Source organism: Pimephales promelas, chromosome 24 (genome assembly GCF_988280905.1).
Source record: "Pimephales promelas chromosome 24, fPimPro1.hap1.1, whole genome shotgun sequence".
NCBI lineage: Eukaryota > Metazoa > Chordata > Actinopteri > Cypriniformes > Leuciscidae > Pimephales > Pimephales promelas.
This window is the reverse complement of record NC_142792.1, coordinates 15,289,868-15,578,225: the sequence shown is the minus strand read 5'-3', so window position 1 is coordinate 15,578,225 and position 288,358 is coordinate 15,289,868. Positions and strand designations below refer to the sequence as shown.

Below are 288,358 nucleotides of genomic sequence, written 5' to 3'. Positions count from 1 at the left end.
TGTGTGTGAAGAAGAAGGGTCAAAGACTAGAGTGTGTGTGAAGAAGGTTAGTCAAAGACTAGAGTGTGTGTGAAGAAGAAGGGTCAAAGACTAGAGTGTGTGTGAAGAAGAAGGGTCAAAGACTAGAGTGTGTGTGTGAAGAAGAAGGGTCAAAGACTAGAGTGTGTGTGAAGAAGAAGGGTCAAAGACTAGAGTGTGTGTGAAGAAGAAGGGTCAAAGACTAGAGTGTGTGTGAAGAAGGTTAGTCAAAGACTAGAGTGTGTGTGAAGAAGAAGGGTCAAAGACTAGAGTGTGTGTGAAGAAGAAGGGTCAAAGACTAGAGTGTGTGTGTGAAGAAGAAGAGTCAAAGACTAGAGTGTGTGTGATGAAGAAGAGTCAAAGACTAGAGTGTGTGTGAAGAAGAAGGGTCAAAGACTAGAGTGTGTGTGAAGAAGGTTAGTCAAAGACTAGAGTGTGTGTGAAGAAGAAGGGTCAAAGACTAGAGTGTGTGTGAAGAAGAAGAGTCAAAGACTAGAGTGTGTGTGAAGAAGGTTAGTCAAAGACTAGAGTGTGTGTGAAGAAGGTTAGTGAAAGACTAGAGTGTGTGTGAAGAAGAAGGGTCAAAGACTAGAGTGTGTGTGAAGAAGGTTAGTGAAAGACTAGAGTGTGTGTGAAGAAGAAGGGTCAAAGACTAGAGTGTGTGTGAAGAAGGTTAGTCAAAGACTATAGAGTGTGTGTGAATAAGGTTAGTGAAAGACTAGAGTGTGTGTGAAGAAGGTTAGTGAAAGACTAGAATGTGTGTGTGAAGAAGGGTCAAAGACTAGAGTGTGTGTGAAGAAGGTTAGTCAAAGACTAGAGTGTGTGTGAAGAAGAAGAGTCAAAGACTAGAGTGTGTGTGAAGAAGAAGGGTCAAAGACTAGAGTGTGTGTGTAGAAGAAGGGTCAAAGACTAGAGTGTGTGTGAAGAAGAAGGGTCAAAGACTAGAGTGTGTGTGTAGAAGAAGGGTCAAAGACTAGAGTGTGTGTGAAGAAGAAGGTTAGTCAAAGACTAGAGTGTGTGTGAAGAAGAAGGTTAGTCAAAGACTAGAGTGTGTGTGAAGAAGAAGAGTCAAAGACTAGAGTGTGTGTGAAGAAGAAGGGTCAAAGACTAGAGTGTGTGTGAAGAAGAAGGGTCAAAGACTAGAGTGTGTGTGAAGAAGGTTAGTGAAAGACTAGAGTGTGTGTGAAGAAGAAGGGTCAAAGACTAGAGTGTGTGTGAAGAAGGTTAGTGAAAGACTAGAGTGTGTGTGAAGAAGAAGGGTCAAAGACTAGAGTGTGTGTGAAGAAGGGTCAAAGACTAGAGTGTGTGTGAAGAAGGGTCAAAGACTAGAGTGTATGTGAAGAAGAAGGGTCAAAGACTAGAGTGTGTGTGAAGAAGAAGGGTCAAAGACTAGAGTGTGTGTGAAGAAGAAGGTTAGTCAAAGACTAGAGTGTGTGTGAAGAAGAAGAGTCAAAGACTAGAGTGTGTGTGAAGAAGAAGGGTCAAAGACTAGAGTGTGTGTGAAGAAGAAGGGTCAAAGACTAGAGTGTGTGTGTGAAGAAGAAGGGTCAAAGACTAGAGTGTGTGTGAAGAAGAAGGGTCAAAGACTAGAGTGTGTGTGTGAAGAAGAAGGGTCAAAGACTAGAGTGTGTGTGAAGAAGAAGGGTCAAAGACTAGAGTGTGTGTGAAGAAGGTTAGTCAAAGACTAGAGTGTGTGTGAAGAAAGGTCAAAGACTAGAGTGTGTGTGAAGAAGAATGGTCAAAGACTAGAGTGTGTGTGAAGAAGAAGAAGGGTCAAAGACTAGAGTGTGTGTGAAGAAGGTTAGTGAAAGACTAGAGTGTGTGTGAAGAAGAAGGTTAGTCAAAGACTAGAGTGTGTGTGAAGAAGAAGGGTCAAAGACTAGAGTGTGTGTGTGAAGAAGAAGGGTCAAAGACTAGAGTGTGTGTGAAGAAGGTTAGTGAAAGACTAGAGTGTGTGTGAAGAAGAAGGGTCAAAGACTAGAGTGTGTGTGAAGAAGGTTAGTCAAAGACTAGAGTGTGTGTGAAGAAGAAGGGTCAAAGACTAGAGTGTGTGTGAAGAAGGTTAGTGAAAGACTAGAGTGTGTGTGAAGAAGAAGGTTTGTCAAAGACTAGAGTGTGTGTGAAGAAGGTTAGTCAAAGACTAGAGTGTGTGTGAAGAAGAAGGTTTGTCAAAGACTAGAGTGTGTGTGAAGAAGAAGGGTCAAAGACTAGAGTGTGTGTGAAGAAGAAGGTTAGTCAAAGACTAGAGTGTGTGTGAAGAAGAAGGTTAGTCAAAGACTAGAGTGTGTGTGAAGAAGAAGGTTAGTCAAAGACTAGAGTGTGTGTGAAGAAGGTTAGTCAAAGACTAGAGTGTGTGTGAAGAAGAAGGTTAGTCAAAGACAAGAGTGTGTGTGAAGAAGAAGGTTTGTCAAAGACTAGAGTGTGTGTGAAGAAGAAGGGTCAAAGACTAGAGTGTGTGTGAAGAAGAAGGTTAGTCAAAGACTAGAGTGTGTGTGAAGAAGAAGGTTAGTCAAAGACTAGAGTGTGTGTGAAGAAGAAGGTTAGTCAAAGACTAGAGTGTGTGTGAAGAAGGTTAGTCAAAGACTAGAGTGTGTGTGAAGAAGGTTAGTCAAAGACTAGAGTGTGTGTGAAGAAGAAGGGTCAAAGACTAGAGTGTGTGTGAAGAAGAAGGGTCAAAGACTAGAGTGTGTGTGAACAAGGTTAGTGAAAGACTAGAGTGTGTGTGAAGAAGAAGGGTCAAAGACTAGAGTGTGTGTGTGAAGAAGAAGAGTCAAAGACTAGAGTGTGTGTGAAGAAGAAGGGTCAAAGACTAGAGTGTGTGTGAAGAAGGTTAGTGAAAGACTAGAGTGTGTGTGAAGAAGAAGGGTCAAAGACTAGAGTGTGTGTGAAGAAGAAGGGTCAAAGACTAGAGTGTGTGTGAAGAAGGTTAGTGAAAGACTAGAGTGTGTGTGAAGAAGAAGGGTCAAAGACTAGAGTGTGTGTGAAGAAGAAGGGTCAAAGACTAGAGTGTGTGTGAAGAAGGTTAGTCAAAGACTAGAGTGTGTGTGAAGAAGAAGGGTCAAAGACTAGAGTGTGTGTGAAGAAGAAGGGTCAAAGACTAGAGTGTGTGTGAAGAAGAAGAGTCAAAGACTAGAGTGTGTGTGAAGAAGGTTAGTCAAAGACTAGAGTGTGTGTGAAGAAGGTTAGTGAAAGACTAGAGTGTGTGTGAAGAAGAAGGGTCAAAGACTAGAGTGTGTGTGAAGAAGAAGGGTCAAAGACTAGAGTGTGTGTGTGTGAAGAAGAAGGGTCAAAGACTAGAGTGTGTGTGAAGAAGAAGGTTAGTCAAAGACTAGAGTGTGTGTGAAGAAGAAGGTTAGTCAAAGACTAGAGTGTGTGTGAAGAAGGTTAGTCAAAGACTAGAGTGTGTGTGAAGAAGAAGGGTCAAAGACTAGAGTGTGTGTGAAGAAGAAGGGTCAAAGACTAGAGTGTGTGTGAACAAGGTTAGTGAAAGACTAGAGTGTGTGTGAAGAAGAAGGGTCAAAGACTAGAGTGTGTGTGAAGAAGGTTAGTGAAAGACTAGAGTGTGTGTGAAGAAGAAGGGTCAAAGACTAGAGTGTGTGTGAAGAAGAAGGGTCAAAGACTAGAGTGTGTGTGAAGAAGAAGGGTCAAAGACTAGAGTGTGTGTGAAGAAGGTTAGTGAAAGACTAGAGTGTGTGTGAAGAAGGTTAGTGAAAGACTAGAGTGTGTGTGAAGAAGAAGGGTCAAAGACTAGAGTGTGTGTGAAGAAGAAGGGTCAAAGACTAGAGTGTGTGTGAAGAAGAAGGGTCAAAGACTAGAGTGTGTGTGAAGAAGAAGGGTCAAAGACTAGAGTGTGTGTGAAGAAGGTTAGTGAAAGACTAGAGTGTGTGTGAAGAAGAAGGGTCAAAGACTAGAGTGTGTGTGAAGAAGAAGAGTCAAAGACTAGAGTGTGTGTGAAGAAGAAGGGTCAAAGACTAGAGTGTGTGTGAAGAAGGTTAGTGAAAGACTAGAGTGTGTGTGAAGAAGAAGGGTCAAAGACTAGAGTGTGTGTGAAGAAGAAGGGTCAAAGACTAGAGTGTGTGTGAAGAAGGTTAGTGAAAGACTAGAGTGTGTGTGAAGAAGAAGGGTCAAAGACTAGAGTGTGTGTGAAGAAGAAGGGTCAAAGACTAGAGTGTGTGTGAAGAAGGTTAGTCAAAGACTAGAGTGTGTGTGAAGAAGAAGGGTCAAAGACTAGAGTGTGTGTGAAGAAGAAGGGTCAAAGACTAGAGTGTGTGTGAAGAAGAAGGGTCAAAGACTAGAGTGTGTGTGAAGAAGGTTAGTCAAAGACTAGAGTGTGTGTGAAGAAGAAGGGTCAAAGACTAGAGTGTGTGTGAAGAAGAAGGGTCAAAGACTAGAGTGTGTGTGTGAAGAAGAAGGGTCAAAGACTAGAGTGTGTGTGAAGAAGAAGGGTCAAAGACTAGAGTGTGTGTGAAGAAGAAGGGTCAAAGACTAGAGTGTGTGTGAAGAAGGTTAGTCAAAGACTAGAGTGTGTGTGAAGAAGAAGGGTCAAAGACTAGAGTGTGTGTGAAGAAGAAGGGTCAAAGACTAGAGTGTGTGTGAAGAAGGTTAGTGAAAGACTAGAGTGTGTGTGAAGAAGAAGGGTCAAAGACTAGAGTGTGTGTGAAGAAGAAGGGTCAAAGACTAGAGTGTGTGTGTGAAGAAGAAGGGTCAAAGACTAGAGTGTGTGTGAAGAAGGTTAGTCAAAGACTAGAGTGTGTGTGAAGAAGAAGGGTCAAAGACTAGAGTGTGTGTGAAGAAGAAGGGTCAAAGACTAGAGTGTGTGTGAAGAAGAAGGGTCAAAGACTAGAGTGTGTGTGAAGAAGGTTAGTCAAAGACTAGAGTGTGTGTGAAGAAGAAGGGTCAAAGACTAGAGTGTGTGTGAAGAAGAAGGGTCAAAGACTAGAGTGTGTGTGTGAAGAAGAAGGGTCAAAGACTAGAGTGTGTGTGAAGAAGAAGGGTCAAAGACTAGAGTGTGTGTGAAGAAGAAGGGTCAAAGACTAGAGTGTGTGTGAAGAAGGTTAGTCAAAGACTAGAGTGTGTGTGAAGAAGAAGGGTCAAAGACTAGAGTGTGTGTGTGAAGAAGAAGAGTCAAAGACTAGAGTGTGTGTGATGAAGAAGAGTCAAAGACTAGAGTGTGTGTGAAGAAGAAGGGTCAAAGACTAGAGTGTGTGTGAAGAAGGTTAGTCAAAGACTAGAGTGTGTGTGAAGAAGAAGGGTCAAAGACTAGAGTGTGTGTGAAGAAGAAGAGTCAAAGACTAGAGTGTGTGTGAAGAAGGTTAGTCAAAGACTAGAGTGTGTGTGAAGAAGGTTAGTGAAAGACTAGAGTGTGTGTGAAGAAGAAGGGTCAAAGACTAGAGTGTGTGTGAAGAAGGTTAGTGAAAGACTAGAGTGTGTGTGAAGAAGAAGGGTCAAAGACTAGAGTGTGTGTGAAGAAGGTTAGTCAAAGACTAGAGTGTGTGTGAATAAGGTTAGTGAAAGACTAGAGTGTGTGTGAAGAAGGTTAGTGAAAGACTAGAATGTGTGTGTGAAGAAGGGTCAAAGACTAGAGTGTGTGTGAAGAAGGTTAGTCAAAGACTAGAGTGTGTGTGAAGAAGAAGAGTCAAAGACTAGAGTGTGTGTGAAGAAGAAGGGTCAAAGACTAGAGTGTGTGTGAAGAAGGTTAGTCAAAGACTAGAGTGTGTGTGAAGAAGGTTAGTCAAAGACTAGAGTGTGTGTGAAGAAGAAGGGTCAAAGACTAGAGTGTGTGTGTAGAAGAAGGGTCAAAGACTAGAGTGTGTGTGAAGAAGGTTAGTCAAAGACTAGAGTGTGTGTGAATAAGGTTAGTGAAAGACTAGAGTGTGTGTGAAGAAGGTTAGTGAAAGACTAGAATGTGTGTGTGAAGAAGGGTCAAAGACTAGAGTGTGTGTGAAGAAGGTTAGTCAAAGACTAGAGTGTGTGTGAAGAAGAAGGTTAGTCAAAGACTAGAGTGTGTGTGAAGAAGGTTAGTCAAAGACTAGAGTGTGTGTGAAGAAGGTTAGTCAAAGACTAGAGTGTGTGTGTGAAGAAGAAGGGTCAAAGACTAGAGTGTGTGTGAAGAAGAAGGGTCAAAGACTAGAGTGTGTGTGAACAAGGTTAGTGAAAGACTAGAGTGTGTGTGAAGAAGAAGGGTCAAAGACTAGAGTGTGTGTGTGAAGAAGAAGAGTCAAAGACTAGAGTGTGTGTGAAGAAGAAGGGTCAAAGACTAGAGTGTGTGTGAAGAAGGTTAGTGAAAGACTAGAGTGTGTGTGAAGAAGAAGGGTCAAAGACTAGAGTGTGTGTGAAGAAGAAGGGTCAAAGACTAGAGTGTGTGTGAAGAAGGTTAGTGAAAGACTAGAGTGTGTGTGAAGAAGAAGGGTCAAAGACTAGAGTGTGTGTGAAGAAGAAGGGTCAAAGACTAGAGTGTGTGTGAAGAAGGTTAGTCAAAGACTAGAGTGTGTGTGAAGAAGAAGGGTCAAAGACTAGAGTGTGTGTGAAGAAGAAGGGTCAAAGACTAGAGTGTGTGTGAAGAAGAAGAGTCAAAGACTAGAGTGTGTGTGAAGAAGGTTAGTCAAAGACTAGAGTGTGTGTGAAGAAGGTTAGTGAAAGACTAGAGTGTGTGTGAAGAAGAAGGGTCAAAGACTAGAGTGTGTGTGAAGAAGAAGGGTCAAAGACTAGAGTGTGTGTGTGTGAAGAAGAAGGGTCAAAGACTAGAGTGTGTGTGAAGAAGGTTAGTCAAAGACTAGAGTGTGTGTGAAGAAGAAGGGTCAAAGACTAGAGTGTGTGTGAAGAAGAAGGGTCAAAGACTAGAGTGTGTGTGAAGAAGAAGGGTCAAAGACTAGAGTGTGTGTGAAGAAGGTTAGTCAAAGACTAGAGTGTGTGTGAAGAAGAAGGGTCAAAGACTAGAGTGTGTGTGAAGAAGAAGGGTCAAAGACTAGAGTGTGTGTGTGAAGAAGAAGGGTCAAAGACTAGAGTGTGTGTGAAGAAGAAGGGTCAAAGACTAGAGTGTGTGTGAAGAAGAAGGGTCAAAGACTAGAGTGTGTGTGAAGAAGGTTAGTCAAAGACTAGAGTGTGTGTGAAGAAGAAGGGTCAAAGACTAGAGTGTGTGTGAAGAAGAAGGGTCAAAGACTAGATTGTGTGTGAAGAAGGTTAGTGAAAGACTAGAGTGTGTGTGAAGAAGAAGGGTCAAAGACTAGAGTGTGTGTGAAGAAGAAGGGTCAAAGACTAGAGTGTGTGTGTGAAGAAGAAGGGTCAAAGACTAGAGTGTGTGTGAAGAAGGTTAGTCAAAGACTAGAGTGTGTGTGAAGAAGAAGGGTCAAAGACTAGAGTGTGTGTGAAGAAGAAGGGTCAAAGACTAGAGTGTGTGTGAAGAAGGTTAGTCAAAGACTAGAGTGTGTGTGAAGAAGAAGGGTCAAAGACTAGAGTGTGTGTGAAGAAGAAGGGTCAAAGACTAGAGTGTGTGTGTGAAGAAGAAGGGTCAAAGACTAGAGTGTGTGTGAAGAAGAAGGGTCAAAGACTAGAGTGTGTGTGAAGAAGAAGGGTCAAAGACTAGAGTGTGTGTGAAGAAGGTTAGTCAAAGACTAGAGTGTGTGTGAAGAAGAAGGGTCAAAGACTAGAGTGTGTGTGAAGAAGAAGGGTCAAAGACTAGAGTGTGTGTGTGAAGAAGAAGAGTCAAAGACTAGAGTGTGTGTGATGAAGAAGAGTCAAAGACTAGAGTGTGTGTGAAGAAGAAGGGTCAAAGACTAGAGTGTGTGTGAAGAAGGTTAGTCAAAGACTAGAGTGTGTGTGAAGAAGAAGGGTCAAAGACTAGAGTGTGTGTGAAGAAGAAGAGTCAAAGACTAGAGTGTGTGTGAAGAAGGTTAGTCAAAGACTAGAGTGTGTGTGAAGAAGGTTAGTGAAAGACTAGAGTGTGTGTGTAGAAGAAGGGTCAAAGACTAGAGTGTGTGTGAAGAAGAAGGGTCAAAGACTAGAGTGTGTGTGTAGAAGAAGGGTCAAAGACTAGAGTGTGTGTGAAGAAGAAGGTTAGTCAAAGACTAGAGTGTGTGTGAAGAAGAAGGTTAGTCAAAGACTAGAGTGTGTGTGAAGAAGAAGAGTCAAAGACTAGAGTGTGTGTGAAGAAGAAGGGTCAAAGACTAGAGTGTGTGTGAAGAAGAAGGGTCAAAGACTAGAGTGTGTGTGAAGAAGGTTAGTGAAAGACTAGAGTGTGTGTGAAGAAGAACGGTCAAAGACTAGAGTGTGTGTGAAGAAGGTTAGTGAAAGACTAGAGTGTGTGTGAAGAAGAAGGGTCAAAGACTAGAGTGTGTGTGAAGAAGGGTCAAAGACTAGAGTGTGTGTGAAGAAGGGTCAAAGACTAGAGTGTGTGTGAAGAAGAAGGTTAGTCAAAGACTAGAGTGTGTGTGAAGAAGAAGGTTAGTCAAAGACTAGAGTGTGTGTGAAGAAGAAGGTTAGTCAAAGACTAGAGTGTGTGTGAAGAAGAAGAGTCAAAGACTAGAGTGTGTGTGAAGAAGAAGGGTCAAAGACTAGAGTGTGTGTGAAGAAGAAGGGTCAAAGACTAGAGTGTGTGTGTGAAGAAGAAGGGTCAAAGACTAGAGTGTGTGTGAAGAAGAAGGGTCAAAGACTAGAGTGTGTGTGAAGAAGAAGGTTAGTCAAAGACTAGAGTGTGTGTGAAGAAGAAGGTTAGTCAAAGACTAGAGTGTGTGTGAAGAAGGTTAGTCAAAGACTAGAGTGTGTGTGAAGAAAGGTCAAAGACTAGAGTGTGTGTGAAGAAGAATGGTCAAAGACTAGAGTGTGTGTGAAGAAGAAGAAGGGTCAAAGACTAGAGTGTGTGTGAAGAAGGTTAGTGAAAGACTAGAGTGTGTGTGAAGAAGAAGGTTAGTCAAAGACTAGAGTGTGTGTGAAGAAGAAGGGTCAAAGACTAGAGTGTGTGTGTGAAGAAGAAGGGTCAAAGACTAGAGTGTGTGTGAAGAAGGTTAGTGAAAGACTAGAGTGTGTGTGAAGAAGAAGGGTCAAAGACTAGAGTGTGTGTGAAGAAGGTTAGTCAAAGACTAGAGTGTGTGTGAAGAAGAAGGGTCAAAGACTAGAGTGTGTGTGAAGAAGGTTAGTGAAAGACTAGAGTGTGTGTGAAGAAGAAGGGTCAAAGACTAGAGTGTGTGTGAAGAAGGTTAGTGAAAGACTAGAGTGTGTGTGAAGAAGAAGGGTCAAAGACTAGAGTGTGTGTGAAGAAGGTTAGTCAAAGACTAGAGTGTGTGTGAAGAAGGGTCAAAGACAAGAGTGTGTGTGAAGAAGAAGGTTTGTCAAAGACTAGAGTGTGTGTGAAGAAGAAGGGTCAAAGACTAGAGTGTGTGTGAAGAAGAAGGTTAGTCAAAGACTAGAGTGTGTGTGAAGAAGAAGGTTAGTCAAAGACTAGAGTGTGTGTGAAGAAGAAGGTTAGTCAAAGACTAGAGTGTGTGTGAAGAAGGTTAGTCAAAGACTAGAGTGTGTGTGAAGAAGGTTAGTCAAAGACTAGAGTGTGTGTGAAGAAGAAGGGTCAAAGACTAGAGTGTGTGTGAAGAAGAAGGGTCAAAGACTAGAGTGTGTGTGAACAAGGTTAGTGAAAGACTAGAGTGTGTGTGAAGAAGAAGGGTCAAAGACTAGAGTGTGTGTGTGAAGAAGAAGAGTCAAAGACTAGAGTGTGTGTGAAGAAGAAGGGTCAAAGACTAGAGTGTGTGTGAAGAAGGTTAGTGAAAGACTAGAGTGTGTGTGAAGAAGAAGGGTCAAAGACTAGAGTGTGTGTGAAGAAGAAGGGTCAAAGACTAGAGTGTGTGTGAAGAAGGTTAGTGAAAGACTAGAGTGTGTGTGAAGAAGAAGGGTCAAAGACTAGAGTGTGTGTGAAGAAGAAGGGTCAAAGACTAGAGTGTGTGTGAAGAAGGTTAGTCAAAGACTAGAGTGTGTGTGAAGAAGAAGGGTCAAAGACTAGAGTGTGTGTGAAGAAGAAGGGTCAAAGACTAGAGTGTGTGTGAAGAAGAAGGGTCAAAGACTAGAGTGTGTGTGTGTGAAGAAGAAGGGTCAAAGACTAGAGTGTGTGTGAAGAAGGTTAGTCAAAGACTAGAGTGTGTGTGAAGAAGAAGGGTCAAAGACTAGAGTGTGTGTGAAGAAGAAGGGTCAAAGACTAGAGTGTGTGTGAAGAAGAAGGGTCAAAGACTAGAGTGTGTGTGAAGAAGGTTAGTCAAAGACTAGAGTGTGTGTGAAGAAGAAGGGTCAAAGACTAGAGTGTGTGTGAAGAAGAAGGGTCAAAGACTAGAGTGTGTGTGTGAAGAAGAAGGGTCAAAGACTAGAGTGTGTGTGAAGAAGAAGGGTCAAAGACTAGAGTGTGTGTGAAGAAGAAGGGTCAAAGACTAGAGTGTGTGTGAAGAAGGTTAGTCAAAGACTAGAGTGTGTGTGAAGAAGAAGGGTCAAAGACTAGAGTGTGTGTGAAGAAGAAGGGTCAAAGACTAGAGTGTGTGTGAAGAAGGTTAGTGAAAGACTAGAGTGTGTGTGAAGAAGAAGGGTCAAAGACTAGAGTGTGTGTGAAGAAGAAGGGTCAAAGACTAGAGTGTGTGTGAAGAAGAAGAGTCAAAGACTAGAGTGTGTGTGAAGAAGGTTAGTCAAAGACTAGAGTGTGTGTGAAGAAGGTTAGTGAAAGACTAGAGTGTGTGTGAAGAAGAAGGGTCAAAGACTAGAGTGTGTGTGAAGAAGAAGGGTCAAAGACTAGAGTGTGTGTGTGTGAAGAAGAAGGGTCAAAGACTAGAGTGTGTGTGAAGAAGGTTAGTCAAAGACTAGAGTGTGTGTGAAGAAGAAGGGTCAAAGACTAGAGTGTGTGTGAAGAAGAAGGGTCAAAGACTAGAGTGTGTGTGAAGAAGAAGGGTCAAAGACTAGAGTGTGTGTGAAGAAGGTTAGTCAAAGACTAGAGTGTGTGTGAAGAAGAAGGGTCAAAGACTAGAGTGTGTGTGAAGAAGAAGGGTCAAAGACTAGAGTGTGTGTGTGAAGAAGAAGGGTCAAAGACTAGAGTGTGTGTGAAGAAGAAGGGTCAAAGACTAGAGTGTGTGTGAAGAAGAAGGGTCAAAGACTAGAGTGTGTGTGAAGAAGGTTAGTCAAAGACTAGAGTGTGTGTGAAGAAGAAGGGTCAAAGACTAGAGTGTGTGTGAAGAAGAAGGGTCAAAGACTAGAGTGTGTGTGAAGAAGGTTAGTGAAAGACTAGAGTGTGTGTGAAGAAGAAGGGTCAAAGACTAGAGTGTGTGTGAAGAAGAAGGGTCAAAGACTAGAGTGTGTGTGAAGAAGAAGGGTCAAAGACTAGAGTGTGTGTGAAGAAGGTTAGTCAAAGACTAGAGTGTGTGTGAAGAAGAAGGGTCAAAGACTAGAGTGTGTGTGAAGAAGAAGGGTCAAAGACTAGAGTGTGTGTGAAGAAGAAGGGTCAAAGACTAGAGTGTGTGTGAAGAAGGTTAGTCAAAGACTAGAGTGTGTGTGAAGAAGAAGGGTCAAAGACTAGAGTGTGTGTGAAGAAGAAGGGTCAAAGACTAGAGTGTGTGTGTGAAGAAGAAGGGTCAAAGACTAGAGTGTGTGTGAAGAAGAAGGGTCAAAGACTAGAGTGTGTGTGAAGAAGAAGGGTCAAAGACTAGAGTGTGTGTGAAGAAGGTTAGTCAAAGACTAGAGTGTGTGTGAAGAAGAAGGGTCAAAGACTAGAGTGTGTGTGAAGAAGAAGGGTCAAAGACTAGAGTGTGTGTGAAGAAGAAGAGTCAAAGACTAGAGTGTGTGTGAAGAAGGTTAGTCAAAGACTAGAGTGTGTGTGAAGAAGGTTAGTGAAAGACTAGAGTGTGTGTGAAGAAGAAGGGTCAAAGACTAGAGTGTGTGTGAAGAAGAAGGGTCAAAGACTAGAGTGTGTGTGTGAAGAAGAAGGGTCAAAGACTAGAGTGTGTGTGAAGAAGGTTAGTCAAAGACTAGAGTGTGTGTGAAGAAGAAGGGTCAAAGACTAGAGTGTGTGTGAAGAAGAAGGGTCAAAGACTAGAGTGTGTGTGAAGAAGAAGGGTCAAAGACTAGAGTGTGTGTGAAGAAGGTTAGTCAAAGACTAGAGTGTGTGTGAAGAAGAAGGGTCAAAGACTAGAGTGTGTGTGAAGAAGAAGGGTCAAAGACTAGAGTGTGTGTGTGAAGAAGAAGGGTCAAAGACTAGAGTGTGTGTGAAGAAGAAGGGTCAAAGACTAGAGTGTGTGTGAAGAAGAAGGGTCAAAGACTAGAGTGTGTGTGAAGAAGGTTAGTCAAAGACTAGAGTGTGTGTGAAGAAGAAGGGTCAAAGACTAGAGTGTGTGTGAAGAAGAAGGGTCAAAGACTAGATTGTGTGTGAAGAAGGTTAGTGAAAGACTAGAGTGTGTGTGAAGAAGAAGGGTCAAAGACTAGAGTGTGTGTGAAGAAGAAGGGTCAAAGACTAGAGTGTGTGTGTGAAGAAGAAGGGTCAAAGACTAGAGTGTGTGTGAAGAAGGTTAGTCAAAGACTAGAGTGTGTGTGAAGAAGAAGGGTCAAAGACTAGAGTGTGTGTGAAGAAGAAGGGTCAAAGACTAGAGTGTGTGTGAAGAAGGTTAGTCAAAGACTAGAGTGTGTGTGAAGAAGAAGGGTCAAAGACTAGAGTGTGTGTGAAGAAGAAGGGTCAAAGACTAGAGTGTGTGTGTGAAGAAGAAGGGTCAAAGACTAGAGTGTGTGTGAAGAAGAAGGGTCAAAGACTAGAGTGTGTGTGAAGAAGAAGGGTCAAAGACTAGAGTGTGTGTGAAGAAGGTTAGTCAAAGACTAGAGTGTGTGTGAAGAAGAAGGGTCAAAGACTAGAGTGTGTGTGAAGAAGAAGGGTCAAAGACTAGAGTGTGTGTGTGTGAAGAAGAAGAGTCAAAGACTAGAGTGTGTGTGATGAAGAAGAGTCAAAGACTAGAGTGTGTGTGAAGAAGAAGGGTCAAAGACTAGAGTGTGTGTGAAGAAGGTTAGTCAAAGACTAGAGTGTGTGTGAAGAAGAAGGGTCAAAGACTAGAGTGTGTGTGAAGAAGAAGAGTCAAAGACTAGAGTGTGTGTGAAGAAGGTTAGTCAAAGACTAGAGTGTGTGTGAAGAAGGTTAGTGAAAGACTAGAGTGTGTGTGTAGAAGAAGGGTCAAAGACTAGAGTGTGTGTGAAGAAGAAGGGTCAAAGACTAGAGTGTGTGTGTAGAAGAAGGGTCAAAGACTAGAGTGTGTGTGAAGAAGAAGGTTAGTCAAAGACTAGAGTGTGTGTGAAGAAGAAGGTTAGTCAAAGACTAGAGTGTGTGTGAAGAAGAAGAGTCAAAGACTAGAGTGTGTGTGAAGAAGAAGGGTCAAAGACTAGAGTGTGTGTGAAGAAGAAGGGTCAAAGACTAGAGTGTGTGTGAAGAAGGTTAGTGAAAGACTAGAGTGTGTGTGAAGAAGAAGGGTCAAAGACTAGAGTGTGTGTGAAGAAGGTTAGTGAAAGACTAGAGTGTGTGTGAAGAAGAAGGGTCAAAGACTAGAGTGTGTGTGAAGAAGGGTCAAAGACTAGAGTGTGTGTGAAGAAGGGTCAAAGACTAGAGTGTATGTGAAGAAGAAGGGTCAAAGACTAGAGTGTGTGTGAAGAAGAAGGGTCAAAGACTAGAGTGTGTGTGAAGAAGAAGGTTAGTCAAAGACTAGAGTGTGTGTGAAGAAGAAGAGTCAAAGACTAGAGTGTGTGTGAAGAAGAAGGGTCAAAGACTAGAGTGTGTGTGAAGAAGAAGGGTCAAAGACTAGAGTGTGTGTGTGAAGAAGAAGGGTCAAAGACTAGAGTGTGTGTGAAGAAGAAGGGTCAAAGACTAGAGTGTGTGTGAAGAAGAAGGTTAGTCAAAGACTAGAGTGTGTGTGAAGAAGAAGGTTAGTCAAAGACTAGAGTGTGTGTGAAGAAGGTTAGTCAAAGACTAGAGTGTGTGTGAAGAAAGGTCAAAGACTAGAGTGTGTGTGAAGAAGAATGGTCAAAGACTAGAGTGTGTGTGAAGAAGAAGAAGGGTCAAAGACTAGAGTGTGTGTGAAGAAGGTTAGTGAAAGACTAGAGTGTGTGTGAAGAAGAAGGTTAGTCAAAGACTAGAGTGTGTGTGAAGAAGAAGGGTCAAAGACTAGAGTGTGTGTGTGAAGAAGAAGGGTCAAAGACTAGAGTGTGTGTGAAGAAGGTTAGTGAAAGACTAGAGTGTGTGTGAAGAAGAAGGGTCAAAGACTAGAGTGTGTGTGAAGAAGGTTAGTCAAAGACTAGAGTGTGTGTGAAGAAGAAGGGTCAAAGACTAGAGTGTGTGTGAAGAAGGTTAGTGAAAGACTAGAGTGTGTGTGAAGAAGAAGGGTCAAAGACTAGAGTGTGTGTGAAGAAGGTTAGTGAAAGACTAGAGTGTGTGTGAAGAAGAAGGGTCAAAGACTAGAGTGTGTGTGAAGAAGGTTAGTCAAAGACTAGAGTGTGTGTGAAGAAGGGTCAAAGACAAGAGTGTGTGTGAAGAAGAAGGTTTGTCAAAGACTAGAGTGTGTGTGAAGAAGAAGGGTCAAAGACTAGAGTGTGTGTGAAGAAGAAGGTTAGTCAAAGACTAGAGTGTGTGTGAAGAAGAAGGTTAGTCAAAGACTAGAGTGTGTGTGAAGAAGAAGGTTAGTCAAAGACTAGAGTGTGTGTGAAGAAGGTTAGTCAAAGACTAGAGTGTGTGTGAAGAAGGTTAGTCAAAGACTAGAGTGTGTGTGAAGAAGAAGGGTCAAAGACTAGAGTGTGTGTGAAGAAGAAGGGTCAAAGACTAGAGTGTGTGTGAACAAGGTTAGTGAAAGACTAGAGTGTGTGTGAAGAAGAAGGGTCAAAGACTAGAGTGTGTGTGTGAAGAAGAAGAGTCAAAGACTAGAGTGTGTGTGAAGAAGAAGGGTCAAAGACTAGAGTGTGTGTGAAGAAGGTTAGTGAAAGACTAGAGTGTGTGTGAAGAAGAAGGGTCAAAGACTAGAGTGTGTGTGAAGAAGAAGGGTCAAAGACTAGAGTGTGTGTGAAGAAGGTTAGTGAAAGACTAGAGTGTGTGTGAAGAAGAAGGGTCAAAGACTAGAGTGTGTGTGAAGAAGAAGGGTCAAAGACTAGAGTGTGTGTGAAGAAGGTTAGTCAAAGACTAGAGTGTGTGTGAAGAAGAAGGGTCAAAAACTAGAGTGTGTGTGAAGAAGAAGGGTCAAAGACTAGAGTGTGTGTGAAGAAGAAGGGTCAAAGACTAGAGTGTGTGTGTGTGAAGAAGAAGGGTCAAAGACTAGAGTGTGTGTGAAGAAGGTTAGTCAAAGACTAGAGTGTGTGTGAAGAAGAAGGGTCAAAGACTAGAGTGTGTGTGAAGAAGAAGGGTCAAAAACTAGAGTGTGTGTGAAGAAGAAGGGTCAAAGACTAGAGTGTGTGTGAAGAAGGTTAGTCAAAGACTAGAGTGTGTGTGAAGAAGAAGGGTCAAAGACTAGAGTGTGTGTGAAGAAGAAGGGTCAAAGACTAGAGTGTGTGTGTGAAGAAGAAGGGTCAAAGACTAGAGTGTGTGTGAAGAAGAAGGGTCAAAGACTAGAGTGTGTGTGAAGAAGAAGGGTCAAAGACTAGAGTGTGTGTGAAGAAGGTTAGTCAAAGACTAGAGTGTGTGTGAAGAAGAAGGGTCAAAGACTAGAGTGTGTGTGAAGAAGAAGGGTCAAAGACTAGAGTGTGTGTGAAGAAGGTTAGTGAAAGACTAGAGTGTGTGTGAAGAAGAAGGGTCAAAGACTAGAGTGTGTGTGAAGAAGAAGGGTCAAAGACTAGAGTGTGTGTGAAGAAGAAGAGTCAAAGACTAGAGTGTGTGTGAAGAAGGTTAGTCAAAGACTAGAGTGTGTGTGAAGAAGGTTAGTGAAAGACTAGAGTGTGTGTGAAGAAGAAGGGTCAAAGACTAGAGTGTGTGTGAAGAAGAAGGGTCAAAGACTAGAGTGTGTGTGTGTGAAGAAGAAGGGTCAAAGACTAGAGTGTGTGTGAAGAAGGTTAGTCAAAGACTAGAGTGTGTGTGAAGAAGAAGGGTCAAAGACTAGAGTGTGTGTGAAGAAGAAGGGTCAAAGACTAGAGTGTGTGTGAAGAAGAAGGGTCAAAGACTAGAGTGTGTGTGAAGAAGGTTAGTCAAAGACTAGAGTGTGTGTGAAGAAGAAGGGTCAAAGACTAGAGTGTGTGTGAAGAAGAAGGGTCAAAGACTAGAGTGTGTGTGTGAAGAAGAAGGGTCAAAGACTAGAGTGTGTGTGAAGAAGAAGGGTCAAAGACTAGAGTGTGTGTGAAGAAGAAGGGTCAAAGACTAGAGTGTGTGTGAAGAAGGTTAGTCAAAGACTAGAGTGTGTGTGAAGAAGAAGGGTCAAAGACTAGAGTGTGTGTGAAGAAGAAGGGTCAAAGACTAGAGTGTGTGTGAAGAAGGTTAGTGAAAGACTAGAGTGTGTGTGAAGAAGAAGGGTCAAAGACTAGAGTGTGTGTGAAGAAGAAGGGTCAAAGACTAGAGTGTGTGTGAAGAAGAAGGGTCAAAGACTAGAGTGTGTGTGAAGAAGGTTAGTCAAAGACTAGAGTGTGTGTGAAGAAGAAGGGTCAAAGACTAGAGTGTGTGTGAAGAAGAAGGGTCAAAGACTAGAGTGTGTGTGAAGAAGAAGGGTCAAAGACTAGAGTGTGTGTGAAGAAGGTTAGTCAAAGACTAGAGTGTGTGTGAAGAAGAAGGGTCAAAGACTAGAGTGTGTGTGAAGAAGAAGGGTCAAAGACTAGAGTGTGTGTGTGAAGAAGAAGGGTCAAAGACTAGAGTGTGTGTGAAGAAGAAGGGTCAAAGACTAGAGTGTGTGTGAAGAAGAAGGGTCAAAGACTAGAGTGTGTGTGAAGAAGGTTAGTCAAAGACTAGAGTGTGTGTGAAGAAGAAGGGTCAAAGACTAGAGTGTGTGTGAAGAAGAAGGGTCAAAGACTAGAGTGTGTGTGTGAAGAAGAAGAGTCAAAGACTAGAGTGTGTGTGATGAAGAAGAGTCAAAGACTAGAGTGTGTGTGAAGAAGAAGGGTCAAAGACTAGAGTGTGTGTGAAGAAGGTTAGTCAAAGACTAGAGTGTGTGTGAAGAAGAAGGGTCAAAGACTAGAGTGTGTGTGAAGAAGAAGAGTCAAAGACTAGAGTGTGTGTGAAGAAGGTTAGTCAAAGACTAGAGTGTGTGTGAAGAAGGTTAGTGAAAGACTAGAGTGTGTGTGAAGAAGAAGGGTCAAAGACTAGAGTGTGTGTGAAGAAGGTTAGTGAAAGACTAGAGTGTGTGTGAAGAAGAAGGGTCAAAGACTAGAGTGTGTGTGAAGAAGGTTAGTCAAAGACTAGAGTGTGTGTGAATAAGGTTAGTGAAAGACTAGAGTGTGTGTGAAGAAGGTTAGTGAAAGACTAGAATGTGTGTGTGAAGAAGGGTCAAAGACTAGAGTGTGTGTGAAGAAGGTTAGTCAAAGACTAGAGTGTGTGTGAAGAAGAAGAGTCAAAGACTAGAGTGTGTGTGAAGAAGAAGGGTCAAAGACTAGAGTGTGTGTGAAGAAGGTTAGTCAAAGACTAGAGTGTGTGTGAAGAAGGTTAGTCAAAGACTAGAGTGTGTGTGTGAAGAAGAAGGGTCAAAGACTAGAGTGTGTGTGTAGAAGAAGGGTCAAAGACTAGAGTGTGTGTGAAGAAGGTTAGTCAAAGACTAGAGTGTGTGTGAATAAGGTTAGTGAAAGACTAGAGTGTGTGTGAAGAAGGTTAGTGAAAGACTAGAATGTGTGTGTGAAGAAGGTTAGTCAAAGACTAGAGTGTGTGTGAAGAAGGTTAGTCAAAGACTAGAGTGTGTGTGAAGAAGAAGGTTAGTCAAAGACTAGAGTGTGTGTGAAGAAGGTTAGTCAAAGACTAGAGTGTGTGTGAAGAAGAAGGGTCAAAGACTAGAGTGTGTGTGAAGAAGAAGGGTCAAAGACTAGAGTGTGTGTGAACAAGGTTAGTGAAAGACTAGAGTGTGTGTGAAGAAGAAGGGTCAAAGACTAGAGTGTGTGTGTGAAGAAGAAGAGTCAAAGACTAGAGTGTGTGTGAAGAAGAAGGGTCAAAGACTAGAGTGTGTGTGAAGAAGGTTAGTGAAAGACTAGAGTGTGTGTGAAGAAGAAGGGTCAAAGACTAGAGTGTGTGTGAAGAAGAAGGGTCAAAGACTAGAGTGTGTGTGAAGAAGGTTAGTGAAAGACTAGAGTGTGTGTGAAGAAGAAGGGTCAAAGACTAGAGTGTGTGTGAAGAAGAAGGGTCAAAGACTAGAGTGTGTGTGAAGAAGGTTAGTCAAAGACTAGAGTGTGTGTGAAGAAGAAGGGTCAAAGACTAGAGTGTGTGTGAAGAAGAAGGGTCAAAGACTAGAGTGTGTGTGAAGAAGAAGAGTCAAAGACTAGAGTGTGTGTGAAGAAGGTTAGTCAAAGACTAGAGTGTGTGTGAAGAAGGTTAGTGAAAGACTAGAGTGTGTGTGAAGAAGAAGGGTCAAAGACTAGAGTGTGTGTGAAGAAGAAGGGTCAAAGACTAGAGTGTGTGTGTGAAGAAGAAGGGTCAAAGACTAGAGTGTGTGTGAAGAAGGTTAGTCAAAGACTAGAGTGTGTGTGAAGAAGAAGGGTCAAAGACTAGAGTGTGTGTGAAGAAGAAGGGTCAAAGACTAGAGTGTGTGTGAAGAAGAAGGGTCAAAGACTAGAGTGTGTGTGAAGAAGGTTAGTCAAAGACTAGAGTGTGTGTGAAGAAGAAGGGTCAAAGACTAGAGTGTGTGTGAAGAAGAAGGGTCAAAGACTAGAGTGTGTGTGTGAAGAAGGGTCAAAGACTAGAGTGTGTGTGAAGAAGAAGGGTCAAAGACTAGAGTGTGTGTGAAGAAGAAGGGTCAAAGACTAGAGTGTGTGTGAAGAAGGTTAGTCAAAGACTAGAGTGTGTGTGAAGAAGAAGGGTCAAAGACTAGAGTGTGTGTGAAGAAGAAGGGTCAAAGACTAGAGTGTGTGTGTGAAGAAGAAGGGTCAAAGACTAGAGTGTGTGTGAAGAAGAAGGGTCAAAGACTAGAGTGTGTGTGAAGAAGAAGGGTCAAAGACTAGAGTGTGTGTGAAGAAGGTTAGTCAAAGACTAGAGTGTGTGTGAAGAAGAAGGGTCAAAGACTAGAGTGTGTGTGAAGAAGAAGGGTCAAAGACTAGATTGTGTGTGAAGAAGGTTAGTGAAAGACTAGAGTGTGTGTGAAGAAGAAGGGTCAAAGACTAGAGTGTGTGTGAAGAAGAAGGGTCAAAGACTAGAGTGTGTGTGTGAAGAAGAAGGGTCAAAGACTAGAGTGTGTGTGAAGAAGGTTAGTCAAAGACTAGAGTGTGTGTGAAGAAGAAGGGTCAAAGACTAGAGTGTGTGTGAAGAAGAAGGGTCAAAGACTAGAGTGTGTGTGAAGAAGGTTAGTCAAAGACTAGAGTGTGTGTGAAGAAGAAGGGTCAAAGACTAGAGTGTGTGTGAAGAAGAAGGGTCAAAGACTAGAGTGTGTGTGTGAAGAAGAAGGGTCAAAGACTAGAGTGTGTGTGAAGAAGAAGGGTCAAAGACTAGAGTGTGTGTGAAGAAGAAGGGTCAAAGACTAGAGTGTGTGTGAAGAAGGTTAGTCAAAGACTAGAGTGTGTGTGAAGAAGAAGGGTCAAAGACTAGAGTGTGTGTGAAGAAGAAGGGTCAAAGACTAGAGTGTGTGTGTGAAGAAGAAGAGTCAAAGACTAGAGTGTGTGTGATGAAGAAGAGTCAAAGACTAGAGTGTGTGTGAAGAAGAAGGGTCAAAGACTAGAGTGTGTGTGAAGAAGGTTAGTCAAAGACTAGAGTGTGTGTGAAGAAGAAGGGTCAAAGACTAGAGTGTGTGTGAAGAAGAAGAGTCAAAGACTAGAGTGTGTGTGAAGAAGGTTAGTCAAAGACTAGAGTGTGTGTGAAGAAGGTTAGTGAAAGACTAGAGTGTGTGTGAAGAAGAAGGGTCAAAGACTAGAGTGTGTGTGAAGAAGAAGGTTAGTCAAAGACTAGAGTGTGTGTGAAGAAGAAGGTTAGTCAAAGACTAGAGTGTGTGTGAAGAAGAAGAGTCAAAGACTAGAGTGTGTGTGAAGAAGAAGGGTCAAAGACTAGAGTGTGTGTGAAGAAGAAGGGTCAAAGACTAGAGTGTGTGTGAAGAAGAAGGGTCAAAGACTAGAGTGTGTGTGAAGAAGGTTAGTCAAAGACTAGAGTGTGTGTGAAGAAGAAGAGTCAAAGACTAGAGTGTGTGTGAAGAAGAAGGGTCAAAGACTAGAGTGTGTGTGTAGAAGAAGGGTCAAAGACTAGAGTGTGTGTGAAGAAGAAGGGTCAAAGACTAGAGTGTGTGTGTAGAAGAAGGGTCAAAGACTAGAGTGTGTGTGAAGAAGAAGGTTAGTCAAAGACTAGAGTGTGTGTGAAGAAGAAGGTTAGTCAAAGACTAGAGTGTGTGTGAAGAAGAAGAGTCAAAGACTAGAGTGTGTGTGAAGAAGAAGGGTCAAAGACTAGAGTGTGTGTGTGAAGAAGAAGGGTCAAAGACTAGAGTGTGTGTGAAGAAGAAGGGTCAAAGACTAGAGTGTGTGTGAAGAAGGTTAGTCAAAGACTAGAGTGTGTGTGAAGAAGAAGGGTCAAAGACTAGAGTGTGTGTGAAGAAGAAGGGTCAAAGACTAGAGTGTGTGTGTGAAGAAGAAGAGTCAAAGACTAGAGTGTGTGTGATGAAGAAGAGTCAAAGACTAGAGTGTGTGTGAAGAAGAAGGGTCAAAGACTAGAGTGTGTGTGAAGAAGGTTAGTCAAAGACTAGAGTGTGTGTGAAGAAGAAGGGTCAAAGACTAGAGTGTGTGTGAAGAAGAAGAGTCAAAGACTAGAGTGTGTGTGAAGAAGGTTAGTCAAAGACTAGAGTGTGTGTGAAGAAGGTTAGTGAAAGACTAGAGTGTGTGTGAAGAAGAAGGGTCAAAGACTAGAGTGTGTGTGAAGAAGGTTAGTGAAAGACTAGAGTGTGTGTGAAGAAGAAGGGTCAAAGACTAGAGTGTGTGTGAAGAAGGTTAGTCAAAGACTAGAGTGTGTGTGAATAAGGTTAGTGAAAGACTAGAGTGTGTGTGAAGAAGGTTAGTGAAAGACTAGAATGTGTGTGTGAAGAAGGGTCAAAGACTAGAGTGTGTGTGAAGAAGGTTAGTCAAAGACTAGAGTGTGTGTGAAGAAGAAGAGTCAAAGACTAGAGTGTGTGTGAAGAAGAAGGGTCAAAGACTAGAGTGTGTGTGAAGAAGGTTAGTCAAAGACTAGAGTGTGTGTGAAGAAGGTTAGTCAAAGACTAGAGTGTGTGTGAAGAAGAAGGGTCAAAGACTAGAGTGTGTGTGTAGAAGAAGGGTCAAAGACTAGAGTGTGTGTGAAGAAGAAGGGTCAAAGACTAGAGTGTGTGTGTAGAAGAAGGGTCAAAGACTAGAGTGTGTGTGAAGAAGAAGGTTAGTCAAAGACTAGAGTGTGTGTGAAGAAGAAGGTTAGTCAAAGACTAGAGTGTGTGTGAAGAAGAAGAGTCAAAGACTAGAGTGTGTGTGAAGAAGAAGGGTCAAAGACTAGAGTGTGTGTGAAGAAGAAGGGTCAAAGACTAGAGTGTGTGTGAAGAAGAAGAGTCAAAGACTAGAGTGTGTGTGAAGAAGAAGGGTCAAAGACTAGAGTGTGTGTGAAGAAGGTTAGTGAAAGACTAGAGTGTGTGTGAAGAAGAAGGGTCAAAGACTAGAGTGTGTGTGAAGAAGGGTCAAAGACTAGAGTGTGTGTGAAGAAGGGTCAAAGACTAGAGTGTATGTGAAGAAGAAGGGTCAAAGACTAGAGTGTGTGTGAAGAAGAAGGGTCAAAGACTAGAGTGTGTGTGAAGAAGAAGAGTCAAAGACTAGAGTGTGTGTAAAGAAGAAGGGTCAAAGACTAGAGTGTGTGTGAAGAAGAAGGGTCAAAGACTAGAGTGTGTGTGAAGAAGAAGGGTCAAAGACTAGAGTGTGTGTGAAGAAGAAGGGTCAAAGACTAGAGTGTGTGTGAAGAAGAAGGTTAGTCAAAGACTAGAGTGTGTGTGAAGAAGAAGGTTAGTCAAAGACTAGAGTGTGTGTGAAGAAGGTTAGTCAAAGACTAGAGTGTGTGTGAAGAAAGGTCAAAGACTAGAGTGTGTGTGAAGAAGAATGGTCAAAGACTAGAGTGTGTGTGAAGAAGAAGAAGGGTCAAAGACTAGAGTGTGTGTGAAGAAGTTTAGTGAAAGACTAGAGTGTGTGTGAAGAAGAAGGTTAGTCAAAGACTAGAGTGTGTGTGAAGAAGAAGGGTCAAAGACTAGAGTGTGTGTGTGAAGAAGAAGGGTCAAAGACTAGAGTGTGTGTGAAGAAGGTTAGTGAAAGACTAGAGTGTGTGTGAAGAAGAAGGGTCAAAGACTAGAGTGTGTGTGAAGAAGGTTAGTCAAAGACTAGAGTGTGTGTGAAGAAGAAGGGTCAAAGACTAGAGTGTGTGTGAAGAAGGTTAGTGAAAGACTAGAGTGTGTGTGAAGAAGAAGGGTCAAAGACTAGAGTGTGTGTGAAGAAGGTTAGTCAAAGACTAGAGTGTGTGTGAAGAAGAAGGGTCAAAGACAAGAGTGTGTGTGAAGAAGAAGGTTTGTCAAAGACTAGAGTGTGTGTGAAGAAGAAGGGTCAAAGACTAGAGTGTGTGTGAAGAAGAAGGTTAGTCAAAGACTAGAGTGTGTGTGAAGAAGAAGGTTAGTCAAAGACTAGAGTGTGTGTGAAGAAGAAGGTTAGTCAAAGACCAGAGTGTGTGTGAAGAAGGTTAGTCAAAGACTAGAGTGTGTGTGAAGAAGGTTAGTCAAAGACTAGAGTGTGTGTGAAGAAGAAGGGTCAAAGACTAGAGTGTGTGTGAAGAAGAAGGTTAGTCAAAGACTAGAGTGTGTGTGAAGAAGAAGGTTAGTCAAAGACTAGAGTGTGTGTGAAGAAGAAGGTTAGTCAAAGACCAGAGTGTGTGTGAAGAAGGTTAGTCAAAGACTAGAGTGTGTGTGAAGAAGGTTAGTGAAAGACTAGAGTGTGTGTGAAGAAGAAGGGTCAAAGACTAGAGTGTGTGTGAAGAAGAAGGGTCAAAGACTAGAGTGTGTGTGAAGAAGAAGGGTCAAAGACTAGAGTGTGTGTGAAGAAGGTTAGTGAAAGACTAGAGTGTGTGTGAAGAAGAAGGGTCAAAGACTAGAGTGTGTGTGAAGAAGAAGGGTCAAAGACTAGAGTGTGTGTGAAGAAGAAGGGTCAAAGACTAGAGTGTGTGTGAAGAAGAAGGGTCAAAGACTAGAGTGTGTGTGAAGAAGGTTAGTGAAAGACTAGAGTGTGTGTGAAGAAGAAGGGTCAAAGACTAGAGTGTGTGTGAAGAAGAAGAGTCAAAGACTAGAGTGTGTGTGAAGAAGAAGGGTCAAAGACTAGAGTGTGTGTGAAGAAGGTTAGTGAAAGACTAGAGTGTGTGTGAAGAAGAAGGGTCAAAGACTAGAGTGTGTGTGAAGAAGAAGGGTCAAAGACTAGAGTGTGTGTGAAGAAGGTTAGTGAAAGACTAGAGTGTGTGTGAAGAAGAAGGGTCAAAGACTAGAGTGTGTGTGAAGAAGAAGGGTCAAAGACTAGAGTGTGTGTGAAGAAGGTTAGTCAAAGACTAGAGTGTGTGTGAAGAAGAAGGGTCAAAGACTAGAGTGTGTGTGAAGAAGAAGGGTCAAAGACTAGAGTGTGTGTGAAGAAGAAGAGTCAAAGACTAGAGTGTGTGTGAAGAAGGTTAGTCAAAGACTAGAGTGTGTGTGAAGAAGGTTAGTGAAAGACTAGAGTGTGTGTGAAGAAGAAGGTTAGTCAAAGACTAGAGTGTGTGTGAAGAATGGTCAAAGGCTAGAGTGTGTGTGAAGAAGGTTAGTCAAAGACTAGAGTGTGTGTGAAGAAGAAGGGTCAAAGACTAGAGTGTGTGTGAAGAAGAAGGTTAGTGAAAGACTAGAGTGTGTGTGAAGAAGAAGGGTCAAAGACTAGAGTGTGTGTGAAGAAGAAGAGTCAAAGACTAGAGTGTGTGTGAAGAAGAAGGGTCAAAGACTAGAGTGTGTGTGTGAAGAAGAAGAGTCAAAGACTAGAGTGTGCGTGAGGAAGAAGAGTCAAAGACTAGAGTGTGTGTGAAGAAGGTTAGTGAAAGACTAGAGTGTGTGTGAGGAAGAAGAGTCAAAGACTAGAGTGTGTGTGAAGAAGAAGGGTCAAAGACTAGAGTGTGTGTGAAGAAGAAGGGTCAAAGACTAGAGTTTGTGTGAAGAAGGTTAGTGAAAGACTAGAGTGTGTGTGAAGAAGAAGGTTAGTCAAAGACTAGAGTGTGTGTGAAGAAGGTTAGTGAAAGACTAGAGTGTGTGTGAAGAAGAAGGTTAGTCAAAGACTAGAGTGTGTGTGAAGAAGAAGGGTCAAAGACTAGAGTGTGTGTGAAGAAGAAGGGTCAAAGACTAGAGTGTGTGTGAAGAAGGTTAGTGAAAGACTAGAGTGTGTGTGAAGAAGAAGGGTCAAAGACTAGAGTGTGTGTGAAGAAGAAGGGTCAAAGACTAGAGTGTGTGTGAAGAAGGTTAGTCAAAGACTAGAGTGTGTGTGTGAAGAAGGTTAGTGAAAGACTAGAGTGTGTGTGAAGAAGAAGGGTCAAAGACTAGAGTGTGTGTGAAGAAGAAGGGTCAAAGACTAGAGTGTGTGTGAAGAAGGTTAGTCAAAGACTAGAGTGTGTGTGAAGAAAAAGGGTCAAAGACTAGAGTGTGTGTGAAGAAGGTTAGTGAAAGACTAGAGTGTGTGTGAAGAAGAAGGGTCAAAGACTAGAGTGTGTGTGAAGAAGGTTAGTCAAAGACTAGAGTGTGTGTGAAGAAAAAGGGTCAAAGACTAGAGTGTGTGTGAAGAAGAAGGGTCAAATACTAGAGTGTGTGTGAAGAAGGTTAGTGAAAGACTAGAGTGTGTGTGAAGAAGAAGGGTCAAAGACTAGAGTGTGTGTGAAGAAGGTTAGTGAAAGACTAGAGTGTGTGTGAAGAAGAAGGGTCAAAGACTAGAGTGTGTGTGAAGAAGAATAGTGAAAGACTAGAGTGTGTGTGAAGAAGAAGGGTCAAAGACTAGAGTGTGTGTGAAGAAGGTTAGTCAAAGACTAGAGTGTGTGTGAAGAAGAAGGGTCAAAGACTAGTGTGTGTGTGAAGAAGAAGAGTCAAAGACTAGAGTGTGTGTGAAGAAGAAGGGTCAAAGACTAGAGTGTGTGTGAAGAAGGTTAGTCAAAGACTAGAGTGTGTGTGTGAAGAAGAAGAGTCAAAGACTAGAGTGTGTGTGAAGAAGAAGGGTCAAAGACTAGAGTGTGTGTGAAGAAGAAGGGTCAAAGACTAGAGTGTGTGTGAAGAAGGTTAGTCAAAGACTAGAGTGTGTGTGAAGAAGGTTAGTCAAAGACTAGAGTGTGTGTGTGAAGAAGAAGGGTCAAAGACTAGAGTGTGTGTGTGAAGAAGAAGGGTCAAAGACTAGAGTGTGTGTGAATAAGGTTAGTCAAAGACTAGAGTGTGTGTGAAGAAGGTTAGTCAAAGACTAGAGTGTGTGTGAAGAAGAAGGGTCAAAGACTAGAGTGTGTGTGTAAAAGAAGGGTCAAAGACTAGAGTGTGTGTGAAGAAGAAGGGTCAAAGACTAGAGTGTGTGTGTAGAAGAAGGGTCAAAGACTAGAGTGTGTGTGAAGAAGAAGGGTCAAAGACTAGAGTGTGTGTGAAGAAGGTTAGTCAAAGACTAGAGTGTGTGTGAAGAAGAAGGGTCAAAGACTAGAGTGTGTGTGAAGAAGGTTAGTGAAAGACTAGAGTGTGTGTGAAGAAGAAGGGTCAAAGACTAGAGTGTGTGTGAAGAAGGTTAGTCAAAGACTAGAGTGTGTGTGAAGAAGAAGGGTCAAAGACTAGAGTGTGTGTGAAGAAGGTTAGTCAAAGACTAGAGTGTGTGTGAAGAAGAAGGTTAGTCAAAGACTAGAGTGTGTGTGAAGAAGAAGAGTCAAAGACTAGAGTGTGTGTGAAGAAGAAGGGTCAAATACTAGAGTGTGTGTGAAGAAGGTTAGTGAAAGACTAGAGTGTGTGTGAAGAAGAAGGGTCAAAGACTAGAGTGTGTGTGAAGAAGAAGGTTAGTCAAAGACTAGAGTGTGTGTGAAGAAGAAGAGTCAAAGACTAGAGTGTGTGTGAAGAAGAAGGGTCAAATACTAGAGTGTGTGTGAAGAAGGTTAGTGAAAGACTAGAGTGTGTGTGAAAAAGAAGGGTCAAAGACTAGAGTGTGTGTGAAGAAGGTTAGTGAAAGACTAGAGTGTGTGTGAAGAAGAAGGGTCAAAGACTAGAGTGTGTGTGAAGAAGGTTAGAGAAAGACTAGAGTGTGTGTGAAGAAGAAGGGTCAAAGACTAGTGTGTGTGTGAAGAAGGTTAGTCAAAGACTAGAGTGTGTGTGAAGAAGAAGGGTCAAAGACTAGAGTGTGTGTGAAGAAGAAGAGTCAAAGACTAGAGTGTGTGTGAAGAAGAAGGGTCAAAGACTAGAGTGTGTGTGAAGAAGGTTAGTCAAAGACTAGAGTGTGTGTGTGTGTGTGAAGAAGAAGAGTCAAAGACTAGAGTGTGTGTGAAGAAGAAGGGTCAAAGACTAGAGTGTGTGTGAAGAAGAAGGGTCAAAGACTAGAGTGTGTGTGAAGAAGGTTAGTCAAAGACTAGAGTGTGTGTAAAGAAGGTTAGTCAAAGACTAGAGTGTGTGTGAAGAAGAAGGGTCAAAGACTAGAGTGTGTGTGTAGAAGAAGGGTCAAAGACTAGAGTGTGTGTGAAGAAGAAGGGTCAAAGTCTAGAGTGTGTGTGTAGAAGAAGGGTCAAAGACTAGAGTGTGTGTGAAGAAGAAGGTTAGTCAAAGACTAGAGTGTGTGTGAAGAAGAAGGTTAGTCAAAGACTAGAGTGTGTGTGAAGAAGAAGGGTCAAATACTAGAGTGTGTGTGTGAAGAAGAAGAAGGGTCAAAGACTAGAGTGTGTGTGAAGAAGAGGGGTCAAAGACTAGAGTGTGTGTGAAGAAGGGTCAAAGACTAGAGTGTGTGTGAAGAAGAAGAGTCAAAGACTAGAGTGTGTGTGAAGAAGAAGGGTCAAAGACTAGAGTGTGTGTGAAGAAGAAGAGTCAAAGACTAGAGTGTGTGTGAAGAAGGTTAGTCAACGACTAGAGTGTGTGTGAAGAAGAAGAAGGGTCAAAGACTAGAGTGTGTGTGAAGAAGAAGGATCAAAGACTAGAGTGTGTGTGAAGAAGAAGAGTCAAAGACTAGAGTGTGTGTGAAGAAGAAGGGTCAAAGACTAGAGTGTGTGTGAAGAAGAAGGGTCAAAGACTAGAGTGTGTGTGAAGAAGAAGGTTAGTCAAAGACTAGAGTGTGTGTGAAGTAGAAGAGACTAGAGTGTGTGTGTGTGAAGAAGAAGAGTCAAAGACTAGAGTGTGTGTGAAGAAGAAGGTTAGTCAAAGACTAGAGTGTGTGTGAAGAAGAAGGTTAGTAAAAGACTAGAGTGTGTGTGAAGAAGAAGAAGAGACAAAGACTAGAGTGTGTGTGAAGAAGAAGGTTAGTCAAAGACTAGAGTGTGTGTGAAGAAGAAGAAGAGACAAAGACTAGAGTGTGTGTGAAGAAGAAGGGTCAAAGACTAGAGTGTGTGTGAAGAAGAAGAGTCAAAGACTAGAGTGTGTGTGGTGAAGAAGGGCCAAAGACTAGAGTGTGTGTGAAGAAGAAGGTTAGTCAAAGACTAGAGTGTGTGTGAAGAAGAAGGTTAGTCAAAGACTAGAGTGTGTGTGAAGAAGAAGGTTAGTCAAAGACTAGAGTGTGTGTGAAGAAGAAGGTTAGTCAAAGACTAGAGTGTGTGTGAAGAAGAAGGTTAGTCAAAGACTAGAGTGTGTGTGAAGAAGAAGGTTAGTCAAAGACTAGAGTGTGTGTGAAGAAGAAGGTTAGTCAAAGACTAGAGTGTGTGTGAAGAAGAAGAAGAGACAAAGACTAGAGTGTGTGTGAAGAAGAAGGTTAGTCAAAGACTAGAGTGTGTGTGAAGAAGAAGAGTCAAAGACTAGAGTGTGTGTGAAGAAGAAGAAGAGACAAAGACTAGAGTGTGTGTGAAGAAGAAGGGTCAAAGACTAGAGTGTGTGTGAAGAAGAAGAGTCAAAGACTAGAGTGTGTGTGAAGAAGAAGGGTCAAAGACTAGAGTGTGTGTGAAGAAGAAGGGTCAAAGACTAGAGTGTGTGTGAAGAAGAAGAGTCAAAGACTAGAGTGTGTGTGAAGAAGAAGGGTCAAAGACTAGAGTGTGTGTGAAGAAGAAGGTTAGTCAAAGACTAGAGTGTGTGTGAAGAAGAAGGGTCAAAGACTAGAGTGTGTGTGAAGAAGAAGAGTCAAAGACTAGAGTGTGTGTGAAGAAGAAGAGTCAAAGACTAGAGTGTGTGTGAAGAAGAAGAAGAGACAAAGACTAGAGTGTGTGTGAAGAAGAAGGGTCAAAGACTAGAGTGTGTGTGAAGAAGAAGAGTCAAAGACTAGAGTGTGTGTGAAGAAGAAGGTTAGTCAAAGACTAGAGTGTGTGTGAAGAAGAAGGGTCAAAGACTAGAGTGTGTGTGAAGAAGAAGAGTCAAAGACTAGAGTGTGTGTGAAGAAGAAGAGTCAAAGACTAGAGTGTGTGTGAAGAAGAAGAAGAGACAAAGACTAGAGTGTGTGTGAAGAAGAAGGGTCAAAGACTAGAGTGTGTGTGAAGAAGAAGAGTCAAAGACTAGAGTGTGTGTGAAGAAGAAGGGTCAAAGACTAGAGTGTGTGTGAAGAAGAAGGGTCAAAGACTAGTGTGTGTGTGAAGAAGAAGAGTCAAAGACTAGAGTGTGTGTGAAGAAGAAGGGTCAAAGACTAGAGTGTGTGTGAAGAAGAAGGGTCAAAGACTAGAGTGTGTGTGAAGAAGAAGGTTAGTCAAAGACTAGAGTGTGTGTGAAGTAGAAGAGACTAGAGTGTGTGTGTGTGTGAAGAAGAAGAGTCAAAGACTAGAGTGTGTGTGAAGAAGAAGGTTAGTCAAAGACTAGAGTGTGTGTGAAGAAGAAGGTTAGTAAAAGACTAGAGTGTGTGTGAAGAAGAGACAAAGACTAGAGTGTGTGTGAAGAAGAAGAAGAGACAAAGACTAGAGTGTGTGTGAAGAAGAAGAAGAGACAAAGACTAGAGTGTGTGTGAAGAAGAAGGGTCAAAGACTAGAGTGTGTGTGAAGAAGAAGAGTCAAAGACTAGAGTGTGTGTGGTGAAGAAGGGCCAAAGACTAGAGTGTGTGTGAAGAAGAAGGTTAGTCAAAGACTAGAGTGTGTGTGAAGAAGAAGGTTAGTCAAAGACTAGAGTGTGTGTGAAGAAGAAGGTTAGTCAAAGACTAGAGTGTGTGTGAAGAAGAAGGTTAGTCAAAGACTAGAGTGTGTGTGAAGAAGAAGGTTAGTCAAAGACTAGAGTGTGTGTGAAGAAGAAGGTTAGTCAAAGACTAGAGTGTGTGTGAAGAAGAAGGTTAGTCAAAGACTAGAGTGTGTGTGAAGAAGAAGGTTAGTCAAAGACTAGAGTGTGTGTGAAGAAGAAGGTTAGTCAAAGACTAGAGTGTGTGTGAAGAAGAAGGTTAGTCAAAGACTAGAGTGTGTGTGAAGAAGAAGGTTAGTCAAAGACTAGAGTGTGTGTGAAGAAGAAGAAGAGACAAAGACTAGAGTGTGTGTGAAGAAGAAGGTTAGTCAAAGACTAGAGTGTGTGTGAAGAAGAAGAGTCAAAGACTAGAGTGTGTGTGAAGAAGAAGAAGAGACAAAGACTAGAGTGTGTGTGAAGAAGAAGAGTCAAAGACTAGAGTGTGTGTGAAGAAGAAGGGTCAAAGACTAGAGTGTGTGTGAAGAAGAAGGGTCAAAGACTAGAGTGTGTGTGAAGAAGAAGAGTCAAAGACTAGAGTGTGTGTGAAGAAGAAGGTTAGTCAAAGACTAGAGTGTGTGTGAAGAGGAAGGGTCAAAGACTAGAGTGTGTGTGAAGAAGAAGGGTCAAAGACTAGAGTGTGTGTGAAGAAGAAGGGTCAAAGACTAGAGTGTGTGTGAAGAAGAAGGGTCAAAGACTAGTGTGTGTGTGAAGAAGAAGAGTCAAAGACTAGAGTGTGTGTGAAGAAGAAGGGTCAAAGACTAGAGTGTGTGTGAAGAAGAAGAGTCAAAGACTAGAGTGTGTGTGAAGAAGAAGGTTAGTCAAAGACTAGAGTGTGTGTGAAGAAGAAGAGTCAAAGACTAGAGTGTGTGTGAAGAAGAAGGTTAGTCAAAGACTAGAGTGTGTGTGAAGAAGAAGGTTAGTCAAAGACTAGAGTGTGTTTGAAGAAGAAGGTTAGTCAAAGACTAGAGTGTGTGTGAAGAAGAAGGTTAGTCAAAGACTAGAGTGTGTGTGAAGAAGAAGGGTCAAAGACTAGAGTGTGTGTGAAGAAGAAGAGTCAAAGACTAGTGTGTGTGTGTGTGTGAAGAAGAAGAGTCAAAGACTAGAGTGTGTGTGAAGAAGAAGAGACAAAGACTAGAATGTGTGTGAAGAAGAAGGGTCAAAGACTAGAGTGTGTGTGAAGAAGAAACAAAGACTAGAGTGTGTGTGAAGAAGAAGGGTCAAAGACTAGAGTGTGTGTGAAGAAGAAGGGTCAAAGACTAGAGTGTGTGTGAAGAAGAAACAAAGACTAGAGTGTGTGTGAAGAAGAAGGGTCAAAGACTAGAGTGTGTGTGAAGAAGAAGGGTCAAAGACTAGAGTGTGTGTGAAGAAGAAGGGTCAAAGACTAGAGTGTGTGTGAAGAAGAAGAGTCAAAGACTAGAGTGTGTGTGAAGAAGAAGGGTCAAAGACTAGAGTGTGTGTGAAGAAGAAGGGTCAAAGACTAGAGTGTGTGTGAAGAAGAAGGTTAGTCAAAGACTAGAGTGTGTGTGAAGAAGAAGAGTCAAAGACTAGAGTGTGTGTGAAGAAGAAGGGTCAAAGACTAGAGTGTGTGTGAAGAAGAAGGGTCAAAGACTAGAGTGTGTGTGAAGAAGAAGAGTCAAAGACTAGAGTGTGTGTGAAGAAGAAGGGTCAAAGACTAGAGTGTGTGTGAAGAAGAAGGGTCAAAGACTAGAGTGTGTGTGAAGAAGAAGAGTCAAAGACTAGAGTGTGTGTGAAGAAGAAGGGTCAAAGACTAGAGTGTGTGTGAAGAAGAAGGGTCAAAGACTAGAGTGTGTGTGAAGAAGAAGGGTCAAAGACTAGAGTGTGTGTGAAGAAGAAGGTTAGTCAAAGACTAGAGTGTGTGTGAAGAAGAAGGGTCAAAGACTAGAGTGTGTGTGAAGAAGAAGGTTAGTCAAAGACTAGAGTGTGTGTGAAGAAGAAGGGTCAAAGACTAGAGTGTGTGTGAAGAAGAAGGTTAGTCAAAGACTAGAGTGTGTGTGAAGAAGAAGGGTCAAAGACTAGAGTGTGTGTGAAGAAGAAGAAGGTTAGTCTAGTAACATATTTATGTTCATCAAATTCTTTATTTTACACTTTAATGCAGTAGCGGTGAAATCAAAATATTTGAACAAAACATGAAAAAATTACTTCAAGTGAGCATTAGCCAGCTAGCTTGGTGAATGCAATGATGGAAGGTGGTTAGGTGACCCAATGATAAAACAGTGACTTTTAATGCATTTATGTAATATATTTCACTATTAATATACTAATTTATGTTTAATATTTATTTAGGGTTTTCTGTTTTTCTTGATGATAGTGATGAACAAATACTACATCAATTATAGGCCTCGTGTAGAAATCAAAATATAGAAATTTGGCTATTTTGTACATTCCTGAAATAAATATTAATAGGTATATATATTATGTTGTTGCATTACTTGCCTTTTACTTTTAGAGATTAAAAACTATGTTCATTTGGCTGTTGATTTGGCCCTTTGTACAAAAATATTTTCAGTCAAAAAAAAAAAATAATTATGAAGGTTGAGCAATTTTAATATTTGGTAAATAACTCCTGCCAAAGACACTCAAAACTGGGATGCCAATTCTAGTCACATTTATGTTTTGTTTTACAGTAATGTCACATTTTCCTTAAGGGGGGCGTTTTCCCCCACTCTACCCTAACGCTCTTGCAGGTAATTCTCTTTCACGTCTGAAAGGCCTTCTCAATATAAGTGCTTCATCAGATGTCATCCAAAAATGGGCATGCCATTGTAAAGGACGAAACATGTGTTTAGAGCAACTATATTGCCTGACTTGATTGACAAAACTTTTGCTTCTTTATCAGCCATTTATCTAATTCCCTCATCACACACAATAGCCTATTAAAGACCTATCTGTCAAACTTAGAACAGCAGTCCTCAAAAACACAACTGAACAGTAACAATGCCCATATGGATAATTATTATTATAGTTAATAATGGTAGGCTACCATCATAATGTTACAATAATAATAGTAGGCTATACTTGACTGAATGCCAATATGTATCTGAGGTATTTTAATGCAGGCTGATAAAATTGCGCTGAACACATATATAACTGACAAAACACATTGGTTTCTGATCGGCGTGACCGCTGACTGAACAGATAAGGCACGAGGATTGACTAAGCCTGGCTGTTAGCCTGGTCTGGAGCAGGCTAGCTGCACAGAATAAATCGTCATGGTAACTTATGTGCTACTGCTTTCGTGAAACCGAGTCCCGGCTTAATTCAGCCAGGATATCTGGAAAATCCCAGCTTAATCTGCTATCTTGGTTTTGTGAAATAGCCCTCTGGATGTTCTGAAGGCGAAACTATCACAACACAAACGTCCGTGTGCTCGTCTGATTCAGAGATTTCCTCCAGGAGAAATTGCCATCGTTGAAATTCTCTGCAGCAGACGGACTCTGTGTCCGTAGGCCGTGACACGCAGCGAGAGTACAGGCGACAGCAGGCCGCTAGTGATGGCCGGTTCGTGAACGAATCGTTCTTTTGAACCGGTTCTTTTTAGTGAACCGGTCGAACCAGTACACTAAATCGGACTGAATCGTTCGAAACAGTTCGCGTCTTGCGTAAAGTTACTCACTTTCAGACATGCCTGACAGTCCCTCAGAATCTAAATAAACCAATATCCAGAAGTACATTTTATTCCAGTAACTCAAAAAGTTCACTGAACGGAGCAGCTGATACTGCGCATGCGTGAACGTACAGGTACAGCGGTCTGATCACCAGTACAGAACCGAGAACTGTTTCTTTCGGACACGTTCGACATATTGAGAACTGATGAGCTGATGAGCTGAGCATGCGTGCATTTTTTTTCTGAGGGACGAAATGTACGTTTCCATGTCTTTAGTTGAACATCAGTAAGTGTAACAAAATAAAACATTTTGGAAACAAGTTTATCACATAATTACTGTATTATCACTGTCTACATTGGAAACAATGATTGGATTCTAACTGTCAAACTACTAAACATTTATTATTATACTAAAATAATATTTTCTGGAAGAGCTCATTTAATTTCTAAGTAACAATATAAATCATTGATTCTTGCCAAGGTTTTAATGGTGCACTGCTTAGTAAATGTTTAAAAGTGATGAGCACGAGCAGTTAAAAGTTCTTCCATCATTATCATAACTTCATATCTCCACAGGGCTTGTTAGCTTAGCTTCCAAACAAGATGGCGGATATTGATTTCAGTTTCTGCAAGTGAAGTCCCACCCACTGATCTGTAATGATTAGCTCATAGGCCTGTGGGTGTGGCACCCACTCACCCACAGGCCTATTATGAGCTAATCATTGTAGTCTGTTGACATTTCAATGAAATGTGACTTCCTGCTTATCGTGACGATTTTTACGTCATGATAAGCAGGAAATAAAACACTTAAATCCTTATTTCTCCCATCACAGGGGAAAATAAGGGAATAAACCATGACCATTCAAAAATATGACTGGGTTTCTAAAGATACAAAGCTTAATGCAAATGGGTGAAGTGACCCTTTAAAATAACAGACTTTGAATTATAGGCGATGACGTCATCAGCCCCCCGCATGCTCCAAATTCATCCAAAATAGTCTCGTTCGTTTGTGCTGTTTTGTGCTGTAAAAAGTTTAGTTTGAGCTGCTTTGGATTTTTAAATATTAATCATTGAAGGTTAGGCCGATGACGTCACTCAGCCCCCCGCATGCTTCGAATTCATCCAAATTCATTCACCTCGTTCGTTTGTGCTCCGTTTGTGCTGTAAAATGTTTTGTTTCAGCTGCTTCGGTTTTTTAGATATTAAAATATTTTTACGTAGGTAATCTGAGGTCACTCAGCCCCCCACATGATCGAAATTCACCCAAAATAGCCTCGTTCGTTTGTGCTTTGTTTGTGCTGGATTGTGCCGGTAAAAGATTCATTTGTGCTGCGTCGGGTTTGAAAATATTAGACATTACATTATTATTGATGACGTCACCAGCCCCCCACATGCTTCCAATTCATCCAAAATAGTCTCGTTCGTTTGTGATTCATTTGTGCTGCGTCGGGTTTTAAAATATTAGACATTACATTATTATTGATGACGTCACCAGCCCCCCCCCCCCCCCCCCCCCACATGCTTCCAATTCATCCAAAATAGTCTCGTTCGTTTGTGCTTCGTTTGTGCTGGATTGTGCCGGTAAAAGATTCATTTGTGCTGCGTCGAGTTTTAAAATATTAGTCATTACATTATTATTGATGACTTCACCAGCCCCCCATATGATCGAAATTCACCCAAAATAGCCTCGTTCGTTTGTGCTTCGTTTGTGCTGGATTGAGCCGGTAAAATTTTACCGTGCTGCTGGCGTCGGGTTTTCAAATATTAGACATGAAATCAATTAGAAATGTTGATAGGCCTATTTAAGCTGAGTTTTAAAGTTTTTAAAGGTCGACATTTTTTGTTATGATCATAATGTTCGATATGATTAAATTTCAAAAGTTAAATCATTTTGACTTAATTAATTGTCATGAGTTTCCACATACTAATAATAGTTATTAAACGAATTAGGCCTATATATAGCTAGCCTACACAATACCAACACACACAATACCAGTCAAAAGTTTGAAAATAGTCCCTTCTGCTCACCAAGGCTGTATTTATTTGATCCAATTATTTCAAAATACAATTATTTCACTGCTGTTTTCTATGTGAATTTATTCCTGTGATCAAAGCTGAATGTTCAGCATCATTACTCCAGTCTTCAGTGTCACATGATCCTTCAGAAATCCAGATAATATGCTGATGTTATTCATTTGATGCTCAAGAAACATTTCTGATCATTATCAATGTTGAAAACAGTTGTGCTGCTTAATATTGTTCTTTCTTCTTCTGGAAACCAAGATACAACCATTAAAAGTTTTTTGGTTAAGTAATATAAAAGAATAATAAAAGAAAGTTGATTGATTGAAAAGAATACTACTTTTATTTAGCAAGGATGCATTCAATTATTCAGAAAAAAAATTTGTTTTTTTATGGTTTCCACAAAAATATTAAGCATCTAAAACCCACGCAATGGGTAGGCTATTCAACATTGATAAAAAATAAAAACCTTTCTTAACTGAGCACCAATAATAATTGATCAATCAACATTTTACTATGATTTCTGAAGAATAATGTGGCATTGAAAACTGGAGTAATGACAGTAATTTCAGCTTTGACATCACAGGAATAACAGAAAATAGTTATTTTAAAGTGTTATCATATTTTACATTATCAGTGTATCAATTTGATCAATAACAACAGCAAAAATCAGCCTTGGTGAGCTTAAAAAAAATATCCAAACTTTTGACCTGTAGGCTACTGTAGCCTATAATAGGCCTATAGCCTACACACACGCTGCCCTACAAAGGCAAAGTGCAGTAAATATGCAAACAAAGAAACGGAGAAAAAAGCCTTTAAAGTTTTTATACCAGTCAAACATGTTATGGGTAGATTAGTGTGGTAATGTTGGGTAATTATGTCCGAAACGGGACATAATTTAACCCAGATATTTTTTCACAAGACAGAACACATGTCATAAAGCCCTTTACAAGTCTTAACTCATTTTTGACTAAACGTGTTTACTGCGCTTTGCCTTTGTAGGGCACAGCAAAACAGATTATGGTGCATGTATTTTTGACAATGTTAATATTATGTTAGGCTATTAACAAAACATCATAATATGTAAAAACACTTAGGCTACCTTGGAGTTTGTGTTACATTCCACACATCCAATGATCCTTAGTGTCCTTTAAGAGTTGAATAGGCTACACGCAGGATAGGTAACAGAATATTGTCATTTGGTTTGCCGTTTCGGTCTTCCTTTAACTGTTGCTAGCTATAAAAAAAATAAAAAAAACATTTGGACTGGAGAAGTTAGGCTACTATCTATAATTCTCTCTCATTCAGTCTAATATTTTAAAACCCAACGCCACGGTAAAATTTTTGCACAATCCAGCACAAACGAAGCACAAACGAACGAGACTATTTTGGATGAATTCGAAGCATGTGGGGGGCTGGTGACGTCATCAATAATAATGTAATGTCTAATATTTTAAAACCCGACGCAGCACAAATGAATCTTTTACCGGCACAAACGAAGCACAAACGAACGAGGCTATTTTGGGTGAATTTCGATCATGTGGGGGGCTGAGTGACCTCAGATGACCTACGTAAAAAATATTTTAATATCTAAAAAACCGAAAGCAGCTGAAACAAAACGTTTTACAGCACAAACGGAGCACAAACGAACGAGACTATTTTGGATGAATTCGAAGCATGCGGGGGGCTGAGTGACGTCATCGGCCTAACCTTCAATGATTAATATTTAAAAATCCAAAGCAGCTCAAACGAAACTTTTTACAGCACAAAACAGCACAAACGGAGCACAAACGAACGAGACTATTTTGGATGAATTTGGAGCATGCGGGGGGCTGATGACGTCATCGCCTATAATTCAAAGTCTGTTATTTTAAAACCCGACGCAGCACAAACGAAAATTTTACCGGCACAATCCAGCACAAACGAACGAGACTATTTTGGGTGAATTTTGATCATGTGGGGGGGTTGAGTGACCTCAGAATGACCTAAAAATATTATTTTCATATCTAAAAAACCGAAGCAGCACAAACGAAACTTTTTACAGCACAAACCAGCACAAACGGAGCACAAACGATTGAGCATATTTTGACGACGTTTTGCGTTGGGTGGGGGGCCAACTTCACGCAGGTAACCACAGCGCATCTCAGAGCAACATTCACCCATGATTCATTACTGAGTAATTCAGCGTTTTGATCTAATCATTCCAGTCAAAGACTTTCATTCTGAATAAATCAGCCGTTTGAACGATTCAATGAGCAATGACTCGCTCATTACTTTCAAAGTATCATTCTTTTCAACATTCCTTATTTGTATATTCAAAAAACATTTAAAACAATCTCATAATGTCATTTAATACAGTGTAACAGCCACTGTGCTAGGCTGTCTTATAATTTTAATTGAATGTAGCCTATTAATAAAATGTAAGAATTTCAAATCAAATTTAGAACATACACTACCGGTCAAAAGTTTTAGATCTGTAAGATTTTTAATGTTTTTAACATTAAAAATTAGTGCATTGTTCAAATTCACTACCCTTTTGTTATGTTCGTGGCTGAAAAAAGCCACTACTTTAAACTGCTGTAAAAATGTATCAGATAAATATTTTTTTCAATTTTTTTTGCATAACTCTATTAACCGACCTTAGTCCTGATCAAAACTACTAAATTTTAAAAAAAAATCAGGATTTTAACTCTTTAATTGCCAAATTAAATTTTACAATTAATTGCACCTTGATGCGTCTGAGAAAATAAAAATATACACTTCAGCTCTCAAAACTACACGGAGTAAACAAAAACAAAGTAAGTGTTTTTAGTAATCTGCTGCCTTTTGATGGTGAGAAATGCAGACTAAACAAAAACAAAGCAAGTGGATATAAACGCTTGTCATTTGATGGTGAGAAGAGCAGCAAGCAACAAGAGAGAGGGCTTGACTTGTAGTGAAGTTTTAGAGATGATTATGCAGTCTGACCCCTCCAGCGAGCTGCAGGAGGTATTGTCTTCTCACTCTGACCGCAGACTCAGGACAGTCAGATCCTGGTTTGGATGTGGGACCCTCATCATCATCTCATGCTTCCACTGAAGGCGAGGAGGATTCAGATGATCCTGGATCTGGGTGGACTGGGAGAATCTTGAGAGGGACATGGTGGCTCTGAAAATCGCACGACCACTGCGATCATCCCACAGGCAACGTGTGGACTCCCCTCTGGATCTGTAGACGCCGGCCAAAATCAGTAGCCCCATGTAGGCACAGAGATTTGTGGAGTCCACAGATCCAGGATCCTCTGAATCATCCTCGCCTTCAGTGGAGCACTAGCTTCCACTGAAAGCAGGAGGATTCTGTTGATCCTGGATCTGGGTGGATTGGGAGAAATGGTGAAGTATGGTTTTCCACCAATGCGGAGACAATTCCCTTTCTTCAGCCTGCAAGAGGCGTGAGTCGAGGGCCGACACGCTATGCTATCGCAATGGTCCAGAACATGGATTCTGTGTTCAATCTGTTTTTTACGGAGGAGACGACTGACCTCATTGTCAGCATGACCAACCTCCATGGGCACCGCACAATGAGAAACTGGACTGGGGTGGACTCCACAGATCTCTGTGCCTACATGGGGCTGCTGATTTTGGCCGGCGTCTACAGATCCAGAGGGGAGTCCACACGTTGCCTGTGGGATGATCGCAGTGGTCGTGCGATTTTCAGAACCACCATGTCCCTCTCAAGATTCTCCCAGTCCACCCAGATCCAGGATCATCTGAATCCTCCTCTCCTTCAGTGGAAGCTTGAGATGATGATGAGGGTGCCACATCCAAACCAGGATCTGACTGTCCTGAGTCTGCGGTCAGAGTGAGAAGACAATACCTCCTGCAGCTCGCTGGAGGGGTCAGACTGCATAATCATCTCTAAAACTTCACTACAAGTCAAGCCCTTTCTCATGTTGCTTGCTGCTCTTCTCACCATCAAATGACAAGCGTTTATATCCACTTGCTTTGTTTTTGTTTAGTCTGCATTTCTCACCATCAAAAGGCAGCAGATGCATAAATACACTTACTTTGTTTTTGTTTACTCCATGTAGTTTTGAGAGCTGAAGTGTATATTTTTATTTTCTCAGACGCATCAAGGTGAGTTCTCACACTTTCTCACACACTCACGCACACACGCACACACACACACACACACACACACACACACACACACACACACACACACACACACACATATATACACACTGTAATATGCTATTATACTCCATATAACTCCATGTAAAAGCCATAAACTAAGCTTTTTTTTGCACAGGCCTGTCTAAAGGGTTAATGGTTCCACCTGGTTATCAACAAAAAAAATTACAAATTTTACCTCTTCCCAACAGGGAAAACCATCAACAATCAAAAATGCATGATTTTATGGTGTCATGGCTATAATGGAAGTCAATGGGGCGTAAAAAAAAAATTTGTTTGTTTCCGGTTTCCGACCGACCCTGTCAATTTATGTTCGACCCAAAATTATTTTATGAGCTTGGGGAAGAAATAATAAAAATTAAATAAATACACAAATAAAAAACTCTGAGGCGAACTATTAATTTACGTTTTTGTACAGCTCCGTCTTTTTATAGCACGCGATGTAAGATGCATCTTGTCCTAAGATGCATCTTGTCATCTATTAACAAACGAGGCAGATATCGTTCGTCAAACTGAACTATAATAGCTACATATTATACAAGTCTTTTTTGTAATTTAGGATATTTTTATTCATATTCGCACACATACAAATACATGCATTCATAGGCATGCACACACCACATACTAATACCTCCATCCGCCTAGTTTTATTAAAAAATCATCCTATCATGATCCAATCATGATCCCAATCCCATCTTCTGCTGTCTAGCACTTCTTTCGCCATGTATTTGTTCGTTTCTTTCATTATTTTATGCAATCTAAAACACTCTAACCTGCCGCGGTTCGTATCTCTAGAGCCCGTCTAACTTGTCCGCTTTTCCGGGACAAATGGAAAGTAAAAAGAGAATTTTACTCGCCCCAACGGACAAGTAGCCTGATTAGAACATCAATAACAAACAAAAAAAAAAAACTAGGGAATCACTAAACCGAGAGAATGATTCTTATTTTATTACATTTATTGCAAGTTGCGATCGATTGTGGATAATAAATGTAGCAGGCCTACTGTATTACTGATGGTAAGGTTGCGCTGTTGACGCTCGCGCAGAGAAATCTACACACATGAGCGGAGCACACACACACAGTTAACAACATATTCTGCCTATAAAAAATCTAAATGTGGAGTTTTTATATTTTAACATATGTTAAGCACTAAGCAGCCTCAATTATTTTTCCTGAATACCATCACGATTGAAAAAGTGACATTGATTTCCTACAACAGTTCAATAAACAGTTAAGATTAAGTCGCTTACTGTTTATAAGCAATATTGGGTGTTTTTGTTCCATTTCAGCAGCGAAAATAGTTCCAAAGAAAAGTCACAGCAGAACCACGACGCATCTCACAGGAACTCATCCTGTTTTCATTACTGAATGATTCAGCATTTTGAACGAATCGGTTGAGTCAAGGATTCAATGACCCATTCATAAACATCAACATCCGTCTCATTCTTGAATGAATCAACCGTTTGAACGAATCGTTTGAATTAATGAATCAATAACTTTATTTATTTATACGGCCGCCTGCCGCCACCTATTGGCAGTTTAGTGTTATGTTTATAAGTAGCCTAGTATAATTCTTTCCAATATTTCTTATTTGCACATTTAAATCAATTTCATAACATTATTTTATGAAATTGTAATTTTTCAGTGTAAATGATTTAATTTCATCAGCCCTACCTAGGGTAACAGTATGCTTCATCTTTCATTTTAAATTCCTAAATTTGATCAATAAATTCAATTATTTAGAATAATAAGACACTATAGGGCATTTAATAATATTGGTGGAGGGGATGCCCTTAAAGGTGCAGATATTACAATTTGCCTTTTAAAATATCAAAGCTGATTGAACACTGATGAGAATATTGCTTCAGAATAAAAAATAAATAAATTTTAAAAATCCGGACAAGCAACTTTTTTACTCGGACAAGTGATTGACAGATTTACTTACTTGTCCGGAGGACAAGCACGTGAAAAGGCTTAAGGGGATAGTTCACTTTGAAATTAATTTTTGATATGTTTTAGCTTAACTCAAGATGTAGGTGTCTTTGTTTCCACAGTAGTTTCAATTTTGATATTTTTAGGTTTGACTATCCCTTTAATGTCGAGCCCTGAATAATTTACCCATCCCTTGCTGCCACTGAAAAAAAAAAAAAAAAAAAAAAAAAAAAAAAAATCCCTACCGACCCATGACCTCAACTGACAACCAACCGGAACCAAACTTTTTTTTTTTTAGGCCTGGGGCAAAAACAGCTACGAACAGTAAATGAGGGAGAAAAAGTTAAAATCTGATACTACACAAAAACTAACAATGCATCAAAACCAATGTTGTTTCTAATCTTTGACATGTCCAAGACTGTGATAAAAGGTAAAAAAAAAATCCAGTCCACAATCATATTTTATATTGAAAATAAGTAATTTTGTGTTTTTTTTCCCCAAATCAGTGACATCATTTATGAACGTCTCACCTATTTTTATAAGAATACGTCTCACCTATTTTTATAAGAATAAAGTATATTTATAATGCAATACTATTCCACTTCACCGCTGTATAGAAAACAATTAAAGTATATAATTTCGGCCTAATTCTACGATAAGAAGCCACATCGCCAACACTCGACTAGTGTTGGGCGATATGCTCCATTTTCAAATCGTCCTATCGTCAGCCTGTGAGATCGGCGATACACGATATTATCGTGAGGGGGCGGGGCTAACTTATTTGATTATTAACTTGATTATTGAGCCTATCATTAATTTGCTTGTTTTATTAGCCTACTTCGTTTTATATACGAGAATCTTTTTTCTATTTTCCTAGCAAAGGTGGAGTGTTTATTAATAGGATCAGGTTATTTCCTGGTATAGTGAGGTAAAAAAAAAAGAGATCCTAATCCTTTTGTTTGTCAATGGGAAATTTACGGACACATAGCCTATCCTCATGCCGTTACATGCAGCATTTTGACTAGGGTCTATTTCTGCACGAGATGAAAACACGTTTTAATAATTTCTTGGGTCAGAAAGAGTCGGAGTTTGCGATATGTGCCTCCCTACCAGTGCGCTCTCTGCGCACTTCACATGCGCACTTCACAGTAAGCACGAAGTACGCGGGTTAATGTGTTTTAAATGCCGATAGAAGAGCAAGGGCCAAACGTCTAGCTGAGTCGATCGGTTTATACTTATACTTATGACTTGACTCTGATAAAGGAAACGTTTACATGACCACATGCATTGTCAAGTTTATTCAACATAATCAGGTTAAGAACGTCGTCGCATGTAAACGCGCTCTATCTCTGAAAGTGAAAGTAAAAACGGACTGCTTTCGGCATCTGCATTAACGCCGCGTTCCCTCAGAGACGACGATGATAACGGTAACTGTAATACTATTTTAGTGATGTTATTATTAATACTATTTAGTAATTGTATTGTTTTTAGTGTTAGTGTCATTAAACGTTTTGTTAATGTGTTACGGAAACAAATACTGACGAACAACGATGCCGTTTTCATCTTGGATCTGTAGGAAATTGAATTTTGCGTCTGTTAAAACGAGCACACTTGATAATTTGTGAATGGATCACCTTGCAATTAAATTTTGATGTGGGATGTTTTTTAGTCTGTTTTAAAAACATTCTCTTAGAGGAGTCCTCATTAGTGCGTGTGTTGTTGCAATTGTTATGAGATGATGTCGTTGTAAATTTAGGCAAGGCAAATTAATTGTAGTTCCTTATATTCATTTAATAACAATACTAGCTTTATAATAATAATAGGCCTAATAATAATAATTTAATACATTATGGTAAAACGAGCCAATTATCGTATTGATATCGTCAAAGGCATCTGCCATCGGCGATATGTCAGACTATCGTCGATACACGATACTATCGTCTATCGGCACAACCCTACACTCGACTGATGTTATGAAATGATTTTTGAAGGAAAATGACATTCAATTATTTTACAAGTTTGAAAATATGTTTGTCACGCGTTGATTTTTCAAATGCGTGTCATAAGTGATTTAAACGTAAGCCCCGTTCACACTACACGCGACTTTGTCGCTGCAGGTCGCCCTACTTAGGGCTGTCGCGGTAACCGCAATATTGTAGTACCGCGCTTCTGACAAGACAACCGCAGAGGATTGCACGTAACCACAGCAACCGCGATATTCACGTTTTTTTTTTTTAATAAGACTATACCCTTCTTGTTTTGAACGTAATGCATGTGTATTGAATGTTAAACCAGTTCATAATGATAACAAGACTGTTTATCATGGTGATGTGTAGCCTACAGGCTTCACACAGATAGTGAATGAGAGAGATCGGCAGAGCGCGTGCAATTACCTGCGTCTGTCTTTGAAGTCGTGAAAAGCTTGTCGTGTCAAAGGGAAGCGAAATATTTGTTGCATCATCATTTTAACGTTCTCTTCGCGTGTATTTTCCCATAAATGCGCGTCAGCAGCAGCGCTGTTCAACATCCCACAGCACAAGGAAGCCGAAATAAAATCAGTGAGTCACGCATTGAATCAATGGGTCTCTAATAAGTGAAGCATCAGCTTCAGCGTTGCCCATGCGACGCATTGCTGCTCAGCTGAGCCTTGAAAAATTGAACATCAATGTTAGAAATAATTAACATATTGTTTCTTTACATCTCTTTTAATGAATCAGCTTTTTTAAACGTGTTCGTTGAATGAACGGTTCAATGACTCGCTCAAAGTCCGTTGTCATAACAATATGCGCGCTGAGTGAAAGTTTTTCAATGCGCATATACTGTAGACGCTGTTTAGTTTCGGTAACAATGCTTACTAAAAATGTCCTCGTTTTTGTCCACATCGTAAACTTTATTTATATAGCAACAAAAACATATAAATTAAATAAATAAATGGCGGTAATACCGCATATCGCGCTATTGAGCCACTCAATATTACCGCAAGGGAAATTCCATAACCGCGACAGCCCTAGCCCTACTGGTTGCCTAGTAATGTTTGTGAGTGACATTCTCGGATGTTACTCTATGTTAGACAACAAATGCGTTTTATTGCCGCTACAAACAAATATTTTGGAAGAAAAAGTCTAAATATAAATGGAATCAGTACATAAAATGCATAATATTAAAGATGAACGAGAAACAGTGAGCGCTCTTTGCCATCGCGGCTATTTAACTGCAGCAAATGTGCCAATACTAAAACCATTCAGTCATGGTGGTTGTTATGTACACGGAGATACATCATACATTATAGGACAGTTTCTGACTGCTAAAATGACCTTCTCGTTCAACTTGAGACCATAGACTGTAAAAAAAGATGGACGACGCCCCTTCGCTCTTTTCCATCAGAGAGAACCGAGGCCGCCAGTGTCTCAATATGACGCTGACATCTTGGGACCTGAGTCTGCGCACTTGCGTGTTTAGGGACCAGTCATGCGCAGTCGTGAGCAGGAAGTAAAGCCGCGAAATCAAGGCCGCCCCCTCCTTCGCGCCGATTTAAACGCAAGCACACGCCCCGCACTTTCTTTAAGTGTCCTTCTCCAATGATGTCTGCTGATTGCAGAACCTCGTTAAAATAAGGTAAATACAACTACTAACCACATAATCAACATTATGAAAAAAGTCCGCTGGTGCTTCAGTGATTACCTCGCACAGAGAACCTGTCAATCACAGCTGTCAATCATGATCAGGGAACTACACTGCGACCAAAATGGTCGCATATGCGACCTTTTGAAATCCCATTGCGACCATAATTTTTAATGGGTCGCAAATGTATCACTGACTATTTTGACGGGTCTGTTTTTTTTTAGTTTCTTTCGGGTTGTATTTAATCTTCTAAAACCTGTCGGATCGTCCGCTTTTTGTCCCGCCAAAGCCTTTTTTGATCGCGGTGAGTGTTGTAGAGTAGAATGACGGATGCGTTTGACAGGGCGCAAACGAGCTGAGAGAGAGAGAGAGAGAGCGCGCGCCCTGGCCGCGCGCGCACTATCACGTCTTCACACAACACAAGCGCTGTCTTGCTCTCTCTCTCTATCCGCGCATATTATTCAAATGACATGATAGTAAAAGGTTTGTGTCTTTATAATAGGCATGCTAATCATAATCATATAGGCTACCATCTGAGCCTGCATGGCGGCAGGAAAAAGACGCAGAGATGTAAGACACCGTGTCTCTTCCTTACACCAAAGGTAGATTTGCGGTCTGGTGTTCGGCTGATAAACTCTGCCATGAGTTAACTAATTATATTGCTAGCGCTGATATTGACATTGACTAACGTTATATGATCACTAGCAGTTTTTTAGACTAACGTTAGTTTTTTCATAATCATAATCGCGTGATTCGCGTCAAGACACCTGATTGGCTAATACTACACACTGAAGATAAATGAAATGTTTTATTAAATAATTACTGAAAATATCCCTCTCTTCATCCCACACCCCAAACATGACATACAAAATGTTGTGGAACAGAAACAACCAGAGATATATTTATAAGCTATCATTATATTGTCATCACAGCTTTCCATCAGTCCTGCGTATGATTCTACATTGATTAAAAAAGAAAATCAAATGTGTTTTAATGGTAATTATTTTATACGGAAATCATGTATTTATAATTCAGATGAGAATAAAGTTAGGGTTAGTTAAAATTAAGGAAAACAAATATATTGATCTGAAATATTGCAAATTAATTTTACATTCATTCAAGAACAATTACCAAACGTATATCAAGGTCATTTTGTCTTTTCATTAATTTAATTAATAAACTAATTATATAAAACTATTGTCAGTGCACTACAAATAAACTGGTTCTATGCCTTTATTAATAAAACTTAAACAAAAATTTAAGTTGTTTTGCTTTTCACTCCATTGTACCAAAATCGTACCGAACCGTCTGAATGTCTGAACCAAGGTATGAACCCGACCCAACCGTGACTTCTGTACCGTTCCACTCCAAATGCAGTACAGTTTCATTATTATTTATTACTATCCAGAGTGCGGCTTACTGTAAATAATTTGTGCGACCAAATCATGTTTTGCACCAGTAACTGAAAAAGTTAGTAGCGCAAGTGCCACCAGTGGAAAAGGTTAGTGTAGTTCCCTGATGATGTCAGAGCACTGTTTTTATCATCACATAACTAACTAAAAACAAACTTATTTTAAAAACAAACACTTGAAATTACATCAACGTGATAGAAACTACAGTAAGCGCATCAGATACCGGTGTGTGTTTACAGGGGTTTCACGTCAGATACCTGTCCTAACTGTACATGCGCATCAGATACCTGTGTGTGTGTTTACAGGGGTTTCACGTCAGATACCCGTCCTAACTGTACATGCGCATCAGATACCGGTGTGTGTTTACAGGGGTTTCACGTCAGATACCTGTCCTAACTGTACATGCACATCAGATACCTGTATGTGTGTTTACAGGGGTTTCACGCCAGATACCTGTCCTTACTGTACATGCGCATCAGATACCTGTGTGTGTGTTTAAAGGGGTTTCACGTCAGATACCTGTCCTAACTGTACATGCGCATCAGATACCTGTGTGTGTTTACAGGGGTTTCACGCCAGATACCTGTCCTAACTGTACATGCGCATCAGATACCTGTGTGTGTTTAAAGGGGTTTCACGCCAGATACCTGTCCTAACTGTACATGCGCATCAGATACCTGTGTGTGTGTTTACAGGGGTTTCACGCCAGATACCTGTCCTAACTGTACATCTGCATCAGATACCTGTGTGTGTTTACAGGGGTTTCACGTCAGATACCTGTCCTAACTGTACATGCGCATCAGATACCTGTGTGTGTGTTTACAGGGGTTTCACGCCAGATACCTGTCCTAACTGTACATGCGCATCAGATACGTGTGTGTGTTTTCAGGGGTTTCACGTCAGATACCTGTCCTAACTGTACATGCGCATCAGATACCTGTGTGTGTGTTTACAGGGGTTTCACGTCAGATACCTGTCCTAACTGTACATGTGCATCAGATACCTGTGTGTGTGTTTACAGGGGTTTCACGCCAGATACCTGTCCTAACTGTACATGTGCATCAGATACCTGTGTGTGTGTTTAAAGGGGTTTCACGCCAGATACCTGTCCTAACTGTACATGCGCATCAGATACCGGTGTGTGTGTTTAAAGGGGTTTCACGCCAGATACCTGTCCTAACTGTACATGCGCATCAGATACCGGTGTGTGTGTTTAAAGGGGTTTCACGCCAGATACCTATCCTAACTGTACATGCGCATCAGATACCTGTGTGTGTGTTTACAGGGGTTTCACGTCAAATACCTGTCCTAACTGTACATGCGCATCAGATACCTGTGTGTGTGTTTACAGGGGTTTCACGCCAGATACCTGTCCTAACTGTACATGCGCATCAGATACCTGTGTGTGTGTTTAAAGGGGTTTCACGCAGATACCTGCCCTAACTGTACATGCGCATCAGATACCGGTGTGTGTGTTTAAAGGGGTTTCACGCCAGATACCTGTCCTAACTGTACATGCGCATCAGATACCGGTGTGTGTGTTTAAAGGGGTTTCACGCAGATACCTGTCCTAACTGTACATGCGCATCAGATACCGGTGTGTGTGTTTAAAGGGGTTTCACGCAGATACCTGTCCTAACTGTACATGCGCATCAGATACCGGTGTGTGTGTTTAAAGGGGTTTCACGCCAGATACCTATCCTAACTGTACATGCGCATCAGATACCTGTGTGTGTGTTTACAGGGGTTTCACGTCAAATACCTGTCCTAACTGTACATGCGCATCAGATACCTGTGTGTGTGTTTACAGGGGTTTCACGCCAGATACCTGTCCTAACTGTACATGCGCATCAGATACCTGTGTGTGTGTTTACAGGGGTTTCACGCCAGATACCTGTCCTAACTGTACATGCGCATCAGATACCTGTGTGTGTGTTTACAGGGGTTTCACGCCAGATACCTGTCCTAACTCTACATGTGCATCAGATACCTGTGTGTGTGTTTAAAGGGGTTTCACGCCAGATACCTGTCCTAACGGTACATGCGCATCAGATACATGTGTGTGTGTTTACAGGGGTTTCACGTCAAATACCTGTCCTAACTGTACATGCGCATCAGATACCTGTGTGTGTGTTTACAGGGGTTTCACGCCAGATACCTGTCCTAACTGTACATGTGCATCAGATACCTGTGTGTGTGTTTACAGGGGTTTCACGCCAGATACCTGTTCTAACTGTACATGCGCATCAGATACCTGTGTGTGTGTTTACAGGGGTTTCACGCCAGATACCTGTCCTAACTGTACATGCGCATCAGATACCTGTGTGTGTGTTTACAGGGGTTTCACGCCAGATACCTGTCCTAACTCTACATGTGCATCAGATACCTGTGTGTGTGTTTACAGGGGTTTCACGCCAGATACCTGTCCTAACTGTACATGCGCATCAGATACCTGTGTGTGTGTTTACAGGGGTTTCACGTCAGATACCTGTCCTAACTGTACATGTGCATCAGATACCTGTGTGTGTGTTTACAGGGGTTTCACGCCAGATACCTGTCCTAACTGTACATGCGCATCAGATACCTGTGTGTGTGTTTACAGGGGTTTCACGTCAGATACCTGTCCTAACTGTACATGCGCATCAGATACCTGTGTGTGTTTACAGGGGTTTCACGTCAGATACCTGTCCTAACTGTTTATGCGCATCAGATACCTGTGTGTGTGTTTACAGGGGTTTCACGCCAGATACCTGTCCTAACTGTACATGCGCATCAGATACCTGTGTGTGTGTTTACAGGGGTTTCACGTCAGATACCTGTCCTAACTGTACATGCGCATCAGATACCTGTGTGTGTGTTTACAGGGGTTTCACGTCAAATACCTGTCCTAACTGTACATGCGCATCAGATACCTGTGTGTGTGTTTACAGGGGTTTCACGTCAGATACCTGTCCTAACTGTACATGCGCATCAGATGCCTGTGTGTGTGTTTACAGGGGTTTCACGTCAGATACCTGTCCTAACTGTACATGCGCATCAGATACCTGTGTGTGTGTTTACAGGGGTTTCACGTCAGATACCTGTCCTAACTGTACATGCGCATCAGATACCTGTGTGTGTGTTTACAGGGGTTTCACGTCAGATACCTGTCCTAACTGTACATGCGCATCAGATGCCTGTGTGTGTGTTTACAGGGGTTTCACGTCAGATACCTGTCCTAACTGTACATGCGCATCAGATGCCTGTGTGTGTGTTTACAGGGGTTTCACGTCAGATACCTGTCCTAACTGTACATGCGCATCAGATACCTGTGTGTGTGTTTACAGGGGTTTCACGTCAGATACCTGTCCTAACGGTACATGCGCATCAGATACCTGTGTGTGTGTTTACAGGGGTTTCACGTCAGATACCTGTCCTAACGGTACATGCGCATCAGATGCCTGTGTGTGTGTTTACAGGGGTTTCACGTCAGATACCTGTCCTAACTGTACATGCGCATCAGATACCTGTGTGTGTGTTTACAGGGGTTTCACGTCAGATACCGGTCCTAACGGTACATGCGCATCAGATACCTGTGTGTGTGTTTACAGGGGTTTCACGTCAGATACCTGTCCTAACGGTACATGCGCATCAGATGCCTGTGTGTGTGTTTACAGGGGTTTCACGTCAGATACCGGTCCTAACGGTACATGCGCATCAGATACCTGTGTGTGTTTACAGGGGTTTCACGTCAGATACCTGTCCTAACTGTACATGCGCATCAGATGCCTGTGTTTGTGTTTACAGGGGTTTCACGCCAGATACCTGTCCTAACTGTACATGCGCATCAGATGCCTGTGGGTGTGTTTACAGGGGTTTCACGTCAGATACCTGTCCTTACTGTACATGTGCATCAGATACCTGTGTGTGTTTACAGGGGTTTCACGCCAGATACCTGTCCTAACTGTACATGCGCATCAGATACCTGTGTGTGTTTACAGGGGTTTCACGCCAGATACCTGTCCTAACTGTACATGCCCATCAGATACCTGTGTGTGTGTTTACAGGGGTTTCACGCCAGATACCTGTCCTAACTGTACATGCGCATCAGATACCGGTGTGTGTGTTTAAAGGGGTTTCACGCCAGATACCTGTCCTAACTGTACATGCGCATCAGATACCGGTGTGTGTGTTTAAAGGGGTTTCACGCCAGATACCTATCCTAACTGTACATGCGCATCAGATACCTGTGTGTGTGTTTACAGGGGTTTCACGTCAAATACCTGTCCTAACTGTACATGCGCATCAGATACCTGTGTGTGTGTTTACAGGGGTTTCACGCCAGATACCTGTCCTAACTGTACATGCGCATCAGATACCTGTGTGTGTGTTTACAGGGGTTTCACGCCAGATACCTGTCCTAACTGTACATGCGCATCAGATACCTGTGTGTGTGTTTAAAGGGGTTTCACGCAGATACCTGTCCTAACTGTACATGCGCATCAGATACCGGTGTGTGTGTTTAAAGGGGTTTCACGCCAGATACCTGTCCTAACTGTACATGCGCATCAGATACCGGTGTGTGTGTTTAAAGGGGTTTCACGCAGATACCTGTCCTAACTGTACATGCGCATCAGATACCGGTGTGTGTGTTTAAAGGGGTTTCACGCCAGATACCTATCCTAACTGTACATGCGCATCAGATACCTGTGTGTGTGTTTACAGGGGTTTCACGTCAAATACCTGTCCTAACTGTACATGCGCATCAGATACCTGTGTGTGTGTTTACAGGGGTTTCACGCCAAATACCTGTCCTAACTCTACATGCGCATCAGATACATGTGTGTGTGTTTACAGGGGTTTCACGTCAAATACCTGTCCTAACTGTACATGTGCATCAGATACCTGTGTGTGTGTTTACAGGGGTTTCACGCCAGATACCTGTCCTAACTGTACATGTGCATCAGATACCTGTGTGTGTGTTTACAGGGGTTTCACGCCAGATACCTGTTCTAACTGTACATGCGCATCAGATACCTGTGTGTGTGTTTACAGGGGTTTCACGCCAGATACCTGTCCTAACTGTACATGCGCATCAGATACCTGTGTGTGTGTTTACAGGGGTTTCACGCCAGATACCTGTCCTAACTCTACATGTGCATCAGATACCTGTGTGTGTGTTTACAGGGGTTTCACGCCAGATACCTGTCCTAACTGTACATGTGCATCAGATACCTGTGTGTGTGTTTACAGGGGTTTCACGCCAGATACCTGTCCTAACTGTACATGCGCATCAGATACCTGTGTGTGTGTTTACAGGGGTTTCACGTCAGATACCTGTCCTAACTGTACATGCGCATCAGATACCTGTGTGTGTTTACAGGGGTTTCACGTCAGATACCTGTCCTAACTGTTTATGCGCATCAGATACCTGTGTGTGTGTTTACAGGGGTTTCACGCCAGATACCTGTCCTCACTGTACATGCGCATCAGATACCTGTGTGTGTGTTTACAGGGGTTTCACGTCAGATACCTGTCCTAACTGTACATGCGCATCAGATACCTGTGTGTGTGTTTACAGGGGTTTCACGTCAAATACCTGTCCTAACTGTACATGCGCATCAGATACCTGTGTGTGTGTTTACAGGGGTTTCACGTCAGATACCTGTCCTAACTGTACATGCGCATCAGATACCTGTGTGTGTGTTTACAGGGGTTTCACGTCAGATACCTGTCCTAACTGTACATGCGCATCAGATACCTGTGTGTGTTTACAGGGGTTTCACGTCAGATACCTGTCCTAACTGTACATGCGCATCAGATGCCTGTGTGTGTGTTTACAGGGGTTTCACGTCAGATACCTGTCCTAACTGTACATGCGCATCAGATACCTGTGTGTGTGTTTACAGGGGTTTCACGTCAGATACCTGTCCTAACGGTACATGCGCATCAGATACCTGTGTGTGTGTTTACAGGGGTTTCACGTCAGATACCTGTCCTAACGGTACATGCGCATCAGATGCCTGTGTGTGTGTTTACAGGGGTTTCACGTCAGATACCGGTCCTAACGGTACATGCGCATCAGATACCTGTGTGTGTTTACAGGGGTTTCACGTCAGATACCTGTCCTAACTGTACATGCGCATCAGATGCCTGTGTTTGTGTTTACAGGGGTTTCACGCCAGATACCTGTCCTAACTGTACATGCGCATCAGATGCCTGTGGGTGTGTTTACAGGGGTTTCACGTCAGATACCTGTCCTTACTGTACATGTGCATCAGATACCTGTGTGTGTTTACAGGGGTTTCACGCCAGATACCTGTCCTAACTGTACATGCCCATCAGATACCTGTGTGTGTGTTTACAGGGGTTTCACGCCAGATACCTGTCCTAACTGTACATGCGCATCAGATGCCTGTGTGTGTGTTTACAGGGGTTTCACGCCAGATACCTGTCCTAACTGTACATGCGCATCAGATGCCTGTGTGTGTGTTTACAGGGGTTTCACGTCAGATACCTGTCCTAACGGTACATGTGCATCAGATGCCTGTGTGTGTGTTTACAGGGGTTTCACGTCAGATACCTGTCCTAACTGTACATGCGCATCAGATGCCTGTGTGTGTGTTTACAGGGGTTTCACGTCAGATACCTGTCCTAACGGTACATGCGCATCAGATGCCTGTGTGTGTGTTTACAGGGGTTTCACGCCAGATACCTGTCCTAACTGTACATGCACATCAGATGCCTGTGTGTGTGTTTAAAGGGGTTTCACGCCAGATACCTGTCCTAACTGTACATGCGCATCAGATGCCTGTGTGTGTGTTTACAGGGGTTTCACGCCAGATACCTGTCCTAACTGTACATGCGCATCAGATACCTGTGTGTGTGTTTACAGGGGTTTCACGTCACATACCTGTCCTAACTGTACATGCGCATCAGATGCCTGTGTGTGTTTACAGGGGTTTCACGCAGATACCTGTCCTAACTGTACATGCGCATCAGATACCTGTGTGTGTGTTTACAGGGGTTTCACGTCACATACCTGTCCTAACTGTACATGCGCATCAGATGCCTGTGTGTGTGTTTACAGGGGTTTCACGCAGATACCTGTCCTAACTGTACATGCGCATCAGATGCCTGTGTGTGTGTTTACAGGGGTTTCACGCAGATACCTGTCCTAACTGTACATGCGCATCAGATACCTGTGTGTGTGTTTACAGGGGTTTCACGTCACATACCTGTCCTAACTGTACATGCGCATCAGATGCCTGTGTGTGTGTTTACAGGGGTTTCACGCAGATACCTGTCCTAACTGTACATGCGCATCAGATGCCTGTGTGTGTGTTTACAGGGGTTTCACGCAGATACCTGTCCTAACTGTACATGCGCATCAGATGCCTGTGTGTGTGTTTACAGGGGTTTCACGCAGATACCTGTCCTAACTGAACATGCGCATCAGATACCTGTGTGTGTGTTTACAGGGGTTTCACGCAGATACCTGTCCTAACTGAACATGCGCATCAGATACCTGTGTGTGTTTACAGGGGTTTCACGCAGATACCTGTCCTAACTGAACATGCGCATCAGATACCTGTGTGTGTGTTTACAGGGGTTTCACGCAGATACCTGTCCTAACTGTACATGCGCATCAGATACCTGTGTGTGTTTACAGGGGTTTCACGCAGATACCTGTCCTAACTGTACATGCGCATCAGATGCCTGTGTGTGTGTTTACAGGGGTTTCACGCAGATACCTGTCCTAACTGAACATGCGCATCAGATACCTGTGTGTGTGTTTACAGGGGTTTCACGCAGATACCTGTCCTAACTGAACATGCGCATCAGATACCTGTGTGTGTGTTTACAGGGGTTTCACGCCAGATACCTGTCCTAACTGTACATGCGCATCAGATACCTGTGTGTGTTTACAGGGGTTTCACGCAGATACCTGTCCTAACTGAACATGCGCATCAGATACCTGTGTGTGTGTTTACAGGGGTTTCACGCAGATACCTGTCCTAACTGAACATGCGCATCAGATACCTGTGTGTGTGTTTACAGGGGTTTCACGCCAGATACCTGTCCTAACTGTACATGCGCATCAGATGCCTGTGTGTGTGTTTACAGGGGTTTCACGCAGATACCTGTCCTAACTGTACATGCGCATCAGATACCTGTGTGTGTTTACAGGGGTTTCACGCCAGATACCTGTCCTAACTGTACATGCGCATCAGATGCCTGTGTGTGTGTTTACAGGGGTTTCACGTCAGATACCTGTCCTAACGGTACATGCGCATCAGATACCTGTGTGTGTGTTTACAGGGGTTTCACGTCAGATACCTGTCCTAACTGTACATGCGCATCAGATACCTGTGTGTGTGTTTACAGGGGTTTCACGCCAGATACCTGTCCTAACTGTACATGCGCATCAGATGCCTGTGTGTGTGTTTACAGGGGTTTCACGCCAGATACCTGTCCTAACTGTACATGCGCATCAGATGCCTGTGTGTGTGTTTACAGGGGTTTCACGTCAGATACCTGTCCTAACGGTACATGCGCATCAGATGCCTGTGTGTGTGTTTACAGGGGTTTCACGTCAGATACCTGTCCTAACGGTACATGCGCATCAGATGCCTGTGTGTGTGTTTACAGGGGTTTCACGTCAGATACCTGTCCTAACTGTACATGCGCATCAGATACCTGTGTGTGTGTTTACAGGGGTTTCACGCCAGATACCTGTCCTAACTGTACATGCGCATCAGATACCTGTGTGTGTTTACAGGGGTTTCACGCCAGATACCTGTCCTAACTGTACATGCCCATCAGATACCTGTGTGTGTGTTTACAGGGGTTTCACGCCAGATACCTGTCCTAACTGTACATGCGCATCAGATGCCTGTGTGTGTGTTTACAGGGGTTTCACGCCAGATACCTGTCCTAACTGTACATGCGCATCAGATGCCTGTGTGTGTGTTTACAGGGGTTTCACGTCAGATACCTGTCCTAACGGTACATGTGCATCAGATGCCTGTGTGTGTGTTTACAGGGGTTTCACGTCAGATACCTGTCCTAACTGTACATGCGCATCAGATGCCTGTGTGTGTGTTTACAGGGGTTTCACGTCAGATACCTGTCCTAACGGTACATGCGCATCAGATGCCTGTGTGTGTGTTTACAGGGGTTTCACGCCAGATACCTGTCCTAACTGTACATGCACATCAGATGCCTGTGTGTTTAAAGGGGTTTCACGCCAGATACCTGTCCTAACTGTACATGCGCATCAGATGCCTGTGTGTGTGTTTACAGGGGTTTCACGCCAGATACCTGTCCTAACTGTACATGCGCATCAGATACCTGTGTGTGTGTTTACAGGGGTTTCACGTCACATACCTGTCCTAACTGTACATGCGCATCAGATGCCTGTGTGTGTTTACAGGGGTTTCACGCAGATACCTGTCCTAACTGTACATGCGCATCAGATACCTGTGTGTGTGTTTACAGGGGTTTCACGTCACATACCTGTCCTAACTGTACATGCGCATCAGATGCCTGTGTGTGTGTTTACAGGGGTTTCACGCAGATACCTGTCCTAACTGTACATGCGCATCAGATACCTGTGTGTGTTTACAGGGGTTTCACGCAGATACCTGTCCTAACTGTACATGCGCATCAGATACCTGTGTGTGTGTTTACAGGGGTTTCACGTCACATACCTGTCCTAACTGTACATGCGCATCAGATGCCTGTGTGTGTGTTTACAGGGGTTTCACGCAGATACCTGTCCTAACTGTACATGCGCATCAGATGCCTGTGTGTGTGTTTACAGGGGTTTCACGCAGATACCTGTCCTAACTGTACATGCGCATCAGATGCCTGTGTGTGTGTTTACAGGGGTTTCACGCAGATACCTGTCCTAACTGAACATGCGCATCAGATACCTGTGTGTGTGTTTACAGGGGTTTCACGCAGATACCTGTCCTAACTGAACATGCGCATCAGATACCTGTGTGTGTGTTTACAGGGGTTTCACGCAGATACCTGTCCTAACTGAACATGCGCATCAGATACCTGTGTGTGTTTACAGGGGTTTCACGCAGATACCTGTCCTAACTGAACATGCGCATCAGATACCTGTGTGTGTGTTTACAGGGGTTTCACGCAGATACCTGTCCTAACTGAACATGCGCATCAGATACCTGTGTGTGTGTTTACAGGGGTTTCACGCAGATACCTGTCCTAACTGAACATGCGCATCAGATACCTGTGTGTGTTTACAGGGGTTTCACGCAGATACCTGTCCTAACTGAACATGCGCATCAGATACCTGTGTGTGTGTTTACAGGGGTTTCACGCAGATACCTGTCCTAACTCTACATGCGCATCAGATACCTGTGTGTGTGTTTACAGGGGTTTCACGCAGATACCTGTCCTAACTGTACATGCGCATCAGATACCTGTGTGTGTTTACAGGGGTTTCACGCAGATACCTGTCCTAACTGAACATGCGCATCAGATACCTGTGTGTGTGTTTACAGGGGTTTCACGCAGATACCTGTCCTAACTGAACATGCGCATCAGATACCTGTGTGTGTGTTTACAGGGGTTTCACGCCAGATACCTGTCCTAACTGTACATGCGCATCAGATACCTGTGTGTGTTTACAGGGGTTTCACGCCAGATACCTGTCCTAACTGTACATGCGCATCAGATGCCTGTGTGTGTGTTTACAGGGGTTTCACGCAGATACCTGTCCTAACTGAACATGCGCATCAGATACCTGTGTGTGTGTTTACAGGGGTTTCACGCAGATACCTGTCCTAACTGAACATGCGCATCAGATACCTGTGTGTGTTTACATGGGTTTCACGCAGATACCTGTCCTAACTGTACATGCGCATCAGATGCCTGTGTGTGTGTTTACAGGGGTTTCACGCAGATACCTGTCCTAACTGTACATGCGCATCAGATACCTGTGTGTGTTTACAGGGGTTTCACGCAGATACCTGTCCTAACTGAACATGCGCATCAGATACCTGTGTGTGTGTTTACAGGGGTTTCACGCAGATACCTGTCCTAACTGAACATGCGCATCAGATACCTGTGTGTGTGTTTACAGGGGTTTCACGCCAGATACCTGTCCTAACTGTACATGCGCATCAGATGCCTGTGTGTGTGTTTACAGGGGTTTCACGCAGATACCTGTCCTAACTGTACATGCGCATCAGATACCTGTGTGTGTTTACAGGGGTTTCACGCCAGATACCTGTCCTAACTGTACATGCGCATCAGATGCCTGTGTGTGTGTTTACAGGGGTTTCACGTCAGATACCTGTCCTAACGGTACATGCGCATCAGATACCTGTGTGTGTGTTTACAGGGGTTTCACGTCAGATACCTGTCCTAACTGTACATGCGCATCAGATACCTGTGTGTGTGTTTACAGGGGTTTCACGCCAGATACCTGTCCTAACTGTACATGCGCATCAGATGCCTGTGTGTGTGTTTACAGGGGTTTCACGCCAGATACCTGTCCTAACTGTACATGCGCATCAGATGCCTGTGTGTGTGTTTACAGGGGTTTCACGTCAGATACCTGTCCTAACGGTACATGCGCATCAGATGCCTGTGTGTGTGTTTACAGGGGTTTCACGTCAGATACCTGTCCTAACTGTACATGCGCATCAGATGCCTGTGTGTGTGTTTACAGGGGTTTCACGTCAGATACCTGTCCTAACGGTACATGCGCATCAGATGCCTGTGTGTGTGTTTACAGGGGTTTCACGTCAGATACCTGTCCTAACTGTACATGCGCATCAGATGCCTGTGTGTGTGTTTACAGGGGTTTCACGCAGATACCTGTCCTAACTGTACATGCGCATCAGATACCTGTGTGTGTTTACAGGGGTTTCACGCCAGATACCTGTCCTAACTGTACATGCGCATCAGATGCCTGTGTGTGTGTTTACAGGGGTTTCACGCAGATACCTGTCCTAACTGTACATGCGCATCAGATGCCTGTGTGTGTGTTTACAGGGGTTTCACGTCAGATACCTGTCCTAACTGTACATGCGCATCAGATACCTGTGTGTGTGTTTACAGGGGTTTCACGCCAGATACCTTTCCTAACTGTACATGCGCATCAGATGCCTGTGTGTGTGTTTACAGGGGTTTCACGTCAGATACCTGTCCTAACGGTACATGCGCATCAGATGCCTGTGTGTGTGTTTACAGGGGTTTCACGTCAGATACCTGTCCTAACTGTACATGCGCATCAGATGCCTGTGTGTGTGTTTACAGGGGTTTCACGTCAGATACCTGTCCTAACGGTACATGCGCATCAGATGCCTGTGTGTGTGTTTACAGGGGTTTCACGTCAGATACCTGTCCTAACTGTACATGCGCATCAGATGCCTGTGTGTGTGTTTACAGGGGTTTCACGTCAGATACCTGTCCTAACGGTACATGCGCATCAGATGCCTGTGTGTGTGTTTACAGGGGTTTCACGTCAGATACCTGTCCTAACTGTACATGCGCATCAGATGCCTGTGTGTGTGTTTACAGGGGTTTCACGTCAGATACCTGTCCTAACTGTACATGCGCATCAGATACCTGTGTGTGTGTTTACAGGGGTTTCACGCCAGATACCTGTCCTAACTGTACATGCGCATCAGATGCCTGTGTGTGTGTTTACAGGGGTTTCACGTCAGATACCTGTCCTAACGGTACATGCGCATCAGATGCCTGTGTGTGTGTTTACAGGGGTTTCACGTCAGATACCTGTCCTAACTGTACATGCGCATCAGATGCCTGTGTGTGTGTTTACAGGGGTTTCACGTCAGATACCTGTCCTAACGGTACATGCGCATCAGATGCCTGTGTGTGTGTTTACAGGGGTTTCACGTCAGATACCTGTCCTAACTGTACATGCGCATCAGATGCCTGTGTGTGTGTTTACAGGGGTTTCACGTCAGATACCTGTCCTAACGGTACATGCGCATCAGATGCCTGTGTGTGTGTTTACAGGGGTTTCACGCCAGATACCTGTCCTAACTGTACATGCGCATCAGATACCTGTGTGTGTGTTTACAGGGGTTTCACGTCAGATACCTGTCCTAACGGTACATGCGCATCAGATGCCTGTGTGTGTGTTTACAGGGGTTTCACGTCAGATACCTGTCCTAACGGTACATGCGCATCAGATACCTGTGTGTGTGTTTACAGGGGTTTCACGTCAGATACCTGTCCTAACGGTACATGCGCATCAGATACCTGTGTGTGTGTTTACAGGGGTTTCACGTCAGATACCTGTCCTAACTGTACATGCGCATCAGATACCTGTGTGTGTTTACAGGGGTTTCACGTCAGATACCTGTCCTAACTGTACATGCGCATCAGATGCCTGTGTGTGTGTTTACAGGGGTTTCACATCAGATACCTGTCCTAACTGTACATGCGCATCAGATACCTGTGTGTGTTTACAGGGGTTTCACGCCAGATACCTGTCCTAACGGTACATGCGCATCAGATACCTGTGTGTGTTTACAGGGGTTTCACTCCAGATACCTGTCCTAACTGTACATGCGCATCAGATACCTGTGTGTGTGTTTACAGGGGTTTCACGCAGATACCTGTCCTAACTGAACATGCGCATCAGATACCTGTGTGTGTGTTTACAGGGGTTTCACGTCAGATACCTGTCCTAACGGTACATGCGCATCAGATGCCTGTGTGTGTGTTTACAGGGGTTTCACGCCAGATACCTGTCCTAACGGTACATGCGCATCAGATACCTGTGTGTGTTTACAGGGGTTTCACGTCAGATACCTGTCCTAACTGTACATGCGCATCAGATACCTGTGTGTGTTTACAGGGGTTTCACATCAGATACCTGTCCTAACTGTACATGCGCATCAGATACCTGTGTGTGTTTACAGGGGTTTCACGTCAGATACCTGTCCTAACTGTACATGCGCATCAGATACCTGTGTGTGTGTTTACAGGGGTTTCACGCAGATACCTGTCCTAACTGAACATGCGCATCAGATACCTGTGTGTGTGTTTACAGGGGTTTCACGCAGATACCTGTCCTAACGGTACATGCGCATCAGATGCCTGTGTGTGTGTTTACAGGGGTTTCACGCCAGATACCTGTCCTAACGGTACATGCGCATCAGATACCTGTGTGTGTTTACAGGGGTTTCACGCCAGATACCTGTCCTAACTGTACATGCGCATCAGATACCTGTGTGTGTTTACAGGGGTTTCACATCAGATACCTGTCCTAACTGTACATGCGCATCAGATACCTGTGTGTGTTTACAGGGGTTTCACGCCAGATACCTGTCCTAACTGTACATGCGCATCAGATACCTGTGTGTGTTTACAGGGGTTTCACATCAGATACCTGTCCTAACTGTACATGCGCATCAGATACCGGTGTGTGTTTACAGGGGTTTCACGCCAGATACCTGTCCTAACTGTACATGCGCATCAGATACCTGTGTGTGTTTACAGGGGTTTCACGTCAGATACCTGTCCTAACTGTACATGCGCATCAGATACCGGTGTGTGTTTACAGGGGTTTCACGCCAGATACCTGTCCTAACGGTACATGCGCATCAGATACCGTTGTGTGTGTTTACAGGGGTTTCACGTCAGATACCTGTCCTAACTGTACATGCGCATTAGATACCTGTGTGTGTGTTTACAGGGGTTTCACATCAGATACCTGTCCTAACTGTACATGCGCATCAGATACCTGTGTGTGTTTACAGGGGTTTCACATCAGATACCTGTCCTAACTGTACATGCGCATCAGATACCTGTGTGTGTTTACAGGGGTTTCACATCAGATACCTGTCCTAACTGTACATGCGCATCAGATACCGGTGTGTGTTTACAGGGGTTTCACGCCAGATACCTGTCCTAACTGTACATGCGCATCAGATGCCTGTGTGTGTGTTTACAGGGGTTTCACGCCAGATACCTGTCCTAACTGTACATGCGCATCAGATACCTGTGTGTGTTTACAGGGGTTTCACGCAGATACCTGTCCTAACTGAACATGCGCATCAGATACCTGTGTGTGTTTACAGGGGTTTCACGCAGATACCTGTCCTAACTGAACATGCGCATCAGATACCTGTGTGTGTGTTTACAGGGGTTTCACGCCAGATACCTGTCCTAACTGTACATGCGCATCAGATGCCTGTGTGTATGTTTACAGGGGTTTCACGCCAGATACCTGTCCTAACTGTACATGCGCATCAGATGCCTGTGTGTGTGTTTACAGGGGTTTCACGCAGATACCTGTCCTAACTGTACATGCGCATCAGATGCCTGTGTGTGTGTTTACAGGGGTTTCACGCCAGATACCTGTCCTAACTGTACATGCGCATCAGATACCTGTGTGTGTTTACAGGGGTTTCACGCAGATACCTGTCCTAACTGAACATGCGCATCAGATACCTGTGTGTGTTTACAGGGGTTTCACATCAGATACCTGTCCTAACTGTACATGCGCATCAGATGCCTGTGTGTGTGTTTACAGGGGTTTCACGCCAGATACCTGTCCTAACTGTACATGCGCATCAGATACCTGTGTGTGTTTACAGGGGTTTCACATCAGATACCTGTCCTAACTGTACATGCGCATCAGATACCGGTGTGTGTTTACAGGGGTTTCACGCCAGATACCTGTCCTAACTGTACATGCGCATCAGATGCCTGTGTGTGTGTTTACAGGGGTTTCACGCCAGATACCTGTCCTAACTGTACATGCGCATCAGATACCTGTGTGTGTTTACAGGGGTTTCACGCAGATACCTGTCCTAACTGAACATGCGCATCAGATACCTGTGTGTGTTTACAGGGGTTTCACGCAGATACCTGTCCTAACTGAACATGCGCATCAGATACCTGTGTGTGTGTTTACAGGGGTTTCACGCCAGATACCTGTCCTAACTGTACATGCGCATCAGATGCCTGTGTGTATGTTTACAGGGGTTTCACGCCAGATACCTGTCCTAACTGTACATGCGCATCAGATGCCTGTGTGTGTGTTTACAGGGGTTTCACGCAGATACCTGTCCTAACTGTACATGCGCATCAGATGCCTGTGTGTGTGTTTACAGGGGTTTCACGCAGATACCTGTCCTAACTGAACATGCGCATCAGATACCTGTGTGTGTTTACAGGGGTTTCACGCAGATACCTGTCCTAACTGAACATGCGCATCAGATACCTGTGTGTGTGTTTACAGGGGTTTCACGCCAGATACCTGTCCTAACTGTACATGCGCATCAGATGCCTGTGTGTGTGTTTACAGGGGTTTCACGCAGATACCTGTCCTAACTGAACATGCGCATCAGATACCTGTGTGTGTTTACAGGGGTTTCACGCCAGATACCTGTCCTAACTGTACATGCGCATCAGATACCTGTGTGTGTGTTTACAGGGGTTTCACGTCAGATACAAGTCCTAACTGCGCATCAGATACCTGTGTGTGTGTTTACAGGGGTTTCACGTCAGATACCTGTCCTAACTGTACATGCGCATCAGATACCTGTGTGTGTGTTTACAGGGGTTTCACGTCAGATACCTGTCCTAACTGTACATGCGCATCAGATACCTGTGTGTGTGTTTACAGGGGTTTCACGCCAGATACCTGTCCTAACTGTACATGCGCATCAGATACCGGTGTGTGTTTACAGGGGTTTCACGCCAGATACCTGTCCTAACTGTACATGCGCATCAGATAGCGGTGTGTGTGTTTAAAGGGGTTTCACGCCAGATACCTGTCCTAACTGTACATGCGCATCAGATACCTGTGTATGTGTTTACAGGGGTTTCACGTCAGATACCTGTCCTAACTGAACATGCGCATCAGATACCTGTGTGTGTGTTTACAGGGGTTTCACGCCAGATACCTGTCCTAACTGTACATGCGCATCAGATACCTGTGTGTGTTTACAGGGGTTTCACGTCAGATACCTGTCCTAACTGTACATGCGCATCAGATACCGGTGTGTGTTTACAGGGGTTTCACGCCAGATACCTGTCCTAACTGTACATGCGCATCAGATACCGGTGTGTGTGTTTAAAGGGGTTTCACGCCAGATACCTGTCCTAACTGTACATGCGCATCAGATACCTGTGTGTGTGTTTACAGGGGTTTCACGTCAGATACAAGTCCTAACTGCGCATCAGATACCTGTGTGTGTGTTTACAGGGGTTTCACGTCAGATACCTGTCCTAACTGTACATGCGCATCAGATACCTGTGTGTGTGTTTACAGGGGTTTCACGTCAGATACCTGTCCTAACTGAACATGCGCATCAGATACCTGTGTGTGTGTTTACAGGGGTTTCACGCCAGATACCTGTCCTAACTGTACATGCGCATCAGATACCGGTGTGTGTGTTTAAAGGGGTTTCACGCCAGATACCTGTCCTAACTGTACATGCGCATCAGATACCGGTGTGTGTGTTTAAAGGGGTTTCACGCCAGATACCTGTCCTAACTGTACATGCGCATCAGATACCTGTGTGTGTTTACAGGGGTTTCACGTCAGATACCTGTCCTAACTGTACATGCGCATCAGATACCGGTGTGTGTGTTTAAAGGGGTTTCACGCCAGATACCTGTCCTAACTGTACATGCGCATCAGATACCGGTGTGTGTGTTTAAAGGGGTTTCACGCCAGATACCTGTCCTAACTGTACATGCGCATCAGATACCGGTGTGTGTGTTTAAAGGGGTTTCACGCCAGATACCTGTCCTAACTGTACATGCGCATCAGATACCGGTGTGTGTGTTTAAAGGGGTTTCACGCCAGATACCTGTCCTAACTGTACATGCGCATCAGATACCGGTGTGTGTGTTTAAAGGGGTTTCACGCCAGATACCTGTCCTAACTGTACATGCGCATCAGATACCGGTGTGTGTGTTTAAAGGGGTTTCACGTCAGATACCTGTCCTAACTGTACATGCGCATCAGATACCGGTGTGTGTGTTTAAAGGGGTTTCACGCCAGATACCTGTCCTAACTGTACATGCGCATCAGATACCGGTGTGTGTGTTTAAAGGGGTTTCACGCCAGATACCTGTCCTAACTGTACATGCGCATCAGATACCGGTGTGTGTTTACAGGGTTTTCATGTCAGATACCTGTCCTAACTCTACATGCGCATCAGATACCGTTGTGTGTGTTTACAGGGGTTTCACGCCAGATACCTGTCCTAACTGTACATGCGCATCAGATACCTGTGTGTGTGTTTACAGGGGTTTCACGCAGATACCTGTCCTAACTGTACATGCGCATCAGATACCTGTGTGTGTTTACAGGGGTTTCACGTCAGATACCTGTCCTAACTGTACATGCGCATCAGATACCTGTGTGTGTGTTTACAGGGGTTTCACGCCAGATACCTGTCCTAACTGTACATGCGCATCAGATACCTGTGTGTGTGTTTACAGGGGTTTCACGTCAGATACCTGTCCTAACTCTACATGCGCATCAGATACCTGTGTGTGTTTACAGGGGTTTCACGTCAGATACCTGTCCTAACTGTACATGCGCATCAGATACCTGTGTGTGTTTACAGGGGTTTCACGTCAGATACCTGTCCTAACTGTACATGCGCATCAGATACCTGTGTGTGTTTACAGGGGTTTCACGTCAGACACCTGTCCTAACTCTACATGCGCATCATATACCTGTGTGTGTTTACAGGGGTTTCACGTCAGATACCTGTCCTAACTGTACATGTGCATCATATACCTGTGTGTGTTTACAGGGGTTTCACACCAGATACCTGTCCTAACTGTACATGTGCATCATATACCTGTGTGTGTTTACAGGGGTTTCACGTCAGATACCTGTCCTAACTGTACATGCGCATCAGATACCTGTGTGTGTTTACAGGGGTTTCACGTCAGATACCTGTCCTAACTGTACATGCGCATCAGATACCAGTGTGTGTTTACAGGGGTTTCACGTCAGATACCTGTCCTAACTGTACATGCGCATCAGATACCTGTGTGTGTTTACAGGGGTTTCACGTCAGATACCTGTCCTAACTCTACATGCGCATCAGATACCTGTGTGTGTTTACAGGGGTTTCACGTCAGATACCTGTCCTAACTCTACATGCGCATCAGATACCTATGTGTGTTTACAGGGGTTTCACACCAGATACCTGTCCTAACTGTACATGTGCATCATATACCTGTGTGTGTTTACAGGGGTTTCACGTCAGATACCTGTCCTAACTGTACATGCGCATCAGATACCTGTGTGTGTTTACAGGGGTTTCACGTCAGATACCTGTCCTAACTGTACATGCGCATCAGATACCTGTGTGTGTGTTTACAGGGGTTTCACGTCAGATACCTGTCCTAACTGTACATGCGCATCAGATACCGGTGTGTGTGTTTAAAGGGGTTTCACGCCAGATACCTGTCCTAACTGTACATGCGCATCAGATACCTGTGTGTGTTTACAGGGGTTTCACGCCAGATACCTGTCCTAACTGTACATGCGCATCAGATACCGGTGTGTGTTTACAGGGGTTTCACGCCAGATACCTGTCCTAACTGTACATGCGCATCAGATACCGGTGTGTGTGTTTAAAGGGGTTTCCAGATACCTGTCCTAACTGTACATGTGCATCAGATACCTGTGTGTGTGTTTACAGGGGTTTCACGCCAGATACCTGTCCTAACTGTACATGCGCATCAGATACCTGTGTGTGTGTTTACAGGGGTTTCACGTCAGATACCTGTCCTAACTGTACATGTGCATCAGATACCTGTGTGTGTGTTTACAGGGGTTTCACGCCAGATACCTGTCCTAACTGTACATGCGCATCAGATACCGGTGTGTGTTTACAGGGGTTTCACGCCAGATACCTGTCCTAACTCTACATGCGCATCAGATACCGGTGTGTGTGTTTAAAGGGGTTTCCAGATACCTGTCCTAACTGTACATGTGCATCAGATACCTGTGTGTGTGTTTACAGGGGTTTCACGTCAGATACCTGTCCTAACTGTACATGTGCATCAGATACCTGTGTGTGTGTTTACAGGGGTTTCACGTCAGATACAAGTCCTAACTGCGCATCAGATACCTGTGTGTGTGTTTACAGGGGTTTCACGTCAGATACAAGTCCTAACTGCGCATCAGATACCTGTGTGAGTGTTTACAGGGGTTTCACGTCAGATACAAGTCCTAACTGCGCATCAGATACCTGTGTGTGTGTTTACAGGGGTTTCACGTCAGATACCTGTCCTAACTGTACATGCGCATCAGATACCTGTGTGTGTTTACAGGGGTTTCACGTCAGATACCTGTCCTAACTGTACATGCGCATCAGATGCCTGTGTGTGTTTACAGGGGTTTCACGCCAGATACCTGTCCTAACTGTACATGTGCATCAGATACCTGTGTGTGTGTTTACAGGGGTTTCACGTCAGATACAAGTCCTAACTGCGCATCAGATACCTGTGTGTGTGTTTACAGGGGTTTCACGTCAGATACAAGTCCTAACTGCGCATCAGATACCTGTGTGTGTGTTTACAGGGGTTTCACGTCAGATACAAGTCCTAACTGCGCATCAGATACCTGTGTGTGTGTTTACAGGGGTTTCACGTCAGATACCTGTCCTAACTGTACATGCGCATCAGATACCTGTGTGTGTTTACAGGGGTTTCACGTCAGATACCTGTCCTAACTGTACATGCGCATCAGATGCCTGTGTGTGTTTACAGGGGTTTCACGTCAGATACCTGTCCTAACTGTACATGCGCATCAGATACCTGTGTGTGTTTACAGGGGTTTCACGTCAGATACCTGTCCTAACTGTACATGCGCATCAGATGCCTGTGTGTGTTTACAGGGGTTTCACGTCAGATACCTGTCCTAACTGTACATGCGCATCAGATGCCTGTGTGTGTTTACAGGGGTTTCACGTCAGATACCTGTCCTAACTGTACATGCGCATCAGATACCTGTGTGTGTGTTTACAGGGGTTTCACGCGAGATACCTGTCCTAACTGTACAAGCGCATCAGATACCGGTGTGTGTTTACAGGGGTTTCACGTCAGATACCTGTCCTTACTGTACATGCGCATCAGATACCTGTGTGTGTTTACAGGGGTTTCACGTCAGATACCTGTCCTAACTGTACATGCGCATCAGATACCGGTGTGTGTTTACAGGGGTTTCACGTCAGATACCTGTCCTTACTGTACATGCGCATCAAATACCTGTGTGTGTGTTTACAGGGGTTTCACGTCAGATACCTGTCCTAACTGTACATGCCCATCAGATACCTGTGTGTGTTTACAGGGGTTTCACGCGAGATACCTGTCCTAACTGTACATGCGCATCAGATACCGGTGTGTGTTTACAGGGGTTTCACGTCAGATACCTGTCCTAACTGTACATGCGCATCAGATACCTGTGTGTGTGTTTACAGGGGTTTCACGTCAGATACCTGTCCTAACTGTACATGCGCATCAGATACCTGTGTGTGTGTTTACAGGGGTTTCACGTCAGATACCTGTCCTAACTGTACATGCGCATCAGATACCTGTGTGTGTGTTTACAGGGGTTTCACCCCAGATACCTGTCCTAACTGTACATGCGCATCAGATACCTGTGTGTGTGTTTACAGGGGTTTCACGTCAGATACCTGTCCTAACTGTACATGCGCATCAGATACCGGTGTGTGTTTACAGGGGTTTCACGCCAGATACCTGTCCTAACTGTACATGCGCATCAGATACCTCTGTGTGTGTTTACAGGGGTTTCACGTCAGATACCTGTCCTAACTGTACATGCGCATCAGATACCTGTGTGTGTGTTTACAGGGGTTTCACGTCAGATACCTGTCCTAACTGTACATGCGCATCAGATACCGGTGTGTGTTTACAGGGGTTTCACGTCAGATACCTGTCCTTACTGTACATGCGCATCAGATACCTGTGTGTGTGTTTACAGGGGTTTCACGTCAGATACCTGTCCTAACTGTACATGCGCATCAGATACCTGTGTGTGTGTTTACAGGGGTTTCACGTCAGATACCTGTCCTAACTGTACATGCGCATCAGATACCTGTGTGTGTGTTTACAGGGGTTTCACGCCAGATACCTGTCCTAACTCTACATGCGCATCAGATACCTGTGTGTGTGTTTACAGGGGTTTCACGTCAGATACCTGTCCTAACTGTACATGCGCATCAGATACCTGTGTGTGTGTTTACAGGGGTTTCACGCCAGATACCTGTCCTAACTCTACATGCGCATCAGATACCTGTGTGTGTGTTTACAGGGGTTTCACGTCAGATACCTGTCCTAACTCTACATGTGCATCAGATACCTGTGTGCGTGTTTACAGGGGTTTCACGCAGATACCTGTCCTAACTGTACATGCGCATCAGATACCTGTGTGTGTTTACAGGGGTTTCACGCAGATACCTGTCCTAACTCTACATGTGCATCAGATACCTGTGTGTGTGTTTACAGGGGTTTCACGCAGATACCTGTCCTAACTGTACATGCGCATCAGATACCTGTGTGTGTTTACAGGGGTTTCACGCAGATACCTGTCCTAACTCTACATGCGCATCAGATACCGGTGTGTGTTTACAGGGGTTTCACGCAGATACCTGTCCTAACTCTACATGCGCATCAGATACCGGTGTGTGTGTTTACAGGGGTTTCACGCCAGATACCTGTCCTAACTGTACATGTGCATCAGATACCTGTGTGTGTGTTTACAGGGGTTTCACGCCAGATACCTGTCCTAACTGTACATGCGCATCAGATACCTGTGTGTGTTTACAGGGGTTTCACGCAGATACCTGTCCTAACTCTACATGCGCATCAGATACCGGTGTGTGTGTTTACAGGGGTTTCACACCAGATACCTGTCCTAACTGTACATGCGCATCAGATACCTGTGTGTGTGTTTACAGGGGTTTCACGCCAGATACCTGTCCTAACTGTACATGCGCATCAGATACCTGTGTGTGTGTTTACAGGGGTTTCACGTCAGATACCTGTCCTAACTGTACATGCGCATCAGATACCGGTGTGTGTGTTTACAGGGGTTTCACGTCAGATACCTGTCCTAACTGTACATGCGCATCAGATACCGGTGTGTGTGTTTACAGGGGTTTCACGTCAGATACCTGTCCTAACTCTACATGCGCATCATATACCTGTGTGTGTTTACAGGGGTTTCACGTCAGATACCTGTCCTAACTCTACATGCGCATCAGATACCTATGTGTGTTTACAGGGGTTTCACGCCAGATACCTGTCCTAACTGTACATGTGCATCATATACCTGTGTGTGTTTACAGGGGTTTCACGTCAGATACCTGTCCTAACTGTACATGCGCATCAGATACCTGTGTGTGTTTACAGGGGTTTCACGTCAGATACCTGTCCTAACTGTACATGCGCATCAGATACCGGTGTGTGTGTTTAAAGGGGTTTCACGCCAGATACCTGTCCTAACTGTACATGCGCATCAGATACCTGTGTGTGTTTACAGGGGTTTCACGCCAGATACCTGTCCTAACTGTAAATGCGCATCAGATACCGGTGTGTGTTTACAGGGGTTTCACGCCAGATACCTGTCCTAACTGTACATGCGCATCAGATACCGGTGTGTGTGTTTAAAGGGGTTTCACGCCAGATACCTGTCCTAACTGTACATGCGCATTAGATACCTGTGTGTGTGTTTACAGGGGTTTCACGTCAGATACCTGTCCTAACTGTACATGTGCATCAGATACCTGTGTGTGTGTTTACAGGGGTTTCACGCCAGATACCTGTCCTAACTGTACATGCGCATCAGATACCTGTGTGTGTGTTTACAGGGGTTTCACGTCAGATACCTGTCCTAACTGTACATGTGCATCAGATACCTGTGTGTGTGTTTACAGGGGTTTCACGTCAGATACCTGTCCTAACTGTACATGTGCATCAGATACCTGTGTGTGTGTTTACAGGGGTTTCACGTCAGATACAAGTCCTAACTGCGCATCAGATACCTGTGTGTGTGTTTACAGGGGTTTCACGTCAGATACAAGTCCTAACTGCGCATCAGATACCTGTGTGTGTGTTTACAGGGGTTTCACGTCAGATACCTGTCCTAACTGTACATGCGCATCAGATACCTGTGTGTGTGTTTACAGGGGTTTCACGTCAGATACCTGTCCTAACTGTACATGCGCATCAGATACCTGTGTGTGTGTTTACAGGGGTTTCACGCCAGATACCTGTCCTAACTGTACATGCGCATCAGATACCGGTGTGTGTTTACAGGGGTTTCACGCCAGATACCTGTCCTAACTGTACATGCGCATCAGATAGCGGTGTGTGTGTTTAAAGGGGTTTCACGCCAGATACCTGTCCTAACTGTACATGCGCATCAGATACCTGTGTATGTGTTTACAGGGGTTTCACGTCAGATACCTGTCCTAACTGAACATGCGCATCAGATACCTGTGTGTGTGTTTACAGGGGTTTCACGCCAGATACCTGTCCTAACTGTACATGCGCATCAGATACCTGTGTGTGTTTACAGGGGTTTCACGTCAGATACCTGTCCTAACTGTACATGCGCATCAGATACCGGTGTGTGTTTACAGGGGTTTCACGCCAGATACCTGTCCTAACTGTACATGCGCATCAGATACCGGTGTGTGTGTTTAAAGGGGTTTCACGCCAGATACCTGTCCTAACTGTACATGCGCATCAGATACCTGTGTGTGTGTTTACAGGGGTTTCACGTCAGATACCTGTCCTAACTGTACATGCGCATCAGATACCGGTGTGTGTGTTTAAAGGGGTTTCACGCCAGATACCTGTCCTAACTGTACATGCGCATCAGATACCTGTGTGTGTGTTTACAGGGGTTTCACGTCAGATACCTGTCCTAACTGTACATGCGCATCAGATACCTGTGTGTGTGTTTACAGGGGTTTCACGTCAGATACCTGTCCTAACTGAACATGCGCATCAGATACCTGTGTGTGTGTTTACAGGGGTTTCACGCCAGATACCTGTCCTAACTGTACATGCGCATCAGATACCGGTGTGTGTGTTTAAAGGGGTTTCACGCCAGATACCTGTCCTAACTGTACATGCGCATCAGATACCGGTGTGTGTGTTTAAAGGGGTTTCACGCCAGATACCTGTCCTAACTGTACATGCGCATCAGATACCTGTGTGTGTTTACAGGGGTTTCACGTCAGATACCTGTCCTAACTGTACATGCGCATCAGATACCGGTGTGTGTGTTTAAAGGGGTTTCACGCCAGATACCTGTCCTAACTGTACATGCGCATCAGATACCGGTGTGTGTGTTTAAAGGGGTTTCACGCCAGATACCTGTCCTAACTGTACATGCGCATCAGATACCGGTGTGTGTGTTTAAAGGGGTTTCACGCCAGATACCTGTCCTAACTGTACATGCGCATCAGATACCGGTGTGTGTGTTTAAAGGGGTTTCACGCCAGATACCTGTCCTAACTGTACATGCGCATCAGATACCGGTGTGTGTGTTTAAAGGGGTTTCACGCCAGATACCTGTCCTAACTGTACATGCGCATCAGATACCGGTGTGTGTGTTTAAAGGGGTTTCACGTCAGATACCTGTCCTAACTGTACATGCGCATCAGATACCGGTGTGTGTGTTTAAAGGGGTTTCACGCCAGATACCTGTCCTAACTGTACATGCGCATCAGATACCGGTGTGTGTGTTTAAAGGGGTTTCACGCCAGATACCTGTCCTAACTGTACATGCGCATCAGATACCGGTGTGTGTTTACAGGGTTTTCATGTCAGATACCTGTCCTAACTCTACATGCGCATCAGATACCGTTGTGTGTGTTTACAGGGGTTTCACGCCAGATACCTGTCCTAACTGTACATGCGCATCAGATACCTGTGTGTGTGTTTACAGGGGTTTCACGCAGATACCTGTCCTAACTGTACATGCGCATCAGATACCTGTGTGTGTTTACAGGGGTTTCACGTCAGATACCTGTCCTAACTGTACATGCGCATCAGATACCTGTGTGTGTGTTTACAGGGGTTTCACGCCAGATACCTGTCCTAACTGTACATGCGCATCAGATACCTGTGTGTGTGTTTACAGGGGTTTCACGTCAGATACCTGTCCTAACTCTACATGCGCATCAGATACCTGTGTGTGTTTACAGGGGTTTCACGTCAGATACCTGTCCTAACTGTACATGCGCATCAGATACCTGTGTGTGTTTACAGGGGTTTCACGTCAGATACCTGTCCTAACTGTACATGCGCATCAGATACCTGTGTGTGTTTACAGGGGTTTCACGTCAGACACCTGTCCTAACTCTACATGCGCATCATATACCTGTGTGTGTTTACAGGGGTTTCACGTCAGATACCTGTCCTAACTGTACATGTGCATCATATACCTGTGTGTGTTTACAGGGGTTTCACACCAGATACCTGTCCTAACTGTACATGTGCATCATATACCTGTGTGTGTTTACAGGGGTTTCACGTCAGATACCTGTCCTAACTGTACATGCGCATCAGATACCTGTGTGTGTTTACAGGGGTTTCACGTCAGATACCTGTCCTAACTGTACATGCGCATCAGATACCTGTGTGTGTTTACAGGGGTTTCACGTCAGATACCTGTCCTAACTCTACATGCGCATCAGATACCTGTGTGTGTTTACAGGGGTTTCACGTCAGATACCTGTCCTAACTCTACATGCGCATCAGATACCTATGTGTGTTTACAGGGGTTTCACACCAGATACCTGTCCTAACTGTACATGTGCATCATATACCTGTGTGTGTTTACAGGGGTTTCACGTCAGATACCTGTCCTAACTGTACATGCGCATCAGATACCTGTGTGTGTTTACAGGGGTTTCACGTCAGATACCTGTCCTAACTGTACATGCGCATCAGATACCTGTGTGTGTGTTTACAGGGGTTTCACGTCAGATACCTGTCCTAACTGTACATGCGCATCAGATACCGGTGTGTGTGTTTAAAGGGGTTTCACGCCAGATACCTGTCCTAACTGTACATGCGCATCAGATACCTGTGTGTGTTTACAGGGGTTTCACGCCAGATACCTGTCCTAACTGTACATGCGCATCAGATACCGGTGTGTGTTTACAGGGGTTTCACGCCAGATACCTGTCCTAACTGTACATGCGCATCAGATACCGGTGTGTGTGTTTAAAGGGGTTTCCAGATACCTGTCCTAACTGTACATGTGCATCAGATACCTGTGTGTGTGTTTACAGGGGTTTCACGCCAGATACCTGTCCTAACTGTACATGCGCATCAGATACCTGTGTGTGTGTTTACAGGGGTTTCACGTCAGATACCTGTCCTAACTGTACATGTGCATCAGATACCTGTGTGTGTGTTTACAGGGGTTTCACGCCAGATACCTGTCCTAACTGTACATGCGCATCAGATACCGGTGTGTGTTTACAGGGGTTTCACGCCAGATACCTGTCCTAACTGTACATGCGCATCAGATACCGGTGTGTGTGTTTAAAGGGGTTTCCAGATACCTGTCCTAACTGTACATGTGCATCAGATACCTGTGTGTGTGTTTACAGGGGTTTCACGTCAGATACCTGTCCTAACTGTACATGTGCATCAGATACCTGTGTGTGTGTTTACAGGGGTTTCACGTCAGATACAAGTCCTAACTGCGCATCAGATACCTGTGTGTGTGTTTACAGGGGTTTCACGTCAGATACAAGTCCTAACTGCGCATCAGATACCTGTGTGTGTGTTTACAGGGGTTTCACGTCAGATACAAGTCCTAACTGCGCATCAGATACCTGTGTGTGTGTTTACAGGGGTTTCACGTCAGATACCTGTCCTAACTGTACATGCGCATCAGATACCTGTGTGTGTTTACAGGGGTTTCACGTCAGATACCTGTCCTAACTGTACATGCGCATCAGATGCCTGTGTGTGTTTACAGGGGTTTCACGCCAGATACCTGTCCTAACTGTACATGTGCATCAGATACCTGTGTGTGTGTTTACAGGGGTTTCACGTCAGATACAAGTCCTAACTGCGCATCAGATACCTGTGTGTGTGTTTACAGGGGTTTCACGTCAGATACAAGTCCTAACTGCGCATCAGATACCTGTGTGTGTGTTTACAGGGGTTTCACGTCAGATACAAGTCCTAACTGCGCATCAGATACCTGTGTGTGTGTTTACAGGGGTTTCACGTCAGATACCTGTCCTAACTGTACATGCGCATCAGATACCTGTGTGTGTTTACAGGGGTTTCACGTCAGATACCTGTCCTAACTGTACATGCGCATCAGATGCCTGTGTGTGTTTACAGGGGTTTCACGTCAGATACCTGTCCTAACTGTACATGCGCATCAGATACCTGTGTGTGTTTACAGGGGTTTCACGTCAGATACCTGTCCTAACTGTACATGCGCATCAGATGCCTGTGTGTGTTTACAGGGGTTTCACGTCAGATACCTGTCCTAACTGTACATGCGCATCAGATGCCTGTGTGTGTTTACAGGGGTTTCACGTCAGATACCTGTCCTAACTGTACATGCGCATCAGATACCTGTGTGTGTGTTTACAGGGGTTTCACGCGAGATACCTGTCCTAACTGTACAAGCGCATCAGATACCGGTGTGTGTTTACAGGGGTTTCACGTCAGATACCTGTCCTTACTGTACATGCGCATCAGATACCTGTGTGTGTTTACAGGGGTTTCACGTCAGATACCTGTCCTAACTGTACATGCGCATCAGATACCGGTGTGTGTTTACAGGGGTTTCACGTCAGATACCTGTCCTTACTGTACATGCGCATCAAATACCTGTGTGTGTGTTTACAGGGGTTTCACGTCAGATACCTGTCCTAACTGTACATGCCCATCAGATACCTGTGTGTGTTTACAGGGGTTTCACGCGAGATACCTGTCCTAACTGTACATGCGCATCAGATACCGGTGTGTGTTTACAGGGGTTTCACGTCAGATACCTGTCCTAACTGTACATGCGCATCAGATACCTGTGTGTGTGTTTACAGGGGTTTCACGTCAGATACCTGTCCTAACTGTACATGCGCATCAGATACCTGTGTGTGTGTTTACAGGGGTTTCACGTCAGATACCTGTCCTAACTGTACATGCGCATCAGATACCTGTGTGTGTGTTTACAGGGGTTTCACCCCAGATACCTGTCCTAACTGTACATGCGCATCAGATACCTGTGTGTGTGTTTACAGGGGTTTCACGTCAGATACCTGTCCTAACTGTACATGCGCATCAGATACCGGTGTGTGTTTACAGGGGTTTCACGCCAGATACCTGTCCTAACTGTACATGCGCATCAGATACCTCTGTGTGTGTTTACAGGGGTTTCACGTCAGATACCTGTCCTAACTGTACATGCGCATCAGATACCTGTGTGTGTGTTTACAGGGGTTTCACGTCAGATACCTGTCCTAACTGTACATGCGCATCAGATACCGGTGTGTGTTTACAGGGGTTTCACGTCAGATACCTGTCCTTACTGTACATGCGCATCAGATACCTGTGTGTGTGTTTACAGGGGTTTCACGTCAGATACCTGTCCTAACTGTACATGCGCATCAGATACCTGTGTGTGTGTTTACAGGGGTTTCACGTCAGATACCTGTCCTAACTGTACATGCGCATCAGATACCTGTGTGTGTGTTTACAGGGGTTTCACGCCAGATACCTGTCCTAACTCTACATGCGCATCAGATACCTGTGTGTGTGTTTACAGGGGTTTCACGTCAGATACCTGTCCTAACTGTACATGCGCATCAGATACCTGTGTGTGTGTTTACAGGGGTTTCACGCCAGATACCTGTCCTAACTCTACATGCGCATCAGATACCTGTGTGTGTGTTTACAGGGGTTTCACGTCAGATACCTGTCCTAACTCTACATGTGCATCAGATACCTGTGTGCGTGTTTACAGGGGTTTCACGCAGATACCTGTCCTAACTGTACATGCGCATCAGATACCTGTGTGTGTTTACAGGGGTTTCACGCAGATACCTGTCCTAACTCTACATGTGCATCAGATACCTGTGTGTGTGTTTACAGGGGTTTCACGCAGATACCTGTCCTAACTGTACATGCGCATCAGATACCTGTGTGTGTTTACAGGGGTTTCACGCAGATACCTGTCCTAACTCTACATGCGCATCAGATACCGGTGTGTGTTTACAGGGGTTTCACGCAGATACCTGTCCTAACTCTACATGCGCATCAGATACCGGTGTGTGTGTTTACAGGGGTTTCACGCCAGATACCTGTCCTAACTGTACATGTGCATCAGATACCTGTGTGTGTGTTTACAGGGGTTTCACGCCAGATACCTGTCCTAACTGTACATGCGCATCAGATACCTGTGTGTGTTTACAGGGGTTTCACGCAGATACCTGTCCTAACTGTACATGCGCATCAGATACCGGTGTGTGTTTACAGGGGTTTCACGCAGATACCTGTCCTAACTCTACATGCGCATCAGATACCGGTGTGTGTGTTTACAGGGGTTTCACGCCAGATACCTGTCCTAACTGTACATGTGCATCAGATACCTGTGTGTGTGTTTACAGGGGTTTCACGCCAGATACCTGTCCTAACTGTACATGCGCATCAGATACCTGTGTGTGTTTACAGGGGTTTCACGCAGATACCTGTCCTAACTCTACATGCGCATCAGATACCGGTGTGTGTGTTTACAGGGGTTTCACGCCAGATACCTGTCCTAACTGTACATGCGCATCAGATACCTGTGTGTGTTTACAGGGGTTTCACGCAGATACCTGTCCTAACTGTACATGCGCATCAGATACCTGTGTGTGTGTTTACAGGGGTTTCACGCCAGATACCTGTCCTAACTGTACATGCGCATCAGATACCTGTGTGTGTGTTTACAGGGGTTTCACGTCAGATACCTGTCCTAACTGTACATGCGCATCAGATACCGGTGTGTGTGTTTACAGGGGTTTCACGTCAGATACCTGTCCTAACTGTACATGCGCATCAGATACCGGTGTGTGTGTTTACAGGGGTTTCACGTCAGATACCTGTCCTAACTCTACATGCGCATCATATACCTGTGTGTGTTTACAGGGGTTTCACGTCAGATACCTGTCCTAACTCTACATGCGCATCAGATACCTATGTGTGTTTACAGGGGTTTCACGCCAGATACCTGTCCTAACTGTACATGTGCATCATATACCTGTGTGTGTTTACAGGGGTTTCACGTCAGATACCTGTCCTAACTGTACATGCGCATCAGATACCTCTGTGTGTGTTTACAGGGGTTTCACGTCAGATACCTGTCCTAACTGTACATGCGCATCAGATACCTGTGTGTGTGTTTACAGGGGTTTCACGTCAGATACCTGTCCTAACTGTACATGCGCATCAGATACCGGTGTGTGTTTACAGGGGTTTCACGTCAGATACCTGTCCTTACTGTACATGCGCATCAGATACCTGTGTGTGTGTTTACAGGGGTTTCACGTCAGATACCTGTCCTAACTGTACATGCGCATCAGATACCTGTGTGTGTGTTTACAGGGGTTTCACGTCAGATACCTGTCCTAACTGTACATGCGCATCAGATACCTGTGTGTGTGTTTACAGGGGTTTCACGCCAGATACCTGTCCTAACTCTACATGCGCATCAGATACCTGTGTGTGTGTTTACAGGGGTTTCACGTCAGATACCTGTCCTAACTGTACATGCGCATCAGATACCTGTGTGTGTGTTTACAGGGGTTTCACGCCAGATACCTGTCCTAACTCTACATGCGCATCAGATACCTGTGTGTGTGTTTACAGGGGTTTCACGTCAGATACCTGTCCTAACTCTACATGTGCATCAGATACCTGTGTGCGTGTTTACAGGGGTTTCACGCAGATACCTGTCCTAACTGTACATGCGCATCAGATACCTGTGTGTGTTTACAGGGGTTTCACGCAGATACCTGTCCTAACTCTACATGTGCATCAGATACCTGTGTGTGTGTTTACAGGGGTTTCACGCAGATACCTGTCCTAACTGTACATGCGCATCAGATACCTGTGTGTGTTTACAGGGGTTTCACGCAGATACCTGTCCTAACTCTACATGCGCATCAGATACCGGTGTGTGTTTACAGGGGTTTCACGCAGATACCTGTCCTAACTCTACATGCGCATCAGATACCGGTGTGTGTGTTTACAGGGGTTTCACGCCAGATACCTGTCCTAACTGTACATGTGCATCAGATACCTGTGTGTGTGTTTACAGGGGTTTCACGCCAGATACCTGTCCTAACTGTACATGCGCATCAGATACCGGTGTGTGTTTACAGGGGTTTCACGCAGATACCTGTCCTAACTCTACATGCGCATCAGATACCGGTGTGTGTGTTTACAGGGGTTTCACGCCAGATACCTGTCCTAACTCTACATGCGCATCAGATACCGGTGTGTGTGTTTACAGGGGTTTCACACCAGATACCTGTCCTAACTGTACATGCGCATCAGATACCTGTGTGTGTGTTTACAGGGGTTTCACGCCAGATACCTGTCCTAACTGTACATGCGCATCAGATACCTGTGTGTGTGTTTACAGGGGTTTCACGTCAGATACCTGTCCTAACTGTACATGCGCATCAGATACCGGTGTGTGTGTTTACAGGGGTTTCACGTCAGATACCTGTCCTAACTGTACATGCGCATCAGATACCGGTGTGTGTGTTTACAGGGGTTTCACGTCAGATACCTGTCCTAACTCTACATGCGCATCATATACCTGTGTGTGTTTACAGGGGTTTCACGTCAGATACCTGTCCTAACTCTACATGCGCATCAGATACCTATGTGTGTTTACAGGGGTTTCACGCCAGATACCTGTCCTAACTGTACATGTGCATCATATACCTGTGTGTGTTTACAGGGGTTTCACGTCAGATACCTGTCCTAACTGTACATGCGCATCAGATACCTGTGTGTGTTTACAGGGGTTTCACGTCAGATACCTGTCCTAACTGTACATGCGCATCAGATACCGGTGTGTGTGTTTAAAGGGGTTTCACGCCAGATACCTGTCCTAACTGTACATGCGCATCAGATACCTGTGTGTGTTTACAGGGGTTTCACGCCAGATACCTGTCCTAACTGTAAATGCGCATCAGATACCGGTGTGTGTTTACAGGGGTTTCACGCCAGATACCTGTCCTAACTGTACATGCGCATCAGATACCGGTGTGTGTGTTTAAAGGGGTTTCACGCCAGATACCTGTCCTAACTGTACATGCGCATTAGATACCTGTGTGTGTGTTTACAGGGGTTTCACGTCAGATACCTGTCCTAACTGTACATGTGCATCAGATACCTGTGTGTGTGTTTACAGGGGTTTCACGCCAGATACCTGTCCTAACTGTACATGCGCATCAGATACCTGTGTGTGTGTTTACAGGGGTTTCACGTCAGATACCTGTCCTAACTGTACATGTGCATCAGATACCTGTGTGTGTGTTTACAGGGGTTTCACGTCAGATACCTGTCCTAACTGTACATGTGCATCAGATACCTGTGTGTGTTTACAGGGGTTTCACGCCAGATACCTGTCCTAACTGTACATGTGCATCAGATACCTGTGTGTGTGTTTACAGGGGTTTCACGTCAGATACAAGTCCTAACTGCGCATCAGATACCTGTGTGTGTGTTTACAGGGGTTTCACGTCAGATACAAGTCCTAACTGCGCATCAGATACCTGTGTGTGTGTTTACAGGGGTTTCACGTCAGATACCTGTCCTAACTGTACATGCGCATCAGATACCTGTGTGTGTGTTTACAGGGGTTTCACGTCAGATACCTGTCCTAACTGTACATGCGCATCAGATACCTGTGTGTGTGTTTACAGGGGTTTCACGCCAGATACCTGTCCTAACTGTACATGCGCATCAGATACCGGTGTGTGTTTACAGGGGTTTCACGCCAGATACCTGTCCTAACTGTACATGCGCATCAGATAGCGGTGTGTGTGTTTAAAGGGGTTTCACGCCAGATACCTGTCCTAACTGTACATGCGCATCAGATACCTGTGTATGTGTTTACAGGGGTTTCACGTCAGATACCTGTCCTAACTGAACATGCGCATCAGATACCTGTGTGTGTGTTTACAGGGGTTTCACGCCAGATACCTGTCCTAACTGTACATGCGCATCAGATACCTGTGTGTGTTTACAGGGGTTTCACGTCAGATACCTGTCCTAACTGTACATGCGCATCAGATACCGGTGTGTGTTTACAGGGGTTTCACGCCAGATACCTGTCCTAACTGTACATGCGCATCAGATACCGGTGTGTGTGTTTAAAGGGGTTTCACGCCAGATACCTGTCCTAACTGTACATGCGCATCAGATACCTGTGTGTGTGTTTACAGGGGTTTCACGTCAGATACCTGTCCTAACTGTACATGCGCATCAGATACCGGTGTGTGTGTTTAAAGGGGTTTCACGCCAGATACCTGTCCTAACTGTACATGCGCATCAGATACCTGTGTGTGTGTTTACAGGGGTTTCACGTCAGATACCTGTCCTAACTGTACATGCGCATCAGATACCTGTGTGTGTGTTTACAGGGGTTTCACGTCAGATACCTGTCCTAACTGAACATGCGCATCAGATACCTGTGTGTGTGTTTACAGGGGTTTCACGCCAGATACCTGTCCTAACTGTACATGCGCATCAGATACCGGTGTGTGTGTTTAAAGGGGTTTCACGCCAGATACCTGTCCTAACTGTACATGCGCATCAGATACCGGTGTGTGTGTTTAAAGGGGTTTCACGCCAGATACCTGTCCTAACTGTACATGCGCATCAGATACCTGTGTGTGTTTACAGGGGTTTCACGTCAGATACCTGTCCTAACTGTACATGCGCATCAGATACCGGTGTGTGTGTTTAAAGGGGTTTCACGCCAGATACCTGTCCTAACTGTACATGCGCATCAGATACCGGTGTGTGTGTTTAAAGGGGTTTCACGCCAGATACCTGTCCTAACTGTACATGCGCATCAGATACCGGTGTGTGTGTTTAAAGGGGTTTCACGCCAGATACCTGTCCTAACTGTACATGCGCATCAGATACCGGTGTGTGTGTTTAAAGGGGTTTCACGCCAGATACCTGTCCTAACTGTACATGCGCATCAGATACCGGTGTGTGTGTTTAAAGGGGTTTCACGCCAGATACCTGTCCTAACTGTACATGCGCATCAGATACCGGTGTGTGTGTTTAAAGGGGTTTCACGTCAGATACCTGTCCTAACTGTACATGCGCATCAGATACCGGTGTGTGTGTTTAAAGGGGTTTCACGCCAGATACCTGTCCTAACTGTACATGCGCATCAGATACCGGTGTGTGTGTTTAAAGGGGTTTCACGCCAGATACCTGTCCTAACTGTACATGCGCATCAGATACCGGTGTGTGTTTACAGGGTTTTCATGTCAGATACCTGTCCTAACTCTACATGCGCATCAGATACCGTTGTGTGTGTTTACAGGGGTTTCACGCCAGATACCTGTCCTAACTGTACATGCGCATCAGATACCTGTGTGTGTGTTTACAGGGGTTTCACGCAGATACCTGTCCTAACTGTACATGCGCATCAGATACCTGTGTGTGTTTACAGGGGTTTCACGTCAGATACCTGTCCTAACTGTACATGCGCATCAGATACCTGTGTGTGTGTTTACAGGGGTTTCACGCCAGATACCTGTCCTAACTGTACATGCGCATCAGATACCTGTGTGTGTGTTTACAGGGGTTTCACGTCAGATACCTGTCCTAACTCTACATGCGCATCAGATACCTGTGTGTGTTTACAGGGGTTTCACGTCAGATACCTGTCCTAACTGTACATGCGCATCAGATACCTGTGTGTGTTTACAGGGGTTTCACGTCAGATACCTGTCCTAACTGTACATGCGCATCAGATACCTGTGTGTGTTTACAGGGGTTTCACGTCAGACACCTGTCCTAACTCTACATGCGCATCATATACCTGTGTGTGTTTACAGGGGTTTCACGTCAGATACCTGTCCTAACTGTACATGTGCATCATATACCTGTGTGTGTTTACAGGGGTTTCACACCAGATACCTGTCCTAACTGTACATGTGCATCATATACCTGTGTGTGTTTACAGGGGTTTCACGTCAGATACCTGTCCTAACTGTACATGCGCATCAGATACCTGTGTGTGTTTACAGGGGTTTCACGTCAGATACCTGTCCTAACTGTACATGCGCATCAGATACCTGTGTGTGTTTACAGGGGTTTCACGTCAGATACCTGTCCTAACTCTACATGCGCATCAGATACCTGTGTGTGTTTACAGGGGTTTCACGTCAGATACCTGTCCTAACTCTACATGCGCATCAGATACCTATGTGTGTTTACAGGGGTTTCACACCAGATACCTGTCCTAACTGTACATGTGCATCATATACCTGTGTGTGTTTACAGGGGTTTCACGTCAGATACCTGTCCTAACTGTACATGCGCATCAGATACCTGTGTGTGTTTACAGGGGTTTCACGTCAGATACCTGTCCTAACTGTACATGCGCATCAGATACCTGTGTGTGTGTTTACAGGGGTTTCACGTCAGATACCTGTCCTAACTGTACATGCGCATCAGATACCGGTGTGTGTGTTTAAAGGGGTTTCACGCCAGATACCTGTCCTAACTGTACATGCGCATCAGATACCTGTGTGTGTTTACAGGGGTTTCACGCCAGATACCTGTCCTAACTGTACATGCGCATCAGATACCGGTGTGTGTTTACAGGGGTTTCACGCCAGATACCTGTCCTAACTGTACATGCGCATCAGATACCGGTGTGTGTGTTTAAAGGGGTTTCCAGATACCTGTCCTAACTGTACATGTGCATCAGATACCTGTGTGTGTGTTTACAGGGGTTTCACGCCAGATACCTGTCCTAACTGTACATGCGCATCAGATACCTGTGTGTGTGTTTACAGGGGTTTCACGTCAGATACCTGTCCTAACTGTACATGTGCATCAGATACCTGTGTGTGTGTTTACAGGGGTTTCACGCCAGATACCTGTCCTAACTGTACATGCGCATCAGATACCGGTGTGTGTTTACAGGGGTTTCACGCCAGATACCTGTCCTAACTGTACATGCGCATCAGATACCGGTGTGTGTGTTTAAAGGGGTTTCCAGATACCTGTCCTAACTGTACATGTGCATCAGATACCTGTGTGTGTGTTTACAGGGGTTTCACGTCAGATACCTGTCCTAACTGTACATGTGCATCAGATACCTGTGTGTGTGTTTACAGGGGTTTCACGTCAGATACAAGTCCTAACTGCGCATCAGATACCTGTGTGTGTGTTTACAGGGGTTTCACGTCAGATACAAGTCCTAACTGCGCATCAGATACCTGTGTGTGTGTTTACAGGGGTTTCACGTCAGATACAAGTCCTAACTGCGCATCAGATACCTGTGTGTGTGTTTACAGGGGTTTCACGTCAGATACCTGTCCTAACTGTACATGCGCATCAGATACCTGTGTGTGTTTACAGGGGTTTCACGTCAGATACCTGTCCTAACTGTACATGCGCATCAGATGCCTGTGTGTGTTTACAGGGGTTTCACGCCAGATACCTGTCCTAACTGTACATGTGCATCAGATACCTGTGTGTGTGTTTACAGGGGTTTCACGTCAGATACAAGTCCTAACTGCGCATCAGATACCTGTGTGTGTGTTTACAGGGGTTTCACGTCAGATACAAGTCCTAACTGCGCATCAGATACCTGTGTGTGTGTTTACAGGGGTTTCACGTCAGATACAAGTCCTAACTGCGCATCAGATACCTGTGTGTGTGTTTACAGGGGTTTCACGTCAGATACCTGTCCTAACTGTACATGCGCATCAGATACCTGTGTGTGTTTACAGGGGTTTCACGTCAGATACCTGTCCTAACTGTACATGCGCATCAGATGCCTGTGTGTGTTTACAGGGGTTTCACGTCAGATACCTGTCCTAACTGTACATGCGCATCAGATACCTGTGTGTGTTTACAGGGGTTTCACGTCAGATACCTGTCCTAACTGTACATGCGCATCAGATGCCTGTGTGTGTTTACAGGGGTTTCACGTCAGATACCTGTCCTAACTGTACATGCGCATCAGATGCCTGTGTGTGTTTACAGGGGTTTCACGTCAGATACCTGTCCTAACTGTACATGCGCATCAGATACCTGTGTGTGTGTTTACAGGGGTTTCACGCGAGATACCTGTCCTAACTGTACAAGCGCATCAGATACCGGTGTGTGTTTACAGGGGTTTCACGTCAGATACCTGTCCTTACTGTACATGCGCATCAGATACCTGTGTGTGTTTACAGGGGTTTCACGTCAGATACCTGTCCTAACTGTACATGCGCATCAGATACCGGTGTGTGTTTACAGGGGTTTCACGTCAGATACCTGTCCTTACTGTACATGCGCATCAAATACCTGTGTGTGTGTTTACAGGGGTTTCACGTCAGATACCTGTCCTAACTGTACATGCCCATCAGATACCTGTGTGTGTTTACAGGGGTTTCACGCGAGATACCTGTCCTAACTGTACATGCGCATCAGATACCGGTGTGTGTTTACAGGGGTTTCACGTCAGATACCTGTCCTAACTGTACATGCGCATCAGATACCTGTGTGTGTGTTTACAGGGGTTTCACGTCAGATACCTGTCCTAACTGTACATGCGCATCAGATACCTGTGTGTGTGTTTACAGGGGTTTCACGTCAGATACCTGTCCTAACTGTACATGCGCATCAGATACCTGTGTGTGTGTTTACAGGGGTTTCACCCCAGATACCTGTCCTAACTGTACATGCGCATCAGATACCTGTGTGTGTGTTTACAGGGGTTTCACGTCAGATACCTGTCCTAACTGTACATGCGCATCAGATACCGGTGTGTGTTTACAGGGGTTTCACGTCAGATACCTGTCCTTACTGTACATGCGCATCAGATACCTGTGTGTGTGTTTACAGGGGTTTCACGTCAGATACCTGTCCTAACTGTACATGCGCATCAGATACCTGTGTGTGTGTTTACAGGGGTTTCACGTCAGATACCTGTCCTAACTGTACATGCGCATCAGATACCTGTGTGTGTGTTTACAGGGGTTTCACGCCAGATACCTGTCCTAACTCTACATGCGCATCAGATACCTGTGTGTGTGTTTACAGGGGTTTCACGTCAGATACCTGTCCTAACTGTACATGCGCATCAGATACCTGTGTGTGTGTTTACAGGGGTTTCACGCCAGATACCTGTCCTAACTCTACATGCGCATCAGATACCTGTGTGTGTGTTTACAGGGGTTTCACGTCAGATACCTGTCCTAACTCTACATGTGCATCAGATACCTGTGTGCGTGTTTACAGGGGTTTCACGCAGATACCTGTCCTAACTGTACATGCGCATCAGATACCTGTGTGTGTTTACAGGGGTTTCACGCAGATACCTGTCCTAACTCTACATGTGCATCAGATACCTGTGTGTGTGTTTACAGGGGTTTCACGCAGATACCTGTCCTAACTGTACATGCGCATCAGATACCGGTGTGTGTGTTTACAGGGGTTTCACGCAGATACCTGTCCTAACTCTACATGCGCATCAGATACCGGTGTGTGTTTACAGGGGTTTCACGCAGATACCTGTCCTAACTCTACATGCGCATCAGATACCGGTGTGTGTGTTTACAGGGGTTTCACGCCAGATACCTGTCCTAACTGTACATGTGCATCAGATACCTGTGTGTGTGTTTACAGGGGTTTCACGCCAGATACCTGTCCTAACTGTACATGCGCATCAGATACCGGTGTGTGTGTTTACAGGGGTTTCACGCAGATACCTGTCCTAACTCTACATGCGCATCAGATACCGGTGTGTGTTTACAGGGGTTTCACGCAGATACCTGTCCTAACTCTACATGCGCATCAGATACCGGTGTGTGTGTTTACAGGGGTTTCACGCCAGATACCTGTCCTAACTGTACATGTGCATCAGATACCTGTGTGTGTGTTTACAGGGGTTTCACGCCAGATACCTGTCCTAACTGTACATGCGCATCAGATACCTGTGTGTGTTTACAGGGGTTTCACGCAGATACCTGTCCTAACTGTACATGCGCATCAGATACCGGTGTGTGTTTACAGGGGTTTCACGCAGATACCTGTCCTAACTCTACATGCGCATCAGATACCGGTGTGTGTGTTTACAGGGGTTTCACGCCAGATACCTGTCCTAACTGTACATGTGCATCAGATACCTGTGTGTGTGTTTACAGGGGTTTCACGCCAGATACCTGTCCTAACTGTACATGCGCATCAGATACCTGTGTGTGTTTACAGGGGTTTCACGCAGATACCTGTCCTAACTCTACATGCGCATCAGATACCGGTGTGTGTGTTTACAGGGGTTTCACGCCAGATACCTGTCCTAACTGTACATGCGCATCAGATACCTGTGTGTGTTTACAGGGGTTTCACGCAGATACCTGTCCTAACTGTACATGCGCATCAGATACCTGTGTGTGTGTTTACAGGGGTTTCACGCCAGATACCTGTCCTAACTGTACATGCGCATCAGATACCTGTGTGTGTGTTTACAGGGGTTTCACGTCAGATACCTGTCCTAACTGTACATGCGCATCAGATACCGGTGTGTGTGTTTACAGGGGTTTCACGTCAGATACCTGTCCTAACTGTACATGCGCATCAGATACCGGTGTGTGTGTTTACAGGGGTTTCACGTCAGATACCTGTCCTAACTCTACATGCGCATCATATACCTGTGTGTGTTTACAGGGGTTTCACGTCAGATACCTGTCCTAACTCTACATGCGCATCAGATACCTATGTGTGTTTACAGGGGTTTCACGCCAGATACCTGTCCTAACTGTACATGTGCATCATATACCTGTGTGTGTTTACAGGGGTTTCACGTCAGATACCTGTCCTAACTGTACATGCGCATCAGATACCTGTGTGTGTTTACAGGGGTTTCACGTCAGATACCTGTCCTAACTGTACATGCGCATCAGATACCGGTGTGTGTGTTTAAAGGGGTTTCACGCCAGATACCTGTCCTAACTGTACATGCGCATCAGATACCTGTGTGTGTTTACAGGGGTTTCACGCCAGATACCTGTCCTAACTGTAAATGCGCATCAGATACCTTTGTGTGTTTACAGGGGTTTCACGCCAGATACCTGTCCTAACTGTACATGCGCATCAGATACCGGTGTGTGTGTTTAAAGGGGTTTCACGCCAGATACCTGTCCTAACTGTACATGCGCATTAGATACCTGTGTGTGTGTTTACAGGGGTTTCACGTCAGATACCTGTCCTAACTGTACATGTGCATCAGATACCTGTGTGTGTGTTTACAGGGGTTTCACGCCAGATACCTGTCCTAACTGTACATGCGCATCAGATACCTGTGTGTGTGTTTACAGGGGTTTCACGTCAGATACCTGTCCTAACTGTACATGTGCATCAGATACCTGTGTGTGTGTTTACAGGGGTTTCACGTCAGATACCTGTCCTAACTGTACATGTGCATCAGATACCTGTGTGTGTTTACAGGGGTTTCACGCCAGATACCTGTCCTAACTGTACATGTGCATCAGATACCTGTGTGTGTGTTTACAGGGGTTTCACGTCAGATACAAGTCCTAACTGCGCATCAGATACCTGTGTGTGTGTTTACAGGGGTTTCACGTCAGATACAAGTCCTAACTGCGCATCAGATACCTGTGTGTGTGTTTACAGGGGTTTCACGTCAGATACCTGTCCTAACTGTACATGCGCATCAGATACCTGTGTGTGTTTACAGGGGTTTCACGTCAGATACCTGTCCTAACTGTACATGCGCATCAGATGCCTGTGTGTGTTTACAGGGGTTTCACGTCAGATACCTGTCCTAACTGTACATGCGCATCAGATACCTGTGTGTGTTTACAGGGGTTTCACGTCAGATACCTGTCCTAACTGTACATGCGCATCAGATGCCTGTGTGTGTTTACAGGGGTTTCACGTCAGATACCTGTCCTAACTGTACATGCGCATCAGATGCCTGTGTGTGTTTACAGGGGTTTCACGTCAGATACCTGTCCTAACTGTACATGCGCATCAGATACCTGTGTGTGTGTTTACAGGGGTTTCACGCGAGATACCTGTCCTAACTGTACAAGCGCATCAGATACCGGTGTGTGTTTACAGGGGTTTCACGTCAGATACCTGTCCTTACTGTACATGCGCATCAGATACCTGTGTGTGTTTACAGGGGTTTCACGTCAGATACCTGTCCTAACTGTACATGCGCATCAGATACCTGTGTGTGTTTACAGGGGTTTCACGTCAGATACCTGTGTGTGTGTTTAAAGGGGTTTCACGTCAGATACCTGTCCTAACTGTACATGTGCATCAGATACCGGTGTGTGTGTTTAAAGGGGTTTCACGCAGATACCTGTCCTAACTGTACATGTGCATCAGATACCTGTGTGTGTGTTTAAAGGGGTTTCACGCCAGATACCTGTCCTAACTGTACATGCGCATCAGATACCTGTGTGTGTGTTTACAGGGGTTTCACGCCAGATACCTGTCCTAACTGTACATGTGCATCAGATACCGGTGTGTGTGTTTAAAGGGGTTTCACGCCAGATACCTGTCCTAACTGTACATGCGCATCAGATACCTGTGTGTGTGTTTACAGGGGTTTCACGCCAGATACCTGTCCTAACGGTACATGTGCATCAGATACCTGTGTGTGTGTTTAAAGGGGTTTCACGCCAGATACCTGTCCTAACTGTACATGTGCATCAGATACCTGTGTGTGTGTTTAAAGGGGTTTCACGCAGATACCTGTCCTAACTGTACATGCGCATCAGATACCTGTGTGTGTGTTTACAGGGGTTTCACGCCAGATACCTGTCCTAACTGTACATGTGCATCAGATACCTGTGTGTGTGTTTAAAGGGGTTTCACGTCAGATACCTGTCCTAACTGTACATGCGCATCAGATACCTGTGTGTGTTTACAGGGGTTTCACGCCAGATACCTGTCCTAACTGTACATGCGCATCAGATACCTGTGTGTGTTTACAGGGGTTTCACGTCAGATACCTGTCCTAACTGTACATGCGCATCAGATACCTGTGTGTGTGTTTAAAGGGGTTTCACGCCAGATACCTGTCCTAACTGTACATGTGCATCAGATACCTGTGTGTGTGTTTAAAGGGGTTTCACGCCAGATACCTGTCCTAACTGTACATGCGCATCAGATACCTGTGTGTGTGTTTAAAGGGGTTTCACGCCAGATACCTGTCCTAACTGTACATGTGCATCAGATACCTGTGTGTGTGTTTACAGGGGTTTCACGCCAGATACCTGTCCTAACTGTACATGCGCATCAGATACCTGTGTGTGTGTTTAAAGGGGTTTCATGTCAGATACCTGTCCTAACTGTACATGTGCATCAGATACCTGTGTGTGTGTTTAAAGGGGTTTCACGCCAGATACCTGTCCTAACTGTACATGTGCATCAGATACCTGTGTGTGTGTTTAAAGGGGTTTCACGCCAGATACCTGTCCTAACTGTACATGTGCATCAGATACCTGTGTGTGTGTTTAAAGGGGTTTCACGCCAAATACCTGTCCTAACTGTACATGCGCATCAGATACCTGTGTGTGTTTACAGGGGTTTCACGCCAGATACCTGTCCTAACTGTACATGCGCATCAGATACCTGTGTGTGTGTTTAAAGGGGTTTCACGCCAGATACCTGTCCTAACTGTACATGTGCATCAGATACCTGTGTGTGTGTTTAAAGGGGTTTCACGCCAGATACCTGTCCTAACTGTACATGCGCATCAGATACCTGTGTGTGTGTTTAAAGGGGTTTCACGCCAGATACCTGTCCTAACTGTACATGCGCATCAGATACCTGTGTGTGTTTACAGGGGTTTCACGCAGATACCTGTCCTAACTGTACATGCGCATCAGATACCTGTGTGTCCATGTACCATGTACAGTTAGGACAGGTATCTGGCGTGAAACCCCTGTAAACACACACAGGTATCTGATGCGCATGTACAGATAGGACAGGTATCTGACGTGAAACCCCTTTAAACACACACACAGGTATCTGATGCGCATGTACAGTTAGGACAGGTATCTGGCATGAAACCCCTGTAAACACACACAGGTATCTGATGCGCATGTACAGTTAGGACAGGTATCTGGCATGAAACCCCTGTAAACACACACAGGTATCTGATGCGCATGTACAGTTAGGACAGGTATCTGGCATGAAACCCCTGTAAACACACAGAGGTATCTGATGCGCATGTACAGTTAGGACAGGTATCTGACGTTAAACCCCTGTAAACACACACACAGGTATCTGATGCGCATGTACAGTTAGGACAGGTATCTGGCATGAAACCCCTGTAAACACACACAGGTATCTGATGCGCATGTACAGTTAGGACAGGTATCTGACGTGAAACCCCTGTAAACACACACACAGGTATCTGATGCACATGTACAGTTGGTGTCTTTCTGTGCCAAGCTTGCCATTTTTAAAGTAAACCTGTGTCGCCCGATTACATTTCGTAATATTAAGAACATTGATCTGCATACCTTTGCTGATGAACTTGCCATCTTCTCCAGTAAATCTGATTTTTCTACTGTTGATGAATTGATACAATATTACAATGATGGACTGAATATGATTTTAGATGAATTTGCACCTATGAAAACTCGAACTGTTTCATTTATACATTCGGCTCCCTGGTATACACCTGAACTGCGTGGACTTAAAACTTTAGGCCGTAGGTTTGAGCGGCTGTACCTTAGGTCTGGCCTTACTGTTCATAAAGACATGTATGCTGAACATATTCAGAACTATAAGAATGAACTGACTAAAGCTAAATCCGATTACTACTCCAACGTAATTGGAGTTACCAATGGGAACTCCAGGTCTCTTTTCTTGGCGGTAAACAATATTTTGAAACCACCTGATTCTTTGCCATCTGATATGTATTCCACTGACTTATGTGATCGTCTTTTGACTTTTTTTACATCTAAGGTTGGAGATCTACATCAGCAATTACTCAGTGGTAATCTCCACAATGACTCCGGTCAGCCTATCACTCACATATCTCTCCACTCTGCCTTCTCTACCTTTGCACTACCAACTACTACAGAGATTGTGGGTCTGATAGGTAAATCTAAATCTTCGACCTGTCAGTTAGACCCTCTTCCAACTCCTTTAGTGAAAGCTTGTTTACCAGCCCTTTTGCCATTGATCATTAAAATTGTTCACGCTTCACTTGGTTCTGGTTTTGTATCTCCATCTCTTAAATCTGCTATTATTACACCCATACTTAAGAAACCAGGGTGTGATCCTTTTAATTTTGACAATTTTCGTCCGATTTCAAATTTACCATTTATCTCTAAGGTAGTGGAAAAGTGTGTTGCAATTCAAATTCATGAACATCTCTCCAATAATAACTTATATGAACAATTTCAATCTGGATTTCGTCCACACCACAGCACTGAGACTGCACTTGTAAGAATAACTAATGATCTACTGTTGGCAGCTGACTCTGGGCTCTTAACCATTCTTGTCCTTCTAGACTTGAGCGCTGCCTTTGATACTGTTTCACACCAGATACTTCTTGACAGGTTAGCTTCCATTGGTATTACTGGCACTGCTTTGTCTTGGTTTAGGTCATATCTCTCTGGACGCAGTCAGCGTATTCAATTAAAAGGTTTTAGTTCTAGAATATCGTCAGTTACTACTGGTGTTCCCCAGGGTTCTGTTTTGGGCCCGCTTCTTTTCATTATCTATATGCTCCCTCTTGGTGATATTTTAAGGAAATATGGTATTCATTTTCACTGCTATGCGGATGACACCCAACTTTACCTGTCTGCTAAACCCACTGGTTCTTTTCCTCCGCCATCCCTGTCAAGCTGTTTAGCAGAAATTAAAGTTTGGCTTTCGGCAAACTTCCTAAAGTTAAATGGCAATAAAACTGAGGCTCTGCTTGTTGGCACTAAATCTGTTTTATCAAAATCTTATTGTTTTTCTCTATACATTGACAATAATTCAATCTGTCCTTCCTCTCAGGTTAAAAGTTTGGGTGTCATCATGGATGGCACATTATCCTTTCAAGCACAAATTAATAATATCACACGAATTGCATATTTCCATTTACGCAATATTAACCGTCTCCGTCCCTTTCTCTCAAATCGTAATATTGCAGTCCTTATCCATGCACTAGTCACTTCACGTATAGACTACTGCAATGCTCTTCTCACAGGTATTCCTTCCAAATTGCTGCATGAGCTTCAGTTGGTGCAGAACTCTGCAGCTCATGTTCTATCTAAAACACCCTATACTGAACACATTTCTCCAGTTCTTCAGCAGTTGTACTGGCTACCAGTAAAATATAGAGTTGAATTTAAAATATTGCTACTGACTTATAAGGCACTTCATAATCTTGCACCACAATACCTTACTCAACTTCTCCATGTTTACACCCCTTCACGTGCACTCAGATCTTCTTCTTCAATATCTCTTTTGGTACCTCGGATTCGACTTACCACCATGGGTGCAAGATCTTTTAGTTATGCTGCCCCCCGCCTATGGAACTCTCTTCCTCTTGATATTCGCAATAGTAAGTGTCTGCTGACTTTTAAAAAGCGCCTTAAGACATATCTTTTTATACAGGCTTTTTTATAACATGTTTTAGAGTTATTTAACTGTACTTTAAATGTATGCTGTTTGATTATTGTGTGTTTTGATTTGTGTAGTGACCTGTATATTTCTTGTGAGGTGACCTTGGGTGTTCTGAAAGGCGCCATGAAATAAAATGCATTATTATTATTATTATTATAGTTAGGACAGGTATCTGCGTGAAACCCCTGTAAACACACACACACAGGTATCTGATGCGCATGTACAGTTAGGACAGGCATGTGATTGGCTAAGGACAAAAAAGCAGGAAAATATACCGAGCCACCACCCCAGCATGTGCTAAAACAGAATCATTTTCAACTTTATTCACAACATAGTTATGCTGTATTGAAAAAAAATTATAAAAAGGGTGACCCGATTCATCATAATAGTGACTGCCATACATTAGTTAAAATGTTAGAAGTTCTTTACCTGTAAAAGGACCAGCACCAGGCTCCATTCTGCAGTCATCTGAGGACAGGCAAGCGGCTGAGGATTCTGATGCAACCTCATCTGTATCTTCTGTGGACAGGTGGACGTGATCTGGTGGTCTGTGTGTGGTTTCCTCTCTTGTTCTTTTCCTCTTAATTCTGATACTCAGAGAAGAGAGCAAGCAGTCAGGCCAAAATAGTTTAGTTGCTTGGTAGATCACAGAGGCTCTCAGTTCCCCAAATGAAGTCAGTGTAAATCACATAGCATCCCTCAAAGGACTTAACAAGAAAATGCAGACATAACAGAAACTATCTGGTCGAAGAAATTCTCTTGACAAAAATTATGTGACATTAAATGACTGGCCATCCATTCCCTGCTCTTCAATGCATGCAGAGAATGGATGGTGAGTAATGACGTGATCCCAGCGAGCAACTAAATGAGGTGAAAGTGACTATATTTACCTCTCAAGTTTTGCATCGCCTTTGTTTTTTTGACACTGGGTTGAGTATGAAAAAAAAACAGACGGGACAAAGTCAGGACAACTGAAGTCCATGGACACCTCTCCTGTACAAAAAAGTTAGATCTGTTGGTGTTAAAGTTAAATTTAGTCTGAGTTCACTATAACCGCGTTATTAGCCAAATACTAGATAACGTTCGTCTATGGTAACGTTACACTTGCTACTAGACTAGCTAGCTAACTGTCAGGTTAACTACCAAGACAACGTAACGCAACTGAACAAAAGGTAACGTTACGTTAGCTAACGTTAACTTAGTCATTTAAGCTAGCTATCTCAAACTCATGCATTGTTCGTTATTTTATCGTTAGATAAGTGTACTTAATACATCAGAGTTTTTGATGTGGGTGATTTAGCGCAACTTAAGTTACCTGATATTACCTGAGAACTGCAGAGTCGGGCGTTTTTAATTAACGTTAGGTTGTCATTACAGTCGATTCTTCTGAGGGCTTGTAACCAAAGACGTCTGCGGTTGGCGTTAAAAGGAGTATGAGTTGATGGTATTCGGTAAAACTTCAGACCTTTGTTTACAGATTTTCGATTCTGACAAACAACTGCACAACACGACATTTTCCCGGGCTTGTTTCAGCGGCCAGCTTCTGCATCACGACATGTGCAGCTGCACCTGCGTGACGTCAGTGTGACGTAGGAGTAGCTAAAGTCAAGGCACGAAATTTGAATTTGCAGTGACAGATTCGAAAAGTTGCTAGTGACTAATTGAGGGTACTGCGAATGTGAATGTAAGAATACATGCAAATATATTTTAGATGTTTGTGACTGTCATTGTATTTCTGGGAATGACATTTTACACATTTGTGACTGCTTGTCTGCAGCTTTCAGAATTTCAACTTCAGATTTTTATTTTACAAGTTTTCACTTTGGAGCTGTGAGTGTACATGTTCACATACAAGTATGAATATTTATTGTACAAGTTCTCAAATTCACATCTACGTGAATAAACTACGACATAAACTACGTACGCACTTTCCAGTCCACTGTAGTTTATCCAAAACAAACGGATCCGCGCTCCACCACATCAAGCACAACACAAGTATCGTCTCCAATAGACAACCAGCCAGCTGATAAATAATAATCTGATTCACATACCGGTCCACGTGCTGTGCATCTCGTGGCCGTTTCTTCTTGCAATCCACAACTGCGTTCCAATGCAGGCTTGAATGAAATTTCCGTGAAAAACATAGCGCCGTTTTCTGTTTGTTCACAGCATCCAATAGCCACGCAGAGGCTGTGAGGCGGGATGACTCGATCCTGACTCGCTGCACTCGTTGGTCATATTTCGTTACCAAAACAATAGACTAAAGATTGACTTCACCTTTATTTTCGGTTTCACATATGCAGACATGATTCATTGAACGCAGTACGGTCAACAAAAAGTAGGTTCCCACAACTCGCCCGTTCCAAACAATAAAGAAACCGGACGTGATCACCTGTGCCCACGTTTAATCATTAGCTCCCTCTTGTGGCCAATAAGCGCATCAACAGCCGTCAACAGCACTAATAGACCTTATTCAGAGCAGCGCCATGACTGAAAGTGAGGCTGTGAGGGATAGACTTAGCGTGTTTCCAATGCCATCCGCTGTAAAAAGCTGAATAAAGCGGCTAGATTGCTTCAAATTGTCTGGACTTTTTTTGTCAACTGACATTTCTTGGAAAGACATTTTTCCAGTGTTTCATGAGCAGAACAATCCGAAAACACATTAAATAACAGTACAGCCCATTGAAGAGATGCAAGTCTATCCCTCACAGCCTCGCTTTCATTCTCATTAAAAATCAAAGATGGCGCTGCCGTGAATAAGGCGAATAGATGAAACGCCAAACTCAAGCTTGCAGTCTTTGGAGAGAGAATGGGCTAAATTCTCGGTATTTCTCTACGATCGGCGGAAGTTATCGAGCATCCTTACGCCTTCACCGGAAATTCTGAACTTCTGAATACTTCCGGTTTCTGAACTGGCTGCAGTAACGAGTCTCTGTCCATGCGGGGGCGCTCGCGGTAGAGTGCAGAATGAATGGGAATCAATGGGGTTTCACCCCCATAAATCCACTTTTCTCAGGATGTAATTTTTTGTCAAGTAATTTGAAAGCTGCATTCAAAAGGGAGGGCTAAGATAATACACTCAGCTGAAAATTGCATTTTTAAGTTCACTTATCTGTTCTTAAAATCTGTTCAAAAATGTGATGACGTCACACAATAGCAGAATGCTAGCGTGTTCCAGCCAACAACTGCCTAACCTGTAAGAAATCAAAACGACATAAGTACTCGTTCATTCGACTTTTGGCCTATAATGTATATTGAACTTGCGGAATCAACAATAAAATCTATGTTAATTTAACGACAAGCAGGTGAAAGAGACACTTTTAGCCGTTTAGCCCCATAGACTCCCATTCATTCTGTTCTCGACAGCGATCACCTCCAGTGGAATTCTAATGGAACTGCAATCAGGATTATACACAACGGGGCTAATAGGAAGCGCCAAGGCTCTCCGGTTAGACGGGCTCTGATTTGACGCAAGGATGCTCGTCCATTTCCGGTTGTGGAGATTAAAGCGGAGGAAAACCGAGGAAAACGGGATTAAAACGGGAGTCTTCAAAATGTACTGTCCTCCCGTCTTTGAAACGAAACGTACATACGTTTAGATGTAATTTTATATATAGTTATGTTTATTTAATATAATTTTAAAAAGAAGCATAAACACAACGAGGGGTGTCTGTTTTATCTGTTTTTGTGACTAACGTTTCTTTAGTATAACCATGGAGTATAAAATTCAATATATAAATTCTCGGTATTGCATTGGACTCTGCGATCGGCGGAAGTTATCGAGCATCCTTACACCTACACCGGAAATACCACCGTGCATAGAGTAGGTTCGGTCATTCACTTTAGTTCTTATGCGTCCAGCTTAATTTAAAAATGTCATATTAAAAAAAAAAATTCCCATTTATTACGTTAAACAATAGGTATCACTAGCTCCCTCCTGTGGCCAATAAGTGCATCAACAGCACTAATAGATGAAACGCCAAACTCAAGCTTGATGCCGTTGGCAAAAATGTTTAATTTTTACACATTTTAAAGTTAGTCCGTGATTTTTTCAGGATCTGGACCAGCAGATAAAGTTGGAATCTATAGTTAAATGACTCAGATCAGTTGAAGTGGTAAGAAGGGTAAGAGACGGATCAAACGTCTGATGTGTTGAACTTACAGTCACATGGCCGAAACACAAATACTTCAACAGGAAGTGGAAAACCTTTAAGTCAGTTGAAACCGCAATGAATCATGGGAAATAGAACGGGCGCAGAATAAGGTGGATATTAAGACAGGATTAGGACTAATTGGCCTTAAGGCTTATCAAGTAGAAGAATTATCAGTAGAGCTATGGCAAGCCATTTTAGCTTAAATTGTATCCAACCTTAAGGCCAATTTATACTTCTGCGTAGGGTGCGAGCAGTAAGGACGGCGTAGCATACGCACAGACGCGTCCCATACCGCGTACCCTTCGCCGTCGCCTGACGCGCACCTCTTCAAAAATGTAACTACACGTCGCGACGACGCGGACCGCAAGATCGGTGATTGGTCGGCTTGGTAGCATCGCATTTCCTCCTACGCATTTCCACACGTACCTTCTCACGCATTTCTCCAGTAGCACCTCAATGCAGAACATGAGATCCACGGGAAGGAGTCGGATCACGATCCAAGGGGTGGAGATGGGTAGGATTAGGGTTGGGTTTAGGGATCAGGGGGCGGAGTTGGTTAGGTTTAGGTGTATGTAAGGTGGGAGGAGTTGGATCTGGATCCGACTCCTCCCCATGGATTTCATGTTCCGCAGTGAGGACCATCTCCATTTCCACCACTGTCTATGATTTCCACACGTACCATCTCCTCCGACGTCTTCTGTCACATTTCTGCCTTTCAGTTTTAGTAATTTCACTAAAGTGAACTGTTTTTCCACCTCAATAAGCTCCAACTCCAACATGATCAGCTCTCTTTCAGTCGATATTGCTTGTAGTAACCTAGCCGTGAGGAATCTAAACACAGTGGAACATTAAAACCCTCCGCCACCAACTAGCTTTTCGGAGCAGTACTGCAGAGCAACCAAGACCTGAACGCAGAAGTATAAATGCTCACAACGGCGTCGCCTACGTGCGTAGCCAACGCCGTGCACTACGGCGTACCCATAAATTGGCCTTTACTCGCCATTATTGCATTTTTACCAGTAAGAATTCAATTAAAGAGCTTTACAATTTAATTCCTACTAGTAGCAGTTACAATTATAGAGCTCTCTAATTAAATTCTTACTAATAACAATTACGATTAGAGAGCTCTCCAATTCGAAAGAATGTAATAGCAGATCTCTTTAATTGAATTGCAGAGCTCTGCAATTGCATTCTTACTAGTAAGAATTGAATTATAGAGCTCTCTAAATCAGTTTTTACTAGTAAGAATTACATTAAGAGAGCTAAAAAACTGATTTAGAGAGCTCTATAATTCAATTCTACTAGTAAGAATGCAATTGCAGAGCTCTGCAATTCAATTAGAGCTCTGCAATTGTATTTGTTACTAATAATTGAATTAGAGAGCTCTGCAATTGTATTTGTTACTAGTAACAATTAAATAAGAGAGCTCTACAATTCAATTCTTACTAGTGAAAATACAATTACAGAGCTCTCTAATTCAATTAGTAACAAATACAATTGCAGAGCTCTCTAATTCAATTCTTACTAGTGAAAATACAATTACAGAGCTCTCTAATTCAATTATTACTAGTAACAAATACAATTGCAGAGCTCTCTAATTCAATTATTACTAGTAACAATTACAATTAGAGGGCTCAACAAATGCATTTTTACTAGTCATATGTCTCCATTGACTTCAATTCATTTTTAATAACAGCTCTCTAATTGAATTGTTACAATTACAGAGCTCTCTAATTCAATTATTACTAGTAAGATTTACAATGACAGAGCTCTCTAATTAAATTCTTACTAGTAACAATTCAATTAGAGAGCTCTGCAATTGTATTTGTTACTAGTAAAAATGCAATTACGACGAGTAAGGCTGGGTACAATTTAAGCTAAAAAGGCTTGCCATAGTAGAGCTGATGTTGTGGTGGTGTCACTGTGTAGTCCACTCCACTTTTTTTTTTGGAAATAGGCTCATTTTACCACTCCCCCAGAGTTAAACAGTTGAGTTTTACCGTTTTCAAATCCATTCAGCCGATTTTCTGTTATTTAGAAGAATATCAGTAACCAGACAGTTTCTGGTCTCATTGACTTCCATAGTATATATATTTTTTCCTACTATGGAAGTCAATGAGACCAAAAACTGTCTGGTTCCTGATATTCTTCTAAATATCAGAAAATCGTCTGAATGGATTCAAAAACGGTAAAACCCAACTGTTTAACTCTGGGGGAGTGGTAAAATGAGTATCCCTTTAATAGTCTGCTGGATTCATGTTTAATAATAGAGTTAGTTGGTGTTCTGTGAAGCTCTGATGGTCCTGATAATTTACACAGTTCAGGTTTTCATTGCACAGCATTTGGTGATGAAGTCTTTTGAATCTTTATCTTTAGTTTTGTAGATTCTCTGACTCAAAGCTTTAACAGAGTTGTTGCCCTTGACTTCCTGGGCTTTGGTTTTTCAGACAAACCGGTAAGATGAAAGATTCTCAGTCATTCCAAGTACAAAACTTAAATATGAATAGCATCATAACAACTAAATAGAGATGGTTACGTAATTATAATTGCCGAAATGTGCATCCTTACTTTTGAGAGGCATCGAGTCAGTAAGTTTTTAAAGGGTTAGTTCACTTTGAAATTAATTTTGGATATGTTTTAGCTTACCTCAAGGGCATCCAAGATGTATGTCTTTTTTTCCACAGTTTTTTTCAATTTTGACATTTTTCGGTCAAACCGTTGTTGTCTGTCAGTCATGTAATGCAGTTCAGGGGGTCCAAAAAGAGCATGCACAGAGAAGTCCAAATTAAACATGATTTAATGACTCATGAATGTAAGTACACACTGATGGCCTAAGACACAAAACGAGCGGTTTGTGTGAGAAAACGAACAGTATTTATATAGTTTTTACCTCTTGTTAACAGCCGTCGAACTGATCTGAATCAGATGTCCAACTGAACCGTCTCCAGACGTTACGCCGGAAGTGATCTCTCTTGCGTCTACGTCACACATTGTTTACACGGAGATATTGGAAGTTCTACGTTTCACTAAACGTATTTAGATATATGGGAAATCGCAATGGAAGACGATTTCCATATATCTAAATATGTTTAGTTTATAAAAGCTTATAAAAAAGCTTATCGTAAGGCATAATTGTAAAAAATTTGAATTCGAGAGTTCTCTAATTGGAATTGTTACTAGTAATAATTTAATTAAAGAGCTTTGCAATTGAGTTGTTACTAGTAAGAATTGAATTAGAGAGCTCTCTAAATGAATTGATACTAGTAAGAATGCAATTGCAGAGCTATTTAATTCAAATCAAGAGCTCTCTAATTGAATTGTCACTAGTAAGAATTTAATGAGAGCTCTCGAATTGCAATTGCCACTAGTCATAATTGGATTAGAGAGCTCTCTAATTGTAATTACTAGTAACAATTCAATTGTAGAGCTCTAATTGTAATTCTTACAAACAATTCGATTTGAGAGCTCTCTAATTAAAAATGAATGTAAGTCAATGGAGACATATTAAAAATTCATTTGTTGAGATCTCTGATTGTAATTGTTACTAGTAATAATTGAATTGGAGACCTCTGAAATTGCATTTTCACTAGTACGAATTGAGTTAGAGAGCTCTCTAATTGTAATTTCTACTAGTAAGAATTGAATTGTAGAGCTCTCCAAATCAGTTTTTACTAGTAAGAATTGCATTAAAGAGCTCTCTTAATGTAATTCTTAATAGTAAAAACTGATTTAAAGAGCTCTACAATTCAATTAAAGAGCTCTGCAATTACATTCTTACTAGTAAAAATCGAATTAGAGAGCTCTCTAATCATAATTGTTATTAGTAAAAATTTAATTAGAGAGCTCTATAATTGTAACTGCTACTAGTAGGAATTAAATTGTAAAGCTCTCTAATTGAATTCTTACTGGTAAAAATACAATAATGACGATTAAGGCTGGGTACAATTTAAGCTAAACGGCTTCTGAAGAATTCTAATAGCCGGATGGACTGCTTTTAGTATGCCTTTTTTATATGAAAAATATTGCATTATGCTTATTTAATCTAATGTGTGCTCAACATGAAGGAAAACATGGCCCTCAGGTTACGCTAAATATCAATTTTTATTCTTAAAAACCATACACGATACTCGACAAGTTTAAAATGTAAGTTGAATCACGATATCCATTTACATTGCGCAAGATAAACAGACATGTTCTTTTATTTCCAAACGTTATTTAAAAAACAAAACAAAACAGATCCTTAAAACTGATGGATAAACATTCATTCCCATTATAGGAAGACGCTATAGGAAAAAAAAAAAAAGTTATGGATTATTTTAATATATCTATTCTAAATAGCAAACTCAAGCAGTTGTGTTTATTTATTTAATAAACATGAAAAAAAAAAATATATCCCCGAAATATCTTATTTAAAAAAAAGTGCAGTTGCAATGACTGAACAAATCTGAATTCCTTTCTCCTGTTTTTCTATCTTTCTTCTCCTTTATTACACCCATACATGAACCAACTAATGGAGAGAAGCAACAGTCTGAATTGGAACCCGCTGCCAAAAAAATTAAGTCTACTCCTGAACATTACAAAAAACACAAAACATGTAAGTATTTTGACCATAAGTTTCATGCTATTAGCCACCCTGAGTATTATATTACTTGGAGAACCAATCACGACCCTTGTTTAAAGAGTGTCCCACCCCCCCATGAATATAATTTATGTAAAATCCCTGTAGGTCTGGTTCAGCAGGTTGAGATGTTCTCATTTCCGCATAAAAATACAAATTTATTTATATGGTCTGTATCAAAACGTTCCTTGGGAATCTGAAATAAAGTACCCTGTGCTGTGACACCAGTGTTATACGCATGTTTTTTTAAAAAATTCTTCACGTTGATTCCTTTGTTTCCAGTACTTCAGGTCTTAAATATATTCTACAAACAATTGCAGCAATATTGTTTTAACTGACAGCAATCTTTATGGAATATGGAGAGAGAGAGAAAAAAAAGTACAACCTTTGTCATTTTCATATGACCAACAAACCAAAACACTTGAGGAAATATTTTCTTTCGAAGAAACAAACAAGGAAAAAAAAAAAGAAACAAAATTTGAAAACAATTCACTCTTTTTCCTTCCTTTATTTTTCCTTTTGACCGAGACAACAATTGACTACCTAAAAGACATTCTTAAGTTAAAATTCTGTACTTTTTAAATCATTGCATCCTTTTCAATTTTCTAGTTTTATTTTTTTCAGCCTGAGTAAACAAACTTATGATACATTGGCAGGGACTTAAACGTACTGTGGACCATTTCAAATAAGTTAAATCACAGATGCATTCATTCTTTAAAGGCTGACATGGTGTGGCCTCCACTTCAAAAATCACACCGTTAAAAGCGTGAAGACTCCAGCCATTTCACACAATTCAACTTCCAAATGAGAATGAGACATGGAATCTTGGAACTTAAAAAAACAAACAAAAAAAAACTAACCACTTTAAGGGATGAAATAAGTATGAGAGGAGATGAAAGGACAGATCCTCAACTACGGCTCCCTCCCATCACCAGTCCAATGAAAAAAAAAAAAAAAAAAAAAAAAAAATCACATGGACCTCAATACCTTCTCTGCTATACAAGCCTTAGTGTTTTCTATTTGGCTAGAAGGTTCTATGTATCTACAAATATATAACAAATAAAACTTGCAGGCAAAAATAATTCGGTTTCCATAGAAACACCCTTTTTTTCCTGAAAATACAGCAGTATCTGAAATATTTCTCTTATTTCATTTGTCCCCATTTCTCTGCATCAGGAAGCTCTTCCACCAACAAACAGAAAAAAAAAAAAAAAAAAAAAGTATCTACAAACTTTGTAAACAGACCTGCGTCTTCCAAAAAACATAAATAATTCAAAATATTAACAGCCAAATGATGCAGAAATCAGTGTTTGAATAAGCAAAGGGCAAAAAGAACAAATGTACAACACCATCTAGATAAAGAGAAGCGAAAGCTAAGAGCTAAGCTCCCGAGAGCTCCTTGGCTCCGCCCCTCTCATCCAATGAGTTCTCCAGAGGTGTTGTGTGTAGTACCGAGGGGCGGAGCTGATCAAAGGGACGTCTCTAGGCTGTGCATGGGGCTCCCGGGAGTTGAGGGAGTGGCTGACTTGCTGGGATCCAGGAAGAGGTGGATGACGCTGTCCACGGCGTTATTGTTCTGATTGGGCGAGGGCGGGGGAGGAGGGGTGGGTGTGGCGTTTCTCTTAGTGGGGGCGTCGTCCTCTGCATCCGTGTCGTCGATGAGGGGGATGTGGGGTTCCGAGTCCTCTATCCGGAATTCCGGATGGGTCATGAAGTTGTGGATGGAGCTGCGAGACTCTGGCTTCTCCAGGCCCTCATAGGGCGACAGCGAGCTGCGGAATGCATTCACCACTCGGATCTGTGGGTAGAACGGGGCGCAAAGTCAGCCTCGCCGCTCGCAGACACAGGTCCACACGTCCACAACAGGCACACAAAGTCAAACATCACTTCTTTTTCGTTCTTTTTTTTTTTAAGTAAAGGTTAAACCAAAGGCCAAATGGGCTGGTTTTAATTGATGAGTGGAGAGCAGTGAGGTTAGCGCACCAAAACCATCTGAGAGAGAGAGCGTGTGAGCGGTCAGATGTCGTGCAAGAGAGACAAACAACTCTTGAAAACCTGATGCTTGTGTTACGGTGAGCTTATCCTCTGACCAAGGGACAGAAAATCCTCTTTTCTCAGTACCAAACTGGAAAGAACTTCTCAGTTGTAAAACACATATAGCCAATTATTCAAAATGCAAATGAGAAATAGAGAGAGAAAGAAAACAGGAGACAGGAGATGGTAACCCCAGAGGACACAGCTCAACACATGAGGTTAATACTTTTGGACATGCTTGTATTGGTGGGGGGGGGGGGGGATAGGTCACTTATTATGTTGTGAAAAAATAGAGACGCAAAACTTTAAAGCAGCCAAGCAAGTTTAAGCTAACCAGCACAAGTAAATTCACAAACGGTCTAGAGATGTGACCCATGCAGAGCAGCGCTACCTTGTGTTTCAACAGAGGTAAACCTTTGAGTATAGCCCATGACACATTTCACAGAATCTAAGAAGGAATACGCGGCAGTCAGTGTCGTAACGTTTCCCAAACTCCGATATCCGTTTTATCGGCCCATTTCAAGACTAAACACAAAAAGACACTTTCAAACAAAACACAAAGTGCCCTGAACAGAGAAAAAGGGGTTTGTGGACGAGCCAGGACCTGATGAAAGATGGAAATATTGACGTGGTTAGAAGACAAACAGAAACCACATGATTTCACCAGCTTCTCTTCCAGTCGCAGACCATCCCTGTGAAATAACAAAGTCACATGAAAGAAGACAGACAGAGAGAAAGAGAATGAGAAAACTGCCACTGAGTGGAGTATGTGTGAGTAAGAAGAAACCGCGTTGAGAACGGACAGTAACGGGTGAACGAGCAAACCACAGGAAAGGAAGTTCGTTTGTGGCTAAACTACAGCACAACATCCAGCATATCTGTTAAAAGACCTGAAACACTCACCACAACGATGCCTTAAAAATGGACCAATTTGGTGCGACTGGCTGGGTTATCGGTGTGACCATGGGCGTATACTCAAAACATTTACACGCGGAAGAGACTAAGAGCCTGGAGAGCACGCGCAGGGCTGCAGACACACCAGACGCTATTAGACAACTACTCTTCGTTGGTGAAACCCAGCCAAAGCCATCAAACACAGACACTGACACCCCAACCTTAACACTCAAGCCGTTAACATCGAGAAGCAATGTGGAAGATGTTTCGAGATCGTTTCGGACGAGAGAGCAGGAGACATTAGGAGAAGAATGAAGACCGTTAGGCGAGAGGAGGAAATGTTAATTGTCATGCACTAATAAACACGCACTCACACCCGACAGTGGCAGAAGCGGTGTTGAAGGCAGTAGCAGGAGATAAGGCTACATGTGTAGGGCTAGAAACATTGGTTACATCGTGCTGTTGGCTGGTGCTGGAGGGCTGGCGCCTGACGGCCGCCTGAAAGGAAATTCCGCTCTGGAACGCACTCACTACATCCATCTGGAAGGAATCAGAGAGTGTGACAGGCCCAGAGAACGCACAGGAGAGAGAAAGAGGAAGAAGTGAGAAAAGAGAAGGGATAGAGGAAGAAGGGCACCCATATAAAGAAGACAGAGAGCAGCTGAGAGAAAAAAAGGCACTGAATTAAAAGAACCTGACCTGACATTCGCCTTTAGCATTGATCGGATTATTGCTCTGACAAACTGCATTCATAAACCCTCTCTTAAGTGGTGGATCGAGTGGAGGGTGTAATAACTCAAACCATAATCAGAAAAGGGCAAGTAATAATCCAAAGGCGGGCGCTAGGAATCCTGACTGTTTTCGAGAGGTTACCTGAGTCTGAATGCGGTTGAGGCCTCTGAACCAAAGAATCTGCCCCCTGCGGAGCTCTCGCTCGGCATGATCGATCTCCTCCAAGTCATCCAGCTCCTCCAGCTCCTCATCTGGGATTTCCTCTTTCTGCGTGCCGTGACCAGCGGTCTTCAGGAACTTCAGCCGACTCGTGGGGATCGAGGAAATGATCTGAATGGATATCAAAAAAATTCTCTGTCATGCAATTTAGCTCACTGCCATTAGGGGGCACTGCTCTGTCACTATTGAGGAGTTTGTGTTACAAGAAGCTGATTTATATAATATAAGGAGGAGTAGCCAGACGACGCTCACCTGTCCCCAGAGTAGACATCCAAAGCCCAAAAAGACGCACCATAGCCACTGTTCAATATTGAGCCCCACACAGCTGAATGGCTTTCCTCCAAACTGAACGATCACAATCTGAGGGGGAAAGTGTCGATCGCTTATTGAGTTCATGATTTTATGCTTGAAGTGTTCAAGTAGTCAATGTGGACTCGTACCTGAATAAGAAAAGTCCCAAAGACGATGCTACAGAAGATCAAATTGTTGAAAATGCCTTCAAAGACGTTTCGTTCGCCATGGATTTTTCGTGCATTGATTTCATTAAACAGCTGCATCAACACAAAGGTGTTGAAGACGATGGTGTAGTGCTCAGAAGGGGGGGAGTGAAGAGGGGCGTTACGCCCACTGTCGATGTCGAATATTTTCTCACCTAAAAAGTTGAACAGAACATTGAAATGTTAGAAATAAGGCTCTTTGTATTTAGGATATAACAGCAGATATGATGGAAAGGGTGCAGTCAAATGGCTTACAAAACAATTAAAACTAACAACTGTTGGCTATTAATAATTAGGGGAGCGCGGGGCACAACGTAACACTGTTTTTTTACATAGTTCGTCAGGATCAAGCAGGTTGTCTTTCCGCTCTTTTTCTCTCGCTGCCAGAAGACGGCCTCCCGCGAGTTTGCGGAAAGTTTTGATTAGATTTCGTGGACAAAGAGTGTTTTGACACTATAAAAGTAAATATTTGAAGAGTTCAGATGCAAAAGCCTCTAAATGCCATTTGAAATTTTCTTCTTTAATGATGATTTTTATCAAACTTGCATATTTAAGTTCAGTAATTTCACTTAAATAACAATTAATAGGTAATTATCATTGCCATTTAAGTGAAATCACTGAACTTAAATATACAAGCTTGATAAAAAATTATCATTCTAGAAGAAAATTTCAAATGGCACTTAGAGGCTTTTGCATCTGAACTCTTCATTTTCATCATAGATTTTTTTCGGTTTCTGAGTAGGGTGTATACGCTTCCAAATCTAACTTTATATTGCCTTAATCACTGTCTTGTTGGCTTAAACATAGCACCGTTTTGAAACATGTCAGCAATTCCTAGCGACTGTTAGCTAGGCTTAAAATATGTCATACACTGCGGGGTTAGGGTTAACTAAATTATCTACAATGATAATCAAATAAAAACGGAGCCACACTTTCAGGTTTGAGTATACATTTAACTTTGTTGGACTTTCACAAACAATGTTGGAATTTCAAATTTAGTTTACTATAAATGATAACTTGTTTATTTATTAAAAATATGGTCTGTTTTTAATGCAATAAACTAGGGCTGTGCAAAAGTTAATTGCGATTAATCGCATCCAAAATAAAAGTCTGTGTTTACATAATATATTTGTGTGTGCTGTATATAATTTATTTGTATATATAAATACCCATGCATGCATGTATATATTTAAGAATTGTTTGCGCTTAAATTCTGTATATATTTATAAATACATAATCTATATTGTATAAATATAAATATGTTATATATGAATAACACATTTTCTTAAATATATACATGCATGTGTGTGTATTTATATATACAAAATAATTATATACAGCACACACAAATATATTATGTAAACACAGACTTTTATTTTGGATGCGATTAATCGCAATTAATTTTTGCACAGCCCTACAATAAACCCTTTAATTTTTTATTTTAATCTCATTTATATTATTATTACTGTTACAGCTGCCACACACAAATCTGATTCAATTTCAAATACAATATTTTATAATTTTATTTATTATTATTTATTGCAAAACTGTGCAGCCCTTTTCTATGTCTCTATCCATGATATTGATCCACAATAGAAGGATGATTGGATGAGGGATGGATGTATGGATAGATGCACAAACAATACCAAACTATACAAATATTATGTGTGATACACACAAGTGTTGCAACTAACCCCTTTGTCTGTTACAATTAACCCCGCACATGGGGTAAGTTGCAACATTTGCACTTCAGTCACTTTCAGTCCAACTGTACGAAAATGGTAGGTCCTAGAAAAAAACCTTTAAGTGTTAATTTGTAGCAGAGATGTGCATGTTGCTTGTGTAAAAAAAACCTTAATATAACCTAATTATTTTTTTTTAATTAATTGAGCCCAAACCAAAATGCGTTAGGTTGTGCCTCGCTTTCCCCTATTCATATTATTTCAACTTATCACAATCTGACTCGGTTGGTTTAATCATTCTGTTGCCTGAACATGTGCAAGTTCTTACCAGCAAAGAGCAAAGTGAAGATGATGGTGAGCTGGTAGACCCCATGACCCAATATGTTTTTCATCATTGTCCTGGAGATGAGGGGTTTATTACGGCCGTAAGGCTTCCTCAGCAGAAGAGATTCGGTGGGTGGTTCAGTGGCCAAGGCCAAAGAGGCAAATGTGTCCATAATCAGATTTACCCATAACATCTGTACAGCTTTCAACGGAGAGTCCTGGGAGAGAGAGAGAGAGAACAGAGGTGACCGTTCTGACCTCATAATGCTCAAAAACACCCTCTCACTTCTGCATTTGCATGAGTACTGACGTTTTGCATTTTGCCCAATTTAATGTATTTAAACGTGAATACGGAGCTGAAAAATGATCCGATTAGAAGCGCAGAACTATGAATTAGAGGTGCTGAAATTCTGGCGGAGTCTGCGAGCACAGATACTGAGTGGGCCAATATCCAGGGACAATTACATCTGAAATGAGCAGAACACCTGAGGCCTGAGCCCACGTCCAGCCTTGGCTACTGACAGCAATGCAAAAGCACGAATGTAATCCTCCCGTTCATTATGCAATAATACGGGACCTCAACTGCAATCAGCTCCACTATCATTCCATTTACCAGAGGAGAGCTGGCTCATTTTGGACTGGTGCTTTGTCTGTGGACAGCAGTGCCAGATCCCATGCTGACAGCCTGCAAGTCTTCATGCCTCAGCCTAACAATTTCCAATCACTTCACACAGGATGGGTAGCAATCAGCTGCTCCCATCATCACCCACCATGGTTCATCTGTTAAGCCGCAGAACTGAACTATTTATCTTAACAGCCAGGTCAGCGGCGGCATTATTGTGCTTCATGGTAGAAGAGAGGCTTTTTTTTAAATGATACCTGTGTGATGCAAGCTCCAGTAAAGGCCACGATCACAGCCACCACATTGACGGTGAGCTGGAACTGGAGGAATTTTGAAATGCTGTCGTACACATTCCGCCCCCACATGACTGCCTTGACAATGCTGCTGAAGTTGTCGTCGGTGAGGATGATATCAGAGGCTTCTTTAGCCACGTCTGTGCCAGCAATGCCCTGAAAATAACAAGCACACAATATAAAAGGCATTCAAATCAAAATCCGATGCACAGAATCCTGCAGGCGCATACCATGGCAAACCCAACATCGGCCTTTTTTAAGGCAGGGCCATCATTGGTGCCGTCTCCTGTTACCGCCACAACCTGCCTCTTCTCCAAAACAGTGCTGTCAATTATACCTGAAGGAAAAGACATATACGTCAATACACGCAGCAAATCCAGAGACACTTTTTGAGCACAGAATGAATCGCTCATACTCTAGGAGCAAGTCTCTGAGCACCTTTGACTAGTGTATGCTTGTCTGTCGGTGAAGATCTCGCCAGCACTCGGAGTTTAGGCCATATTTTGTCTATTCGCTCTTGTTCGATCTGAAAAAAAAAAAAAAAAAAAAAAAAAAAAAAGAGGAACCATATCATGAGCTTGTGAGCTTCTGTGTTTGTGTGCAAAGTCCTGCCATTAATAGACTGCGCCTTTTTACCTCTCCCTTTTCATTCCGGATCCGGCGGTTGAACTCTTTGCCGTCCAAGCAGAGGAAGTCATCTCCTGCCTGCAGGATGCCACATTTAGATGCTATAGCGCGGGCAGTGTTAAGGTTGTCCCCGGTGACCATGCGCACTGTGATTCCAGCACGCTGGCACTTTCTAATGGCATCAGGGACCTGAGCAGGAACCGAGAAGTTGTTAATGCAAAAATAGTTATTTCTATGGTTGAATTTTACTAGGTCTGCTGCAACAAATTATTATTTTGATAAATAATTACTACTTTCTTTAATACATTAGGGAAAAATCTTTATTTCATTTTCCCATCGGTCCCACCACAGTTTCATAATGAACCGAAAATATATTTAAACTTTGCATAAAATGTCTTATTGCAATATTGCGTTATCCTCGAAATAAACAGCAAAAGGCTGTGACTAAATAAGTCATTTCAAAGTGAAGTTGCACATTTTTTAAAAGCTCAAGGGTTTTCCTCTTGCAAGTGTAGAAATTAGAACTAAAGAAATTTACTATTGTAACATAAAGAAATATAATATTAGGAAGTAGAGCCAGGCCGATATTATCGGCCGATATTAGGCATTTTCCAAACTATCGGTATCGGCAGTTATAATGGCCGATAAATTAATATTTCAAAAATAAAATAAAAAAGGATGAAACACGCTTGAACCATGTCATGAGTGTTGGAGTTGTATAGTTTGTCCACCAGAGGGCACTCTACACCGTCCCTGTTGGCAACACTCGTTGAATTGGTCACGAGACATACATTGCTTGAATAACAATTAAAAGAACATCCCCATCAGTTCTCTTAACTCAAATAAGCATGACAAAATTTGTGACTATCATGTCCAGTTTTGCTGAGAGTGAAGCGGAATTAGCTATTAATAGTTGCGTTGTGTTGTTACAGTGTAGTTGACTGACTGTCCTTTTAACTTTTGACAATGTGACTGAAGTATATCTTTAATAGCGCGTGACAGTTATAGCAATGAGACGCATCATCTCTCCTTGGCCTGTTATATTGAAAATGTATGTTTTACAGTTTGCAGTATGACGTTATCCATTGCTAAATTATGGCTCATCACAGACTAGCTAACCACAAAGCTAGCTAATGCCACTATCATCAGTCTGTTCTGCTGTGATAATAAAAGAAACAAGTTTCTTTTAAAAATGCATTATCATATTATTTTAGTGAAAACTCATAAATAACTACAAATAACTAATGTTATGGAAATCTGTTAATGTTTTGTTGCGCGTTTCTGAAAATAAATAAATAAATAAAATAAAAAATATCGGCCGATATATCGGCATATCGGATTTTAAAACCAACAAATATTTGTATCGGTATCGGCCTTCAAAAACATTTATCATTTATTTTACAGAGCATTTCTTTTACAATATATGACTATTACCGTCATAGGGATAATAACAATAAAAATATAAAAGAATTATTATTATATTCTTATTGCTTGGCTTCCTAAAACACCAGTGTGAATGTAGACACTTTATAAGTTAATTCACTAATTTTTTTCTTTGTTAAATTTGCACAATGAATATGGGTTGGAGCTCAAACCCATTCAAAGTGCACCAGATTGATGAATTTAACTTAATGTGCATAATTGTATGGCCGAGGTCAACCCACAACAGTCTCACAAAATCCTGTGAGAAACACTGCATCATTTCCATTATTAATTTATCCATTATTATTTACAAAATTGTTTACAAAATTATCCAATGAAAACAAATATGTTGAATGTATCCAAGTATGCCATGTGTAATTTAACATTATGTGACGTTAAACTGATTGCTTACCATATGAAAGTAGAAATTAATCACTAAACAGTGATATTCAATTTTTTTTTTTTATTACTGGTTACATTTCAAATTTTAGCCTTTTATTTAATGTCTTTAATGTGAACAAGAAATACTTTAGGGGTCCTCAATTATGGAGTAAATTAAGTTTGTCCCAAAGATCTACAGTATGTCTTCTTGGTCTGTCTTTAAAAAAACAGTTGAAAGACTTTTTGATTTTATTATATCAGCATCTAGTTTACTTCATATGTTGCTCTTCACTTTTGATCAACCTTCAGTTTAAAGGATAATCAGGTTTCTGATAAAATGTTTTTTTTTCTTCCTTTTTTATCATTCAACTTATCTGTTTGCATGTCTTTATTTTGTCTTTTTCTTCTTTTTTGTTTGTTTGTTAGTTTTGTTTTGTTGTTTATTCATGTAAGTGGAGTGTAGCTCTGTATAAACCCAAGTGGGTTTCATTCCCCTCCTTGTACTGTATCCTTCTGATTTCCATACAGAACAAACAAATAAAAATAAAATATTTTAGAAAAATTAATATTTTAGTCCGAATTATTGCACTCCTATAATGTTGTGCTCCGTCTCTTTTTTGCGCATTCAGATGCTGGTGCCAACTCGCTCGCTGTCAGGACAAGCCTTTAAGCAAAATGGAAATACTCTAGTGGCTTTCTAACATGTACACAAGGATATAAATGTAAAATGCGAGTAATGTGCGGAGGAAAGTTTGGTTTCAAATGGCTACTGCTCGTACCTCTGGTCTGACTGGGTCTTCAATACCAACGACACACAAACAGGTGAGCCTGCTGAGGATATCGTTCTCGTTTTCCCAGTCTGGTTCTCCTTCAGAAACAGGAAAGTCCCTGTAAGCCAGGCAGATGGTCCTCAGGCCCTCAGAGGCCATAGGCTCGATCACTTTCTTTATCATGTCATCTCGGTCTCTGGGCCGGAAAACCTTAGCCTCACCCGTCGCTGTCATGACTTTAAAACACCTGGGTGAGGAGAGAGCAGGTAAGATATTGCAGATGCCCAGCAGCACATAGCAACTGAGCCATCCGAGTAATTTCTCCAGGGAAATATATCAGTAACACAGCCTAGGGGCTTTTGGAGGGGGAGGTGAAGCATTTGATCTGCCAATCAAGATTGATGACACACCTCTCACACCTCTCATGTTTAAGAAAAGCGATAGAATGTTTTACTCATCCTTTGAAATGCATCCTATTAACAATGACCAAACCAAGCATTTATGATTGAGCATGACATACTTTTTCAACAGAATCTCAGAGGCTCCTTTGCTGAACATCCGGAAGCTTCCGTCAGCATTCTTCAGCACGGTGCTCATGGATTTCCTGACGGAGTTGAAGGTGTAGACTTTGTAAAGCTTCTCTTCAGGGATTTCGTTGCGAATTGCTTGATAGTCTTTTTTCAAGTCCATGGCAAAACCCAGCAAGGCACATTCAGTTTTGTTGCCCACCTGACGATTCAGGCCTCCCTCCTTCTCAGGGGGCTGGAAGAAAAGATAATCTAGTTCAAAATCGGAAAAACTAAAACATCTTGCAAAAGGGTTTTAATTCAGCCACCGGTCCTAAACTGCCCAAATTGATATCGGCCCCACTTTATATTAAGTGGCTTTAAGTACTATGTACTTACATTGAAGTTACTACTTTGATACATTGGACTTATTGTGTACATACATGTTTTTACATTGTACTTAATATATTTTGAAAATACCTGCATGTAATTACAACTGTAATTAATTGATGCAATTACATTTGTAATTACACAGTTGACCCTTCCCTTACACCTTAACCCATCCTGATACCTACCCATACCACCACACCACTATCCATAGGTCCCTAACCTTACCCATTTCACACCTCAATAGCAGCAAAAGTGTTTTACAATACAACCTGAACACAATAAGTACATTGTACTTATTTTCCTATGTAAGTACATAGTACTTAAAGCCACTTAATATAAAGTGGGACCTTGATATCAGTAAAAGATACAGCATTATGATATACTGTTATTCAAAGGGAAAGTTCACCCAAAAAATGAACATTCTTTCATCATTTATTCTCCCTCAAGTTGTTCCAACCCTGTATGAGTTTGTTTCTTCTGTTGAACACAAAAGAAGGTATTTTGCAGAACGTTGGTAGCCACACAGTTGACGATAGCCATTGACTTCCATTCTTGCCTATTTATATATGAAATAATATTTTTAATTAACCTTCCTTTTTATATTTTCAGTTTTTGCTATTTGTTTGTCTTTTTATTATTGTGATTTTAAGAAAAAAAAAATCCAGTCACTACTTGACTGATAATGTGTAGTTAAAGGATTAGTTCACTTTTGAAAAAACTTTTGCTGATAATTTACTCACCCCCATGTCATCCAAGATGTCCATGTCTTTCTTTCCTCAGTCGAAAAGAAATTAAGGTTTTTGATGAAAACATTCCAGGATTTTTCTCCTTATAATGGACTTCAATGGGAACCAGGTCCAACCGAGGTCCAAACGACAGTTATAACAGTTTCAGATGCAGCTTCAAATGTCTTTAAACGACACCAGACGATGAATAAGGGTCTTATCATGCGAAACGATCGGTTATTTCAAAGCTTATTCCAAAAATGTAACTTTTCTAAGGACAAATGCTAGCCTTGTAATATATTGTGAGGCACGTTTGCAACGTCACGTAATACGTAATTACGTTCAAAAGGTCACGGGCGACGTAGCCAAAAGTACAGAGTCAGAGTGTTTACAAGTTGAACGCATAGGTTGAACGTGAAAACTAACTCAAACGCCGTTTACAAAAAAGGAATTAAAAGGTAAAACAACAATGTCGGGCGATTTTGATTCTGTACTTCCGGCTACGTCGCCCGTGACCTTTTGAACGTAATTACGTATTACGTGACGTTGCAAACGTGCCTCACAATATATTACAAGGCTAGCATTTGTCCTTAGAAAAGTTACATTTTTGGAATAAGCTTTGAAATAACCGATCGTTTCGCATGATAAGACCCTTATTCATCGTCTGGTGTCGTTTAAAGACATTTGAAGCTGCATCTGAAACTGTTATAACTGTCGTTTGGACCTCGGTTGGACCTGGTTCCCATTGAAGTCCATTATAAGGAGAAAAATCCTGGAATGTTTTCATCAAAAACCTTAATTTCTTTTCGACTGAGGAAAGAAAGACATGGACATCTTGGATGACATGGGGGTGAGTAAATTATCAGCAAAAGTTTTTTCAAAAGTGAACTAATCCTTTAAAAATGCTCAATTTAAAAAAAAAAACCTATTTTAATGAAAATAACTCACCATGATTTTGGTGGTGTAAGCGCAGTTGACACTGATGCCCACTGCGAGCAGCTCCATGATGCTGGCAGGAATGAGATCAGGCTCAGGGACTTTCTTGTAGTACTTGTCAGCGACATTGACCTGAACAACTTTCATCCGGTTCATAGTCAGAGTCCCGGTCTTATCTGAACAGATGGCTGTGGCATTGCCCATGGTCTCACAGGCATCAAGATGCCTCACCAAATTATTGTCTTTCATCATTTTCTGAAATACAGCAGCAAAGCAAAACAATGAAAAGTAGGGTTGGTAGCAGGGAGGTGATAAACTGACAAATAAACAATAAACAGATTGAGCGCAAGATTAAACAGTAAAGTCCACTAATCCCCAACTAAACGCCAGAAATCCGGCAAAGTAATATTACTGTAACAGCTACAAGAGGCGGGTAATAAATGCGAAGCGATATGTGAGAAGAGATGGCAAATCATGATTATTAGATCAGCATATGCCGCACATTGTCAGATCAAACGGCTAACGTCACCCCTCTAAGATGTCCACATCATGAAAACCGTGAACATTTAAACAAAAGATGCAGGGTCATACTTTGACAGAGTAAGCCAGAGAGATGGTTACAGCCAGCGGAAGACCCTCTGGGACAGCCACCACCAGCACAGTCACGCCGATGATAAAGAACTTAACAAAGAACTGGATGTAGATGGGCGTGCATTCTTTTTCCCAAGGACGTCCCTGGACCCAGAAAGTGTCCACCACGAACAACACCACCAAGATGATTACTGTGATGGCTGACATCACCAGACCTGCACATAGAGACACACATTAACACCTCTAAAGCCCAATGCACGCACCAAAAAAAAAAACATTACCACTGAGAGATTGACTTGGGCTTCGAGACCTCACACCTGACAAATGCAGTTTTCTGTTCTGTGTTGACATATTTCCTATTGAGTTTGGTTGTGACATCCATTTTTAAATAGCCAATAGGCTTTAGTTACAGTATGTCACGGCCATGAAACTATTGATAGTCAGTTGAAGATGGAATTTGGGGGTGGTATTTTTTCATAGAAGATGGCATTTGATTGGACATAAATCTGTGTAATGCTGGATGAGTCATCAATATAGTTGGCTAGTTTTCCCAGAAGAAAAAGTCTGTAGATTTAAAAAATATCTACCTTCTAAAGTGTTGTTTTCTCAGCGTTTAGGGATAGAGGTAGGCCGATTAATCGGCCGATTTTTGGCATTTTTTTTACATAATCGGCATCGGCCAATATCCAAATATATCAAGCCGAATATTAGGCAGGCGCATCTGTGGGCAGCCTAGGGTTGTCGTGGAACACGTGTTTGACGCACGCTGCCGCTAGAGTCATTTTCCAGCCGAGTGAGCAGCATAAATATGAACGCGTTCAGGCACAACACTGACCGTTAGTTAGTAGCTGGATTAAACATGGTTAAAATGCTGGCCAAACAGTGTAAAGTGTGACTATATTTCACTGTAGACTAAAAGGTCCAACAGCGGGATGCCGTTGTCTGAAGAACAACAGACGGACGGTGCGTTGTGTGGTGCATTTATAGTTTTTGTAAAACATCATTTTCCAATCTGGTGGTTGTTTTTGTGGTTCAACAGCAATTTACTAGTGAAATACGTTAGTGTTAGAAGTTAAATTAAATAAAATATAATAAATCTTGTATACATAAAAAATTAAATCATTTAAAGTTTTTTTTCTCCTTTTTTTGTGATAATTAGGTTATGTCTATTTGTCTTTGTCCATCAACAAACAAAACAAACCAAAAATACATGTTTCAGGAGGAAAAGGATAAAATGTTTTTGTTGAGAAAGTTTGCATATGTTAAGTAATTATCATTTCTTTTACACTTGATCTTTCAAATAGAGGTTAAAAACCAAGAAAATATAAATTGGCAGCATTAATCGGCCATCGGCCTGGATTTAAAAATATCAATATCGGCGTGAAAAAAACCAAATCGGTCGACCTCTATTTAGGAAGACACTAGCAGATATAGATGCCCTCAAAGTGAACATGCTTACCTGCTTTTCCGATTTGCACCGCTAATTTGGTCAGCTTTCCTTGCAAGACGGATTTTTCTTTCTTTGACATGTTGGATTTTCTCTTCTCCTCACCCTCAGCGGCTTCATCACTGTTTAGAGGCTGCATCTCCATTGCGGCACCATCCTGGGCTTTAGCTACGAAGAGAAAGAAAGAAAACTGTGAATATGCAGTGGGCACGGGAATTCACTGCTCAGACCACAGGAAGCCTTTTCTAATTAAATTGTGGTTCCCTCACATGACAAAAATAATTGAGAAGATTAATCCTAATAGTGATAAGAAAAAAAAAAAGTATCTTTCATTTATAAAGTCAAAGATCATCCTCACGTTTAAGAGCCACATGCAAACCCATGTGACCAAGTCACCTAGGGAGACATGCAAGTCTCATTGCCATGAGATGTCCAGCCCATCACTTATCACTATCGGCTATAAAAGACGACATGCACACACTCAGCCTGATCTCAAGGCCATCGCTCTGCGTGCTAAAAGTACAGCCTGCCAGTGAGGTGACATCAAACAAACAAAGAACTCAGCATGCGTGCAATCATACAGACAAGCAGACAGCAGGATCTCTACATCTAACGCCGCTGAAGCATGACGTAGTAGGCTTGTGTGCAGGATTTAACGGGTGTGTGATGTGAGGTAATGTGACTGCATCTGAATCAGCGGGGGGTAAGGGGCGATGTGGAACTGCTATTCGACCGTGCTGTGCTCCTACTAACAGAGCTGTAACGCTAGTCTGGTGGATTAAAGCTCATTTCTGGCAGGGCGATCTGTAGCCGGGGCTTTAATAAACAAGCATGGTTTACTTTCGGAGTAGAGTTTGATTCTGCCTGAATGTGGACACTGTCCTGCTTGGGATAGGTGATTTTAGATCATAAAAGGTTTCAAGCGAGATACGTGCACCTATCTGGGCTAAGAGCTGCACACAATGCTAATTCAAAGGTGGGTAAAATGTTTTCAATGTTTTTTAAAAGAAGTCTCTTATGGAAGCTTGTTTCCGCCATAGAATGAAAAATATAAAAGGTAATTGCGACTTTTTATCTCACAATTCTGACTTTTTTTCCTCACAATTGCGAGTTTACTTCTCGCAATTCTGACATTATTTCTCAGAATTGCGAGATGGAAAGTCAGAATTGTGTGATATAAAGTCAGAATTGCGAGATATAAAGTCAGAATTGCGAGATATAAAGTCAGAATTGCGAGATATAAAGTCAGAATTGCGAGATATAAAGTCAGAATTGCGAGATATAAAGTCAGAATTGCGTGAAATTAAGTCACAATTGCATGATATAAAGTCAGAAATGTGTGATATAAAGTTGGAATTGCGAGTTATAAAGTCAGAATTGCAAGATATAAAGTCGCAATTGCTTGTTATAAAGTCAGAAATGCGTGATGGTCAGAATTGCGAGATATAAAGTCAGAATTGCGTGATATAAAGTTGGAAATGTGAGATATAAAGTCAGAATTGCAAGATTTAAAGATACAATTGCGAGTTATAAAGTCAGAAACGCGTGATATAAAGTCAGAATTGTGAGATTTAAACTATTCTGAGGGGGAAAAAAAGTTAGTCTTTTTTCCCCTTAGAATTTGCCTGTTAAGTCGCAATTGCAAGTTTATATCTCACAATTCTGAGAAAAGATGTCAGAATTTCGACATATAAACTCGCAATTATGTGTCATAAAGTCAGAATTGCCAGATCTAAACTCGCAATTGTGAGAAAAAAAGTCAGAATTGTGAGATAAAAAGTCGCACTTCTGTCTTTTTTCTCAGAATTGCGACTTTATATCTCGCAATTCTGACTATATCTCGCAATTCTGACTTTATATCTCGCAATTGCGACTTTATTTCTCAGAATTGCAAGATAAAAAGTCAGAATTGCGTGATATAGTCAGAATTGCGAGATATAAACTTGCAATTGTGAGAAAAAAAAAGTCAGAATTGTGAGATAAGTCACAATTATTTATTTTATTTTTATATTCAGTGGCGGAAACAAGCTTCGTCTCTTAGGGTGTATTCACACCAGGAAAGTCCGATAGTTCACTTGCTTTGGTCCGGACCAAATAAAATTTTTTTTTTTTTTTGTACGGTTCGCTTTCACACTGCTCTTTTTGCAAGTGAACCAAAATCTGTAAACCAAACCACACGTGTGCTAAGGTCATCCATTCATTGGACAAGGATTCTCAAGGGAAATCAGGAAGTGCAAAAAAGGCTCAGCATGGAGATATTTCCATATATTTCATACTGCAATATTTGTTCTTTTACTAATTTTGTGTTAATTCTGTACAAACGCAATATGAAGAAACTAATGAGTATCATATAATACAATGTCATCTATACGAAGTTGTAATTCGGATTTTGAGAAGACGACGAGTGTAACGTTTGAGTGGCTCTATAAACGCGGGGAAATACGACAACTCTCGTCTCTCGTGCATCTTTTCATTCGACCATCTACTGTTTTTTTTTTATCTCTGGGCAACATCTCAACTTTGCGTTACAAGTGGCACTGCACAGAAGACGGAGAAGGTATAAAGTTTTCATTCATAGAGAGGGGCTATGTTCACTCATTCAAATAATGAGATTCTAATTGTGTACTAACAAGTGCTGTCAATGTTAACGCTTGCGATTAAGTTTGTCCAGTTTAACGTAAATTAACGCATCATCATCCTTGTATTGTAACTATCCTTACATTAATAATAATAATAATTCATTACATTTATATATAGAATTTTTCTCGGCACTCGCTTTAAGGGGGAAACTCGTCAACCACCACCAAAAGGTGGTGAACTGCAAATGCTTTATGAACTGCAAATTATTATTTTTTTGCATCTTTGCGCGATTAGACATTCACACACGACGCGCAGAAAGACGCGCAATATTCTCTTTCGACGCAGTGCTTTCTTGCAATTGGGTCGGTTCATGTTCACACCGTAAACGAACCGTACCAGAGTCCGTTTGGAACCGTACCGAGACCACCTCTTCAGCTGGGTCTCGATTCGGTTGTTTGGTCCGCACCCGAGTTCGATTGCTGTATTCACACCTGCCCAAAAGGTCCGCACCAAGGGGGCAAACGAACTAGAGTTCGATTCAATCGAACCAAACAAGGCAGGTGTGAATACACCCTTAATCTCACCAAGGCTGCATATATTTAAATAACTTTTGATTATTTTTCAAATGTAATTTATTCCTGTGATCAATTAGCCATTGCTCTTCGGTCTTCAGGGTCCTTGAGAAATCATTCTAATATGCTGATTTGGTGCTCAAGAAACATTTTGTTTTATAAATGTTGAAATCAGCTATGCTGCTTGATATTTTTATGTTTATGGGAGGATTATTTGAATAGAAAGTTAAAAATAACAGCATTATTTGAAATAAAACTCTTGACAAATGTAAAATATATTTACTGTCACTTTTGATCAAATGAACGTGTTCTAACTGAATAAAAGCATTTATTTATTTCAAAATCTCACTGGCCCAAACTTTTGAACTGCTGAGCTCCAAAACCAATCTAACCTCTCCACACAACACACACACTTTCTTTGCACTTCACTAGTGTGATAAGCTTTAATGAAGATCCAATAGCACTAATGGGTTAAGTCGATGGTTTTAATGCAGGCTGCAGTTTGTAAGAGAGTGCCCTGCTAAGCCAATATGGTGCTCATTATGTCATTAAGTCAATAGGGTAACTCACCTTTCTTTCTGTTCTCCACAGAGCCATCCTGCTTTTTATCTGTATTGACAGAGAAAGAGAAACCACATTACAAACACTCACTAATTTATTAATTATTCACCATTATGCAAGCGATGGTTCTGCAGCGCGCATTTGAACACATTTCCAATTATGCAAATCTCCTCTTTGATTTAACAGAATGAGAAAAGGCTCTTGAATATTTAAGAACAGATGTGTGCCACAACCTCATGAGGCTTGCAAATCCACTGCAGTGGCAAGACCCCAAACACACAAAATTGTAAAGAGGTGCGCAGTCACTGAACAGCAACTTGGGGCTCAACCTCTGAAAGTACTGAAATATTCATGTATCTGCAGGCACTCATTTGGAGCCCCAACACGGCCTGCCAGAAATGCATTAAATGGCAGATAGTTAATGGAGTGCACGAGAACTCGTTACATTTTTCCAGGAGTCACTGCTTCAGACATTTAATACCAGACGGAAAAATACTGACAAATGAAAATATATACTGTATATATCTTTTCCGAGATAGACAAAAGCACACTTTCGTGAATACAGGAACCTATTCAATTCATTTCTCAGTAGCTACAGAATGAAAAAGCCACGGGTGGTCTATTTTAGTTTTTAAGACAGACTAAAAAGGCACCAAATAATACAGACATCTTACTTTTCTTCTCTTTCTTTTTCTCTTTTTCTTTTTTCTTCTTCTCCTCCTCCTCATCCTCGTCCTCTTCTCCCGCCCCCAATAACGTGAAGATGATTCCAGTTTGGGAATTGACTCCGACAGCAGTGACGACCATTTTTCCAGAACCCTCCATGACATGAGTACCTGCACAGAGGAATATGAGGTGAATGAATGGATATGTGGAAGACTAAAAAAAAGAGATGAACCATCCAATGTCACACAGAGTACCAAATTTAGTAGAGTATTTAGTATTCACAAGTCAGGTAACAGTTTTTAGCACTCTTTTATTATGCTCTATGAGCACTAGTTGTTTACTTATTGGGCTTTTAAAAAATGGAAATGACTCCACTATTATTGAGGCTTGAGGAGGGGGACTATGAAACAAAAAATGTCCGGGAGAGGTTTCTGCTAGGCCAAAAGCATGCAAACGCAAGCTCCGCTGGAGGAGTGCCCACTCAGGCTCACAAATCCCCCTTCATCTCCTCTGGGAAGGCACACAGCAATGTCATTTTATCAGAGGATCAACTTGCTTTCATAAAATGGGATTAGCTGAAGATGTGCAATAGCCTTGCTGAGAGGCAGCAGGTCCTACATAGCCAACATCTGAACATTTATTTGGTTTGACTGAACTTTGGGTAGAGGCGAGACAGGACTCTAAACACTAATGATGTCACTGTGGATTGTATCTGCATGTCCCACCTGACAGCAGCATAGGATCTTTCTCCATCGATTTCCTCACATGGTCAGACTCTCCGGTTAAAGAGCTCTCATCTATTTTGAGGTCGTTGCTCTGGATGAGAACGCCATCAGCAGGCAGGAGGTCACCTGACAAAGAAGGTATCCCATCACAATAATGTTCATTTCTGTCAGCAGAACTTATTTCAAGGTGACTATACAGGAAAAGGTAATAATCGCTCAACACCAGTGAAATGTTAGACTGGCACTTTTGACAAAGGAAAATGAAAAATCTCAGCAAATTAACGTCAGCTTACCATATTTAATTTGTGCAATGTCCCCGACGACAATCTCGGCCACAGGGATAGGAATGACTTGCCCTCCCCGAACCACCGTAAACTTTTGCTCTTGTTCTATGCGGCTCTGTAAGCCACGAAATTGTTTCTCCTTGCTCCAATCATTAAATGCTGTTACGAGCACCACGCAAACAACAGACAGGAGGATCGCTGCTCCTTCTATCCATCCAGCCTCAGATTCTCCTTCATCCTCTACTCCACCCGCTGCATTCCCGCAATCTGCGCGCACACACACACACACAATAAAACTCAGCTCAGAACAGCCTGAAATTGAGATAAGCTATAAATAAAGCAGAAAGAAAGAAACAGGTTACTTACTTTTATTTTCTGAATCCGGAGGTTTATAAAAAGAAAGGCCTAAAGAAACTATTGCTGCCACTTCCAAAATAATCAATGTTACGTCTTGTAATGCTTCCCATACTAACTGAAGAAAGGTTTTTGGCTTTTTCGGAGGTATAAAGTTCTGTCCAAATGCTTCTTTTCTTTTGTCAATATCTAAGGGCTGCCCACTTAATCCTGGAAGAAAAAAAGGGAGAAAGAAACACAAAATTAATAACTAAAGTAAACACAGAAGCCTTCTTATATAGCAGCATACGACACTTAATGAGTTTCTATGCGAGTCTGGATTAGTGAGGAAGAAAAGACCTGTGGGTCAGCGAGATAAAGTCTTTCAGAATAAGACCAAAAGATCACAGAGAAGAATATTTATATACATTTCTTCTTCTTGTTGTAATATATAAGATTACAATTTTTATCCGCTTATATTATATCACTATACCAAACAGATGTGATTTATTACTATTTATTAGTTTTCAGTGTCAGTGTTTTCTCAAGAAACATTCCTTATTATATACATACAGTTGCTGCTTAATTTGTTGGAATTAGTTTCACAATTTTTTTTTTCAGAATTCGTTCAAAAGAACAGCATTTATTTGAAATAGAAATAAAACATCTATATTTTATTATTCTATTTAATATCTTTTGACTGTCTACACTCTTGAACACTGTTTCGACAGATGTCCAACAGACAGCAATTTCATGTTTTTCCATGTCCAAAAAAAAAAAAAAACATTTACAAAAAGGCTAATAGGCCGATATTAGCACCGCAAATCCATTAGTACTGGCCGTACAGCGTTAGAGCGAGTGGGATTTTGACAGACGATCCGGAGAATTTCCTGGGTGTGAAAACTTAGTTAATCCAGGACCAATGCCAAAAACTGACGGACCAAAAACAAACGTTGGGTTCATTGTACACTGTCATGTTCAGGAATCATTCAAATGCACTGGTGTAACAGCAGTCCTCTGGTTTGCCTATTTGAATAACTCTCTACATTCAAAGCAGGTATTCAAAGAAGTCATGGTGTGTGTGTTTTCGGTTCACTCACATTCACCATATGTTAAGAAACAAAGAAAGGATGTGAATGAGCCATGTGGACGAATAGATTGTGTGTTTATGCGTCTAGTGTCTGGGCGTCAGAATGAATGTGTATGTGTGACTGAACAGGATGGTTTGCCTGCCAGACCAGAGAGAGAAGCCTGGTCAGCAGAGCCTATTGTCATGACAACATCCTTCACATTACTCAGCAAAGCCATAGAACCGCTCTTGCGGTCATCCATTGAGTTGAAGAGCACATTTCTGCGACTGGATAACACTCAACTTTTGACCGTACACAACCAAACAGCTTTTTGTTTGGGCACCTTCATATGTATCCATTAATTCATTTAACCGTTGATTTTATTCAAAGAAACTTACACAGCATTTGAGGTATACATGGGAATTCCTGGAGCTCAAACAGTAGAGGCCATTGGCTTGATTCCCAGAGAAGGCATAAATATATTCAAATGTATACCTTGAATGCAATGGAAGTCGATAAATGTAAATAATTTAAAGTTGAATGAAAATAAATAAATGTTTAATTCAATTTATTACTTGCCATTTCTTTGTACTAAATCCTACACCAATTTATTTTTTATAATAAATAAAATTTATATTTTATTTTTATAAAATATATATTTATAATAAATTATATTATACAATTTTTTATAATAAAATAAATGTATTATTTATTTTTTACTTTTTATTTTTATTTATTTTTTAGATTCTTCTAACCTGGCCCTAGCCAGATGAATTTCGCTCCGCCTAGCTCCACTCATCCATCTGGAACCGATCCATTGAAATGGCGTTTCAGAAGGCTGGGCCTTATCAAAAATCCTTGCATATGATTGGATACGCCACTTGTCTGTCATCTTTATCGACGTGCTATTTCAACCACTCACACCAAAGCCAACCCGTGACGCTGATGAGAGCGACGCAACTGAAATATTAGGAAATATTAAATCAAACAATATTAGGTAGATTGGACAACACGGATGAAATAGCAGCATCAATGTTAACGCTTGCTTCCTCGATGCGAGCCGCCATTGTTGTCTGAATCAAAACAGTATCACGGTCGCTTCTCCACTACGTCACATCTATGAAACTCCCGCCCTGCGTCCTGATTGGCTAAGCCATGAAGTTGGTTGGAGAAATCACTCTCAATGGAAGAGGTTCCAGATGGATGTGAGTGAAGCTAGGCGGAACGACATTCATCTGGCTAGGGCCAGGTTAAGATTCTTCACTGCTGCTAGTGGAAAATATTTCACAGCGCAATCTGAACATTACAATCTTTGTGACTGTAATAAAAACTACATTTTGCTGGAGGCAATGTCATGCAACAAGATGACTATCACTTCAGCAATGACATACATAGTTTCTGAAATAAGGAAGGAAAACTAAAAAAAAATGTTTGTCTGCACAGGTGACCAATACTTCTTGATGAAAGCACAGCAGCTAAGCCAAACTGCTGAAAACTTCTGCTTGCTTCAACGCCAGTGCATTAAATCCAGGTTTGTGTAGTGTGGAAATTGAGGCTGAGGATTACATTCTCTCTCTCCCTGCTTGGAGAGTGTGGGCTAAGGAGCAGATGAGTCAGGTCTTACGCCTCTGTCAAAAATGCATTTATGCTGCAGTGCACATCTCAATTCCACTCTCACTCAAGATCAAGCAGACAGCTAGTTTAAAGCATCACTGAAGCGAAGATTAAACAACAAGAAAAAAAAAAATAAGACCATCAAAACATGGCCATTTAGACAGCTAATTATTCATTTGCATGCAGAATTAAGCCGCGATTCCACCGCAATTACCAGGAACTATTTGTACCAGGAACTTTTATCATAGGTATTGGTCAAGGGGCGGGAAGATTATGTAGTGACGTTGAACTGCGTGCGACTGCTCCTCCCAGTCTACGCATTTATTTTGAGTTTTGAGTGCGTTTTGAGTTTTGTGGAGATTCAAGCTGTGCTGCTTTTGTGTGCGATTGGTTTACTAACGAGGTAATTAACAAAATGGCGGAAAAGAGACGAGCTCGTAATGCTAGATATAAAAGTAGGCGTTTGTTATCAGCGGACATTGACCATGAGATGGATGGGACGAACGCGCGCCATCAGGCGGTAAGAACCAATCAACAGGTTCAGTGCACAAGTCCCACCCCGAAAGTTCCCGAACTCTGAAAAAGTACCACCTCGCCAGTGGGGGGTATTTTTACCCAAACTTCCAACCCGATCTCACGACTAAATCGTACGAATTCGCCGAATGATTAAAAAGTGGCTAATTCGTAACAATTCATACGACCTCACTCATACGGATTAGTACAATATTACTAAATTGAACATATTTTACGAAATGGCCAATTCGTATGAATTGGTACGAATGACCTACCCCTTACCCCGCCCCTAAACCTACCCATCACGTACCTACGAATTCGTACGAGTGAGGTCATACAAATTAGACGCTTTTTAATCATTCGTCGAATTCGTACGAATTGGTCGTGAGATAACATAGGAACTTCATTTAGACCCTGGTTCCTGTGGTGTAAACACACCGAGTACCACTGCAAAGTTCCTAGTTCCTGGGGAAAGTTCCTGCTGTGGAAACGCGGCTATAGTGCTATGATGGCGGGAAGTGCTAATACGTTTTAGGTGATGTACCTAAAACTATCGTTTGCACTAGATGCTGCGAAGGCTCCAAGGTTTTTGCAATTTCCACAAAGGAAACCAAATCATAGGACGTCAGTTCCTCTTTTCACCTGAGACCTTGGAAGCCACAAAAACAGGGGCCTCTATAGCAAAGAAAATGTTTTCACTACTCTCCAATGTGAAAATCCACCAAAGAACAATATATTTAACAAGCTAGACAAGACAATAGAAAACATTAACTTATGAATAACTATGCTAATCAACCCATTCAGACATCAACAAGGCAAATAATAAGCAATGGTTTTGAAAACCTCACAAACAACAATCTACTGAGCTCCATGCTGATTAGATTTGACTTTTTTTTTACTAAAAGCTCATTCATAAACATCCATAGTAAGGGCTTAAGACAGAAGAATATTTATGACATAATGTGACTATTCTGTGTATCCATTCCAGACAATTCCGTCTCCAACTTCCGCTATCGTTTGAGCCAATATTGCTGTCGGTCTGGTTAGGATGCTCAAACAAACAGAGCAATGTTTTGAAGTAAACACCTTTCGTGGAAAGTCAACCTACGAGTGTCTTGCTTATAAGGTGAGAAAGAAGAAAGTGCTAGAAAACCAACACTTCACCTTTAAGACACTTAAGAGGTGCCAAAGCACGGGTCAACTAGTATCAAGAGTACTGGAAGCTTGCGGCTGGTAGTAAACCTTACAAACATCACCTCCCACTTGATTTAAGCAGGCATGTCTTTTCTGAGATATCTCTCAGAAATATTTGTTTTAAGTTTTTTAAAAAGAATTGTGAAAACTAGGGACGCAAGATATATCGGCCACCATATCGGTAGCGGACGATGTTCATTTTTAATGTAATCATTATCGTAGCCGATAATTAATGGATTATTTCCTTCAGCTTACCGTGATTGCTTGAAATATGATTGGAATCACTTCAAAAAAGGAAAATACAGTTAAGTCCAACATTTGCAGCACAAGTCTGTCATAAAAGCTACATAAAATTCTAATGAAAATATTATAATTGTGCGCTCGGGGCATGTATTTGTTTTTGTAATCAGGGTCTCAAATTATATCAAAATTTGCATTTAGATTTGTCGGCCAATATATCGGTTATCGGCTTTGAAATAGGGGTGTCCATGGTTAACCGGTTAACCGATTAACCGTTTAAAATTGCATAACCGAGTGAAACCTTTTTGCTCGGTTAAGTGGCGTCAATACATATTTGCACAAAACTTTTGCGGGTTTTTTGATTGTCGATAAAAAAATATTGTGAAATGACAGCGTTTCTATTAACGGTGTTATGCGACTAAAACATTTTTTTTTTCCTTTCGCGATAAGCCATTCCAATGGCAACGGACGTTGGTATATCACAGCCACCGCACTAGACATTATTGTATTTTGTAAAACGCAGAGTTTAACACCAAAATGTTCATTTGAACTGTAGGACTACGTGCTGCGCAAAAATATATAGGCTATATATCGACGAATTTTCAGATATTTGTTTGATTTTTTTGCCCCTTTAAACATTTAAAATATTTGACAAATGAATATGAAAAAAAAAAAAAAGATTTTACTGGTTTTCTGAGGCCAAATTAGAACCTGGAAATTATATTTCCCCCGCAGTGCTGAATGAGAAGAGCCGTAACCACAGCCTACAGAAAGGGGATTTATGGGTGATTTATAAGATATAATAAATGTGTCTGATAATAAAATAATATAAAATAACGAGGTATTAATTGTTTATTAATAAACTATTGTTTTCTAAATCAGTTTCTGCTAAAAACAAATCTCCATCCCCGGATGCACCTTTAGAGAGAAATATATAATTAGCTAAGCTACATAATTACATAGTCAGGAGATATTGGCTTTTGATTCGAATTTGTTCGTTTTAAATTGGACATTTAAAGCTGCTTTAAATGTGCAATTTAAAACGAACAAATTCGAATGCGGTGGCTGTTTCAGTTCTCGCGCTCCAGTTCACGGAGATCATGAAACGCGCCTGTTTGTTAAGCACAACGTTTTTTTATTATAGTGAGTTTACGCAAATAAATGTATTAGCGAATAATCTATTATTATTTTCTGTATGACCAGAAATGAAAGAGTATTTTAAGTTGTTTCCACTGAAAGAACTGCAATGAAACTGCAAGTGTTCACATGGGCGTCTCGCAGCCTCCACACTAAGCACACACACTGGATATGCATCAAAATATTGTGTTTATTTGTGCTTTGTTGCTTTTTTGGATAAAAGCGTCGTCTACATATGCAGCCTAATAAAATGTTACAATAATGATGATGATTATTATTATTTGCGGACACAGAGTTTTTTGCGAAATGGACGTGTTGCCATGTGCGTATTTTCAATTGGCAATTTTAGTTTGAAGGGTGATGGAAACGCGCCTACTTTAACTGCTCTGAACTCACCACTGCGTTTTATTTCTATAAATTAATTTCGTTTCAAATGGGGTCCAACCAGTTATTAAAGGTGTTAAAAAATTAACTCATCTCGAGGTTGCGGCGCACATGGTTAACCGAGTATTAACCGATAAGGGCCTCGGTTAACGGTTAATGAAAAACTTGAAAACGTGCAGCCCTACTTTGAAATATAAAGATTTATCGGTATCGGACAAAATTTTCAGAATGGTGCATCCCTAAGGAATACTGAATTTAACACTCATTTTTAACTCTAACTGCCCCAGAAAGACTGTCCTGAGGGCCCATGAAACGGGCCATGTACACCTTTCAAATAAAAATCCGTTGAGACAAATCTCTGGCCCTTGCCTTTAAAATGTCTACATGCGCATTGTGTGTAATACAATAGATTTGAGGAATCTTTCAATGGTGGTCAAATGGGCTAGCATAAATACCTATTCACATAAATATGATGAAAAGAACATCACAATTGAAAGTGATGCCAAAAGAGCTTAAAAAGTAACTAGTTAAATCAAAAAAGTAGAAAGATTAGTGGTGGCTTTGCTACAAAATTCAGAAATGGCCTACTTACTAATTAGAAATCCCTTTTCAATTGTCAAAGCTCTTGTAATCTTGAATGACTGCTTAATTTCCTATGGCAAAACTGAGTGATCTGATTAAGCTGTAAAACGTGTCATAACAGCAGGGCTGCCTGCCAGCGTGCCATTGTGAAGCGGAGGGAACCAGGCAGAGCTAAACCGGCGGATCACTGTGGGGCTCCAATCTCAGTTAGCCTTGTGCTGTGTAGAGAGACTGGCTAAGCGACAGGGCCCTCTAGAAGTCTGGCCACTGAATAGAATACCGAGGGGGAAATTCTCATACTATTCTTCTATGACTAATACATAATTCACACGGTATACAAAGCTGGGGCACAGCATGGGCCAAATTTCAGACAGTCTATTCAAGAAACAAAATACGCATTTTTAGGAGTCATATCAACGTTATCAGTGTGACCCCATTTGTTGAGGCATGAAGTCGAAAATATATATTTCCACTGACGCTAGAGTTTCCACTGACACCGTGACAAAGGTATAGCTCTGGACTGCAGAGAGCATAGTAAGCCTTTGTTTCAATCATTCAGTATTTCATCGCCTGCTAATAAAAGTCAGACCTTGTGAGGGTAGGTTGCCGCAGGTGACACTACATACAAGCATCCAATGCATATCAGAAGATAGAATTTGTTCATTATTAAGGATATATTAGCCACCATACCGGTATCGGCCTAATTTGTTATCGGCCCGATACATTTTTTGGCTGCTAAATTAAAGCCAAAAGTTAATGAATTATGTCCTTCAGCTGAGACACTTCAGATGCACCCTGTTCACCATGATGGTTTTGAAACGCTTGAGATATGAGCGCAAATCTGTCATATAAGTAGGGTTGGGTATCGAGAATCGAGTATCGATTGGAACCGGGACTAACTTTTCGTTTGTCCCGGAATCGTTCAAAAGTTAAAATTTCGATTCCTAGTTTCGATATTCACAGTCCGCCGAGCGGAAGAAGAAACCTCTGAACAACACCAACGAAGAAGCGTCTACCGGAAGTGTTGGCATAACCGCGCAAGTCGAACATGAGTAGCTTACGTCAGTGGTCCAAAGTGTGGCTTCACTTTTCTAAAAATAACGAAATCTCGGCAAAATGCAAAATTTGTGACAAAAGGGAGTATTTGTGACAGGAGTATTTCCTTCAGAAAGGATTATTTCCTTCAGAAAGACCGTTGGTTAGCAAGGTTAGCTAAACTTTTTTGACCCTGCTTCTTAAAAGAATCGGAATCGAGAATCGTTAGGAACCGGAATCGAAACAAGGATTTGGAATCGGAATCAGAATCATTCAAATTCAAACGATACCCAACCCTACATATAAGCCACACAAAATTATAAGGAGAATATTATTATTGTGTGCATAGGACATGGATTTTAATGGCGAGACTTGTTTTGCAATCAGGCTCTCAATAATTATATAAAAACTTGATTCAGATTTGTCTGACAATCTATCAGTTATCAGCTTTCAAATACATGGTACATAGTACATGGTTTGCTGCTCTGCCAAACGTATTAATCATAATACCAAGTGTCAGATATTTTTAATGCATATTAGGTATTAACAGCTAACAGCAACATTAATACTGATGCAAGCATTTTCATACTGAAATATTTTGTTGACTGGATTGGACTATAAAATGGGCCAAATATGGACCTGAGCCATTTCTATCAGACTATATAAGAAAGTTGGGATCACCAACCAGAACATCTGAGCAAGGCAAGCAAACCCTATTTTTAACATTTTCTTGGAGGAGCAAAACTAATTAAACGTCTAATACAGCACTAATAATGTCCCTTTGCCACTCTCCTTTAAAAACGTGCTATATTTTGACTTTAAATAACAAAAATGCATTACTGTTGATCAAGCCAGCATGCTAAATAGATAAGTGTATTCTCATGTAAACACTGCCCAAAAGCCCCAAATTGACATTAGCAGTGTGTTCACGTCTCATAGAGCCTGCAGAAAACTGCTATAGACATGGTGCCGTTTTAATCTGGGATCAAACTGAAAATCCCTTCCCCCAAGAGTTCAATCAAGGTCAGGTCAGCGATTAAACCTAATGTCTACAGAGAGGTAATAAACCAATGGAGCTACAGCTGTGGTCTGCACACTGACTCTGCACTTTTCTACATGTTACCCTTAAAGACTATATACCTGCAGTGCTCACACATCTCTTCCAATGAAAGAAAGTAGAAGAAAATGTGCAACTGAGACAAATAGGGCAGCAACAGCCCCCCACCCAAAAAAAAAATTAAATAGAAATCGATAATAAAATAAAATCAGTAATGAATTTCGGATGTCAGTGATGTGGCACAGATTAACTTCCATCAATGAGGTCACTTTGCACTTTTTGCAGGGAGGAACGAGTTTACGACCAAAGTTGCCTGAATTATGGGAGAATTATGTATTAAAAGCTTCAAAGAAAGTCATGAGCATATGGCGGCATGTGGGGTGTCAGGTGCTTCGACAGATTGCTTGTGCTTTTTATTACTTGCACGCTGTTATATTGCTAAAATAGTCTTATCGGTAAATGTTTCAACCTCAAAAGTTAATTGAGTGCATCCTAACAGTAGGTGTTTTGCTGTTAAAATTAAAATACTCCTAAGAGCGCGTTTGCATAGCTTTCCTATAAAAAAGAGATTAAAATTGTTGTAGCTCTATAAATGGAGAAATAAAGTATGAGCAAAATAAAAATAGACAGAGCAGGAAAGGACTAAAACTAGTCATTACAAAAGCTGTTAAATTTCTCCTGCAGCCACATTCTCACGAGCTATATCGAATGGGATGGTAAATGCATTTGTGTTTGACATTAAGGACTTTTATTTAAAATGTCAAACACACCGACATCTAACTGTTAGATCATCTCAATCAGACATGGTGTAGATATTAGCATACGGTCTATGTGCTGCCTGAGCCCAGGGTCATGTAGCGAGCAGCATCAGCAAACCTCCCAACAGACCGCAGATGCACTAAAATGCAGCAAGACGCCATTCAAGTGTAACGGACCAGCTAACATCTGTATGTTCAGAGTGAAATGCAACAGTGCTGTTTAAAACCATCCAAAGAGAGGGTGTTCTTCCCACTATACCTCCTGGACCTGTTTTTTTTTGCAAAGTAAAGAAAGTGCAAAATAATGATTATGTACCATCTATAGGCGATGTTTTCAGTCTGCTGCAAAGTCCATTAACGTCCGCAAAAGATTGCTGGATTTTGTATAATCCTTCAGCCCCTCGCAGTTCCATGAGAGAGCGCAGATCATTAAGCGAGACCCCAAACTCTCCATCGTGATTGGGCTCTGCCACAGAGTTCTTCACCCCGCTGTATGAGTTGTTAGCCATGTCTCCCGGCTACACCGCGACTCAGCAAGGGTGGAAAAATGGCGTCCCAAAAGGAGAGCTATATCCTCAGGAGACCAATGCCAGTAGTTCCCATAAACAGCTGACGTCCTTCAGAGGAGGAGGATGCCCGACTGCAGGTGGCAGGACTGGGATAATTCACAAGCCATTCTCCTCAGCCCGTGGTGTTGCTTTCATTGTGAATGATGAAACCTTAAACAATCAGCCCAAGGACCTGCAAGAAATCAAAAGAATGTTTGAGTATATAAACAATAACAATATTCATTTTACTAAATAATTTTACTAAACTAGATAACAGATTTCAAATCAAAATGTCACACCTTAAGTTTAGAAAACTCCCCATTAGGCCTGAACTTAGTAAGAACGAACTCATTGGCTGAGTTTCAAGGTGACATGCTACCCACTTTTACAGGCACAACTATGTGGGCGGCGTGGGAACTGACCTGCCATCCTAACTATGCGAGAGCGAGACAAAAAAAGACTCCCCCCCCCCCCCCCCCCCACACACAAATATTATACATGGCTTTTTTGAGCAACATGAAAATGCTTTGAATTTGGAAACTCGTGGAATAGAGTAAAACTGAAAAGAGCCTAATAAGTGTTAATGTACAGACTTAGTTATATATTCAGTCAATGCTGAATAAATTCTATGTTTGAGAGCAATGGCCAAGGTCATAGGGTCAATTCCCAGGGAATGCACAAACTGAGAATGCAATAAAAGCATCTGCACTTGAAGTGACAGTGTAAATAAGCCCAATGAGACTGCTTGGACAAATATCTACAAAAGAGGACACTCCAAATCTATAACATGCCCTCGGAAACAAATACAAACCCATTGGACTTTCAATGAACAGTTTCTTTGGGACTATTTTAGTAGATATTATGGCTAACTACAACACAATCGAGACATTGTCTGTCTGAGCACCATACTGCATGTCTCTCCCAGCCTCTACGATCCTTGCCTTTATCAGGAAGATTTCATTAAATTATAATTAAAGGAAATTACCAAGCAGCAGTAGGGGTGATCTGAAGAGATTTAAGAAGGACCAGATAGAAAACTCAAACTATGAGGATAAGATGATGATTGATGTTGTTGAGAGTGCTTTGGTTCAGTACGCAGAGGTAAAAAGTGTAGTAGCCCTCCAGGACTGATTTACTTGCAGTAGTTCATGCAGAGCGTGGAACAGCATGCTTCTCTGTAACAGGCTTCCAGCTGGGCTATCAACGTCTCTCACACTGCAGATACAAAATTCAGAGACCAATCTATAGCTAAAAGGTACTGAAACTCTGGACTTGACCTTTTAATAAAGCTGAAGCGACAGAAAGTGTTCCTTCCTGCACAACTAAAAATGAACACAGTAAAACAAAGAGCATAAGCAAATGAAGTCTAAAGTACGCCAGTCAACAAGTTCAGTTTTATCTCTTATTGAAACTGGAAATGAAAAGGGAAACACCCAAGACATAGCTGCAATAGCTTAACTGCACTCCTCCCTTTTGAAGAAGCAACAGGTCCTAGAATGTGTCTGAAAATCGAAGAGCTTCCTGAAATGACTGTCATCTCAAGCATTCGTCGTTCACAGTTCATTCTGACAGTGCAGAAACTGTAAATAACAATACGTGCAAGGTTTCAAGCAGATAACCTCGGTCCTAAACAGCAGTCAACCTCTTTTTTCTCCCAGTGATCATCTATGAGTGTGACTGCACGGCCACGATGAGGGAAGTGCCAAACCTTTGCTTAGCCGTGACAGTTTCAGGTTGCAGAGCAGGTCACATGTCACAACAGTGGAAAATCATTGTGATTGGATCTTCAAACCAACAGCTAGCACAGTATGGTTGAGCAACAGTAAAGTTAACCCTTGCCATTCAAAGCTAGAGGACAGTTTTGGACTTGCACCTGTGGACTGCCTTAAGACTAGGGCTGGGTATTGACACAGATTTCACAATTCGATTCGATTCAATATTGATTATTTTGGATATCAGGTACAATACATGGCAAATTTTCTGCTGTAAACCATGGGAGTCAGTAGCCTATAGGCTTCATTAGCCGTCTATGATATTAAAGACAAAAATGTACTGATTTGTAGCTATACAAACACTTAAATTACACATTTATTTATATGAAATATAAACATTTAAATGGTGGCTGTCATAAAAAACTTGCCTGATTTATTCAAACATGCATTAAATATTGAAAAACATTAAAAATTATAATGAATATGTAATATGGTTCATATATTTAGCAAAATTCTCCTCTCTAGAGTTAATTTTTCTAGCTGACTAAGTTTATGGTCACTCGGTTTTTCTGAAGTAAATGTGACGTTACATGACATTGTTTACGAGCTGTTTAACTGACGTCTTTCCACGGATGAAACACTGATTGAGCGATTCCATGTGACGATACGGATTTCCATAAGTTGTACTCGATCTTTTAAGACACTTTCAGACGCTCATTCATGTTTATTTGGCGCTGTGACTGGTATTATTAAGGAGGAGTAACTGATATTAAGGCAGAAGAGAAGATCATGTGCTGAGCCAGAGCGATCTCACGCCACAGCGCCAAAACGCTATTTATGTTTTTGAATTTCGGAAGAAAATGGACCTAATTTGAAATTTGAGACTTTATTTCATAATAATAGTAACAAAGCACAAAGATAATTACGATTTATTGGATAGGCTACCCGCTACAATGTTCCATTCATTCATCAAATGAAAACAGGATGACTAATCGATTCTTGAGGTTTAAGAATCGATATCGGTTAGTAAAAATGAGAACTGATTATTATCGAGAAATCGATATTTCTTACCCAGCCCTACTTAAGACTAATAATTTACGGTAAGCCTCACAAAGAAACAGACATTTATGCCTGCCATTGTGTAATTTCATGTATTTAGCCACCATTCTATCCACCCTTAAAACTATACACTTATATATGCACCTGTGAATAAATAGGCAGGTTCGCATGAGATCTGAGTGCTCCCTAATGACTAAATGTAGAGAAAACTTAAGGAAAACCCTCTTGTTCTTGGTTGGCAATTGGAGACCCTACACTCTACAAGCCAACTTCACGCTATTCCAGGGATCCCTCTGCAGTAGAGCTGTTGGTAATGGGGTATTTTTAGCAGCCTCAGACAGCCCATCCCCCTTGCTGGCTGTTGCTGAAATGGGTCAGGCCATTTCTATGTGGAGGGTACAATGGCAGACACCCCGCCTTACTCATGCTACATGGTTCAGAGCACTTAAGGCCACTTCACACCACAGACTGGGCACTTCTACTATACCCTTAGACACTGATCCTGCCAACTCGCAGTAGCCTGCCACCCACTCAACCACACAAAGCACAACTCCTCAAGAAGAACCTGAATGACACCTCCAAAAGAAAAAAAGAAAAAGTATCCTTCCAGCTGAAAAATAAAGGACTGAACATTTGTATTAAATTATAAAGCTCAATACAGAAGAAAATAAAACAATCCATATGGAACTATTGTTGTTAAAGAAATTGTAATAAAAGTTTTATGAATTTAAAATGAGACAAATATTAAATAAAATGGAAAACAGAAGCTAGCCTACGTACTTAAAAGCTCAGTGCTTTCGTGTTCTCACCAGGGTCTAACAGCATATCTAAAGAAGAGATTTTAAAGAACCGAAACCTTTAAGTTGATTGTTATGGGTGCCATTCACAGCACACAAGCCACCCATTTGCTCCGACCCATGCCTCCACGTCTGACACCGCACAGTAAATCAGAGATGACTCGAACCATTTGAAGTAATGGGCATGATGAGGCTTCAGAATTTATATTTGCTTAACTCATTTGATGTCACTTGGTGAATGGATGCGGGCATGACCGACACGACTAAAGGTTCTGTTTCTGTCCAAACACAATCTGTTTATATTTAGATGCACACTATTTAAAGACACCACCTGTAAGCACCAGTCAAACAGTACTGCTTCCACATTCCTTTAAGGGGGGAAACAAGACTTCACTAACTGTTTTTACTGAGCATCAAGTAGAGCCAGACCGATATTATCGGCCGATATTAGGCATTTTCCAAAATATCGGTATCGGCAGTTATAATGGCCGATAAATATTTAAAAAATAAAATAAAAACAGAAAAAACATGCTTCAATCATCTCTCCTTGGCCTGTTATATTGAAAATGTATGTTTTACAATTTGCAGTATGACGTTATCTATTGCTATAGACTAGTTAACCACAAAGCTAGCTAATGCCACTATCATCAGTGGAAGACCGCTAACGTTAACATTAATGAGCTTCGAAACAACAATGAACTTTTTCTGCCTAAATAAAGTAATTATTACTGTATTTATAACTAGCATATCTCTAGTTACAGTCCCTGCATTGTAAAATGTATACTAGCGAGGAGTGAACATTTAGACATAGAGAAAAAGTATCAAACGTATCTTGTGCAGAAAAGTTAGCTTTTCTTTTACACGTGTGTGAAATCCAACAATATTTAATAAAAAAAAATATCGGCCGATATATCGGATTTTAAAACCCAAAAATATTTGTATCGGTATCGGCCTTCAAAATCCTTTATCGGTCGGGCTCTATTAGGTGCACCAAAAATAACACATTGGGGTATTGCAAATCAAAAGCCCGAACAGCAATCCTGCATCTACTTGAAGGTGTTAATTTACCCCAGTCATTTAAGGTAGAAGAAAATATACAATATTGTTGTTATTTACAGACCTCATTTAGACTGAGGACAGAAAACACATTTGCCCCTAAGATGGCCATTTTATCTCTGTCACCCACCTCTGATTAAGAAAAAGCATGACACTATACAGTAATTAAATAGCAACATTATTCAAATGTATTTAATAGCACAGCGCTCTATTTTTAGCTGTTTATAATAGCTTATGAGGGGTTGAATGTCACCTCAGATTAATGTGACACCAAGGCAGTGGCCTCTTACATAAACAATACTAGAGAGAGGGGCTAAGTTACCCATTTTCCATTCTAGTCGTTATGGAACACGTTCACATTTACTTGATTAATATACTATAACCTTACAGCTTTTACTACAAGCGCTGTGTTCATTGCGTTCATGCCCATGTCATCTCGTTGGAGGTAAAAACCAATCTATAATCAAACAACTATTTTTGTGTGAACTGTCCCTTTATAAGCTTGGTGCATTCGTATAAAGTCCTAATTCTTAACTAATTTGTTTAAGCTTGCCCTACTCATTCTGAGCGTTAGTTATTGTAAAAGTTATATTGCAAAGTTATTGTAAAATAGCACTATTGTGTTCACTCACTGTATGAATTAAATGTAGATTCATCTTTGTTTCGTTGGTTGATTATGAATGCACCGATCCAATATACTGATACAAATCCGCTTTCTGTCCTGATCCGTAAACGGATCAATACGCTCCGTTACACCCCTTCTAGAGTGCAATGCATCGTTCCAACATCCATTAGGAAAACTCCTTTCTTAACTAAGTCAGCATTTAATAGAAGTTTTAATAGTCTTTTCTTCCCTATCGTGATGTATATCCGGCTTTTTGAACAAGAAAAAAAATGTAGGGTGGGATTTGGGTCGGGAATTGATTAGATCATGTAATTTGCCATGATCTCATGTGAGTGCAGGTTGTCCCGCCCTCACACCGATAAACACGTCATCGGAAAAAAGATGTCGTTGCAAGATGGAGGGAGTTATTTTGATAAAAGATTACAAGGACACATGAAGTTCATAAAAACTATTGATGTGCACAGACAAATCATTTAATAATAAAATGCAATATTCCGTAAAAATATGCGTTTTGATTCCACGGTTACTAAGTTGCAATTGATTCCACGGTTACTAAGTTGCATCCATAGAATGAAGAACATGTGCTGCTTATATTAAAACATAATACACGTTTCCCCATCAATATAATATATAACATTATAATGTGACAATAATAATATATGCGTGACATTAAGATTAATCCTAATCATCATTTGCATGCAAGGCTGCTTCTCACAAAGCTTAAGTAATAAATCTACTATTAAGCTTTAGGAAAAATACTCCATCGCATATTAATATGTAAAGAAAAAAAAATGATATTAAATCGATAGATATACAACTGGGCCATGCTCATGCACAGTCCAAAGGCCTCTGAAGCTCACTTGACAGTCAAAGGTTAGTTTATGTTGAGGGTAAATCATTAAAAAATGAAACCATTACTTAAGTCAAATCATATATTTCCATCCTGCAATAAATCAGAAAACACTTTTTAACAAAGACAGTTTGATGCTTATAGCTGTTTCAATATGGACAACTTTGCTATGAACTGAAGAATACTGAATGGCAACGAAATCCTCAGTGTTTGCTTCGAAATAGACTCTGTTATGCATCAGGAACTGGTGCTATTACAATGACTTAATATGTTCACCACAAACATTTAAATATCAATTTTCTAAGTAGTGATCTACACATATTAAAGGTCAGAGTACACACACTAAACATAAAGTGTGGAAGACCAAAAAAAAAAGTGCACAAACGATTTGAGTTAGAGAAAGCTGAATATCGTAGACTCAAGGTCAAATTCAGCATTGCTGTCATACAGCGAGGCATTATCATGGGCTGCAAAAGCTTAAGCAAAAAAGGCAACGAATGATGTACGCCAAGAAGCAACAGACCTGACACGCTATTTAAACGCACACCGGGGTCTATCTAGAAATTCTAGGTGCCATATTCAATCTCAACACATTAGGAAGACAGTAGACGCAATAATTCAGCCGATTAGATTGGGGTACATTGTGTTTTGCACATCTGCTCCTTCAAATAGGATCCAAGCAAATTTGACGTGTCGCACAGCACTTGTTCCAGTCTCCATGCCCAGTCACACATGACAGGAGGAATTAGGGCTGTATACTACAACTGTTGACACCAATGCACCAACCTTAAAGGGACAGTTCACACAAAAATAAAGAAAAATGATTATTTACTCGCTCTAATGATGTTTGTTACACACCTTACTTTCTTCACAATTAAATAACCGATACCCAGTGACCCATACATGTTTCCATACAATCAAAGTGAATGGTTCCTGCGGCTGTCATTATGACTAACATCTCTTAACACGAAAGTCACACGACACGGCTTTGGAACAACATAGTGGTGAGTACATGATAACCTCATTTGCCATTTTTGAGTCAAATAGCATTTTAACGTTGGTTAAACGAAAATTGTTGTAAAACACATACCGAAATGCGATAACTGACAATCAAGTTGACAGCTGAGGCGTCCTAGCATTTGCTATTCTCAACTCAAGGCATCCTGTCAAAAAGGGCGCACGGTTATATCTTATCCCGCGACTGAAGGGGTCTCCAACTTTCAGTCGTAATTCAACCGGTCATTTTTGAGTAAAACCCTAAAAACACCCGACTGGCTAAAGTCACAAGCCACCGACTGTCAGACTGACAGGGACGGTCGCTTAACAAGTTGGCTAGTTTGACACAGCATTTTATTGGAGCGAACTGTCATTAAACGACAACACGCTCGTGTGAAATAAGAAATCGGTGCTTAAAATGCAAGAAAATGACAGAGTTTGTACTTCTAGTGAGGTAACGTTAGCATTCTTATATCAATGACGGAATGACAGTCAAGGGTTCTGTAACGGTAACAACGCGAGTCTTTTATTTGAGGTCTTTTAAACGACTGACTGCGGTTAAAATAGCATGGTTACCCGGTCTAGTATAATAACGAGTAAAAAAAAAACAACAACACAAAATGTACAATCTCCAATCTATACATTTTAAAGCATCGAATTTAGCATTTCGAAAATACTGTACACGCTGTATCGCGTGATCGGATCTGGAGAAACGAGGCGCGCGCAGTCGAAAACATTTCAGAAGCTTCATACGTCAAAAGCAACTTTCCAGCGTGCACTACACATCAGCCCAGCATCTCAACATGGTGTGATATATTAAAACTCCATTGATTTTCCACACATCCCCTCCCCTGCAGTGACAATAGGCAGGCGTGGGTTAAAACTAGCAGGAGTTGCCTAGCCAATTTGGCTAGCTGATAATAACGCAGGCTAAAGGAAAGCGCGGTGGATGTAGACAATCAGCAAAGAGGAAGCAAAAAAAAATGGTGCATTTCAAATGCAGTACATTCACAAGCATGCATGCGAGAAATGGTGAAATTACACTCACAAAGCTCTCCGAACGGTGCCTCTGAGATCCCCCCTCACTCTCTCGGTCTCCCTCAGACTCACTCTGCCGTCTATCTTGCTCTTCCAATCTGCAGAGAAATCCCTCCCACAGCCTCTCGCGTAGCCTGAGACATGTGATGCACGTCAGGAGGACGGGCAGTGACAAACAGGATGATCCTCATTGGCTGAGACGTGATGTCAATCACATTGGGCGCACAGGCTGCTCAGCGTCCGCGCGCATTAACATAATTTATAAAGATGTTCCTGAGACCGGTTAAATGTACAATAACTTGTCCAGCGGTGTTGTTTGTTTTAACCTAATAAACGGCACGCTTCAGCACGTGCTGGCGTGGTTTAGCCACGCCTACTGTCACGGACGAGACTTCCCCGGAGGCTAATTAAACCTGACGTCATTCTTTCCATGACGTCGCCCGTTCTCTCTCTCTCCACGATTCTGGTCTTATTTGATTCGCAGTGCGCAGAAACTCATTACTCTCGCTGATCTGAACCGGATTGGTGAATTCTGCAGCCTTGATCCTCGCTCACCTTCTTTCCCAAGAATATGCATTAAACATTTGATTTGTCAGTTGGTTAACATATCAATGTTGGTCATTTGAATGATCACGTTGAGTCTCCCAACTAACCAGACAGATTGTGCATATATATTATGCAATCCTGTGTTCTTTCTTTTCTGATGCTAATAGAGTGAACTTGCATGACCAGCATTTTTTTTTTCTCTCTGCATTTTCATCAAACTCATGTCCACTGAAGCACTTAGTTTAGCAGCCAGTCAGGAATCTTCTTTTAAAACTGCAGTACAAGCCCTGGGGCATTTCTGTTTGTAAACTTTTGTTATAAAATATACCGAGTTCTCATGTCAGGGACTACCTGTACCAGACGCAAATGGAAGAATTTGGTTATAAGTAAAAAAAATATAAATAAATAAAATAAAAACATAAATATCAAGCAAATGTTACTGCGATTTCTCATTTTAGATGCAGATACCACAGCTTCCTCTTCATCATGATATATAGTTGGCATTTCCTGTTCCTTAGGTGGAGTACAAGACTTGCAACAGACAAATCTAATCTATTAAGATTGTGATAAAAATAGGCCTACTTCTTTAAGAAGTTTCATTTTTATAAAGCAACGCCTCTCTTTACAGGTGAATGCTTTGTCACTTACATGTAAAAGGATTCAGACTATTAAAAATAGACCAATTAGCTCAGCTCTTTCCAAATGTTCTTAAACTAAGCCTGAAATGATGTTGAAAACGTTATTACTCAAAGGAACAATGTTACCAGAAGGCCATGTACTTCTTGTGGTTGTTTCTTTATGACCTCGGTTGTTATGACAACCATTGTTGATCATGGTCTCCTTGAAACTAAGATGATGCCAAAAGTAGAGATGCGTTTTGGGTTTCCCCATGAAGGCCTCAAAAGAAGCCACATTACCATCTTCATTCTGTTATTTTTTTTTTTTGTAACCGCTCTGAAATTTCTTCAGATGTGGCCATTTATTCAAAGTGACTTGCAACAACACACCTGTCCGAGTCTATTTGTATTACGGTACATTTATAATACATTTAAATTAGAAAATGTTAAATGTATACAAACATGAGTATATAACTTACCTTAGTATGTGGATTGCTATGATGTTATGATTCAGGTTGTGTATTCAGCCCTGCAAATTTGGAAGATCATTCCTCTGTGATGATGTTTTTTGACCCTTATTTATATAGACATGCTGTAGACGTGCTTCCATCCAGTAGCAATAATTCTCTGGAAACCCAAAGACCTGGTTTTACAATCACACAAGCACCTCTGCTCAACCTGGGGGGAAAAAGCACAGTTGATGAGAAACAGGAAGCAGCGTTTGTGCTGGGTGCCATTGACAAGATCCTTTCACCTAATGGGTTTTATCATTAACAAGACCATCTTCAATCCTGTAGAACACTGGGTTTTGACGTATGGCAAAACTTCAACTTTGTAAGGCCTTTTAACTTGCGTTAAGCAAGGCTCAAAGGTTTGCTAATGTTCAATCAGATAGCGTGGGGAGGGGAGGTGTCAGTGAGTGCATTGATTGCTCAGCTTTTGTGCAAGCAGCTTGTAAAATGTGGAGCATGTGATGCATATGTTTGCTGTAGGAATCTCTGGAGTAACCAGTCGATCTATTAGGTCAGGCCACTTTGGTTTGCACCATATTTTCATCTAAAAGTAACATATTGCCCTGGCTAAGCCACAAGAGGCTGACAAACAAGTTTCCTTTCCGTCTTCCAAAACCTCTGAAGTAGAGAGGACATGATGAATCCTATTTTTATTTGATCCAGTTTCCACTTCTGAGTTTTTTATTTGGAGCCGGCACACAGTGATGCCTGGCCTTTGAGCAGATGTCCCAGCAGCGCACAGATCTGCAAGTGCAGCCACCTTTTTGACCATTCACCACAGTGTCAAACTTTAAGGGATATGATTTCATATGGACTGTATTGTAACAAAGATTTGAATGTATGTCCTTGCTGCTAGGCCACACAAACAGTACAGTGATGTCAGAAGAGGGAAGTTAGTGGCGGTCTTGCTTTCATATCAAGATCTAAGATAAGAATGTTTGCTTAACAAGCGTTCAGAATGAAAAACAAAAGCATTCTTAGGTCAAAAATACTTTAGAGAGGAAAAACTCCTCGGGCCAGGCAGTGATGTTGTCATAAGACTTTAAAGGTGTCACTGCTAGAACTCAAAAAAATGACCAACGAGATGTCATGAATGTCAGCTGACTCAAAGCAATGTGGAAGAAGAGGACAGTGGAAATGGCTCATTATAGCAGGGTCCAGTACCCTATCAGTCAGGACACACACACTATTATTACTTCCTCTGGTTATCAATCTCCCTTCTCCGGCATTCTGGCTCTTGCTACAGCTTTTTTTCCACAATGTCAGCACAGAACTTCCTTCATTCTGTTGGGACACAAAAAAGAAAGAAAAGCAGAGAGAAAAGACAGAAGTCAGACTATATTTAGCATTATAATAATGTCGCCTCAAAAGGTTTTTGGATGCTTAAGCCAAACTTAAAATAAATAAAATGTAATATTTGTACTTTTAACTTAAATACTTTTTAACTGTCCCGAGGTGAGATTTAGTTTCACTCAATTTCACAGTGTGAACATGCTCCAAATATTTTAAGTTCAGTAAGGTTTCTTTTTAATTCAATACTTTTATTCAGCGAGGACGTATTTAAAAGTGAAAGTAAAGACATTTACAGTGTTACAAAATTTCTGTTTTAAAAAAAACGCTGTTCTTTTCAATGTTCTATTCTATATGTAAATTTGTTTCGCGGTTTACACAATAAAAAAAGAACAACCTTTGATAACAATAAAATAAAGCTTCTTGAGTACCAAATCAGCATATCACAATGATTTCTGAAGGATCATGTGACACTGAAGAAAGGAGTAATGGTGGCTGAACATTTGTTTAAAACATATTTAAATAAAAACGTATTTAAATTGTAATACTATTTCACAATATTACTGTTTTTGCAGTATGTTTAATCAAATAAATGCAACCGAGCATTAGGGAAACATAATTAGCATATTGGGTAAGTCCACTTCAGACAATCTATTAAGTATAAGTTACTTTTCAACTACATGTCAACTAACTGTCATTAGAGTATTAGTAGACTATCTACTTAATATCTACTAACACTTTATTTTTTTTGGTCCCCCAACAGACATTTAAATGACTATAAGTAACTTGGCGACTACAAGTAAACTTATTCTCCTAACCCTAACCGTCTACTATAATAGACTAATACTCCAATGAGAGTTACTCGACATGTAGTTGAAAAGTTACTTATAATTAGTAGAACGTCAAAATAAAGTGTAATTTCAAACCACATATTGAAATTGAAAATCATTCCTATGCTACTTTTATTTATATTAAACACACTGTAAAAAATGATTTTTTGGTTAAGTAAATACTAGTGAAAAAACCCAATGTAATTTACTTGAAAAAGTTTGTTCAGGCAAGAAATTAAAAAACTAAGTAAATTCCATATCAGTACTTATTTCAAGCGAGTATAAATCAAAGTGTAATATCAACTCAATAAAATTAAGTAAAAATTACTCAACTTTTCTGATACTGGGGTTCCCATCATGCACTGGACCTTGAATAATTAATGAGGCTCATTTTTCACTAGTTTCCAGCTGTATTTACACTGTTTTATCATTGATTTTTGTTTTCAGTATTAGTAAATTGCCATTTTGTGACATTTCAAATAATTTTTTTGCTTAAAACGACACATTCAAACACAAAAACGATCCATCAAATGTTACCACCATTGTGTATTGTCTACCAAGTATTGAGGTGTTTGCATTCACATAAGGCTTAAAGTCTGACATGATGTATATATAAATTACTTAGATGATCTAAGTAAAGCACATACTATAAATGACTAATAAAATTCAAGATAATTGTTTTAGTGAAGTGTAATACAAAGGCAAAGGAAATCGGTATTAATCAACCTTTTACAAGCCGAGTTAAAATTACTTATTTTTTGTAAAGTTTACTTAATTCCACATTCCAAGTAAATTTAACTTAAAGATTTCTAATTAAAGCTACTGATAAATATGTTTAGGTTTTTACTTGGCAAATCTTTGTAAATTTAGCATTTTCTGAGTGAGATCGTTTAGCAAGGTTTTTTCAAGTAAATCCTACTCCAAATTTTTTACAGTGCATCACTCTGTTTGACAACTTATTTAATGAAATAAAATTCATGCATTTGTAAGTGCCCGAACACTTTTTGGGACCGCTGTATAATAAAATACCAGAAGATATGCAACTAAAAGCAATGTTTAGTGGCAAGACGCGCTATTACATTTCAATCATTCCAAATCCTATAAACACGGGGTTAGCGCTATCAGACGCTGCGATTGCTGCAGTGTGCGAGACAGACATGGGTTTCTATTGGGGCAGGTTGTTTGGGGTTAGAGAAACTTAATGAGAAACATTCATTATACCAAACATGTCATCAGACAGCTGTAATTACAATAATTGTCTCTTCTCAGAAATACTACATGGGGGTGAATATGGGGTTTGTGCGGTGTGAGACTCCTTAATTAAGTCAACAATAAACTCCCCTCACTGTCAGAGCGACAGTTATTTTCCACGAGAGGGTAGAAATAGCGTTTGCACAAAGTGCGTCCCGCAAAACATACCAAATGCAGTCTGATGATGCTTCATTGAGTGTAACGGCAGCCATGGTGCGCGGTTATATGTTAAAGTATAACATTAGGCCGCAAGAAAGATGTTAGTCTGCTTTGGGCAGGGGCATGTTTGTGTTTCCAGTTTCCAGTGGAATTTACAGCAGGAGCTCAGAGGTGAATGGCCCAGTGGAGAAAGACTGCAGCTGTACACTCTCTCCGTGTGTGTGTGTGTGTGTGTGAGAGAAAGAGAGAGAGGGGGGGGGGCAAAAACACAGACAGTGCTCTTAGTCAGCACTGAACCGGCAGCCGGGCCTGGGGGGCCAAGTTTCCACTTGCGAACAATAATTCACCCAGTGTGTATGTGCATGTGTGTGAGAGGACATCCCTCATTCTGAGGGGTACAGAAGTGCCTCTCCTTCCCCAACATCCTCCAGTTCCAAAGCAAACAATTTCCATTACACTTGAGTGTGTTTGTGTATGTTGTGTAATGGAAGCAGAAGACCTTCTCTTCAAGAAGGTCAATGAACCACCATGGACACTTACAGTGAGGGTGGAATATTCCGGGTTCAATACAAGTTAAGTTTAGTCGACAGAATTTGTAGCTCAAAATATAATTTCTCGTCTCTCATTCTTTGAAAAGAGCAAATAGGGTTTTGGCAAGTCACTTGCAATGGAACCAATTTGAGGATATATTTACACTGAACAGTAAAATAATGTTACCATGCATATTGTTTTTGTTTTGTGGCTATATTGTAACATTTTTTTGATTGTCCCCATTCACTTCCATTGTAAATCGCTCACTGTACCCAAAATTTAGCTATCTTTGAAAATTACGTAAAGGAGTAGTTCACTTTTGAAAAAACTTTTGCTGATAATTTACTCACCCCGGCATGTCGTCCAAGATGTCCATGTCTTTCTTTCTTCAGTCGAAAAGAAATTAAGGTTTTTGATGAAAACATTCCAGGATTTTTCTCCATATAATGGACTTCAATGTGAACCAGACGGTTCAAGGTCCAAAAGAAACTTTCAGTACAAACTGCAAACTTGTTCAAAGGGCTTTAAGCGATTCCAGACGATGAATATAATATTTATAAATAAATAACAAAGTTTTATAAGCTCAAACGCTCGCCTTGCTCTGTTCTGTAACGCACTCCTGTTCGATCTCGTTCATCAAAATGAACAAATCTTTTGTCATTTGGTTCATTCGGCAAATTGATTCGGAAAAAGATTTGTTCATTTTGTTGAACGAGTTCGAACAGGAGAGTCCCGAACGTGCACCACAGAACACAGCAAGGCGAGCGTTTGATCTTATAAAACTTAAACTTTGTTATTTTTTTTAAAAATGAGCGATCGTTTCGCTTAATAAGACCCTTATTTATCGTCTGCAATCGTTTAAAGCCCTTTGAACAAGTTTGCAGTTTGTACTGAAAGTTTCTTTTAGAACTTGAACCATCTGGTTCCCACTGAAGTCCATTATATGGAGAAAAATCCTGGAATGTTTTCATCAAAAACCTTCATTTCTTTTCGACTGAAGAAAGAAAGACATGGACATCTTGGATGACATGGGGGTGAGTAAATTAATTATCAGCAAAAGTTTTTTGAAAAGTGAACTAATTCTTTAATTTTTCTCTGTGGTATGCCACAATTTATGTGGATTTAGCCTAACTTTTGAACTCAAAATATTCACACCGAACATGTATTTTTTGTGTGGGACAAAGTGTAAGGCGAACAGTGTATTAGGAAAACGTTTTGGTTAAAAAGTTAACTTCTCATCACTTGCGTGCGCCTCATTTTAACCCCTTAACTGTCACCGTCCCGGTACCGTGACGCCTAACTTTACTTCACTATATTTCTATTAAATCCTAATCTAACTATGACAAATTATATATTGTTGGAAAGGTCTAAGACTTCTAAATAGATATTCTACCCCTGTTTTGTGTTAAAAATGATGTAGGAAGAGTAATTGATGAATTTATGACAAGAGTGCACCTCAAAAAATCAGCATCATAACAGGAGTTTTGACCTTTGTCACAAAAAGTTGATGAACCCACTTTTAATCATTGAAACTTCTGTTTTTATGCTAAAAGTTCATAATAAACATATAATCTAGTATTTTTCAATAAAAAATACAAAATTATAGTACAATATTATCCTCTAAAAATGATAATATTTATATTTATTATCCTCTAAAATATAATATTATTTTTTATCGCCTTTTTTTATTATATCACATATTTTAGAAGTTATCATAAATTAGCTATCATTTGAAAGCTTATAAACTCAGAATTCATCATGTGTTTTATAATTGAAAGTTGCATTACCATAGAAACGGTACTTATTTTATCAGGCTCCTCCCCTTTTGGGCATCGTTATATTTCATAATTTATGATCAAAACCTTTTCTACTCTTGACAAAACTGATATTTTCAGAAAGGTCTGAGTCTCAAGGTTCCAAATTTTGTGAAAGAATTGATATTTGGACAGAAATGTATTAATTTGTTAAGGCAGAATGTATACAACTACTTTCAATGGAATTCAATAGCACCCGGTGGCTATTTTTGGTACTACGCCTAAACAAAATCTCATGGGAACTTCAATTTTTGTGATATCAACTTCAAATTTGGAACATAACTTGGTTAGATTTATGGCTTTGATTTTATAGTAATTTTAGAGTAAAAAATATTTTATAAAATATATATTTTATATAAAATAAAAAATATATAGTACAGTATATTTAATTTACTGTAAATTTAAACTTCCATAACTTTTTCATACTTTCATTTTTTGAAGTGTTTTCACTTTAGCAATAATCTGCTGAGTGTTTTCTTTAAAACAAGACCAAACTTGGGTATATATTCCAAAGCATTCTTAAATTACAACCATTTAAGTTTGAATAGTGCATTTTAACCCCCATTCTCAAAAAGGGGGGTGACAGCTAAGGGGTTAAGTCATGGGATGCTCCAAAAGAGGCAAATCCAACATTCAAAGGTGCATTTGGTGCAAATTTGGTGCAGCTCAGTGGAAACAAAAACACATTCTGTGTGTAACACTACGCATCTTGTTTCTAAATCAACATCCAAATAGTGAATTCATAGAACAATAACTATCATACTGTTATTAAGGACTTACAGATTCGTGTTCAAATGGAGAGCCATATGTGGCAGTATCTGTACAGCCAAATCGGTTGAAACAGATGTATTTATATGTCATTTTCACCTTGATTTATTAGAGCATCTGGCTACAAACCACTCCAGTGTCACAACATTAATAAAGCAAACCCTCGACTAACCTGAGCTGGTTATGCTGGATTGTTGAGAACTCTGGGAAATAGGCGCCCTTTCGTCTCACTCTCTTCCTTTTCCCATGGACTATATACCTGATGTGAGCCATGAGGGAGAAGAAAGGAAGAGGAAACGGGGTAATACAGTTGGCCTTCACATCCTGAAGTCCAGTAACACAAACACACATGCACATGCCTCCTTATTTGTAACAGGTATTGGTCCTGACCTAAGAGCATTATATGGGAGAGGAAGAGACAAAGAAGGAGATGATAAAAGAGGGAAAAGAGAGTATCCAAATGAGATATCTTTCTTTGAAAACATGACTCATTTAGTTTCTATTTCTGTAGTGTTGTGCTGTGAAATCTGAAAAAAAAAAAGTGTGTTCTGTTGTGATCTGGTTGTATGAGGGGTCATTACTTTCGGAATATCTTTTGTTACACCCTCACCTATATGTATGTTTTGTTACATTCATCTTTTTGAAGCATTGAAATCAATGGACTTGCAGCATTTTTTGACTCAGTTATCTCCAATGTGTAGGCACCCTTATGCTCCACACACACCCATCCATGCCACACACGGTGGCTACAGCAGCATCTGTTCTGTGCTGAATGAATGAGTGAGCGTGTGGTTAACCCATAAACAGAGCAGGGAGAAAGTGGAAAGTGAAATGAAAAATGGTGCTGCGCTCAAACTAGACCACAACCATTTTAAGAGCTGAAATTTTCCTACCTCTGACCACTGGAACAAGCAAAGTGACTACTAGTGCAGCACTTTGAAAAGATACATTTGAATAATTTTCTCTGATTCATTCATTCTCAGAATTTAAATTCACATTTGAATTTTGGTAAGGCGTATTGTTGTAGCTTCTTTCCTCTTGTGGTCTCATGGGCCAGTCAAAGCTCAGACAGAGGCAGAGGAGGGATCAATGATTCTACTACAAAGGAGCGAGTGCAGTCAACTAGAGCTTGAATTATTCCCTCTCTGAATTTACACTATAATCACGCCAGCCCTCCGCATATCAGCACTCTGCAGTGCCATTGTGATTTCTTGTGATGAAGAACACAGTGTAGATTCACCTCAGACAAAGAAACTGCCAATCAGACTGTCATCCTTTAGTATCTGCGGCGTGATTGTAGACCAATGACAATGCATGGTGGGCGGAGCTACCCTCTTTTTGCATATTTACACTTTTGTTTGCAGGCCTATATTGTGTTCAAGAGCAGAGTGTGGATGAGTGTTTTCATCCTCAGATTGAGATTATATGTTTAATAATCATAGCATTTAAGCAGTGTTCAGTTATTGTTGGAAAGCATTTTTTTTTTTTTATAAAAAAATAGGATTGTGAGGATGGTTCATTCTGGTAAACCTGATAACCCAAACCAGACAGAGGCTGCCAGACATGATTGGTAAAGCTGCCCCACTGGTTCTGCTGTAAATGCCCTTTTTGTTTAGCATGGCCAGCATGTGGGGAGTGAGAAATCACTATCCATTACATGACATCTTTCCTTGTTAAGCTATTGTTTCCACTCCCTTAATGAATAAACACATATATATACATCATAAAATATATTATAAATCATAATCATAAAAGTCAGAATTTCTAAGTTATAATCCTAATGGTCTCCATTGATTTTTTTAAAAGAAATGTAATTTTTTTTTAATAAAATATTTTTTGATGTAAAATATAAGTACAAGAAAACTGCATAATTAGTATAATTTTAACATATTTAATGTCTAACCCATAGCTATTACACAAAAAATTACACAAAAATACATATTATTCTAATATATATATATATATAAAATTTGATAATAATATATTTAATAATTTATAATATAATAATTTTTAATAATTTATATCTAATAATATATAAATTTGATAATTTGATAATTAAGTTACATTTTTCATATATTTGAAATCCAACCCATATTTCTAAAGAAATAAATAAAACAAACAAATATTATATTATATTATATTATATTATATTATATTATATTATATTATATTATATTATATTATATTATATTATATTATATTATATTATATTATATTCAGTGTTGGGTAAGTTACTCTAAAAAAGTAATGAATTACTAGTTACTAATTACCTCTTCAACAGTGTAAATAGATTACTGTACTAATTACTCTCTCTAAAAAGTATTTAATTACTTTTAATTACTAATTACTTTCAAAATCCCATATCAATCTCAACCAGCTGAACAATACGACATCTGTTTTAATTCTTTCACATAAATACTATCAAATTGCATGAATTATCCTTTAACAGACCAATGTGGAGAAGGTTACATTATAAAAACATACTTTTTTTAAGTAACCCACTATTGTTTTATGTCTGATATCATTACATTTCACACTTTTTCCATACATATTTTACAATAATTCATACGAATTTGTACGAGTGTGGTCGTACGATTTAGACACCTCATAAAATGCATACGAATCGCTGTGAGATCGGATTGACACAGTATTTACCTCAATTAAATCAGAAGTAACTGTAATTACATTACAGATAAATTAAGAGTAATCCCTTACTTTACATTTTCAAGGGAAAAGTAATTAAATTATAGTAACTAATTACTTAGTAATTAGTTACACCCAACAATGATTATATTATATTATTTACTAAAAGTCAATACTTCCAGAAGGTTTGCTGGCTGTATCCAGATGCTTCAAAAGCCTAAACCCTGTGGGAGACCTACAGAAGGTGTAAAAGCATTAAGACAGGCCACTCTTTGTTCTGTACAGTGAAGGAAAAATATCACATCCCTGTTTGGAAAGTCACTGCCAAGCCCTAAACCAGGTTAAACACATTTCAGTGAGAGAGTGGAAAAGATTTTAAGTTTAACATCAGAATGAAAAGTTACATGTTGGAGATATGTTCCATTAATATCCATTTATCACCACAGCTTTCAAATAAACCAGCCTTTTGGGACTTTTGTAGAAAGTGAATATCTGGAACTACTCATGTCTGAGTAGTCGCTGATGCATCAATGGAGTAAGGTGTTGCAAAACACCGTAAGTCAAGCTTATTTCGGTTGCTGTGCAAGTGAAAGGTCATATTACATTTTTTCTTTCTTATCTGGAATTATTTGAGCGATGTGAATAAGCCTTAGCAGTAAACTGTATATTTTGGAAGCAGACGTTAACAGGTCATTCAACCCAGTAGCAGCGTCTATGTACATGATGAAGACAAATTGTGCTTCGCCACACCAGTTGACACGTTCTTCAATCACTAACCCCCAGAAGTGGTAATGTTGCCAGGTCATGGCGACGGCGAGTGTAAACGGTGCAGGCCGAAACTCGCTCCCGATGCCAGACTCTGAGCCCGGTCTGTTGATTGTCTGGCTGTGTGATGCAGGCCAGCTGGAATCTAACAGTCGTTTACATCCTCTTGTCAAACAAGAACCTCCAGCCTGTCAAACTTAGTGGACAGACGACAAAAACTACACTCCCCAGAGCTTTCGCTGGAGAAACGGTCTGAAGAGACAGCTAAATAAGGGCAGAAATCTTGACGAATGTTTGGAAGAAAGGCGAGTGCTGCTAATCATCTGGAGCATTTGATGGCTGTGTTCTCTCTGTGTTTGTTGTAAAGAAGACAAACCTGTTCTGTCTCCACATGGTGCTGTCACACCTGATTTAACGCATACAAGATACAAGCTGAGGACACATGGGACGCCCAGATTTAAGGCAGACCACCCAATTTAATTGCCAGAATATACTAATAAATAAACTTCACATATATGCATATCATCGGTTGTGAATGTAGTTTGAAATAAGCACAGCTCGTTATGATGTAATAGTGCGATGAAAAGCCGTCTCTGCAGAAGAAAATCAAGTAACACTTTACGGTAAGGATACATGAATTATCAGTAGTATCTATCAATGACTTCATCATGTTTGTGGCACCTCAACTAAAGTGGTGACAGGATCCTTTGAAACACTGATGAACAATTAAAGCTATTAAAGGTGGCATAACTGTGAACAAAGAAAACATAATGATCATGCATAATAAATCAGAATTCATGATGATGTGCTCTTCTTAGGTATATGTTTTAATTAAGGTGTTGTATGAAGTCATAAATAAAAAAAAAACGTTGAATTCGTGTTAGTTCCTGATGATTCATGAGATATTAATGCATGAATAAGTGCATAATTCATGCATGAATTTATAAATGAAATGAATTCATGATAATTCATGTACCCTTTACCATAAAGTGTTACCGAAAATCACTACTTATCCATCATCGCATCTTTGGACCCGCTCACTGGCACGTTAGTGAGATGAGAATTAATCTCAAAAGGATTATAATTTTATGTAAACACTGTAATTCACATATCACATATTTAAACCATGTGATTGTCTCAGTCACTCTTAGAAGAAAAGGTTCTATATAGAACCTTAAAAGGTTCGATCAGCGCTACATATTTGGAACCCTAAAAGGTTCTATACACTCTTAAAAAATGGTTCCTCTGGGTTCTTTATAGAACCCTGGGGTTCCATACTTGGCCAATAGAACCTTTTACCAAAAAAAAATTTTCGAGTTCCATTCCATATATGAAGCGGGGAATGGAACCATTTCTGGTTCTAAATAGAACCATTTCTTCTGAGAGTGTAGAGCATTGTTTGTTTGGTATATTTCACTGTACAGAACAAATCAGCCGCAATTTCGGCGCAGACTTTGCAAACAGACTTTGACTATAAGGTATGGACATAACAGTAATGCCACAACATTTGAATAGTGTTACTTATAGGAAATCACAGACTAGGCATTATATGTAATGATTCATGTACAGTCAGACGTTCTTTGTCTCAAAATCGTTTATTTCCGTTTATGCGTCAGTAAATCAAGCCAGTGACTAGTCAACTTCACATTGTTTCTAGTAGCATAAAACAATCTGTTAGTTTAAATTGTGATTAAATTATATAAAGAAAGTTATCAAAGAAGTCTTCCTTTATAATCACTGAAGGTTGATCAGTCAACTGGTTTATCAGTGACTGAGTTCAGGACTCTTACCAAAACTCCTGTTATAGTCAATGACACTGTCTACACTGCACAATGAATCTCTTATCTACATAGTGTTTACACTGTTAGTGTTAGGTATGATGAAAGCATTCAGAAATCAAGTTGCAATGACGAAATCTCTACATTTGTTTGCTCAACAGACATGGCTTAACAATGCAACGTATTATGCCACTGGAATAGATCTAAATATAATGCTATAATAGTAAAGACATAGCAAAAGTTTTCAGAAGAGTTCCACATTTAAAACTTATATCATATGCAAAGCTGTTAGCCAATCACAGCAGTGGGCGTTTACACTAAAGACTCATAGTAGACACGCCTCTTAAAACAGAGCGTTCAAATCAGAGGGGTAAAATCAGAGTAGAAAATAGCCTTTTATTTCTAAATTATGAAAAACTGTATGTAAAAAATCTTACTTACAATAGAATTGCACACCTCAGAAAACATGATAAAATAATAGCCTAAAATAATGCAGTGCATGACCCCTTTAAACCCCAATTGACTTTCATAGTATGGACAAAAAAAAAAAAACATTTATATTTTTCAACATCACAGAACAAAGGCAGTCATATAAGTTTGGACATGAGGGTGAGACAATGATGACAGAATTTAAATTTTTGGGTGAACTATCCCTAAAGGTGCAGTTATTGTATATTTAAATGTGCGGTTATGCATTACACATTGTTAAATCAGCAAATATTGTCTTATAAAGGATAAGGAAAGTGATAAGGTTCATAATATATACATTTGTTACGACAGAAGTAAATGTCCACTCTGTTTCACCAAGGTCCACCCACTTAAATCAAGCAGTAATGGTCATCTTCATTTGTAATGTGAAGTCTGATTGTTTGTAACTCTATTTAGGTCAGATTTCTATGAGGCAGGTGTGACGGTGGCTTCAGCAGCCGTGTGGATTGGACCTGGTCATTCATAATAAAACAGTCTACAAATAATGTATGAGAATGGTGAGTAACCTGAGGATAAGGTGGGTTAGAAAAACTCAATGGCCTCCTCTCTTCTCAACTTCAGAGAGAGAGAGAGAGAGAGAGAGAGAGAGAGAGAGAATTATCCTAAGGTCCAAGAAACCAAAAAACAGGAAACGGAGGCAGCTATAATTTATAAAGAAAAGGAAATGATTGCCCTAATTTAAAAAAAAAAAAAAATTGTATCATCCTTCCGGAGCCTGGAAAGGAGCAGTGGAACAACACTCAAGTTATAAGACTCATGATGTGTGTGCAAACTACTGCAAGGCCACATTTCCATATTTCAAGGACCACTCTTAATTTGCACCAGTAGCCAAATACTTGGGCCTAATGCTAATAACACAGCCGGAGTTTTGTACATCTGTCTAGAGACCGCGAGGTGATGTTTACTTTTTGAAGGAAAGAGACGAGTGTCCCAAGTGTTCCATTTAAACAATGGAAAAACAGTTACTGTAAGTGTCTTATCTTCAGAGACACAGGTGTGTGGAATGCAGTGGACCCACACGGCAGGACTCTCACAGCCCAGCAGATCTCCAAACCGCCAGTCCCCTTCACCAGCTCCATCTAATTAATTAAACCCTTCACACCTCAAAAAACACCCATTGATTTTAGGCATTGAGTCCTGAGCGCAGCTGGGGCAAGGAGGAGTGGAGCGACCCAGACAGTGTAGTTTAGGGACAAAATAAATGATTTATCATCTATCTTGGTTTCGGTGATGATATGAGTCTTGGCGTTTAGAATTACGACTTCTGCAAACTTCCATTGGATGAATAGAAACCATAGCCAGATGGCAAGAACATCTGTTCAGTCTCATCTGTCAAATAAAATGTGCAAAGGGTAACCGTTAGGGGTACAACAGCTTGTTACTAGGGCGATACGGAAAACCTTTGTACTTTGTCAACTCATTTGTATCTTAAAGTCAGTGTTGGGGAAGCTACTTTGGAAGTGTAACTTATAAGCTAACCGTAATTTGAAGAAGAAGTTAGCGATGCAATAAAGCTCAAACATATACTGCGTTCCAGGTATGTTTTTGAGTATGTAAAATCACGACTTCAAACCACGACTTATGACTTTGTAGCATTCCAGGTCATTCATGCCAAACTACCTGAGCGCAAGGAATTGTGGTAGCTAGAAATACACAAATCAGCATGGCGGAGCTTACGGGGCTTATGCGCATTTGTAATAATTTTTGGGTTGTTTTAACCCAAAGTTGGTCAAATATGGTCAAACCCAGCAATTGGGTTAAATTTTTTAATTACATTTTTAACCCAACGTTTGGGGTTGTCCATATTTGACCTAGCCTGGTTAAAACCAGACCATTCTCAGTTTTAACTGAGTTATGGTCTGGCAAAGCGTCATAGACAAATCATTTCCAGAGAGGCGTCACCAACGGACGTCGCGGGTAGACCTAAAACCAATCAGAGCGATGAAGGAGATGACGTAGGCAGAGCGGCGGCCGGCGGAGAAACATCTGTTTTTTGTTCTTTGTTCGGTTTTTAACAAAAAGGAAACGTTCAAATCGTTTAAAAACAGACACGATAGCTGATTCGAGCGAGTGATGTTTGACGGCGGCGTCCATCTTTGTAATGTAGGCTACAAAATCTGCTTCAAAATCCCAGTGCTGTCGTCATCGTGTAAAGCCCGCCCCAACGTTTCTGATTGGTGCCGCGATTTCTGCGGACTGGAAATGGGTTTGAATGAGCTCTTTGCCAGACTAACTTTCTGAGCAAATCTAAATTTGCCGGAAGTTGTCTGGGTTTTCCCAGGCGATATTTGACCCAAAGTTGGGTTAAAACAACCCAGCATTTTTAGAGTGTATTTGGTATTGATTTATCCTTGCTCTCAATGGACTGAAAACTAGTTAACGTTGTCCTAAAGTGTATTCTCGCCGTGTGTACCGCCTGCAGAAACACTGCATCCGTAGGGGCTGTCATTGTTGTTTTGTATGGTTTCGCGGGCTATGTGACGTCAGATCTCGTAACTGGGAGTACATGGATCCATAGGCGTCATTTACGGGGGGGACGGGTGGGGCATGTCCCCACCACTTTTTGCCAGGGTCGATTTTGCCACCACCACTTTTGAAACATCTTGCGGCACGGATGTACCAATACAAATAAAACATCTCCAGTTAACAGCATTCGTTTCATTTGTTTGGTAAATAACAGGCAATCTAGCACTGAAATGCGTTGTCTTCTCTCGGAAACGCGCTTCAATCCGTTGCCGAGATTCGTTCCGATGAAATCACAAATCAAAATGCACACAAACGTGTCTGTCCCTGTTTCTCATGGGTTCTAATCCGCTCTCGTATATTTTTTCCCTCATCAAAACATATACAGCCACTGATAAACATTATATCAATTCCTGACAGATGCGAAATGACCTACTCGAAAGAGAAAAAAGAATGAACGCGTCATTGTACCCAGCACTTTTGAAAATGCCCTTCCGAATACGTCTCTGTCCCCAGCACATTTCAAACCAAACTGACGCCCATGCATCGATCTAGTACGAGTTAATGGGTGGGAAGTCACAGGTTTAACTGCACTTTCACGGGTGTAAGGTTGGAAAAACACGGGTTACGGGTTGCCTGGAACGTGGCAATAGCTGACTACATTAACAATATGTTCTAATTTAAAAAAAAATATTAGGAATATTAGAGTATCTTTCATTATTCCTTCAGCTCTCATTTTAAAATGATTTGGTTCACCGTTTGGTTTCACTATAGCCTGGCAAGCCAGACCTTTTAGGATATTAGGTCTGGGAACTCACAATTGGCATTCCTCAATCCGAGGGGCGGGATAAAAGGTTGTCTTTCAATATCCCTCTGCACGCAATAGGATAGCGCCACAACCAACCAGAGCAACGAACGGCTGTGGATGAGTGAGTCCAAAGCGCTTTCCCTCCAGCGGAGCAAGTTGATATATTAAACTTTTGCCATATCCTGTCGTCAAAACTACAAACACATCTTCCTTTTTTAAGAATGACTTAAGTGACGTTCTCTTAACTCCAAGTCATCCAGAGTCGTGGCCAAAGCCGAATCGAAAGACTGCTGTTCGCCAGCTGCATCTTTTTTGTTTTCAAGTATCAGGGAAATCACCGCGCAGAACCGTCACAACTCTGCCGTCATTGTGTTAAGCCCGCCCACCAACTCTATACACACTGTGATTGGTCGGACCAGAGTTTGGTTTTTCCACTTCGAAAGTCAACGGAGAGTTGCTAGACCACACTTTCCTGCAAAATCATTTTTGCTGCCGCTAGGGTGCGTCTAGATTTCTAGGCTAGTTTGACTACTCTACAAGCTGATGAAGCAGCTTGTTACTGGAAAAGTTAATTAAGCCGCGTTTCCACCGCAGGAGCTTTCCCCAGGAACTAGGAACTTTGGGGTGGTTCTCGCTGTGTTTACACCGCAGGAACCAGGGTCTAAATGAAGTTCCGGGTAAAAATTTCCCGCCCAGAAAGTCCCTGCTGGCGAGGTGGTACTTTTTCAGAGTTCAGGAACTTTCAGGGTGGGACTTGTGTGCTCACCACGCTGGCGCGCGTTCGTCCCATTCATCTCACGGTCAATGTCCGCTGATAACAAACGCCTACTTTTATATCTAGCATTACGAGCTTTCTGAATACGCTTTGGGTGCTCGTCTCTTTTCTGCCGTTTTGTTAATTACCTCGTTAGTAAACCAATCGCACACAAAAGCAGCACAGCTTGAATCTCCACAAAACTCAAAACAAATGCACAGGCTAGGAAGAGCAGTCGCACGCAGTTCAACGTCACTATAATCTTTCCGCCCAGGACCGGTACTTTAGCCCGCGGTGTAAACGCAGTAAGCAAGCGGTCTGGGGGGAAAAAAGTTCCTGGGACAAATAGTTCCTGGTAACTGCGGTGGAAACATGCCTTTAGTTGCTCCTTAATTTTTCGTGCCAGTGTACCCTGCATTGAAGGTGGGGGTGTGTTTACACAAAGCCGTTTGGACACTTCAGTGACACAAGCAGGAGTGAATGCATAATGAAAAACAAAAGAATGAATAAATGAACAATACAGGATGGGAAAAGCTTTCAAGGCTTCTGATGTCCGACTTCAAACACAGCGGCACAGTGGATCAGCCGGGAGAGGAGAGTGGTATGGGGTGGTATGATGGAGAGACATGAAGATGGAGGGGGGAGATTAAGAGAAAGGTCAGAAGAGGATACATCCTGTCTGCTCAACTCAGTGGCATGTCTGCTCGGTGCATGGGGCGACCATGCTGCATGTGTCTCTTTCCTCTTTATTGCAACTACCATTTATAGCGCCAGTCCCAGAGTAACTCATCATAGGTACAACATGCTGACTTGTTGCTCTCGAAATGACAAGTACTGCAATAATGGCCTTAGCTCGGGTCCCGCAGACAACGTGTTCCCATCGCGTGCTTCCCCTGTGGCAAATCCTGCTCCCAAAATGCAATCAAGACTTGCGTACGCTAATGAGTTAACTGTGTCACCCTGGGGAAATTGATACTGGAGATCCATTTAGTGTTAAGAGATTGCCCACCTCTGCCCCATCCATCAAACCTCAACTGTGGGAATAAAGCTCCTTTTTTTCTTACAAATTTAATTTCAAAACAAAATTCCTCAGCTGTCTTGGTAAAATGAGATTTTGCAGTCACCTTATGTGTCACATGACCCATGTCTTTGCGTCTACTCTAGATCATAACTGTGGGACAGATTACTGATGAACGACAAAAATAAATATCTTACTATTACCCATGATTCCCTTGGCCAGTGTGCACATCCCAAATCAATCTGTTTGGTTATGACAAGGACAAGGTCTCTGTGATTGCACATTTCACCTATGACAGCGATTGTTGAGAGATGACACTCTGGCTGACCAATTCCCTTGAGCTTAATGGTTTCAAATTAAACTCCAGCTGCATTTCGGCATCGGCAGACTATAAAGGTAAGAGTTGGGACTCAACTCTGTAGCTCAACTGTTAGCTAGAAATAAAGTGGTCTGATATCAAAACTATATTTTACATCGTTAGGCATATGCATTTCATGGTCAATTTTCATTTTTGAAATTATAATGGCTGCCAACACATTTAGAAACCCTCAAAATGCAACATGACTTGTGCGTAAACATACACGCCACTTTCGAGTCAAGTCGCGTGTTATCTCTACGCATTTTGAGCTATCCACGTGTATGTCTACGTCATTAACGTCCGAGTGATTCCGCGTGTCTGTACATGCCGTCCAAGCGAAACGAAGCAAAATGTAGATCTACATCTGGGTAGCTATCTTTTTTTTTTCCTAGGATGGTAAGCGAACAGTCATAAATGCCATTAACCCCAGTGACGGGTAAGTTTAGGGACGGGGTTGGGGTAGGTCATATATTTATATATACAGTAATAACGTATATAAACAAATACATATTTGGCTGCTAAAACACTTACCCAAAAGTAAAACTACATATTAATCATTTTTTATATTGTTGGCATGCATTTCAGGGTATTATTCAGATAAATAATGAAATAAATTATATGAATGATCAATTAATATTTAGAAAACCAACGCTCAATGTATACGTTAATACTTTTTCATATTGTTGGGCATATACATTTTTTGATCATATTAACTTTTTTAGATTTTATGGCTATTTTCGTTTACTTTTGGTACTGTATTGGGCCATGATGTCCCATGTAAAATCTATGTCTAAAGCAAAACCAGCTGAGAAACACTGATATAATGTTGGTCATCACCAGGGAGATACAATTTGATTTGGATTTTTGATTCATGCCATTTGACAGATAAGTTAAGGTCTTTATAGCACAGATTAATTATCTTCTTTCACCATATTGGGTATTTCAACTAGAGCCCGACCGATAAAGGATTTTGAAGGCCGATACTGATACAAATATTTTTGGGTTTTAAAATCCGATATTCCGATATATCGGCCGATATTTTATTAAATATTGTTGGATTTCACACACGTGTAAAAGAAAAGCTAACTTTTCTGCACAAGATATGTTTGATACTTTTTCTCTATGTCTAAATGTTCACTCCTCGCAAGTCTAACTTACATTTTACAATGCAGGGACTGGAACTAGAGATATGCTTGTTATAAATACGGTAATCCCTTTATTTAGGCAGGAAAAGTTCATTGTTGCTTCCAAGCTCATTAATGTTAACGTTAGCAGTCTTCCACTGATAATATTGGCATTAGCCTGCTTTGTGGTTAGCTAGTCTATGATGAGCCATAATTTAGCAATAGATAACATCATACTGTAAGTTGTAATACATACATTTTCAATATAACAGGCCAAGGAGAGATGATTGAAGCATGATTCATCCATTTTTTATTTTATTTTTTAAATATTCATTTATCGGCCATTATAACTGCCAATACCGATATTATGGAAAATGCCTAATATCGGCCAGCCGATATATCGGTCTGGCTCTAAATTCAACACAATCCTATGTCAGTCATAGCCTATATATAGAATATGCCCTTATCAGAAAAATACACAGTCCATCCATCAGACATGAGTGATAAATCTGAAGTATCTGAGATTGATAGCTGAAGGGTCAGAGACAATTATTTGACCATCACGAGATATATCTAATTTGATCATATTACAGTGCAGTCATCTCTTCCACGCAGACCTACAGACATAGAGATGGAACATACTTTAAGCACACAGGCATTATTTTAATATCACACTTAATTCATCACTAGTATATGATCAGCAGTCTCAGCGAAGCATAGCACAAAGCAGAAAGGAATGTTCTAATAAAAACCCAGGGTTCACCGTCCTGTTTCTTTGGCCCTGAGTCCATAATCCTTGATATGATTGTCACATCTTTGGAACAAACTATTTTTCCTTTTACCCTTACTGCCCTTTTGTTCCTATTTTAACCACTCGCATAGTTATTTTACAATGCATTGTAAATGTATCTATCATAGTTTTCGCCTTCATAAATTCACTAAAAGAAGTACAATTTGCAATTATATATCAAGTAAATGTCTTTTTTTTTCTTTTTTTTGTGGATTCAACATTAACATTTATGGCATTCATGCCTAATATTAGCCTATATTTTAATGTAACCTTCTCCCTTTTAATACTTTGGTCAGCTCAAGAATAATTGATGCAATTGTATATTGTTTTTTTAAAAGAGCAGTTTCATGTCTATCCCGTATTGTTCAACTGGTCAAAGATGTAGAAAGTAATTAGTATAAGTAATGCAATACTTTCTAGAGAGTAATTAGTACAGTAATCTAATTACGCTGTTGAAGATGCAATCAGCTAATCATTACTTTTTTAGAGTAACACACCCAACACTGATGTCAACCTATTTCTACTAACCTTAACCCCAACCCTAACCTAACAGTATACTAACACTCTAATGAGAGATGGTTGCAAAGTTACTTACTGTATAGTTAGTTAGAGTTAGCTTTTTTTGCATTACAAATGAACTTGTTACACATATGTTGTCTTATTTGTAAGAATATTAGCCGATTCATAACCTAAAGAGTCAACAAAAACTGCAAGCTAGGATGCTCCATCTCCTTCCTCTTTCAAAGCAAGTGAAGGAGACATCGAGAAGGAAGCTGGCAAAGCGAAATGGGGTTCTGTGCTGTTTTGTGATGCCTGTGAGCACAAAACATTTTATAAATAACTAAGAGACACATGCCCGAGGCTCATTAAAATTAAACAAGCCCTCAAACTGAAAACATACGACGTCTGAGATATTAATAAAACCCAAACCCCAGGGCGAGAGGAGTCAATGCAGGGCATGAATTGCAACAGTCTCGAACCCAGCATGGAAGACAGCCGACATATACCACCTGTGTGCATGCGAGTGTACACGCGTGCACCTGCTGTGAAGAAAGAGAGGAGCGGAGGGTGAACGTGTGAGGCAGCAAACACACTGTTATTGCTGATATGTAAATTAATGATTGGCAGTCTATGTGAATATTTGTGTGTGAGACAGACCAAAACACAAATAGACAAACACACTTCTCAACAGGGCACACCCAGGAAAACCAACACACAAATGACAAACAGCTGGAACTGATTATATCTAACGCTAGTGTCCATAAAGTCACAGTTGAGTTAATAACCGTCATCTGCATAAAGTAGAATCAGACGAGTCGCCTACACAGCGTTTTGTGCAGCGTTAGAGATGCAGGAAAGTGGAACAATGCACCGCTCTGAATTCACAATGGGTTTGCACGCTATGCATGAGCCTTGGTGCACATTTGCATGCATTAGTGGGAGATTCAGAGACACCGAGAAGTGAAAATCACTGCTAGCTCCGACAGAGTTTGTGGGTGTCAGTGTCGATTAAAGAGTGAAAAAGGCCCATCTGAGAGAGCGAGTGAGATCCATGCATGGGTAATAAACTAATTGAACAATATTAAAGATATTAAAAAAAACTGTTGGAGCAGCTTAAGCTACATTCACACTGCGCTTTGATTTTGGAGAATTGATGTTAAATTGGCAAAGAAACGACCGTGTTATTGCAAGTCAGACTTGATTTAATTTATGTTGGAATTAATTATATTTTTCTGTGCTATTGTGTTTCACACGCTTTTCTCATCTTTGTTAACGTGTGGATTTCTGACAAGCACTTAAAGGAGTAGTTCACTTTTAACCCTCAGGTGCTCTTCGGTCATTTCTGACCGAAAAATTTTCTGTTTTGAATTTCTAAAAATCACGACTTCATCGGAATGTTATGAAACTTGGTGACTTTTATGGCATTATGTATGTGAATACACAAAAAATTGAGGTCATGATCTGAGCATGCTAAGTGGTCTTAAAAAGAATAGTCACACTTGTGGTCTTTGGTCAAAAATGACCCCCATAGGAAATGAATGGGAAATTGACAAAAACACAAAAATTCACAAATTTTTACTTTTTTTTTTTTTTTTACATTTTTTAAATAAAAAATGGTTTTTGAGATTGTTTCAACTATATATTCAAATCCACCACCACCAAAAAAAAAAAAAAATGTGTTCATAAACAGCTGGGGAATTCACATGCTTCTCCATAGAGAGCTGTACATGCTATCTAGTGGTTACACCATGATTCTACGCTTTTTCTCTATACTGTAACCAGATGGTGCTAATTTTCTTCAAATTTTTTTTTCTGAAGGCCTAGACTCTATGTTAAACTAAAATACTGCATTAATATTTTTTTGAAAAAAAAAATATATATATATATATATAGAAAAATATATATATATTTCCATGGCAAAAATAGACAATAAATATTGCATAAATATTAATAAATTCAATCAAATTGTCTCAAAATACTAAATTACAAAGAATAAATATTATAGAACAAAAATAAACTGCATTGGTTTTACTGAAATGGAGGAAATTAAATTTTTAGGTGTCCGGTCACTTTTGACCGGGAAGATAACAAGCGTGACTATGAAACGAAGAGCACCTGAGGGTTAAAAAAAACAACTTTTACTGATAATTTACTCATCCCCATGTCATCCAAGATGTCCATGTCATTCTTTCTTCAGTCGAAAAGAAATTAAGGTTTTTGGTGAAAACATTCCAGGATTTTTCTCCATATAATGGACTTCAATGGGAACCAAACGGTTCAAGGTCCAAAAGACAGTTTCAGTGCAAACTGCAAACTGTTCAAAGGGCTTTAAACGATTCCAGACGATGAATAAGGGTCTTATTAAGCGAAACGATCGCTCATTTAATAAAAAAAATTAACAAAGTTTAAGTTTTATAAGCTCAAATGGTCACCTTGCTCTTTCCTGTGATGCGCGTTCGTGACTCTCCTGTTCGAACTCGTTCATCAAAATCTTTTCCCGAGTCAACTCGTTGAATTAACCAAATGACACGAAAAAAAGATGCGTTCATTTTGATAAACGAGTTCGAACAGGAGAGTCACAAACATGCGTCACAGAACAGAGCAAGGCGACCATTTGAGCTTATAAAACTTAAACTTTGTTATAATGAAAATAATTATTTGGCAGACTTTTAATTCATTTTGTCTCTAAAATATCCCGTTCTGAACTGTTCTGTCCAGTTCTACGTTGTGTGGTACACTGGGTGTACACTTTGGCCGTACAGGTGCAGGACATGTCCCTGACTGACCTGGAAACAGTGGACGCCTGATATCATCATTGTGTTCAATTCACAGGAGTCCTGCTCAGCCAGCCGTTGCCGTGGCGATGTTGATGTAACATTCCTGTAGAAAAGTGCTGCTGAAAAGAGGAAGGTGTGTGTGTGAATGATCCAAGGGGAGGCATGAAAGGTATCGAATCCTGAGGCAACGAGACAGGGAGACAGAGCACTCTGAGACAAAAAGAAAGAGGTGTGTGTGTGTGTGTGTGTGTGTGTGTGTGTCTAGGAAAAAGGGAAAGAGAAGAATAGACAGTGTCAGTGCTAGAGGCAGGAAAAGCAACATTTCAGATTCCACTTTAGATTTCAGCTGTAAAACACAATGACATTTCACTAATAAGAAACCACACAGATATGTGAAATCAATGCTGTGTGACACATTTGGATAGGCCAAACTGCCATAATATATGCATTTACACCACAATTTGGGTGCCAATTAATGCATTGACACAAAAACTCTATTCAGAAGCCAATATTGTGTGAGGTCAATATAATTGATCATAAGTCTATCACTGCCCTATTTGAGTTTGTCAATATGTCAAAGGCAGACATGTTCTTGAATATCTTTTTTTACTCAAAATATCTTTCTTTTTTATTTTTAAGACGGTATTTAAAGACAAAAACAGATGGTAGGATGCTTTTTTTTACTAATATAACGTCTAATTAAAAGTGATTTTTTTATTACTTTATTTTTATATAGTACATCTATGTTGAGAGTCAAAAGTAAAAATACAGTATGTTATGGTTTACATCCGTCTTTATCGCACAAATAAGTTATAAAACACAGAAAAACATACTTATTCTAGTAAATATGTATTAGAAAAACAACACTAAATATAACAGTTAAAAAAAGCTTTTGGTTATTTCTAGATGCAAAAAAATCTGCCTTCGTTGTTCCTACTTCCCTCCCCCTTTCTTCCTTTCTCTAGCCGACCGTGAGGCGTGTGCTGCTGATACATTAGTCGGGAGGTTTTTATGAGCGGCTGCACTTACTCCCAATATTTTCCGCTCAAAACGTTTCAAACCATGTCTCAAATTAGCAGAAGCCTGGCCCTGTATACTTGAAGCACAACCTAAGGCCTATAATGGAAAAACAGTTCCATCTGGTCAAACTAACAAGTCCTGCGCTATTGTGTAATAGCTTATTATACACTTGTTTTGAAAGGTTTATGGTCTATTTAATGACATTCTATTAGCACTGTAGTTTTTGTAATCTCAGCCAAGGTCTTCTCAACACGCCATCTTGAGTTTAATGCCGTAACACCTCATGGGACCCATTTATTGTTTTTCATTCCCCCCTTGAATGAATGTTTTTTTTTTTTTGTTTTTTTTTACAGTACCAATTTACCAAATCAGAACCCATGCTGAGAAACAAATAAGCAAACGGTAAAAAAAAAAACAGGTTTATTCATGCAGTCCGCGGCTAATAACTAACCATGGCAGGCACTGATAGCTCCATGACTAGCAGACTGTTAAATCCCTGTGCTATTGCATCACTTCAAAAGATGAATCCCGGAGGATACATCACTGAGGAGATAAGATAATGTGCCTTACACATGCAAGAGGGAGGGAGGGAGGGAAAGAGAGAGAGAGAGAAAATGATAGAGAGTAAGATGATGTCACAGGTGTCCCTATATTTAGAGGGATTAGAGGTGAGGCATCATCGCTTGACTTTTAGTAAACATCAGCAGCTTTTGCTCAGACCTTCTTTTACGCATTCACAGACGTGTGATTAAATGATTCTTTTTGGTCTGGATCTATTTATTGAAAAATATATCAAAGATGCTATTCAATTTATGCACAAATATAAACACTTTTACATTTTAAGGGTACAACTGTCCTGATTATCATATAATGAAGAACAAATATTGAACTTCTAAAAAAGAAAAGATGATTTGGCATAACTATTTCATTCAAAATACACTGTTTTATTATTATTCCCAAATGGATAAATTGAATGATAATTAAGATATATATTCTGTATATATTCAAGGTCTAAGGGAAATATGTTATTATCTTTATTTAATGGTTGTCATTTTACCCCTCTTGACATCTTTAAATGAATCAATTTAAACACATCAGTGAACAATAATTCTAAAGCATTTATTAATCTTATTCAATGTTAATTTCAGCATTTACTAATAGATTATTTAAATCAAAAGTTGTATCTGTTAATATTGTTTTGTGGACCTAAACTATATGAAGTAACAATGAACAGTTGTATCTTTATTAACCCTCAGGTGCTCTTCGTTTCAGAGTCACACTTGTTATCTTGCCGGTCAAAAGTGACCAGACACCTAAAAATCAAATGTCCTCCATCCCAGTAAAACCAATGCAATTTATTTTTGTTCTATAATATTTATTCTTTGTGATTTAGTATTTTGAGACAATTTGATTGAATTTATTAACATTTATGCAATATTTATGGTCTATTTTTGCCATGGAAATATATATATATATATATATATATATTTATATTTATATATATATATATAATATGTTTTGTTTTTTTTTTTTCAAAAAATTATTAATGCAGTATTTTAGTTTAATATAGAGTCTAGGCCTTCAGAAATTTTTTTTTTTTTTTGAAGAAGAAGAAGAAGAAGAAGAAAATTGGCACCATCCGGTTACAGTATAGAGAAAAAGCGTAGAATCATGATGTAACCACTAGATGATGACATGTACAGAAGCATGTGAATTCCCCAGCTGTTTATGAACACATTTTTTTTTTTTTGGTGGATTTGAATATATAGTTGAAACAATCTCAAAAACGATTTTTTATTAAAATAAAAATAAAAAAAATAGAATTTTTGTGTTTTTGTCAATTTCCCATTCATTTCCTATGGGGGTCATTTTTGACCGAAGACCACGAGTGTGACTATTTTTTTTAAGACCACTTAGCATGCTCAGATCATGACCTCAATTTTTTTGTGTGTTCACATACATAATGCCATAAAAGTCACCAAGTTTCGTAACATTCCGATGAAGCTGTGATTTTTAGAAATTCAAAACAGAAACTTTTTTGGTCAGAAATGACCGAAGAGCACCTGAGGGTTAACTAAGATGAATAAATAATATAACAAGTGCATTGATCTATGTTAATTGATGTTATTATGCTTTAACCAATGTTAACTAATAGGACCTTATAGTAAAGTGTAATTTGGGGCGCAATAAATAATCGCAGGTTTGATCAGCGTTACAACCTAAAAAAATGACGCAATATAATTTAACTTGAACATTTAATTGAACTCTCTGAAAATTGCAACTCTAGTTTCCCAATTGGGAAATCCACATTTACAATATAGAAAAAAATACATGGATGTATTAAATCAAATACACTTTAAATACATGGATGATGCACTTAATCAACCACATTTACAACCGTGGAATTTTGGACACTTCTTTACTGTTTTAATTACGTAAAGGAGAAGGAGGGTCAATCAGATTCTGATGTTGAATAACAAAATTACCTTTTTCATACATGTCATGGTAGTTTTATTTTAGAAGTCTTTACTCTTTCTCAGACCCAATCCATCAGATTCAGGGTCTTCTCTAAAGTGTATGAAACATAATGAAACCAGTAAAGTCTTTGATTGGGTAGAATACGTAATTTGGTGTGTGTGTGGATCCTCTTTCACAAGTGAACAAATACGCCGTCAAGGTGTACAGTGTCACTAACATTTCCACGGTGTGTGACCGTGTGTCTTTCCAAACACCATCTGAGGTGGCATCACGTGCGAACACACAGCAAACAACAACCCAAGTGTTCCGACGGAGCGTCTCCCATTTCACCTGATGAGCCATGGAAACATGACGTCAGATCACCGGTGCACAATGAACTGCGCAGGCACACATTTGCGTGCATGTGGATTTGAAAAGAAAGTATGAGCTTTCATACCTTTATGAGTCATCTTTAATATGGTTTCCAATCATCTTTGTGCAAATTCAGAGCTCTTTGAGGACGTTTTGAGAGATGTCTATTCAAGCATCTCTGGTTAAATTATTAGAGTTAGCTGTGCTAAGGCTATATGGATTTTGAAATGTTTGTTGATCTATTTAACTAATGCAAGTCAATGTTAATTTCTATCCAAATTACTCGGAGAGATAATGAGCTTAAAGCCAACAGCGGGACACATGTAACGCCACGCCCTTAAGGTGTGTGCAAAGCATTCTGGGCAAAATATTTTGCAAGGTGGCATTGACCCTTAGGGGTTTGATGATGTTAGAGCTACACACTCTGCCTTCCAATCAAATTTGTCATAATAATACCCTTTATTACTCTTTCTTTTGGCCAACTGTGTATGCGCTGTTATTATAAAATTTTTGATTGAAATCTACGTTTTGTAATGCATAAATGATGTAGCTGTGATGCACAGTTTGCTCTATGTGGGTGTTTCTGTGATGGACTCAAAGGATGATGCTGTTTGGACTGAAAGACAGCAGGTTTCACACGTACGCTCATAAACATGTACACACTTGCACTGAATATGTAATTACTGTGTTGGAATGGGTAGTCGAAATGAAACGACTGTCACTTAATTGAACAAAAAAAAGATTATCTTTTATTGCAGGTTTCTTATAATAAAATCTGAATCCCATTTGTGTTAGAACAGTACCTCCACACACAAATGCATATTAAATATAATTAAACATTAAAAAACTGAAACACAAGATTGATTGTTTTAAATCTCCTGTGTTGTTTAGAAATGATGGTGCTAATTTCTGTCCAGATATAACAATAGGCCTACATGATTGCACAATGCACAGTATGTGTGTCAACATTATCAACATTATTTGAAAACAATTATTAGTATTTGAATTGTTTGATTTGTTTTTGTCTTTATTATCTCAAGAAGCATTATTATTATTATCAACATTGAAAACAGTTGTGCCACTTAATTTATTTTCAGGATTCTTTTATTAATTTTTTTTTTTTAAATAGTTTTTTTTAACAATGTAAAAAAATATAAAAGTCTTTACTGTCACTTTTGATACATTTAATGCAACGTTGATGAATAAAAGTATTAATTTCTTGAAAAAAAAAGAAGTACTGTATTGCATTGCATACCGCATCCATCTCATTTACAGAAGCAGCAGAAGTATTAAACCAGTGCATCTCATTCTCAATCTTTTTATAAATAGTGCATTTTTTAATTTAAAACTCAAATATATTATTAAACTGTAAAAAAAAAAAATATTGTTCGTTTAACTTAAAAAAATGAAGTACCCTGGTTGCCTTAAAATTTTAAGTTCATTGAAGTGGAAAAATTGAGTTAATACAATGAGATATATTTAAATCATCAGAAAATCAGAATATGATGTTATCTGAACTACGTAAATTACACCTTTAACGTCATATAGAACGCTATATGCAAAAACGGCGCTATACTACGCACATGGCACCCTTTATCGTTAATATAACACGCGAACCCAAGACGTTATACATCCTTTAGCGTGAATATGACACGCACATCCTACCCCACACCTAAACTTAGCCCTCACAGCGCGTGTTATATTAACGATAACGGGTGCCGTGTGCGTAGTATAGCGTTGTTTTGTCATATAGCGTTCTATATGACGTTAAAGGATGAGAATGCGTTGGTAAATTATTTAAAGCTACAATACCTACGATTTAGATGCCGCTAGAGGGCGCAACATTCAAAACAACAATAACGGCTTTGCTTGATGACGACGTGGAGGAACGCGGAATGATGGGAACTGTTGTTTTCAACTCCACCGTGGATAAATCAGTCAGACGGGAATCGAAAATTAGTTGTCTTAGATGAGGTAAAGTAAGATTTCTATAAACGTTGCGTTTAATGACATGCTTGTTTTTCCATTAAACTGAAATAACCGCAGGTTTAAAAGTAAATTAGTTATCACAGATGTTACTGTATGAGTCACTGGACGAAGCTATGGTGGAGAGGGTTTTTGGGGGGTCAGGTCTCTTGCAAGGAGTTGACGTGGCTGGTCCTCCTTGGTAACTTTATAAAAATAAAAAATCAATTAAAACCGGACGAGAAGCTGCAGCGTCGAACTAAATTCGTTAAAATTCGAACACATTATTACCTATAAGTGTACACATACCGGCGGCGCCCAGCAACGTCTCAGGACCGTGTTCAAAATCCTGCTGCGCCACAGAGCGCCATTTACATAGTTTTATATAAAATTTTCATTATTTTTGTCTCAAATCGTTGCTAATGGATCCTGACTTCGCCCTATGCTGCAATATGCATTTAGTTTTGCAGTGATTTACAGAAATTAGCTGCTTGAATGACAATTGCTGATGTTATTATTAGATTTTTCAGGTGAGATTCTCAATTCATTCAGTGAACGGATGCTCTGAGGTAAAGTTTTCAGAATGCAGACTCAGCAACGATTGTATTTAATTGTACAGTACAATCTTAACATAGAACAGACATTATCTTCATTTCCTGTCATTAAACATAACAATATTGCTGGCCATACACTGATGAGAGAGTGCGCGTCCGGTGTGCGATAACGTTACCTGGAGTTGTCCTAAACGTGGCTCGGCGCTTCTCGTCCGGTGTGCGACCCCCTTTACAGCCAACAGTTCACATTCCGAGAATAAATGAAAAGAATAATTGTGCTCCTTCCATAACAAATGCGCGAAACAAGCTGACGTTTGTTGCTTGATAGACGCTAACGCACAACTACCGCATTTGTCCAGGACTACACGTAGTACGAGCGGAAACCGAGGTAAGCGGATATGACGCGATTGACTGGCGAATCCCAGCTCACCCCTGCTCATACGCCCCGTTTCCTTGGTTAAAATCTCAATTTTCTCGCGATTTAAACATTGTTCGAAACATTTGGAATATTTTGAGTTATCATCTTAGCTAAATATATAACACTGGCCTTGTGATTTTGGGATATTTTAATGCAAAAATCTTAGGTATTCCACCTTTAAGTTGATTTGACAAAAGAAAAAATGTTGTGATTACAAATCATGAGAATATTTTTTTACAGTGATGAGCATCGTGGTGACCCGTCACAGTACCAAAATAGATTATCATACAACAGGTACATAACATTTTCAGGTTGTGGCCCACCAGTTGAGACCCACTGGACTTTACTGGGACACTATAAAAAATATTGTTGGTTTAACTTAAAAAATTAAGTAATGGTTGCCTTAAAATTTTAATACAAACATTGAGTTAATACAATGAAGGAGATTTACTCATCAGAAACTCAAAATATTATGTTATCTGAACCACGTAAATTAAGTTAAAAATGTTGTGATTATTATGTTGTGATCATATATATATATATATATATATATATTTTTACAATTGAGATACACTTTCTCCTGTTCCAGAAAAGCCCCCTAACTGGACTCCTGTTGTGTTGCCATGACATTTTGCAAAAAAAGGATGAATAAGAGTGTTCCAAGAGGGCATAAATAATTGATTGGCAAATGGCTTGATCAACCCTCGGGCTGTACGGTGTATCCACTGCACGGTATAAATAACTCATCACGCCAATTATGCCATACAAACACACGCGCACGCACACACATCGAAGCTCGGGTCAGGTACTGTAAAAACACCTGAGCTTAAAGGGCATATTGCAGGTTAGAGGACCCAACGAGTCAATGCATAGAAAAACAATGTAGGAACTAGATTTTCTTTAAAATATACGTATAAACACGCCACAGAAGCTTCTGCAGTCGTTTTTGTGAGAAAATTTTACTTCCGCGTCTGAAAATGGGCGTGGCGGGCGTGACGCAATGAGCGGGAGAGCGGTCGATTCACACAACAGGAAAACAATGAATCGCAATGACATTTCGGACGCTGAGGAAATACTCGTATGACGGATCAAGCCATAAAGTTATGAGCCTGCTATGCTAAAGAGATCAGGGACAGGCCAGGATAATGTCAGACAGAATGGTCAGAGAAAAATTGAGCTGTGATGTGAGGAGAACCAGTGGAGAACAGGACAGGTGCCTTTTAGGTGAGAGACGCTCGCGAACGATATACACTGTGCTCACAATATTCTACAGATTATTATGATCCTATAACAGGCCAGCAGACATTAGTATGTTTAGGGTAGATTTATATACTATTAAATGTATAAAAACTTTACTTGAGTATATACTAAAAGCATAGGCTATACTCGGGTAAATTTTAATACATATTTCTCACCTTGGTTATAACAGAACATTAAAGGTTTGAGTATTTAAACAACCAATTTTGTTTTTCAATTACAAGTTTTATTTAGGGCATGACATGACTAGTTACCTATATAACACTATTTGATGCCATTGGTAGTATACGACGATCAATATTCTTGCTTCGGCATACCATGTTGAACTCCATCATATTGCCGAGATGCTAATCATTTGATCTGAAGTGAACGCTACACACGACCGTGTTTTCCGAGCCGAGAGGAGAAATCCCGTCTCTTCACCTGCTCAAACCGCACCAGGAACGAAAGATAGGCTATATAGCACCGTCACTTTTATTGTAATGGAAACTTGTGGACTCGATCTTGAAGTCCTGACAGGCTGGAGTTTTTGCAATCTCCACAAACACAATATTTACCATGACGATGATAAATTAAAATGCAAAAACTAACGAAAGCACACTGACTGACGAGCGCTCTCACTGAACACCAGCCTGCTCTCACTGAGCCGAGGCTGCGGCTCCCTGCTATGACGTCAAATGACGCGACGTTGAAAAAAAAGCCGTTTTTACTAGCAGTCCAAGAAACGCTCACTTTATCTTCTAAATTAGTGCCCTTATGTTGTTTTAAAACATTTTAAATCCTGCATTAACTTTTCATATGGTATTTTCATACAAGGTTATCTATAAATTTCGATTTTTTTTTTTACCTGCAATATGCTCTTTAAATCATACAACATAATCCACATTGACAACCCATTTGTGAATCGTGTTGCAAACAGAATAGGAGTTGGGAATGGACAGGGTGAAATGATTCTGTTATTGACGAGTCATTCTCGAGGAAAGCAATGAGAGAAAACTGTCCAGTCAAGTCAGATTATTACAGGACACTGGATGCATATGTGTCTTCTGTGAAAAATCGTTATGACAAAAATGTTTGCGAGCCAAAACACAAAATGGAAACATGATAAGATGGCACTTCACTGAAAAAAATATTATATGATCAATAACTTATGAAATATGTTTTTTTACATTGGTTTAACTCATTAAAATAATATATATTTTTTTTAAGTCAAGTTATACAACAAGAGTCAGTTTAATATAATTTAAGTTGAAAAGACTTGTTGATTGTACTTAAAAGTTTAAGGCAGCAACTATTTAGTTACATTTGCAAAATATGCAGACCTAAAATAAAAGGGATTATTAAAACTTTTTCATAATTTATTGTAGGCTTATCCTATTCATCTGAAATAAAAACAAACTATTTCACAAAGCTTTTACACCGTAAAAAAATATTTTCATGATTTGTAATGACAACATTTTTTTCTTTTGTCAAATCACCTTAAATAATCTATGTAGTTCAGATAACATAATATTTTGAGTTTCTCATGATTAAATCCAGTGTGCCTGAATGTGTTCATATTTTGGGCAAACAACTGAACGTACTGCAGATGAACGTTACTGCGAACGCAGGCTCTCTCAGTTTAACTTCGTACAATAGGGTGCCAGATTTCTATAGAGCCTTCCAGGCGAAAACCTGGCTAAAACACACGTAATGCATTTAATTATGTAGCGAATATGTAGCAAAAAAACACCCAATCTGGCAACACAAGACACCAGTGTCACGCCGCGGCCGCCGTCAACAAAGCAGCGAGCGAGGAGGCGTCGTATGATCATTTAAACGGATTTTATGACGAGGTCGGTGAGGATGGCAAAAATCGTACATTTCTGTGCAAACTTTGCCCGCCGATAAAATAATTGTTGTCTATGGTTGTTTATGGGCTGTGGCAATAATAATAATGATAACTAGAAAAATTGCATTTCCTGCGGAATATGCGTGTGAATGCTTCAAAAGCTGAACTGAAATGTACAAACAAATGCAAAATATTGCAGTTCAAATATTTGAAATGCAAAAACAACAGCAAAACAGAGCAAAAAAGCAAAAAAAAGCTTAATTAAAATGCATTTAATAAGCTGAAATGCAAAACAAGATCCAAAAATTTTAGAAAACTAGAAGTTTATTTAGAGAGGTAAAGAGAGGTAGAGAAGTAGACACAGGTAAAGAAATAAAGGGGTAGAGAAAGAGACAGAGGTAGAGAAGCAAAGGAGTACAAAAAAAGAAAGGTAGAGAAAGAAAGAAAGAAAGAAAGAAAGAAAGAAAGAAAGAAAGATTAGGTAAAAAGATAGATAGATAGATAGATAGATAGATAGATAGATAGATAGATAGATAGATAGATAGATAGATAGATAGATAGATAGATAGATAGATAGATAGATAGATAGATAGATAGATAGATAGATAGATAGATGATAGATAGATAGATAGATAGATAGATAGATAGATAGATAGATAGATAGATAGATAGATAGATAGATAGATAGATAGATAGATAGATAGATAGATAGATAGATAGATAGATAGATAGATAGATTATTAGAAATAAAGAGAAAGAAAGAAAGATAGACAGAAAGAAAGATAGACAGAAAGATAGACAGAAAGAAAGAAAGAAAGAAAGAAAGAAAGAAAGAAAGAAAGAAAGAAAGAAAGAAAGAAAGAAAGAAAGAAAGAAAGAAAGAAAGAAAGAAAGATGGATTAGGTAGAAAGAAAGAAAGAAAGAAAGAAAGAAAGAAAGAAAGAAAGAAAGAAAGAAAGAAAGAAAGAAAGAAAGAAAGAAGGAAGGAAGGAAGGAAAGATGGATTAGATAGATAGATAGATAGATAGATAGATAGATAGATAGATAGATAGATAGATAGATAGATAGATAGATAGATAGATAGATAGATAGATAGATAGATAGATAGATAGATAGATAGATAGAAAAATAAAGAAAGAAAGATAGAAAGAAAAAAGAAAGAAAGTTTAGTTAGAAAGAAATATGGATTTGAAAGAAAGAAAGAAAGAAAGAAAGAAAGGATTAGTAAGAAAGAAATATGAATTTGAAAGAAAAAAGAAAGAAAGAAAGAAAGGATTAGTAAGAAAGAAATATGAATTTGAAAGAAAAAAGAAAGAAAGAAAGAAAGGATTAGTTAGAAAGAAAGATGGATTTGAAAGGACAAAAAAAAGGAAAGAAAGGATTAGTTAGAAATAAAGAAAGGATTAGTTAGAAAGAAAGATAGATCAGTTAAAAAGATAGATAGTATAGTTAGAAAGAAAAAGATTAATTAGAAAGAAAGATAGCATAGTTAGAAAGAAAGATAGATTATCTAGAAAGAAAGAAAGATAAATTAGTTAGAAATGGGTTAGATAGATAGATAGATAGATAGATAGATAGATAGATAGATAGATAGATAGATAGATAGATAGATAGATAGATAGATAGATAGATAGATAGATAGATAGATAGATAGATACACAGATAGATTCACAGATAGATTCACAGATAGATACATAGATAGATACATAGATAGAGACATAGATACATAGATCATTTGGACACAGAAAGTCAAATAGACAGGCAGATGGATAGAAGAGGATAAAAGGAAGAGTAGAAAGGAGAAGAGATTAGGAAAGGAGGAGAGAATAGGAGGACAGGAGGAGTAGAGGATTGGAGGAGGAGAAGAGGAGGGAAGAGAGAGGGAGAACAGGAGAAGAAGAAGCATAAATGCAACAAAAACTTGTAGTATCCTTCAGAAAAGAGCTGAGTGACTTTCCACCAATCAGAACACAGGACCAGTTATGTGTGTCTCCCTTTGATCTTTGCTAATCAGCATCACCTGTGCAATCAGCTTTCCTATTTAGACAGAGGCCAAAATTGCTGATACTTGGCCTCAAACAAACCTCCCTAGAGACAAAACTATAAGTTGTATCGGCGAAATGACCTGACCGTGAGCGAGACAAGGCCTTTGTGAACGATGTGATGTATTTTTTGTGTGGATAGAGTTGAAAAAAGGGACCACTTTGGCAAGTTAAAAAACTGGTTCGTAATGCTCTGATCACAAAAGTTTGACCTGAATTTATAATTGCTGCCAATGGAGGATTGTCTGTCACTCTTGTGCTTTGGAAGGACACAGTGAAAAAACTATAAGTCCCAGGGATTTACTAAACACATGAGAGGAACCACAACAAAAATACCTACGTTTCAAGTATAATTTCATGCCCAAAGAGTGAAAATTGTGGTCAGGCCAGCGATTTAAAAATTATTTTTTAGCATTAGTTTTCAAGCTGGCACACTCTAGCTTATGACATCACGTGCTCTAGCTCTGAACAGTCTCTCTCATTCACTCCCATTATAATTTCAGAAACGGCTTGAAAAACATCATGAGACTAAAGTAGAGATTGTGAAAAAAGTATAATAGATATCAAAAAGTTGAATACAACTTTAATAGCTTACAAATTTCTCAACATTTTAAAGTTTAAATGACAGAAATAGCTGAAAGTATGCAGAAGTTGTAGGCTTTGAAAGCAGAAGGAGCATAAAGCAGAATTTGAAGAATTCTCCATTGACTTCCATGTTAAAAAATATGCACAAAAAGTTTAATAATTTAAAAAGTATAAAGGTTATAAAAAAGAAAAGTAATAGCACACATGTCCTTGAAAAGCTGCACATTTTGATACTTGAATGGTTTTTGTAGCACAAAGTAGAGAGGAGAAGAAAGCGACCGAAAAACGTACGGAAGAATACGGAATAATAAGAAAGATTTGGATTTCAAGAGTGTGAATGCTTGAAGCATTCACACTAATAAATAAACACATAAACTATGAATGAGTTCTTTTTAAAATGTGTGAACTGAACTTTGAACTAGTTCATGTTGAAAGTGAACTTTCCCAACACTGATGAAATCAATCTCAAACTCAATTTTTCCATTTCAATGAACTTAAAATTTTAAGGCAACCAGGTTACTTCATTTTTTAAGTTAAACCAACAATATTTTTTTTATGCAAAAGTCTGTCTTAACAGAAAACTTTTTCACACAGGAAAAGAGTATATATATTCAATATATCTGTAACATGTATGTTCTGTTTTGGTTAAGTGTCATTGTGTTTTGGTTCAGTTTTCCCTGTTCCATTTTTACCGTGTTCCCTAGTTAGTTTCCTTAGTTGTTAATTAGTTCCACACTCTTTCGGTTCCCTTGTCCAGCTGTGTTTAACAGTGGATTTAATAAATACAATTTACATTTGTTACTTCTTTCATCATGCACATCATGCAACCAATCGTAAAAAAAAAAAAAAAATCTATAAGAATCAAGTTTTGTTTTTTGTTTTTAGCATAAACTTCGCTTTATATTTATGCTTAAAGCTAAAAAAAATATTTGGGTAAGAAAATAAAATTCTTAAAAAAAAGAGTCAAAAATACTTTTTTTCCAGTATAATGAACGATGAATAATGGATCATCTAACAGCGTTGGTTGGGAGTAATGAGAGGTGACATCGCAGTGACATGTCGACTGTCAGAGCTGTTTGATTGACACTTACCAACAGGCGTATCATTCACACCAGTACAGCCCACAGCTTGACATACTAGGTTTAAAGGCCAAAGGGGACAAAAAAGACTGCGAGCTATGTTTCTTGTCTCTCTCTTTGTCTAGGTGCTAACTGCTTTCTCTCTGACATTAAACAAATTTGACAGTAGATTTGCTTCAGTACAAAGGAAGTCAAAGGGTTGTTCTAAAACACCTTCAGGTTCATTTTACTATGCTGTGCTAAAACCACAAGAAGCCACAATATATTTGCAGATATAAAAATAATGAACAAAAACTGATTCAGAGTTCAAAGTTCAATTAATTTCAGTGAATCATGAATTGATTCAGAACAGATTCAGTGATTTGTTCACATCTCACAACAGTGTTAGTATTATTCATATAATAATACAGTATTTATTCATATTTTAATTAGTTATTATTTTTATTTTAGACTGATTTTTAGTTTAAATGTGCATAATTTCATTGATTATCATGCATCATTCAATTTATGAGTTCAATTTATTTTAATTTATTTCAGTTTTAGTGTTAGTTTAATATTTTTTTTAAGATTAAGATTAATTAAGATTCACAAATATTTATAAAATATATTAAATTTGATGAAAACCGCAACAGATTACAAGCAATATTATTTATTAAATTGAACAAATTAGAATTGAGTAATAGTTAATCAAATTAACATTCTAATTAATTTTTATTTGTACAATTTAATTAATAATATTGCTTGTAATATGTTGCCACAATTTTATTGATTAGATAAAGCATATTATAATTGAGCAATGCAGCTTATTTCAGAGCAACTTCACAAGTATTGTACAATGAAGCAAATATTAATATACATACAGTATATAGTAAAAAGAATTATATATAAATGTGTAATGAACATGGATATATATATATATATATACATATATATATATATATGTAGCTGTCACATAACATTCCTAAATGCACAAACATAGAGACAGAAATAAGATATAAATATTAACTATAACGACTAAATATAGTGTGGTTTTTACCCAATCATATTTATAGTCCTTTCCTTCTGAATAAATCTGGGTGCGTTGGAGCTTGGCTGATTCCCTGGCAGACTCGATAGCTTGGCTATACATAGATCACAGAAACTTCCCTCATTGCAAATGTTAGATTTGTATTCCACTCCATTTATCAATGTAACACTTAATACTTCAAGCAGGGCTTCAAGTGAACCGTGTAGTTCATCTCACCATATCTGACCAGAACCTTTAGTAAATGTCAGCAAGCGTTCTGTGGGAAATAAAAGCCCCAGTCAGCTTTCGAGTTTGTGGACTCATGTGGCTTTGGCACTCATGCTATCGTAGGAGGCTGATTGAGTCTTGAATAGCATCCATATAAATATATGATTAAGTGGCAGTTTGATGGTGTGTGGTGTTTTGGCAGAGATGAGAAAACCATTACATAGATCCTCTCTCCTACCGCACAGTGAAAGGGTCAAACGGAGGTTCAGAGATGCAGCATTTGGCTGCACTTATCACTGCCATCTTGATTTGTCATTCCAAATGAGTGTCTTTGGTACATCATGCCAGCTCAAGTGGCTTACAACTCGACAAGAGCAACTAAAAACGATCAACAGAAAGGCAGCCTAAAGAGTGACAGTTCTGAAATGGGTTCCCGGTAACACTTTACAATACGGGTGCACTAATATACATTAATTCATGCTTAACTAATGCACAGATAATCAAGAACTAATGAAGAACTAAACCATTAATTAATGATTACTCCATCAGCAACTAATAAAGAGTCTATATGATTAATAGATTAAGTATTACATGAATTGCTATTAATTCAATGCGTCATTGTGCATTAATTCCTCAATAACATATTTTATGAACTAATAGTGTAAATTAATGTGTTAATTACCACAATTAGTCAAAGCTATGCACTTCAACTTCCAGTTGTCTGCTTTGATTAATCATTAGCTAATGATTTGCAAAGGTATCATTATGTTATGACTTTACTTGATGGGGCACGTCATTATTAACTAGTGATTGTAGTAATTTGCACATGAATTGGCACTAACAATGAAGTAATTAATCATGTATTAATGCATATTAGTGTACCTGTCATATTATCTGGAAGTTGAAATACAAGGCTTTGGCTCATTCTGGTAATTAACATCTTAATTGACACTATTAGTTAAAAAAAATGAGTTATTATGGAATTAATCCACAATTACATATCTAATTAATACCAATTCATGTATGAACTAATACATTAAACCTACAGACTCTTAATTAGTTCCTAATGTGGTAATCCTTAATGAATAGCTTAAATAATCATTAGTTACACATTAATTCAGTATTGTTTGTGCATTAGTTAAGAATGAATTAATGCTTATTAGTGCACCCGTTTTGTAAAGAGTTACCCGCACTTAAACGCTTAATAAACTTGGATGCAAAATAATGTGCTGAATGTAAAATTGTATGTAGCATTTCTGCTATTTTTTTTTCATTAAAATCAAAATACAATGCATTCTTTTTCCGATGAAGATGATCAATGATCAGCTCATAAACAATCAGAAATAATTCATAATAATCGTAACTCAAAGATAGTCGGATAGTAAAATAGATGGAAACAGAGAGATATTTCATCAAAAAGGTTTTGTTTTTCTAGTCCTGGTGCAAAATAAATGTATAAAATCCCTCCTTGTGTAAACAGACATTAATAATAGTCTTAACTGGCAGAATGAAAATGAGTTTTCATATGGCAGTTACATTAATATCCCTTTAAACAAGACATCAATCTCAGGGGCTGGTTGTCCAATCAAATGATATTGGGTTTTTTTTTTTCTTTCAGTTTTATAAATGACCCCAGGTGTATTGGGAAGAGATGAATAAATCAGAGAGACAGATTGCCTAGAGAAGAAATATGCCACAAATAGCCATGCAAGTGTAAGAATAATTACGCAACTGCAACTGTGGGTGACCTCATTACAGAGTCTGCAGGGTAAATATGCCACAGCCATAAGCATCTAATGCATTAAACATTATTATTATTCAACATGACCACAATGATGTTGGTGACCAAACTACCTTATGAGAAATAGTATCGCAAATTAAATTATATATCAAATATAATCCATGCTAAAGACTAAACTGCCAACAAAAGATTCTGAAATATTTATTATTCCTTATACAGATTTGTTCATTTTTAACTCAAAATGTGAGTTTAAATGTGCATACATTTTGTGAGTGTGTATATGTTTTTACGTAACATGTATACACTATTCCTTACGAAAAGAATTAGTAAATATTACCAAAATATATTACATAAAATAGTGCACTACTAATTAAATATTCAATAAAATAATTATAAGTGAATAAACTAATTCATATATTAAGAATTACAATATGATAAGCAATACCACACAAGAAAATACTGCTCTACTGAATATCAGCAGACTATCTCAAGATATGTCAAAGTAATATTGTAAATGCTCATTACGTGAGTACATCCTCCCCTCCCCCAGACAAACAGAGTCCAGAGCAGTGCAGTGTGTGCTTGTGGCATCATCACAGGAGAGCAGAGCAGATGACATAACGTAAGCCTGCTTTACTCCACACCAGGAATCAGCAGACAGCTGCAATTCCCTGTATTTTAGATTACGCCACATCACCATTTTAAACTCCCTCTCTTCCACACGAATGTACACATAAGTGCAGACAGACACGCACACGAGTATTGCGGTGACGTCACTGCATTTCTGCCAGTCCTCCAAACACATGCGGGCAAACATATAAACAATGACATCATGGTTTTCACCACTGGCCTGGTTTTCACACACACACAAAAATAAATAAATAAATAAAAATACTGTCGACCACAAGGACGCCAGAATGTTCCTCCATTAAAGACATGCAGAGCAGTCAAAACAACACAAAACCAGAAAGGAAAATTGCAAAGTAAAATAGAAAAATATTTGAAAACTATTTTTTTTTCTGATCTGAGAGATGGATTTTTTTTTTAAATGACGAGGCTTTATTAATTATATAGCAATTAAAATATTTTTAATTTTAAGAAAATTGATAAATGTTATACAGTACAACTAGTTTTTTACAGTAAATGTATAGTAGATCCATTGTGTGTATATATATTATTTATACTATCATGATTTTATTTTAAAAGCCACTAATATAAAGTTATTTATAAAACCAATAATATTATTATTATAACATTTTTTTATATTTAAAATTATTAGTAAATATATATTATAAATATAAATATTTTATTTATAAATAATATATTTTTTCTTCAATATACATGCATGTATGTGTATTTATATATATATATATATATATATATATTGTATACACAAAATAATTATACACAGTGCACCTACATATATTATGTAAACACAAACTTTTATTTTGGATGCATTTGGATGCTTTTATTTTTTAATCGCGATTAATCGTTTACAAATATTATATATATATATATATATTATTTATAATATCGAAATATTATAAATGATATTATTCGAAATACATAATAGCTACATGTGTGTGTATATATATATATATATATATATATATATATATATATATATATATATACACATACATGCTCAGTATCTAAAATATATATAAAAAAAATTTACATTGTTGAGCTGCAATAAAATACCAATAAAAAAAATATTGATTTATATTAAAGTAAAATAAAAGATTTCCCCAGCTACAAATATATCAGTATTGTTTAAAAAACAGGCTCTTTGTTCAATAATATTATGCATAATTTGGTTATTCTGGGAATTCTTATTTTAGCTGCCCTTGTTATCAGCACTACAAGACAGATACAGCATGTGTGAGCTCTGAGGCTGCACAGACAAACTGGCTCATGACATATGACATAAGCAGCCATGCATGCGTGATGAAAAATGTAATTAGTGGCTGGACATAAAACAGTATATGGGGCCTTTAAGAGCATTCAAAACTCTGGAACGCTACATCACTCATTCAAGAGCGGCTCATTGGTGCAGCTGACTTTGACCAGGAGTGATAGTGAACTGATTGCAATGGGCCAAAACAATGAGGTGGAAAACAAATGCATGCAGCTCCTTCTACATTCAGAGAAATCTCAGCAATTTCCAAAAGGATGGAGCAATTCACAGCAGGATTGTATCAATTTTCCAGAGGTGAAAAGGAGAACTGTTTACTATTCACAGCGTGACAGCATACAGACCCCTGGGAAAGACAGTCACACACCTGCATTGAGGAAAGAGAAAAAAGAGACAGATCGTAAAAAATAAAAAAAAGAAGGAACAAGCACCCAGTATAGAGGTATTAGGTGGAAAAATAAATAGTCCAAACCAGAAATCCAAGTGCACATAAAAGGCACACACACACACACAGCACACTGGGATTACAGAGAAGCACACACATGCCCCCAAAAACACACGTCACAGGATTACACCAGCACTCAGCTACATCCATAATGGTTTTCTAGGCAAAGCTGAGGACAGCAGCAGAAACAATGACATCATTCCATGGCCTAATGCGATCTTTCCACTTCCGATGCAGTCTGTGAAGCAACTGCATGTGCAATGCGCAAATTACCTTGCGATTCAGTGAAAAGCAAATGCCAGCTTGATTTAAATTCATTTGCAACACTAGCACAATTTATAAGAAGACTTCACCCCCTAAAAATAAACGAAATCTTTATAGTGATCATGTGGTGTCAAGCTTAAAAAGGGGCAACAATGAAAAAAGTCATTATAAAATCAGCAAATAGTCCAATATGACTAGTGCACTGTATTCAGAATATCAATATTTACTGGTAATCTTCATCTCTGCCAGTCTGCACAAGTCATATTGGCCACGACCTTTTTTATATTATATTATATTATATTATATTATTGCAAAATAGAAAAATAGAATAGAAATACAGCAACATTCCTGTATAATCATAACCATATATTCCCTAAATCTGCCCCTACACAAAAGTTATCCCTAAAATAAGAGGGATGTTTTAGCTTACCTCAAGGGCATCCAAGATGTAGGTGTCTTTGTTTCCACAGTATTTTCAATTTTGATATTTTTAGGTCAAACCGTTAATGGAGGTCTATGGTCACCACCTCAAAGAGCATGCACAGAGAAGTCCAAATTAAACATGATTTATTGACTCGTAAATGTAAGTACACATTGATGGCCTAAGACACGAAACGAGCGGTTTGTGTAAGAAAACGAACAGTATTTATATCGTTTTACCTCTTTACCGCTTCGGTCTGTGCAAGCGCCGGAAGTGATCTCTTGCGCGGTTGCGGAAAAATAAATCAACGTTATCTGTAGATATATCAAAATCGTCTTCCATTGCAATTTCCTGTATATATGTTTAGATCTTCACAGTGAAAGGTAACACTTCTGAAATCTCCGTGTAAACAATGAGTGACGTACACATGGGAAAAATCACTTACAGAAGCACCCTCGCCCTCTGAGTAATTCGACGTGGCTGTGGTTACAAGAGGTAAAACGATATAAATACTGTTCGTTTTCTCAAACAAACCGCTCGTTTCGTGTCTAAGGCCATCAATGTGTACTTACATTTACGAGTCATTAAATCATGTTTAATTTGGACTTCTCTGTGCATGCTCTTTGAGGTGGTGACCATAGACCTCCATTATATGAGTGATAGATAAGAACGGTTTGACCTAAAAAAAATATCAAAATTGAAAATACTGTGGAAACAAAGACACCTACATCTTGGATGCCCTTGAGGTAAGATAAAACACATCAAAAATTAATTTCAAAGTGAACTAACCCTTTAATTCAGAAACATGTTGCACTTGGTAAAATCAGGATCTGCTTAACCTTACAGCAATGAAGAAGACTCTTTTTTTATATAAATATATGTAGAAAACTTTCAAACATTTAATCAAGCGTGGCATATTAGATTAGAATCACACCTTTTTCAGGCCTTTGAAAAGCTCCATGTCCCAGATCTGAGTTGGGGGAGAAAAAGTCAGACTGACCCAGCTGATTGAAGTGGAGTTGGAAAAGTAGGTGGGAACCACAGAGCACTGGAAGAGCCAATGGCCCAGTCTGACAATTCACTTTAGCAATCAGGTCAAAGACAAACCACAGCGGACATGTGCGCGCACACGCGCAAACTCAATTACACTATCTTTGTCTCTCACACATTCACAGGGTGCAAATTGCAAGGTGTGTGTGCATGTGTATGTGGGGGTGGGGGTATAGAAGTCTTAAAAAGTACATATTATTTTGCAATGCTCACAAACAGAAGTCGCATTTCCCTGAGGAGGTAACCATAGAAACTGAATGCAGCTTGAACAATTTCCGTTGCAATTAGTCTCTGGCAGTAAGCCAACAACACATGACAAGTACTGTCATTACTTTATATAGATTTGCATATCACAAAAATATAACTTTTTTTATATTAATTAATCGATTATTATTATTTTACTTTATTTATACAAATGTTTGACCCGAAAAGGAGGTTTTCTCAAATTTAGCTCACTTCAAATTTGCCCACAAAATATGGTTACGCATCTGCTTTCTTTGATTGACAGGCAACCTCCAAATGAGGTGGCTGTGCATGATGGAGAGATTGTGGTGTCATTTCTTCCAGAGTGAGAGAAGAAATGTACCCATCATGCTGCACACTGTTCCATATAGGAACACAACAACACATACAATTCAGCCTCTCTAAAAATAGCTGGAAACTTCAGGCGAGTGGCAAGTGCGACGCACAATCTCCACAGCACAGCACTCAAAATCAGCTCAGTGGACGAATTCAATCACGACTCTAATAACCCGACTTTGAAAAATCTCCTCAAACTGAACAAAAAAGTCCCTGACGCAAGTATCTGCCATTGGCGATTTCTCCTCACTGAAGAGAAAGCGGGAAATCCACACAAACTATACTTGCGACCGCAGAGGCAATGACATCATCACCACAAGCACGGCCACTGAGCATCATGATGACATGGTAGAACAAGTGTTTGCGCTTTTTGCATTGCGCCCCATGCAGACTGTGGGTTTTAGACTGGTTTGGTTGAGTGAAGGCCAAAACCACAGCCATCCCACAGTGGAATGGAAGTTAACATTACTACCCTAAAAACAATATTTGCTGCCATTTATATAAACAACACAGGGTCCTAAAGTAACTTAAAGGGAATTATTTTTTCTTTGTATGACTTGTGTCACACAGACGGTCTCTATGTGATTAAAATGACAATATGTGAGAAACAAAATCCCAATGGGTGTTGATCGGTAGCACCACCTGTCACTTTTATGGTTGGTGGCGTTAACTATCACCACCCATTGGGATTTTGTTTCTCATGCTTTCATTTTGACAGCTTAATATGAGTAATATTCCATCCTAGGTACACTTATCATGATTCCATTTTCCCTGAGGAAAAAAGTTCAATTCATGATTGACTGATCTATTAGTAGAGAATTCGACAGAGATAAAGGTCAATGGCATACAGAGTGTTTACGAGAGAAGATAAATCTGTTGAAAACATCCATCTTAAGCTCCATCTTAAAAATCTTGAACAAAAAGTAGGAAATTTGCCTTGGTTGGCAACTACCAATAAACATAAGTTTAAGTTGAAGTACTAAAACTATTACAACTGAAATCAAAAGCAGATAACACAATTATAAAACTTAAACCTCAGGTGCTCTTCGTTTCGGAGTCACACTTGTTATCTTCCCGGTCAAAAGTGACCGGACACCTAAAAATCAAATGTCCTCCATCCCAGTAAAACCAATGCAATTTGTTTTTTGTAATTTAGTATTTTGAGACAATTTGATTGAATTTATTAATATTTATGCAATATTTATGGTCTATTTTTGCCATGGAAAAATATATATATTTTTCTTTATATATATTATTTTTTTCAAAAAATTATTAATGCAGTATTTTAGTTTAATATAGAGTCTAGGCCTTCAGAAAAAATATTTTTTGAAGAAAATTAGCACCATCTGGTTACAGTATAGAGAAAAAGCGTAGAATCATGGTGTAACCACTAGATGGCATGTACAGCTCTCTATGGAGATTTGAATATATAGTTGAAACAATCTCAAAAACGATTTTTTTATTAAAAAAATTTAAAAAATAAAATAAATAAATAAAAATGTGTGATTTTTTGTGTTTTTGTCAATTTCCCATTCATTTCCTATGGGGGTCATTTTTGACCAAAGACCACAAGTGTGACTATTTTTTTTAAGACCACTTAGCATGCTCAGATCATGACCTCAATTTTTTTTTGTGTTCACATACATAATGCCATAAAAGTCACCAAGTTTCGTAACATTCCGATGAAGCTGTGATTTTTAAAAATTCAAAACATACTTTTTGTAATCAAATTTTATTGGTGTGTATGTGTATAAAAGTGTGTTTGTATGTGTGTGTGTGGGGGTGGGTTTGTCTGTTTTGCACTCTAGATGTTGTAGAGTGTCACCCCTTTCCTGCGGTGTACTTTTTTTTAGAATTGTGGCCAATTTGTAGATTGCACGTACAAAAATTCAGAGAATTATTTGTATTTTTTTGTCAATTTCCCATTCATTTCCTATGGGTCGGTCATTTTTGACCGAAGACCACAAGTGTGACTATTTTTTTTTACGACGACTTAGCATGCACAGATCTTGACCTCAATTTTTTTGTGTGTTCACATACATAATGCCATAAAAGTCACCAAGTTTCATAACATTCCGATGAAGCTGTGATTTTTAGAAATTCAAAACAGAAAATTTTTCGGTCAGAAATGACCGAAGAGCACCTGAGGGTTAAACAAAAATTAAAATATATGTCTAAATATAATAACTATTTCACAATATTAATAAATATTATATAAAAAAATACTAAAATAACACTGTTCGGTTTAATGTTTTCTGAAGTTGCGATTCATATCCTCTAAAAATGTAATGTGGTATTACAAGTCGCACCACATGGCGTAGTATTTACTTGCATTTAATGTTCATTGAGTGTTAATTTTAGTACACGCATTTTCAACGAATCTTCCATTTATGGTTCAGACAAATCCTTGAGGTGTGAACATAGACACCCTCTCCATCCCGTGGGATCAGCCGACTATTTAAATTGAATTCCATTCCACATCATTCCAAGAACCGTCCTCCCTCCTCAGTGACAGATGCGGATGGTTTATTCTAATTGGTACCAAAGGCAGAATTGACTTAGTGAGCATGATCTAACTGCCGTCTCAGCTAATGACTATAATAGCAAGCAGACACTATGGGACTAGCTCTCTCTCTCTCTTTCTCTCTAACACACATAATCCCCCACTCTACCCCCCTGTAGGCCAAGTGATAACTCTCACATTTATAGCAGAATAGAAATCGTTTAAGCATGGTCCAGGTTGCTGATATAAGCTCTAACACTGCAACAGCTTCCATTACAAGCAGGAGAATTTGTAAGACATGACATGCTTAAGATAAGATAAGAAACACAAATATGCACGCACACACACACACATTCCATATTAAAAAAATGTTTGTGGAAGTATGAATATAACTTAGTAGATAAATGCATAAGGCACAAAAAATTTAACCAATTGAAAGTTTGTGTGTTGTGCTAATATGCACATATCAAGAAATATCAAGACATCACAATATATTAAATATTTGAATATAATTGTTTTACACTGTAAAAAATATTTTCAAGATTTGTTATCACAACATATTTTCTTTTGTCAAATCAACTGTATAATAATTTATTTAGTTGAGATAACTTATTATTTTGAGTTTCTGATGGTTAATTTAATCTCCTTCATTGTATTAACTCACTTTTTCCAGTTCAATCAACTTAAAATTTTAAGGCAACCCAGGTTACTAACTTTTTTTTAAGTTAAACCAACAATATTTTTTACAGTGTAGTAATCACAACATTTTTTCTTTTGTCAAATCAACTTAAATCATTTATTTAGTTCAGATAACATATAAATTTGAGTTTCTGATGGTTAAATTAATCTCCTTCATTGTATTAACTCACTTTTTCCAGTTCAATCAACTTAAAATTTTAAGGCAACCGGGTTACTTACTTTTTTAAGTTAAACCATCAATATTTTTTTTACAGTGTACAGTCTTTAGTGTCACATGATCCTTCAGAAATCATGCTCAAGACACTTTATCAATATTATCAACGTTGAAAACTGTTGTGTTGCATAAATATTTTTGAGGAAACCAAGTTATTTAATTCTTTTGATGTTGTGTTTTCATGTTTTATGGGGACTTTCCAAAGACATAATTATTTTTATGCTGTATACAAACTGTATATTCTATCACTGCACTAACCTTACCCCTAAACCTACCGATCACAGAAAACTTTCTTCATTTTTTCATTTTCATAAAACATCACTAAGTGTGATTTATAAGTTTCCTCATGGGACCAAAAAATGTCCTCACAAGGTCAAGGATTTTGGATATTGCCATCTTTTTGGGGACATTTTGTTCCCATAACGTAGGGTTTATGGGAATCTCTAAGCAATTCTACAGTAATAACAATTCTCAAAGTCTATTGTTTTTTTCCAGCATGACACAGATGTTATAAAGATGTCAAGTGCAGAGATAGAGCAAGATTGGAAAGGAAATAATTACCACCGTCCTCTGGGAAACGAGACGTGTAAACAGATCACAGCCACTTGTACAGGACATAATCTATTTCTAAAATAGTTGACTGCTTAATAAGTGAGAATTGATGGCTTTTCTGCTAACAAGTTTTACCTTGTCATACAAACATTTAATAGCTAATTAATTAAAGTCGAAACGCAATTCCAGCATCCCCAAACAATGTTCAATGCCAAATATCTATCAGAACAGTTCATTAGCCTCAAAGAAAATGCCACATCATGCAGAGATATCATAGCCGTCTCTATGATGATCATAAACCACTCAGAGACACAAAGTCGAGGGCAATGGTTTTTTCCTCTTCGCGTGACACTTTCTCATGCACGTATCAGAACTTTCCAGACGCAATTCACACAAGTTTCCAAGTGCAAAATTCCATAAAAAGTACAGATTTCTTCCAAGTTTCTTCCACTCAACAAAAATCAATGTTTTATCAGTTAAGTAATAGATTTAGCACGCACCGTTTTGGAGGACTGTTTATAGGAATTATCACAGGTCTCTGCTTGTGAACTTGCGATAAACGGCATTCATTTTCCATTGAGGAATGATTAAGTCATCCAAGCTAATCTTTAATTGAGGTTTAGACCTTTTATGCTGAAGACAGCAGACTGCAACAGATTAAAGGTTAGGTCTTGAGCCAGCACCTGTAATCAAATGATTTTTTTCCATTGTAAAAAAAAAATAATAATAATAAAACACCTTTCCTGAAATGCAATGCAAGATAAGAGTGCCATTTAAGACTTGATTTCCTACGTAATTTTACAGCACTGTAACCATTTTATGGTTCAAGGGCCCTTTGAAATGTCTCTGGGTCAAACTTATGCCATGAAACTGCATGAAATATGTGAACTTAAATAAAATACATTTTTGAGAATGGGGGTTAAAATGCACTATTCAAATTTAAATGGTTGTAATTCAAGAATGCTTTGGAATATATACCCAAGTTTGGTCTTGTTTTAAAGAAAACACTCAGCAGAATATTGCTGAAGATGAACACACTTCAAAAAATTAAAGTATGTAAAAGTTAGGGAAGTTTAAATTTACAGTAAATCAAATATACTGCACTATATATTTTTTATTTTATATAAAATATATATTTTACGAAATATTTTTTTTACTCTAAAATGTCTATAAAATCAAAGCCATGAATCTTATCAAGTTATGTTCCAAATTTGAAGTTGATATCACAAAAATTGAAGTTCCCATGAGATTTTGTTTAGGCGTAGTACCAAAAATAGCCACCGGGTGCCATTGAATTCCATTGAATTTAGTTGTATACATTCTGCCTTAACAAATTAATACATTTCTGTCACAAAATTCGGAACCTTGAGACTCAGACCTTTCTGACAATATGTGTTTTGTCAAAATTAGAAAAGGTTTTTATCATAAATTATGAAATATAATGATGCCCAAAAGGGGAGGAGCCTGATAAAATAAGTACCGTTTCTATGGTAACGCAACATTCAATTATAAAACAGTTTTCACAGGATGAATTCTGAGTTGATAAGCTTTCAAATGATACCTAATTTATGATAACTACTAAAATATGTGATAGAATAAAAAAGGCGATAAAAAATAAAACCATATTTTAGAGGATAATAAATATAAATATTAGCATTTTTAGAGGATAATATTATACTATCATTTTTTTTATTTTTTATTGAAAAATACTAGATTATATTTTTTATTGTGAACTTTTAGCATAAAAACAGAAGTTTCAATGATTAAAAGAGGGTGCATCGACTTTTAACTCCTGTTATGATGCAGATTTTTTAAGGTGCACTCTTGTCATAAATTCATCCTTTACTCTTCCTACATAATTAGTAACACAAAACAGGGGTAGAATATCTATTTAGAAGTCTTAGACCTTTCCAACGATATACAATTTGTCATAATTAGATTAGGATTTAATAGAAATATAGTGAAGTCCTGTCCAATAGTGGAATATGAAAAATGAACACAAAAAATATGCTAGAACAGATTCCTTGCATGGGATTGGAAGCACTTAGCTCTACAGAAAGGCTTTGAAATCAATCAAAGATGCTGGCGGAAGGAAGCTAGCATGGTGTTTGAGAGTAGACATTAGAAAAACAGTAAAACATTTTATTAAATTTGAGTGCAGGAGGAATTTATTCAACAAGGACAACCTGTTAATTTATGCACCAGGCTTGATTGGTGCTTCTTAGAGTCGACCTCAGAGAGTCTAGACTACATCCAACAAACAAAATGCACAGTCAATTTGAGTAACCAGCATATAAAACATAATATAAAACTTTTTTTTTGCGCACTCTCCTCCAAAATGAAACTAAACATTTCAAGGTGGAAAAATGTCAGTTTTCACATATTCCAAATTTCACATTTTTATGTGATGTTTACAACATTTGTAAACCAAAACAAAGGTTTTATATTTTTAGCATGCTGCCTTGTACATATTTGCTATTGAAAACTGTTCACGACGTAAAATGGTTCCCATTGTGAGAACATGCCATACAAATGGATTAAAAAAAAAAATCTTGTGCATTAAAAGTGGAAATTCAAAAATAAACCTCCTAAATAGTGTGACAACTTCCCCAAGGCACCCCTACATCAAAAATCCCCTTGACTTTTTGGAATTTGTTAGCTCATTGTACACAGGGAATGTAGAAGCATAATGCTTACATTAGTAGAGACTGAGAAGAGGAATGGATATGAAGGGAGAGCAGTGAGACAGATACCCACTCTAAATGATGATGAGGACACGGAGACGAAGAAAAAAAAATAGCGTGCCCCACTTTCTGTCTGCATTTTATTCAGGGTATTAATACAACCTGGAACTAAACTAGGTCTGCGAAAACTTGATAAACATTAGATCCAACTGTTGTACCACTTAGCTGTATGCGTTACAGTAGCTCTCTGCATTATTGATGCGCTTTTGGAGTCATGGTTTATTCAGGAAGAGCCGCACTGAGTCATCTGCTCCACCATGAGGGGTCTTAGCGATTCAGCGTAACGCCGTTTGGGTTACACAGCGCGCTGATCCAACCCATTGATCGTTAATCCAACGTGGAAACAAAAAAACAAAACAAAAAGCGGGCGTGGACTTGAGGGAAACGTCCCTCTCTTTTTTCACACCTTCGCACGCAATGAAACGTAGGATACATCTCCCGTACACACACGTTGAGCACTCTGCCATAATGAGCTGCTCTAATTTCACGGCAGATGGAAAATGTCTCTTTTCTCGCTCACGGTAGCCAGGCTGTGGCCTAGGATCGAGTGATGGGGGAAAGGGTGAAGTGGCTGGTGACTAGCTTAACCACAGTGGAAAAACTGCCTCAGCCCTCATCAATATTTCAGCCATGCCTGCTGAAAACCAATACTGGCCAACATATTCCATCTTGTCATTGGAAGAGCGGATCGAATGCCGTGCCTTGACATGCTAACATTGTCGCCTTACAAACGGTGATGTAAAGCCTGATGTATTATTTAGCGTTTCTCCGGCGGAGGGATGACGGAGGAGGAGAGGCCGTGTAACGAGGTCAAGGAGAAGTGAGCGAGAAGGCCGCAGCGAGATGATGAAATGAAAGAAGTCATTTCAGACAAGTGCTCCATGTGTCACTTCAGGCTAATGGTCTCAGGGATGTGAGAACAACGGTGAACCCAAATGCCATAGTAATTAGCCGTAGCAGGCCAGTTAAACCACTAGGTTAGGGCAGTATAGATGGGTCACCAACGTCATGATGACCTGTTTCTTCAGAAACGGACAGATCTCCAGTTCCATCTACTTTTGAGTGACCTGGCCACTGCCCTATCAATTATTCAACAGGATTCTGTACACAATGCATACATCATTCCAGAACAGTGTGCAACTGTATATTTTCGCCCTATATGCATTGCATACACAGAGAGCTGTCGGCCAATTAGATCTGAATTGAGAGAGTCTTTTAAAGGGTTAGCTCTAATGAGGGTGAGTAATTACACTGTAAAATCTAACATTGTTCTTACAAAGAATTTTTTTGTTAACTTTACTTAATGTCCTATAATTTGTTGAACTTAATTAAAATTTCTCAGTAATCTGTACTGTTTGCATATGCCTTCGTTACTCAGAAAAACTTTATAAACATTACTTGACTGGTTTGAGTAACCCCCCTAATATATTTGAGTAAATATATATATATATATATATATATATATATATATATATGAAGAGTTCAGATGCAAAAGCCTCTAAATGCCATTTGAAATTTTCTTCTTTAATGATGATTTTTATCAAACTTGCATATTTAAGTTCAGTAATTTCACTTAAATAACAATTAATAGGTAATTATCATTGCCATTTAAGTGAAATCACTGAACTTAAATATACAAGCTTGATAAAAATGATCATTAAAGAAGAAAATTTCAAATGGCACTTAGAGGCTTTTGCATCTGAACTCTTCATATATATATATATATATATATATATATATATTTACTCAAATATATTAGGGGGGTTACTCAAACCAGTAAAGTAATGTTTTTTATGATTTAATTAATTGACCATTACATTTTTTTTGCTGTCTCTTGTAAGTATCACCCCAATAACGACAGCAAATAAAATTGTAATGGTAAAATAAAGCCAAAAATAGAAAAACAAAGCAATTAATTAATTTATGCCACAATGCACTCGGGGAGTACACTTCCTCAGATAACAGACAGCATTAAGTTGACAAAACTTGAATGGATTAAGTAAGAATAAGAAGTTGATGCAATAAAAGTTAAGCTTACTTAATGAAATTAAGGCAACAAGTTTGCATGATAAAATTAAGTGGTTTTTACAGTGTAATGACAGAATTATTGTTTTTGGGTGAACAAATCCTTAAATTCTGATTATAATTAACATAATGCTGGCAGAAGTTTGATTCAAATTTAAATACCATTGGAATAAAGAGTAAAGAAAGAATGAAAGTCAGACAAATTTACAGGTAACACTTTAAGGAAGACGTACATGTTATTCTATGTAATTATAGTAATAACAGTAAATTATGCATAATAACAAGTAACTAACCCATACCCTAACCATAATTCTATATGTATGTTAATTAATATTACTCAGTACTTGCGTAAGCACAATGTAACTACGTCACCCTAAAATAAAGTGTAACCCAAATTTATATTCTTTCTTTCTTTATTTATTTATAAAGCACCATTTCAACAACAGTTAGTTGTAAAATATGAAATAAAATAAAGTCAAGAAATACAGAATAAAGCACAGGACAACACCACACAGAATCACATAATAAAACATAATGCACAAGATAACTATACTTAATTAGTTAATATTTATAATTATATAACTACTGTAAGTAGTTTTTAATAATGCATTTCATTTTTCTGTACGAATTACCCAAACATGCTACCATATGCAACATGGGTGTTTCTAGATACATCAGATAATATTAATAATCAGTGTTAAAAATGCCACCTGTGAAATTTGTATTTTTATATAGTATCTCATTTTTATCTTATATTAACCATGGTGGAAGAGCGCTTTACCTGGAATTTTTATAATATACAGTACATAAAAAGAAATGTAAAGGTGCAGTGATGGTCAAAATAATAATAATGGCTGATTTATCATTTGCTTTTCTATAATTGTGCTGCACTGAATAATTTTGTACTGCTTACATTTTATGTTATAGAAAAAAATGTGCTCAACTATTATTATATAAAATAATAAAGCGCTGTATGTTAAAGGCAACTGATGAATATATCACTCAGTGTTTCATTCATTCAAATAGCAATAGGGGATTTCCAGCCCTTTGTAAAACTATAACAGATAAAGAGACTAGGCAAACATGAGTAAGAGAGCAAATGACTGTATTTCTAGAGCAGACACCCTTTTTTCTTCACCAGATGGTACAATCCACATGCACTCAGATCAGCAGAATAACCCTTAGTCACAGTTGTCCAGATAATGACCTAAACCCGACCCCTCCCCTGCTTCAAACTGCTATTATTTACTGACTTATCTTTGCTTTCTTTCCCAGGGGGGCAAAGGGGCAGGTGGGCAGACTGGTGGCACAGAGGGCCTTTTTACTGTAAATTCCCTCCAAAAGCCCCCCACTCATCAGAGGCTGATTGTTCTGGCTTCCCGTTTTCCTCCCATGAGGATTGAGTTAGGATAGATTTTGCTGCGTCTTGTTCATGTGTTTGCGCGTCAAAGCAGTCTGTTGAACCAACAAATACACACCCATAAAGGAAAATAAGTAAATAACCTCTGAAGAAAACTCTGAAGATGAGCTTCAATTTCAGCGTCTCATTTCTCCGAACAAGACCTGTTTATTATCCGGGCTAAATCCTCAGTTGATCTCGATTTTATGAGCCCTCGTCCGCTTTCGCAGCGGCTCTTACAGCTCTAATGGATGTTTGGCTCTCATAATGACTCCTATTTCATGAATATCATGTGCTCCTGCCGCAGATGTGGAGCTGTTCCAGACAGACAGCACCTTCTGTGTGTGTATGTTTACATTAGTAAACAGTATGTGTGTGTGTGTGTTGACTCAAGTTATTGATTGGGAGAATGACTGGAGTGTAAACAGGTTTGTTGATGTAATCATATTATATCTCCATTTTTTTCTTTCCACTTTGAGAACTTTTAGTTCCTTTTCTTTTCACCAGACAGCGACCCTTACGAAAAAGAAGTTTATTCAAGTGTGCCATTAGTATACTTCTTTTAAAGTAAAAATAAGAAAGTATACTTTCAGTTTATTTTTCCTGTACTTCTCAGAAGTATACTATATGTACTTCTCAGAAATATACTTCAAATTACACTTAAGTGTACTTGACTTATACTGAGAGAAAAGCAAGTATATTTGTCCTGTTCTTGTACTCAATCTTTTGATCCAGAAATACTTAAAAGTATAATTAAATATTCAAAGTATACTTGTATAAGTATTACAGTAAAAAAGTAAACTACTAGTATACCCATAAATTCACTTGCAGTACACGAGATACATAATAATGAACTAGTTGTGCACATACTGTTACACTTATAGTACACTTAAACATATACTTTTATGTACTAAAAGTGGGCCAATTTAGTCCCAAGCGGTATTAAAATAGTATACTTACAAGTTTACTACTAGTACATAGTGACATTAGTATACTTACTACATAATGAATACTTAAAAATATACTTGAACATTACTTAAGTATACTACATAAAATGAACTTGAAATATACTTCTTTTTCGTAAGGGGAACCGCAAAGCATGAAATAGTTAAAGGAAAGGTTTTCCAGAAAATGAAACCGGTATGACTTTTCTTTCTTCTGTGGAATATGTAAGATATTTAGATATTATATAAGATATAGAGATATTTAGCAGAAGGTTCACGCTGCTATTTTCCATATAATGAAAGTAAATGGTGATACAACAAGTATTTTGAAGCCATATGTCAGGTTAAAGAGCTATATATACTTTCATTGTATGCAAAACTCTTTAGTGGTGTATGGTAGACATAAAATCAAATTTGGAATGACAATTTTTATTTTGGCTGAACTGTCCCTTTAAACATCAAAAGGCTGGCTTTACATGTACAAAGATTTAGGCAGACACACAGAAGATATGAAAACCATGAACTATAATATTAAAAGTCAGCCTTATGGTTGCTCAGAAAGGCAACACGTATACTTATCTGGTCCAAAGTCACGCAGGACACCCATGTACACAAACAAGTAGCGAGTCACGAGATCTACAATTTTCCATAACTTCAAAGGGTGGATCACACAATGATTGGTGATTGTGTCACTGAAGTCAAAAGGTCAAAGTTAAAGTACATCTGACAGAGTGAATCACACCATAAATCCATAGGGATGGAAAATTCTACAGTGGAAACTCAGCACCATCTAAAATGTGACTAAAATCTAAATAAATTTTCACATGGCAAGTATGTGGACACTTCACAATGTCTGAATGTCATAATAGACATTAGAAAACAATATATCAAACAATACAATTGTTATGAATGTAAATTTAATAATTATACAAGTAACATTTATTAAAAACAGGTATACTTGCTGTATAATTAGACTTAGGGTTTGGTTTAGGGTTAGTATTTTGCATATTTTACTGTTATTACTGTAAAATATGCAAAAATATGTTTTACTTTGTTAACAAGATTTGTTATCACAACATATTTTGTCAAATCAACTTTATAATCATTTATTTAGTTGAGATAACTTATTATTTTGAGTTTCTGATGGTTAAATTAATCTCCTTCATTGTATTAACTCACTTTTTCCAGTTCAATCAACTTAACATTTTAAGGCAACCCAGGTTACTTACTTTTTTAAGTTAAACCTACAAAAATGTTTTACAGTGTAGTAATAACAACATTTTTTTCTTTTGTCAAATCAACCTAAATAATGTATTTAGTTCAGATAACATATAATTTTGAGTTTCTGATGGTTAAATCAATCTCCTTCATTGTATTAACTCACTTTTTCCAGTTCAATCAACTTAAAATTTTAAGGCAACCAGGTTACTTACTTTTTTTAAGTTAAACCATCAATATTTGTTTACAGTTTATAGAGATATCCTACATATATAAAATCTATATTTATATACAAAATCAAACTTGGATGAGACAAAAGTATTTTTAACAAAAGAACGTGGTTTAGAAGATTTAATGCTAACCTTTTGATCTAAAGTGCAGCTCAGAATCTTCAGAAAGCCTTATATGCATGTCCAGTGGCCCCTAAAAAGTTTTAGGGGGCCACTGGACATGCCCTTTAAGCTACTCATTAAACCATCAAAGCATATTTCATATCTCTCTGAGTGTTCAATTGTCTAAAGCAGCATGATGTGTAACGACAGCAGGCCTGGTGTCAAGTCTTCAAGAGGGAAAGAGAAAGACAGATAGGCAGCTGTTGGGAGTTGCACAGTATTGATGCAAAGCCCCAGGTGGTGCAGAGGACAGCTGTGGAAATATTGAGGGGAAATCCCACTGGCTTTTAGGGAGATTTCCCTCCAAACTCTTTAGTACAGAAGCTTCCCAAATACAAACACTGGGCCACAGTAGCACTCATTACGAAATGAGCTTTCAGGCTGAGTCACATAGAGAGTTCGGCATGTGTCAGAAAGGAGAACCGACCTTTAAAGTGTGTGAGCTAATTAACAACAACTGTCAGAGACAATGACAGATGAACAGCAACATTTCTGTCGCTAAATAACGAGAGGAATTCGCTTGGTGCTGAGCTAAGCAGTTGCCTTATATGGTGGTGACCCTGACAAACCAGATTCTTGGTGCACGACATAGCATAAACACACGCACGATCAAAGTCTTGTCATTCTGAGCATGCTCACATGATAGCAATGGAATGGAACTGTTCAAGAAAAGTTTCCATTTAATGAGTGAAACATTTTTATTTGGTTAAATAAAAGTCATATTTTCCTTACACCTTCAGTACATGTGACTGTACGGATCTTAACCCTTGTGTTGTGTTGAAAAAAATCACAAAAATACCAGCCTTTGTAAGTATCAAGCGTAGCATCAGTTCTGGCAGCTCATGACACAACCTTGCCTTGTCATAAATGGATCAAGTTATCTGAAACATGAGGTCATGAGGGCCTGGAATCTTTTATTTTTATGGTTTTTCTACACGACTTGGTGGACAAAGTTTTTTTTCCCCCCAAAGATTTCTAAGTATAAATAAATAAAGATTCTCACATAAACACACATGCACTGAGCTTAATTGTTCATGTGACCAAAGACAAGCTCAAAAGGGAGGTAGGAATGGAACGAAGGGGAAACCCTAGTCTGGAAATGTCAACCCTTGATCAAAAACCCTTTCCAAGACCTCCGTCATAGTCCTTGAAGATATTTAAAGAAGACATCCTGCTCGTAAATCAGACCTGAGTCACATTTCAAAGTTGTGTAAGACTTTCGCCTTTTAGAGGATCCCCTTCACTACCAGAAATGCGAAGGGTTATCTTTAAAGAGCCCTGGGAATTCCAAACATCCATGGACATTCCCAGTCTGATTTCTTCAAAATAAAATCTCAAATGTTTTTGCTCTTCATAGGGTTCCTGAAACCACTATGCTTCTCAGTGTCTATAAAAGGGAATTTTTCTCTCTCTTTTCTTATCAGAGTTCAGTCTTGGTGTCTCTAAGGGCTGAAAGGTTCAGTCTGACAGGCTTTTATTAACAGTACTGCCAGTCTGTGAAACCCCACAGTTATCAGAGCAGCGGTTATAAATGGTGCCCAGCTACAGCCCACATGTGCGACCTTCCTTTAAAAAAAAAAAAAAAAAATGAACACTTACATTCACACATTTTCTCATTCAGCATAGATCTATCTATCTATCTATCTATCTATCTATCTATCTATCTATCTATCTATCTATCTATCTATCTATCTATCTATCTATCTATCTATCTATCTATCTATCTATCTATCTATCTATCTATCTATCTATCTATCTATCTATCTACCTACCTATCTATCTACCTATCTATCTATCTATCTATCTATCTATCTACCTATCTATCTATCTATCTACCTACCTACCTATCTATCTACCTATCTATCTATCTATCGCGCCACACAATATTTACAACCTGAACTAACCATTCCTGAGGGTTTGAAGGGGTCCTCTCTAAGACATAATTTCCTGGTTTATGTTTTTTCCCTGGGTGGACAATATAAGCAGTAAATAAATACGTAAATAAACTTCATTCAACATCCAATAATTGTATCAGCCATTACAACATTCATTGACCCATACAGGTTGAACATAACAGGTCTGACTGAGAAAAAAGGAATTGCATGTTAAAAAGTGATCAAATAATAAAAGACAAAAACTCTTCAGGTGAAGGGCTGAATGCATGTCTGAAATGTTTACACAGCACTAATGAAGTGCTGGAAGGTATTTAATTGTGTGTGTACGTGTTTGTTCGCATACACTTCCATGATGTTGTGGGTTTGGCAGAAAGTCAGTGGGAGCTAAATAAAGCAAGCATTATTCTCCCCTGCTCCACTGTCACACACACACTGACCTCTGGCTGCAACACTGTATCAGAGGGTCTTTTATCATTTTGACAAGACTAACTTCCTGACATATCGCTGAGAATTACTTGTATCTGCTTTCTAAATCTTCAGAATCAATAATGATAGCGAAATAAAAGAGAAAATAAAATGTAGAACGCTGGTCTGACTCATCCCGCGTCTATTGTGCGTTTGCTCTTTTTTGTCTTGCAAATAAGACCTCGCTTTCCAGTGCAGTGTCTGAATAGATGCCCACACCTGTGTGTTAGTCACGGATGTTAGTTGCCTCTATTATGCTTTCATCCATCTTATCATCAGGCGCAGTGATCAATGGTAATAATTTGTCACAGCATAGAGAGATCACATGACAAACAGAATACTAGATAAAGTTCGACACGGCTGCAATCTACAATCAGTATCATTACAAAATATTTTTGTAATAAGTATACAGGGCGTTTGTCTAGTTTTCCCGCTAAAATACCTAGAGACAATGACTAAATAGTGTTAATGGTTAAAGCTACACTGTGTAACTCTTTTAGTTTATTCTTAGCTGAAAACACTTATCAAAAATATATGTGCTCATTAATGTATATTTACTTCGTTCAAGTAATAAAGTATTCTCGTGAGTGTATAATATGCCATTGAAAATACGTACGGGTAAGGGGTTCTAATGTCGGTCGCCATGTTGACCCTCCATCTTGAAAGTACATTAGCCAAAGAGGGACATACCCGTTAATTCAGGCTTCGCCTTTCGCGTTTACGTTTGAGTTAACACTCATGGACGAGGTCGAACTGGAAGCCATGTTAATCTTGGACTACATTGGCCACCGTAGGAGTTAAAACGAAATCGGAATTGAGAGGAACAGGAACTAATATTCAATGGATGGTCATATACCTTTTCACCTCTAGATGGGGTAAAAATCACACAGTGTATGCTCTTTGCATAAAAAGGGTTTTATAGTAGGCTAGATAAACCTCACATATTTCAGCCTTTAAATAATTTTATAAAAAGAATGATACAAAAAAGACTGACATTTGCCATGCACATTAGCTTATCCTTTATTATTAATAGTAAAGTTCGGTCCGATTTTGACGTGGTGTCGATCGTTGCTATGCAACCATTCACTGCGCTCTCCACAACGCAGATTTGCAACAAGATTTATTTACGGAGAAGAGAAAAACACCCGTAGTGTTTGGGTGCACCCTCATCGTTCATGTTGACTGAGCTTTCAATGTTGTTACGGAAACAGCTGTTTCTTGTCACATGACCTGCGGTGCGCTTGCGGCATTCTGAAAATTAGCTATTTTTTTCATCTCGCTGCGCCTGGAAAAAATGAGCGCGTCGCTTCAATTCACTTGCCGCGCACCTACATTTGAAATCCAACGGAGAATATGAATGGGATATTGCCGGTCACCTTGGTCCGTTTCAATTGAAACTGTTGAAACATAGGTAAGGCCGCCCCTGGATGAAGTGTTAGGTTGACCCGGGACCACAAGCTCTGTCTTTGCAAGACTTTTTTGAAGGTGTGGTCCTTCATCTAGCCAAAGATGTCTGTCAGACAGGCTGAGATACGAGTAGCCGTGGGATCGAGGGTAGGGTTATATTTATAGGGGTAGGGATATGGTTTGGATTAAATGTTCGTAGAAATGTTGTTCCAAGATCAGCAAAATATGTGGACCTAGTCTTACTCGGCAAACTCTGTTCCAAGGCAACTCATAACACTGAGTATAAAGGTATTTGAGTTGAGCACAGTTCACACACCATAGACATCAAGGTTTCCAAGCACATTTTATCAGACAGAATCTGTTTGAAAAAACTGTAGTAAACTAACCGAGGAAAATTACCTGGCAAGTTGTACAGTAGCAATAACTGTTGGCCCATATATTCAATGTTACAAGTTTCTGAATGTAATATGTCTCTCAAACACCCCTACTTCTTTTCTCATGTGGATATTGATGACGATGAGAACACTATACACATCTGGCCTCAGATGAGCGTTCAAACCGTGTTTAAAAACCAGTCACCGTGATTTTGCCAAGTAAGACTTTGCAAAGTTCCTGGATCAACATATTTTATTAACATTCCTGTCCCAAAATGTAGTCCTCACCCAATCCCTACCCCTAAACCTAGCCCTACCCATAACTTTTCCCTAAAATCAAAGGGTAATGATAGGTGAATAACACTGATGTTTAAGTACTTCACCCTGGTTCTAAGCCTAAACTTGACATAAACTGTAAACTTATCCCTCAGATCTGATTGGTTGATTGGAAAGTTGATCCAGGAACATGTGATACTTGGTGAAATCATGTTCACCGTTTTAAAACAGTGTTTGAAATAAATACATAAATGTGCTTATGTGAAACATAAGTGTCCTTGCAAATTTGTTATAGCTGTCTCATAAACATCCCCCCCACCCCACCCCACACACACATACTTATTTTCCTCTCGCCCTCTAGTCTGTACAGGCTGAGCTACAGTTGGGAGGAGAAAAATGTGTATTTATAGAAAAGCAGACTGACTAAAATGGCTGAATGACTGGTTGTGTGGCAAAACGTTATATTTAACGCACCATGATGTCAACACCAGACTGGACCGTTGCCATGGTTTCTCACTCACTTGGCTGAGGAGGGTGCTTCTTATCAGCAATATACAGGGACAGATGTTGTGGCACAGTGATGTGCTCAGCTCTCTCTCTCTCACACACACACACGACAAGAGACACGGCAAGCAACAATAGATCATCCAGAAAAAAATAATGATGTGTCAGGTGAGGTCGCATTTTTGCAGTGAACATGCAAAGACCATGGTAAAAACACAGAGCTAATAAATATTGTTCTAAAAGCCTGGAAAACTATTTTTATTTAATTACAGGGCTGTAAATGCTGTTGAGGAGGGAAGTGGTGAACCCACGCTAAGCTATTAGCTCGACTGCTCTGCTCATGAGGCTGATATGTGCGGCTCATTTCACTACCTTGACTTGAAACGATTTCTGCCGCATCTGTGACACTTACATTACAAAAAAACAATACTCTCATCTATAGATACTATCTAGTTAAAAAATATACATCATTGTTTTTTTTATGAAATTACAGTAATGAGAATGAGGTTTTTTGCATTGCTGTATTGAGAATTTTATTGCATGAAATTGGCAAATTACTATTATTATTTATTTTAAATTGCCTAATTTTCACGAAAATAGTGATGTCATAATGCAAAATTGATGGTGTTTGTCAAAACAACCGTAAAGCTATGCTCCCTATCTGTCAGTCACATTCGGCATCACTTGGGCTCTCACTTGGGGGTCCCAATCACCTCTGAGTTGTAGAAAAATGTCCAATGGAGTTGGCGAGTGGAATTTGCATGCCAAACCACTCCCCCATACATACGGGCAAGCATCCACTCATTCAGATTTTTGCTTCGGAGCCTAGTGGTTGTATACAGCAATCACTCTCTTTCAATAGCCTCTTAAGAGCTTGTTGTGCATTCAGTGGTGTTTCACAGCCGCATTCCACCTCAGTGCCTTTCTTCCTGGAAGTGCATGAGGGGATGCAGAAGCCATCTTTTACCTACACTCAATGGCCAGGGGTTACGAGGAGATTCCCCATGTGGAACCAGAACCTTCCGTGTTTCTAAGGCTTCTGTGCCTGTTAAAGCTTACAGTACTGCTGGACAGGCAGCCTCCGCCCTGCATGTAATGGCCATCCTGGAAGTCCATCAGGCCAAAGAGCCTGCACAAGAGTAGTTCTGAGCTGGATGCAGGAACTGTGCACTGGTGGAACTGGTGTGGGCCCTTGGCCAGACGATATCCACCTTGGTGGTCCAGGAACGCCATCTCTGGCTGAACCTTGCAGAGATGCGGGATGCTGACAAAGTCTGCTTTCTCAACGCTACTTTCGCGCAAGTCGGCCTCTTCGGTGGCACTGTCAAAGACTTTGCCCAGCAGTTCTTGATAGTCTAACTCCAAAAGCAGACTGAGCCCCTTAAGCACATCCTTGGTGGTTGCGCCTTACTAGCCTACCCGAAGCTGGGCTTCAGAGCTGATACTCCTCGCGACAGCCAATCCCTGTCGGATTCCCCTGAGATCCATATCCGCAGCTCTCAAACCTCCATGTGTCCTTTTGGATGGGATTTGGAGGACTTAAGTGGGCCTACCACCAGCGTTGGTAGACACTACCACTCAAGCCAGAGCTCCCTCTACAAGGCGAACTTAAGCTTTAAAGTGGAGTCTGTTCGCTGAGGGGTGCTCTTCCTGGAGGAAAGTTCCGGAAATGCCTGAACAGCTCTGTGCTTTCCTCCAAGAGAAATTGGAGTGGATGCTGTCCCCCTCCACCTTGAAGGTGTATGTTGCCACCATTGTAGTAACATCACGTTGCTGTTGACCATAGGTCACAGGCAAAGCCTGATCATCAGATCATCGGGTTCCTAAAATGCGAAAGGGCAGGCATTTTCAGTCAGCGAATTGTTCCAGCGAGTTCAGCCTGGCCTCTTCTCAAATGATCTTGAGACTCCTTGCCCAAAGTTCCCTCCACTCCTTTTCAGGACCAAGAGGTGAACTTGCAAGCGCTGCCCCCAGAGGAGGCATGGAGGACTATTATTCTTTGGGCTTAGATGGGGTACTGGGTAGAGTGTGACTGTATGAGGGCAGTTGCCAAAAGGGCACGCTACAGCTTGCCAGCATCTGCATGCTCATAGCAGTTCAGTGGCTGTGGAATTTCCATACAGTATGGGCACCATTTGTCAGACTTGACTGACTGATAGGGATCTTCTTGGTTACTGATGTAACCCTCGTTACCTGATGGAGGGAACAGAGATGTTACAGTATGTCCCTCCTGGCACATCCCTGAAACACACCACTGAATGGCTGGGATCCTAGTCTCAGCTCCTCACCATAAACCTGAATGTGTGGATGCGTGCCACCATCTCACCTGTATGTACGGACATGGCATGCAAATTCCACAAGCCAATTCCATTGGTCATTTTTAGACAACTCAGAGGTGATTGGGGGTTCCAAGTGAAGAAAACCCCCCAAAGATTCTTAAAAACAAAAGATTCTTCCTACAACCCTTTTCTTATCAATAATATTTTTCAATGTATAGGGTTCTTTATTTGCTATACGGTTTGTTTTAGAAACCCAAAAATACTCATGAACCCAACACAAATCTCACATGAGTATCTACAACTGGACATCTTACCTCCTGACATCTGAAATCACAAACATAGAGATGACAATTCACAAGACTTAAGATAAAGGATCCGAAAGGTGGGTTTTTTGCAGTGATGCCATAGAAGAACCATTTTTGGATTCCCAAAGTACCTTTCAGTAAACAGTTCGTAAAATAACCCTTTTTTCCCCTTAAAAGTAGAACGGAAGAACATTTAAAAAAATGTAAAGACATTTTTTCACTATTTTATTTTTTTGTAATGGAAAGGTTTCATGAATGTTGGAACCACAGATGCCAATAAAGAGAACCCTTACATTTAAGATTGGAAATCCAATTAATGAATCCATAAACACTAGATGAAACCATTTTTTAGTTTCTTCTTAACGTTGCCTATTTGTTAATATCAAAACGTTTTCTACCTGCTATCACATAGTCTTCTGCTGTCAACAATTTTTCATTCCTATTTTCACAGCTATGTTTTTCTCATTTCTCTTTGCCTATCTTTTTTCGTATTCTCCTGCCTTAAAAAACAAAGAAAGAAATCGCAGAAATAGGTTATTACATCACATCACAGCTGAAAAAAAATATGCCACATGCGTGATGCAAGTTCCCACTGAAAATCAAGTGAATACTGAAGTATTACACTGTTTAGTGAGTCACATCCATGGCTGTCAAGTACAATAATGTGAATTAAGTAGCCTTGATGGCTCTCATGAAGCTTGTAGTAAAGTAGTCCTAAGGCATGTTAGTTATCTGGAACATTAAAATGGCTGTAGAGTCGAGGAGCTTAGAGACTTCAAAAATCCTAAAACACTTCAAAGTGAAAGAAGCTGTGGATTTAACTGAAGAATTCAAGCTGTGAGAGATGTAGGAAATTGTTTATGTTTATTAGAATATTTATTACAAGTTCTACCCCCAGATTATGTGTCAAGTAAATCTGACATTTCCAGAATAATATCTCTTCTAAGACAAGTTGTTGTCAAATCACCTCAAAAATAAATAAATAAATAAATAATAATAAGGGATGCTTTTTAATTCTTAACCCTGTTATTGATTTTGTACAGTAAACAACTGATTTTTGAGAGGGAAAAAAAACTTTGAGGTAAAACTTTGAAGTAAAATTCTCAAAATGCTCACTGTCTGATAATTTTTTTTTTTTACAGAAATTTCCCGAATCATTTCAAAGTGAAAAAGACAATTTATAGATTGCAGTGGTGGAATGTAACGAAGTACAAATACTTTGTTACTTTACTTAAGTACATTTTTCACGCATCTTTACTTTACTTAAGTAGAATAAATAGTGCATACTTTTTACTTTTACTTCGTTACATTTTGCAGCAATTATTATACTTTCTACTCCACTACATTTCTACAACATCTGTTACTTTTTCATTACATTTTCTGATCAGTTTTTCCCCTGCCAAAACATAATCTGACCATCCGTTCGTTGTACGTTTGTCTCACCAGTGACGTTTGGTTGCCATACTGTAGATATATCAACCCAGTCACACTAAATGTGTCTCCCACGCAGTGTGTTTATAGTGCAAATTATACGCGAATTTTTTTTTTTATGTGCATAGGAAACACACCGTGTAATAGGCCTATACATTTGGTTAGGATTAGCCTATGGCAAGCCAAGAGGTTCAGAATTACACCATAAATTAATCGCGTTTACTGCCAAACATAGTTATTAATATATAGTAAGGATAAGCATGATGTGCATATTGCCTAATTGCAAGCTTGTTTCAGAAATGGTGACAACAATTTTTTTCCATGATTATTGAACATCATTATAGGAGTAGTTGGAACGAGTTAGAATTAAATGTTTTATTAATCATTAGAAAAAAATAGACATTAAGAGAATAAATTGTTATGCAAGTACTTTTACTTTCAATACTTATAGTACATTTAAAATCAGGTACTTTTTACTTTTTACTTAAGTATGGTTGTCATTGTGTTACTTCTAATTTTACTAAAGTAAATATTCATCTGGTTATTTGTACTTTTACTTAAGTACTGAAATTCAGTACTTCTTCCACCACTGATAGATTGACCCATCTATTTTTTTCAAGCTATTCAATTATTGTCAAGTCAGAAGAGTTACAAGCAAGTGGGAGAAGACAGCAGAGAAATCGAGTGAGAGATGAAAGCAGAGGAATCAAGAGAGAGAGAGAGAGAGAGAGAGAGAGAGAGAGAGCGTGAGCCATGCTGAGCTAAATACACACAGAAATGGTGCTATTTTTAAGCCAGTGCATCTGAAATATGTAGGGAATCAGATCTGAGAATAAACTTCCATTATGCATGCATATAGAAAATTCTCTATGAAATAAAGCACTGCAAATCAGGGGCGTTTTACACACTCAAGCATGGGACTTCACAACACAGCGCAAAAATAAAGCGGCAATCAAGCTTACAGGACATGTAAATCAGTGGGCCCTCACACACACACACACACAGACACTCACCTACATAAAATAAATCCCTACAGATGAACTGCAATGGTGTAGATTTGACAGGAATATAATGAATAAGGTCAACCTTAATATTAGATATTGCCTTTGCTGCTGCGGTCCAATATAGTATACAAGGGCGTAGGAATGTCTTTGACATTGGGGGGGACATATTGGCCACTATGAATCAACGTCAATCCCACCAACATACAGTTTGGTGATGTGGTACTTGCAGTGGTGGTCTGATTTGGGGCCCCCTCCCACTACGCGAAGTCACCAGTGCTTGACGATTATTGACACAAATGTCACGCAATAATGATACATTATAAATGAATGCAGTGTTAATACAAAATAAATACTTAATAAAAAAATATGCATACTTAAATAAAAAAGTTTTAACTTTTACTTTACTCTTTTACTAACTCTTTGAAACTTCTTAAAACAAACGTCTCAAAATATATGAAAATAAATTATCTGCTAAAATAATGACAAAACTGAGAAATCAGACACAAAATAAGAGCAAGGGTTCAATAATGACAATCATTGTTGAAAACTAAAAAATATTATTATTTCTCAACTGTCTCAATACAGTGTAACTAGGGTTGCCACCTTCAGTGAGGCAAAATAAGGGACACCCATACGCGAGATAAATAAATAATTCAATTAATTAAAAAAAATGTGTCAATGGTATGGAACTGGTTATTTCAACTTGACAGCTCAACAATAAACCAAGAGAAAACATGTGAGCTTGCAACAGAATTATTATATTATTATTTTACATTTTATTATTTTACTTATTTACTATATATATATATATATATATATATATATATATGAACCAGTAATCATGTTTTTGACAATTCTGCATGGATGGGATATTTTTATTGTTTTTATTTACTCACATTGATTTTGAATTTCATTTTGAAATTGTTATGTAATTGTTTGTCTATTTTTTAATGTAGCACTTGTAGCACTTTTAAAACTTTCTTTTAATTGCCATAAAGTGTATTACAGATATGACCATAATTTAGTATGCATATATGATTAATATTTAATAATACCAATTATAATGTATTTATTAATCTGTTTAATAACATTAACAAATATAATAGTTGTCTACCAAGCTCTGACAAATGTATGGAATACTATATTAATATTATATATTTATTTTTCAAAGAAAAAAACAACAACAAAAAACAATAGGCCTATACCGCATGTTCTCTAGACTCGTCACTATGGAAAAAAAGACACTAAAATGCATTCATGCGCAAATTAACTACTCTACTTCTTCTTGTGAAATTGATTTTATTATAATTACTATTAGTATTATATATAGGCTACTGTAAAATCCTTATTTGTTTATTCAACTATGTGTGGGTCTATGTAAAATTTCTATTATTGGTAAGAAAATCTATTTATGTATTTATTTGTGCATTCAGACATATTGTTAATTCTATAGTAGCCTATTAAAGGATGAAATTCTCTAGGTTTTTATTTTCTCCACAACATGCCCATTTTTATTATTATATGTATTAAATATATATCTCTTATTTCTAATTATAACTTATTTAGGCTACTCATTGCCACTGACACTTTCCAGCCAAGTATTTGTTTCCTCCCACTCTCGTCATTACTTTTGCACACACTTTCGTTTCAGAGGTGGACGCATCAAGACCCTCCCTCTTCCGACTCTGATTGGCCCTGAACCTGATGGTATATTAAACAAACCAATCAAACCAACAATGGCAGCGAATATTACCCAATCAAGGGTAGAATAGGACGAGTCTTCACAGAATGCGGGTGGCATGATTTGCATGGGATCATGCATTCGGAAATACGGGACAAACCGCGTCCCGTATTGATTCAAAACGGGACGCGCTGTTTACTTCACAAATACGGGACGATTCCGTATTTTAAGGGACGGGTGGCAACCCTAAGTGTAACTGTCCTCAAAATATTTATTATTATTATTGAAACAGACTTTTTTGGATTGTAAATGACATAATCCAACAAAGTCTATAATACCGGTATGATGTACTAGCGCTCGTTGTATGCGTGTATGCAATGTGTTTTTCCCCTCGGGGCTTGCCGTAGATGGGTCGTGCGCACTTAGTACGGTCACGGTCTTGGAGTTAGTGATCTGATGATGTGTGATATAATAAAGAGGAGAAGAGTTCAAACTGCTGTGTTTATTATTTATTCAAACTGCAAAAAGGTATGTGATATTATAAGTAACATGATTAGATATATCATGTGGTTCCAGTTCAAAGCTGGTGCGTAGTTTAAAGTCCCCGTGAAATCAAAATTGAACCTATTTACTTTGTTAGCGCATATTACTAGTCTTGTGGTGAACAATTAATCCGTGCAAGTGAATATATATTAAAAAAATGTTTTACCATAGTAATCTTTAATCAAAATCTGAAAAGTTACTTCCGGTCTGGAATGGTTTCTTTTTCTGATGACGTAGGCTTCACAGTTTGGGTGGGGAAACGCTTAACCACTCCCCTAAAACCGTTAGTTTGCTATGAGCGAGAGATGGAGGGGAGGAGCGCTAGAGTAAAACCCTGCCCTCTGTTCAATATTCCGTTTCACTTGGAAATACGTCACAGCACTGGAGAAAAATCGTTTGCAACTTCCGGTTCACGGGGACTTTAATGTTAACTTCTCTCCACCAATCAGATGCTCCGATGAGTGAAATAAATGAAGCGAATGGTGATTATTCAAACATGAAATGGGAAGGTTTAACCGGGTTTAAGGGTTTAACTATCACTCTGGGTTTGACTTGCTGACAAAACCGGATATCTTCTTTGTCGCGCGTTAAAAATAAAAGTTCCAAATGTACAGTTTGTGTTCCTGCGGTAGGTTAGTATGCAATTTTTTGGGTGGGACACATGCCGCATTTTTCAATATTGGGGGGGGGCACGTCCCCCCCAGTTCCTACGCCAGTGATAGTATACATAAATTAGCCTACTCATGGCAGATCTATACAGATAGAGCTGAAAAAGTAGTGTATGTGTATGGGTGCATAACAGACTTCTTTCAAAAGCATTTTCCCCAAAAAAATCTTAATGATCCTATCCACAAGTTTCCGAGGGGCGCTCATGTAAAAAATAAAGTGGGTGAAACTTCCGGTGAGGCGGCGGAAGTAGCATTCCAATGGTATTTTGTGTGTTAGTTAGCGAAGAGGCTAGCTGTTTTTCGGAGAATTATTTTACTATTTAAAGACGGCAATCTTTATGAGAGATGTCGTTACAGAGCTCATGGACAACATGTGCTGTTCGCGGTTGTTTGTATAACCGGACTAAACTAATTCAGTGGCTTAAACGTGATTGTTTTGAACATAAGCTGAAAACGAAATCACAGTGATCCTACCAACGACTGAAGTTTCCACCAACCTCCCAAAAGACAACGAATCATCCTGTGTACATTTGTTTAAAATCTTAATATTCTATAAACTCTCTCAGCATGTGTTTGGCTGTTTTCTACTGATGTTACACCTAAACTCAGGATCAAAGCCTGTGTTGACAGAATACCAAATGTGCCAGTTAATGCATTCAAGCAGCACATTCATTTATAATTTTAAATAAACTCCAAAGCACAATGACTAAGTGTATATTTTTTTTATTTTAATTGTTTGTCAGCTCGCACAACTGTCTGTCAACATGCCTTGATGAGTATTGATTATTAATAATGTTATTATAATACTCCCAATCAACTACTGCGGAGGGTAAAGGCACTGTTATTTCACCCCTTTTAATTTCGTTGAGGTTGTGTTCCCACATCGTTAGCTAGTTTGGATCGCTATAACTTGAATGACTGTCAACTGTTGAATGAACGAGTGTCAAGCATGTCAAGTAGCGCTTTGTTTACTTCAAACCGGAAGTCGCGCCCACTTTTGACGCAAGGCCTCATGGGGCGTAGGAAACTTGTGGATACTTTTGAATCAAAATATTAGTAAAATGTATTGAAATGACCAAATCAAAAACAACAACAGCAATACATACATACACACACACACTTGTCCAAGTGTACTCTTCAAAAAATGTTAAAGTCCAAATCAAAGCATGATTAACCAACCTCAAAGGCTCCTTATTACAGTATAAACCTTTAAGCTGCTATCAGCAGCCACTGAAAATGCATAGTCAGATATCTGTGACTGCTCTCCACATCCCATGTTTCCCCACTCACCCTGAACTGCTTGACCCCACCACAAGGCACTTGGATACCTTGAAAACAGAACTGCATTTCACAAACACACACTCATACAGGAAATTAGTGATGAGTGCTCAGTTACCTCGAAGGGAAAGGAGATGAACACAGATTAACACCAGACACATAACACCGGACTAACTTTCCGATAGACTCGGACAAAAGGCATGACCTGATCTTTCTAACACATCTAGGACAATGTACATATGACTCACTTTAGACAGTGTAGTTGATATGGGTTTGGTGTCTGGTGAGCTGGTGTGAGTGTCAACAGTGTTAATTACATAATGAAGCCAGTGTTATCGCTGGAGGGAATGAGAGGGCAAATTTAGCTTAAGACGGCGAGGAAGGAGTAATCTCACATCTTCCCACACACAACAAGGTACAAAAACACACAGTGTGTATCTGAGCTCATTAGCAAATTAGAATATTTGTGATTGTGTGAATCAGATCAAAACTTCACACCAACACACACCCAGCCATGACTCCATAACGACATGACTGAAGCATTGAATGCTCTGTCAAGTGTGTAAATGTGAATCAACACAAACACACACACACAAACACACACACACTGATGTTCCCTTCAAATGAGTTAATCTGGATTCTGTGTAAACTTTAAGTATGGAAGCTGCCTCATAGTAAATCATAAAAAAAGATTGTGAGCTAAATTTTGGTAACACTTTATTTTAAGGTGATGAAGTTACATATTAAAGTACTTACAAAGCAAATTAACAGTAAAACCAAACCATGTAACTCTATAGAAAATACATAATATGGTTACACTTTATTTCGATAGTCACTTTAGACAATCTACTAACTATAAGTAACTTTTCAACTACATGTCAAAGTTACGTATAGTTAGTTGAATGTCTAAAGTGGACTATCAAAATAAAGTGTTACCCATAATATTACTTAATGTGCTTACATTTATTTAAGTAAGCACAATGTAACTGCGTCACCTTAAATTTAAATGCAACTTACATTTTAAAGTCACACTGAGATATAAAGTTGCAATTATCACATTTTTTTTTAGATAAATTCAGAATTACAGCAAAAATGTATATATATTTTTCAAATCAGCAGCTCCATAACTCTGTAACTCCTTAGCAACAAAGCAGGGTTTAATTTCCTCAAAACGAAACTCAAGACCCTGGAAGCGTTGTCTCTTAAAGGGATACTTCACTTTTTTTGGGGGGGGAAATAGGCTCATTTTACCACTCCCCCAGAGTTAAACAGTTGGGTTTTACCGTTTTCGAATGTATTCAGCCGATTTTTTGATATTTAGAAGAATATCGTAACCAGTCAGTTTCTGGTCTCATTGACTTCCATAGTATATTTTTTCCTGCTATGGAAGTCAATGAGACCAGAAACTGTCTGGTTACTGATATTCTTCTAAATATCAGAAAATCGGCTGAATGCATTTGAAAACGGTAAAACCCAACTGTTTAACTCTGGGGGAGTGGCAAAATGAGCCTATTTCCAAAAAAAAAAAAAAGTGGAGTATCCCTTTAAATCAGAAATATGGTGTCTTTGGGAAACCCATATTTTTCATAGATATATTTCTCACATGGATGTCCCTTACAAATCTCCCACCCAAATAGCTTTTTAATAGCAAACTAGGATTGGATCAGTAAGTACACGCCTAGCTGTGTGAGATGATAAATATGGAGGCATCTTGGCAAGTGAGTGTTGGTGAGGACACAAGGCCTCAAGGACATCTTCATTAAGCACATGACACATTGGGGATGCCAGCCTCGGCTCTCCAGGCCTCACCAGACCCCCTCAGTCTGTGAGTAAGAGAGAGGGTATCGCTCTCCTGTCATACGTTAATTACCTCCTGCAGAAAGAGTCTATACACAAGTGGGAGTCAGAAGAGGGCCTCTCTCCCGCAAGTCGAACAGCAATTTACTCATCTGCCTCTCTTTCATTCTCTATCTCTCTTCCTGTTTCTGTCACCCAATCTATTTCCATCTCTTGCTCCAAACAAGCTGTTGTATTCGTTCACTTTTCATCATTTCGTCACACTATAGGCCCTTTTCTGTAGTTTATGGCTCTTTGGAAAATTCTGCTTCTTCCACATACTTCAAACACTATGAGTGTGTGTCTAACAATGAGCACGTTTGCTTTGTTTTCTTCACACATCAAATGCTTACGATTTCCTCTCAGGGTTTCCTTGTTAACCAAGTACTAATCTTTGGTAGAAAACATTATACGGGGCAAAACTGAATGACTAATTTGCCTGCCCAAACACACCCTACCCACTTTTTCAGCAGTCTTAGTAGTATTTTTCCTATACATGATTTTAGTCTTCATTAAAGAGTTATCAGATATAGAGAAAAAATACTGACTCTGTCATTCAAAGTGCTTCATGGGAGTGGGCGGGTGCTAAAGTTTTCTTTTGCACAACTTTAGTGCTCACCCACTTTTTCAGCGGCATTGTTTCGGAAGTATTTTTTTCCATTCATTTATTGTCAAAGCATTATGAGACTTGATTACATCGCTCACTGTGATTCAGAGGACGATTTGCTTTTCTGATGCGATTTGTTTTGCCGTGACTTGCTGATTGGTGGAATTTTCTTAAGGTGCAAAACGCAAGTCTGAGTTTTTGCAGAACTACGCCCCCTCTGGCGATAAGCAAAACTGCAACCAGAGGTCTGCGCGCTCATGCACGTTTGCACGAGCTGTTCAAAACCAAAGGAGCATCAGCATCAGCCGCACACATCTTTTGTTACAGTCATAACGAGGTAATAAAGTTATAAATCTGCAAGTCATTTAAAATATGTGAGCGGAAATGCATTTGAGTAAATTACACACTTATGTGTGTGTGTGAGGGGGAAACGGGGGTGGTAGAAAACTTCGTTTTTTGTTTCCATCCATCTCCATGTTGAACTGTTTTATGTGCTTACTCTATCCACTTATGATTGAATCATTATGGAAACACGTTCATGAACAATATAAGTTATTACCGTAAAACGATAAAAATACAAATATAAGACGATATACAAACGATATAAATACTGTTCGTTTTCTCACACAAACCGCTCGTTTCGTGTCTTAGGCCATCAATGTCTACTTACATTTACGAGTCATTAAATCATGTTTAATTTGGACTTCTCTGTGCATTCTCTTTGAGGTGGTGACCATAGACCTCCATTATATGACTGATAGACAACAACGGTTTGACTGAAAAATGTCAAAATTGAAAATACTGTGGAAACAAAGACACCTACATCTTGGATGCCCTTGAGGTAAGATAAAACATATCAAAAATTAATTTCAAAGTGAACTAACCCTTTAAGGCATCGAGGGTAATTTAGTTTTACACCACAAATTCCGCTGTTGAACGCAACTATTTTAAAAATACATTGAATTGATGCATATATATCATCGATTAATGACCTCAGAGCTCACAATAGGTCTATATTTCAAGTTTTATAAGGTTCCCACAGAAAAATGTGTTTTTACTTCCAGTATCTGACTGTTTTTGTGTTTGCCTGTTGTGATTCTCTGACTGGTGGAGATTTCATTGCAGAATCATTGGTAATTTCACCAGTAATTCTACTGTTAAACGTGATTATTTAAAAAAATAAGTTGAAAAATCAATTCACCTAAAAATGTTTTTACTTCCAGAACCTGACTGCTGCACACTATTGGTTGGTTCGATTAAGCTGTGATAAGAATTATTTTAGCATTGGAAAAAAAAAATGACGCACTTCAGCTTTATGGAAACATACGTCTTTCATATGATCAGACCCAGCCTGCCAAGCAAATGTTGTTTGAATGAATGTCTCTGGCATTAAATTACTGTGATATATTGGGTGAGCAGATGTTTGCTATGTAGCACACCTCATTAGCTTCCTCTGCCCTTCTTTCCACTTCATGGCCGGGCTAAGAGAGGCAGAGCAAGTAGCCTGCAGCCTTGGGCATCTTGGGTTGCCATGTCTTCCAATGTTACATCAGTTGTACTTTCTGCGTCCTTATTTTGCACTTCCTTCTGTATAGACCAATTAAGAGCACCAAGACATTTTCCACTTCAGCTTGCGAGACTCAAAATAGATTTATGGAAAGAAAAAACACAGCAATTTCACAAATGCTACAATGCTAATTATACAGTGTTGTTGAACTAATTTAATAATTGATGATCTTTACAATGAACTGAGTTCAGCTGAACAACAGCCGTATAAAATGAATAATTTTGCTGCTTTGAAACGATCTGTATTGTATGAAGTGCTATATAAATAATAGTAACTTGACTGAAAGCAAAATGTATGCTTGGATGAGTCACACAGTTTTCTGCTATGCCCCAAGACACCTCAGGCCAAGTTCAGAGCCATGTTAAACCCAATTTTGAACTGAAAGATTTTAAGTCCATTTTCCACTTTGACAGAGGTTTTCAGCCAAGATTGCCCGAAGCTGAAAAAAGTATTTGGGCTCAGTTTGCTATTTTTGGAAGTTTTGAAAGCTGTGGTCAAGAACGCCTTGAAAGTGAGAGAACCATTGCATGCTCCTTATTCAACATATAGAGGAACATTTTTTAAAAAGTAAATGGAGAGAAATAATCATAAAACCATTTCAGTATTTATCGCGTGAAAACAATTTCAGTTTTTACAACCAACATGTACCAAGTTACAAAGGAGATGACAGTGTCTAGTTAAGAGCATGTTTGAGATAAAAATATTTAAAAATCAATTGTGTGTATTTAGGATGCATAAAATGCTAGCCATGAAAAAATATTTTTATAATACCACTTCCACGTTCCACCACAGAATATTAAACACAATGCATAAAGGTTGTGGTGGGAATGACATTATAGACAAATATGTTACATTTATAATAGGGCTGTGCAAAAACTAATTGCGATTAATCGCATCCAAAATAAAAGTCTGTGTTTACATAATATATTTGTGTGTGCTGTATATAATTATTTTGTATATATAAATACACACACATGCATGTATATATTTAAGAATTATTTGCGCTCAAATTCTATATATATATAAATACATAATATAAATTATATAAATATTTTATATATGAATAACACATTTTCTTAAATATATACACGCATGTGTGTGTATTTATATATACAAAATAATTATATACAGCACAGACAAATATATTATGCAAACACAGACTTTTATTTTGGATGCGATTAATCGCAATTAATTTTTGCACAGCCCTAATTTATAATAATGACAAACCTGCACATTCGCTGTTGGACGTGTGTGCAAATGCATCTTCTACATACACACAATTTTTTTTCCCCACCATGCAACCCATAATAAAATGCAGGTCAATTTTCAAAGGATGCAATGGAAACTTTTAAAGAGTGGTCTGATCTTAACTAGGGTGGTTTTGTTTTGGGTGGCTTAAGCCAGGAACACTGACATATGTGAGGGGTAGGAAACAGAACACCTCTAGACAATGAGGTGTTTCTGTCTGTGTGTGTATGAGAGACAATGTGTGTGTGTGTGTGTGTGTGTGTGTGTGTGTGTGTGTGTGTGTGTGTGTGTGTGTGTGTGTGTGTGTTAGAGCTCAGTTTGCACACCTGCCGTCCCTCTGTCTGGCAGTCACCTCCACCTGCACGGCACACACACTCATACACACACACTGACAAAGGTAGACAGATGGGCTGATGAGAGAGAGCGAGAGAGAGGGAGAGGGTAGAAAACAGACGTGTTTGTTGTTTCCTCTGGCCTTGGGCCTTGCACTGTGCACACACAGTCTGTGGAACAAAACCAGACACAAATTTGTCCAGTTTATCACACAGGCGGTTCACGTGAAAGCTTCATACCAGTTCCTGATGACAGAACACTGAACAAAAGCCACAATGTGTTTACCATTAAGCCAACAGCACAGTACTCACACGCATCACTACGAAAACTAAAGTCAGTATGACTTTGGGACAAATTTCTCATATACATATATAAACACGCGTTGGATTTTCAAGTTTTATGGGGACTTTCCATAGACATAATTGTAATACTGTACATTAAATCCCCTTACATTACCCTATCCCTATCTTTGAACCTATATGAAGAGTTCAGATGCAAAAGCCTCTAAGTGCCATTTGAAATTTTCTTCTAGAATGATGATTTTTATCAAGCTTGTATATTTAAGTTCAGTAATTTCACTTAAATAACAATTAATAGGTAATTATTACCTATTAATTGTTATTTAAGTGAAATTACTGAACTTAAATATACAAGCTTGATAAAAATCATCATTAAAGAAGAAAATTTCAAATGGCATTTAGAGGCTTTTGCATCTGAACTCTTCATATATATGTGTATGTGTGTGTGTGTGTGTGTGTGTGTGTGTGTCATAAAATTGTCCCTGTCTTTCTATACACAACAGTTATATGTAAAAGCTTGCAGTTTTTGATAATATACATGTCAGATAATACAATAATACGTCTGGGAACTGGAAGAAAAGAATGATGTGGCTGATGTGTATGTAAGCTACTCCCTTTCATTTTCTTCTTGCATGCTGCTGCCACACTAATTTAGTTAGACTATAAATACTCAGCCATCACCTGCCTTTATCCTCTCTAATTGCATTCTGTAATCACCACACGACCATACAAGAGACTACATTTGGCATTTGCACATTAAAATCCACAGCATAAACACATTAGAAATTAATTTCAGGTAATCACCATAACCTTGCCCCTGCCTACTGTCCCCTGTTGCTTTTTTAAAATTATTCATCCAAACTCTTTTGTTTATCTATTTTTATTTTATTTTATTTTTTTTACCTCTTTATTTAATTTTTCATGTAGCACGACTGACCCCTCCTCCAACAGGGTGGTCAACAGCGCTGAAATCACATGAGACGAGGAACAGGTTTGGCAAATTGAAAACACTTAACGACAGTTTAATTTTTTCCTCTATTTAATGAGTAACATTTTAATTGCAGAATCATCTCTGCGCTCAAGCGGAGAGGATAAACGGGGCTATTGTATGAGCCTGTGATGTCTAAATGCCACAGCATTGCCGCTTTGCTTCCTTTGACATGTGCATAATTAGTTTTCTGAGCCACAGTTGAATTGGGGGCACTTCTCTTAACATGGCAGTGCCATCTGTTCAGATGCCAGGCGTACTATACCTCTCTTCCCCAGCTCAGGCTTTGTGAAGGAGAAAGAAAGTGATATGGCATTTTCCACAACTACAGTATGCTGTGGTTACTAGGGTTGGGTATCGAGAATCGAGTATCGATTGGAACCGGGACTAACTTTTCATTTTTCCCGGAATCGTTCAAAAGTTAAAATTTCGATTCTTAGTTTCGATATTCACAGTCCGCCGAGCGGAAGAAGAAACCGCTGAACAACACCAAAGAAGAAGCGTCTACCGGAAGTGTTGGCATAACCGCGCGAGTCGAACATGAGTAGCTTACGTCGGCGGTCCAAAGTGTGGCTTCACTTTTCTAAAAATAACGAAATCTCGGCAAAATGCTAAATTTGTTACAAAATGAGTATTTCCTTCAGAAAGGATTATTTCCTTCAGAAATACCATTGGTTAGCAAGGTTAGCTAAACTTTTTTGACCCTGCTTTAGAATCGGAATCGAGAATCGTTAGGAACCGGAATCAGAATCGTTCAAATTCGAACGATACCCAACCCTAGTGGTTACGCACAAATCTTTAGCTGTTTGAACTATTAGACAACTTAGTACAGTATGTTTACACTACAACAATGTACTGAAAATGGAAACGTTTTTTCTTTGCATTTTTGAAAAGTTTTGAGTACAGATGAACATGTTGTCAAAACAACCAAAACAACAATTTCGTTTGTAATATTCATGCCAGTAGAATAGTATTCAGGAAGAAGAAGTAGTTTCATTTATATAACGCCTTTCTGTTGCTCAAGGTCGCAAAAATTTGATAAAGTTGGCAATGTCAATTTTAAAGAAACAATACGTGCAGAGCCGATCCTCACCTCACTGGGGCCCGAAGCAAAATTCTGTTAAGGGGCCTCCTACCTGACCCAGGAGCCATATAAACCATTTGCCATTGCCACACAGTCACCTGACACCCCAGTGCTCCCACTACAATCCTACCTCCTTTAACTAATACTATGAAAATGTAATTCATGATATCAGAAATAGACATTGTTACTAAAGTACATTCTTAATATCAAGAATTCACATTTTAAATAGTACAAATTAAATTATGGATATCAAAAATGCATCCTGCAAAAGCTAAAATGGCTTGCCATAGCATGTCACTGTATTTTAAATGATAAAAACAATACTTGATGGTTATTATTTACTGAGGGATGTGCCTCCATATTGACCAGTGTGTCCAGACAATCAAAATTTTAAATGCAATATAGCCTATAATTCAATAGTCAATGTCAATGCATTGCTTTCCATCATGCTTTATTGCAGAGTTGTAACTAAACTGACACTTAATAAATAGTTCACTTTATTTTGTCAGACACAAAGTCACAGAAGACAGCCCTGGAAGTGGCCGGCATTAGCAAGCAAGACACAGACAGACCAAAAGATGCACTGCCCAGTAGATAGACAGACAGACTAGAGAGAGAACACAAGTCTACCTGATTGATTGGTGTTCCTGAAATTCACTCTCGTGGTGTTTTTTCCTTCTCTTTTCATGAGCAGAAGGATAGTTCCAACGCATTCTCTTCCTAAGGCGTCCTATACTAACACTTTTGCCAATGTGTATACATCCAACGCACATGGCAACCTTTAGCGTCAATATAACATGCACAGAGTATGGGTAGGTTTAGGTCTGGGGTAGGGTTAGGGTTAGACCACTAGGAGGCGCCTTCTGGCCCATGTATATCTGCGTCTCATATTGACGCTAAAGGGTACCATGTGCGTTGGATGTATACACATTGGCAAAAGTGTCAGTATATAACGTCTTGGGATGAGAACGGGCTGATAGTTCCGCTAAATTTTCACATCCATGTTGTAAATTTGATTGACGCTCTTTGCCACGAGGGGGAGGCGGGGCCTTAAGTAATTTGGGGGGCCCTATGTGTATATATAGGGCTGATCGGCTCTGACTAGGTACCTATAGACTGAACATGTCATATTCATGCGCATTAAACTGTTTTCATAAATTCGCGTTTTTGTAGTTTACATGGAGATGTTGCACTTTGAAACCCATTTTCAAAAGTGTGTTTTTAGGTCCCTAAAACACTGTTGTCATGTAAATGAAGCACCAAAACACATATAAAATGCAAACGTTTTTTTAATTGAAAACCATGTCGTGTAAATGCCCCCTTAAATGAACTATTATCCAACAAAACTTTGCTTGACAAGTACCTAACTAAGTTAAGTTACGATACTCTTTTCTTCCCTATTGTGACGTGAAACGGCTTCTCAAACAAGACAATCCGATCTCATGGGAATTCGTACGAATTTTACGAGGTGGCTAATTCGTAACAATTCGTACGACCTCACTCGTAAGAATTAGTACGATTTTGCTAAATCGTACATATTTTACGAATTAGACAATTCGTATGAATTCGTACGAATGACCTACCCCTGACCCCACCCCTAAACATAACCGTCACGTGGGTTTAGACAAATCGTACAAATTCGTACAAAAACGAATTTGTACGAATTGGTCGTGAGATAGGGTAGAACAAGAAGTAGAGTGAGACTTGATTTTGTCCATCTGGAATTGATTGGATGGTTATGGTTTGCCATTATTGCACACGAATTAAAAAAAATATATTAAAACAAACAAATCATTTATAATAAGTAGTGCAAAATCGATTTTGATTTCATGGTTCTTTAAATATATCAAAAACTGTATCTGCCTGAATTTTGGCCTCTATACCCATAAGGTAAGAATTCTTGACCTTAAAAAAAATGAATAGAAAACTATTATTAAATTACATTATATTATAGCCAAAATTAGAGCAGCAATCTCTGAGAACAGTAAATGGGAACTGGAAAATAAGTCCAAGTCATTTTCTTCTTCCAATTTCTTGCAATATAATTGCATCACAGACCCGTTTTGTGAATGCATAAGCTGTCAAACCTATCAGACTCATCTAAGAGACACAAATGCCGCTGTCATAATTTATTTGTGTATAGCGTGGCAAACATTTTAATCTTATGCCAGATTATGTGAAACATGAAACTGACTGTGATGTTTTAGGCTGTTATGTAATGCTTGCTGTGAGATGTCAGTCATGGATAGCTGGTCTGCCTGTGTGGCTTGCAAAGATGATGAATTGTAATTGAACAGGGAAGGATCTCACTGCAACTGAAACACCACAGATCACATGGGTTGTTGGTGTGAAAAGCTTTTTAGATGCTTAGTGAGTCATAAATAGATGCCATAAATTGCTATTCAGTATATTAACTTCCTAAAATGAGCTAAACAGTTATATATCATAATATATAACATATATAGTTTAACATTATATATATATATGTATATATAAAATATTGATATACTAAATATCAATATAATACAATCTGTGCATATAGACAAACTAGTCCAGTACACCCACCATATCCATGATCCACATGATTGAATGTGTATATAGAGAGCCACACCATAAAAAAATAAATGCATCATGCAGAATACACATTATAAACCAGGATGTGACGACGGTCGGTCACATAGAAGATGTGGCAGACATGAGGACGGTGGTTGGCCTCTCATTGGCTCACTAGGGGGGTTTACAATAATAAAACTTGGAGCCCAATAATAATATATAGAGCAGCTCCCAGATGCACAGGCTGTTTGGAAAGTAGAACGAGAGATGAGCGGCTACAACATTAACTCAGTGAGGCTGACCGCTGTTGGCAACCATGTTCATTATAGACAAGCGCTGTAAATGAGTGAGATATTGGTCTTTATCTACTAGTGCGGTGCACAAAAATGAAGGATTGGTTTATGATGGCATTACATTTTTTTCAGTACAGCCTACAAATAAAAAGCATTCGCGCATGTGCAATGTATTCAGTGCATTTGAATATGGTAATACACAGGGTGATTAGAGCATAAAACTGAAAGGTAAGCTATTTCCTGCTAATAAGCAAAACCTTTATAAGGAGCTTGCATCGACAGCAGTGAGCACATTTAAAATGTACAGGAAGTATGGGAGTGAGAGATTGTCAAAAGTGCATTTCTGAATGCACTTAGAAGAAAGTGATTGTGGTGTTATTTCAGAGGTGCGCTCTCACTGTTTATAATGACTGGCCACGACTCCGGTTCATTGACTCATTCATCGTGCACATGCAACAAAAGCAAGACTACGCAAGTCGTGGGTACTGGAAAATGGAAAAAAGAGATCTTTCAAAAAGGTTTTTTTTTTTTGACAAAAATAGCCACAAAGCGTGCAAAACATACTCTAAAATGAAATAGGTAGTCTGTTAAGCAAAGAGAAGCACAAATATTGGATATATTGAATGAAATTATTTAAACTATATGGAACATTGATTTAATCAAAAAATTTAAGATTAGAGGGGTATTAAGAGCAAAAGTTTAAGAATATCGAATCATTGCAGTAAAAAAAATATTGTTTATTATTTAAATGACTAAAAACATAATATTAAGTCATGTCTAACATTTTGCACACAACCACATTACCACATTTAGTCTAAATATGTACACACCATTATAATATTTGCAATTAATATTTTAAAAAAGAATAACTAAAACAATTTGTATTTATAACTGTAATAATAATTACATTAATATTCGTTAATATAATTATTTAAAATCACTGGTTTATTTACACAAATAAATAACACGGCATAGCATTATCAACCTCAAAGAAAATAAACATTTTATTATATGATATTTATATTAAATGATATTATAGCCTGATATAAACATGTTAGCAATTAAAGCAGAGGAACTGACTTCATGTTTTAGAAATTGGCCAATGAAAAACCAATAAAGATTGACCAATAATCTGAATACATGGTGGTTACAGTTCTGGATCTTTTTCCTAATGATATTTTTCAGTACTGAATAAAGATATAAAATAACATGAAACATATGAGACTGCCATCATGTCAGAAAGATGCAAAGAAAGTTTCTATAAAAAGCAGCTGCTTTAAGACACAGCCCTGAGACCACAAAAATCAGGCTGGATGACATACACAAGGGCATTCGTGGGGCATGATGTTCCCTCGACCATAAAGACGGGGAATCATATTTAATTTAAATCATTCAATACAAAATTCAGTCTCTTCACCGGCAACAAATGCCTGCATGCTTTTATCCCGGTGAATGGCCCTGCATGATTTGAAAGCAAAATGCAACATTACTTGACCTCAAGCTTGACCTACTTATAATACACTGCAAGCAAACCAGGTTAATGCTGTGTGTCTGACAAAGAGAATGAGGCTGAAACGGGAGATATAGAGTTGTGCCTCAGCGAATGACAGGCAACGCCACTCAGATAAAAGGCTTATTAAAACCTGCACGACGACTATAATTAGATTAAGAAAATCCACTTATTTGCAAAATTAATATAAGGAAGGTCAAAGGAATGCAATAAGAAGGGTCTGCTAATTCAGGCTGCATGGTTAAAAAAGTTTTACAGACCCAGTGACCCTTAATATAAGAAGCTAGAATTTATCTGTGATACTTAAAGTGAAACATTAACCCACATTATCATTGTGACATTATATAATGCTTATTAGATCATTAATGTTCATTCAAACATCTGATAATGGCCTTATTGGATTTTAGATAGTACTTCAAATCGAAATGAGAACAAGTGGCATCGCTCATCCCTATTTTGAATGTTTCTGAGGTCACTTCACGAGTTCACACTTGCATATAATTAGTGTGGATGAGATTTAATGTGTATTTGGCGTGCTGTCCGGGGGGAGGGCTCCGAGCTGGGAGTTTGGCCCGAACCCAGAGTACTCCCCCCAAAAGGCTAAAGAGCAGAGGACAGCCGCCGGACTAAAGACCCCCCCAAATGAGTGTCGAGTTTGGCGGGCTAGCATCTCGAGAAGGGGGCTGGATGCTCAACCAGGAGGGCAGCTCGTGGCCGACGGGCCTTACCCACTGACGGTTGAGTGACAATTCCGGCCTATGCTTACTGGAAGATTCTTATTGCAACCGCTGTGAGACCAGTGTTTGCGGGAAGTTCTCGTTGCGTCCGCTGTGAGACCAATGCTCGCTGGACTGAAGAACAAACCAAAAAGAGAGGAAAATGAGGACTCAACCGGGAGATTTTCTTACACTGCGTCGCAAAAGAGAAAACGTAAGTGCTCTACCAGGAAAGTTCTCACTGTATCCGCTGTGGGACCAAAAGCTCACTGGACAGACAGAGGAAACTGGAAAAGAGAAAAATAAGTACTCAACCGGAAGATTTTCTCACACTGTGTCGCTGGATGAAAGAAAAAAAAACATAAGTGCTCTACCGGAAAAGTTCGCACTGCATCCACTGAGGGACAAAAGCTTACTGGATCAGTTAGATGACGCCTTGGGATGAGAATGGGCTGAGGAGGAATTCACCTTTGGCTAAGCCCCGCCCCCCTTAGTTACTGTTGCTACATCCGTCAAACTTAATCTGCGCTCTGCATGGCTTATGCTGTAACAACAGCTTCCAGCTGAAATGTTATCAAACTTTTATAAATCAGCAAATAAAGTGTCCGATAGAAGTAGGCAAGAGGGGCTGCAATATGCATTCGGAGGCTATATTCAAGACACACAGGTGAAACGCAAGAAACAACAAGGCATCCAAAATAGATGCAAAAGCATAACGTTACCGGTCACAGTCAAAAAATGAACCACCGCATTTCCTACTAATCGAGATGGAGGCTGGGACTAACAATATCAGGGAGCAACACTGTTCATGCAAAGCTGCCGGGTAGGTCTCTATTCACTTCTATAATCTTAATTACAAAGCAAATGAACTACACGAGTATAACGTTGTATTTATTAGCGTATGCTAGCGTATCAACAACCGGTATGAGAACCGAAATCATAACCTAAAACATTATAAAACGGTCTACTAGTTTTACTAGTATAAACTAGTATAAATTCACACTCACAGTAAGGTTAGAAGTAAAAAAGATGTGCTTGCTGATCTTTGCGGGGTTTAGCTGACTGAGGACATCCACACAGTTTAATCCAAAGATTAAACCGGTTTTGGGAAGGGAAAAAAACGGACACCCCCCTCCAACCTCTCTGGGAAACGCGTATCTGTGTTACAAATGCCCGAGGCACAACATTTAACCATATTTTGGATAAAACTACGACGGTAATAGCCTGCCGAGACCAAAAATATGAGACGCCTGTGTTGAAAGTCAATGGAGTGCTGTGAAAAAGTGTCCGACCTCTGTGGGAGCTCGTTCTTTGCTGCGCTGTGATTGGTCAATCTACATTCTAGGGCGTGGCTTAGCCAAAGGTGACTAGTCGAGGGGTCGGCGGAACGCAAAGGCACATCCCTGGCGATACATACTTCTTCGTCGGATGAAGAGCTTGGTCGTTGAGACATGATAGCAGAGCGAGGAACCAAGAAGCTATTAACTGCTGCTAAACTATCAATGGAGTGAGGTGAGAATGCTGAATCTATATATACACCTTTTTATCATTGATTGCTGAGTGAACTCCACTCGTGTTAATTAACTGAACGTGCTCCTCCCAAACTTTGTTAATAAAACATCAAGTAATGACCAACTCGCCACTGATGATATCACTGCAGATGGAATCCTCTACAACCAATCAAGCCTCTCCAACGCAACCAAAGGCTTGGAAGGGAGATAGTTCAGACTCAAGCCGTGTATATTTAAGCACTTAGGGAAGTACCAAAAGGCATTTGAGGACACATGCTGTTGCAATTTGTGTATTTGTGGAAATACGGACACAAAACAGGATGCGTCTCAAGTAAAAACTTACTCAAGTTCACACAGTGGCCCCGAAATACATTTGGACACTTTAAAAAGTATGAATGTCACTGAATTATATAGCAAAATATCGAACAAAGTTTAATTTAGTTTATTTTAAAGAAATGTAGCACAAGCTCACTTTTAGCAAAACATTTCACAAGAATAGGTTTGTTAATAAAAAGTGTTTGGATGATGTCTGGAAGAAGAAAAAAACACTACAAAACAGAAGCTTGTTAATTAGTTAAATAAGTGTATAACTGTACATACTTTATACATTGTAAATGTATATGTACACACACATTACAGTCTATACAGTATCTAGATTATAATTTATAGTGGAAAACAGTAAAAGGACATTCCCAAAGTCCCAGCGTGACATCACACATGATTATATATTTTATATCAAAACTATAAATAATATACATTAGGCTGTTTCATGTTACATTTTCTGTTATTTACTTTATGTTTATTGCATTATTTAAGTGTCATCTGTGTTACCTTGATGGTGTTTTGTCTTTGTGTACCAGAAACATTCTCACACTCACAGTTTTCAGTGCATGGCAACCACAACTGACGTTTTTGTGGTCTAAATTTTGTTTGTTTTTCAGTGAATTATTGTGATGAACTACACTTGTGGTTATAATGCAAGGACACCTGTGTGAACATCAACTAAAAACCCTTTTTATTATTGAAAAAAGACAAAAAAGGTAGCCTGTCATTGTTATGAGGTTTGTTAACCACACTGTGTGTACCCTAGGTCGGACAATGTGGTTGTTTCTCTCTTTCAGGAAAGGACAAAAACACCCCAAATTTGCCTTTTTTCATTCTCTTTCTCACCATTGGAGACACAACAGAATGTTGTTCCTGTAGTGTGACCATCTGTCGGCACAGCAGTGAGGATTGTGCCTTTGACTCCAAACACACACTTAGTGAGGCAGATTCGACGTTGTGTATCACTCTCACAGGGACATCTCACACACCAGGGAGTCCAGGTGGACTCATCAGTCTCCTACTGCTACATAAGACAGATACGTAGACAAGGGTGGAGAGGAACAAGGTCGAAAGATTGATGGAGATAAATAAAAAGCCAAAAGCCAAAAAAAATCAGGTAGCAGCATCAAATGCTAACGCCCTGTCCACAGGGGACAAATGGAACATCCATAGATACCATATACATTTACTACAAATGCTAATTTAAAGGGATATTTTACCAAAAAAGGGAAAATGATGTCATCGCTTTCGTGTTGATCTAAATCACACACAGAACACAAAATGTATGTCTCTGATAAATATCCTGGCTGTTTGTTTGTTTTACTTTTGTGTCATAGTATAAGTCTTCTAAAACCCATATGATAGCCAATGTGAGGAACAGACTGAAATCAATATTACAAAATCATTATTTGCTTATATATATATATATATATATATATATATATAATGACAGCATATGATTTGAGTGCTAAATTTTCACTGCAAAATGACTGAAATTGGAGTTTGCACCTCAAATAAGGTTCAGAAGTCTTAAGTCAAACATAAGTCATATGGACTCCTTTTTTGATACTTATATAGGGCTTTTTTTGGAGCTTGACTGACACAGTCCCCATTCACTTCCATCATAAAACATTCTTCAGATGTTTTCTTTTTGTGTTCCAAAGGAGAAAGTCGTACAGGTTTGTAATGCCAAATGGCCATTTTAAATTTTGGACACACTAATTTTTAAAACATTTATGGTGCTTTTATTGTAATTTTGGATCTTGACTGCTCAAGTCCCCACATATGGAAAAAGTTCTTCAGATTTGTGTTCAGAACAAAGAAAGTCATACATGTTTGTAATGACTATAGTGGTAAGTAATTTACAATTGAGTTTTTAGGTAAACTCCTTTTTTTAAAAATATGCATAGTACTGCATTAATTGTCCTCACATTTTTGGTCGGCAGGCCAACTCAAGCGCGTTTGCTAAAATGCTTCCCAGAATGCTGTGTCGGCACTGATGTTATCAGAGCACAAGGCAATGCCAAGTCCAACTCCTTATAATTTCTGACTTGCCCCTAAAACTGCTGTACTTCCTTTCTTATTCAACAACATCTTCCTCCCATCCCTGTAAGAATTATTGCATGATTCTTTTAAAGGTCACAAACTCCAGTTTGCATTGGCTCAAACTATATAGCCAAAACCATACACTGTAAAGTCATCAAGGCTTATCAGCTTTATAAATGGCAAGCCTGTGGAAGTCTGCTTTTTATCCTTAAGCACAGAGTTGAACCTTGACGACTTTTCAACACATTTTCAATGGAGGGAAGCTGGAGGTAAATGCAGAAAGGAATCTGAGAGGCATATGGATATATCTGCTTGCGCATAGGTTGAGCACAGTTGTGACGTTTGCTCTGGCATCTCTATAGTTGGACAAGCATTATGTCATCTTTCCACAATCAGATTATATTTCTGACACCATTTCCATTGTTACTAAAGCCAGAGTCCGCTGCAAGACCTTAAAAAAAAGTCATTTGAATGTCATTTGTTTCAGGGATGTGTTAATCTCTTAAATAGTTTTGTTTCAAATGACTCAACTTAATAAATATTAATCTCATAACAATATTATGGAGATTATAGGGGTGGGGGGATAACCTTTCCTTGAAATTAGCCTGCGAAGAATTTTAAATAAATTATAAGATGTAATATTTAATAATTAAACTTGGTGAGAAAAGCACAATGAAGATTCAAAGACAGATATAACCATACAGCACTACAAGAGGTTTTAGAATGAAATTATTTCCATATCATTGACCATTGAGTACATGATTGAACTAAATTAATGAGTTAAATTGACAACACTGAATAATTCATAAAAGACCTGGGTGTCTGATGATGAGCCACGTACATGTGCATAAGCGCACACATACACACCACGGCTCTCATATTTCTGTGGCTCTCAGCTGCCAGACAGAGTAACCCTACACTGGACGTTGCCCCCTGCCTGCTTCCCTCTCCTTCCAAATGTCATATGTGAGACATCCTGCTCTCTGGGACAAAGAGGGGCATTCAGTTTCCAAGTGGGATTTAGCAACATCCAAACTTAGCTCCGGACTCACGGAGAAACGGGGGCATGAGGGGGTTTTACCATGCAATGACAGGGCGGATAGGAGATCCCCCCCCCAATTCTGACAGTAAAAATAGATGTACTTGTAAGTGTTTGAAAATATGTTTCTTTTCACCTTTGTGCTCCATGGAGGTTGGAACATTCCACAACAATCGTGCCACCCAGAAGGCTGGATGTTCAGACATGGTGTCAAATGCTCTGTAAAACATCCCTTTAAAATGGATTAAGTTGTATTTAAATGGACCTAAAATCTTTAAAGATGTAAATGGTCTCTAAGGGCTTAATTAATAATTTAAAACACATGTTAATACATTAAACAATGATAGTATATATAAATACAAATATAAACATAAAATATAAATTATAAATACAAATGAATCCCTTTTAGGTACAAATGAAATCTTTAAACATTAAGGATTAAAATTATTATTTTTGTAATAAAATAATAATTATTTAAAAACATAAACAATAATAATGTGTGGAAGCTCGTTTCCGCCATAGAATGAAAAATATAAAAGGTAATTGCGACTTTTTATCTCACAATTCTGACTTTTTTTCTCACAATTGCAAGTTTACTTCTCGCAATTCTGACATTATTTCTCAGAATTGCGAGATATAAAGTCAGAATTGCGAGATATAAAGTCAGAATTGTGAGATACAAAGTCAGAATTGCGTGATATAAAGTAGCAATTGCGAGATATAAAGTCACAATTGAGAGATATAAAGTCAGAATTGCGAGTTACAAAGTCAGAATTGCGAGATTTAAAAGTCAGAATTGTGAGATATAAAGTCAGAATTGCGAAATATAAAGTCAGAATTGCGAGATATAAAGTAGCAATTGCGAGATATAAAGTAGCAATTGCGAGATATAAAGTCAGAATTGTGAGATATAAAGTCAGAATTGCGTGATATAAAGTAGCAATTGCGAGATATAAAGTCAGAATTGTGAGATATAAAGTCAGAATTGCGTGATATAAAGTAGCAATTGCGAGATATAAAGTCAGAATTGCGAGATATAAAGTCAGAATTGCGAGATATAAAGTAGCAATTGCGAGATATAAAGTAGCAATTGCGAGATATAAAGTCAGAATTGTGAGATATAAAGTCAGAATTGCGAGATATAAAGTCAGAATTGTGAGATATAAAGTCAGAATTGCGAGATATAAAGTAGCAATTGCGAGATATAAAGTCAGAATTGCGAGATATAAAGTCAGAATTGTGAGATATAAAGTCAGAATTGCGTGATATAAAGTAGCAATTGCGAGATATAAAGTCACAATTGAGAGATATAAAGTCAGAATTGCGAGTTATAAAGTCAGAATTGCGAGATATAAAGTCAGAATTGCGAGATATAAAGTCAGAATTGCGAGTTATAAAGTCAGAATTGCGAGATATAAAGTCAGAATTGCGAGATATAAAGTCAGAATTGCGAGATATAAAGTCAGAATTGTGTGATATAAAGTCAGAATTGAGAAATATAAAGTCAGAATTGCGAGTTATAAAGTCAGAATTGCGAGTTATAAAGTCAGAATTGCAAGATTTAAAGATACAATTGCGTGTTATAAAGTCAGAATTGTGAGATTTAAACTATTCTGAGGGGGGAAAAAGTTAGTCTTTTTTCCCCTTAGAATTGGCCTGATAAATCGCAATTGCAAGTTTATATCTCACAATTCTGAGAAAAGATGTCAGAATTTCGACATATAAACTTGCAATTATGTGTCATAAAGTCAGAATTGTGAGATGTAAACTCGCAATTGTGAGAAAAAAAAGTCAGAATTGTGAGATAAAAAGTCATACTTCTGTCTTTTTTCTCAGAATTGCGACTTTATAACACGCAATTCTGACTTTATATCACGCAATTCTGACTTTATATCTCGCAATTCTGACTTTATATCACGCAACTCTGACTTTATAACTCGCAATTGCGAATTTATATCACACAATTCTGTCTTTATATCACGCAATTGTGAGAAAAAAAGTCAGAATTGTGAGATAAAAAGTCACAATTATTTATTTTATTTTTATATTCAGTGGCGGAAACAAGCTTCCATAACAATGTGTATAAATCAAGCCCTAAATTAAATTACGCCTTGTTAGATAAACAATAAGTCTTTAAAAACTTACATAGAGTTTTTTAATTAAAAGAATAATAATTAAAAATAATAAATAATTAAAAATATAAACACAAATTGCATTTGAGAGACACCACATACCACATATATAAAATAAAATAACTGACGCTAAAGGGTGCCTTAAGCATCGGATATTGAAGCATGGTCAAAATTGTCAGTTAGATGACGCCTTGGGATAAAACTGCGTTGGAAAGAAGGAAGATTTTGCTCCACATCTACTGTTCTTCGAAGATAACTCATTATTGTCCTACCTAGTAGACTTCAGCTAAATGACTGTGTGTTTTGACCAAAACATGGCAGCTCTGATGTTATGGCTCCAGCTCTCTAATGGCTGTGCCTAATGATGGGTGGCAGAGGAAAAACTTGATTCTTCTTTTCTTTTTTTTTTTTTGCTATCATCCGGATATCCATGTTTCATAAAGACAAGAGATGTGTCTGTCTGACTTTTTTTTCTCACAACTGCAAGTTTATATCTCACAATTTGGACCTTATTTCTTGCAATTGCGAGTTTATATCCTTTATATTTAAAAAAATAAACTGTATAAACAATTGCAAGAAGAAATATGAGATAAAAACTTTTAGACTGTTAATTCTGTGGCGGAAACAAGCTTCCATAGGACACTGATAATGGAACATGTGTTGGAAAGGTAAAGTAAACTATATAAAAAAATAAAAAAAACACTCTTGGACACTTGTCCATATACTCACTCATCACCGATCCAGGGTGAGGTTTGCCCCATAACATGACCTGACATTTTCATCATGTTAAGCATGTAATAACTTTATTAGTGGAGCTGTTGAGTGAGAGAGGAATGATGAAATGGCCTCACTATTTAAACGCAGGGTACTCGATTGCACAGGAAATCATTAGAAATTACTTCCACAGACGTGAACACATCAATCAAATCGGTTTCAGACTGTTTTGGGTCTCTTGAGTACAGGATGACACAAGCCGAGTGTTTAAAGGGGGCAATGATAGTCTGGGTTTAATCGTGTGTGAGCAGAGCTGTGAGTCTGTACAGAACAGAGGTGACACAGGAAGTGGGTCTAATTTGATGTCATTAAGTGAAAAACACAGACCAGCAGAAGAAGATCATCCCAGGTAGATCAATCAATGACAACATGACAGTTTGAGTCAACACGAAATCAAAATCCATCAAATACTGTGTATATATATATATATATATATATATATATATATATATATATATATATATATATATATAAGAATATAAATACACAATTATATTAGAATTTTAACATAATGATTCTAATTTTAGAATATAATAATAATCTTTTTGAAAGGTCACAAAGGCTGCCTTCATTTGATAATACAATAAAAACAGTAATGTGGAAAGACCCAAACTTTTGACTTGCAGTGATTATTTTAGCAAACTCACATTTGGTCTTGCTCCATTTTACCTCCTACCAACCTACTTTATATTCAAAAACCAGCGGTGCAGAGCTTTAAGTGAATGTGCATCTACGTCTACTTGTGTCCGATTTAGACGCTTGGTTAAAAAGCATCAGTTCGATGACGCCCTAGCATGAGCGTCATCTAATTGAGGTTGCCATGTGCGTCGGACTTAGACGCTTGGTCAAAAGCGTCAGTTAGTGACGCCCTAGGATGAGCGTCATCTAACTGACGCTAAAGGTTGCCATGTGCGTCGGATTTAGACGCTTGGTCAGTTACGCTGACACTAAAGGTTGCCATGTGTGTCCGATTTAGACGCTTGGTTAAAATGCATCAGTTCGATGATGCCCTAGCATGAGCATCATCAAACTGGCGCTAAAGGTTGCCATGTGTGTCAGATTTAGACGCTTGATCAAAAGCGTCAGTTATGGCGCTTTTCCACTGCATAGTACGGTACGGTTCGGCTCAGTACGCTTCGACTCGGCGCGGAACAGTTCGGATCGCTTTGCGTTTCCACTGCAGTAGTACCCCTTGAAAGTGTGTGGGACTAATCGTTATTTGCGCGCGCCTCTACTGCCATGACATCATCTTAAAAGCGCCACATTTTCAAACCCACAACAGAGGAACAATGGAGACTATCGAGGGGATGGTGTTCCTGATTCTCGGTATGTGGTTGTTTTTAACTGCTAGACGGAAGAATGTGTTTAAAATGAGGCTGATGGCAGCAAAACAAAATACTGCTAAAAAAGTGTCTCGTGTCTCGTGTAGCAAATCCAATGACGCTAGTAGTGACGCTAGTGGTAGTGACGATTCTGTCTGACCAATCGGTGATCTGCAGTGTTTCACGTCACATTTTAGTACCGGTACGGTACGCTTGGAACCTCAACAGACCAGGTACCATTTAAAGCGACCTGAAGCGAACCGTACTGTACCGTACCATGCAGTGGAAAAGCGTCAAAGTGAGCCGTACCGAACCGAACCGTACCGTACTATGCAGTGGAAAAGCGCCTTTAGTGACGCCCTAGGATGAGCGTCATCTAACTGACGCTAAAGGTTGCCATGTGCGTCGGATTAAGACGCCTGGTCAAAAGCGTCAGTTAGTGATGCCCTAGGATGAGCGTCATCTAACTGACGCTAAAGGTTGCCATGTGCGTCAGATTTAGACGCTTGGTCAAAAGCGTCAGTTAGTGACGCCCTAGGATGAGAATGTGTTGGTGAACCTTAAATATGACCATCAGCGTGTCCAATACTGCACCCATACGACAGTGTCTCAGGTGTTGAAATCAAGGAGAGATATGTGTGCATTCACACATTAGCTAGCTAGGAGACCCAATCCAGATCACCATTTCTCTACTAAAAAGACTTAGACGAGGAACTGACATGCATGAGCAAATGCAGGATGAAAGATGTATCAACTGGTGTCAGCAAAATTATTACCCAGATAGCAAACTGACATTGAATCAACGTGGAAACAACGTCTCTCATGACATTGAAACAACGTTGATTTTGCTCATCGAATTAACGTTGAACCAACGTCAGACGCGGCATTCTTCAAAGCTAAATGAAAATCGAAAATTGGTTTGCTTTCATAACGTTGAAACAACGCGTTGATTTCAAGTTGATTTTCCGTTAGTTTTGAAAGAATGACGCGTCTGACGTTGGTTCAACGTTAATTCGATGAGCAAAACAATGTCAGATCAACGTTGTTTCGATGTCATATTTCCACGTTGATTCAATGTCAGTTTGCTATCTGGGTAGTTATTTGAAACAAATAGGGGTTTTAAAGGGAGACCTTCTATGTATCTGTCAGTGTAGCTCTATTTATTCCATTTACTCTTAACAAACAGCAACAACAACAATTACACCTGCTGCACAAACGATGACAAGTCCTTGTTTTGTCATTTGTCCTTTTTAAAGGTGAGCTACATGAGGACAGAAAGGTAGATAGTGACTTTAAGGAAAAGATGAGTCACACTTTGAGCTTAATTTAGTGTCACCGAGAAATAGAACGGATCATTGGAGGTGTAAAATGCTAGCGTAGGATTCAGTAATGTAAAACACTCCTCCAGAAACGAACCATCGTTTAAGAGCATGTCTAACAGTATGAGCACTGGCGAGTGTGTCTGTGCGAGTGCCTTTGAGCTTACATGTATATTACTAAGTGTGCTTGAGAGTGTGACTCTGTAACCAGAGCCACACGGGTGTATTAAAGAGATTGTTGGAGCCAACCTGCACTGAGCCAGAGCGGACATGAAATATTCACAACACCACATGCACGCACACACACACAAAGCTAAAACATGCCAAGGCAGATGGTGTGACATTCGAAGAGCACAATCCAGCAGCCTATCAATAGGATACAGAGAACATTTTGTTGAGAGGAGTGTGATGGGGAATAAACACTTTGCTCCCAGAGAGGGGCTGGGTTACAGCGCCACCTTGTGGTGCTTTGCCACGCCATATGTTTGGGCATGTGGTTACTGATTGTTGACCTCTAGTACACATGGACAGATGGACGAAGCGGCAGACCAAAACAGAGCCTGGGGAGACGAGATAGGTTTGTACCTTGGCTTCAAAGGCATCAAATGGATTTATATCATACAAGAGTGAGAATTTAAAACTCATCTAGTCAGCGTCCAGCCGGGATCACAGAAAGAGAAGAGTATTGATTTTACCTTCAGTTAACAAAATGGTTTTCCCAAGCTGACTTAATTCAAGGTCTAGCGTAAAAAAGTAGGGACGGTCTTGGGCGGAAAGCAGAAAATCGAGGAGCCTGGCATGCCAAAGCGCACTCAAAATTGCCCCCTGTCATACACGGTTTGCCTCAGAGTGCCTTTCATTCATTTGATACATTGTTCACTCACTCATCTTCACGTCTGAATTGGCCACGCTCTACAAACTCAGCAACAGAGCTCAGACAAGCGTTACTTTCATTTGCAGGTACTTCTGAACACATAAACCTTGAAAAAAAATAGGGAAAAATAAATATTCCTGTGAAAATGTCTTAAAATATGTGTTAATAAATAAAAAAATATTAATTTTAGTAATCATTATGTCAATTATTTATTTGATTAATTTGATCTCACTGCATAAGGAAAACATAAATGATCAAAAACGAAAAACAAAACCATGAATTAATTGATCGGGATTCCTATTTAGTTCGATAAATGTGTGCATCTCACTGCATCAACAAGTGGATACATCTTACATCTTACTCAATGTTTTCCTCCAAAAAAAATGTTTAAACTGAAGGATATAAAAAATTGTAAGCTAAAGGGGCTGAACTGCTTTCCAAATGATCAAAACACGATAGTAAAGTGTTAGGAAAGTCACAAAATTATCAATAAAGTCAAACTAAACCACACATTTATTGATAAAAAATTTTGTTGTTGGCGGTTTTCTTTATCGATTTCATTGATTGTTGCTGCCCTAGGTGTTTTGCTGATAGTATTTGTGCCAGGCATTCTCCCGGATCTACCCCGCAGGACTGTTGCTGGCAGCAGAATTGCTGTAGTACTTGTAGTTGGATGATCAAACCAGAAGAGACACTGTATTCTCTTTATATGAGAAATTCAATGGCAATCTTTGTCATCCACAGAGAATTTCAAGCCAAAGAGAATACTGCCTGCAGCCTTCAAATGTGCGTGTTTGTGTCCTTTGAGCAATGTAAGAGATGTGGGGAATGCGAAAGCACAACAAGTTGCATGTCACTATAGAGAACAAGATGGCCTAACCGGTCTGGACCAGCCCATGACTGGATTACGTCATCATCCAGGGAGTTGTGTCTGTGTGTGTGTGCAGTATCAGTGAGAAAATCCCATTTTGATTTGAAATTCTCCATTGTATAATCCTTTGAGTCTGTGAGGAAGGGATGACAGAATGGAGAAATAGCGAATCAACATGGATGATGTGTCAATGAGAGAAAATCATACCTCCGTCTTAGAATCCGTTCGGTGAGTGTGTTTATGTGCACAATCTTACACCAATTATTCTTAATAATTATGCAGCAACATCTATGAGGATTCCCACACCTTTGGACTGTTGGATTTCCATGACTTTTAATATTTTAGTGAGATTAAACACATTTAGACCTTTACACATATCTAGAAAAAAAAGGTATCACGTGACACTTTCCATGATTTTATATCCATCCATATCTCAGCACAAAGATCTTTATATTCACTATCAAATCTTCCATGTTTTTTCCATAATTAAATAGTTTAAAAATATTCAAGAAAAATGAACCTTTGGTCTAATAAAACATCAGTACCTCGTCAATCGTTCTCTGAGATTTGCTTTCAGGATAATCGAATGTAAAGAGTTTTATCTCTAAAAACGGTTTAGCGTATAATGCTAGTAATGGGGGCATTGAGTAAGTAAAAAGAAATCGCTAGTTTATACCACTAACAAGGCTCAAAATAGCCCCACACTAACACAGTTACATAATGAGGGTCCATACATGCAAAACGAAGCATTGAGAACTTTGTAAGTGTACAGATCGTTTAATAAGAAGATACGTTATTCGTGTATACAGACAGGAGCCATCTTAGAAAATAGTCTCGATAAGTCGATCCCCGAACAACATTCATACAGTTCAGCTCACTCAGCACGACGTTCGTGGTTTGACTTGTCGTGACTGTTTTCCAAGACGGCTCCTGTCTGTATACACAAAGTGAACTGTCTTCATAAAGTATCTTCTTATTAAACGGTCTGTACACTTACGAAGTTCTCAATACTTTGTTTTGCATGTATGGACCCTCATTACACCCCCATTACTAGCATAAACAGTTTTTAGAGATAAAACTCTTTACATTTGATTATCATGAAAACAAATCTCAGAGAATGGTTGACTAGATACCGATGTTTTATTAGACCAAAGGATCATTTTGCGCCAGAGTTCTCCTTTAATATAAGAGTGTAGGCTGTTTTAATTAATGGCAAAAGGTCATACAAAGTCATTATTGCTGGATTTCACAACATTTCAACATCTTTACGGTCTGACGTAAGAAAAGAAATCTTTCAAAATCTCATGCAAACACATTGATCGTTGTTTTTTGATAGTTGTCAGTGTTTCTTTTATGTACACGTAAACACATTGTCTCATCGGTGATGAGATTTCGAATCAATAACTGCACTGATCAAAACATGGATTTAGACACGACCCCCTGGAAAGAACCTGAGCAGGTCTGCGGTGGTCTCACTCTGAGGGTTCTCTAGGGTTCTCATTAGAATAGCATTAAGGGGCAGGGTTGCAGATATAGTTTAATGAGAGTGATATTACTACTCTATCTGCCGTTCCATTTCCATCACTCCAGAAGAACCTGCATTTTCAGTCAGGCATTCCCTGGATGACTTTAAATGAGGGTGCGAGGACTGTTAGCACTTCTCACCTTGGATAATCTGTCATGCTTTCATGCAACGTACAGGATGAGATACGATCCACAATCACGGCGTTACACATACTCGCATTTGAGTCAAGGGTGTGAAAGCACTCTCATAGAGGAAAGGGCAACCTCTTGACGCAAAGGAAAACAGAAGGATCAGAGGGATCAGACTGGATAGAAACAGCAGTCCAGCAGCAAAAAAAAAGTCATGTTTCATTCAAAATTAGATGTCAGTGATGAGTTCGAGGACTGGGAATGATACACTAGGTCAAATAGTAGTGTTCTGTTAATTAAGACAACAAATATGCACATTTTTTTCAGGAAATGAGTATCATTGTAATCCTTACAAATGGCATATTGGTTTCATGTGATTTTGAAAAATGTCTGTTTATAAATTGATTGTAAAATGCTGTACCATCAAGTAAAAAAGTAATAAATTGCATAAAATAAATGCATTTTGGCCGTTAATTTACACACATTTAAGCATTTTTTTTTAGTTTATAGTTTGTAACTAATAATAGACAAACATAAATAAATTATCACAGCACATATTTTACCAGAACTAACCTCACCTCTTTTTTTTTTTTTTGAAAGGTACTAAATAAGCAGACAACTCTAAAGTAAGAAAACAAAGCAATAAGCCACACAAAGGCCAAGGGGTGTTCTTATGTATTTTCAATGAAACCCATGGCTCAAAATTCTCCTCCAGACAAAAACAAAATTAAAACATCTCTCAGGGTCCACCATGCTACATGGACTCACAATGCATTAGTGCAATGGAAAGCACCGGTGTGGAAATGTGAGACCCCAGTGGCTCTAGTCTAAGATTTTCCTGCACGCAACAGGCGTATTGTATTTTTAGGGCATGTGGGACACCTGTTAGTTGAGGACATTAAGGGTAAAATATGCCCCCTGGAGGCTGGAACGAGATGAATAGGAAAACGCTTTTGAGAGAGAGGAGCAGAACAAGAGCAAAAGAAATCTGCTTCAGAGTTTGCTGCTTTCAGTGCAGGGTGTGTGTCCTTGATGTCGCCCAGTCGCAAATCGCCAGGCTAGTCATGAGAGTAAATGCGTAAGTGTCCTCAGAGATGTCGGTGCTCTGCCGTCAGAGAGAGTTGGCTATTTCCAAATGCCAAAAATAACATCCCTTGAGGTATGAATTGGCACGATTGGTGTAAGAAAACATACCAATCTATTTCATTAACATACTGAGATGCCAAGCACAAAAACTGTCACAAAAAAAAGTCAAAATGGCATCAGAAAACTCAAATGAAGCACAGGGCACAGTCCAAAAAATTCTAATTTTAAATCTGATTTAAAAGTGGAATTAAAGTTGTAGTATTTACAAATATTAAAGGATAAGTTTACTCACCCCCATGTCATCCAAGATGTCCATGTCTTTCTTTCTTCAGTCGAAAAGGAATGAAGGTTTTTGATGAAAACATTCCAGCATTTTTCTCCATATAATGGACTTCAATGGGAACCAAACGGTTCAAGGTCCAAATGAGAGTTTTAGTGCAGCTTCAAAGGGCTTTAAACGACACCAGACGATGAATAAGGGTCTTATCTAGTGAAACGATTGCTCATTTAAAAAATAAATAAAAAAGTTGAAGTTTTATAAGCACAATTGCTCGCCTTGCTCTGTTCTGTGATGAGCGTTCGTGACTCTCCTGTCCGAACTCGTTCATCAAAATGAACAAATCTTTTTTCGAGTCATGACTCGAAGGGTTCTAGATAAGACCCTTATTCATCGTCTGGTGTCGTTTAAAGCCCTTTGAAGCTGCACTGAAACTGTCTTTTGGACCTTGAACCGTTTGGTTCCCAATAAAGTCCATTATATGGAGAAAATCCTGGAATGTTTTCATCAAAAACCTTAATTTCTTTTCAACTGAAGAAAGAAAGACATGGACATCTTGGATGACTTGGGGGTGAGTAAATTATCAGCAAAAGTTTTTTTTTTTAAAGTGAACTACTTTCTGGGATACTAATTGACAGGAAATCAAAACCCCAGCCTAGATTTCAATTGTCTTACAAACTAAAGAAAAAGCATCAAATGCTGCCAGTCTAGTAACATAATTTTGCAAAAGAAGAATAGAAAGGAAATTGGAGTCATTAAAAGCAATTAAAATTCTGCTTCCTCGTCCAATAGTTAAATGTCCAATGCACTGACTACACGCATGTTCAGATGAGAGCATGTGTTTGAATACATCTGCCACAGCCACACTTTTCCATATTTCTCTTTTTAATAATTTGAAGAGGCACTCTTAGCAGAGATAAAACTGACCGGCAAAAAGACTCATTCACACTATATGGCTCTAGGACCTTTGCAGTCATGAGATGATATTATTAATAATAATAAAATAGCACATTACTTAAATAAAATGCAGCTCAAAGTGCTGCACACATAAGAATATAAAAATATTCTACATAAATAAATATGAAAGGCTGTTTTGCCTCAGAGTAAAAAATCCTAATAAAAGTTATAAGGCAATAATGTCTTGCATCTGTTTCTTGTAATTGCAACTTTGTCACAGAGTGACATTACACTCTCAGAAAACTCAGAGAGTCACTGGGGCTGTACCTTTTCAAAAGGTACACTTTTGTACCCAAAGGCTGCATATTGGTAGCCTGGTTCAACCAGACTTTAGTTCATTTCATTTCCACATAGAGTCTGGAACCGCTCCATTGAGAAACGTTTCCTTCCTTGTAGGCGGGTTCACTATTAAAGTTTACATCAACGTCATCTTTCTCAGCCACTCCCTCTATTCGCTGATTGGTCCTACAAAAAATTGATTTCTGGAAACCTAAGGATATGGAGCGATCCCAGACGTAGTTACTGAAGTAAAATGAAATTGAGCGGAAGTGCGTAGGAGGGCGCAGCCAGGCTAGCATATTGGTACCTTAGTGGTACATATTAGCACCTAAAATGTACATATTAACACCTAAAATGTACATATTACCATCTAAAATGGACATATTAGCTCATGAAATGGACATATTAGCACCTAAAATGTACATATCAACACTTAAAATGTACATTAGCACCTAAAATGTACATATTAACACTTAAAATGTACATATTAGCACCTAAAATGTACAAATTAACACCTAAAATGTACATATTAGCACCTAAATTGTTCATATTAACACTTAAAATGTAAATATTAGCACCTAAAATGTACATATTAGCACCTGAAATGTACAAAAGTTTACCTTTTGAAAAGGTACAGCCCCAATGACAGCTTACCTTGTACCTTTTTTCTGAGAGTGTACTGTATCTCAGTAGCACTGTAAAAAAAATATGATCAATTAGTTATGTCAACATATCGTTTAGTTATACAAAAATGACAAAACTCAAACATCCAAGTTGATTGAACTTAAAAGTTTAAGGCAGCAACTTTTTTACAGTGTCTTTGATAATGTATTTTTTTTTACCAATAATGATTTAATTAATAATTGTAAACTAAATGTGGAAATTAGAATGTATTAATAATATATAGATTTATAGATATAAAACTAGATTATCATTAAATACACATTCCGTATTAAAAGCAACACTTTGACGAACCTTGTGCCGGAAAGTATTTTCTCTACTCAACAATTTTTCACATGCAATAGACCAACGTGAAAAGAAGGAAATATCTGTTGATGCCAGTGTGTTGAGGCAGAAAAGCGTTAAAGGAGGCCATTTACTGCGGGTTTGCAGATGTGAGAAATGGCAGCTTTGAGGTGGGTGGGAGTGAACCGCTCTGTCCTTGTCTCTCTCTTTCTCTCCGCATCGACCTCTTTTCCGTCTTGAATAGCTGCTGCTAAAACTCACAAGCCAGTATTGACAGAAGCCAATTACTCCTCACTTCACCTGCTGCAAACAGGATGAAATAGCAGTGGCATACAGCATCTGCGTACACAAAGATCTCCACATTTCCCTTCTCCAACATATCAAAACAAATTGATTTACAATGAAGATTCACTGAGCGCTCAACAATAGCTCAAGCTATATTATGACGAGTTATGAAGCCTTGGGATGTCACAACCATCCAAAGGGTCATGGTCAAATTAACTGAACAGGCACACACCAAGTAATACATGTATATGTATTTGGGTATGTAAAAGGCTTTCATTCCTGTAGCTAGAAATAAAATAAGATTTTTCTCATTTCTAAAAGGCAATGGAACATTTCCTCAGATACAAATGGTGCCTGGACCTGCATTAACCTTTTTAAAAAAATATATACATATCTCCCCTGAGGGTGCTGCATAATCTGTCTTAAATCCAGATTAAGGTTACTGGTGTGGAGTGACCGATTGCTCTCTGATCCCAACTTTACTTCATCTAAGAAAACGAATGAACAGACAACGATGTTGTCAAAATCACACAGATACAAGAAAATGACTAAAAAAGCTGTATTGTGCAGCCAGGCCAGTAGTTGGCGATGTCACTGTAACAAAACTCTATGAGGCTATAGCTGAACACGTAATACACATGAAGTCACTGTTCTCACAAATGCACGTTTTTGTAGTTTACGCAGAGACAATGTTGTATACAAGTTTATTTATCACAATTCATACTTTCAGATTTGCTATAAACTCAAAATTGAGGTATGTATGTATGGATGGATGGATGGATGGATATATGGATGTGTGATGGATGTATGGATGTATGGACGGACAGACAGAGGACGGATGGATGGATGGATGATGGACGGATGGATGGATGATGGACGGATGGATGGATGATGGACGGATGGATGGATGATGGACGGATGGACGGATGGACGGACGGATGGATGGATGATGGACGGATGTATGGATGTATGGATGAATGGATGATGGATGTATGGATGTATTGATGGATGGATGATGGACGGAAGTACGTATGGATGTATGGATGTGTGATGGATGTATGGACGTATGGATGGACGGATGGATGGATGATGTATGATGGATGGATGATGGACGGATGAACGGACGGACGGATGGATGGATGATGGATGTATGGATGTATGTATGGATGGATGGATGATGGATGTATTGATGAATGATGGATGGATGGATGGACAGACGGACGGACGGATGGATGTATGATGGATGGATGATGGATGGATGGATGGATGGATGGATGGATGGATGGATGGACGGACGTATGGATGTATGATGGATGGATGATGGATGTATGATGGATGTATGATGGATGGATGGATGCATGATGGATGGATAGATGGATGGATGGACGTATGGATGTGTGATGGATGTATGGATGTATGGACGGACAGACAGAGGACGGATGGATGGATGGATGATGGATGTATGATGGATGTATGATGGATGGATGGATGCATGATGGATGGATAGATGGATGGATGGACGTATGGATGTGTGATGGATGTATGGATGTATGGACGGACAGACAGAGGACGGATGGATGGATGGATGATGGACGGATGGATGGATGATGGATGGATGATGGACGGATGGATGGATGATGGACGGATGGATGGATGATGGACGGATGGACGGACGGATGGATGGATGATGGACGGATGTATGGATGTATGGATGAATGGATGATGGATGTATGGATGTATTGATGGATGGATGGACGGAAGTACGTATGGATGTATGGATGTGTGATGGATGTATGGACGTATGGATGGACGGATGGATGGATGATGTATGATGGATGGATGATGGACGGATGAACGGACGGACGGATGGATGGATGATGGATGTATGGATGTATGTATGGATGGATGGATGATGGATGTATTGATGAATGATGGATGGATGGATGGACAGACGGACGGATGGATGTATGATGGATGGATGATGGATGGATGGATGGATGGATGGATGGATGGATGGACGGACGTATGGATGTATGATGGATGGATGATGGATGTATGATGGATGTATGATGGATGGATGGATGTATGATGGATGGATGATGGATGGATGGATGTATGATGGATGGATGATGGATGAATGATGGATGGTTGGATGTATGGATGTATGGATGGATGGACGGACGTATGGATGAATGGATGGATGGATGGATGGACGTATGGACGGATGGATGTGTGATGGATGGATGGATGAAAGACGGATGTATGATCGATGGATGTATGATGGATGGACGGACGGATGGACGTATGAATGATGGATGGATGAATGTATTGATGTATGATGGATTGATGGATGGATGGGTGGGTGGATGGATGAATGATGGATGGATGGATGATGGATGGAGGGGTGGATGGATGGATGATGGATGTATGATGGATGTATGATGGATGGATGAATGGATGGAGGGGTGGATGGATGGATGATGGATGGATGGATGATGGATATATGGATGGATGTATGAATTTTCATTTTTAATAGATGAAGCAAAATCTTACATTTCACATGTTGAATATGATAAAAATGTACCAAAAAAGTATTTAAAAGTAGTATAATATGCTTTAATCGCAACCTGCAGCCTAGTAAGCTTGATGATGTGAACCAAGAAAAAAAAAACTCAACTTCAAAAACAAACAAATATAGCATCTCATTTAACAAATGAGATGGAAGGAAGGGAGCAAAGCAGCGCTCCACATGAGACGAGAGTGCAAGTGCGTTCACATCCCTGTCTCAGCACACTCTCCTTGTCTGCAGTTACGGTCGCCATGGAAACCGTTCCCAAGGCTCTGAAATGTCCCCGAATGGAAAGAGAACAGTAGGGAGGGACAGGAAAAAAAAAGTCTTATGCACATCACCAAGACAGATCCCAGAAACCAGACGAAAAAACGTAGAAGGTCACAGAAACACACACATTCAGGGACTCATATTGTATTATTTGACAAATGACTGCAGCTTTTAAGTAGCCCTGTGGACAAGGACAAGCTTCGGATCCTTTCAGGGTTGCTGTACACGGCAGTTAAGAAGACCACTAAACTTGAGACGTAGAATTAGTAATATGGAGTAGGAGTAATCAGCTGAGAGATCTGAAGTCGGACTGGTGTCTGACTGACGCACATTGGCTTCAGTTTGCCAATGCTGTGTGTGCTGTGGGCCGGAGCTGCGCATTGGGTAATTACAGAGAGGTTAACGAGACTGACTTCTCTAACGAGATATGAATCACACCGCATACAGAGACTCCGAGGTCTGAGATGGGGCTATTTATACTTTATTTTCCTTTCAAAATGAACATTAGACAAAACACTGCCAGTTTGTCCACTCTAAGGTTGTGATCTTGAAAACTTTGACATTTCTCCTAATTCTCAGTCACGGCGCATTTAGAGTGCAAATGAAAAGGCTATTTATTTTTGACATTTACATTTATATTTATTTATTTAGCGGACTCTATAATTCAAAGCAACGTTTAAATGAGGATTGCTGCAACACGAGTGAAGTCATCCTTATGAAATTGAAATCACACACGGGCTGAAAAACAAGTCGCACATTTGGATAAAATACTTGGAAAAGAAATAGGTCTATTCGACTCAAAACACATATCTCGCATTTGAATAGAATAAAAAAGGAATAATACTCCAATATGATTGAAAGCAAAACAAAACAGGCCCAGAACTAAAAACTAAATCAAAACAGGCCCAAAATCAAAACTATGATCACATGGACAAAAAATAGGTCTACAAATCTCACATTTAAATAAAATAAAAAGGAATAACTCTAGAATTCAAATTAAATAAAATGAAAGCAAAACAAAAACCGAAAACAAAGCAAAACTAACAACAACAAAATCACAGATGGATGTCTATTCAACTAAAATCGAAATCTTACATTTAAATAAAATAAAAAGGAATAATAATAAAATAGAATTAAAAGTAAATAAAAGGTAGAAGCCAAACAAGACGAAACAACAGCGAAAAACAAAACAGGCCAACATTTTTCTTGTCTATTCAACTCAAATAGAAATCTCAAATTTAAATCAAATGAAATTGAATACAACTAAAATTGAATAAATGAATAAAGTTTGCAATAGTCATTGTGTTCGCATCATTATCCACCAAAGACCAAAATAAAGCAGGTCTTGTCCACACCCCAGGACATCTCTCTGCTTGCACTGAAAACCAACTAAATCCTGAAGTTGCCCATCCATCGAATTTACATGTGCCAAAATACAGGGAGGTATCAGAGCCATGAACACACACTACAGAGAGTCACCTGGTTTGACCTGATCAAGCTGCTGCCTGTCTCTCAACAAAGTGCTGTTTTTAGACCTTCCATGCCAGCATCCCTTTCATTCTGCCTGACGGAAACTCCTACGAGTGTGCGATGGGATGATTCTGGGAAGACTACGGTTGACTTTTCCTCCCGTTTGTTTCTAAGAAGGGAACATTAATGGTAGCACTGTGCAGGTATATGTGTTGGTGGCTGGTGAGCAGTAGTTTTTGGATCACATCAGTGTGATGAATGTTATGACGAGAGCATCTTGGTCTTCACAATAACACTAAGAGGAGGGTACGTTCATAGACTTGAAATGACACATGAAAACAAAAGTATGTGGACCCCTCCTTATAGATGAGTACAGCTCCTATATGAATGGGGACGGACTGATATCTAAAACTCTGATTCCGTTTCAATAGCTTCATTCAAATCAGCAGCTTCTGCTTCATACAAACTGCTGCTTCTTTAATTCAAATTTCATTTCACCAACACAAAGTATTCTGAAGACAACAGATCAACCAGTATGTGTCTGATTTTATCAACAGAGCAGTGTCTTCTGCTGAACAGTAGGACCCTTGTCTGAGCTCTTTCAACTCTTTCAAAGGGCTTTTAGCGATTGGATGACAGGCAGATTACAGGTTTGGGCCAGGCTAAACCAATGAAAATGATGTGATGTGTGCATCTAGATCGAATTTTGGACATTTTTACTAAATTTTTTCACATTTAAAAGGAATAGTTCACCCAAAAATGTTTAATTCTGACTCATGTCTTCACTAACATGTGTACGTTTATTTATTTTTCTGAGCCGTCGAGCTTCTTAAAGAACAAAAAAGTACTGTAAAAGCACTTCCAATAGCTTTGTGTGAGAAAACAGACTGAAATTAAGTAACTTATGATTATGATTAATGATTAAGATACATACCGTTCATTTTTGAAAAAGACATTTCATTAGCTCACCAATTTATTTGATAGAAAAATGCTGTAAATCATTTTACGTTTTGTGAAATATAATTACAATTCAAAATAACATGTATATTCAGAAATCATTCTGAAATTCTGCTTTACCGCTCAAATTTTTTTTCTTTCTTAATGATGAAAACTAGTTTTTAAAAAAACAAGGAAAACAGGGCTATTTGATTAATAAAATGTTCAAAAGAACATAATTTATTTGAATAAAGGAAAATATTTTGTAATGTTATGCCTTTACTGTCCCCTTTATTCAATTTAATTTCAGAATAAATGTCCTTAAAATTTTTTTTTTTTTTTAAATCATCCCAACCTAGTGTTCTATACATTTATTTTGGGTCTTTTCCTCACAGAAATCCATCAGAAGACTTGAAGAAAACAAATCAAACAGTTTATAGTGATTTATTTTATGAAATGTCATTGTATGCAAACAACATTGAATTAATTAGGGTTGTACTAATGAAACAAAAAATAACAGTGAGTAAATAATAGCAAAGTTTTGATTTTGGGGTGAACTACACCTTAAATGTAAGGAAGAGTGCAGAGAGTTGTTGGTTTAGTGGGTCAATTCCTCTCTGCATTTGTGCACTCAGATGTTGTACAGGTGAACTGTAGCAGGTTTTTGCGTCCTTGACATAGTTTGCGACCGCATCAGTGTCCGATTCCTCCTTGCCAAACTGTCTCCTTGATGACGACGGAGCAGGGGCGAACCGCATTTCTAGCACCTCGTCTCTTGGGTGGCGAGAGATGAAATGGAGAATACAGGAAGATAAGTTGAGGGAGCACTTTGGAGTTTAGGGGGACGGAAATAAACGTGACACACAACAGCTCTGCAACTGCCCAGTTAGACTAATGAGGCGAGGTTGAAGGAGAGGGATGCTCCCGGAGGTGCACACGCTCACGTCAAAGCCCCTGCCCCCCTCACCCGTGGCCTATTTCCGGTACAGAAATTCATTAAAATGGCCCCAGTGAGCAGGCTTTAGGGCCTCAACTGGGTCAAGGCAAAATAGTAAGCTCAAAGCATTCAACTCAATATCCATTTGTCATTTGACAGATTAGATTAGTCATTTTTCACACCTGCATCTCAGAGTAGAAGAAACTACAGACCCTTGACCATTGAGTTTTTGGCGCTCACCCCACTCCACACCTATTCTATATCAGTGATACATTAATACATCTACAATAGCAGTCAAACGTTTGGAATATTTACAAAAATATTCATGTTTTTGAACGACGTCTCTATTTATTTGATGAAAAACAAAGTAGAAAAAAAGTCCAATTTAGAAAGAAGAATGGATGCTGAATGATGCTGAAAATTCAGCTCTACCATCGAAGGAATAAATTACATTTCTAAATACTTGAGGGGAAGAAATAGTAAGAGTTCCATGCCAGAATGCTATTCTAATTCGGTCAATGGGCAAATTCAGCCAAAATCTTGCACAACACCAGATAATAAATGTAAGATAAGATACTTCAGATTTCTGTGGAATATACTGTGGCATATTGTGGAAATATAATAATAAAATAATGTTTAATGAACAACTCAAATTTGTTACTGGAGTCATCATCACAACTTAGTTTAAATAATGTGAAGTTATTAGGATGTTGAAAAGTAGAGCAGGAAGAAACCAAGCAGCAGTTTTGCTTTTATCAGGTCTGAACAAACTTACAAGGACATGACTGCACGACATTTCTGTGACCTTTTCTTTCGGCTGAACAGAGTCCACTCCGTGGGTGTGTCCAACCACAACGCCACAGGCACCTGTCTCTGTGAAGGTCAAAGTGCTGTTTTTCTACATCTACACACGTGCATGTAGTAGAAATAATGGGCATCATTTAAGCAATACTTTAATTTTATTTACAGAAACCCTTCAACAATGGGAATTCCGTTTGAGTGTTAATCATTTATCAATTCAACCTTCATTTAGCAAATTATTTAAATGAATCTACTCTGCCCTTTAAATAAACTGCAGAAAATGAAATGGAGAACAAACTGCTCAAGGATTGTGTTGCCTTTTTTTTTTGATTGCACAAAAATAATGAAAAGCAAACAAATTCCTTTCAAGGGCTTTACCTTTATCTTCTTGAACTGCTGATTTGTCTATAAGGCAAAAGGCTGGTCCATTCATCCATCACCAAACAGCTGATTCACATGCTTTCTCCATAACATTTGCCAGAACAGTCCGATAAACACATAACCTGAGGCGAGAAATACAAGGTTGGAAAACAGACAGTAATGGTGTGATTATGAACATCTGATTTAGTTATATACAGCCTTGCTGATTCAAGAGCCAGTCTTCTATAGAACAGCTCAACAAATATATATATATACATACATACATATTACACACACTTCAGTTCACTGTTGTTTTGTTTGAAATATTTTTCATTCCAAAAATCTTTTGCATATTTTAATATTTTAGGTCATTGCTGGCCTTCCTGAGATTTTAAGCGATTGAAAATGCCTTTTCTTACAAAATAAATAAAAGAACACGTAACTGAAAAATATAAATCTTTACAAATCCACTAGTTTTAATGTGAAGTAAATGGACTGAATCACATTAAAGAAAGATAACTGATAATGGCCAATTTAGATTAGATTTGGCTTAAAATCTCATGAAACCCAGACCAACATGAATTGCCTACAACCTTATCACACCTAGAGCAAGTGTACCATTTACTAAAATCTTAGATTACAGATATGGTCTAAATGGCTGAACCTGCTCCTTCAAGTAGAAGCTTATCCTGGTAACTTGTCTAAAAGGGTAGAAAATGTGTATGATGGATGAGCGGGGGACAGGCCCTTCCATGAGGCCAGGCTGGTGACTAATCAATTGACTGGCAGTGCGGCCTAGCTGGAGGGCTTCATATCAATCATAATACACAAGCCTTGTATACTCATCGACAGCACACAGTGGGCCAGGGACGAGTTGTTTCATCTATTACTCTTGTCTTGGCAGATGGACCACGGGGCAACTGAGCTGACACATTAGCATTGTCAGAGTGGGAGAAACACTAATAAAAAGACAAGTCGAAACCTAAAGTTTGGCTTATTAAAGTAAAGCAGGAGTTGAGATACATACCCTCGGATTTACAGACATGCCTTAAGAAAGTGCCGGACAAAATTGCATGTTTGAGGTGTTTTAACTGAAAGCAACTTTTCTTATTTTAAGATAGCCTATGTCAGTGAACATTGTTTTGTCTCAAAATACACAACAGCAATGTTTTTGTTTCTTCTGACTGAACTGACGGTCCTGAATGAACTAAACATTATCCTGGCTTAATCAAAGCCCTTTCTGTGAAAACAGGCCCTGGATAAATTGAGACAGGCTTTACCTTGTTTGAATTGCTTCTTTTGTGGTTTGTGTCCTCCTTGACAAGTGTAATTTGAGAGGTTTTTCCTGCCCTGCTTTCCTCCATTGCTTCATGCCCCTCACAGATGCCATGCACTATTCTAAATGTGGCAGTAGGATTATCAACACGTTGCTCTTGTCAGCCTTCCTAGAGCTCTGGTGGTTGGATTTTACTCTACTGTTGTAATTTAGGGCCACCTTGTGGTGTAAACTGGTTAGGCAAGTGCACCTGTTTGCCACATGGTTTATAAAATAAATTAAAAACACGCCCTGTTCGGTGAGAAAAAGGAACACAATGTTCCTGTGCTCAAAACAATCATATAGAGTCAATTAACAGAAGAGCTGATCCAGTTGTTAACGTTTTATTTGATGTACTGCTTTGTGCAGACATTTAAAACCCAGCTATAAAAAAACTTTGATCAAGAATAGGCAAACATAGATCCGAAAATGAGCTTGAAATAGATTTCAGTTCATGTTGATTATCAAACATTTTCAAGGCGTCCTACCTCTATCTCCTTTTGGATTTAGACTTGTGCAGTCATTTATGTAAACTGAAGACACTGTTGTCACTACAAACACAGTCCTGAGCTCAGTACATTAATTCTTAGGTATTACTTGATCTGATATATGAGCAGATGATAAAGTTTTATTGAATATGGCAGATCATTGCCACAAGAAATGTATGTCTTTATTCAAAAAATATTAGCAAACTTTACACATTTTGGCTGCACTATCACGCTATTTCAAAGTCCCCATGGTGAAAAACAAGACTTTATTAATGTTTATATGCCTATGTGGTGTTTTTAAATATGAACACAAACTATGTGCTGATACATAACTGTGTATTTTCTCCTTCAAACTGAAGTGTGATCGTCAATGAGTGGATCTGAGGTGGTGTGAGGGCGGGGACAATTTGCATATTCATAGAACCTTGTATGAGGCAAAAAAGCCCCTACACACTAGTGTGTGTGTGTTGGTTGGGGGCGGGGGGCTAAATTGACTACAGGGGGACTTTGACATTACACAATTAGCCCCATTGCTTTCAACATGCCTATGCAGAGTAAATAGCTCAACCTACACTAAAAAAAGATAATTTTAAAGCTAAATTCTGACTCTAACACAATAAACTTACTCACTTCACGAACATGCATCTTGTATATTCTCTCCATCAGCAGTCCTCAAGCTCAATGGGCCCCAATTGTGCAAGACAACATTCTAAAGACCCTACACGTCAAATATTAACTAAGCACATTTTTTTTTTAGCTTTAAAACAAATTCATTGTGATTCCATAAGTGAAATATGCTTAAAAAGGGTAGTTAGGGCAGAGGGAAAGAAATGTTCTACACATTTTGACCAGTTTACAATACTCCACCCAAAAATGGAAATTCTTTATTATTTACTCACCTTCAAGTTGTTGCAAACTTGCACGAGTTTCTTCTGATAATCACAAAGATAGATATTTTGAAGAAAGATTGGAACTATGGCACCATTGACTCACATAGTATATTTTTTGTCTGCTATGTAAGTCAATGGTGCCAAACAACCGTTTGGTTGCAATGGGCTCTATGCACGGCGGTATTTCCGGTGACAGTTTAAGGATCCTCGATAACTTCCGCCGATCGTAGAGTCCAATGCAAAACCGAGAATTTATATTGAATTTTATACTCCATGGTTATACTATAGAAACGTTAGTCACAAAAACAGATAAAGCAGACACCCCTCGTTGTGTTTATGCTTCTTTTTAAAATTATATTAAGTAAACATAACTATATATAAAATTACATCTAAACCTATGTACGTTTCGTTTCAAAGACGAGAGGACAGTAAATTTTTAAGACTGCCATAATCCCGTTTTCGCTTTAATCTCCACAACCGGAAATGGACGAGCATCCTTGCATCAAATGCGGAATTTATGCGTGCATATAGCCCATTGTTCTTCAAAATATCTCCCTTTGTGTTCAGCAGAAGAAAGAAACTCGTACAAGTTTGCAACAACTTGAGGGCGAGATGATGACAATTCATTTTTGGGTGGAGTTTCCCTTTAATATTCTAGAGTACTCTAGCAGAAACGAAGCTGAAAACCAGTTCTTTTTAATCAATGAAAGCCTAGTCACATACCACCATTAGGCCTTTGTGTGCTTACATTTTAATACAACAAAAACCTTTATGTAAATGGAAAATTGCTATTATGGGCAATGTGCATGGGATTTTCCTGTCCCATTTATTTAAATGAAACTCATACAATGTATAATAAACAAGAAACAAAATCCACATGTAAATCAGATGTGCGTTTTAATAATGAATACAATTATTGAAAATTAATAATATTTACAAACAGTTCACAAAATAAGATCGCATCACATGAGATGAAGATCTGAGTGCACTTGTGTGATCTCACATTCAAACATTTACCACAGTTACCCAGCAGTGATGACCAGGCAGCCATGTGGCTTTGTCCCAAGGCCCTGGGTGGGTTGCACAGGCAGCTGAGATCCGTCGAGGAGGATCAGCAACCTGTAAAAGTCTCTCAAAACACATGCATCCGTTGGCAGAACAATGCATGCACATTTGCTCAGAAATGACATTGCGACATCAGGTTACTGCAACGCTCTAACACCGCGTACATTAAGGGTGGAGCGGGTTTACCTGCAGGCCACGTGCTTGTGACCATACTGGAGGCGGGGCGTGGCGTACACGTCATCGCGTAGCTGTGACGCAGAGTGTTCCGCCTCCCTGAGTTGGAGTCTGCGCAATGCTGTGAGACAAGGAGAGCCGACAAATGAAACCAAATTCAACTCGTAACATGCAACTCAAAGAATTCTGTTGAACGCCTTGGCTTCAATAAAACACTGTTCGATACTACCACACATTTATATGGTGCAAGGTTAACAATAAAACCATTGGCATTTCACGCACATATTACGGTCTGTCTATGGTTTCACAGCTGCCAGGTCGTCGTCTTGTTCCGACGAAATCAACTCAGGTTTCGGAAACACGTCAGATTTCATTCCTGAAGAACACGTCCTCGAAGTCTCGCTGTTGAAAGGCCAAAGACCTGTCGTAATCAGAGTCCGACAATGAGAAAACGCTCTCATCAAAATGGACATGTGGACTCTCCATTGAGAAATCATGGCTTACGTCACATGTCTCCAATGAAGCATCTAATCGTTCAGCGTAGACCAAGTCCATTAAATACTGGGTTGTGTTTCTTGGTGCCATGGCAATCGGTGGCACGTAACTTTTATTCCTCGTTACTGTATCCTCGACACGGTCCAGACACAGCTGTGGTCTCTTGACTGACCAGGCGCGGACCCGTCGCATCCTTTCGCTGATTTTTGCACGCAAAAATGTTTTCCTCTTTGATTTTGACCATTTCTTCTTATGAACTGGCGCGGTCTCGGTGTCCTTCTGGTAGTTTTCGTTCATTGTCATAACTTCAAGACACATTACACCCCAAAAAACACACAGTCTTTGTTGCCTAGATGCAAGAGATACAAAAACACCGAGTGATTGAGATATAACAGTAAAATGGAATGAAAATTTTTTTGAAAAAGGATCCAAAAATCAAACGCTGCTTTCTCCTCAACGTTCAACAAACGAATGACAAACGTGTCCAAGGAACGTGCGACTTACGTACTTAACGAACCTGCGGAAGTGACGTTTTTCGTTTTCAACCAATCAGCTTTCGTCTCGTCTTATTCGGCGGTGATCTGAGACCATTGATTTGGATTGATTTGAACACAGTGCCCCACTGGGGACTTATCAGCAAAACATTGCAACATATTTAAACATGAAGAAGAGCAATCGGAAACTTTATAAACACACAAACAAAACAAAATAGGTATACAAAGCCACACATAACACGAACGTTACTTTTAAACCATCAAAACATTGTTTTTTCCCCGTTACACTACCACGTTTTAAAACAAAAACGCATTCAGTGAGATAAACATCTGATCATGTTCTTTGTTAATCATTTACATTGGGTTAGTCAGTCTGATTATTAGCTGTGCTCAAGTTCAAGCAATTCCACGTGCGAAAGTCCGTAGCTGTAAAATCAAAAAGCTATATTTATATATTAAAAAGTTGTCTACAAGTACAGAAATAGTGATGGCCGCTCCTTCTTGGAGCTTCGAAACCTTCTCGAATCCTTTGTTCCGAATCAGTGGTTCGGAACGTAGTAAAAAAAAAAAAAAAAAACAGATCTTGTGGAAAATATCTTGAAGAACATCACCCACACATTTAATTTTTCCAAAACAAAAGCAAGCAGCGAGGTACCTTAACGACCTCACCAAAATGTCGGCGACCCCAGGCCACCCACGTGACGCAAATGCGCAGTCTCTCCTCTTGAAGCTCTCTGCTGCCATCTTTGAGAAACTTACGAAAAATTAATCTATTTGTGAAATACATCTTTACTTGCATCCATCTCTTCTTCAGAAAATGTGTTTGTTTGTTCAAAATGTAAAATGTGTTTGTTCTTGTGTTAAAAAAAACATCCCTTTTCCAAGTAATTGTCCGTCATGATTGCCCGTATCGAAGGGCGTATTGGCATGAATGCTCCCCCAGTATTAGTCAAACAGTTTCGGGACGCGAGTTTATAAATAAGACAAGTGACAATGTAACAATAAAAGACAGCACAACGGGTCCTCTTAGTGAGTATCGAGCTTATTGCGCCTTTTAGGTCGAATCTAATTTAACATTATGGGACATTTATTTAGACAATGAATGTGCAACATCAGATCTCGCCACTAGATTCGTTTTTTTTTTTTTATTGAATCTTATATCAAACATACAACAAGGCACATCACAACCATCTTTAGACAATCTTACAACATGAATTGAACATGGAGTATGCCATTGTAAAAGAAAAAAATAGCAATAAAAATAACTAAATAATAATAAAACAAAACAAATAAATAAAGAAGAAACCAAGAGACTCAGCAGTAGACACTAGGAAATAAGTTTGCATAAGTATTCACGAAAAATTAGGGCTTTTTTGTTTTGTTTTACAGCATTTCAGGGATTTCGCCACTAGATTATAGCTCGTGGCTCGTGCTGCTCATCAAGTAGACATGTCACGAGAGACCACGACATCCGAAACGAGATGCGTTCATGAATAACTTTATAAATGAACACATTGTGGTGCTTTAGTTAACAAGGGCCAACTGTACCTATGTTTCATAATCAATTTCACATTTTGAAGCTTTCTAGCGAACTAATTTACACATTTTTCCTAATCTCTATTTTTCCTGACATTTTACATTGAGATATCACAGTACTCCAGTAGGTGGCGGTATGTATCGACTCTGACCGCCGTGAATTAATAGCAGAAGGAATAAACGTAACCCTCCATTTTCTCTTCTAGTGCCCTTCGCTTGTGCACTAGCGCCATGAGTAGCGCACTTGATGACTCAAAGACAACAGACGCAAGTATGGACCACGAACTTTACACTGTACAGAGTCCCTCCGAGGACATTAAGGATGGCCCAGATCATGCAGAATTCATTTATAAGAGTGAGTAGCGATTAACTGTATGCATTTAAAGTCCCGTTGCATTTAATTAACTGTCCAATTTTAGCAGTTTAGCATTCAGTTGCCCACGTAAATTGGATGCTTGTATTATACAAATCACGTGTCTCACCGATATTAATATCTGCATGTGTCTTAATGTGTATGTGCATCAAGTGTCAAATGAAGAATTTGTTAGATTCGTGAAGTTGCGTGTGACCAACGACTCACTTTTCACTGGAAAGAGAAATTCTTCAACTCTGGCTTATAGGTAAAACAATATAACGTTATACACCAACACTATGCATAGCCATTCAAGTCTTTGCACCAAGAAATACGTATACATTACATGTTTATGCCAGCAGCCTGCAGCAATCAGTGAAATCTGCATTTGTAATCTGCTATAGGGCCATCTTGAAAGAGCTTGGTCTGCAAAGGGAAATTTCTGCCAGCCAGGCAAGGAGGAAATGGGAAAACCTAAAGATGAAGTATAAGGTATGCTTATGCCATGTTATGAGTGTTCTGTGCATTTTGGATATTGCTTAGAAGCTCACCATGAAGACACTTCAATCTTCAGACAATGCGACACAAACACATAAAATTCCCTAAATTACATTTAAATATTAAACAATGGAATGCCATTAAATTTAATGATGACAAACAATATATAATACATATCTAAAAAACGTATCTGAAATGTATGTAAATAGAATGAATGTATTTTATACCTAAACATAGCATTTAGTTCATTTTGTGTGTTACTTTAATTAATGACATTTTAATATTATACATCAGAATGTAGTTACATTTAAGAATGACAAATTATATATTTAGTAAAAAGTAAAAATCTCAATAAATATTTAAAATGTATGGTAGTAGCATGATACATACACACACATGACATTAAAGTTACACACAAAATAATCAAAATTACATTTGAATAAATATGAGGAGTTCAGATGCAAAAGCCTCTAAATGCCATTTGAAATTTTCTTCTTTAATGATGATTTTTTATCAAACTTGTATATTTAAGTTCAGTAATTTCACTTAAATAACAATTAATAGGTAATTATCATTGCCATTCAAGTGAAATTACTGAACTTAAATATACAAGCTTGATAAAAATCATCATTAAAGAAGAAAATTTCAAATGGCATTTAGTGGCTTTTGCATCTGAACTCTTCATATAAACATCAGAATGTCATTTATATGAAATGTATAAATTCATATTATATTTTTTTTATACACACAAGTAAACATACTAATCTGCATGATCTTGCCCTCTGTGCTCACAAACCTTTGTGTCCGTGTACCTTGTGTGCATCAGGAAATGAAGAATCCCCCACCTGGCGTCTCAGTGAACCCCACCAACTGGCCGTGGTTCTCCCTCATGGATGACGCCATGGAGGGTAGACTCGCGGGAAGCGAAGTCACCGTAGACACTTCTTCTGTGGGCGATGACAGCGAGTATCGGCCGAACAACACCACGCGCAGGAGGAGCAAGAGGGCGCGTGAGCCGAACAGAAGCGAGATCGAGCTGTTTGTCGAAGAGGATGACATGATGTCTGAGGAAATGGGGCGAGACAGGACAGATCTAGACCGAGACAGGGATGAGATGGAGCACGAGAGGGCCATTCTGGAGAGCGACAAAGCCGCTATTGAATACGAGCGGATGGTCCTGGAGCGGGAGAAGATGGTTTTAGACCGAGAAAGAGCAGGAGTGGAGCGAGAACTTGCAGCACTGGACCGAGACAGGGCCTCCCTAGAGAGAGAGAAAGCCGCTGTGGAGAGAGATAGGGCCTCTGTGGAGTACATCCGAGCTCAGCTGGAAAAGGAAAGAGCGATTCTTGACAGAGAAAGGGCAAAGCTTGAGCGAGAGCGCGCCTTCCTTGAGCAGCAACGTGGGGTGGAAAAGGTGGAGCAGCCGGCTAATCTGAACGACAATTCAGAAGGGACTGACACCTCTATCCCCTTAGTGTTGGAACCGGCCTCATTGGAGAGGAGGCAGAAATTCCTCAACCTGTTTGAAAAGCTCATTGAGAACTTCTAAAATAGGACTAGTTGTTCTGAACGGGACCCATTATGTAAATGTCATTATTTTTGTACACGTTCTTTTTGAAGTAAAACTGTTACCAGAAGTGGATTGTTCTGTGTTACAGTGATTGATTTATAGTATCTATTGTTTAAAAGAGCACTTTGAACGTCGGTTTTCTCTAAGCTAACAATGAAAACGTTACCTCTGTTTTGGAGAGGTCATCAGAAATCTTTATTCAGGTGTGATTATTTCCATACAAAACACACAATGCTGAGCTAATATTTACCCCCACCCTCCCCCCAATCATTTTTAAACCCCTCAGCAGCCAATACAACAGATTGAGATGTGATATACCAAAATATTGCAGTTCTTGTAGAAAAAAAAGACTCAGCTTACATATATTTAAATTACAGTACAGACTTTACAACAAATTCATTGATAGAATGCTTTTATTGCATTAGTCAAATTTACCTTTCAAGAAGTTCAGTGAGCACCAGCTTATGCTAATTATGATAAACATTTGTTAAATTCTATATGAATATTAACAATATTTAATTTACAAAACAAACATATTTAAACAATTTGGGCTGGCTATTGCAGCTAGCCCCGAACAGGCAACCAGTACAGCGAAGGTTTTTGTTGTGTTCAGATTTGCATTTGTAAATTAATGACATCTTGTTTTCCAGTATTTGATAAATAAAAAACTTTCAGTTATGCATGGATGTTTCTCTGTTTCTCTAAAACGTCATTAATCCAGATACGACTACAAATCTGCATTATGAAAAGTGTGTACTGTGTAAAAAGGTAGGAACACAAGCAGCGTAGAGTTGGAAGTGTCCACCAGAACTCCTGTGAGAGTGTAGGTTTATGTATTTATGCCAACCTCTTTTAAAGACAGCCATTCATATCCAAGTGTTTGCTTGAGCCCAAAGTTAAAAAAAAAAAAAAAAGAGAGAGAGGTACGCACAGAGGAGTTTTGATGCATGTGCATACGTGTGAGTTTTGCATGTGTGCGTTTGAGTGTGCATTTTCCGGCTTAAATAAGGGCACCAACAGGGATACGTGGCAAACATATGTAGGCCTGTGGGGTTCTGCTGAGGTTGATGGGATTACCGTCCAGGCGAACGTCCTCTAGAGCATTGCGGATGTAATTTAAATCATGTGGATTGCAGAAGGTGTCCTCGTGCATCATCTGGATATTGTTATTCTGAATGATAAAACGGAACATTTTAGATGTACATTATTGTATTTTTTATTTTATTTAATGTTTACATTTTGGGTGATAATTCATAATTTTACTATAGGAAAGATGTCCATATTAATTAAAGAGCATTTTGCGGATTACCTGAAAGATTGACTATAAATTGAATACTTGGTTTTGGTTATTATTTTCTCCTGATTTTTCTGATGTTCTCAAATAGCATAATTTCTAGTTTAAAAGGATACTCCACCCAAAAAAATGAAAATTCTGTCATCATTTACTCACCCTCAAGTTGTTGCAAACCTTTATGAGTGAACACAAAGGATGATATTTTAAAGAGCGATTGGAACCAAACATTTGTTTGGCACCATTGACTTCCATATCATTCTTCATTCTCATACAAATGATGATGGCAGAATTTTTTGGGTGGAGTATCCCTTTAAATTAGAATCTATACATAAATGTTACCATTTCAGTTAGGTGACAAGTGCCATAGATGTCCACAGTGTGGCGCTAGTGAGGTGGGAGTACAGGTACCTGTAGGTGCAGGGAGCGCAGACTGTCAGGCAAAGGAACTGGGATGTGGTCTATGTTGTTGTCAGTCAAGTAAAGGTAAAGTAGCCCTGGCATGTCCTGAAAACCAAAAACATGAGTTGAAGACAATCCTGTCAAACAAAATTAGCTAAGGTGCATTCAACACCTCTCGGTATGAGCAATAGCAGACCTTCCCATTGGGACCGGACCACCATCAGCTTTTCTACTGTCTGTTTTTTATGTAAGCTGTTCCCTATTGTAGGCTATAACAGGTTCAAGGAAAGCACAGCAAAGAAAGTGCTAATGGCTATGCTTTGTTAAACTTTTTTCACATTTTGACTCTTATTGCTTCTCTCACCTTGAAAGCTTCTCTCTGGATGCCAGTGCTGCCCAACTGGTTGTGACAGGCATCAATAAGAGACATAGAGGGTGGCAGAGCAGGAAGTTGTCTTATACTGTTTTCTCGTAATATCAACTCTTGCAGAGCAGGAAGGCCAAAGAAAGCATCATCATCAATCCTGGAAATGCTGTTGCTGGTCAGATCGATCCTCTTTAATTTATCTGTATGGCAAAAAAAAAGACAAAAAGCCATTCGGTAAAATTTATGACAACATCAAAGTTATATTTTAGCATTAAGCTAAATAAATCAAATGTTGTTAACGCTATTAAGATTTTTAGACAAACTGCTGTCCAAACTCTAGACCAAAAAAAAAAAATTTACTTCTGTACTGTGAAGCATTTTCAAATGAAACTATTCAACTAGAAAACTGTAGGGCGGGGCTTAATAGAGTGCCGAAGTTACGACGTCCCTCTGTAGGCCAAAACGCGGAAGTGAGTTAGCATTTTAGCACTACTGGTTCCGTAGAGATCTTATTTTTTGCGATTTTCCAAAAGTCTATGGGGAAAATGCATTGCTTTTCGACCGAGGGAACCCATGCGCCGCTAGCTTCCGAGTTGTCCTACAAAGTGACGTCATCACTTCGGCACTCTATATTATCATTTTTTGTCCATTTTGATTTCGTATTAACTTTAAAACAGTTTGGCTTTCCAATTAATGAAACACATACTCAAGTTGGCGAAGTCAGACTTGCTGATCCTGGCAATTTTATTGTAGCGGGCATAGAAATGAGTGGTTTCTTTGGCGAGGGGAGGAACACGGTCCAGCTTAAGGTCATCACAGTACACAGATCCGACCAGACAGGTGCACAGCATACAGGTAGCCATACCTTACCGCCAAACCAGCAGGTGATATTCAGAAGACAAACACATATTAAAACACAGAAGTAGCATATAGCAACAGCCTGATTGATAGACAAGTACACACTTTTGTATCAGACTGCAAAGCCACAAAGTCACATGAGAATGTGCTACATACAGTACATAAGGATCCTACTCTTGAAGAGCCACCTTAGTGCAGGATTTTAGCTCCGTCCTCGATTAAACACACCTGAACTAATCAAGGTCTTCAGGATCAAGCATGTTGGAGCTAAACTCTGCAGGAAGGTGGCCTTCTAGGAGCAGGATTGGACACTCCTACAGTATAATATATTACACAAATGAATAGTGATATGTAGGTATCTCTGGTAAACAACAGAACTTAATCAGTTAGCCTAACACTATATACAAGTGAAATACTGACCTGTTGTGTCTGTGTCAATATCAGGTAGTAACCCTGACCCTATATCACCCCTAGTCCCCTCCTGGGGAGTGGTCAAGGTTGTTAAGAGTATTTCCTCCACTTGTTAAACACAATAACATTAAGGTGTTAGAAGACAGATTAGCACATGAACAGATGAAAAATGGAACATGACAGTGAGCAATAATGACATTGAGAAGTTATAATGCATTATTATTGTTATAATGAACACACAGGTAACCAATATCAGCCGGTTACATGGGTTTCCCAGTGGGAATAACATTTGTAGAAAATGCTGGCATTGATGAGTGCAACAATAAGTTCAATAGTTGTCATATTTTTGGTTAATCTAGTCTAAACTATCCTTGATAAAAAAGATCCCTAACAACTGTCATATTTCCAAATCCATAAATCTAAGCCATAGAAGTGCAAGGTATTGATATCATTGTACTGACCTTTATATAGGTCAGGAATGGATATTTCAGTGGTGACGTCTGGGGCCTCAGTCACCCCAGACTCTCCTGACTCCAAAGAGATCACAGGCTCTCCAGTTTCCAGTTCAGGGATGCCAGACTCTTCAAACAATTCAATGGGCTCAAGCTTTTTAAAGACCTCAGGCACCCCAGAGATCCCAGGCCCTCCAGACACTTCAAGCACCCCAGAAATCCCAGGCTCTCCAGACACATCAGGCACCCCAGAGATCCCAGGCTCTCCAGACACATCAGGCACCCCAGAGATCCCAGGCTCTCCAGACACTTCAGGCACCCCAGAAATCCCAGGCTCTCCAGACACATCAGGCACACCAGAGGCTCCATTCTCTCCTGATACCTCTGGTACTCCAGAGGCCCCAGGCTCTCCTGACACCTCATGTAACCCAGACTCGCCTGACTCCTCAGGTACCCCAGAGGCCGAAGGCTCTCCTGAATCCTCAGGTACCCCAGATGCCCCAGATTCTCCTGACACCTCAGGTACTCCAGAGGCCCAAGGATCCCCTGACACCTCTGGTACCCCAGGTTCTCCTGAGACCTCAGGTACCCCAGATGCCCCAGATTCTCCAGACACCTCAGGTACTCCAGAGGCCAAAGGATCCCCTGACACCTCTGGTAACCCAGAGGCTCCAGACACCCAAGAGATCCCAGACTCCCCATAATCGCCAGAGGCTTCGTGTGGAAGGGTTTCAAGGATCGGGTGGAGCTCCTCCTCTTGTAAGAGACAAGGTGGGGTGGCAAAAAGGAAATTAGCCTCCTCAACAGCAGATGATAGATAACAGCATGGCAACAATGCTGGCAATGATAATGAGGTAGCCATTTTTGAATCAAGATTGTAACCAATACAAAAATATAAATGGTTGTGAATTCCAGATCATGGTTACTTGCTTTCAAATATTTAGGATATCCCTCCCCACTGCAGTCTAACGGGTATATACCATACATTGGACACCACCTCACCCAGATATAACAAAGAAATAAATACTATGTTGAAGTAATCAAGAACCCCCTTAAGCTTTACTTACAAAAAAGTGTGCAATAATTGTACCTTTAGGGGAACAACAGCTTCTCACAGTTTGAGTACCATTGAAGGGACATCTTTGTAACTTATTTACCCCTAAAATATTCACAGTAGGATACCTTAAGATTACATATTACTATTCTTAAAGTATTAATATGCACCTTTTATGCATAGATAAGGTACAAGGTTGCCAAAGGTACACAGGTTATACCTTAAAGGATACTACCCCAGTGACAACCTGTTGTGCCCTTAACGATTCTATTTTTGCACATTTATTTCTCACAGTATATCAAGTAAACCAAAGTCCTGAGTACTGACCTCCACCTGAGATCAATATTAAGTCTGAACCAGAAAGCTCAGAGACTCCAGAAACAAGGTCCCCTGACTCCACAGAACCTGAAATGTCACCAGAGGTCCCAGAACCTCCAGAGCCCAAAGGCTCTCCAGAACCAGAAGCTTTCTTATCGAGCAAGTCTCCAGAGGCTCCAGAGCCCAAGTCACCAGAACCCGAAATGTCCCCAGAAATCTGAAGGGTGTCAATGGGCGTCCGACGAAGCTCCTCCTCTTGTTCAAGACAAGGTTAGGTGTTAGAACAGTTGTTAGAATTAGAATTACACTTAGAACCATATGGACTGGTTCAGTAAAGACTATGAGTGATTTACTGGTTATGATGCACATAAAAAGCATAAGAATGATGCACATAAAAAGTTCAAGAATTATTAAAACTCATTTAACCAATCGGATTGCCAGTTAAATGGAACAACAGCATGAAATGGTTGGAAGGCTAGTCATGACTATTAGTTGTGTGTGCATTTATACATGCATGGTACAAACCTCCCTGAGCACTAGGGCCCATCAGAGTCCCTGACTCCCCAGAGCCTGATGGAATAAGCTGAGGCTGAATGGGTAATTCCTTATGTTCATTCTCCTCAACTGTCCTCCGTTCTTCTTGTTCTTCATGCTCCACATTCTCCCCCTCTTCTTCCTCTTCAAACGAGGCACCATTTGAAGGATCAATGTCCTCATCAGGGACCAAGGTGTCAATCTCTATCTGTAAGAAGAATTCAGGTCAGTATACTATACTCATTTTTGTCATATTACAAACCAAAACATGGCTTTTTCAAATGGCCCAACATGGCATCATGACTTTTGCGTAAACATACACGCCACTTTCGAGTCAAGTGGCGTGTTATCTCTACGCATTTTGAGCTATCCACGTGTATCCACGTCTATGCGTGTATGTCTATGCCATTAACGTCCGAGTGATTCCGCGTGTCTGTACACGCCGTCAAATGTCCGAGCGAAATGAAGCAAAATGCAGATCTACATCTGGGGAGTGATATTTGTTTCCTAGGATGGTAAGGGAACAGTCATAAATGCCATTAACCCCAGTGACGGTTAGGTTTAGGGAAGGGGTTGAGGTAAGTCATATATTTATATATATACAGTAATAACGTTAAAGGAGAACTCCGGCGCAAAATGAACCTTTGGTCTAATTACACATTGTTACCTAGTCAACCGTTATCTGAGATTTGTTTTCATGGTTGCCGAATGTAAATAGTTTTATCTCTAAAAACAGTTTAGCCTATAATGCTAGTATGTAGGGCATATAGAGTAATGACACTTGTTATTACCACTAACAAGGCTCAAAATAGCCCCACAGTAACACTGTAGCATAATAAGGGTCCCTACATTCAAACTGAAGCATTGAGAACTTTGTCAGTGTCCATATAGTTTAATAAGAAGATATTTTATACATACAGTCAACTTCGCAAATACAGGAAGAAGCCATCTTTGAAAAATAGTCTCTACCAGTCGATCTACGAACGCCGATCCAAGTGTGCTGGTGAGATGTGAATAAGGTGAGCGTGAACAGTACGCTACGTGTACATACTGTACTGAAGAGAAGAAAATGGTTCGTGTTTGTGTTTCTTCCGGAAACAACGGACCATATGAGATTCTGCACAGTTCAGCGCACTTGGATCGGCGTTCGTAGATCGACTGGTAGAGACTACTTTTCAAAGATGGCTTCTTCCTGTATTCGCGAAGTTGACTGTATGTATAAAATATCTTCTTAATAAACTGTATGGACACTGACAAAGTTCTCAATGCTTCGGTTTGAATGTAGGGACCCTTATTATGCTGTCGTGTTACTGTGGGGCTATTTTGAGCCTTGTTAGTGGTAATAACAAGCGATTTTTATTTGTCATTACTCTATGCCCTATTTACTAGCGTTATAGGCTAAACTGTTTTTAGAGATAAAACTATTTACATTCGGCAATCATGAAAACAAATCTCAGATAACGGTTGAGGTAACAATGTGTAATTAGACCAAAGGTTAATTTTGCGCCGGAGTTCTCCTTTAAGTCAACGGCATTCATAAACACGCTGAAAAGCGATTATGCGTGTTGATAGCACGGCAAAAATGAAAATACGAATTGGCGTGTCATACACACGCTACTTCATGAGATCAGTCTGAACGGCCAGTGATTTAAAGGACAGAAAGTGCTGTGTCAAAAAGAGTGCTGTAAAAGATAATTATCTCAATCTGTTAAGGTACCCAATACTGATCTTGTAGGGCCACCTTTTTGCAGAGTCTAGCTACAACTCAAATTAAACACAACTGATTATGCTAATCAAGGTCTTAAGGGGCTGAAGTCGGCATGACGTTGGCCCTCCATGAGCTGGATTGGACACCCTTTTGCTATACCGAAATGAGTTTTAAAACTGTGTACGGATGTCCCAATACAAACCATTTATACATTAGATTTCTGTGTCCTACTAAAGCATAAACTCTTGCAGATATTCGATTGTAAGAGAAACAATTCCAAGGTTCAGTAAAAGGTGTGAGTCAGGAAAAGGCTGTCCCTTTGAAAGAGTAATGGGCTTTTTACTGGGTATTGGACCTATTCAATCAAAGCATTCAAATTCACCCTCTTCCATACAATTGCTAATTGTTGTAAGGTGTGGGACAAATTACAGGTCATATTGATGTGCTGATTTTTAAAACCTATTCAAAATCTGCATATGAAGAGTTCAGATGCAAAAGCCTCTAAGTGCCATTTGAAATTTTCTTCTAGAATGATCATTTTTATCAAGCTTGTATATTTAAGTTAAGTGATTTCACTTAAATAGCAATGATAATTACCTATTAATTGTTATTTAAGTGAAATTACTGAACTTAAATATACAAGTTTGATAAAAATCATCATTTAAGAAGAAAATTTCAAATGGCATTTAGAGGCTTTTGCATCTGAACTCTTCATATGTTGTGATGTTGACCAGTTCTCTCTCTTTTTGTATTTGATTCCGCTACAATCCAGAGTGGGGAGCTGTGAAACCATTCACAGTCTCATCTGCAAACAGCTGCTATTCTCTAGAAATGGTCCTCGTGGAACCAAGACATAAATGGTAGCAGAAAATCCATATTTCTGCACATTTGTGCTGTATTAACTCCAGAGACGGCATTTGTCCCACAGCGTGGTCGACTTGAACATAAAATGAGATAAAAAAAAAAGCATAAAATGCATTACACTAATAATTCAGTGTGTGAAGACACATGGCCAAAACCTACTGATGATGAGAGCCTGTAAAACAATGTCTTAGAGAGGCCTTTCTTAGAATATGCTTGCTTTTCATACACCAAACTAGTCAAACATGCAATGCCAAAGGCTAAAAGTATGACTAAGCAACAACGTGTTCAGCAATAAACAGTGACATTAACTCATTTCAGATACCAGCATGCATGAAAGCTTTCTGGAACCACAACCAAAATCTTTTCTACGACAGGCATGCGACTCACAAGCTTGTGCTGACATTGATTGTTCTTTTCTGAAGCAATAAATAAAAGGGTAGACAAAAGATGATTTTTTTGAGGGAATTTATATTGTGTAAGAGTTTGAAAGTATTCAAAATCTTTCTGTTGGTGAAGTTTAGCAGTGTATTTGTTTTATCCTGTTATAGCTGTAAGGGGTCATTAGGTTCAACTGAAAGCTAATTAGATTTTTTCATCAGCTGGGAATGACCATGATGGTGAAATATAGGACAAAGTAATCATTTAATAGGCATGGATGTAACTACAATGCAAACTACGCATTATATGCCTTTTTAGAAACCTGTAAAACAGTCATGTGTATTAAGTTCGACTTTTAGAGCACAAGATTCACACAGCATCAGCAGCAACTTTTTGACAGCAACTTATGTGAGAGAGTAAAACACACATTTTATGTCCTTGTTAATACATTAATTCACACAGACAAAACCTACAAGCACTCTTACATGTATAAGTAACCTCAACTTAAAACTTTTACCCCAAGAGCCAAACTATACAGAAAGAGTCTTAAGATTCACTCAAGTTGTGCAAGCTACATTAAAAGTTTTACGAGCAATCTAAATCAACTACTGTTGTGAAACTGGGTGAATATCTGTTGTTTCTCATCATGTGAAAAGTTTTATTGTTTTTTTTAATGGTTATACAAAGTATGAAACTTTCATAATGTCCTGAAGAGCTGAAAACAAAAGCACCTTGCACAATGAAAATGTGTTGTAACTCACACGTGTGCTTTTGATTGTGGGTTTAGTTTAACTTCATAACATTAACATCAGGATCAAGTTAAGTTTTTTGGCTTCGATGTGATGCTTCTAAAAAAACATAATGGCTTGTGCCAGTCAAGCATAGTTTTAGCCTATCTTTCTTCCATGCTGAAGATGATAAACTGGTTGTTGTTTTCATCGTTATATCATATTTATTACTGAATACTTTACTTAATGTCGTTTGCAACTGCTTTATTGGCCAGAAATGTTGTAACATCCACATTTATTTTAATAAAACATGTAAAGATGGGTAAAATGAATACCAGACATTCGCAAATTCATGTTCATAACTAAAACTTCCCTTTAAAATAAAAATATTTTCTCTGTGGATGCAGATACAAAAGTAATTTTGAAAATGACAACCAAAAAGTGAGTAGGCATTAGCAAATTTAGATGCTCTGAGCAACTATTGATGATTTAAATGTACATCCAGAAAAAAAACGGCCACTTAAGTGAAATAATCTGTTACTAGTGTTGTACAACTATTGATTATGAGTGAACTTCAGTACTATAAAAATGCCAGTGTCTGCCTCTCATTCAACAAGGCTGTGCCAGTGGAAAATTCAGTTTCACGTTCAACAACATCTGCTTTGGCCATTATACAGATGATGTTGTGTAAGAGAAGTGTTATATTAAAGAAATAAATATAAATCAGTCTGACACACTGAACTTGGTTGCATCAATATGCCTCTGCACGAGTAGTTCTTAGTACAAGAGCAAAAAAACAATCTTTGAATGCAAATGTCACAAATTGAGTTTGCATCATAAAAAGGCAATTTACTGAAAATTATGGTTCGTATAAAGAAGACGGGACTAACATTAGTATGAACAGCCGAAAAGTCATCTGTAATCAGAGAGGATAAGTAAATACAGGCCAACATGCCCTCGATGACCGACCCTGAAGCACAGCAGCTGGGTTAAAACCAGTTTCTAAATGAAAATCATAAACCAAAGACTAACATAGCTGGATACGATTATCCCCAGGAACATTTGGACCAGCAGAGCAAATGAAAACTTGTCAAACACCCTGAAGCAAAACATTCCTGCATGACAATTAGAACTGAGTCCAATGCTTGAGCATTAGCCATCTCAACCGGCTGGAGGGAACTAATGAATATGCAAAGAGGGCATTCGTAATCAGGGTCCAGATATAAATTAGACTTGATACAAAACTAAGACTTGCTTGTTTGAAATGAAATGCAAAATAGGGTCAACCCAAAATCTCACTTATTGAGGTCAAAGACATGAGCATATTAACATGTCAGGATAATCATTTATGAAACCTTGAATCAGTCTCTTACCTGTGTTTCATCAATTTCATCGTAATACTCATAAAAATCGCCGCCCTCCTTATTCAGGTCTATATCCACGTTGTTGTTGTTGTCGTCATAGTTGTCTAGTTCTGCTTGTCGGGCGTATCTGGGGGGAGAGGCTGCCACCACACACAGGACCAGGAGTCCCCACGTCAACCTCAGCGTTACCATCTTCCTGCTACACAGAGTCAGATTGATTAATGTCTAGCGAGATCTTAAAATGCACATGTAGAGAAGCAGCAATAGAGAAGTAAACAGGAGACATGTCCATAGATATGACAATTTAGATTTCCAATCAGCAGTTACCTCTCTTGCATTTACAGTCTCTGCATAGTTTTTTCCCCCATAGGAATAAAGACAATTGAGCTTTGTAAGATTGGAGAAGTGTTCATTAAGAGGGTACAGACTGAAATAGAAGCCTCTAAAGTCTTTAGCTCACTTACAAGGGCCAAGAACCCACCACCTTACCCGGCGGCCATCTTGAATCCACTCAGTGACTGCTTTGTGTGTTGAAAGGTCAGAGGTGAGATACAGGTTTCTTTTTAAACAGAATTATGACACATATAGCATTTTTACACATTTTCACACACACAACAAAAACATAACACACATTGTGAACAAAAAATTTACCCATAACAGTTTTTTTTCTTTGAATAAAGGTTCTAAATGGTTCCCCTCATGGAAAAGAAGTATACTAATGGTACACTTGAATAAACTTCTTTTTCATCAGGGTCCATTAGGATGGGTAAATGATCTATCTCAAATTCATGCTTATGGGAAGACAATAAAACATGGTTATTTTCACATTGTTCAATTTCCAGCTAGTCATCAGCTTGCTCAGAGAGAATCTGCAGACCTTTTTTTTTACATCTTCCGTGCTGATTTTGGTCGAAAATTCTACAAGGTCCTATACAAGGTCCTATAGTATTTTTTTTTTTAAAAACAGTGACCAAAACTCTAAAATTTTAATGGTGTCTATGATAAAGATTTGTGAAATATTTAATAACTGAAGTATTATCAGTTCTCAAATACTTTCTCGTTCTCATTTTCTTAATCTCAATCCCACATGCATTGCATGGTATTCTTTCTCATAATATAGTTTAATATAACCTATAATGTTAGTTTTTATGTTTTGTCCAACAGTAGATGTATATATATATATATATATATGAAGAGTTCAGATGCAAAAGCCTCTAAATGCCATTTGAAATTTTCTTCTAGAATGATGATTTTTATCAAGCTTGTATATTTAAGTTCAGTGATTTCACTTAAATGGCAATGATAATTACCTATTAATTGTTATTTAAGTGAAATTACTGAACTTAAATATACAAGTTTGATAAAAATCATCATTAAAGAAGAAAATTTCAAATGGCATTTAGAGGCTTTTGCATCTGAACTCTTCATATATATATATTGAATGATAAGAGGCTCAGAGGAAAGCAATGACCAACTGGAGTGGAAAGGTGCACTTGATGGGCAGAACTAGTTCTGGTCCTCAGGGTGAGACGGAGAGAACGAAGCAAGAGAGAGAAAGAGAGGGAGAACCTTACAGAGCCCCTTTATGAGTGTCTGACTCTACACTCAAGTTCGAAATTCCACCGAGGTTTGTGGACAGCATGGCAGTGAGTTACTATCTCTCTCTCTCTCTCTCTCTCATGCACACACATCCACGTAACTCAGTAAAAGGCTATTTTGGGGCATAGCTGCTCTCTAGAAACCGCTGCATTTTTAAACATATATCAGTTCCCTGTGGGCTTCTGACAGCCAATCAACACTTGCCATCATTTCATGAATAGATATTAAATATTAGCAATATCGAATAAAGACAAAAATTAGTTCCGTATGTAACTATGAAAAAAACCCTCTCTCATTAAAGCTGTAGTGTACCAATGCCTGACAGCTTCAACAGGGAAATGCTGAAAGAGGGACTATACTGAACACAGAGCTCGGCTTTTACACACTCCTGGCAGTGTTTGCAGTGTGTACACCTTGTGCGAGTGTGTGTGTGTTAGAACTAACTATCTCAATGTTGTTTTTGGCTCTGCCCAACAGCAGTCATTGATTCTACTATTTCTTCTTCTAGTGGTGCAGCCAATATCGGCAAATGTATTACTTTTTATCTTCCAATAAGTCAAAATGCAAAAATATACAAACTCTGTAGCTTAACTAAACACATTTTAGAGACATATCTTATCTGTTTAGTAACCCTGGCAATTTCCGTTATAACTTATCAAACTTGAAGATTTAAAACAGGAAGTTTCTGTAATACGGCCTTTGACCTTAAACAATGTATAACACATCAAAAGTCTGTAACTTTATTTACAGCTCTTCATCACATTTTCTGCAAATACTTTTAGATTTGTAAAGCTTCACAAGATCAACTATCCTCTTAAAACCAAGCAGAAACAATCATCACACCAGAAATGAACCCCAAAAAAACAAGGAATGGAAAACTGAGCAATTTAACAGAACACAAATGACTTAAGTCTGGTTTGCCAGATTTAAGTTTTTTAAATCACTGTCAATATTATAAGAACATTCATGGAGGATAGAAGTATTATACCATCAAGCCAGCAATCCAAGTCTCAGTAAAGTCGGTTGTGTGTATTTTAATTTTTGTGACTGCGCAAATGTGCATTATTACAAGAATTACAAATAGATTTTCAATAAAGCCAGTCATATACGAGACAAAAAATCAATAAGAATCAATGAAAGGCTCAGTAGAGTCACAAGTGCCAAGTACCACTGAGGCTCAGAAGCAGAAGGGGAAGCCCTTGTGTCCGATCCCCGCTCTAAAGCACAGCACCAGCATTAAGACGAACACACAGAAGAACCCTTACCTCTTTCTCCTCCTTTCCCAAATGGCCCTGTTCTTCAGATCGGACAGGCAGAGGGTTGGTGGGCCTGGCCAATGGCAACAGGTCACTCACAGTGAGAATGTGAGTGTATGTGGATGCTTCTGGGTATGTGACGCACACACTCGCAGACCTGTGTGCCCTACCTACCTGTGTGTGTGAAGGTAAGAAATGAGACTGAGAAAAGGGAGAAATTGAGTTTTGGTCACATCTACAGCAGCGCCCACCCCATACCACACTGCAACACACACACACTGAACTGACACACATTTTGCATGCTGACAGACCCCCAACTGCGAAAATCCTTTAATCCCTTACAACCAACTTTCTTTTTTGTTTCCCAAAGAGACACATAAGTTATTCAGTCCTAACTATGAGATATTTGTCTTCCTTTTCCTGAGGTGAGCGCGATCTGCAGGGCCCCAGCTCACAATGGGCCCTCTGTAAGGCTCCTCTGCTAAGAAGAGTAAAGGCCTCCATTCTGCTCTGCGCCAGGGCTCGTGATAAAACTCAGACCTCTGCTTACTACCTAGATGCATCACACTGCAGAAAACCTGCTAATGGCTCTTTCAGACAGCACGATTTTCAAAGTAGTCAGGTCGCTGCTCTTTTCACACTGCATGACTATCTTGGCCAGCATTCAGTCGCTGCTGTGTTCACACTGGACGATGGATCGGCGACAGAAGGTTTCACACTGCATGACTTTAGAAAAATCGCCGACAGACTCTGTCTAGCACGCTGCACGCAAACTACATTTCACAACAAACACGCGTGAGATATGAAAAGGAAACAACGCGCGACACCACACGTGCAAGACCGGAGTTCTCACGTGAGACTTTTTTTTTCGACCCGGTTGTGGTACAGCTGGTGAAACAGACACGAGTGCTCCTGCCAAATTTCTACTAATTTTTCTTCCATTTATTGTGTCCAAATAGACCGAGAAGAAGCTTTTTTTGTTGAAACAATGCCATATCATGTTGATATGTGATCTATAACTCCTCCCCGAACTCCCTGCTGCTCTGTATCTTGCTCTCTCACTGGCTGCCGGTGATCGCCGATGTAGTTTTCAGTCAAAACACTTTTCACACAGCAGGATTTTGAATCGCCGACAGGTCCAGATATTTAGCATGCCAAATATCTCACGGGCGTCGGCGACTCGTCGGTGATTCTCTCAGTTCGCGTCTTTGTTCATTCACACTGCGTGATTGTCACTCGCGTGAACGAGCGCCGATTTGCCTGTGATTTCGGGCATTTGTCGGCGATTTTTCAAAACCTGTCGGCGAGCCAAAATCGTGGCTAAAATCATGCAGTCTGAACTCGGCATAACCTATTAGGAAGTGGCATACAAGTGCCTCGGTAATCATATTTCTGCTGAGTCACATGAAATAAAAATCCAGTATTAGTCCGTTAAGGCCTAGAGCTGTCAAGCAACAACAAATGGCACATACCGCATCTCGCTTTGTTTGATTAGTTGTGATGTTTAACGGGTGGGCAAACATATCAACTATTTGCAGCCTGTTTTAGTTGAGATGTGCTTAGTTGAATTATACGGCATGCACCAGTAGCCATGCAAACCCACTGAGCAGCGCCAAGCAAATCCATTTACTCGCACGATCAATTTGAGCAGCACAGGCCTGCACTGTGTAGTGGGGGATTTAATGTAACACAGTCAGTTATGTCTAAAGTCAACGTAACTGATGCGACCATTAGGTCTGCAGTATAAATGCAGCCATTGTTTCATATACTGTGCACTCACGTTTGCTCTTCCTCTCTGTCATACATGTATAAATATTTAAAAGAAAGAGTTCCAATTTTTTGTGCTACGTTTGTAACAGCAAATCTCTTGAATTATAAATATGTGCTAAGTTCTCACACGCCATATTCTCATGAGAAGTTTCGCAATTCATCTGAAAATCTTATTAAACGAACCATCTTCAAAAAATGGAATTGCTAACACTAAATGTTTAGCAAAAGCTAAAATTGTGAGCTTTTTAAAATAGATCACACACAAGTTACAAGTCTAAACACAAGTTAGAATATATATATATATATATATATATATATAGCCTGACTGGCTGATCTGCTTGATTTGGAACATTCAGGTCACATCTTTTTATGTGTACATGAATATAGAATGAATCAGTGCAGAGACAATGCTGGACCATTAAAACCAGTTTAATCGGGAACATCAAACAAAAGTTATCTCATCTTAGATTTTCCCTTTTGTCAATCCTAATTCCTGTCATTTTTCTGCAAAGAATAATAAATGAAAACGTGAAAAATAATTGTCACATTTGTGCGTTAAAAAATTATATTCACATTATTTTATACCCTAGAGGAAAATAAATCTTAAAAATCAAGAAGGTTCACTGAAGTACCATTGTCACATGCTAAATTTAAATATTCAGTATGTAACACTACAATTAATGACAGTGAATAAATCTATAAAATGTGCTCAATCTATAGAATGAATGTCACACAAAATATTGATTGAATATTAAAATATTGATTGTACAAATATGTAAAGAAATTTTTAAAAAGTAGTAGTAAACTTATATCAGTACATGTCAATCACTACAACAGAGGCATTTCTCTAATCTCTCTAATGTAAAACTTGTGTTGGTACTGTTACTGAGAGTTACCATGCATTCAATAAAATACAATAAAACACCGCTAAGTACTAAGTTCACTACCAGAAAATTTGGCTCCATAATTAGACCACAACTCTTCTGTCCAAAAACACCCCAGAATTGTGTGGTGAGGTAAAAGTGTTTGGGTAATGGTACACCTACTAAGATCGATTTGTTTGAAATAAAAAATAAAAAAAAATTCTGCACATGATGGGGAAATTACATTACATGCAAATGAGGACAATTATATTTAGGAGCTTAGCCTGCTAATTTCCCATATGCATGGAATTAAGGAAGGCACAGTGGTTTTCTAATACAGCCATGAGAAACTATTCACAAATGCATATATGAACCATCACTCTTAGAAGAAAAGGTTCTATATAGAACCTTAAAAGATTCTATCACCGCTATGTATTTGGAACCCCTAAAAGGTTATAGAACCCTGGGGTTCCGTACTTGGCCAATAGAACCTTTTACCAAAAAACATGGTTCTTTATAGAACCATTTTGGAGTTCCATATATGAAGCGGGGGATGGAACCATTTCTGGTTCTAAATAGAACCATTTCTTCTAAGAGTGATGGATATCAACCCTGCTGAAAAGATCATAACAGCAGACCCCCAGAATATCTCACATTTTGGATACTGGTATCCCCACCCAGCTTTTTAACTAGCTTTACTAGATGTGCTTTCTTGGCCAAAAGCTCCATCAGAAAGATCATGCTAGTAAAACAGTTTTATCAGCTTAGTTTCACTTACCCACTAGCAAGACCAGCACTAGTTCAGTACAAACAAGCATAAGTCAATCTGGACCAGCATGGACATTCATTCCAATCCTGGCTTTTCAGCAGTGTGCAGTTTTCAACATTTTACCGACTTTCCCAAAAGATAGTCCTTTATTGGACCATTTTCAAGTGTTTTAGTTTACATGCATTTTCATTTCTGGTAGATGAAATGGACAGGAGTATCTAGATGGTCTTGCACCTTCATATGACAATAGCCCTGAGGAGACGGAAACACATCATCAGCTCTCGTGGAATGGGGGGTTTGATCTCATTACCATCAAGGCGAAGGTAACGGAGACGTGGGCTGTTGTCCCCAAGGTAATCATCAAGTGCATCAGGTGGACAGATGTCAGAGCTATTCACGCCTATGAAAATGACAGGAAATATAGATTACTGATAAAGTCACAAACATGCTGGTACAATACAATTAAGTGTGCATCCAAACTCCAAAAGCAAAAGGATGAATTGTGGTACTTTTTAGACTTGTCTGTATAAACTAATTCCTAAATGTTTCCGAAAAAACAATGTAATGGACTTACTCTTGATCTTATTGTGATCCAGATGCAGGTGCTCCAGGCCAGAAGAGATAACGGGTACTTCTGTGAGCTGGTTGTGAGAAAGCTGTAGATCCAGGATGCTGGAAAAGTTAAACACGTTTTTTGGGATACCTCCATTAGCCAGCTTATTGCGGTTGAGCCTGAGAGACGCCACTTTCGGAAGTCCCTTGAAGTACTCAACTGGAATCCTCTCAATGTTGTTGCCATCCAAAAAGATCTGTGTAGTTGTGGGTGGTAGGCCGAGGGGCATGCTGTTGAGATGATTCTTTGCTAAATTAATCTGGATCAAGTTGTTGAGGCCTTTCAGACTGACCTCAGTCACTGCATCATCCTGAAGCTTGTTGCTTTGCAGATCCAGCAAGGTTAGATGGTCCATCCCAGAGAAGACACCGGCTGGGATCTTTGAGATTCTGTTTCGGGACAGCCGTAACTGCTCTAATTTGACAGGCAGAGGAGATGGAATGGAAGTCAGCAAGTTGTCTTCCATGTAGAGGTGTACAAGGTTAGACATAGCCTTCAGAGCATCAACCTCCAAGCCTTCACTTGTGATTTTGTTGCGGTTGAGATTGATCCACCTTAGCTGTGTGGCATTGCGCAGAGCATCGGTTGAGAGGCCATCGATGAGATTGTTCTGGAGGTACAGGTACCAGGTATAGGGAGGGATGGCAGGAATGCGTTTCAGACCCTTGTTGTCACAGTAGACAGCGTTAGGGAAGCTTGGAGGGCAGCGGCACTCTTTAGGACATGCCTGGAGCTGAGAGATCATATGCTCGTAGGGAACTTCATCAGACCGGACTTGGCTGGCCAGAAGTAGGGCTACAAATGCAAACATGAGCGACTCCATGGTGAGGTTTAACCTGGAAAAACATAGAGACAGAAAAGAAGTAGCAAAATTAGCTTTTAACAATATTAAAACTATAACTCTAGATACAATTAGACACTTAATTTTAGTACTAAACAGGACAGTCACTAAAGTTCACAGGACTTGGTACAAAAATTTGTATGGGTTTCTCCCTTCAATGAGTTGGCCCACTTGTCACAAGGTCTGGAAAAAAAATCCTAGCTGTCCACCCTACAACTACCTCAGGTTCTCTCTAAGTGGATAAACTCATTGACAAAAAATTAGGAACATCCTCTAGTTAAGATAATCATTCCCTGTGTCTTCATCTTTTAAGTAGTAATCCTCTTAAACTCAGAATATGCTGCCAGGTCAGCCTTAATTGACTTAACCCTGGTGTACTCCTCTCCATTCAAAAGACAGTTACCTCTTGGACAGTGGCAAACATAAGGCTTCAGGTATGTGCATGTCTGACTACTTCTAAAAAGAACAAGGTATAACAATCATGGCAATTTGACAACACCTGGCCCTCCACATTAGGCATCCATTGGCCAGCTTCAATTTGTTGTATTCCCATTTGACCTTTCAAATGCACGTTTGAGCTTCATCTAACGTGTATGTGCCCTGATTCTCACAATCAATTATTATGGTTTTCCCTCAAAAGTTTCTTTGCTGACATCCACATTTTTCTGTTGGCGTAAACTTATCCTGTAAGGATAAAAGAAACAGCCAACGGTAAAAGAAGGCCCAAGAAATAATATGTTAACACATATTCATAGCTGAGCTTTCTCTCTCATCTGGCATTGGTTTCAATTTTCAGTCCTGAGCTCTATAATCGACTGTCTGGAGATCATTTTCTATGGGCAGCGTTCTCACACTAAACCAGAGGGAAGCTCTGGATATCTAGTGAACAGTTCAGGTGAAACCAGCTTCACCTGTAAAGATCTCTGAAAAGTAAGAAAAATACTTTTAAATCGTGACCTCCAAACTGGCTTTGGAGAAAAACAGCTGATATCCTTAGTACCCTAAATTAAGCAGCATACTTCTATGTTAAACCAAGACAAAATAAACACAAAGTCATTTAGATTAAAGCAGATGTAAAAATGACTCAAAGCTCACAGTATACATTTCTGGAGGAGAAAGGCTTTCTGCTATAGTGTAGAAGAAATTGACAATATCCTTCACAAAATATTATTGCACAAATGCTAGAGACCTACCTTTGTCTTCTTGGGGCTCTTCAACTGTATCGTTTGCTGTGGGACAGATGTCTCAACTCTGAGCTATTTTGCCATCTCCTGCCCCTATTTGTAGTGTCAATGATATCTCATGATCCCATCACAGACAACACACTGGACACAACCTTAGCCAATCATAGGCTCTCGAGATCAAGATTAATAATCCTTTGGGGATGGACACTGGTGTGTTGGTCAAAGGAAGTTATAATTAGGCTAATCATGGCTTGGCTTCGCGAACGAAGATTTAGGAAGGATATCCACGTGTTCTACAGGCTGACGAGGCCTATGCGGGACAGGAAGGTCTGGGGGGGACACACAGCTCTTCCTTCTTCTCCTTTTGTGCTCCATACTGGCCCTATGGGTATCTTCAAAGAGGGACTGCTCCAGCAGGCCACAGCTGCTTGTGTTTCCCACTGATGGTGATCGATGCACCAAGCAGTGAGGGACTTCTTCAGGGAATCGCTTTTGTGGTGCCCCAATGTTACGGTAGCCAGAGGGCAGTAGGCGGTGGTCCTCCATCCTGGAGACGTGTCCTGCCCTGTGAAGAAGGACCATGGCCTCGATGCTAGTAACCTCCGCTGACTTAAGGACTTCAGTGTTGGTGACAAAGTTGCTCCAACGAATATTGAGGATTGTGCGGAGGCAGCGATGATGCAAATGCTTGAGTCTCAGGTGATGACGGTGCGTGAACCAGGACTTCCAGTGCCATACAGCAGAGTGGTCACAACAGCTTTGTATACAGGTATAGGTTGTTGTTGTTCCAGACATGTCCATATATCTGCTGAATTAACAGTCTCATCCCAAGACGTCATATAACTGACATCTTGGGACGTCTTTTGACCATACGTCAACATCCGCCGTTTTAGGGTACCCTTTAACGTCAGTTACATGACGATCCTGGGACGTCATACAACTGACGCTTTACCTTTAACGTCAGTTAGGTGACGGAGTAGGTTTAGGATCCGATAACGTCATCTAACAGATGTTAAAGGGTACTCTAAAACGGCGGATGCTGACGTATGGTCAAAAGACGTCCCAAGACATCAGTTATATGACGTCTTGGGATGAGACTGCGCTGGCTGAATGTTCTGTTTGCCTCGGCCAGCCTGTTGTCAACTTGTTTGTCGATCTTGGCATCAGACTGAATAGATGAAATGGTGGACAGCCTTCAGTTCTGTTTGTTCCATGGAGATGCTTGGTGGATGGTTCTCTATTTGTGGTGAGGGCTATTGCAGAACTTCAGTCTTCCTCACACTGACTTAATGGCCAAGGATCTGGGCCGTTTTTGTGAAACAGGATGTGATTCACTGCATAGCTGCCTCTGTGCGAGCAAGGAGAAAGGCATCATTAGCAAACAGCAGCTCCCGGATCAGTAGCTCCATGGTCTTTGTGTGGCCTGCAGACGCCCCAGGTTGAACATGCTCCCGTCGAGACAAAAATGAATGTAAACGCCATCAGTGCCGTCCATGTCCTCTTGGAGCATCATGCTGAACAAAATGGTGAACAGTGGGGGACCAAGAACACAGCCCTGTTTCACACCATTTGCAATAGGGAAGGGCTGCGAGACGTTGTTGCTACTGTATGTCTGACCTGTCCAAGTTGGTCTTCATGAAGCTGGATAATCATGGTGAGGAACTTCGGTGGGCAGCCTAGCTTTTCGAGAATTAGGCTAATACAGGCCTATATATTACGCTGGATCCTTCTTCCGTTTCTTCCCCTCACAACACCACCTGTTTCCTGTCTTTTGAGTAAACAAATGTCTCGATCAGACTTCATCTGTCTGTCTGTCTATCTATCTATCTATCTATCTATCTATCTATCTATCTTCGAATCTGCAGAAGGATTCCCAGTTTGACTGTTAAATGACAGTTGGCCCACCTTATTTTTGTAGATGCCTAGAGTTGCAAAATCAGTATTGAAAAAATCTGCTATATGTGCACAATCACCAAAACACATGCACCCCAGGAGCACCCCAGATATTAACATAGTCGGCCAAGATCTGGGCCAAATCTGGTACATGTGGATTCTACGTGGATTGCTGTCTGGGACTAGTCTGGATTTAGAGGTGGATTTGAAGTTGGCACATGGTGTCGTTGTTTGACTGCCAAGAGCTGATTACTTCTCAATTCTACTGACGACAACAACACCTTACTGTGTCATTGTAATCCGCTGCAATGGGATCCTCCAGTTGAGACCATTAGTAATCCAGTCTATTAACATCTCGTGTCAAGGATGGTGCAGCTCTAAGTAAGAACCAGTGGTCTAAGGGCAAAGAGTACAAACACCAACCTAATTCAATTACAGAATTTAAACACGGAGTGTAAGGACACCACAAGAGGTCATTCTTGGGGCAGAAATTTGCATCTAGCAGTCTATTAAAGGACTCTGTATCTTGGATATCTGTTTAACTTTTTTTAAAGATGACTTCAATACAAGCATACAAACAATACAAAACACATAATATCAATAGGGAAATATCAAAGACTTGCTATACCCTATGAGTCTCTGAAACCAAGATCACACTACAAGACTAAACCTTGTCACACGTTTATGTTTGTGACTAGTCTGCGACAAACGCCCCAAAACATAGCATGTGCAACTCTTTTAGTGAGACTAGACACGGCTTACAAATTTCAGACTGGGTTTTCTAATCACCCAGTCTTCAGGAAAGTGCATTGTCTTGACTCATGCGAGAGAAGCAACGAGCAACAGCCAATGTGATTTTTGAGTCTTTTTCTTTCTGTCCGGTAATGTCTTGCTTTGTCTTGAGTAGCAGGGATTAAGTAATCACATCCATTGCTAATGATCAAAACGAGTGCTTATGCTATCGGTGCTAATGCTAATTGTAATATTTGAGAATAACCTAACAACTCACTCAACACTTTTTGAAATCTGAGACTGTAAAACAACATTTGAACTCCTTTGAGTTTAATTACTATCTAAAATAATTTACAAGCATATTTGACTGTAACAAGGATAAAATCCATCATAGATGTTGAAAAGAAATGATGTCTGAGAAATGACAACATGGTCAAGAAGACAACTGTGGGACATTTATGCTTCACCTAAAAAGAAACACATGCTCTCATTTAATTTCCTGTTTGGGGCATTGTGTCTCAGGAAGTTATGTTACAACAAAATGCTGCACTTGTACATTCTTTGATATCAATATTATTTAGAAAGAGCTTCACTTAACTACAAAACGATAATTAAAGTAGAAATAATTGTAACAATGCTGCTTACACAAGCAACATCTGAGACTTTCCTTAAAAAAAACAACATGCTGTGCTGTGCTGGAATATGGTTCAGAGATGACAGATATACTGGAATAATAGTATTGCGATTTGTACCATTTAAAAAAGTTTTTTGCCATTTTTTTATTAGTATTAGACAAGCCATTTCCATGTTAGCTCATAAGAAATAGATATAAATTTCAAGTTCGTGAGCCTGTTGGTTATCAAAAAGAAACTAAACAATTATAGTTAAAGGTTATACTTTATTTTTTACCTTATTTTATTTTGACATGTTGACTATAAGTAACATTGCACCTATGTCAACTAACTCTCAGAGTTTTAGTTTGGTATTAGTAGACTGTTTGGTGTTATAGTTAGTAGAATAAGTTGTCATGTACTTGCAAAGTTACTTATAATTAATAGAATGTATGTTGGTGAACCACAAACCAGACAGTCTAATAATAATCTAATGAGAGTTGACATAGGTGAAACGTTACTTTTAGTCAACAGAATATCTAAAAGGGACCATCAAAATAAAGCGTTACCCAATTAAATTATATGAAATTCATTATTTTATATGAAGATCTGCAGAGAAGCATAAAAATAAGGAAAATATTACAAAACTGAGTTTAAATCAAGTCAACACTTCACAAGAGAAAAACCATGAACCCCTTGAACCCACCACCAAATTTCTTAATGCAACACCACCACCACATAAGAATAATAATACAAAAAAAAAATAAATAAATAAAATAAATGAAAAGATTACCTGCTCATCTCAGTCATAGAGCTGGTTTTGGTTTGCGCAGGTGGAGGCAAAATGTCTGTTTCTGTTGTTGAGGATGTCTCTTGTCAATCTCTTGGTCCGCCTGCTATCCTCTCCAGTTTGAGTCCAGTCTGCAGTTTCTCCCTCTTTCTTTCTGGTCCGGACATGCATCAGAAGACACAGCCTTATTAGATTACTATTGTAGGCAGTGTAACTTCCCCAAGGCCAAACCTTTGACATCAGCTGGTGAGGTTGAAAAAGGGTGTGTGTAAATGTTTGACAGATAAATGTGGAGTTATTTTTCTGCACGCGTGCAATTGGGAACTTATTTTTCTCTTTTCTTACCCTCTTCTCTTTGTGCAGTAAGGGTCTGTGGAGTCTCGGGAGTGGGGGGCCCTTGGTGAATATGACACCCTCCAGAAACTTGCAGGTGGCTTCGAGAGATTTAAGTCTTTCTTTTCATTAGACATATATCTTATCTCCATCACTCACAACTATGAGAGATCATTTACCCCATTAAACTAGACCGTCCTGGGGCAATGGACATCATCAAGCTGTCATTTTGCACTGATGGAGACTTGTCCCAACCTGTGGAATTAAGCTGGAATGCAACAACTGGTGAAATTACAATGATGTTAGAGGGTTAATCCAGCACTTCACAATGAATGAAAGGGCAGTGTAGTAACCAGGCGACATCTGTTTCAACATCTGGATCCTGTTGTAGATATTTGAAGAGAAGAGAAAAGTACTTTCATTTGGGTAGGACACTGATTCAAATCCTGTTGCATAATTGAAAAAGAAGTAAAGCATTGTCCTATTAAAAGGATGCTATTGTCTTGAATAAAAGAGGATTAATGATTTCTGTTCTTAAGTATTTGGCACCATCAAATCTCACGAATTCCCACACAGTCAAAGCACACATGCACATTCAGATCTCCAAATGTTTGGTCATGCCCAAAAAGCTCCACAGAAGAAGTTTTTTTTTTCTTTAATTCATGAAAAATTATTTTGAGTTCAATCTTTTCAATTAACTGTTTATCTGAACGATTCAATAACAAACCTGCCTCTTACCTGTTTAGGGCTGCATTTCCCCAAAAGCATTGTAGGCCTAAAACGAGCTAGGAACAGGAAGTACGAACACGCAGGCGTGACTAGAGAAATAGCTTTGAGATTTGACTGTTTCCTCGAGAGATATCATGGCTTGCAAACGAGCGAAGCATGGCAGTTGATCAGTGTTCGGATGTACAAATGAACACAAAAGTATTTTTTAGTTCCTTCATCCGAGCCTCTGAAGAAACAATGGGTTCATTTTATTTTCTCTGGAAATGCGCCGACTCGACTCCCAAAGTTTTGTATGGTCCAAACATTTCACTGAGGACTATTTCCTCAACTCGATGAACGTCTGAAAATAAATCGATCGAGCTAAGTTACCAAGCAACAATTTCAGATGTGCAGCCTAATTGTTTAAATTCAGACAGGTAAGTTAATCTTGCTCTCAAAATCGTTCGATAATGTTTATGCATCAGTAAGTCAAGCCAGTGACTAAAATATCAACTTCACATCGTTTCTTTAGGATGAAAATAATCTTATTTAAATTGTGAACAAATTATACACTCTCAGAAAAAAAGGTACAAAACCTGTCACTGGGGCTGTACCTTTTCAAAATGTACACTTTTGTACCCAAAGGCTGCATATTGGTACCTTAGTGGTACATATTAGCACCTAAAATGGACATTTTAGCTCATGGAATGGACATGTTAGCACATAAAATGTACATATTAGTACCTAAAATGTACATATTAGTACCTAAGTGTACATATTAGCACCTAAAATGTACTTGGCACCTAAAATGTACATATTAGTACCCATGTACATATTAGCACCTAAAATGTACATATTAGCACCTAAAATGGACATATTAGCTCCTGGAATGGACATATTAGCACCTAAAATGTACATTATTAGTACCTAAGTGTACATATTAGCACCTAAAATGTACATATTAGCTCCTGAAATGGACATATTATCACCTAAAATGTACTTGGCACCTAAAATGTACATATTTGCACCTACATGTACATATTAGCATCTAAAATGTACATATTAGGACCTAAAATGGAAATATTAGCTCCTGAAATGGACATATTAGCACCTAAAATGTACATATCAGCACCTAAAATGTACATATTAGCACCTGAAATGTACTTATTAGCACCTAAAATGGACAAAAGTTTACCTTTTGAAAAGGTACAGCCCCAGTGACAGCTTTTGTACCTTTTTTTCTGAGAGTGTACAGAAAGCGATCAAAGAACAATCTTTCCACACAGCGCAACTCTGGACAACTCGTTATGAAATCAATGATGCAGGTTACACAGCACAACGAAGCTCTTACTGTACGTACATCATCGTGTTTGCATTGGTGAAAGCATTAGAGAGAGTGCAGAAACTGTTGCATTAAGATCTTCATTCTCGCGATCAACATACTGCTCAATGCTCATCACAGCAACATTTTATGTGATGGGAATCTAAATGCTTCAAAAACTTCTCACGATTCAGTAATCTCGATAGATGTGATAGTAAAAACGTATACTAGCAATAGTAAAAGTATTCAAGAGAGTTTCACATGTAATATGTAGCTATTTCATATGCAAGCAAGTCAGCCAATCACAGCAGTGGGCGGTTACACTCAATCCCACAGCAGACACGCCCCTTCAAACAGAGCGTTCAAATCAGAGGCTAAAATCAGGCTAGGATAAATGCCCTTTATTAGGCTACTAAATTATGACTATTTTTTATCTAAAAAACATACTAACATTATAAGGGCAACCCAGGAAACATTTTAACATAATAAAATAACCCCATGTCAGGGGACCAGTTAAATAAACTGTTTGAAAGAACCAATTCACGGAAATAATCCACCTTATTTAAAACGTAAGTGCGGAAATGTATAAATTGAATGTACCCAGTTATTACTAGCTGTACAAAATAACTCGTTAGGCTGCTGGATATTTAACAGTGGTATTTCTTACATTATTATTTTAATGTATTGTCAGAATAATTATAAACACACTGGTTTGGAGCACAAACAGTTTTACCATTTACTGTACTTTGTTATTCGAATGTCTTACACATTCACAGAAAATAGCTTACTTACGGTTTGCTAAATATGGATAAAGACAGGGTGAATTTCACTTTTACGCAAACTGTAAAGATGCATTTCACAGAATCTTCTGACAATGGTATCACGTGAAGCAAAGAAACCAATTTCATCCCTTCATCCCGTTTTTTTTTTCATAGTCTAAACAACAAGAAACTCGTGTGTCCTCTCTCTCAAGAGATCAGCTGTAGGAGGACGAGCTAAGAAACATCACAATGGTCTCTTTCCCCACAAAGTCGCTCCAGTGTTTAGTAGACTCTGAATAACAGGTGGTGGTTTTCTAGCAAGACCTCAATTGCACAGCTGACAAGAACACTTGCACAAAACATATGATACAGCAACATTTCAGTTTCATCATCTTTGCAATGCCAGCGAAACAGTATACTAGCAATGTGCTTTGACTGGTTATGGAATTAAACATAAAGCAAGACAGTAAATCAGCACGTTTCGAAATGTCATTTATCCTTTTGTGAACGAATATTCACTCTTTTTGTGTTCCACGCGAAAACAATTACTGTTTTTTTTCGAAAGACTGAGGGTGGGAATAATCGAAAACTGCATTTCATCAATAAAATCTCGAAAAACCAAAGCAATCAAAAGGTTTTTTTTTTTTTTTTTTTTGTGGTTGGTCCTGCAAAATCAGCTTGTGGTGAACTTAAATGCCCAGGTTGCTATAAAGTGGCAAAGATATTTCAAATGAAAAGCTAGAACTGCCTATCCATCATCTGTTTCTAACACATGGACAAAAGAACTCCCACAATGCCTCTCTGTATAACTATCAGATGGTCACCCCAGACCCTCCATTCCTCTGGAATGCTCCAATTCTATTGTTTTAAATAAAACACTCATTTTTAGTGCTAGCTTAGACTTGTGCTGAAGTGCCTGTCATGAACGTGTGTTTCAGGATTGAGAGACAGATGGGAGCAGATGGTTGGAAGAGGTAAAGGAAAGAATGGACTAAATGTTGGGATATTTTATGATTCATCCAAGGTATGTCCTGAGCCGAGGAAGGGAATGAATGTTTACAACTAA

At 39.6% G+C, this 288,358-nt stretch overlaps 4 protein-coding genes across 14 annotated transcripts; 1 reads left to right on the top strand and 3 right to left on the bottom strand.

The window, feature by feature from the left end:
* Positions 1-101,321: 101,321 nt before the first annotated feature.
* On the bottom strand, positions 101,322-253,113 carry atp2b1a (ATPase plasma membrane Ca2+ transporting 1a). Of its 11 annotated transcripts, XM_089126800.1 has the most exons (27): positions 252,923-253,113; positions 251,661-251,785; positions 149,426-149,512; positions 143,775-143,894; positions 142,578-142,776; positions 140,946-141,069; positions 132,571-132,995; positions 122,704-122,901; positions 122,347-122,604; positions 122,054-122,179; positions 121,337-121,498; positions 120,672-120,710; positions 116,962-117,117; positions 115,503-115,717; positions 114,924-115,166; positions 112,875-113,116; positions 112,364-112,601; positions 109,791-109,970; positions 109,593-109,680; positions 109,385-109,491; positions 109,119-109,310; positions 108,244-108,457; positions 106,177-106,388; positions 105,989-106,096; positions 105,659-105,847; positions 105,239-105,325; positions 101,322-103,655 (listed from the first exon to the last, which is right to left on the bottom strand). In XM_089126800.1, the coding sequence occupies exons 7-27, from the start codon at positions 132,761-132,763 to the stop codon at positions 103,326-103,328; spliced, it is 3,777 nt and encodes a 1,258-aa protein (XP_088982926.1). In that variant the 5' UTR covers positions 132,764-132,995; positions 140,946-141,069; positions 142,578-142,776; positions 143,775-143,894; positions 149,426-149,512; positions 251,661-251,785; positions 252,923-253,113; the 3' UTR covers positions 101,322-103,325. The 11 variants fall into 11 exon arrangements, with proteins under 11 accessions (XP_088982926.1, XP_088982927.1, XP_088982921.1 ...); XM_089126801.1 differs by lacking the exon at positions 149,426-149,512; XM_089126795.1 differs by lacking the exon at positions 252,923-253,113 and having other exon boundaries at positions 142,578-142,725.
* Positions 253,114-257,577: 4,464 nt separating this feature from the next.
* Positions 257,578-261,197, top strand: LOC120477063 (uncharacterized). Its single transcript, XM_039668457.2, has 5 exons — positions 257,578-257,592; positions 258,306-258,454; positions 258,626-258,719; positions 258,856-258,943; positions 259,776-261,197. The coding sequence occupies exons 2-5, from the start codon at positions 258,331-258,333 to the stop codon at positions 260,496-260,498; spliced, it is 1,029 nt and encodes a 342-aa protein (XP_039524391.1). The 5' UTR covers positions 257,578-257,592; positions 258,306-258,330; the 3' UTR covers positions 260,499-261,197.
* epyc (epiphycan) lies at positions 260,832-274,276 on the bottom strand. The gene is made up of 10 exons (XM_089126804.1): positions 274,113-274,276; positions 271,258-271,447; positions 266,198-266,414; positions 265,682-265,927; positions 264,310-265,056; positions 263,858-263,956; positions 263,286-263,444; positions 262,577-262,779; positions 262,222-262,317; positions 260,832-261,690 (listed from the first exon to the last, which is right to left on the bottom strand). The coding sequence occupies exons 2-10, from the start codon at positions 271,438-271,440 to the stop codon at positions 261,520-261,522; spliced, it is 2,121 nt and encodes a 706-aa protein (XP_088982930.1). The 5' UTR covers positions 271,441-271,447; positions 274,113-274,276; the 3' UTR covers positions 260,832-261,519.
* Positions 274,277-276,292: 2,016 nt separating this feature from the next.
* Positions 276,293-278,953, bottom strand: kera (keratocan). The gene is made up of 2 exons (XM_039667618.2): positions 278,080-278,953; positions 276,293-277,905 (listed from the first exon to the last, which is right to left on the bottom strand). The coding sequence occupies exons 1-2, from the start codon at positions 278,939-278,941 to the stop codon at positions 277,742-277,744; spliced, it is 1,026 nt and encodes a 341-aa protein (XP_039523552.2). The 5' UTR covers positions 278,942-278,953; the 3' UTR covers positions 276,293-277,741.
* Positions 278,954-288,358: the final 9,405 nt, after the last annotated feature.

Excerpts from the sequence above, each read along its gene's own strand:
- kera (XM_039667618.2), bottom strand. The coding sequence starts at position 278,941 with ATGGAGTCGCTCATGTTTGCATTTGTAGCCCTACTTCTGGCCAGCCAA. Across the intron at positions 277,906-278,079 it reads GGATCACAATAAGATCAAGA|GCGTGAATAGCTCTGACATC; the intron begins GTAAGTCCATTA and ends TCATTTTCATAG.
- atp2b1a (XM_089126800.1), bottom strand. The coding sequence starts at position 132,763 with ATGGCTAACAACTCATACAGCGGGGTGAAGAACTCTGTGGCAGAGCCC. Across the intron at positions 120,711-121,336 it reads GAAAAAGAAAGAGAAGAAAA|ATAAAAAGCAGGATGGCTCT; the intron begins GTAAGATGTCTG and ends CTGTCAATACAG. Across the intron at positions 109,492-109,592 it reads CAAGCATACACTAGTCAAAG|GTATAATTGACAGCACTGTT; the intron begins GTGCTCAGAGAC and ends CTTTTCCTTCAG.
- epyc (XM_089126804.1), bottom strand. The coding sequence starts at position 271,440 with ATGGTAACGCTGAGGTTGACGTGGGGACTCCTGGTCCTGTGTGTGGTG. Across the intron at positions 266,415-271,257 it reads ATGAAATTGATGAAACACAG|ATAGAGATTGACACCTTGGT; the intron begins GTAAGAGACTGA and ends TTCTTCTTACAG. Across the intron at positions 263,957-264,309 it reads CATTCCTGACCTATATAAAG|TGGAGGAAATACTCTTAACA; the intron begins GTCAGTACAATG and ends GTGTTTAACAAG.
- LOC120477063 (XM_039668457.2), top strand. The coding sequence starts at position 258,331 with ATGAGTAGCGCACTTGATGACTCAAAGACAACAGACGCAAGTATGGAC. Across the intron at positions 258,455-258,625 it reads TGCAGAATTCATTTATAAGA|TGTCAAATGAAGAATTTGTT; the intron begins GTGAGTAGCGAT and ends ATGTGCATCAAG. Across the intron at positions 258,944-259,775 it reads ACCTAAAGATGAAGTATAAG|GAAATGAAGAATCCCCCACC; the intron begins GTATGCTTATGC and ends TGTGTGCATCAG.